This window comes from Archocentrus centrarchus, chromosome 23, assembly GCF_007364275.1.
Source record: "Archocentrus centrarchus isolate MPI-CPG fArcCen1 chromosome 23, fArcCen1, whole genome shotgun sequence".
NCBI lineage: Eukaryota > Metazoa > Chordata > Actinopteri > Cichliformes > Cichlidae > Archocentrus > Archocentrus centrarchus.
The window spans coordinates 2482637-2749623 of record NC_044368.1 but is presented as its reverse complement, the minus strand read 5'-3'; the positions used below and the strand labels follow the sequence as shown (position 1 = coordinate 2749623).

At 41.8% G+C, this 266987-nt stretch overlaps 9 protein-coding genes and 1 pseudogene across 12 annotated transcripts; 6 read left to right on the top strand and 4 right to left on the bottom strand.

The window, feature by feature from the left end:
* Positions 1-13437: 13437 nt before the first annotated feature.
* On the bottom strand, positions 13438-37491 carry rab21 (RAB21, member RAS oncogene family). 3 transcript variants are annotated; one of them, XM_030720103.1, is made up of 8 exons: positions 37001-37491; positions 31975-32034; positions 31787-31894; positions 31001-31064; positions 28136-28190; positions 27899-27987; positions 26277-26430; positions 13438-13460 (listed from the first exon to the last, which is right to left on the bottom strand). In XM_030720103.1, exons 1-7 carry the CDS (start codon positions 37142-37144, stop codon positions 26291-26293), a joined length of 660 nt encoding a protein of 219 aa, XP_030575963.1. In that variant the 5' UTR covers positions 37145-37491; the 3' UTR covers positions 13438-13460; positions 26277-26290. The 3 variants fall into 3 exon arrangements, with proteins under 3 accessions (XP_030575963.1, XP_030575962.1, XP_030575961.1); XM_030720102.1 differs by lacking the exon at positions 13438-13460 and adding an exon at positions 24795-25839 and having other exon boundaries at positions 26257-26430; positions 37001-37489; XM_030720101.1 differs by lacking the exon at positions 13438-13460 and having other exon boundaries at positions 24795-26430; positions 37001-37488.
* LOC115773390 (tetraspanin-8-like) lies at positions 13491-18700 on the bottom strand. Its single transcript, XM_030720100.1, has 9 exons — positions 18574-18700; positions 18131-18184; positions 16896-17021; positions 16712-16786; positions 16199-16288; positions 15159-15293; positions 14565-14597; positions 14389-14472; positions 13491-13962 (listed from the first exon to the last, which is right to left on the bottom strand). Exons 1-9 carry the CDS (start codon positions 18631-18633, stop codon positions 13876-13878), a joined length of 744 nt encoding a protein of 247 aa, XP_030575960.1. The 5' UTR covers positions 18634-18700; the 3' UTR covers positions 13491-13875.
* Positions 37492-45532: 8041 nt separating the features above from the next.
* Positions 45533-88337, top strand: LOC115773445 (leucine-rich repeat-containing G-protein coupled receptor 5). Its single transcript, XM_030720186.1, has 20 exons — positions 45533-46119; positions 58026-58097; positions 60603-60674; positions 63255-63326; positions 66352-66567; positions 68535-68606; positions 75193-75261; positions 76292-76363; positions 76922-76993; positions 78526-78594; positions 80274-80345; positions 80591-80656; positions 81508-81579; positions 82604-82675; positions 82827-82952; positions 83376-83521; positions 84646-84729; positions 85189-85432; positions 85821-85975; positions 86610-88337. The coding sequence occupies exons 1-20, from the start codon at positions 45809-45811 to the stop codon at positions 87344-87346; spliced, it is 2871 nt and encodes a 956-aa protein (XP_030576046.1). The 5' UTR covers positions 45533-45808; the 3' UTR covers positions 87347-88337.
* Positions 88338-97396: 9059 nt separating this feature from the next.
* Positions 97397-120398, top strand: myrfl (myelin regulatory factor like). Its single transcript, XM_030720535.1, has 24 exons — positions 97397-97625; positions 98847-98988; positions 100821-100914; positions 102238-102299; positions 103068-103521; positions 104366-104581; positions 104665-104860; positions 105883-105959; positions 106721-106831; positions 106912-107002; positions 107090-107290; positions 107471-107579; positions 107690-107799; positions 108431-108576; positions 111777-111938; positions 112032-112103; positions 113081-113127; positions 113371-113526; positions 113612-113656; positions 115912-115996; positions 116700-116774; positions 117081-117192; positions 118663-118734; positions 119894-120398. Exons 2-24 carry the CDS (start codon positions 98916-98918, stop codon positions 119984-119986), a joined length of 2859 nt encoding a protein of 952 aa, XP_030576395.1. The 5' UTR covers positions 97397-97625; positions 98847-98915; the 3' UTR covers positions 119987-120398.
* A 9303-nt stretch (positions 120399-129701) lies between these two features.
* On the top strand, positions 129702-135482 carry cct2 (chaperonin containing TCP1, subunit 2 (beta)). The gene is made up of 16 exons (XM_030720021.1): positions 129702-129788; positions 130616-130690; positions 130786-130851; positions 130960-131071; positions 131639-131715; positions 131830-131942; positions 132029-132231; positions 132326-132426; positions 132603-132730; positions 133435-133538; positions 133880-133999; positions 134090-134218; positions 134380-134483; positions 134595-134694; positions 134939-135080; positions 135166-135482. The coding sequence occupies exons 1-16, from the start codon at positions 129786-129788 to the stop codon at positions 135194-135196; spliced, it is 1608 nt and encodes a 535-aa protein (XP_030575881.1). The 5' UTR covers positions 129702-129785; the 3' UTR covers positions 135197-135482.
* Positions 135483-137586: 2104 nt separating this feature from the next.
* On the top strand, positions 137587-143007 carry nots (nothepsin). Of its 2 annotated transcripts, XM_030719929.1 has the most exons (9): positions 137587-137656; positions 137958-138138; positions 138694-138811; positions 139058-139176; positions 139324-139523; positions 139900-140025; positions 140169-140313; positions 140880-140978; positions 141496-143007. In XM_030719929.1, the coding sequence occupies exons 1-9, from the start codon at positions 137601-137603 to the stop codon at positions 141670-141672; spliced, it is 1221 nt and encodes a 406-aa protein (XP_030575789.1). In that variant the 5' UTR covers positions 137587-137600; the 3' UTR covers positions 141673-143007. The 2 variants fall into 2 exon arrangements, with proteins under 2 accessions (XP_030575789.1, XP_030575790.1); XM_030719930.1 differs by lacking the exon at positions 137958-138138 and having other exon boundaries at positions 137592-137656.
* Positions 142898-154971, bottom strand: LOC115773298 (bestrophin-3). Its single transcript, XM_030719928.1, has 13 exons — positions 154811-154971; positions 153173-153267; positions 150496-150583; positions 149850-149995; positions 149520-149674; positions 148305-148382; positions 147996-148148; positions 146878-146958; positions 145848-145999; positions 145524-145614; positions 144062-144180; positions 143649-143906; positions 142898-143462 (listed from the first exon to the last, which is right to left on the bottom strand). Exons 1-13 carry the CDS (start codon positions 154960-154962, stop codon positions 143087-143089), a joined length of 1944 nt encoding a protein of 647 aa, XP_030575788.1. The 5' UTR covers positions 154963-154971; the 3' UTR covers positions 142898-143086.
* Positions 154972-157749: 2778 nt separating this feature from the next.
* Positions 157750-167393, bottom strand: LOC115773789 (interferon-induced very large GTPase 1-like; annotated as a pseudogene).
* A 4943-nt stretch (positions 167394-172336) lies between these two features.
* Positions 172337-183667, top strand: LOC115773788 (interferon-induced very large GTPase 1-like). The gene is made up of 9 exons (XM_030720707.1): positions 172337-172433; positions 173219-173250; positions 173725-173833; positions 174109-174149; positions 174600-174711; positions 175873-175901; positions 178588-178681; positions 178794-178831; positions 178922-183667. The coding sequence occupies exons 1-9, from the start codon at positions 172337-172339 to the stop codon at positions 183665-183667; spliced, it is 5298 nt and encodes a 1765-aa protein (XP_030576567.1).
* A 24963-nt stretch (positions 183668-208630) lies between these two features.
* On the top strand, positions 208631-262298 carry shank3b (SH3 and multiple ankyrin repeat domains 3b). The gene is made up of 26 exons (XM_030719944.1): positions 208631-208710; positions 221229-221623; positions 237856-238027; positions 238170-238373; positions 238896-238967; positions 239371-239479; positions 240825-240976; positions 242297-242426; positions 242552-242589; positions 242730-242846; positions 242965-243042; positions 244945-245011; positions 245151-245370; positions 246057-246232; positions 246503-246616; positions 246732-246807; positions 247694-247776; positions 248040-248164; positions 248703-248835; positions 248958-249038; positions 251417-251547; positions 253134-253227; positions 253523-254134; positions 254303-254593; positions 255759-257055; positions 257835-262298. The coding sequence occupies exons 3-26, from the start codon at positions 237860-237862 to the stop codon at positions 258427-258429; spliced, it is 5163 nt and encodes a 1720-aa protein (XP_030575804.1). The 5' UTR covers positions 208631-208710; positions 221229-221623; positions 237856-237859; the 3' UTR covers positions 258430-262298.
* Positions 262299-266987: the final 4689 nt, after the last annotated feature.

The window sequence follows — 266987 nt, the reverse complement described above, 5'->3', positions numbered from 1 at the left end:
AGGAGTTGGCAGATGCTTTAGTCCAGGTCTGGGAGGAGATCCCTCAGGATCAAAACTTAAAGTGCAGCTTTAATGCTAGGTCTTTATCCAAAAAACACTAAATCCCAGAGTCAAGGCAGAGCTGGAGACCACAGCTCAGTAGACAAGAGGAAAAAATCATAATCAAAAGTAGACACAGCTTAAAGGGAACACACATGATGACTCAACAAGGAACAGAGGGCTTAAACACACACACACGGTGATTGGAGAGAGTGAAGACAGCAGGGAAGGACAGGTGAACCAAATAAGACTGAAGATACAAGGGAAGCAAAACTGAACACAGTGTGCATGGGACAAGGGACTGTCAAAATAAAACAGGAAGTGACCAAGCATGAAAAAACATGACCAATACAGAAAAACACAAGAGGCGAGGGTGGATGACACAGACAAACAGCGATGCGGGGAAGATGGGAAAAACAAAGGAAAACAGGAATTCAGTGCAAATAACTATAATATCAGAATTCAGAAAACTATAACAAACTCAGCAGTACGCAAACTTAGAAACACAGCACAAATACAACAAGGAAAAAAGGACACAATACACTGGCCAACAGCCCAGGACCATGATGTGCAGAGCATTAGTCGAGCTATCCTGTTATTTTTGCAGTTCACTTCATTCAATATTTACTTGCAGGAGTTTCCCTTATAAAAATAAGTTCTGTTCTAGTTATAATAATCAATGCTTATACGAATTGTTTATAACTGGGTGCAGAACAAGAGGAAACTGTGTCCTTATCGAGACTCCCTGCTGTGTCAAAGGTCACACCCTTTGCTGTAATCACGCATATAAAATGCTCTGAAAGGCTCTCAAGTGCATGTCTCAGGAAGCTACGCTTACTGTTACTGCAGGAATAAAAGCTTTTACACCGGAAGCTCCTTGTGTGTTCTTGGTCTTTGATAAATGAGGGATGAGCCCAAAGTGACGCCACAATACAAAATATGTGCAGCTGACATAAATTGACATGGGTCAGCATCTGATGGTAAATGAGCTGTTACACAGATTTCAGGTTTATTAGATTTGTTAGAGAGTAAATGAGGGAAAGAGACGGCATCAAAATTAGAGCAGGAACGTGCAACTAACCCACAGGGAAGGATAAAAAGAGAACGACACATCCAGGGAGGAGAGCCGGACGTGTAAGAAGGGATGAAGATGGTCAGAAGACTTTAAGTTGTTAAATTCAGTCTGATATTTGCTCAGTTATCAGATCAGATCAGATCAGATTCAACTTTATTGTCATTGTGCAAAGTAAAAATACAGAGCCAACGAAATGCAGTAGCATCTAACCAGAAATGCAAGATAGGGATTATATACATCTGATGCTCAATTAAAGTGCAGGAGTAACCAGACAGGTAGAATAAAAGACATATAAAAATTGAGACTATTAAACGGGTAACATTAATTGTACAGTGAATACACTAACCTATAGTTATAGAGAGAAAAGTTGAATAAATAAATAAAAATGACTACATGAATAAATAATGAATGAGAGTAAACAAAATTAAGTATATGGCAAATATATACAGTATATACATTATTGTTGGGCTGGTGTAGATAGTGCAATAATACCATGTGCAAATTTACAGATTATACTAGTCCTGATAAAACATTTATAAGAACATTTATAAAAAGTACAAGGTTTAAGTATGATACGAAGTGCAGTAATGTTTTACAATGATGAACTGGAATTTAGCAGGGTTACAGCCTCAGGAAAAAACTCATTCTGAGCCTGCTGGTACGAGAGCGAAGGCACCTGTAACGCCTGCCAGACGGAAGTAGGGTGAAAAAACCATGATTAGGATGAGAGACATCCTTGATAATGTTCCTCGCTTTACCCAGGCACCGTTTACTGTAAATGTCCTGTATGGTGGGTAACTGAGTGCCGATGATACGTTGGGCAGTTTTAACCACCCGCTGAAGAGCTTTCCGGTCAGCTGCGGAGCAGTTGCCGTACCACACAGAGATGCAGTTTGTAAGAATGCTCTCAATGGTACAGCGGTAAAAGACCACGAGTATTCTGGGACACAAGTAAGCTTTTTTGAGTCTCCGAAGAAAATAAAGGCGCTGTTGTGCCTTTCTGACCAGGACTGACGAATTGAGGGACCAAGAGAGATCTTCAGAGATGTGGACGCCGAGGAATTTGAAGCTGGGCACCCGCTCTACTACTGCACCATTGATGCAGATGGGGGTGTGTGCCTGACTTGCAGTTCTTCTAAAGTCCACAATAATCTCTTTCGTTTTCCCTGTGTTAAGCTCCAGGTTGTTGTCCTCACACCATACAGCCAGATGCTGAACCTCCTCCCTGTAGGCCGTTTCATCGTTGTCTTTGATTAGGCCTATCACCGTAGTATCGTCCGCGAACTTGATTATGGAGTTGGAACCGTAAAGAGGAACACAGTCGTGGGTGAACAGGGAGTATAAGAGGAGACTCAGCACACAGCCTTGTGGCACGCCAGTGTTCAGGGTGATGGAGGCTGAGTGGAAGTTGCCTAACTTAACAGACTGGGGTCTATTAGTTAGAAAGTCCAGAATCCAATTACAGAGTGACGTACTGATGCCAAGCTGACTAAGCTTTGAAATCAGCTTGGAAGGGATCACTGTGTTAAATGCTGAACTGAAATCAATGAAAAGCATTCTAACATAAGTGTTATGGCAGTCCAGGTGGGTCAGTGTAATGTGAAGTGCAGTGGAGATAGCATCCTCTATTGACCTGTTGTGACGATAAGCAAATTGATGCTGATCTAATGTAGCGGGTAGACTGGCTTTCAGGTGAGAGAGGACTAGTCTTTCAAAGCACTTAGAGATAATGGGAGTGAGAGCAACAGGTTGGAAATCGTTCAGTAATTATGACTGAATAATGTAAACTTGCTGCTGTGTTTGAGTCTGTGGGATATTTTGGTTCTGTGTTGTTGATATTTGGATCTCTGGAGAGAAGATTTAAGCCTTTGTGGTTTTATCTCATGTTGCTTATGAGTCTTGTGACTTTGAGTCTTTGTCCTGGGTGTTCGTCCCGTTCGTATTCCCATTCTCCTTTCTGTGTTTGTCTTTGATCTCCATCTAGTTTGCATGTTGTATCTGCCATCTGCTGCTTCCTGTTTTACTTTGGTGGTCTTTTGTACTTTGTATCCAGTTTGACTTCCTCTTTCTCATTATCCCTGATTTGTTCCCACTGTGTTTCCCACTTGTTTCCTCTCCCCTCATCTGTATAAATTGTCTTCATGTCTCCTTGCCCCTTTGTCAAGCTGTCCCTCGAGGTAGTGTGTTTCCTGTTTCCCTGTGATTCTTAGTTCTTTGATTATTGGTTCCCCTAAAGCTCCTCCCTGTTTTGTATTCTGTGAGTGCACCCAGCAGTAAAGCTGCCTTTTAAGTTCATGTCAGTGTCCAAAATCCTGCACTTGGGTCAACACCCCGCCTGCCACGCTGCCGTACCCTGACACTGATGATGAAACAGCCTTAGAAACAAATAACTCTCATGTGCGTGAGACCGATGGGCTCCACGATTTAAATAACACTCTCTCTGCATATGCAGCAGTGCAGTTTGAAGGATTAGCCTTAAAAGGCCTCATCAGTTTTGGTCCATCAGCAAAAGCCATGGAGTTCAATGCTGGCACTTTGCAGCAGGCGTCTCTTGACTTCTGCTGGGAAGCCCCGAACTTTGAGGCACATTGAGTCCTCATTTTTCCAAAGATGGGAAATGATACAGTGACAGCCTGCCTGAGCAAATGAAGCAAACCATTGTGAGATGGGGCCATGATAACAGAACAATGCTGTTACTGTAAATATAACTGCTGCTCGTCTGAGCTTCTGTCGCTGCAGTTAAATGCATGCTGCTGATCTCTATACTGCATTTTTAAAACGTTTCAACAGAGAGCTTAAAATAAAACCGAATCATGAGGCAGTGATGTGTTCCCTTCTCTTTAGGTTCATTCAACTGCAGCTCTCTGCGGTGACGTCTTTCACAACCACTGCAACTGTGCCTGAACAAAGCCACAACTCCACCTGCTTCCACAGAGATAAGTTTCATTTCCAATCATCAGGAATTTGTACTTTCACTTCACTAAAAAGGAAATTTAAAAAAAAATGAAAGTGAACTTTTGGCACAGTGGGTTCATTTTACAAGAAGCCGTTTTCCTCGAGCAGGTGAAACTATTAAATTATATAAAACTGATTAATGCCAGCGGTTTGAGCCTTCAATTCAAAAACAGACAAGTTGGAGCAGGTGAACAAAGACATCACTAAACCTCCTCACAGTGAGGAGAAAATTATTAGAGGGGAGAGTCTGACGAGTTTCTCACCATTTTTTTTTTAGGTGGTTTGAAATGCTAAAGAATATGAAAACCTGTTTATGTGAAAGCACTAAATTACTGTTAGAATTTTTATCCATTTCAAACATTAAAACTGATTTTGCAGAAACATACACTTTATTAACTGACCAGCGAGTGCGACCGTGCCATTAAAAGCTGAAGTTTTGTCAGTTTGCAGGTGTGGAGCTTTCAGGTGTGTTAACAATGCCGTGGGTGTGGTGGGAGCCTGAGGCAAAGAGATGTTGGTTAGATGTAGTTGGGCTCGTAGCAAACCAGACTCCTGGGGAGGGGTTGGACTCTTTCCCGCTCTGGAGTTGCCCATGGGGAGAGGCAGTGAGCGGGAATACTTTTCTCTCCTGAATGGGGGCGCAGGAAAGACTCCATTTGGGAACTTCAACGCTCACATGAGTGTTGACATTGTGATCTGGTGGTGTGTGACTGGGAGGAACGGCTTGGCTGACCCCAGATATGTTTTTTTGTTGGACTTGCACGCTGATCATTTTTTCCAGGTGAGCATAAAGATGATCATAACGGTGTGCGGCACTGGGACACTCGATCACAGGTCACCTCCCCATCAAAGCTGTCCATGTGAACGTGTATGAAGACATCTTTAAAATTATTTCTGCTTTTATTCATCGTTTACAGTCATTATTCAAAATCCCCATGAGCCCCCAAAAGCTCAGAAAGACAATCGAATAAATAAATTGCATGTAAAGAAAAAAAATGGGAGTAGTGCAAAGGAGTAGGCTTTAGTCTTTCCCTCGTCATCTCTTAAATGATCTCGTCCTTTGATCGTTGCTGGATTAGCGGGGGTTTCTTGACATTATTCCAAGATGCTGGAGAGGCAAACTGGAAGCTAGGACTCTAGGGAATAACCACAGAGAGCACACAGCAGGAGGAAGGATACGATAAAGGAGACGATATATATATACATGGTAATTAGGGAAGAGGAAACAGGTGGGAACACAGCTGACATTCGTTAGAGAAACAAGACACAGGAGATAGAACTGAAACTCATAAAAGGCTAGGCAATACAAATACTCTCAAGATAAAACCATAAACATTGTTAAGGTCTGAGGGTGAGGGGAGTAACATGACAGTGAATGGAAGAACACGAGGAGGCTGTTTGGGACGGTTTGAAAAGCTTTTTTGCCCAGATGTTAAAAGAGGGAAGCATGAATTTGACTTCAGGGAGAGCCGAGGCCAACACAACAAGCACAAATTAAAATCCCATTAACTAATTAGCTTGGTAACAAAGAAGATTACAAAAGAAAATGGCAGCTCGCCCCTACCAGCTTCCTGTGGGGACTATAACTGAAGGCAACGGGCAAGAAGAGGCAGGCAAACCTCAAACACACACTCAAAAAAAAGCACATGGTGCTCTAATCACTAAGGCCCTGAAAGTGTAGCCACAGTCCACTTACACAAGCTGCTGCATGAAGAGCATCCATTGGCTGCAGGACTCAGACCCCAGCCAATAGCAGGAGCCGGTATGGTGGGGAAGGGTGGAACCCAAACATGAGGACCTGGAAGCAGCAACATAAACATCAACCTGATGGAAGTCATAACATATACACGCTTTAACCATGCGCGTCCATAGCTGACTGAACAGTTCCTGTTTGTGACACTGGGTTTGTTTTCCATTTGATTTAAATAAGTTAACTGAACTAAAAGTTCTGTTGTGTTTGCGCGAGTAAAAGCATGAATGTCTGTGTCTCTGTAATGAAATGTATGTACTTACTAATGAGGGCGGAAAGCTGCAGCTCCGCCCACCACATAGAGACAGACCCAGGAGACCCGGGCCACCCGCAGCCCCCCCAAGAGCGATGGAGACCTGCAGTCACACAATCCAGTTACCACTGTATGCCCACTCCAGCCGAAGGGACAGGGGGGCCGGAAACGGAGCTCCTCCAGCCGAGGGGCGGTCATTTTTGCATCATGACTTCCTGCACCGATTCAGATGATTACACTATGGGCCTCTTCCCTTGTTTTGGCCTCTCCAACAACTACAAGCTTCAGGAAGAAGGGACGGCACACACCAGTGTTACACAATGTGTGCTGACTGAGAGGCCAGGCCTCACTGCTGAGCCCCCACTAACAAGCACAGAGGATTCAACATCTGGAACTCTTAAAACAGTCGTGGGCCCCTGACCGAGAGGATTTTCCTCAAGTACTGCACTGAAAAAAACTTCACATTTTATGAAACTGCAGATATTCTCTAATCATCTTACTGTGAGTCAGAGATTGAACACAAATATAGACCTGAGTGGTAACAGAGACCTCGCCCCTCTGAACTCCTCATGGTTCCACTTAGATCGCTGGTTTTAGGTCTAAGAAGATGAAGTTACACGTTTTACAAAAATGCCGAGATTAGAGTCCAAAAATTAAAAAAAGAAGCTGTGATGATCAAAGTGTGCTGATGGTGCTCTCAGTTCTTCTGGACCTGCTCTGTGGAACAAGCTGCCTGCAGACTGCAGGTCAGTTACAAACAGATCCAAATGTTTTAATTCTCACTTAATAACTCTGTTATTTTATGTTTTTATCTCTTTTTCTTTTTTTGTAAGCAGCTTGAGTTCAAGTGCTTTAAAAATGAAACTGACATTCACTCCCATTAATCGTCCTGATTCTCATGAAAGCCGTGGTGCTGGCAGCATCTGATCAGCCACGAACATGAATACGTCTGCTGCCAGCAGAGCAGCTGAATGTACACAGATAACACTGCATTATGGGAAAATATGAAGAAATTAAACACACAATTCAGACTGAAAACATCTGCTGCACACGGGAGTGTGAGTGAGTGTGTGAAGAAAAGCTCTTTGGTCAGGAAGACTGAAAAGAAATCTGCTGCATCAATAAAGCCTAGTTGATTCAGCTGCAGCTGTTTTAGGATCATATATTAATGTTTATCAAACAATAAAAACGTAAACTTGGTTTATTTTCACACTGCGGTTCTCACACGGAGCTGATAAAGTAGTTCATATGCAGTTATGCTGCACAGGCTCTGCAGTGCCGGGTTCAGCTAATGCTGGGCTTTATCTGTGTGCAGCAGCATTTATCTTTACAAACGTGGCTTTCTGACCAATTTTGATGTTTCAAAATAAAGAGCAGCATAATCTAATAATCTACTGTACATGTAGAAAAGGTAACAGCTTGAATAAAAGCAGTATGATCAGTATAACTGCATGTCTTTAATAACTAAATGAAAATTTTAATTGATGCAGTAAATCTGAATTTGTATGCGTTTAAAGTAGAATGTAACATTTTAACGTTTTGATTTCCACTGCATATTAATCTCTGCAGCTCACCTGCTACACTCCAGGTCTGAGTCTGCCCCAAACTGCATGTCACTAAAATCAAATTAGCTGCATGAAAGATATGAAAGATTCACAGCGGTGCACAGTGATTACCATTCACTGACCTACGACTTCTTTTCTCATTTGGATTTAATTGTAAAATTATTTATCTCTAAATTCCTGCTCAAAGCAGCTTGTCCAACATCTGTAAAGTAGCTGCTTCAGCCTCCTGCTGAAGCCTCTCCCTCTGAACTCCGGATCACAGGTTTGTCAGACGGCTCATATTTGTTTAGAACCTAGAAATGAATCCTACGGAGCCAGAAGTGAAATTGCCCATCCAGTTGCATTTCATGAGAAACATCCTTGGACAGGATGCTGTGGTTCACCCACCAAGACTAAAGCAAGAATTGTGCCTTATTGTGAAACCCAGGAAATTCTGCTGAGGACTTTGAGTGAGGATACTGAGCAAAGGCTTTGTACACGAGTGAGGAAAGAAAGGGTTAAGAGTTTACTGCCCCCCCCCCCTCCTCCTCCTCTCTTAAATGGAAACAGAACCACTGTGAGGAAGTGGCACAAAGACCCTCAGGCTGCTTCATCACGGATCTTCTACGAGCAAAACAACAGCAGATTTCATCACGATGATGATCTCACAAATGTGCTTATTTAACCTGATGTCCAGCAGATCAGTGGCTCCTCATCAGTGGTTAGAACTGGGTACAGGGTTCAGTGAACCTCCTCTTTTGTCTTTTAACTGTAACATCAAACAGCCTAAAGTTTATTGTAAATGTTTACACTCAAGATGTGACCAAAAGAAGCAGGAAACAGAAACTCTCAGGCTCAGATTGATGCTCAGCTTCTCCGCTGAGCACCGCCCACCCACTTTAACATGCTTTACCAAAAGGTCATGTGTGTTGTAGCTTGTTGGCTGCCTAATGGATGCATCAGCATTCCTTCATGAAAGCAAGGATTAAAGCACAAAGGGGAAGGGGGGGGAAGGGGGGGTTCAGTTGCATAAGGGAAGCAATGGTTTGACTTGTGCCTTTGCACCTTCACACAGCCTTCAGCTACAGGGAGCCACCTGCAGGATCCCTCTCCCACCTTTGTGTTTCCCTGTGCACATGAACACTGTCTGCAAACAGCACGAAACTGTCTGTGGAAGCTGTGCGCCTTTCTTTCCATCTTGATAAATGTCTTAATGTAGGAAACGGTGCATACAGATTGGTATGTGGGCCATTCGACCAAACTGGTTCACATTGCAGTTCCGTATTTAATAAATAAATAAAAATTAAATATTCAGACCCTTGATATTTATTAATGTCATGTTGTGATCTATTTAATCCCAAAGCATTAGTTCAGACAGTATTAAATATATGTAATATGCTCCTTTTTATTGTGAGTCGGCCGTCCCAAACTCTAAATTTCAACAAATGAAAATATGACTTCAATGATTTTATATGCATTTTATATATAAACACTCATACTTTTCTTTTTAAAAGGGAAGTTTAAATATTCAAATTAAGTAGTATGGGTACGTTATGTAGTAATATTCCCATACACATGTGAGTTTATTAAACTATTTATAATGCACACTTATGAGCATTATATCTGGCTTTTTGTTATAGATTATATAAACAGAAACACACACACAGTGTTTTGTTCTCCTTCGAGCAGGACGTTGAACACATCCTGTACCCTCCATCCTTATTAAAATTAGCATCAAAATGAGGTCAGGGCTGAATGAGATGATGGAGGACGGGTGGGGTACGTCCAGAGGTGCTGCTGAGTTTTTAAGACAGAGCAAAGTCTGAAAACACAGAAATATTCCAGATAATTAATCAGTGATAATCAGCCAATATCTGCTGTTTTCCTCACTAAAATGTTTCAGTAGATTAGGAATTATTTCTGTTCTGGTAATTTAACTGGACCCGCTTAAAAAACAACACAGTGCTCAGGGCCCTGATACTACTGAAAACACATCTGATCTCACAGGGGAAAAAAAGTCTTCCTGGATATCTATAATGATGCAGACTGAGCAGTGTGTTAGTAATCAATGGAGGCCACACGATGGACATGAAAATCATCAACCTACAGAATTCAAAGACAGCCCAAAAATCAATGTGAAAAAATGATGCCACAGACTGGAACATTTTTCCTAAATTTCACTGCACCAGCGTAGGTCTGACAGGTCCAGAGATTTCATCCGGATACCTGATGGCAGTCAGGGTTTCGTTGCCTGCACAGGTCTGTGTGTCCCTCCATAGATATGCCTCCACAGACCATCACTGACCCTCCACCATACCGGTCATGCTGAACGATGATACAGGCAGCATAACGTTCTCCACAGCTTCTCCAAACCCTTTCGGGTCTGTCACATGTGCTCAGGGTGAACCTGCTCTTATCAGTGAAAAGCTCAGGGCTCCAGTGGAGGATCTGCCAGTTCTGCTATTCTAGGGTAAATGCTAATCAGGCTCCACGGTGCCGGGCCGAAACCCGGTCCTGCTGATGGGTTAAGGACCTTCTCCTGTCCAGCTCTCCTAGAGTAACTGCCTGTCTCCTGGAGTCTCCTCCATGCTCTGAGACTGTGCTGGGAGACACAGCAAACCTTCTGCCAATGGCACGTATTGATGTGTCATCCTGGAGGAGTTGGACTGCCTGTGCAGCCTCTGCAGGGTCCAGGTATGACCTCATGCTGGCAGCAGTGACTCTGACCCTAACCAAATGCAGAACTAGTGAAACACAGACAGGAAAGATGAGGAGGGGAAAATGTGAGTGTCCTCCACCTGTAAATTCCTGTTTGTGTGTGTGTGTGTGGGGGGGGTGTCTCATTGCTGCCCCTCTGGTGCACCTGTTGTTAACTTCATGAACACCAAAGCAGCTGAAACTGATTAACACCCCCCCTCTGATACTTACTGACCACATCGATATCACAGAGGTTTCAGTGACTTGATGCTAAGCCCTGATAAAAGGTGGCTTAACATCAGTACAGGAATCACTACTGTGAATACGCACTCTGAAATTAAGCAGGAAAATTGAAAAACACACACACAAACGTAGCGAGCCATTTGATGGATGTTTTTCTTGGCTCTCTCGTGATATCCTGGTTGAGTCATTGCAGTGAACTCTGAGGAATGCTTGTGGGAAGATTTGATCATCATCACTGACGCTGATCATTATCTGAGCAGGTTCCAAACACAAAGAACTGCAGATCAGCGGAAATAAAAACAAATGAAGATTCAAGTTTGCAGGAATATCTGTCAACGATGAGTCTTTCCAAACCCTTTCAGCTCTCTTCCACAGCGTGGCTTTTGTCCGGCCCCCCCCCGCCCCTCAGCCCCAACAGGTCACAGCAGATGACTGCCCCTCCCTGAGCCTGGTTCTGCTGGGGGTTTCTTCCCAATAAAATTTGCAGTGACTAATTTTGGTTTACCACCATGTGTGTGATTGATACATTCACAGGAATTATTGGCAATCACCAGTCCCGATTCCCTTATTTAAGGAAGCGATTGTTGTGTTGAAGCAGTGAAGCTGCTCTGTGCAGACAGGCGACCTGAAGTTTCACCGCTAAAGAAACTGAAAGCAGCGGTGCTCAAAGTGGAAGAAAGGAAAGTGACTTTTTTTTTTTTAAAATAAAAAAAACAAGCTTGTTTTTCATTTTAAAAACATAAAAAAAAAACAGATGGTTATTTTACTTTCATACTCCTAATCCATATAAATCCATATAATGTAAAATTACTTATATTATTTTTTCCCATTGAAATCAGAATATAAATTTGCAAAGAAGAATCAGAAAAATTGTCCTTTTATTTTTTCTCAAACTGGAATTTTTTTTTTGTGGCATCACAGAAACTTTCCCATCTGCAGTCTTAATGTTACAGGATTAAATCAAAGTTCACAACTTGTTTTCTTTAGAACAACAAAAGTATTGATATGATTGAAACAGTCGTGACTAAAATCATGTCAGCGGTTCAAACAGTAATGGTTATTTTTGCTTAAGCTGCCCGGTTAGGAAACCCAGTTAGCGAGACCACAGGTTTTCCTCGAGTGTCCTTTTTCATGGCAAGAAGGGGGCCGTCTGTGCGGCTGGAGAAGAGGGGGTTCTCCCCGAGGAGCATCAGGAACTTCTGTGGTCTCTCTGATGCACATCTGCAGGTGGAGGTGTCAAAAAAACATGAGAGACAAACGTTTCCTGTTCTCAAAAATAACGCATTGCTCCAACTTTACAAAGATCAAAGGAAACATTTCTCTAATAACACACACAAAAAATAAATAAAACATTTTTCCTGTTTGAGAAAAATACCTTTTTTCTGTTATATTTTTGCAAATTTATGCTTTTTGCAGAAACAAATATAATTTGTTTTACATTACATGGATTTGGAGTATGAAATGAAAATAAAAAGCATCCGTTTTTCATTTTTTAAATCTGTTTTTAGGATGACTGAGGCGGTGAATGTGGTGGCGGCTCTGGGCCAGAGGAAGAGGAGTCACTTCCATGATGTCACAACAGAAGGAGGAAGAGCACTTTGTGTTCCTGTCATCATCTGGCTGCTCCTCATTTATCACATGAAGCTCTGCAAGGGTCCAAAGTTACAGCGCTAACATACGGCTCCTTTAAGCATCTTTTTCAAACATTACGTTTGATTGTGCAGCTTGTAACAGAATGTTTGGCACTAAATGACATGGTGGCTGACTCTGTGATGACCTTTATAAAGAGTTTTTCCTGCCTTTGATGCTTTGAGGGGTTGAAAATGAGAGGAAATAAATGCAGACATTTCCCACAGTGCACACGACCAGCTGACCTACTGTAACACCAGCACTGCCATCTCGAGGCTGCAGCTTGAAACTCCAAGAACCTCTGATGATGTAAGCTTTCAGCTGAGCAGGACTGGAAGATGTCACTATTCAAACATGTGCCTGAAAAAAAACGGTCACAGGAAGCTGGTTATCAACTCCTTAAGCTAGTTAATGTGTCCCAATAGACATTATAAGTATCTGGATTGGAAATAACGACGCGACAACAGGCAGAGAAAACACGGGACTTAAATACACAAGGATAACGAGGGGAGTGGGAACAGCTGGGAAACACAGGAAACAGTAATCACACTGACAAGACTAAGGCAAGCAAAACTGAACATGACAGAGACCAAATGACTATCAAAATAAAGCAGGAAGTCAAACGGGGGAACAAGGACGCAGACCTGACACATGGAACACAAGGAACTAGAAATAACAAATATAAAAGATAACAAAAAACACTGGGCCACCAGCCCGGGACCATGACACTGAATCAATAAGGCCCAAATCCGTAGTTCTCTTTCTGAGCCAAGAAATGCCCAAATCTGAACTTCTATTACATCTGAGAGTTCCCATAATTTCCCATAAGGTGGGCATAAACAGCAGGTTCCTTGAAGATGACATTTCAGGTATTAGACTACAAAGTGTACTGCTGTCATGGGGTGGAGGGTGAGGACCCTGAATGGAAATAATTCAAATAATTCAGAATTCAAATAACATGTTGATTTTCTTCTACTTCAATCTTCACTCATTTCTTCTCCCAGCAACTTTATTTTAAACCTTGTGACCCTCCTCCCACACTGTTCCTGCTGCAGGGATGAGGTGCAGCTTTCAAGATTATTCATATCATGTGTGGACCGTTCCCAGGCTGATACGCCTGCTGCAGCAAGTGAGAAATGCATAAGAAAAGAAGAGAGTGAGACTTTGTGGGCTTTTAATCTGTAGAGTTTATTTAGAAATGATGAGTGGATTTCACAATGAACCTGTCACAGGATTTAGTGTGTGTGTGTGTGTGTGTGTGTGTGTGTGTGTGTGTGTGTGTGTGTGTGTGTGTGTGCTGTCAGTTGATGAGCTGTAGCAGCTTGTTAGCTGGAGTTAACCTCTGAAACTAGTTTTCTTTTTCACTGCAACCACTCAAACCTACTCTCCTCAGGTCCCGCCTCCTCGGGTTACCAGAGCTGATTCTTTGCTATAATGTGTGTCTACATCATCAAATAACACAAAAGAGATATAAAGCTTTCCAAAAACATAAATGTTTTGCTTTTTAAGCCACACTTTGTACAGTAGAAATCTGGAAGAAAAAGCCTGCAAGGCAGCAGGTTCTCTCTCGAGTAAAATCCTGCAGCATGCGACATCACCATCTGCCTCCTGCTTCCACGCATCCTCTTGATGCACTGTAACCCAGTGCAGAGGTTAAAGGTCAGAGGACACGGGTGTGTGGCGGCTCCGTTCAGTAGCCCTTCATGTAAATGGATCCTGCATCGTCGTTATATTTGACCTGATAGATCATGATGAGGGTAATAATCAGGCCCAGCAGCTGTAAAGACAGGTAGGTGAACAGGTGGTGAGTTCACAGACAGGTGATGGAAATGCTGCTCTGATACTGCAGGGACGAACGTCCCCTCTGAGGAGGACTTAACAAGCATGTTGGTAGTTATGTGGAGGAAGATGTGCTGCCTGGATAAGCTTCCTATACACTGAGGTAAAGTTAATGCACTCTGAGCAAGAGTCACATTTTAATGCCGGACAGTGGACACGGTTCCAAACATTAGGTTAAATCAAAGATCTTCAAATATCTTGTTTGTTTGACCAATAGTCCACAATCCAAACAGATTGGTCCTGCAGTGCCAGCTGGTGTATTAAAGGGATTATTGCACTGTTAGGACCACGATCATGAAATGTGCAGGTAGGTGACCACAGTGATTAAAGGACAATGGAGTGATGACAGAGGAAGACTGCTTACTGCTATAACAGCAAATCCAAAGAGGAATCCCAACGTGATGCTGAAGCCGAAGTCAATTAGCCAAAGGAGAACTTCACTGCAGGACTGCAGGAAAGAAGGAAGAATGGTGATTGTCTGGAAACATAACTGACTGGCAGATTGGATGGTGTGTAGTGGCTGGCAGGTTGATTCAATACCATTGTGTAGATTTGATCTGGGCCTCTGGTTCCCTGCAAGAAAACAAGAGCAAAATGTGGAAGCAAGTTTTTTTCTGTAAAATGTAGAAAAAACATGCAGTCACCAGCCCTGTTTACTGGCACAAGTTGGGCCCCAGTGGCACCCTGATGTACCTAATGAAGTGACCATGACATTCAGTTATATTAGGGCTGCACAATTAGTCAGATTTTAACCTCAATTATGAGTTTTGGCTTCCCAGAACTAAATAAACATGAGTGATATTTAAAATGTGCTGTCGGGCCAATTAAACACAATGTGGTGAAAGGTGCACGGGGGGATCTCACAGCTTTGGCCATAACTGTGCAGCCATGTGTCATTATCCGAGCAGAGACACCGAAGGGTCAGAGTTTATGGAATTTCTGAATTCCTGACTGAGTGTTTTTGTTGAAGTACGCTTTCAAATGTGGACTGAAGGAAACGGTGAAGAATTTATAAACTAAATTCTTGAATTTCCACAAAATTTAAATCATTTAATCACGAAAAAGTTTCATGAACATAAACTTTTCCGTGAAGCGAGGTTCATTTCACATTCCCGTTCATTTTATAAAACCAACCTGAGGCCTGGATGTGCATTCAGCGTTGATGAATCCTCCGTAGCCTCCATATCCGGGACTGGAAGGCTTGCATCCACAGGAGTCGGGGATTTGATTGCCCCACTCGTGAGCGCTTGATTTTCCACAGCATTTCAACTGTTAACACATGAGAGGATGACTTAAAACAAAGGGAAAATATTCCTCAACAAAAATCTGCATTATTGTTTTTATCAGTGTGGTGACCATGATGTCATCATCACTGCAACACAATTCAGCCCAGAAAACGGTTAATAAAAGATTTTCTGTACGAGATGCAATCAAAAAGTTTCTCGACTCAAAGACAAAAACATGAAATTTGGCTGATCTCCCGTCTTTCTCTTATGGCCCATATCAAGCTTAACCCCTTGACCCCTGCATGTAGAAGTGCAGGCATGCAGACCCCCCCCATCTGAGACAGGGTTCTGTTTTATCTCCCAACAGATAAGACCGGCACATATATCTCGTTGACCTGTGTTTGACCTGTGTGGGGTGACTGGATTTCTGCCCAGCAACAGGAGCCTGTGAGGTCTGCCTCCTTCGGTCCTGTGGATTCCTCCCTGCACTGCTCCACGCAAGAACAAAATCATAACTGCCAACGAGAGCTCGGTCCGACCCACAAACCTGTTGTGTCCTCTGGATTAATTAGGTTGTACAGTGTGTGCGTTCATTAGACTGTTGGCATCAAGTTGTTCTGTAACACTGTGAGAAAACTGAGGGAAAACGTTCACCCTAAACAGCTGTGGCACGATCCACAACGAACCTGCTCATCACCACAATCTTCCCTCACCATCGACTCATCATATTTGGCTTCCTGTGAAAAGCTCTCATTTTGACACAGAGTGATCAGAAAAAGCTGCAGCCATTGATCCATCCAGAGGTGCTCAAGGACACGACCTTGAAGTGCAGTTTGGTCAAGTTCAGAATAGTTTTTTGCACTTGATCGTTTGATTGCATCTCGATATCTGTTACTGCAGATGCAGTAGGACTAACATAGAGGCTAATAGTGCAAAAAAAAACATTACAAATTCCTGCAGCTCCTCAAGTGTCATGCCATTTTGTTTCATGAGGAACTGCACTATTTCACCAGAGTACTTCTTTACTTCCGACATCATCTGCAAAAGAAAAAGAACATCTTTAGTGTTATTGCAGACAAATGAGAGAATATATTATCATCACGAAGAGAGAGAGCAGCCTGAACAAAGACATGTTCACTCTTGCTTCTGCTCTTGGTGCATCTTCACTTTCTTTCTTTATTTGTTTGAACCCCTCACATATTAATGCTAACCTTTTTTTTTTTAAAATGTCCCTTTAATCCCAAATATTGTGGCCAAAGAGGTCAGTTCAATGATCCAAACTCTTGGTGGTTATTAAAGTTGAGAGTTAAAAAAAAAAGAAAATGAAGGTAGCTGATCTCCAAGACAGAAAGAGAAGGCCAATAGTATGAAGGTGACAGATGCAGATACTAACTATCAGACTGATATATAAACAGTACAGTAATGGAGAGAAGAGCAGGATGAAGAAATAAAACAGATGACCTGGGGCCTACTGTTCGCTACATTGATGCCCATGTACAGCATGATGATCATTCCAACCCCCATGAAGGTTGCAAACTGGACAAAAAAACAATATTAAGAACATTCATAGACTTTTATTATTTATATTACTGTTTATGATCTGTGAAATCAGCAGCAGGTCTTTTTGATAAGGGGTCATACGTACTAGTTTGAGGGCAATGGGTTTCTCAGAGCAGGCGGCAAAGATTCCCAGGGAGGAGACGCAGAGGATGCCGATGGCTAACAGCCAACCCCAAACCAAGCCTGGCACATCAGCTGATGAGAGCTGCTCCTGCACGACAGACAATCAACACAGACACCGGATTCATCTGGAAGTTTCTCTCTTTTTTTGGGGGGGGGGGGGGGGGGGGGGGGGGCATGATTCTCCAGTCAGACTCTAACATCTATAGATATTGATTATAGATCGTTCTAAATCCTGAACCAGGCCATACCAGAGCCAACCTGCAGGGAGTTTTTCCTTCCCACTGTAACCAAGTGCTGCTCACTGGGGGGCGTTTTGACTCTTTTCTCTGTAACTGTTTGTTGTCATTTGGCACTATTTAATTTATGAAAAATATTAATTCATTTTTAATTTAATGGCAACAACACATAAGGAAAGATGCTGAACTGTGGCAGTTGCTATTTCATAGTTGATGGCAATAAAAGCTTTCTATTCTATTCTATTCTATTCTATTCTATTCTATTCTATTCTATATCACAAAATGTTGGGACAAAGCAACAAAGGGCTGAAAAAGGAACAACTGGAGGAAATTAGATGCACAAAGATGTGGTGTGTGGATGTGGGTTGCGAAGGGGAAGTAGCTGTAAATAATGTGCCTCATGTGAGGCTTCCCAGTTGAGTTTGTTTAGTTGCTGAATTGCACCACAAGGTGGCGCCTCCTTCCTTTTCTGTATGTGGAGCTGAGCGTCGCACACAGACGTCAGTATAACTCGTGCATGGTGGAGTTTGTGGGAGATGAGGTGTTGTATTGTTGATATTAATAAAGTATAACAAAGTATCCATGTGGAAGTTCCAGTTCCCATAAACACATCGTTGACCTAACAGGTTATCCTGCTGGAGAAAACACCCAGAGCTGCTGTTCGTTCATTTTACAGCTTCTGCAGAGTTACGGACTGGATTTACAACCGTATGTTAATTCCTCATATCTGATCATCCGGACGCTCCATCTGATCATTTCAGCTTTCACACTGCAAAATGATTCCTTCACACAACAATATAAATATGTAACATCTCCGACTTAAAGCATAATTCAGGTTTTTGGGACCAGGTTACATCGCAGTGTTCTCAGTTCTGGTTATTTAAACTCAGTTAGAGGATAAATCTAAACAACAACAACAACAACAAACAGAGATTGAAGGGCAGTAATGTTTGCTGTTCACCTGTTGGCTGCCAGATATGCTCACAAATCCATATATCAGGAAACCTCCCAGGATCTGAGGAAACACAATCACAGCACTTTAACAAAACTGGAGCGCCATGTACGGAGGATTCAGTGTGCCAATGAAATTCTTATTCTTTAAAAGATAAATGAACAGAAAATACACCGAGCATGCTAATATAACCAAAAAGGAAGCAAAGACAAATTTAGTTTGTTGTGTTTTAAAATACATCAGATTCTACAAATTTCCTCCAATCCCGGCTTTAGATCAATTTAAATTTCAATTTATTTTATTTATTGCTCAGTCAGCAGGTGGATTAGAATCAGTACACTAATTAATTTTTCTTAATTAACTCATGAAAAAAGTCTTTTACTTTTCTTTTTTCCCTCCCAACATAAATAATAAATGAAGGAAAGTGAACGTGAAGAGCCAAACACACTCACCGCAAACAGCACATTGAAAAAGATAAAAACACATTTGAGGCATCCGTTAATTTTACCCATCTTCACGTTTTAGACGTTCGCGGCTCAGAGGAGGTGAAGCAGCGCGAGTGTCGCTCAGAGATGTTGTGCAGCTTTGTGTGCGCTCAGAAACTCCCCACAGAGTGAAGCCAAACCCTGACACACACACACACACACACACACATATGTTTTACTTCTCATGAAATGCAGCTCATGAACAGGAAACAGACCAAATGAGTGTGCAGAAAAAACGTTTTGGATTTTTATGATTAACTAACTGCCTGTCGCTGCGTTTTCTGACCTGATCTCAGCTGGATTGTCAGCAAACTGGAGAACACTTGATAACAGCTAAACACTTGAACAGTACTAAACTGTGCTACAAGAAAAGAGAAGGAAAACCACCTTTTGTAGCGCAGTTCTGTTTATCGGGCCGCAGACCTGAAAGTGTCACTGAAAGCGATCCTGTTATTTCACAGAAGTCTAACAGGCAGATTATACGGCCAGCTGCTGCCACACAAGGTTTATTAAATAAGAGGGACAGTGAGGGTCAAAATACACCTGTAAAGATCTTTGAGGACAGATGTGGTACTCTGTCAGATAATCCAGTCTCTGCTCTAAATCATCCCAAAGGCGTCCCCTCGGGTTGAGGTCCCGACTCTGTGCAGTCAGCCCCCGGGGGTCCTTCAGTATGAATATTGTTGTATCTGGAAGGGACAGTCATGCCATGTGTTCACACCTGTTAATAAAATAAAACTTAATAATTATTAATTGCTTAATAATAAAGCTGAGTGTAATTCTGTTTAAGAATAGATTGCATTCATATAACATTTCACTGACAGAGAAATTTGATCAGTTTTGTTTTTCTTCTTTCAGGATGCGGTCCTGGTATCGAGTTTACCACCACCGGTGAGGTCATGTTTTTGTAGCGTTTGCGTGCGTGCATGTGTGTGTGTGTCATTCTGTCTGTAAACTCAAAAGGTTTTGAATGATAAAACAATACAATAAATCCAAGTGCTTCCTATCTAACATTTCATTTCAATTCAATTCAATTTTATTTATATAGAGCCAGATTGTTGTGGAAAAATACGTTGAGCCCTGAAACTAAACTGATTTTATGATGATTTATTGAAAGTAAGTTATAACCTTTGCAAAGGGATCAATAATGCACAAACAGTCTTTGCACCAGCATTGACCAAAGAGCAAAATAACCACAGTTCCTTTATCGTCATTGTGTTGATACAGTCTTGTTCTTTTAATCAATGTTGCCATTGATTAAAAAAACTGGATTAGATTCAACTGTTTTGTCAAATTTTAGGCCTATTTCTAGGCTCCCTTTTCTATCAAAAATCTTGGAAAAAGTCATTTATAGGCAACTGAAAGCCTTTTTAGCTGAAAATGATATCCTTGAAACTTTTCAGTCTGGTTTTAAGCCCCTCCATAGCACCGAGTCTGCCCTGCTAAGGGTGTTTAATGACATTTTCCTAACTACAGATGCGGGAGACTATGTGATTTTACTTCTTTTAGATCTAACGACTGCTTTTGACACAGTGGACCACAACATTTTAATTTCTCGTCTAGAATGTTGGGTGGGTATTCGGGGCACAGCTCTGGAGTGGTTCGGGTCATATTTGACCCAGAGAACATTTTCTGTTGGCCTAAACGATTTTAGATCATCCTGTGCACCTCTCGTGTGGGGTGCCTCAGGGCTCAACACTTGGACCACTACTGTTCTCTCTGTATTTGCTCCCCCTTGGTTCCATTCTTAGGAAGCATAAAATTGCCTTCCACTGCTATGCAGATGACACCCAGATTTACATGCCCCTAAAACAAAGTGATGCGAACGCCGTCCGCACACTAACGAAATGTCTCGATGACATCAAAGCTTGGATGGCTTCAAATTTCCTGAATTTTAATGATAAAAAGATGGAGGTCATCATCTTTGGTCCGGGCATCACGGGGAGGGTCACTTCTGTGGATCTGGGTTCTTTATCTCAATGTGCTAAGCCCACAGTCACAAATCTGGGTGTCAAAATGGACGCATCTGATTCTTGTTTTTTAAGTTATTCCACTGCAGAATAAGAACAGCTCACAGAAATCATCAAAAGCCCAAAATGTCCCTGACATTCATGCCTGTGATGAGTGGATGGGAACCCTAAAAGCCATTTTCCCCTCAGAAAAGCATCCCTCATCATCTTGCACAGTTATAAGAAGCAAATATGAACTCAGGGTCTCTCACAGGTTTAAACCAATAATAATCAAAGGCAGATAATTGAGGATATTAAATGATGTTGTTAGACGCCGAGCTCACTGAGAGGGTACTCTGCACACAATGCTTTAAAAAGTTCCCATGCTGCAGGCTGTTTGTGGGTGTGTGTGAGCTTTTGATGGTTGCGTGCTGGACTTTTTTTGTGTGTGGTTTTCACACCCTGAACAAAACTGTGGAAATTTAGAGTCTGCAAGACGCTGCTGCAGCTGCACTGCATCATTAAAGAAAGACCTCAGCAGTCTCCTCCTACAGGAAGGTCCTAACATAGAAACTCACCACCCACTTTATAGCTACACCTGCACGAACGTCTGATCAGCCCGTCAAATGGCAGTAACTCAGGATGAGGCTCAAACCGAGCTCTTAGCTGGAACAGGAAACTGTGACAACAATCCATACAAGCTCACCAAAACTGGACCACAGATTTGATTCAGTTTTTTTTAGATAGCACCAAATCACAGCAAGACCCTACAATAATACAGAGGAAACGACCCCCTATTAGCAGCACTTGCACAGCAGAGCTCTGTGAAAGCACCGACCCGTCTGAGTCTCAGCTTCTGCTGCCGCGTTCAGACGGCCGGGTCGACCCCAGCTTGTTTCAGTGCTTCAGGCTTCGGTCGTGTAATTAATATTTTCTCTGGGCTCAGCGGCCTGAACACAACCATGAAGACCACAGTGTCTCTGCAATAAGCAACACTCAGATTCACATTCATGGATGTCACACTAAAGCATCTCAAACTGGAAAGGAAAAATCGTCTCAAACGTGTTTTGGAGCCGTGACAAAGAGTTCGTTAGACTTCATCACCTCATTTAGCAGTTGATCAGTATCTGATCCATTGATCAGATACTGATCAATGGATCTGAGCCTTCATTGTGATTCAAAGATCTTAAAGATGTGAATCATTTCTGACTCAATATAGATACAGTGTTCCTAATAAAATGCTCCCCAAGTTACTTTGTACAGAACTGAGACTGTTTTATAAAAGCACCACAGAGGAAATATTATATTTACCTGTGCTTTATTTAAATTCACATGATGCAGTTTGATATAAATACTTTCACACCCTTCACATGGAAATCGTTTCATTCATAAACTGAAATAATGTGATATAAATTTCTATATGAATGAAGAAAGTTGCCATTTCTTGTCTGCGGGAACATCATCAGACGTTAGTGGAACATTTCTTGTAAATTAAATGTACATGTAAAGAAGCACTAATATGTTTTTTAGCTGTAAACATGAGTTTTTGGTTTTGGTGAGGAACTTTTCTCATATCGCAGCGTCTGAACCGCAGAGGCTGAAACGAGATGCCAGGAAGATAAAAGTAGGGCAGGGAAAGATCTCGCAGGCCTTTGTGCTGCTGTTAGTGGTTACTCAGAAATGGGTCGTGGTGTCAACACAGGTGCTACTCGTGGTGAGTCTTTAGTCTTGTAGATGTGTAACTTCCTCTGGACCGAAGCAAGGCAGCACACTGAAGCTCAGACTCTGACCAACGTGCTGCACATCATTAAAGACACGACACAAAGCAACACCTTCACCTTCAATCACGACCCAAGTCATTTATTTTCTCAGGTTATTCAGAAAACAAAAACTAATAATAATAATAACAATAAATCAAATAATTACTTTGGTCATTATTTTAGTTTTTAAAAAGTTAAAATAAAGTAAAACCAAGTAAAAAGCAGCAGTTACACCGTGATACACCGAGGTAACTCACACTGAGGGGGCGTGTCTCCGACGGGGTCTGTGTGTAGTTTGATCACCTCACAATAATTCAGCCTTTAGGATTGAGGATGCAGGCAGACGTCCTCCTGCTTCAGTGCAGGCAGATGAGAAGGACCGTCTCAGATTAAGGACCTGCCTCATCGTGATCCTCATCATTTGATTGGAGTCTTTTGATTTTAAACAACACTGAGCTTCGTCTCGTTCTCTCCACAGGACTTGATGCCACAGTTAACTCTCATCATTACTGCAGTTTCAAAAGTATTCAGTTCATGATTAATGATCGTTTGGCTCCTCTCAGGACTGTCAGTGTAGAAGCTCCTCCTAAAACACCAAAACTGTGAGAGATAATGTAGAAAATATAAACTACAAACTGACTGAAATCTATAAAAATGTACTTCATTGCTGCAACGATGAAGTAAAATTAGACAATCCTACATCTCCCAGATCCCAGTCCTACAGATCTGGATGAATTAATTAACTAATCAATTAGTTTTGCACCTCTTTACTTGATCCCACCCCCAACAAACTGTTCAAATTCGTGCTTCGTTGTTTTCATTATTTCCATCCACCTATTTTCTACCGCTGCTCTGAGGCTGGGTCACAGGAGCAGCAGCCCAGACCTCCTCAGACACAAACTCCTCGCCCATGAGGCGCCCTGCAGGTGTCCTAGTCAGATGCCCGATCCACCTCAGCTGCTCCTGTTCATGTGGAGTTCTTCCCACATAACCAAAGCTCTCACCCTGTGTCTAACAGCCACCCTTCAGAGAGCACTTATTCCTGCTGCTTGGATCCTCTGTTAGAGTCTCACACAGTCTCCCATCATCCCTGTGCTGCACACTCATGCTGCTCTTCCAGCCACATTTCATCTTTTCATTCATTCTGTTGGGTTTTAATTTTGCTCTATGAACAAAATGATGAAGCTTAGGGTAAACTGCAGGAAACGAGGGAATTAAATAATAAGTAGTAGCTGAAACAAATGATTAAATAATTAAATGAATAATTAAATTAGATAGAGAGCAGTAGTCACCAGGCTGACTTTCACAGCCTTTGAGAGATATGTTTATCTTATTTATGACCTTCCCAGTCTCTGGAAAAATATGTTTATCTTATCCTTGATGGTTTTGTCAAAACATGTATAGTTATGTAGGTGAAAGGGGATAAGTAAATGTCACCATGCCCTGTTATTAAGCAGGATAAAACCACCTTGTTATGATTAGGGAAGTGTAAGGGTGGGAAGGCGGGTGTTTCCCTTTTCAGGGCGCTATCAGTGCTGATTAAAAAGTTTGTGTCATGGACCAGTGATGGAAGGCCAAGTCTGAACCACAGCTCTCCCATCTGTTCTGATCTGACAGGGCTTGTAGATAGAGGTAATATAAAGTGTTGGGTTTAGCCTATAAAATTCGTTCTTCTCGGGGAGGGGTCACAGCTGACTGTTTCTATGGTCTGTGGTTTCCTGGTGACTGTGTTTTGTGTTGCAGTGCCACCCTGTGGTATGATGGAGAACTGCAGTTAATGTCCACATTATCTCAGATAATCGAATTTCCCAATTAGGGTGGACGAGACTAAGAGTCAGGCTTTCAAACGGATTAAAACTCTGTCTGGGTCTTTGATTAATTCATTCCTATGGAAGCAGTGAGGGTGGGCTTCCTGTTGGATAAATAATGAGAGCGTAATAATTCATATATTGCTGTTCTGAGGTCATATTTATGTCATTTTAACACCTGCTGAGGGTCAGATTCTTTTTATTATGTCCTGATAGATTAAAATATTTTTGATGAGCTCGTTTCCAGGTTCAAACTTCAACCTGCAGAATTTGGTTCATAATTTTATGACTGGAAAATAAATCAAAGTGATTCCAGCATCGACATTATTATGGTTACATTGTTCATTCAGTTTGTATTTATTTGTCTGATTAATAAATGTGTTTGTAAGTGAAGGTGAAAGAACTCTTTCATTCTGATTGCTCTGTTATCTTTAAAAATCATCTTTACTTTGACACGAGCAGTTTAAAAAAAAGACATTTCCAAAAAAGTGTGATTATTTTTCCAGACATTTTTTTCATTTTCTTCTACGAGCATCGACTCGTCCGCTGCATTTTATGTTTTTGTGTACAATGACCTTCATGAAGGAGGAAAAAACACACAAGTAAAAGTTCACAGTCGAGTACAGAGACAGATTTCCATGACTGCCGTGGGAATATAACTTACTAAATCATCACTGCACAGGATTTTTTTTATTTGAAAAGTCAGACAAAAACTCATTTACAGAAATCAGACATGCACAGTATCATTTCCATAAAGTGTGTGTAAAACACACTGAATCAGGGGGAGGAAGAGGAGGAGAGCTGCTTTCTTCCCCCAGCCATCCATCACAAAAACAATCCGATAGCACAGATTTCCTGCTTTTCTGTAATTAGAAATACCTTGTTATTCTCAAAATTGCCACTGGGGGGCGACATAAGCACAATTAGTGACTGTTCCCTCATTGGATAGAAACGTATTGATTTAATTATTTCTGAACACGATTATATAAATTTAACTCCAGGTAGGTTTTTGGTTTGGGAATGCAACAAAACTCAGACTAAAATGTCACGTTTCACTTTTTTTGACATTTTATTGGCTAAATAATTTACAAATATCTGACGTATTTGAAAAATAAATTTTTTACCAATGAATTTGATTTTCAGACCGAAACAAAAAGTGACTTTTTTGCAAAGCTTGAAATGCATTTTTACTTAATGTGGAAGTTGTAAATTTTATATCTGCAGTTCTGCTTCTTGGCAGCACATTTATCAGCTTCCTGCTTCAATTAAAGTCAGAGTTCACACACTTTTTCCTCTCGTTAAAATTACAATGCACACTATTCAAGTGGGATTCAAATTCTGGGAGGCCTTCTTCAGCTTTCTGCACCCACATGCTCTGCGGAGCCCTTATCCAGTGACTACCTGCAGCCTGAAATAATCAGCTGAGCTTCTACATTTCCTTACAGCTGCTGTGCTCCTCCCATAAACTGGTGGACTTAACTGCAGCACAGTTGTGTTTTGAAAAGAGACCCCCGTTATTCTGTCAGTGCTTTAAGACCTTTACAGGAAACCTTCAAACTGCTCACTTCACTGCAGTTTGACTTCTGTCCAGCAGGTGGAGTCGCTGCGTGACAAACTGTCAGTCCTCTGCTCCTCCTCTGGGTTTGAAGACATGATCATGTTTTTCTGCAGCAGTGGGGGTTGTTCTGTGTGTGTGTGTGTGTGTGTGTGTGTGTGCGTGCGTGCATGTTTAACCCCTACAGAACTTTCCCGAGTACACAAAAACAAAAATCTGTGTTGAAGGTGCGAGCCTCCACTTTCTGTCCTCAGTGATTTCATGTCTTTTATTAATAATGTTTAGTACAAACACACAAACAGCTGCAGATGGATGTTTATCAATGACAAACTAACATGGGGAGTTATTACCATTAAAGAAAGTGATTTAATCACTGAACGCACACTCGCTCTAATCATAAGGACTTCAGGTACTTTTATTTTGGAGGGAACACAGATTAAACAAATTTAAATATGATTTCCCATGCTCCTTAGCAGCAGAGGCGGCGCTGAATGGATACAGCAGATTACTGTAGAGCGGACCGACAGACACTGGAAAATGTGTGTGTGGATATTATGTTTGCAAGCACAGAGAGAAAGTGTGTGTGTGTGTGTGTGTGTGTGTGTGTGTGTGTTAGCCAGAGGAGCAGCAGCCTCCAGCAGGTGTGGCCTGTGGCTCGTCATCAACGATCTGTACACCCCGCCTACTCGATGCCGATTGGCTGGCTCCGTTGCCCTTCAACCTCTCCTCGGCCTGAGCCGTTTCCATCATCCCTGAAAACACAGCAGACGAGTTTACACAGAGTTTCCTACAGACTTAGAGTTTCTGCGCACACACAGTGTACTGCCTGAAGCATCACTCCCCCATCCACATCACTGAATACAGGTGTTCCAGTCACTCCATGGCCACAGGTGTGTAAGCCCAGGCACCTAGGCATGCAGACTGCTTCTATTATCTAACAAACTGGGAACAACAGCAACTCAGTCATGAAGTGGTAGGTCATGTAAAATCACAGAGTGGGGTCAGAGGATGCTGAGGGTCATAGCGCACAGAGGTCACCAACTTTCTGCAGAGTCAGTCACTACAGACCTCCAACCTTCATGTGGCCTTCAGATCAGCTCAAGAACAGTGAGAGCTTCATGGATGGGTTTCCATGAGAGCTGCATTATTTATTATTTTAGATGACAAAAACCTTTTGACAAATTAACAGAAATCACTCACTGGCCAGTTTGTTAGGTACACCTTTTCAGCATTACCACAAATATCTAATCAACCAATGTGATGGCAGCAATTCAGCACATTTAGGTATGCAAACACAGTCCAGACGACCTGTTGGAGTTCAGTCCAACAGAGCATCTGTGGGACAAACCTGCAGGACCTGCGTGAGGCTCTCAGGATGATACGGACCACAGCCTCCCGACGAGACGTTTCTGAATCTATGCCATTAAGAAGGCATAACGGGGTCAAATCCACAATTAACTAGGTGTACCTAATAAAGTGTCCAGTTAGTGTATATAAAGACTAAAATTTAGATTTTCTAAATGTGTTACTTTAATTAAAATATAGCTGCATTTCTTTTCAAAGTTCATTCCTATATGCAAAAACACTATCTTCAGTGCAGAGCGGGGTACAAAACTCTCCATCTGAACACGTCACAGCACACACCGCCACCTGGTGCCCTGGAGGTGTAACTGCAGAGCGACGCCACCGTTAAAGAAGGCCGTGAAGTGAGATCCGGGGCATTCATTTCTAAAAAACAAACTTCTTCATGCAACCTGACTTGGAAAAAATGTCCTAATTAAAATGTTTGATTCTGAACATAAATTTAAATTTCCATTAAAGAAACATCACAAAGGTTACTGAGTACGGCGCTAATCAGAGTTCTCAGAAGAAAAAGCAGAACCGTGGTGCATCTTTACTTACCTACTATCATGCCTTCCACCTTTATATTACAATCATTACTAAGGATATAATTAATTAAACTAAATTAATGTGACATGGATAAGCTGCCAGCTAAATAAGGAGTCAACAACAAGGAAAACACCAAATTAATGAGTAATTTATGTCCATTTAAAGCAGAAACATCTTGTTAAAGTTTATAGATATAAAGTTTGCTGCTCTTTGATTTTTCGATTGATGCACCAAAACAGAAAAAGGACAAAAAAAAAAAGAAAATATTGAAGACGTTTATAAAGAAACAGTTTTAATCCCATATGTGAGGAAACTCTGTGTCGGTCTTACTTTTACAGAGATCCAGGAAGAGCTCCTCGATGCCTTTATTTAGCTTGGCTGATGTGTGGTAGTGTTTGGCTCCCACCGACTCGGCGTAACTGCACACAAACACAAGCCGGAGAGCTCAAACTCAATTCAGGCTCAGAGGACGTCGTCACTGCTCACAGCCGAGCAGCTCAGCGTGGAGAACATAACACAATGATGGTGTTATTTATATAATAATGAATAACAAACAGCAGTTGTTACCTCTCAGCCTCTTCCACTGAAACATGTCTGTCTTTGTCCAAATCAATTTTATTACCTGCACAGAAACAAAACAAACATTTAGGACTTTTATGTAACACGAGTCACAGCATCAGCAGGAAACTAAGATTAGCAGCTGTAGTCAACCAAAGATCATCTTGTTATCACACATCACATCATCTCTACATGACGGATGAGTTTTCATCCACCTGTGCTCTTTTCCTGTTCGTGGAGGCAGCTCTCTAAGCAGAAATGCCCAGACTTCCCTCCCTCCACCCGGCCACCTCCTCCAGCTCTTCTGGGGGAATCACAGAGACATTCCTGAACTTTTCCTTTCAATGCAGGAGTAGCAGCTCTGCTCTGAGCTCCTCCTGAATGGCCCCACCTCTGAGAGAGAGCCAAGACAAACCTATTTTCTCATCCTTTCAGTCACTACCAGAGCTCAAAGCCATCTTGTAGGAATGTAGCTCGACTGGTAAATCACCAGCTTTCCTTTCGCACCAACCAGCACCAGCGTCCAGCAGCTCATTTCCAAACTGGAGTAAATACCCTTTTTCTGACTGAGAACCATGGCCTCAGACCTGAAGGTGCACACACTCTTCACAGCCACTTCACATTTGACCCCACGCCAGTGCAAGCTGGAGGCCGTTGCTCGGTGATGCCAGAGAACCATATCACCTGCTAAAAGCAGAGATGGGACCCTGACCTCCACCCCTCCATAAAAACTATGAATAAAGGCCGCGACAGAGAGCAGCCCCGTGGGAGTCCCACGTCCACTGAGAATGAGTGTGACTTATTGCCATCAATGCAAACCGAGCTCACTGCAGCTGTACAAGGACCAGATGTCACACAACGAGCCCGATACCCCCACACTCCTGAAGGACCTCCAACAGCAGGGACGTGGTCGAAAGCCTTCATGCATCCACAAAACACTTACTGGCCGGCCAACTCCCACACAGCCTCCAGTTAGTCCAGTGTTCCACAACCAGGATGAAAACTGCGTTCCTGCCATTCCCGCGTTCCTCGTGAATCCGAGGTTGCACCAACACAGACCCTCCAGTATCTCCATATCTCAGCGCAGACCTTCAAGATGACACTCGCCATTTTAAAGGATGGGAACAGGGATTCAGGGATTTTTGGACAGAAAGCTACAGCGAGCACCTTCACTCTGTACAATCATTTGCTCCACTGATATAAATACTTTTATAACGGTCGTCTCTTTCCAGCTGCAAATCTAAGATCGAGTTCATGTTCACTCTCTTCTAGCTCTGTTTGGGTCGCCACCAGCCGCTGAGGGAAACATTTACCTTCTGAAGTGTACTGAGGATTATTTTTGTTGTTTTTAAAGCACAACACTGTGAACAAGATGCAGAACTACTGAGTGTTAAAGCTGAGTCACCTCATGTTAGCTGCATGCAAATCCACCCAAGCTGACTGTGACGCCTGTTTATAGATGCAAACACCCACAGTAATGATTTGAATGTTGCAGGCATCTGAACTGTGAACTGGATTTAACGGGTACGTTAACGATCCGGCACGGAGGGCGCCTCATGTGACGTGGTTTCTTAATTAAAACCAAAATCACATTTCCAAACAGCAGATTTGAGAACTGCAGCTCTGACGCTGCACGATCGGGTCCAAACACATGACAAACACAACATCATCATCAACGTAATCCAGTTACAACACAGCACAAATTTCTCCCACGAAGCTGACAGGGACCAACAACATGACAGGCAGCAGCTATGGCAACGGGAGCAACAGAAGAGGCCCAAACATCCAGTTTGCGTGACATGAAATCTTAAAAACAAACACTGCTCATGAGGCTTTTTTTTTTGTTTTTCTTTTCAGCTTCTGTGTTTACAAGCAACAGGCCTCAAATCTATTTCTATTAAAGAAACATTTCACTTTAATTCAGACAATTTATTTCCAATGAATGTGTCTGTTGTGTCTGTAGGGCTGAAAAATGAAGCCAGTGTGTGAGCGCCAAAAAACTGCAGTTCCTCTACATGTCCACTAGAGGCTCCAGCAGTGAGTCAGTCCCCATAGACTTCCATGTTAAAACATCACAGAAGAAATAAACATGTTTACAGCCTGATACAAAAAATATCAGACTTTAATTTTCAAATTTATTTTCATATCTTGATAACTTATTTGTTTGGATTTTGTTAAAGCTTAAAGTTCACATTAGGGGCGTGGCCTCTGAGTGACAGGTGGCCGTAGCTGCTAGCTGTCTGCTGGGCTTCCCCAACTGGACCTCTGGACTGTTGGGGCCAATTTAATGCAATTATCCGACCAATAATGCAGTTTACTGTGCAGTTAATTATACTAACAAGCAACATTTGTATGGACCACGTTTACACACTGTCCAGTAAATGAAGTTAAAATTTGACTGTTTTCCCCACTAATCGTTTAACCTTCAAGTGACCATCCATTTATGTATCGCTGTGATATTTAATCATAAAAATTTCCCCTCTTCTAATCTTAATGGATACAGAAACAAGAGTTCCTGCTGCAGAAGCCTTGAGGCAGATATTGAACACCAAAAGCAACCGTGGGAACGGCTGAATTCAGAGAGGCGAGTCTGGTCCACTCCTTTAAGAATCAAAATGATTGAAGACAATAATTAGACCATTTTTCCTGAATAGCAGAAACACACTAAAGAAAACTCACCTATTTAAAACCAAAATGCTCCTTTAAACTTTCAATAACTGATATTTGCCCACTTGTTTGTTTTTTAGAGCTGATATATGAGGTTATTTATTTCCATAAAGAAATGGTTCACTTTGACAGATGTTTGTATCCATGTGCTGAATTTAAGACTAACGCTCTCTTTTAGCTCCTTCACCAGCCTTTCTGATAACTTACCTACTATACATAAACAAATCTCGTTCCCCAACATTTTCCTCAACTCTTTCACCCAGTTCTTCACCTGCAACGACAGGAAAACAGGTTCAACGAATGCTTCAGAAAAACCAAGATGCTTAGAGAGGAACTGAAAGAGCTTCGATAGCAGGAGCAAATATGATCATAATTAACAATCTGATAAACTAGGAGTGTAACGTCTGAAGGATGACAGACAAACTCAACTTTTTATTTCTCTTTTCTAAGATATAAACTCTGCCTTAATGTTTAATCATGGACCTGATCATAAACCAGAAATACACCGATTACTGTTTTCAGTTCTGATTGCCAAAACCTTACCAGGTAATTCAGATCCTAAAAACTATAACTAGCAGCAATGCAGCAGAGCTGCTTACACTCGGTTTTAGAGTTTACGTTGTGTAAAAACAGACACTGGATTTCCTGGATGGCGTGTAAAGCTTCATACAGGGTATGGATAAAAGGCCACGTCGCTGGTTTTCCGCTGGTTTTTAGTTTTAAAGGTAAAGAAACTGTAAGAGTTTAGCTTCCAGGGCTGCTTTGTTATTTTGTAACAAACGTTCATCAGAAACAACGACCTCAACGCTTCAGCAAATTCATCATAAAGGTTCTCGTTTCTTCTTCAGCTTAAAATCAATGAGTGACTTTAATCAACAGAAACATTTTTTTATATCTAAAGTGAAACAAACAGCAGAGTCCAGACTGCAGAGTTAAAAGTGTTCCTGTTATATACATGAAACCTGGTTTTATGGTGATGGCTCATTAACGTACCTTCTGAAAGGAGTCTTCGTCTGTTATGTCGTACACTAGTATGGCTCCATTGGAGTCTCTGTAGTAGATGGGACCTAACGCGTGGAAACGCTCCTGACCCGCCGTGTCCTGCACAGTCAAACACAGTGAACACCTGAACAGCTGTGAGGAGCTCAGCGCAGTAACAACTGCTGCAAACGCTGCCTTACCCATATGGCGAGGTTTACTCTTTTTCCTGTGATGTTCAGCTTCTTTGTGAGGAAGGACGCCTGCAGAGGAAGACGAGGGCGCGGTTATTATAACCATCATCGAATAAATTTATCACACTGACTGAAGAATGAGCTCAATGAGTGAAAATACTACAGCACACAGATTAATACGTTATTGTATCAATTATATTAATACAGCGGATTAAATACTAAACAAGATACACGAATGCAAAGATCTGGAAATCTCATAAACCAATATTTCATTCACAATTCCAAAAAATTAAAGAAAAATATGATTTCATCTTGGATTCGACCGCAGTAACGGGGCCGTGTTTCCCACTGTGCTTTAACAACAGCCCGTAAACATCTGGGATCTGAGGAGAGCAGCTGCTGGAATTCTGGGAGAGGAATGTTGTCCCGTTCTTGTCTCATAGAGGATTCCAGCTGCTGAACAGTCCTGGGTCTGACTCTGTCCTGTTCAGCACTCGGACTCGTCTACTACGCCGCCGTGCTGCTGGGATAGCTGCAGGACGCGCTTTAGCATCGTCCTGCTGAAATATGAAGCTACAGAGCTACATCTGAAACCTGCATCCACCGTTCAGCATTGATGGAGCCTTTCCAGATGTGCCAGCTCCACAGGTACTGATGCCCCCCCCCCCCCCCCCCCCCCCCCCCCCCCCCCCCCCCCCCTCCCCATCCCATCCCATCAGAAGGGCAGGCTTTGAACTGAGCTCTGATAACAAGCTGGATGCTCCCACTCCTCTTTAGCCTGGAGGACGTGGGGTCCATGTTTGACCTCAGTCTGACCTCAGAACAGTTTTCCACTTTGAGCTTCATCCCAGAGAAGACGGCAGCGTTTCTGCATCATGTGGACGATTGGCTTCCTCTCTGCGTGGTGGAGCTTTAACTTGTGATTGTGGACCGTGATCACAGTGATTTCTGGACACATTCCTGAGCCCACGCGGTGATCTCCATGACAGTCGGGCCTGTTTTTAATGCAGCGCTCCCGAGGACCTGAAGTTCACAGATATCCAATACTGATTTTCAGCAGATTTCTCCAGATTCTCTGAATCTTTTTATATTAGTACTGCAGATGATGACATATTCAAAGTCTTCACAATTTTAACATTATTCTGAAACTGCTTAATGCAGCTTTTTGCAGATTGGTGGAGCTCTGAGCAGCTCTGTCTCTCTAAGATGCTCTCTTTATACCCCACCGTGTCTTTGACCTGAGGCCGATTAACCTAATTAGCAGTGAAATGTTCCTCCAGCTGTTTTTCAGTCCCGCTTTCTTTTCCAGCCAAATTTAAAATGACCTCATTTTTTTTATTAAAATGATGCATTTTTTCATTTTAAACACGTGACATTTTTTCTGTGTTCTAATGTGAATAAAATATCTGTTTATGATATTTAAAAATCAATGCATTTTGTTTTTAATTATATTTCACTGGGGTTGTAAATTCAAAATAAAAGCTTTATAAAATAAAATAAAAATAGACAATAAACACAGAAAGTAATCACAGGTGAAATAAATAGGTTTTTACAGTTTGGGGCAGTCTAACATGATAATAGTTTATACTCGCAGATCATTTTGAAACTGTGTTATACTGAAACTGTTTCTGGTGGGTGCGCGTCATTTAACCAGAAGTTAAGCCAAAGATTTACAAGCATCTCTGTAGAAATCAGCCTTCTGCAACAGCTTTTGTAACTTCTCACATTTTACCAAAGAACATCTGAGAGTTTCACTTCAGCCTGTGAACTGATTTCAGCCCACAGTCAAGAATAAGCAACCAAAGACCAAAGTCCTGCTGGGCAACAGGTCGTGGTTTTTTTCCAGTCGTGTACGATTTATGGAGGCGTTCTCTGGGAAAGTCAGAACCCAGATTAAGATTTTAACGTCAGCAGCAGAGTTTATGTGAAGCTGGAGGGAGCAGAGGGCGGAGGATGAGGAGAGATTTATGGTGGAGCTGAGAGTGGGGCTGTAACAGTCTCAGGAATTAGTTTGTAACTGTGAATGTGGCGTGGGTCAGCTGACTGCGCTGCTCGTTGAGCGCTCTGACCTCTGAGGTTTAAACCTCAGATCACCAACCCTGTCAAAAAATAAAATCAATATGTAGATGATTAATTCCCCTACTTGTTTACTTTCCTATTTCATTTTCCAGGCTGTTTATTTATTTATTATGCCCATTTGAAAATTTTGTATTTGTTTTCCTTTTGAGCATTTCCTCTGTTTTCTTCCCCAAACATAATTATTTTAAGAGAAACGTTTGCTAAATAACTGAAGCGCTGAGCTAATCCAGCTGAAAATAAATGTGTGTTAATGTTGCACTCAGCTGTACACTTATCACACCAATCAGTTACTTGAAAATAACCACCGGTTGAACCAGTTTTACCTTTTTAATCTAACACTTTGGTCCTGGAGAAACCGACACTACAGCAGGTGAAACAAACTGCAGGAAGTGGTTTAAGCTCCTTAGACTCAGAGATGGCCATCAGTGACCCTGCTGAGAAACACCATTAAATCCTTCTGAACTGACAGAGGATGAATGGAAAAATCTGTACAAACAGCCACTTCTGTTTCCAGTCCCATGACAAACCATGACAGTTTAATAACCCAGAGCTCGAGCTGCTCAAAACAAACCATCACCAGCCTTGGGAAGTTTCTCCCAATCTGCATCTGCTGATCCTCTCATCTAAAGCCGAGCGCACTAAGACGCATCGTTTAAGATTCTCCTCTAATCATTCATCTCCTGCCAGCAGACTCTCTGGAATCAGCTGGGATGCCTCTACATCACATGTCAGTGAGAGTAGACCTGAGCCCTGCAGCTGTGAGGCCGCAGATCATTCACAAGACCATGTGACTGCGCTGCTGACCACGAAGCACCCGGAGCGGTCGTTGGTCACCACCCGCCCAGCCTCACAGAGGGTCCTCAAAAAGCCGAGGCCAGAAAGGAAACACAAAGACCACATTTTTATTCTGTGACTTTAGTCTGTGGTGAACCCACATCCTGCTCCGGTGCGCAAGGAGTGACAGCCTACACATCCCAGAATGCCTTTCAGCAACTCCACACATCTTCATCGAGGGCCGTTTTACGCGCTAAAAGTGGAAACTGCCAAACCAGCGCAGGTCGTTACTGCCTCTTTCTGGTGCTGGGCGAGTTCACTTTACCTTCAGCAATGAAATCAAGATCATTTCTTTTATGAAGCTCTCATTTTGTCAGATCATAAATCAACCCCACCCGTTTACTGTGCAGCTTTGCACCTTCGCCCGTCAATAAAAGCTCAAACTCACTCAAAGAGTGTCTCTGCTCAGCAAGATGGATCTGAGGGAGGTAAAGGTGTCTGCAGGTGAGCCTCTAGAAGGATCTGCAGCTTCAGAGGGACTCATCTTTTCTGCTGCTTTCAGCTCACCACTGCACAGTCAAAAACACCTGCTGGTCAGGGCGTAGGTACGTCTCCCCAACCACCTCTACCTCATGTTTGTTTTGGCTTTTTTATTCAAATTACATTTAAAGTTTAAAGAAATCCCCCTATAAAGAAAGTGTGGTGACTCATCAAGATCACAGTCAGGGATGGGCTGATCCAGCGCTTGGACCGGATATCGACCTGATCCGGACCCACACAGCGGGATCAGTGGGAGCGCTAATGCGGCGGCTGTCAGAAGCTCAGATGGCGTTTTCCTCGCCGCAGACGGAGGCTGGAGGAACGCCTGTAAGTCATTAGCAGCAACATGGAAACACTGCAGAGGACCTTCTGCTCCTCAGTGAGATGTTTCTGGAACCTGAGCAGCACAGTTACACCTGCAGCAGAGTCCTGACCACACCTGGAGCGGTCTGGACTCTTGTAACACAAGCCTGTGTTACAAGAGTCAGTTATATGTGTGGATGCTGAAACTATAGCAGTGTGGTTTCAATATACTTTGACTCTCTGATAATCATGTGTGATTGGAAAGGTATCACAAATCACTCCGACCATCATCGACCTCTGACATCATCATCCAAAGACATAACACTATGACGAGTGAGAGGCGGATCTGACTGAGAAACCGGGACGTCACATGTTCATAAAGTAGCCAATTAGCCTATGGCCAGTCACCAGGTAGCCCCACCTGAAATCAGCCCCAGCTTTCTTGTCCTTTTTTACTCTAAGGCAAGGGCGTAGGCATGAGTTTACTATTGGGGGGGGGCACATATTGGAAACCTGACAGATCCGTAAATACTCTGAGGTGGGACAAATGCACCTACCTCCAATATTGGCGGGGGACATGCCCCCCCCCCCGGTTCCTACACCTGTGCTCTAAGGTGACCATAATTTACAAAATGAACATCATGTTGAATTCAGGAAGACTTTAAACTACAGACTGAGACCACAAAGTCATCAGAAAAGCGATTCGTGAGCACACAGAAGTCGTTAGAAGAGGGGCTGTTTTCCCATAGACTTCTGTTCAATCAGCAGGAGTCTGCCCCTGCTGGCCATTGGAAAGAATTTTTTTTTAAATTTACCTTTCATTTATTTAAGCTTTTATTTTTTATGATGAAACAGGTTTTGAAACTCCATCACCTTCACCTGCTCCACTCCCTGTGCCTGACTCAGTGCACTGGAGCAGAGAGGACGGAGGTGCTGCTGAAACCAGACATGCATTAAAACCGTATTTCAGCCCCCAGCAGCCAGGTCTCCTGACCTCTTTCCTCACGCTTCCTGTCTCTGCTGTACCAATAAAACCCACAGAAATGCTCTTTTAAAGCGTTCGGGGGCTTCCTGTGGGGCTACGGCTACTATTTGCCCCGTCGTGACAGCCGTGCTGAGAGCACCTGAGAGTGACGTCAAGTGTATTTCTGGTTGTTTATGATGGTAAATCTCCCGGAAAAAACACCTGACTTTCACCTCCGTCATCGGATCCGGTTACAGTCACAACGTTTCGCAATAACCCCGCTCTCAGGGGAGGTTTGGGGGGGAGAGGGGCTCGGGAACACACAGCCCCCCCACCCCGCCGCAGAGCGCGGTGACAGGCACGAGCCCCTCTTACCTGTAGAGTTGTGATGTGTTTGTCGTTAAATTTGTTCTCGCAGTATCTGAGCACCAGCGACGTCTTCCCCACGCAGCCTTCCCCGAGCAGCACCACCTTGAACGAATAGGTCTTGCCGCTGTTCGCCGCCCCTCCTGCCGCCATGGCTGGCACTTAAAACAAATCCTCCGCTTTTTTGTCCGGAAAAACGGGGGTTTCACAGCTAGCACTGCTAATGCTAACCCAGTCGGAAATGAAGTCCTGCGCAGCTCACATCGGCTTCCGACTTCAAAAAGAAGCTAAAATCATGAGAGAGACAGTGCGACAGCACACACGGACCCGACTTTTATCAGAATCTGCCCGCAGCTCGGAGGGAGACCGGTCCAAAACCGGAGACAGGTCCCGTTTCAGCCTGTAGCCAATGCCTGCTTTTTCACCCAACTAATGGCGTCTCTCTCTGCTAACAGTTAGCCGGCTAGCTCAACTAAAGATCGTCTGAGTGCGGAGGAATGCTCACTCAGCGACAGGAAACCCGCCCCCCTTCATCTTCCGTGTGGAACCGTAGAACAGTGACGAGTGGTGACTCTTAGTTTCCATTAAAACATGTTCGTCTGAGGCCAAATATTTAACACAGGAAGCCAAAAAACCCCCACAAAAAAGCAAAGATAGATGCCAAAGTTTTGAGAAAATAGATGGTTTAACACAAATGGTCTGAAAATAGGGATTTTAAAATAACACAAAAAAAATAAACGCAATCAAAAAATGTGATTTAAAAAGTCAAAATGATGGAATTTTTTTTTTTTAAATCATGATGATTAGTCAGTTTAAAAAAAATTTAAAAAGTCAGAAAATTACATACTTTAATGTGATGAGAGAAGCATGAAAACTGTGAAGGTCAAAATAGAAAAAAAGGTAAAAACTGAGTTGAAAATCTGGAGCTTGAAAAAGGGCAACTGGACTTTCTTGCTGTAAATTGTTTCTGGATTGGTGCTCAGGAGCGTCAGCAGAGTGAGAGCTCTTCGCTGCGGCTCCTTTCTGCAGCGTCACATGATGAGCTCCGTCAGCGCTGCTGCTTCATCGGAGGCGTCGGTTCGGTCGGTTCCTCTCAGGCTGTGCGGCGTGTTTATGTCCAGCATCCAGATCCAGTCAGCGTCTGCTGCATCTTTACAGGACAGCTCTGAGACCACAGCCGAACATCTGTGTTACTGAGTCAAAATTATGAGAAAGAAAAAAGTAAATTTTCAGATGTACTCTCACAATGTTTATGTTTTTTTGTTTGTTTGGTTGTTTTTTAAATATGAGGTATAAAGATTATTATCAGACAAAGAAAAAAACCTTTAAAGTGATCATCTGACATAACGACCGTGACCTAAACAGCTGAAAAATTAAAAAGGTTATTATGAAACAAGAAACATGATCCATAATTCAAAATTATGGCAATTTTGTTACAGTTTCTAAATTCTGAAATATAAAGATTGAGCTTACTGAGTTAAAATCACGAGATAAAACACAAAACTATGATGTAAAAGTGTCCTATTATTAGTTTTACAGTCTTGACCTGAAACCGAAAAACAAAAAACAAAAAAGAAGCTTGTTTTTGTGTCTCTGACTGCAGTGAAGCTGCGCAGCCACTGGAGGTCAGAGTTTAACTGCAAACAGGAACACTTTCGACTTTAGGAGGGTTGAAGAAAAGAGAAAAAAAGACCAGAGACAGCCCCAGAGTGACCACAGAGAGGACACAAAGCATCAAACAAGGCAAACAAAAGAGGAATACATGCAAAATGACACAAAGAAAACCCGAGTGACCAAAAAATATGGAAATAAACAAAAATAGACTGAAACAAGAAAGAAGAGATGGGTTATAAAACTAGAGAGAGAGACAAAAATATCGACAGAAACCTGAAAGACAAACACAAAAGAAGCACAAATGACCACAAGAGATGCAAACAACATAAAAAGAGATACAAAATGATCAAAAATAGACTGAAACTGAGTGCAAAGATACAAAATGATCCAAAACAGAAAGCAGCAAAAATATGCAACACAATTACCAAACAAAAAGAACCTGAAAGAACAACAAACGCAAACAAACCACAAGGAAACAGATGGAAAAGAGACACACGGGCATAAACAGCATAACAACTGAATAATTATGAGTTTGTATATCAGGAGTGAAGTGAAGCAGCCTGGGCCAAAACTAATAAATAACTTTGATCTTTGAGTTTTTCCCCGATTTTCTTTTTCTCCAGTGACCTGAATTTGACATTTGTCCTTTAAATAAACAACAAGACAGAAATCGTTCCTGGTTTCACACTGATTGCTTCACACTGTTGCATCACTGCTTTACTGCAGTGTGTGTGTGTGTGTGTGTGTCTGTCTCACCTTTACCTTGCCCCCACCCCTCCCTGCCCCAGACTTCTCTAAAGACTCTGTGTCTTATTTCCGTGAAACACACAGCTAACCGCTAATCATTAACCTCAAATCACCGTACACGTTTATCTGCCTTCATGAGGACCAAAGTCATTTTCAGGCCTTGTGAGGACGTGTGAGAGAGACTCATCAAGAATTCAGACAAACGCCAGAAAGCCAGGCTAACTTTATTTTACCTGGATACACTGAATCAGTATATCATATGATTACTCCGTAATCATACCCTTTTGCATACAGCTGCCTGTATTCTTCATGTTGGAAACATTCCTGCGATTTTGGTCCATGTTGGTGTGACAGCATCAGATGCTGCAGATTTGCCAGCTGGACATCCATGATGGGAATCTCCTGCTCCATCACATCCCGAAGGTGCTCTGAGTGCAGAGAACTCGCCGTCATGTTCAAGAAAGCAGTCTGAGATGATCTGAGTTTGTGATATGGTGCATGCTTTCTTGTTGTCTACACCAAATTCTGACCTTATCATCTGAATGTCGCAGCACAAATCAGGACTCATCAGACCAGACCATGTTTTTCTTCTATTGTCCAGTTTTAGTGAGTCAGTGTGAACTGAAGCCTCAGTTTCCTGTTCTTAGCTGACCGGGGTGCCACCCGGTGTGGTCTTCTGCTGCTGGAGGCCACCCGGTGTGGTCTTCTGCTGCTGGAGCCCATCTGCTTCAAGGTCTGATGTGCTGTGCAGTCCCCATCCTGATGCTCATTTCATACTTCAGCAGGTTGCCTTAAACATATGTGCATCCCTACATGCACTAAGTTGCTGCCATGTGATTGGCCAGTTTTGTATTTTTGAATAGATGTAACTAATAAAGTGGCTGCTTGAATGTATATGAGAAGAAAAAAAAAATTTATCCAATTTATTGCATGTGAAATTGTTTTTCACACAGGAGGCGGGATTACTGATGGAAACTGACATAAAGAGACACAAATCAAAAAGACATAAAACAAAACATCCATAAATAAACATAAAATAAAAGAAACTGACCAAAAAGATGCAAAATTACCAGAGAGGAAAAAAATGAAGAAAAATAGGACAAATAAGGTCAGAGGCAGAAAACGACTAAAGATAATAAACAAATGAAAAACAGCAAAAATGTGACAACAAAGCTGCAAACCAGTAAAAACACTGACACATAAAAAAGATGGAAATCAGCAAGAAACAGCACAAAAAACTGACACAGACACACAAAACAAACCACATCAAAGAAGCAACAAGATTCAAAGTTACGTAAAAAGAGACAAAAAATCTCAGAAAGACACCAAAGACTTCAAATAATCAGAAACCAACAGGGGAAATATGCAACATGATTAAAAAGAAAATAAAAAGATGGGGAAAAAAAAGCACAAAATATTTTTTAAAAAGATACAACAAACACACATCTCATGATTCATTCGTTAGGGCTTTATCATTATGTCTTAGTGCAGAACACAATTTATTTTTTCCTTGAACTGCTCAACAGCTTTTATTTAGAGGGTCATGCTGCAGGTTAGCGCAACAACAAAGAAAATGAGTGAAAAAAATCTAAAATGAGTTTAATTACAGTGCTGGTGGAGGGGGACACGGGGGACAGGTTAGCCCCGGACTCAGGACCACTGTGTTTATGTGTGTGTGGATGTGATGTTTGCTGTTGTCTTTTGTGTGTGTGTGTGTGTGTGTGTGTGTGTGTGTGTGTTGTGTTTGCAGTGTGGGTATTAGCTGCTGGCCTCGAGCACGGTGGTGCCCTCGGGGTGTGGCCACTTCAGACCCTGGGCCTGCCTTCCCCGCCCTGCGGCTGGGTGTGGGGAACTGACCACCCCCTCCGGGGGCTCTTGCCCTTTGACTGTGGCAGCTCTGTCTGGGTCTCCCTCCTTCCTCCTCTGGGGTCTGTGCGTGGATGCCATCAGGATAAGTGGCCTTGGATTTTCTGAGTTCCTAGGGGGCCATGGATGGCCCGGGTCTCCTGGGTCTTTCCCTGCTTGCCTCTGGATTCCAGGGTGTGTGGGGGTGTGTGGTTGTGGCTTCTTGCCCTCATTGGTGAGTATATATATATATATATATATATATATATATATATATATACATACATGTCTTATTTTCAGATTAACCCTGTCCGTGCTGATCAGGTGACCCCTAGTTTTTGGGAGGCCTGAGCACTAAAACACCTCCTTTACCGCTGATTATCTAGCATGAGATTGAAGAGCCAATGGGTTTAATAATTGCAAATGATAGGCCACATGGGTTATCTATGCAACTGGCAAAAAGCATTTGTGGGACCTTCACGCAGCTCTGCAGCAGCACCACCTGGATTCACTCCATTGATTGATTTTGGTCCTGTAAGGAGGTCAGCATCCCACCTTCTTACAGATCCCACAGATTTCTTTGTTGCCACTTAATCAATACTGGATGGGTATTAGAAAACATCAAAGAGGATTATGGCTACTGTCCTCAAAGTAGGATCAGAGGGTGTGGTCACTGAACTTCAAGCCACGCCCACTGCTCAAGTCTACTTAAAGCATCCAAAGATTTTTAGTTTCTATCAAAAAACAAATGGCCATTCAAATGTTTTTTTTCTGCATTTTGTACGTGGTCCATATTTGCATGCACTGTAAATACTCTTAAGATGTAACTACTCATTAACAGAAGCTGTTGCTCTTCCTGGTTTTAACATTATGTAAATTTGTTGCATCATTTCCTGTTCCAGGATTACCTTTTTCTGATGCTGAACTGATTTGATTATGATCTTAGAACGTTGTCGTTAATCATCCAGTTTATAGGAAGTAGGCCACTTAAGACGATGTCAACATCCTGGTTCATTATTAACATCAGTGCTGTTCTTCAATGGCCTTTGACTTGCATGGACGTTTAGAATCAGATTTAAAGACTGGACAGATTTGCCTCACCTTATTTATCCTGTTAAGTATATTTGTGATTGTGATTCCAATTTGGCCATAATTTTGTTCAGGGTTTTGGATTGTCTGTCAGGCAAAAGATTTTAAAGATTTTACAGGCCGTTGAACCCTCTGGAGTACATTTTGAACATTAAACACCACATACTCCACCAACAGTGCAAATACTGTGTAGAAAAGGGTTGATTTGAGTCATTAGCCATCAAAGTATTGATTAAGATACTGACCTCCTTACAGGACCAGAATCAATGAATGAGTGAGTCCAGGGCATTGCCCACTCAACAAAGAAGGGGTTAATCTGAAAATGAGGCATAAAATTTTCTTTTCCTATCATCCAACGGCATTATCATGTAATATAATCAGATTTGGAGATGCTGATTTCTCAAACATGTGCTGATCTTATCTGAGGTCACTCTAAATTATGATTTCAGACAAACAGTGAATATCATGTGATAAACACAATTGTCCCCATCAGATTGTTCTGGTCTCGGTCAGCAGCAGCACACCCTGTCCTGCGTCTATATGTGCTGTCTCATATTATAACTATATGAGAAAAGCTCCATCTATATTTCCTTCTGCTTATCCAGGGTATTCCAAATGTTCTATTCCCCAGCAGTTCCTCCTGTTCTGGGCCAAATGTGGAATTTCTTTCCAGCTTAAACTGGCTAAAAGCCTCCAAACAGGAACACGGCAAAAATGATACAAAATACCTCAAAGCTTCATTACTTTGTATTCCTGGTGCCTGTTTTTAGTTTCCTTACATAAATATAAATATTTCTACCCTGAAGCGATGCAGAAAAGCTTCACCTGCAGGCAGAAAATGACGTGTTTTACACCAGCAGATCCTCCTGTTAATTAACCCCCACTGTGTGAACATCTCAGCACATCAGTATATGAAGATCAGCAGGTCAGTGACATTTATTTATCTGATGTGAAAATCTGTATATTCATGTTCATGGACACAGGCTGTCTTCTGTTTTTGCTACAGATGCATCTGAATGGGAGGAAAGCAACAAAGAAAGCTTTGAGCCTTGAAAGAAGTGGCAGCCACGATCTGTTCTAACCACAGAGGAGCAGCTTATTAAGAAAGCAGAAAAAATCATCTGTCCCACTGTGGGATTCAAACTGGGGATGAACGTGGGTGAAAGCTAAAGTAATTCATGCCACCACCAAACCTTTGACCTCTGACCCTTTAAAAGTCAAAAGTCTTCCACTGGTGTACATGGATACGAATCTGTAGATATTCAGAGGAACAAAAATCTGTGAGCATTTGTGTCCTGTGCTGTGAAGCAGGATCTGGGCTCATGTAACGTCAGGGTTAACCCTGGGTCAGAGAAGCTTACCATCAAGATTAGAGATCAATAGGTATGAAATCACTGCCTACTGTCCAATCAGTTCTCCATAAAATAACCTCTGCAGGGATCGCAGGATGAGCTAAAGGTTTTTTAGTAGCATCTAAAGTCTTTGTAAGAAGTAAGAAATAAAGATTCTTGTTCTTAGACACAACTTTATCCTTTTTCCTGTTGGCTGCAAGCAGTTTTACCACAGTGTTTTAGTTCTGTGAGCATTAACATACGACCCTAAAACAGGACACCTATTTGTACTTGCTGACCTCATATCAAATTTACTTTAAGCCCATATTAGAATTCTGTTTAAATATCTAATCATTTCTCTCAAACCGTTAAAAGCTGCCAGGCCTGCAGCTGAAAGAATAAAAATGATGTTACACATAATAACAGAGCGGTGATTCAGTCAGCTTTAATCAGGCTAAATTATATTAATGTGGTTGATCTTTTCCAGTATTACAGACCAAAGCGCTAAAAGTGCACATACATTCATACAGCACTTTTAATACTAAACGGCTGTTTCGTACCACTTATTGGTCTGCAGCTGTGTTACTTTCAGCCTGTATTACGTGTTTGATCTTTTCATATTTCTCTGATATTATACTTTTGTCTTCCTTGGTTGGTCAGATGATGCCAGCACCACCTCTTTCATGTCGCAAGACTGATAAAACTACAACCTCCTTCATGTGACCTCTTGACCTGATTGCTGAGGTCAGGTTAAGTGAACACAGTGAAGGATATCCTGAGCATGTTGAACTTGTTTTGTAGCACAGGGAACACCAGTTAACAGATTACTTGCTGAGAATATTTTGCAAACTGCCCATTTTTAAAATTACTGCGATTAACAGCTGAAAAATATCAGATTTGTTTGTTTGTTTGTTTTGTTTGTTTTGTTGGAACACAAAAGAGAGCAAAAACTTTAAAATGTAAAATAAACAAATACAATAAAAATCTCAATATCAGCTATCAGGAAAATAGTTGGTGTAAACATCAGTATCTGCCCAGAATCTACATTTAAGCACAATCACAGCTCCATCCATCCATCCATCCATCCATCCATCCATCTTCTTCCAGTTCAGGGCTAAGGGAGGCCTGGAGGCTATCACAGCTGCCGTAGGGCCAGAGGTGGGGTACACTCTGCACAGGTTGCCAGTCTGTTGCAGGGCTAACAAGTTACACCTGCTCCCTGAAGAACCAGACAAGGAGAAGCTTGGTGGCGAGCTGTCAGATGATGATAAGGAATCCACTGAGAAGGCGGTGGAGAAGAAGACTGAGTGGTTGGAGTCCCACCAAGATGCTGACCTGGAAGACTTCCAGGCCCAGAAAAAGGAGAAGGAGGTGCTTCAGCCCATTATCAACAATCAAGGCTAATTTTAGAAATCTGCAAGTTGATTTTATTGCATATGAAAATTCTGTAAATGTTTTGTAATTTCCTACAGCTCATAAGAACTGTGCAGGTTTCCTCTGAGCACTGGGGGCAGGATGCACTAATCAGATGGATTTTGGGGGTCCTCTCTGAGGTCAATTTGAACATCACACTCTTAATTTATTTATTAATTTTTTTTTTTTACCTTTACTGCATCGATTTATGGTGGAAATGCCTCTATTAATATCTATTAATATAAGGAAAACTGGCAGTGTTCCTTCTGTTCCTTTATGTTTTTATTGGGGAGACATTGGGGGGGGGGGGGGGGGGGGGGGGGGGGGGGCATGCCCTCTGCATCCCCCTGAAATCTACACATACGGCTTTTAATATTTATTTGTTTATTCGCTGTCCATCTGCTGCTATAAAATCACTGCACACGCAGAGGCAGAGACACACCGCCTATATAAAGTGAACAACGGTTTACACACTCCTGTAGCGTGAGTGGAGGGACACACACTCTCTCACACACACTCTGGCACTGCGGCTCCACGCGTTCAGCCTGGAAAGCGACCAAACTTCACACAACCTGCACTTTTATTCCACTTTTGAAATCCTCTTTGTGCTCAGCTTTGCATCCGGATCAGAGGAAGTTAATACCGAGCCGTTTCCAGTTTGTCTCCAGTGACTGGAGACCAAAAACAACCACAACGTGATCGGAGGCTGCAACTTTATTTTTCTGCTATCATCACTTCTGAGTGAAACTTTCCCCTGAGGGGACAAACCGCCCAGGACATGCCAGCGTTTGTGCCTTTTCTGAGCGCCTTTGCGCTCCTCTCGGCTGGCTTCAGGAGCACCGCGGCTGAGGTGGAGATGCAGAGCTACGCGGTGAGGAGCTCCGCCGTGCCCGCGGTGCAGAGAGCTGCAGCTGGGGTGAACAGCTCCGTGCGGGTGGAGAGCTCCGGGGACGGGGACGGGGGAGCGGAGCGGACCAGCTGCCCTGGCCGCTGCCGGTGTGATGTGGACGGGCTGCTGCACTGGGTGGACTGCTCGGACCTGGGGCTCCGGGAGGTACCGACCAACCTGAGTGTCTTCACATCTTATCTGTAAGTCGGCGTTTGTGTTTCTGATAACCTGTTGCTCCTAAATCTGCACAAAGTAACTCAAGTGTTGTTTGTGAGCGCACGCGCGTGCGCGCGCACGTGGATGTTATGCAGCGGTGAGAAACAGAACACCTGTCCTCCCTGCCTCTGTTTCTCTGGAGTGCGTCATGTGCGGTGGTTCACGGTGCTTAAAGGAAAAGGTTTCTTCTTAATGAAGCAGGTCATTGTTTCTTTTTACAGTCCCAGAGTGCAGCTTTAAATTTACACCTGGAAAAAAACACAAAAGAAAAGGAAAGAAAAATCCCTGAATTCAAACACAGTCCCAAAACCAAAGGCTGAAAACGAAGCCAATCTGTAGTTCCTCTAATGTCCACCTGAGGCAGTCTCCAGCAGTGAGTCAGTCCCCATAGACTCCCATGTAAAGATGTCCAACTTTACAGCAGAAATAAACATGTTTACAGCCTGATACTGAAACTGTTTTGGGACCGTTAGCTAATTTCTCTCTTCACTGACAGCTGTAGTAGGGTTAGTTTTTATATAACTCACATTATTTAAATTTCAGTTCACTCAAAAGTTCATGTTAGCCAAATCTGTAAACCTCTACATGATGGAGTCACATGTTGGAGGTACTTTAAATGTTTTAAATGGTTGCGCTGACTGGTAACATTACAGGTCTCTCCTTGAAAAGGATTTAGGAGCTCTTAAGGAGGATCCACAGATCATTAACTTTGACTGGTATAAGAAGAGTTTTATTAAGGTGTAGGGGTTTCCAGAGAGGTCCAACTGGTTTTAAGAGCGTTGTAGAAGTTTGGGGTGTTTTTCAGAAAGTTAACCATTGGGAATACTTAGGAATACATGGAATTAAATCAATTTATTTCTTTATTTTTAATGTTTGAGAACTTTTGGCTTCAGTGATCCTTAAAGAGGCTCCTTGAGTATTTAAAGAGGTTTCAGTCGTTTTTGAGGGCAGTGTTTAAGACATACTAGGACATGTTTCAGTAGTTTCACAGAGGCTTTAGGACTGTAGAGTTCTTAGAGATATTTAAGACTATTGAAGGTTTAAGGGAGTTCTAGAAGTACTTTAAATTGTTCCTGGACAACCAACTGGGATTATGTGAACTGAAAATGTTTCAAGGGGATTTTTAAAAAAAATACATTTTGGGGTCTTCTTAAAGAGGATCTGCAGATCCTTGGGTTCAACCCACAAATGAAGAATTACCTGGAGGTTTCAAGAACGTTTAAGGGAGGTCCAACTGGTTTCAAGAGTTTTCCAGAAGATCCTGGTGTTCGTCGGGAAGTCTTGAGGATACTGAGTGGTACATGGAGTTAAATCAAGCCATGTCGGAATCTGCCCCAATGCCTTTTACTGCATGCCTTCCCTCGGTCTTTCTCCCACCTTTGCTTCATGGGAGTCTTAGAAGTAGAAGATTGGGAAGGCTTTTAAAGAACCCACCCCCATCTCTGAAACTAATCTATAAACAAAGAGTTTTCTTGAGGTTTTCTGCAAGAAATTAGAAAGCTCAGGGGTGCAGGGAGTTAAATTAACATGTTTGATGTTTGAGGACTTCTTTTTATCTTCAGTGATTTTTACTTTTTTTTTTTGGACCATTTAAGGCGATCCCACGTTTTTTTGTGCCCTCTAGGAAGACGTTTAACGGGTCCTTAAAGAAGTTCCACAGGTTGCCGTGGCCATTTAACAACAGTATCCATGAAGTTTCAGTGTTTCTATTTGAGTGTAAACTCCTGTTAAAGCGAGACACTTAAATGAATTCAAATCCATTTCACCTCACAGCAGGTGACCGGCCTGGATACAAGACTCGTTTCAGCTCCTGCAAAAGCATTACGTCACTGGACTTTGTGTGTGTGCGTGGATGGAAAACCTGCTCGTCTTGGCTGTAGCCGAAAAGCAGCACAATGTCCAGGATTTAAATTTCACTCTCATTAAAGAAAACCTTTCCCTATTCAGAACAGCCATGTGTGTGTGTCTCACAGTGAAAGCACTTTCCTTACAGTTGGTCTACGACAGGCAGATGGACACACACAAACACACTCACACAGCGGCTGCCAATCAAAGGTTCTTTGTGTCTTTATTAAAGCTCCAATCAGGAATCAAATCCAAGAAAACATCAAGGAGTTTCTGTCCGTTTCTTGGATTTGGACAAAAACCAGCTAAATTTTAAAAATGCAGTTTTGGTGCAAAAACATGTCGGATGCAGAAAATCACTGTGTGTAAATCACAAAGGAGCAGAAACAGGGACCAAAGCTGCGCTGTGCCTGATTCTGCTTAAATCATTTGTTTGATTACCATTAAATGGAAATGCTGCACTTGGAACCAACTTCAAAAGTATTTAACTGATGAAGAAATGACAAAGGAATACTCCACACCTGCCCAAGCAGCTTTTAGGCCCGTGCTCCAGTTAGTTTTGGTTCTTTGAACAGCAGATGAAATACATTAATAAATATTTTTCCTAAACTCTTCTTCCTATTTGGATGTAACCATCAAATTAAATCCTCAAATTCTTCCATGTTTGTGACAGAGTCCTGGGAAACAGCAGCCCCAAACTGTTTCTTTTCTGTGGGGTAAAAAAATAAAGTCAATTTTTGTTACATTTTGAAATTAGGGGTCAAGAAACTGTACATTAAGGACATTTGACCCCTTTAATTTTATTTCACAAATCAAACAAGCAGCAGCCTCCTGATAGCAGCAACCTTCTACCACCACAAGCAGCTGCTTGGTGTGCACACAGGTAAGTTTCTGCATATAAAGGTGCACATATAAACACCTTCTGTAGGAGAGTCAGAGGAGGAGAGGGCATCAATGACAGCGAGGCATTCAGAACAGCATGAAAAGGAGGAGCCGGATGGAAGTGGTTTGCAGAGTGGCTTGCAGCTGTGCAGCAACAGCAGGCAGGCGAAAGCAGCTGAAACAGTGCCCACTATATAAGATTTACCAGCTGGATGTGTCAGGTGATGTGAGCTGATATTAAGATTGGCAGCGATTGTGGCTTAACTTGACCTGAACTAACGTTATACATAGTTTATTATTATGTAACTGATGTCATCAAGAGGACGTGCCCCATAAAGCCTTATTGACCAGCAGAATGTAACAATTTATGAGCAAAATTGGCTTCACTTTAAAACAAATTAAAGAGCAATAGATTAACCAACCACACTGATTTACAAAAACAGTTAACTTTATTTACAACAATGTTTCTTTTGAGAAGCTGCCATCTTGTGAGCGTCCTCCAGGTGAATTGCCGTAAATACCAGTACAGTGGAAATGAACAGCTTCTCATAGGCCAGTGTTGTCTTCAAGTTGGTCCCAGTGAGCTTTTGCAGCCAGCTGTGGAGCACCACCAGAGGAGAAACAAGTATACTGGCCAGCTTAGTGCTGTCATTCAGTACAGCGAATCTTGAAAGCAAAGGTTTCGAGTCCAACCAGGAGGCAAACTGTTGTTGAGTTTGTTGTTGTTATGATGAGGACTTGTTATATCAATAAAAATATGACCTCCCATCAGCTCGAAAGTCTTATTGTGATTTTGTGCCTCCTGGTTTGTTGTGAGAACTTTGAGGAAAGTAACTGATCTCAGACATCAGCGACTCGCTTTACAATCTCCTCCTGTCTGTTTGACTGCCGTCAGTCTGAATACTGCCATCTGTCAACGCCTTTGTGTGTGTGTGTGTGTGTGTGTGTGTGTGTGTGTGTGTGTATACACTAGCTGCATGCCTAAGCAGAGCTGCCTGAAGTCTGAATGGGCCTGGAAGTCTCTATTCTATGCCTGACTGACAGCAGCAGCACAGGAATGCATTTAGCCTCAATGTGATGAATGGACTGATGTACATATGAAGGATTTTGTGGCCACGCCCCTTCTGGCAGCCATGTCAGACATCCTGAGCGTTTAAATCTTGCCTTTTTTTTAACCCCCTGCAGTTTGTACTTTTCTATACCAGCACCTCTAAAATGAACTTTCAGGTGATGCAGAGATATTTAGGGCGGGTGAACGTCCTGGGGTCTTCCTGACCTCCCTCATGACCTCACATGAAGTCCATTTACAGTCTGAATGTTTGGATGTCTGTACTGCTGGTGTTTAAGTCTGAGGAAGCTCCATCTGTTTGAGATCAGTTGTCATCGGATGCGGCTTGTGGACGTCACGGTCCACTGCACACTCACACAGGTAGTTAAACCAGGGCGTGACAGACAGGTAAATAGATTACCTGTCTTCCTGTGAGGTCATGGGAGAGGTCAGGCAGAATGCTTTCCTATAAATAGCGTTATGGATGCTAGCTTTGAGCTGTCTCCTGGCATTGTCTCGCTGAAATCAGCATGACCTTCCCTGGAAGAGTGAGCTGGATAGCAGCATACGTTCCTCCAAGAACCTGTAGATATTGTTCAGGATTAATGGAGACTTCACAGACATGCAGGTTACTCCTGCCGTGTGCAATACCCCCCCACCCCCACCCTCCTTCAATACCATTACAAGTGCTGGCGTTGAACTGTGGTTCTATAGTTGTGCTCCTCTTTGTGTTTCTAAAATGATCTCAGGTCTCCTGATCAGGCCACAGGACAGTTTCCACTTGGCGTCGGTCCATCTTCAGTGAACTTGTGCCTAGAAAAGGTGCCTGGCAGCATTTCTGGATCTTGCTTCTCTGTTTTTTTCTTTGCATGGTAGAGTTTAAACTTAACTTGTGTGCGGCAGGTCGTGTAGCAGTGATCGTGGCTCGATCCCCGCCTCCTCCAGTCCACATGTTGAAGCGTCCTTGGGCAGGAACCCCAAATTGCTCTTGATGTATCCGTCAGTGTGTGCATGATAGAAAATGCTCGAGGCATCGAATAAAATGCTGTGTGAGTGGATGAATGAAGCTCGTAGTACGAAGCGCTCAGTATACAGGAGTATATAAGTACCAGTTCCTTTATCGTTTCATTTGTGGATGCAGAGACGAGCTGCGTTCACTGATGATGGTTTTCAGAAGTGTTCCTGTGCAGGATTTCCACCACAGAATCAGGTCTGTTTTTAATGCAGCGCCGCCCGAGGACCTGAAAACCGCCGACATTCGGTGTGCAGCCAGAGAAACTTCTCTGGACCCTCTGAATCTTTGATATTATGAACATTTACTGTTTTTAAATAAATTCAGGTTCAAATGATTTGCAAGTGTGTGCTGTTTCGATTCATATTTTACACATTGTCACAGATGTTTCTGGAAATGAGTTCTCAAAGTGCTGACAGATGTGATGGAGCAGTCTTGGCTCACGGTCTTGTTCTCGCTGCTGTTGTTAAAAACAAGGATCGTGGTGCAATTTAGCCGACATCTCCAACAGATGAAATCTTGATGTCTTGATTTATGAGGAGTCTTTTATTATTTAATTGAACCAACAGTCACATCTTAGTTAATCTGATCATCTGGCTTCAGGTTACCTTCACGGACACACAAACACAGATCTGACAGAGCTGCTGTTTATCTTGAGGTATCTTTTCCTTTTGGAGAAGGACTGATTGGACCGACCGGGGAATAAACCCCCCGATGTTCTCTCGCCCCGGGGGGCCCCCCGCTGACCCGCCCCCAAAAGACTGAAAGAAAGGCAGAAAGAAAGAGCAAAAAAAGACAAAAACTGAGAGGCCTCGCTGTCACACTACGCCTCCAAACTACACAGCTCTCTTTTCTTTTCTTTCTCCAGAGTTTGTCTTTCTGCAGCCCGCCGACATTTGAATAATCGTCTGATATCCATCAGTTTGAGCCCGAGGAGACGGAAAAAAGACAACACGCACACACAAAGCTTCGTCCACCACAACATGGACAGGGAAAAACACACAACACGGCTAATGTATTCATCTTTTCTTTCATCCTTCCCTTCTCCTTGTTCTTCATACGTGCCTCTCTTTCTCCTCCAGAAAAAATACGAAACCGTCTGTTTCAAAGAAAAGTTTCGACCTGTTCTTTAAGCTTGCTGCAGTTTTAGGTCCGGAAAATGTCAAAGATCCGGAAATATTTTGGGGGAAGTTCATAAATGATTCAAACTTTTTTATTTTAAAACTGATGTTCTGAATACTTCAAAATCGTTTTTCCTTCATTTTCTTGACTTTGTTCATATGAATATTATATATCTTTGTGTCCTTTATAAATCATTATAAAACATATTGCAGCTTTATTATTCCAAATGCTTCCACTTCACACTTTAAACTTTCATGTCCTATTTGCCAAAATGTTTGTTTACAAAGATCATTCAGGAATTCTCAGCTGTACAATAAGGTCCAATTTTATTTTTTCTGAAGGGGTGGGTTTAAAAGCAGTTCATCATAATTTTGTATTTAATTTGTTAAAATGTCACAAAATTATTCAAATTTCATCGATGAGAACATTCAGAAATAAAAGCTCAGAGTCTAAGTTCACTGTTTGTGTTTATTCTGTAATTCATACTGTGACCTCACAGGTCTCTGCCAGCATGCTAATCAGTGCTGGATATTTACTTATTGTTAAAACACAACAAGGCCTGTGTGTGTGTGTGTGTGTGTGTGTGTGTGTGTGTGTGTGTGTGTGTGTGTGTGTGTGTGTGTGTGTGTGTGTGTGTGTGTGTGTGTGTGTGACAGAGAGGCATATCTTCTGTATCTCTGTGGTTTCTAAATGTGCTGCTTTTCTTTCTGTGAGTGGAACATTTTTGCACGATGACGTAATAAAGTGACTGGTGGAAAAAATTACAATAATAATAATAAATGATTATATTGATCGAGCTGTGAGGTGTTGGGTGCTATTCTCTCAGTGTCGAGTTTAGAGAGTAAATTTGAAAGAAAATGTAACGTTGTGTGAGTCTGTGGGCTGTAGGTGGTGTCTGATTAAAGATTAAAACACTCGACCTTTTGAAAATGAAGGTTTGTCGATGAAGAGATATTTGCACAGTGATAAAGATGGGATTCCCGAGCACATACTTTACACACATGCAGATTTATTCATGTATGCACTGTACGTACAGACACAACGACAATGACAACATCAGTGATGGCATGCACAACAGTAACAATGACACTGATTGTTATAAATGCATAATTTTTTTTTAATGTCCTGTCAAACAAACATTTTTGTAGCACGTTTTTCATGATCCTGCAGCACAAAGCACATGTAAAAATCATAAAATGAATTTAAGTTTTTTGTGCTTCAGACTTGATCCCTGCTGTAGGTCAGTGTCATGTTGCTGCTACACATGGAGTGACTCTCCAGAGATCTTTGATGATGATGATGATGATGTGATAACATAATACGGCAGCATATGGTGCTTCATGTCTGTGGGCAGAGCTGATGGTGATCCAGCAGCTAATGTTACAAGCAGTGAGCAGGGAAACATTACTGTTAATACGGACACTCATAAAAGTAAAAAATAAAACTATGAACTATTCTTAAAGTAGAGTCTTTGTATCAAGTAAAAACCTTTTAACTCATTCATAGATTCAGATTCTAATCTGCTTTATTTGTAGTTGATGTTCATATTAAATGTCTCTGTGTGGACACTGATCAGGCCTAACATTATGACCACAGACAGGTGAAGTGGGTAGCATGGCCCCTGTTACTGGGTGGGATATATCAGGGAGCAACTGAACATTTTGTCCTCAAAGTTGATGTGTTAGAAGCAGGAAATGGATTTAAGCTAGTTTGACAAGGGTCAACTGGGTCAGAGCTTCTCCAGACCTGCGGCTCTCGTGGGGTCTGCAGGGGTCAGCATCTATCAAAAGTGGTCCAAGGAAGGAACAGTGGTGAACCAGCGACAGGGTCATGGGTGACCAAGGCTCATTGGGGAGTGAAGGCTGACCCATGTGGTCTGATCCAACAGAAGAACTACTGCAGCTCAAACTGCTGAAAAGGTTAATGCTGGTTCTGGTAGGAAGGTGTCAGAACACACAGGGCATCACAGTTTGTTGTGTTTGGGCTGCGTAGCTGCAGATCAGTCAAGGTGCCCACACTGACTCTGTTACCCATCAAAAGAGCCAACAGTGGGTGCATGAGCATCAGAACTGGACCACAGAGCAATGGAAGAAGTTAGTCTGGTCTGATGAATCATGTGTCGCTTACCTGGGAACACCTGGCATCAGGATGCACTATGGGAATAAGGAAAGCTGGTGGAGGCAGTGTGATGCTTTGTGCAATGTTCTGCTGAGAAACCTTGGGTTCTGCCATCCATGTGGATGTTACTTTGACACGTACCACATGCGCCCTGCCACACAGCAAACATGGCTCAGGAATGGTTTGAGGAACACAGCAACAAGTTTGAGGTGTTGACTTGGCCTCCAAATTCCCCAAATCTCAATCCAATCGAGCATCTGTGGGCTGTGCTGGACAAACAAGTCCGATCCACGGAGGCCAACCTCACAACTCACAGGACTTAAAGGACCTATTGCTAACATCTTGGTGTAGATACCACATCACACCTCCAGGGGTCTAGTGGAGTCCACGCCTCGATGGGTCAGGGCTGTTTCAGCATCAAAAGGGGGACCAACACAATATTAGGCAGGTGATCATAATGTTATGTCCTTGTGAACCAAAAGCTCAGTCTTCAGACTTCTCTAATGAGCAGCAACCTCTGGGGCTCAAAATGTTCCAAAGTTCCAAAAGCTGCAGTTCCTCTAATGTCCACTGGAGGCATTAAAGGTGAGTCACTTTGCTAATAACGCACTAACAAGTGTTAGCTCATTATAGCTAACATAGCTAATAACGAGCAAACACTCATCCAGTTACAGTCACTTCTGTCTTCAATAAACAGTGTGGTGGCACCCAAAGTGCTAACGCTGATGCTTCAGAGTCCCAAACGAGGGGGGGGGGGGGGGGGGGGGGGGTGGGGGGGGTTACATCACGGTGGCTACGACCAGATTCTATATTGAATCTGTGCTGTATGTTAACGAGTGTATCTCTGTCTCTAACGAGCGTAAATATGGTCACCTTGCACGCACACCTCTAGCTGTGAGCACAGAAGCCCCATCCACCCACCAGCTGTTCAAACCTCTTGTTTATGAGAGGCAGCCAATCAGAAGAAGCTGGCCTAAAACAGCTTGTTTCAGACAGAGGATGAACTGAGTGGCTGCACCAAGGCCCGGTTTAGGATAAAAAGGATTATTTTATAGGTGAATCATGTAAAGCTGCTCTAAATATGAAGCTGGAAATAAGCAGAGTAGATCCACTTCAGGGTAAATCACATTTGCAATCATAAAGAAACACATACAGTGATTTCTGTTTGTGTTAATGTACAGCATGTGAATACATGCAGAGGCCACAGTCTGACTAAGGAGCAGTGTCTCACACACAGCCTACATATTTATATTTATGAATGAAGGAGTGAATGAAATGTGCTGTTTTTTTTTGTGAGCTGCAGTAAAAGCCAATCAGCCGTTACAGTGTTAGTCTGCTCAAGAGTAAAGGAGCATTCTGCTAAAATAAGCCCAAACAGAGCCGCTCTGTGTGTGTCTGTCTGTGCGACCGGGCTACCTGTGGACACACATTAACAGGCTTTATGGAGTGTTGAGAAAGTTCCTTAACAACTGGTGTATTCAACCTGCAGACACGCCCTCAGTCTGTGTGTGTGTGTGTGTGTGTGTGTGTGTGTGTTTAAGACAGAGACAGTCTGTCTTGGCTTCCTTTCAGACCCAAGCCCTCCTGAGTGGAAAGACGCTACCTGCCGATAGTTATCAGAGAGCAGAAAATAGACGAGTCAGATAAGAGAAGAAAGAGGAGGACGAGCGTCACGGCTGCTCACAAACACAACATACAACAGACGGTGTCCCTGTCCCTCCAGCCAATCACAAACACAAATGTCGGCTTGTTTTGACTTTGCTTTCCAGCTGTGCAAAAATGTTGAGCAAATCAAAAGTGCTGTGATTTTTTTTTCTATTTTTCAAGCCTTGCTAGTAAAGAGATCAGAGCTCGTTTCTGACATAGTATTCAGGTGTGCTGACACTGATGTCATGCTTGTGTCATGAGAGGATTATGGTGTGTGTGTGTGTGTGTGTGTGTGTTTCTTATGTCTTTAGTTTTCATCATTTTGTAGTCATTTGTGGCCTCCTTCCAATCGGATTGTGTCTCCTGAAGTCATTTTCAGTCTCTTTTGAGTCATGTTTTGTCCTTGTGGTCATTTTTATCTTCTGTTCCTCTTTGTAATGAATTCCTGTGTCTCTATTTTGTGTCTTAACTGCAGCTTTTGCTCTTTATTTGGTCATTTTCTGTCTCTAAAAGAATTCCCTAGTTTTTTTTATGACCCTTCATACTTATTTATTCTTTTTTGTTTGTTTGTTTGTTTTACAGGCATCTTCTTCTTATCATTTTTGGAGGTTTGGCAAAAGCTTTTCATGAGATGTTTTAAAAAATTTTTTTGTAGTGCCACTGAAATAAATTTGTTAATTAACGCTGAAGTCACACTGGCCGAGAGAGCAGTCGGTACGGGCAACCTGATAGTGACCAAAGCAAATGGATGGGAGGTTTTTGGTGCAGCGCCTTCTTTCACTTAACAGCGAACTTCAGCAACCACTTGCCAACTGAGGGGGGGTTGAGGCAGCCAAAGTGCATGACTGAGGCCTAATACATCCATGAGTCTGCAGAAAGGTCAGCCTGCGGGGCTGGAAAATGAAGCCAAACAAGTCCCAAAACCTGCAGTTCCTCCAGTGTCCACTCGAGGCTCCAGCACTGAGTCAGTCCCCATAGACTCTCATGTTAAAACGTCCGACCTTACAGCAGAAATTAACGTGTTTACAACCTGATGCAAAAACTGTTTCATCTCTACGCATAGTTTCTGTCTTCATATCACCTGCAGTGAGGAGGCTACATTATTACCACTTTAAAATGTAATTAAGATCGGATTACGGCCTTCTTCAGTCTGAGACTGGATGAATGAGTGATGAAATATTTCTCCCACTGAAAATGTTGCATCAGGATGAACTGAATCACCTTTCTTGGATTTCCTTACCTGGATTATAGACCACACGTCAAGACATCAAAAGTTATACATAATAACTTGAAGAAGTGACTTTAGCAAAGAGGCTGCAGTAAAGGCTTGAGTGTTTATTCACAAACAAATAAAGATGCAGGTTTGAATATGCAGGAATATTACTGCAAATTGTGGTTACAGTGCCGATCGTTGCAGCAGTCCGAGCTGTTAGCAGTGATTCAGAGTTCTCGAGCTAAGAGAAGGTGAAGGTAAAAGTGTGGCTGGGGTCACTGTGAGTGGGAGCAGGGAAACCTGCTTCACTCTTTCTTTCCTTCCTGCTCTCTTGCTTTCAGCGTGTTTCCAGTAATTTCCACTCCTGCCTTGTTTCTCACTCAGGTGTGTGTGTTGACTCATTCCATTCACGGGTCGGGAGGCGGGAAGTCCTGCGTGACAGTGTTTATGTACCTGCATGTCTATCTTTGTGAGGACCTCTTAGAACTTTAAGACTTTGGGCGTATCATGAGACGCTACCAGAGCAGATCTGCTCGAGTAGACTTGCGTGAAATTTCAAAATAATCATTATTTATTTTATGCCGGGCCCTAATGCCCCCCCTCAGTCCACCCTCTGTCTTAAAGCCAGCATGCTTCTAATTGGCTCAGTTCAGGTTCAGCATGAGGCTCTTCACAAAGATGGAAATATATGCATAACAGGAGCTCCCAGAGGGTGTCAGGCTAAATGTTTTTACATGTGAGGGTGTTGAATGGTTCCTGTGTCTGAACACAAACAGGCCTCTGAGGTTCTTTAATAATTCATAATTTGTTGTTTATTTTCAGATGTGTGTCTTTATTTTTACAGGAAACACTGATATATTTATTTATATATGTTTGATAACTTTCTATAGTTTTTGCACTGTTTTATTTCTGTAACTATGAATCCAGGTGTTTCAGTAATACCTGAGAGAGAGAGTGACAGAGAGACACTAACAGTCACTTCTCTCTCTCTCTCTGTCTGCAGTGATCTCAGTATGAATAATCTGACTGTGTTATCCAGCGGAGCTCTGTCCAACCTGCACTTCCTGGAGGAGCTGTGAGTCACACACACACACACACACACACACACACACACACACACACACACACACACACACACACACACACACACACACACACACACACACGTTTTCATTACTTCAGAGGGATTTACATAACATGCATTTATTTCCTGAAGATTTACTTGAAGCTCAGACCAAGTCTGTGCAGGTTCAACCAAAACTGTTTAGGTGGGTGAGAGTGGAGTTTTGTTCAGTTCTGAAGAACCTCTCATCACCCACTTAAATCTATCTATCTATCTATCTATCTATCTATCTATCTAGATAGATAGATAGATAGATAGATAGATAGATAGATAGATAGATAGATAGATAGATAGATAGATAGATAGATAGATAGATAGATAGATATGGTTTGACCTGAAGGTTTGGCTGATTTGAATTTGAACAATCTAACGTCTAAGGTCATCGTCTCGGTGTGGAGGGAGTCCGGCATGCCTGCCGGTTTTGATCGTTCCCGGGAAGTTTCACTCTGACGAGCCGCTTGATTTCACCACAGATCTCAAACAGCAAACATCAGCTTCTGTTTCCAAATGACCCAATTTTCATGTGGTAGATTATTCCTGGTGTTTGGAGGTGAACCTCCAGCTAAAACCAAGCAGTTTTGGAGCACACTCATCATTTTATTTTTCTGTATTCGTGTGGCTGTGCACTGTGAATTCATCCTCTGAGGCTTCTGAGATCATTCACAGGTAACAGCGTGACCTGGTGACCATCATGTTCCAGCTCAGAGTGCATTTAAAGCTCACGCAGCCTTTGCTCACCACCACTTGAAGGGGTTGCTGTTTGGAGAAGATTCAGCATTTATTACAGAGGCTCAAGTGCAAGGAGACATAATGAGACCTCTACAGCTTCATCCAAAAGTAGAAGCCTCACTGAAACTGGTCCTGAAGTGCATGAAAAGATGACCTTGAACCAACAATCAGCCAAATTTAAAGGAAGGACCTGTTCGCACACCCTTCTGATCACACCTTACATGTTTTCCTCTTTGTCATCCCTCAAGTCTCCACATATGATCAGATATCCCACGAATTCTGGTTGGTGACTGATGGACTGAGATGGATGAGAGTGAGGGTGTCTGAGCGGGCGCTGAGCTCATGTATCTGTGAGGATATGATATGTAATCCCATCTCTCCTCACCTAGCAGCAGTCACGTCCTGTATGAACATTTTCTCAAAGCTGAGGAGCCGCAGAGAGAGCCAGGCTGACCTCACAGGGACCTGAACATGACTCTGACTGCTGTTCTGCTCTGCTGCCAGCTGTATGTGTCTCTGTGTGTGTGTGCGATATTTGTCACCGCGGCGTGAGAAACGTCACTGCGGCGATAGGACACCGCACAGATGCATGCTGGGTGCACGCAGACTGGCTGAACTTTGTGTGGCCTCTGAAAACACACAGACCTGCAGGACCCACTGTGGATCAGTGTTCTGCTGCTGGGTTAAAGCACCGTGTGTACTGGAAACATGGATAACCAAACACAACCAAACACAACTGACTATTAATGCGTCTGAAAATGGAGCTCAGTGCGGTCAGAGTTTCAAAGCTGAAGAGTTTTGGGAAAGAAATCCTGGAAAAATGCAGCCATTCACCTTGCAGACTGTATCCTTATTCAGATTCAGGAATCAAAGCACAAACTGCTCTACATTTCAATTTTCACCTCATCTTTTTGTGTCATATTCAGCATATAAGATGTCAAATCTTTGCATTAAACTAAAGTTTCAAAATGTTGAGATAAACGTGCATCACAGTAAACCCTGCAAACTCAAAGGTGTGCAGCTGACCTCCTCACCTGGCCTTCGTGTTCAGACGTGTTCTTTGGATACATTAAAAAAAACAGGCTCACAATTAAGAAAATACCTCCATCTACAACACCCAACAAACAGCGAGCACCGAGAGCACAAAGGCCCACTGCCATGTCTGAACAACAGAAAGAGACCAAAGGGTAAAAGAGTGGGTTTTGCTGTTCAAAAATCATAATTTTGGAAAGTGTAACGATCTCGTTTTGAGTCATTAGCTCCGTGGACACCTTGTTGGTGAATCATCTCTGAACATACAGACAGAAGGCATGCTCTCTGTTGCCTCTGACAGCCTGGAACGACTTACGCTTCATTAGTAGATGTGGAAGAGTGTGATGTTGTTGATAGTGACACAAATTTTAGTGTATTTGGACACTGAAGAGGAGATATTTCCTTATCCGTGTTTCATTTGTAGATTTAGAGGATGTTTCCCTTCATTTTAGGGTTTTACCCTTTACCCTGAAGTTGGTGCTTTGGGGGGTCACCATTTAAAACTCATGGCTGTCAACATAACACATTCGCTTTGGACTTCTCACAGCAACATAAAAATGAAAACATGTATTTTCATTTGTAACCACGTCCCTGATTTTAGTTGATTTTTATGCTAATTTGTCCAAATCATCCTAAATATGTGAGGATCTGAAGTCGGCGGTGCTTCTAACCTTTCTCCGTCTCCGTGTGTCTCAGGCGTTTGGCGGGAAATGATCTGACCTTCATCCCCAGAGGAGCGTTCACCGGCCTCTACAACCTCAAAGTGCTGTAAGTTTCCGCACTGACGTAATGCCTCTGCAAACATTCATGTTTTAGTATTTTTCTGTGAATCGCTTCCTGAAAAACATCCTCCTAAAACAGCGTCAGAGGAGACTATATAAATGAAATTGATATTTATCATATAAATAATCTTTTTACTCTGTTTTGTAAGTCTTCTATGCAGTTATTGTTTTTTTGGTATTTAACCTGCTGGGCCATGTTTTCTGGGTTATTCTCCACCTTCTTGCCCTCACCTGTATTATAACCTGTTCCTTAAAACCTGGTCTTGACCATTTTAAAGACTGACCAAGCTGCAGCACAGAACTTTATTGTCATTGTGCAAGCAATGAAACTGCAGTGGAGACTTCACACATGTGCAAAGATAAACAGGAGGGATGAGATAAGAACGATGTACAGTTAACATCGGGGTGCATAAAGCAGCAGCGATAAGCGCCCTAAAGGTGCGATCTCACAGATTACGATTGTTTAAAGCTGATAATGGTCCTCACAAAGATACCAGCTCAGCTCCACCCTCTGTGCAACCCCCATCCACCGCCTGCACACACACACACACACACACACACACACACTGTAATGCTGTGTGGTATGTTTACTGGTGCTAATCATTCACAGAGACACTTTGAAGATTTCGTGTGTGTCTCAGTTTAGCGAACAGTTTCTCCAGTTTGGAAAAACACTTTTGTTCCCTGTTTATGTTCTATGCGTTCACTCGTACCAACAAATTATTCTGTTGTGTTTCATTTTTCTCTCCGTTCATGTCTGAGTCAGTTATCATTTTCTGTTTTATTCATCTATAAACATTGGGACAGTTGAACTACTGTTACTGCAGCTCTTTGTACTACTGCTGTCATCGCTGCTACTACAGTCTTAATAATGCTACTGATGCAGCTACAATAACAAATACTGCCACTGTTATTAATGTTGTTTCAGGTGCAAAACGTGCATTCAACAAAATTGTTCAACGACATGAAACAGAACAAAACATTTCATAATACAGATGAACAACTTTAGCACAAAAACTTTTTTTTTTTTATCATTCATTCATTTCTGTTGTATTTTCTATTATCGGGCTTCATGGATTTATGTTTTGCATTTTTGGTTTTGTTGGCAGGTTCCAGGTAATGCAGCAACATTTCATAAAACCCTGACCAGAAAAATTATATTATGATTATTATTCACTTTTTTTGTAGCGTTTTCTCAAACATTGTTACCTGTAACCAATGGAGTTCTACAGGGTTAGAGCTGTGCTAGGGCCAACATTACTCCCTTGGGCCGGGGTCAGCCACCTCTGCTATCAAAAGAGCTCTTTTTGAGCGGTTTTTGTGCAGCCAAATCTATTTGTCCCTGGTGGACCAATCCCTACCTATCAAGGCTGACTATCAGGACATGGAATGTCACCTCTCTGGTGGGGAAGGAGCCTGAGCTAGTGTGTGAGGTTGAGAGATACCAGCTTGATATGATTGGGCTCACCACAATGCATGGCCTGGGCTCTGGAATCAGCCTCCATGAGAGGGGCTGGACTCTGTTCTAGTCTGGAGTTGCCCTCAGTGAGACGCAGCGAGCTGGGGTGGGCATCCTCGTATCCCCTCCTCCATTATTGGGAGGAAGGGTCTACCTGATCTGAACCCCAATGATGTTATGTTATTGGACTCCTGTAGAAATCACAGTTTGTCCATAACAAACTCCATGTTCAAACATAAGCATGTCCATAAGAGCACCAGCACACCCTAGGTCTCAGGCTGATGATGGATTCTGTAATCGTATCATCAGATCTACGGCCGTATGTTCTGGACGCTCGGGTGAAGAGAGGAGCTGAGCTGTCAGCTAATCACCATCTGGTGGTGAGTTGGATCAGCTGGTGGGGGAGGATGCTGGACAGACCCGGTGCACCTAAAGGTATAGTGAGGGTGCACTGGGAACACCTGGCAGAGGCCCAAGTCCGCGAGATCTTCAACTCCCACCTCCAGCAGAACTTTGACAGCATTCTGAGGGAGGCTGAGGACACTGAGTCCGAATGGACCATGTTCTTTACCTCCGTTGTTGAGGCAGAACACACCTCGGGCAGTAGCCAAAGCAAAAACTCAGGTGTGGGAGGAGTTCAGTGAGGCCATGGACTTTCGGACAGCCTTGATGAGATTCTGGCAAACCATCAAGCAACTCAGGAGAGTAAAACATGCTGGCGTGCTGCTGACTTCAACTGAGGCTATAGTCAGGCGGTGGAAGGAATACTCCGAGGACCTCCTTAATCCCACTGACACACCTCCTATGGTGGAAGCAGAGTCTGGGGATGAGGGGGACGACTCGCCCATCACTGGGGTTGAGGTCACTGAGGTGGTTAAACAATTCCTTGGTGGGTGGCAGGGCCCCTGAGGAGTTCCTGGAGGCTCTGGATGTTGTAGGGCTGTCTTGGTTGATACACCACAGCAACATTGCATGGAGATCTGAGGTTGTGCCACTGGACTGGCAGAATGGGGTGCTGGTCCCCATCATCCCAAAATGTGAACGTGTCCCTGTGTTCTGTCGTGTTAATCATGATGTTTTGTTAAAGTTTTGATTGCGTGTTTACAGGATGCTTCAGAACAACCAGCTGAGGTCTGTTCCTGCTGAAGCCTTCAACAACCTGCACAACCTGCAGTCACTGTGAGTCCCACTTCATTTATTTAAGTTTTATTATGTTCATTCTTACAACATATATGCTGCCATTTTACTCATCACAGGCTTATGGGAACATTAGGAAAATGCAGAAGGAGGTCAAGTCTGTATAATGTTGAAACAACTTAACGTCCCCCAGCAAATGAGTAACGCACACACACAAGGACTCATCCTTTAGTCTCATTTTACTCTTTGGTGGAAAGGAATCTCTCTCACACACACGGTCCAGTATATTAATGTATGCAGTGCAGACAGTGTGTTCTCTGAGCCTGATAACACACAGTAATTATAGTGAAACTGTACCTGTGTGTGTGTGTGTGTGTGTGTGTGTGTGTGTGTGTGTGTGTGTGTGTGTGTGTGTGTGTGTGTGTGTGTGTGTGTGTGTACACGCATAAGGGTATAAGAATGGAGACGTCTGAGTCTTTCTTTCGGTCTAAGGTCTCTTTCATTTATCTGATGGACGATTATGTGAAGTCCCATCCTTCTCTTCTCTCTCCAAGGGAACAGAGGAACTATTGTCAGGATGGACGTACAGATGTGTATGTGTAGCTGTGTGTGTCCAAAACTGTGCGTTTTCTACCTGGGCTCGAGACAGCAAAAAAAAGTAATCAGAAAAAGGGAACTGAGTGAAATCCAGTGACATTTTTATTACATTTAAATGTATTTTATTGAAATTTGAAACCAGAATCTGACTTTTAGACATATAGATGCCTTATCCATAATCCATAATTAATATGCTCTCTCTTTCTAGTCCCTGTCAGTACTCTAACTGCAGCGTTTTGGATCAGCTGAAGGCTTTTCAGGGAGCTTTTAGGACAGCCTGATAATAATGAATTACAATAGTCCAGCCTAGAAGTAATAAATGCATGAATTAGCTTTTCAGCATCACTCTGAGAAAGGATGTTTCTAATTTTAGAAATATTGCACAAATGCAAAAAACGGTCCTACATATTTGTTTAATATGTGCATTGAAGGACATATCCTGGTCAAAAATGACTCCAAGATTTCTCACAGTGTCAAATATCAATTTGATAACACCAGTTAATAAATACAATAAATGTTAATCATGAGAATTTATCAGTGATTTTATACAATATCATCTTGTAATATATGTTATACATTTTTGGGCCAAACGATAACCAGTAGAACTAATTCCTGTATAAAATGCATAGCCAATAAAAGTAAAAGTCAATATGATAAAATAGGGACTTTATACCAAATGTAATATTTATTATTACACCTCTGGTCTTTTTTTTTTTTTAGAGAAAACATAAATCAGAAAGAAACTATAACATTGCATTGAGTCAGTGTCCTTCGGTGCGCTGTGTGAAATGTCTATAAATATTCAGAGAGCCTCTCTTCTTGTCAGGTACAGGTCATGGTCTCCAACGCTAATCAACACTGAGAAAAATTTAACTGAAAAACACAGAAGTTTATATTTTCTGAAAAAACAAACAGACTCAGTTAGAACATGAAAACACAATTTCAAAGCAAACTGGCTGAAAAAAGTGGTTTAATGCGGCGCCATCTGTGTAATTAAGTTTATTAACAAATAAACAAGACAACAACAAAATAAAATGGAGCTTAAATGTCTCAATAACAAATAATTACATTTTTTTTTTTGCATCTTTGCATTGTTTAATACCACTATGCAATAAATAGACAATCACTGGTTTATTAAGGCTTTTTAATTTAGATTTTTCTGCTTTTTGAGTGCAGTGCATTTGATTGACTCACAAACTTCACACAATCCCACAGAGTAATTGTGGCCAGTGTGGCCATTAAAATACCTTTGTTTGGCCTGAGAGCCCAGCAGCTGGTGGAGTGGTGCTTGAGCAGCCTACCAATCATTCCTTTGCTGCTGGTTAAACACTTGATCTCCAATGTTCCTCTTAAAGTCCTTCAAAGTGAAGTGAAGCTTCCTGTTTTGTATTTTGAGTCTGCAAATATAGAGCTTTTCTTTGACATCTCAAAAATGAGATGTTTTCTGTCAGTTTCTGTTGTTTTCCTTCTGAACTTCAGTTTGTAATTAGAAAAAAATCGACTGCTTATTCCAAATGGCTAAAATTTACTGAGGAAAGAGTAAATGTTGATACTGGTTCTGTGGCCGGCCTGTGATGTTCCCCAAGGCTCTATCCTCGGTACCTTGTTACTTTCTGTTAACATGCTTCTACTTTTATTCAATATCATCACTATGCTGATGATACCCTAATTTATTATCTCCAATATCCAGCTGCTAATATCCTTCTGTAATAGTTTATAATTATTATCATTGTGTTTTACTGCTTTAATTTAATTTGGCATTAACAATCACATAATTCAAATTATTTGGAATTAATCATCCTTAATTAACGAGTACGTTCTGACTGATAAGTACCATCTAAACCAATAAGGAAGTATCCCTGATACCTCCAATATTATCAAAGATCTGCAAAAATTGATGAAGGTTATTAAAAGCTGAGCCAATAAAAACTACACAATGACCACGATCAGTTATCTTAATTATAGCTGGTTTTGAAGGGACTAAAAGCCTGACAAAAGTAGGGAATTGGTTTCTCAATTACATACCACACCACAAATAATACAGTAATAATAAAGTTAATTGAGATATTTTGGAAATTTGGTTTAAATTTCTAGCAACTACTGTATTTATATATGGAGATAATTTCAGAGATATTTGTGAACTTATTAATAATTATTTACAGTATCTCCTAAATCTTTTCACTAAGATCCCATAAATACTGACTATAATCAGTCCTAATTTACTTTTTTTTTCACCTATTCCTTAGTAACTGCATACACAAGATAATTTTGTAACATTCCTAGATTTAGAAAGTTGTTTTTATTTTCGTGCTCCTACAGTTCAGATATCACTAGCTGATATCTGGAGCAAGCCTTCCCTTTCTGTGCACAAGTCACTATTTCCAAATACAAATGTTGTAAAAAGCTTACAAAAGCTACACCATCTGTTTGCTTACATGTACAGTTAAAATCCGTGTGTGTTTCTCCATAGCCGTCTGGATGCCAATCATATCTCCAGTGTTCCCACTGGCTGTTTCTCCGGCCTGCGTTCTCTCCGTCACCTCTGGCTGGATGATAACTCTCTGAGGGAGGTCCCGGTGGAGGCCCTGGGCGAGCTGTCTGCCCTGCAGGCCATGACGCTTGCCCTCAACCACATCAGCCACATCCCTGACCATGCCTTCAGCAAGCTGGGCCGCCTGGTGGTGCTGTAAGCAAACACTCAAACACTCTGAATAAAGTAGAATAACTTCGTCACGCTGGAGTTCAAATAGGACGGCAGCCGCCTTCCTACTAGGAAAAATGAGTGGTTGCCCGGTGACTGCTTGAACTTTTTTGCGTTCAAGTAGTTGTGGTGACCAACTGATCCTCCAGAGGTTACAACACCCTCAACCTCTGAGGAACCATTTTCAATCGCAAGCTAACTGCACAGGTTACCTGGTGGGAGGCAACATGTCTCCAAACAGTTGCAGTCTGCCTCGAGTCAGCCTGTGCTAATGAGCACGACTCACCTACAACTTGTCTCTTTGTAACAGGGGACTCAACCCGGCTGGTTGCCAACTGGTTGTTTTCTGCTTATGTTCCTGTCTAAAGCAAAGGGCCTGAGCTGCCATCCTGCAGAGACTACTTTACTCTATCTGGAGGAATTTCACAGTTTCAGATCTATGATGTTTTTCTGTGTATGTAGACAGCAACAGATTTATGATTTTTTATGAATTTATCACAGTTAATTGCTATATTATCATAAACAGATTGCATTTAATTGCCAATTTGACCCCATTCAATCACAAAGAGATAGCAGACTGTTGGCAGACTGACTCCATCTTATTGCTGTTTTACTGCAGTCCTGACACACCGAAGTGAAAACTCTAAGTGCTCTCAGACCTGGTCCCTGTCTTTAAAGGCAACAAGATCAGTCACGATCATTTTGGCCGTGCCGCGGCCTCCAATCCCTGTTTTTGATGATGTGAGTGTAGCATTAGAAAGGTAAGGTTTTCTTTTTGGGTTTCTTTATTTTCACATTATTTCTTCTGTTTTGCTGTAAATTTCAGGGACATTTCCAAGAAATTCAAAGTGTTTGTTACAAATGTTGCCTTCCCTTGTAGTTGGTAGTAAAGGCTGCAAGGCAGTCTTTGAGGGTGTTAGTCACTTGGTTACCAGTGAAAGAAGCTGGTTAACTTGGTTTTGTCACTTGATCTGTTTGGTTTATATTTATATCTGGTAGATGAAGATAGTCCGTTAGTAGGCTATATTATTCAGTTAGTGGCCTGTGATTTAGGCATTTTTTAAAGCTAGCATGGATTCAGTAGCTAGTTCTGTAATGTCAGAAACTGATCACTGATATTTGTATAAAATATGAAGAATCCATAGCAAAAGGACAAGACCTTTTCTTTCTGGTTTCCATTTATTGCCTGCTTGTAGTCAGACTCCTATTTATCAGTCAGATTTGAGCAGGCTGTGGTTGGATCAGGTAATGAGTCTGTGAGGAGACCAAAAGGAGACTTCCATTTGCCAAAATGGCATCTTACAACAATTCATTTTTTTTTTTTAGCTTTTCAAATATATATTTTACATATTTTAAAATTTTAGTCTAATAAATCAATTTAATTAAAAATAAAAATTAATTTCATCAGTGGCATCAGAAATATGGTCGTCTTTAAAGTAATTTACATTAAACATGTTACAAAAAGCTGAATTTAAACTGACTTTAAAGCATCAGGATTTAAGTCAAATCCATTCAGATCACATGAATTCTTCATCTGCAGGTTTACAGAAACTCTTCCATTTTTCTGGGCAGTGTGTGTGTGTGTGTGTGTGTGTGTGTGTGTGTGTGTGTGTGTCAGGAGCATTAAGTTTAACCGTGGCAGCAACTGTCCCTGTCTGTCTGTATTAGCTCTTAATAGCATGCAGGCTCTGTTTGTGTGTGACGGCATTCAGCGCGGCAGCATTGAAGTCTGCTGTCATTCCTTTTGTCCAATCAACTTGAAGCTAATTTGCATGAAATTACCAGAAGAAGAAAAACCTTCTTGAGAGACTTGCCGGCCCCTTTTAAAACACACACCCACATGCACACACGTGCACACACACACACGTGTGCACACACACACACACACACACACACACACACTCTTTTTGTCTGCTTCATTAGTCCATCAGTCTCTCTCTCTCTCTCCACAGGCATCTCAACAACAATAGGATCGTTTCCATGGGACCGAACTGCTTCCACGGTCTCCACAGTTTGGAGACGCTGTGAGTTTCTGTGTGTGTGTTGGTGTGTGTGCGTGTGAGGACGAGTTGGAGCAGTCAGGGTTGAGTTGGGGTCAGGGTGAAGGGTTAGGAGATGAGAGAGAGCCTTGATTTTTACATTCGTAGAGGATCCTTTATGGGATTTAGGATTAAAGAACCTGCACTAATTTCAGGGAATCTTTTTTTTAGAGAACTTCATCTTTAGCCTAGCTTAGCACAAAGACTGGAAACAAAGAGGAACTGTCAGCAACGCTCCATCAACATGGAAATAATACAGTCTGTCTGATTTACATGGATCTTTTCATGAAGGAGGTGAAGAAATTTAAAAATGGAGAAAATTAATAATGTAATCTCAAAGAGCCATGTTAGCACTGCTCCTTAGATTACATATTTTATTTTGATGTAGTAAAGAAATTATGGTAAGACTGTAAAACTGACGACTGGGAGTGAATAAACAGCTCGATGATCTTTTCTCAATAACCTGCAACCCACATCTTCGTGGTGTGCCCTCCCTCCCTGCACTCAGTGGGCCGGACTGGACCATCTGGAAGGCGATGTGTTTGAGACCCCTGCATTAAATACACATTAAATAAAGATTTGGAGGTTCAAGTGTAAATAGATCTAAATAGTGACTTTAGAAGCAAAAGGTTCAATTAGAGAAAAGAGGATGAAATTACAGGCAACAAACAGAAGAAGACAACATTTGATAAACCTGATACATTCACCTATTTTATCTGAAAACATTACACTATTTTTTATTACATCTGTTTTATATTTTACACAATGTAGCACTCTACATACGCTTGTGTGTGTGTGTGTGTGTGTGTGTGTGTGTGTGTGTGTGTGTGTGTGTGTGTGTGTGTGTGTGTGTGTGTGTGTGTGTGTGTGTATATATATATATATATATATATATACACTGCTCAAAAAAACAAAGGGAACACTTAAACAACACAATATAACTCCAAGTAAATCAAACTTCTGTGAAATCAAACTGTCCACTTAGGAAGCAACACTGATTAACAATCAATTTCACATGCTGTTGTGCAACTGGAATAGACAACAGGTGGAAATTATTGGCAGTTAGCAAGACACTCAGTAAAGGAGTGGTTCTGCAGGTGGGGACCACAGACCACTTCTCAGTACCTGTGCTTTCTGGCTGATGTTTTGGTCACTTTTGAATGTTGGTGGTGCTTTCACACTCGTGGTAGCATGAGACGGACTCTACAACCCACACAAGTGGCTCAGGTAGTGCAGCTCATCCAGGATGGCACATCAATGCGAGCTGTGGCATAAAGGTTTGCTGTGTCTGTCAGCGTAGTGTCCAGAGGCTGGAGGTGCTACCAGGAGACAGGCCAGTACACCAGGAGACGTGGAGGAGGCCGTAGGAGGGCAACAACCCAGCAGCAGGACCGCTTCCTCCGCCTTTGTGCAAGGAGGAACAGGAGGAGCACTGCCAGAGCCCTGCAAAATGACCTCCAGCAGGTCACAAATGTGCATGTGTCTGCACAAACGGTGAGAAACCGACTCCATGAGGATGGTATGAGGGCCCGACGTCCACAGATGGGGGTTGTGCTCACAGCCCAACACCGTGCAGGACACTTGGCATTTGCCAGAGAACACCAGGATTGACAAATTCGCCACTGGCACCCTGTGCTCTTCACAGATGAAAGCAGGTTCACACTGAACACATGTGACAGACGTGACAGAGTCTGGAGACGCCGTGGAGAGCGATCTGCTGCCTGCAACATCCTTCAGCATGACCGGTTTGGCAGTGGGTCAGTAATGGTGTGGGGTGGCATTTCTTTGGAGGGTCGCACAGCCCTCCATGTGCTCGCCAGAGGTAGCATGACTGCCATTAGGTACTGAGATGAGATCCTCAGACCCCTTGTGAGACCATATGCTGGTGCGGTTGGCCCTGGGTTCCTCCTAATGCAGGACAATGCTAGACCTCACGTGGCTGGAGTGTGTCAGCAGTTCCTGCAAGATGAAGGCATTGAAGCTATGGACTGGCCCGCCCGTTCCCCAGACCTGAATCCGATTGAGCACATCTGGGACATCATGTCTCGCTCCATCCACCACAGACTGTCCAGGAGTTGGCAGATGCTTTAGTCCAGGTCTGAGAGGAGATCCCTCAGGAGACCATCCGCCACCTCATCAGGAGCGTGCCCAGGCGTTGTAGGGAGGTTATACAGGCACGTGGAGGCCACACACAATACTGAGCCTTATTTTGACTTGTTTTAAGGACATTACATCAAAGTTGGATCAGCCTGTAGTGTGTTTTTCCACTTTAAGTTTGTGTGTGACTCCAAATCCAGGCCTCCATTAGTTAATAAATTTGATTTCCATGATGATTTTTGTGTGATTTTGTTGTCAGCACATTCAACTTTGTACAGAACAAAGTATTCAATGAGAGTATTTCTTTCATTCAGATCTAGGATGTGTTATTTGAGTGTTCCCTTTATTTTTTTGCGCAGTGTATATAGCGGTTAGGATTCCTGGTTTTCATCCAGGCTGCCAGGGTTCAACTCCCGGTATGGGAACTGTAGGCAGCTGGATGGCTAGACCCACCATGCTAACCAAGATTCATGACTGAAGCCATACCGGCTCGCATATCATCCGGATTAACAAGGTCCACGTCAGGTGTTGAGGAACCAGGTCATACTAATGATAAATGGGCTACTAGAAGGATACGGCATAAATGGACACGAGAGGAGAACTGGGAAATGTTGGAATGCTACTACACATGTAACCACAGTGAAAGCGTTTACATGAAGAGGACGTGAGAATCCCAACATCTGAACTGACATCGAAACAACTTGCAGTGTTCCAACATATGAAGGCAGCAACGGCCATCGCAACTAGAGATTTTTGATTATATACTGTAAATATGCATTCAGTGCATATGTTTTTTTTAATGATTTTTTTTTTCAATTTGATAATAAAGAATCGGGGATTTTTATCCACTTCAGGATCATGGGAGGACTGAGACTGAGAGAGAAAGGCACAGATGAACTCAATGAAGACGATAAGCAGGGTGGGAAAAGAACAAAGGAAGGAAGTGAAAACACAGAAAGCTGCTGACCTTCAAAATAAAAGAGGAAATTAACAAATAGTGAGGAAGACGGGAAACTTTATTTTAGATTTAAAGTTTATTTTATTGAACTAACTTAATGTTTGCTGCAGTGAGCTTAAAATCTACTTGTAGCACTTGTAGGTGTGTTCTCAATATGCAGTGCAGCTTACAGATGGTTACTTTAAAGTGCATTCTGCAGCATCACGAGCTCCACATGCAGATGGCATTAAAAAGATCTTAAAGTGGTGCACCCTTGAACAGAAACAAATGTAGCAATTGAAGAATTTTCTGAGAAATGCTCATCAGTCCTAATTTATCTGTTCTCAATCCAAGCTCATCATGTACGGCACACGTGTTTCACTTTGTGGGGACAAACCAGTCGTTTCTGCCTTCACCAGTTAGCATGTGATTGGGTTTTTTTAATGGAAATATTAAACGCAGACAGAGCAGATTAACCTGTGTGTGTGTGTTTATGTTGTGTGTGTGCGTATAATCTGAGGAATGTGTGTGTGGATAGAAATGTTTCTGTTTTGTCAGTCAACCAGAGAAGCAGGTTTAAACACACAAACATACGCGGCCTTCATTTGGAAATACTTCTGTGTGCGCTTAGCTGGCTCTGTGTGTGGCCCGGGCTGTATGCTAATCATAATTACTATTCATGCACACACACGCTCACGGGCAGCATGTGTTTGTGTGTGTGTATGTGCGCTGGGAGGCTGTGTACCTGTGTGATGAGCAATAATAAACCAGAGCAGAGACTCGAGTTCATCTGAAACTGCAAACACAGACAGAGAGGGACCAGGAAAACGGATATGAGAGCAGGAACAAAATAAATGAATACAACCGAGATCGGATCAGACCTAAAGGCTCTCAGAAGAACATACTTTTACTAACGTCACTGTCGGGTTTGGCTGCGTGTTTCACGTAGACCCCGTCCCTTTTGGCCAAATTAGGATTTTCTGGTTCCAGTAAGTGACGGAAATGGTGGTGAGCAGAAAACCAAAATCCTGCTTTCAAAACTTCTCCACAGGAACCCCCCGAGACTGTGTGTGGGTAACACGAGCCCCCCACGCACCCCAAAAAAACCACCACAGCTGACTGACACCTGCCACTCAAGACGATGAGCTGTAATATGTTCTTAATTATTTTCAGTAGTTACTAAATCGCAGTGAAGATAATGTGTCAAAGAAAACCGAGTCTTAAGGGATTGTTCGGTTTCTTTCAGGCTGCTGTATTTCCCATTCTGTCTGTTATAGATCTATGGGTCATCCTAACTTTGAACTCTTCTAATTCATTGTCTCTCAGTCTAAAGTTTACCGCTCCATGTGGTAAACTTTAGACTCTTGGAGTCTCGGATAAACCTCTTGGATAAACACCTTTGCAGTTACCAAAGGTGTTTATCCAAGAGGCAATCTTTCCAGTGTAGACAATCTAAAAAATATACTATCAAAAGCTCATTCCCAGTAAAGCTGGTATTCTGAGTCCAAAGGTTTTCAATCCATAAATATATGGAAATATAAATTTAATAACAATTTATCCATCCATCTATTTTTTTTTAACCACTTATACAGTTAAGGATCCCCGAGGGCTGGAGCCTGTCCCAGTTATCTCACAGGCATCAAAAATCTTGAGCCGACTTTCATTTGATGAAATATTCCTAAATTAGAGCCAAAAGTCCAAGCTGCTCCCCTCTCCGCATATCTTCAGTATACGTCCAACATTCCCATTCTTGGCAATCAGGAAACAAAGAAAATAGTCATACTAACTGACACACATCAAAAACTATGAAGTCTGTTTTGGCTGAATAGGTTTAGTTAACATACGTTAGGTTAAAGTTAACCTTAGATGACTCGTAATCCCTCAGAGGGTTATTAGCATCGCCTATGGTCCCAGTTTAGAGCCTTCATATCCAAAATTAATATTTCAAAGTAATTGTTTGTGCTCCTAATGTTACTTTTTAAGAAATCTAGAGCTGACATTCGAAATGTGACCAAATATTTCCAGGTCAGAGGTTAACTAGATTAGTTTGCTAAGTGTAGGTAACATTAGCAAGGCTAGCGCTGTAAAACACACATCACAAATATATAAATCAAAGTACAAAGTAGTAAAATAAACTACTTACATTTACCATTAAAATCAACATGAAAAGAATATATTTAATGAAAATATGGGACATGGAAGACACAATTATTCTGGGGGAAAAAAATTATGCTAATATAACATTTTTTTTTTCTGTCCATTCTTTACACAATGATCAAAACTAAAGTAAGAGACAGGAATAAGAAGACCTGATATGAACCCACCAACAAATCCACCAGTCCTGAATTGATTGTATCATCCAATCACAAACTTCCAAACTCCATCAATAATAGCCTTGGAAAGCAGAAAGCATACCAGTTATTGTTGTTCCCGATCATCCCCCGGACACACACATGTACTCACACACTCAGAACCAGACGGAAGCAATTTCAATTTAATGGTATTTTTCACAATGTGGCAGCTTCATTCCACACACAGTGGATTTGTGTGTGTATAATAGCCACCTGCATCCCAGAGATGGATGAGAGGGCCTAATTGAAGCCATGTGTGGATTTGAAGAATGCTCTAGTCTCTGCTGGTGATGAAAGAAAAGCAAGAAAGAGGGAGGCACAGTTAAATGTTTCTTTAATAAACTCAAAAGTCGGGAGAAAAAAGATTAAGCTAAACATCAAACTTGAAACACAAACATTTACATGAAACACTTTCCTACTCTAAAGCTGGAATTCCCACAGCTTCTTAAAACTGGCCTTTCTGTAACAGAACTAACGTTTAACTATAATTCCCAGTATAGAGCTGGCTTTCCAAATGTAAAGCAATTACCAAGCTAGAGATGATATTTCCAGTTGACACTATCTAGATAACTTTATTCCTGGTCCTGACATTCCTGGTCAAAAGCTACTTATTCCCGGTGTTTACCATTCCCAGTATAGAGTCTGTATTCCCATTCTAAAGTTTATCATTACCAGTACAGAAGTCATACTCTAAATCTGGGTTTTCCCATTGCTAGTACATAATTTATGTTCCAAATCCAGAGTTTACAGTTCCCAGTGCAGAGTTTGGACTCCTGCTCTAGAATTTGCCATTGCAAATTTCACCAAAGTTCCCCAAGTCAGTGAATGTACCATTCCCAGTAAAACTGGTGGTCCTCGCTACTGGTGACCAATTCAACTATTGATCTAATAATGCTAATTAATAAACATTTTATTGTCATATATAAGGACAAAAAAAATCTGCTTTCTTCTTTATTGGTGTGAAAAGTCACCAATTACACAATATTCAGTTACAGTTGTTAAAACTGTGTTTGTCATTGCAAAATTAGATTTTTATGATGATTTTGATGCAAACAGTTGTAATAAAGCTGGAGAGTTTATTGTTAATCCAGAACTTAACTACAGAAGCACGTCTAGTTAAATAGACCACACCAGGGGGGCGCTGCAGAAGAGGCTACATAAGGAAATCTCTCTTTTTCTTCCTCAGGGATTTGAACTACAACAGTCTGGTGGAGTTTCCTGCAGCCATCCGCTCACTCGGCCACCTCAAGGAGCTGTGAGTTTCAGCTGATTGATGGAAAAGGACATTTTATCCACAGCAGACATGACTAGCTCAGGTTCTCCAGTTAAGCAAACATTAGCATACTAAGTAAGAGGTGGAAAGAAACTTGTGTTTTATATTTGATAGCAAGCAAAAAAGGGCTAAATCAGTAAGTTTTTTCCTAAAAGTTAGACCGTGGGAATGAAAGTATTAGATTTTCCCGCCAAAATATTGCGATATTCAGAAAAAAAATTCCTTATTTCAATGAAAATCTATCAGCAGTTCCAGTCAGGCATGAAACACAGCAAAACGTCGTCTACGGCCTGTTTCCTGTATCGGTGAACATGTTTAATGTGCAGCGGAGTGATGACCGTCGAGAAGTCCTGACAATCCCCCAGATGCCAGTTTGGGTTGGGTTATCCGATTGGTTGCAGTGTTTACATGAAGGCAGAAATAGCCAATCAGCATGCTCGTTGCATATATTGGCATGGAGGCCGATGATACTCGATTTTCCGGAGTTGCTTTGGTTACATGGGTTGTGACGAGGAATTCTACGGGCAGTCTTTGTCTTTCGAGGAGTTAAAATCCTGAGTGTTCAGTGGCTGAGAACTGGCCCGTTTCTGCAGGCTTCTCCTGAGTATGTTGTTCACCTGATGTTTGACTGAAACTGAGCAGCACAGCTGACAGAAAACAGCTTCTGCCATGTCTACGAAATCATTATCTCATTATTATCTAGTATCTGTGGGAATACCCAAAGATACTAGATCATACTTCAGGATAGTTTTCACTTCCTCGTACTATTTTACTGCTCTTCACCATTTAAAAAAAAAAGAAACAAAGTCTCACGTGTTCTGGGACAGTAAACTAGTACTTTCATTCCCGCAGCCTTAGATAAATCAATAAGGCTATCAGGAAAACAAGGAGAAGGAAGAAGGAAACTTTTGAGTAAAGGACAGAGGACGTTTACCAGCAGTCATGAAGGAATGAAGTAAGGAAGTTTTAATAAGGCATGGAGGAAACTAACTTATTTTATCTTCCTGTTTAGCGGCTTTCATAGCAACAACATCCAGTCTATCCCGGAGCACGCCTTCACTGGGAATCCTTTCCTGAATACCATGTAGGTGCCAAACAAATCCTAAATAATGCATTCTGACTGATCCCATTGGGTCTGTCACAGTATCAGATTTTTCACTTCCTGTTACAGTGCTCAAAGAAATTCATGAGGATAAAATCAATATGTCAATAATCTCGTGACTTAATCTTAAATTGCTATATTTATTGTGTCCTTGAGACAGTGGCATTCAGGGAAAATGATCCTACTTCTTACCTGATCTGTGACCTTATCAAACACTTTCCTGATGAGTTTATGGTATCAGTTTCTAGTTTCATGTCTTACTGAATAAAACATGTTGTTTAAGGTTGGCATTAGTGATAATTAAAAAAAAAAAAAGATAATAAAGGATACTTTATTATGCTTAAGGGTGGGGCACTCACTGTGATCCACTGTCGCATGTGGCCTCTGGTATCAAAAAGCTACAGTAGCATGGTGGCTGCCTCCATCTTTATGTACAGTCTATTCTGTAGCCGGAGTTATTTTAGTAACCTCTGTTTAATGCTTGTTAGCTTCTCATTGCAACACGAGATGATAAACTTGTGTTTGTGGATATTTTTCCAGATTTTTCTACGACAATCCGATTCAGTCCGTGGGACGCTCGGCCTTCCAGAACCTACCAGAGCTCCGCATGCTGTGAGAACCGCTCACGTTCAACACACAAACAACACAAGTTACTGTGATGAGTGAAGTCATTACAACACTTTTATAGATTTACCACATCCCACATAAGAAAATCTGTCAAAAACTTGTGTGAAACTAAAAGTTATATTATTTATTAAGCAAAAAGAAAGTGAGTTCATGTTTTTATACCCAAGTTTAAGGCAGCACACTAGACTTCTCTGAGCAATTAACGAAGGATATCATTCAGCCATTAAAACTAATTTATCTGTTCAGGAATTAAAGTAAATAACTGTAATTTGGCATCTTAATCAAAAAAATAATGATGTGCTTTACTATGTTTCACTGCTTTTTTGTAAAACAGCAAACTGAAGGTTCATGCATAACAAAAATAATTATATTTCATCATTAAAAATATCATTTCAGTTAAAGAGCTTGTGCACACTGGCGGATTAACCATTACAGAAACATAAAGTGATTTTGGTAATTAGCACAGCTGTGGCATCAACCTTACACTGGGTGGTGGTCTAATAAATTTATTAAGCACTTTATATGTTCTGTTACAATGATGGATGTTCATATTAAACATGAGAAGTTTTAAATGGGCTCGAGTAATGCCTGAGATTTGTATTTTCTCAGTATTTCATAATTGCAGCGCTGGGTTTCCAGTTAATACACGAAGCATGTGACACACTCGGGTGAAATACATTTCTTTCAACATGTTCAACATTATATTGCTGGACCTTGAATGCAGCAGCACAAGTCCTTAAGTTCTTTCATGAAACCAAATAGCATTTTTAGGAAGATTTAATTAGTAAAATGTCACAAAGCAAAGCTGGAAATGAGCTCCCTTCTAGCTCCAAGACCAGTTTCAGAGTTTTCAAAGCTAAAGCATGGCAGCTGCTATTACAGTGTTATCCACCTCTTGTTAGACCAATCATGATGTCCTCTGGTCTGTCACAGGCACCTCTGTGTTTTCACTGTGGCCTCCTAAATAGATCCTTGGATGCTCAATAAGTACAGTCACAATCATGCATCACTTACAGCTGGATGTCTCAGTCATCCAGCAGGGGATGTTATAAAGAAGTGAACTCAGCACACTGTGGAGTTGAAGAGATGTCCCTCTTTGCTTCTGCTACTGAAGAGAGGTTCAGTGGTTCTCCATCTTTAGCAAAGGATGATGAAGATGGAACTTCAGGGAAGATTCATGGATGTAGTGAAGGAGGTCATGCAGAGGGTTGGCGTGACAGAGGAGGATGCTGGGATAGGGTGAGATGGAGGCAGATGATCCCCTGAAGGGAGCAGCTGAAAGAAGAGGAAACATCCACGAACTGAAGTTTCTGTCTTTGTACCTCGCCGATCCGCTCCATCACAGACCTGATCTTTGACAGCTTTGACAGAAGTAATCATGGAGCAGATATGACGTCCAAAATCAACCTCCCTGTTGCCCTTTTGTTCAGTGCAGATGTTAATTACACAAATAATGAAACACAGTAAATCGTTTTCTGCGTCTCTCAGCTTGAACTCTTTCTGTGTCCAACTCTCAGATCTCTGAACGGTGCTGCAGATCTCACCAACTTCCCAGATCTGACGGGAACCAAGAGCCTGGAGAGCCTGTAAGACACACACACACACACACACACACACACACACACACACACACACACACACACACACACACACACACACACACACACACAGGAATGTTTCATATCCGAGTGTGTTTGCTGTTGTAGCCGCCATCAGTGTGTTTCTGAGAGCTGAACCCCCCCAAAATCAAACTGCTGTTATTAATACGCTGCAGTTATTATTCTATCTGACAGACTGTAACTTTATTTTTCTACAGCTCGGCGTGAAATTAAAACCCTTCTTTCTCCTTGTTGTGACCCACTTTTCCGTGTCATAATAAACACCTTGGCTGTGTTTATTTTCTTGTATTTTTCCATTTAAGCTCATTTCTGAAGGCAGTGTGTGTTTAACAGTAACCTCACACTGAACCAGTAGGTGGAAATAAAAAGTCCAACCAAACAAACCGTCCCACATTCTTCCACTTGACCCTTCCCAATGGTACCCCCCCCCCTCCCCCAACATCCTGTTTCATCCAGTGAATCCAAATTTTGCACGTAACTACTTTTCTTTAATCAGACTTTTCCATATTGATGATTTATTTTTCATATAATGAGCTTGGACCGCTCACCGTATTACTCATTACTGTATTGGCTCCATTCCAGCCATGTGTATGAGGGAGTCATTCCACCTTAATGCAACTTCAAAGCACATCAAACACATGGCTGTAAAGTCGTAACACACTGCGGATGCCCCTGGTCACATCACAGTGTTTCCAAATGTTATTTAACAAAGAATACACAATGTAACGCACACACAAGCCACACAAACGACCCTGTTTCCAAAGAATAAAGATTACAGTAAATTGAAAAAGGTTCAAAGTATTTAATGTTGAAACCGAGAAATTTGATTGTTTTTTTATTTGGATCGGTGCATCAAAAGACTGAAAATGTTGCACAATGCTAAGAAAAAAACAAATGGAAGCATATCTGAGAACTCGTTAGGTAAATAAGTGGCATGATGGAGAATAAAAACAGCGTCCCAGGGAGGCTTTCATAAGTCAACCGGGGGAGGGGTTCACTTTTCTGAATGTAAACATGTAGATTTCATCATTTACAGTTCATAATATCAGCAAAAAATTTAGAGAGTCCAGAGAAATCGCTGCAGACCAACATTCAGGCCCTCGGGCTGCTCTGCATCAGTGGAAATCACTGCACGGGCTCACGGACACTTCTTAAAACCGTCATCAGAGTCAGAGCTCATCACCGCGTCCACGCGTGAAGGTCAAACTCTACCAGACCAGACAGAGACAGGATCCAGAACCTCCACTTTGGGATGGACTGAGGTGTTGTGGAAAACTGTCCTCTGGTCTCACCAGTCAGATTCTTTCTGGAAATCGTGGATGCTGCATCCATCCCAATGAAAACCCTGCTAATTTAGGCGAGACTACACCATCATCTGTGATGGTCCTAGGGGAGCATCACTGCCCCTGGCTGGAGTATGTTGTTCATCCCTGAAGGCGGCATTAATGCTGAACAATATCTACAGATCTTGAGGAAACGTGTGTCACCACTCAGACACCCAACATCTTCTTAAGGCAAAGTCTTGCTTATTTCAGTGTCGCAGTGCCAAACCACATTCTGCCTGTACTGCAGCTCTTTAAAAACATCCGCAGCATTATGAAACTGAAAATATAACAAAGGACGTGCTCTCTTTTGTCTCTCTGCAGGACTATCACCGGAGCTCGAATCACCTCATTGCCCAGTTCAGTTTGTGAGCAACTTCCAAACCTGCAGCTGCTGTGAGTCCAAACAAACTGCATCTCTGCATCATTCTGAGCACTGAGGTCAAGCCGAAGGTGGTCCGTGAAGTCCCGCGCTTCATCTGGGCACCATTCGTTTCTGTCCATTGTATCATATCTGTTGATGCTTCATTTGCTTTTTTTTTTTTTTTAACATCCTGCCTTGCATGCTCGAAGCTGCTGTGATGTGTTCAGTGTGCGTAGGAAATTGCAGTGCTGACAGCTTCAACTCGCTCTCTCTGCAGAGATCTCTCCTATAATCAGATCCAGACTCTTCCCAGCTTCTCTGGCTGCGAGAGCATCCGAAAAATGTGAGTTTCATGTTCATTTTATATTTAATTAATCTGTTCTTATTCATGTTTTATTGCCTTTTTTTGGATCGGATATAGCTTATTTTTTGGTCTGTAAAGCCTTTAAGTCACAGTGATTAAATCTGAAGTTACCATAACAATCAATAAAGTACAGACAGCTGTGCATTATGGGAATAATTAGCACCCTCGCAGTCCATTTCTGACCAATCAGGTCATTCAGGAAACACTTGCTGTAAAACATTCATTAAAGTGATGTAATGGAAACAACCTTAGCTGATATGTGTGTGCATGTATGCTGTTTTTGTGAGTTTTGGAACTTGTGAGGACATTTTGTACAGTCAAAGCTGAGACGTGTCTTCAAAGCACTGGTAGAGGCTTCAGATTTGGGGGGATTCAGGTTTGATCAAGTGGTAACCCCCCCCCTGCAGTTCCTCTAATGTCCATTTGAGGCTCTTTGTGAAAGTGAGTCAGTTTCCAAAGCCTCCATTGTTAAACTATCCAGAGCAGAAATAAACATTCACCCCTTCATAATGACGGTATCGGGGGAAGAGGGTGACACATTTAACTCTCTGACCAATAATATGACTGCTGTGTGATTAATTTGCACCAACAGACCCTCCAGGAAGACTGAGCTCCCGTTTTTTGGGAGTGAAATTCTAGGATTTTACTGCGATGCTCCGCTGCAGCTTACAGATGCAGCGTGTGAACCACACACTTCAGTCTCTCATCCAAACCATGTTTCATTTACAGTCTGAGAGTTAAGAGATAGAAGAGATAGAAATACAAACGTGTGTGTGTGTGTGTGTGTGTGTGTGTGTGTGTGTGTGTGTGTGTGTGTGTGTGTTTCACAGTGATCTGCACCACAACGAGGTAGAAGAACTGGAGGAAAACACATTCGCTGGTCTACTATCACTACGCTCACTGTAAGCACATACACACACACACACACACACATACACACACACACACATACACACACACACACACACACACACACACACACACACACACACACACACACACACACACACACACACGCACACGCAGTAATTGGCCGGCAGATCCCGAGCGGCGATCCCTCTGTAAGTATTCCCAAATGGGACCTTAGTCATCCAGGTGGTCTGCTCGTTGACGGGACAGGTTTGATGCCATAGTTTGGAACAAAGACAAGAATCTGCACAGCACTACACCTGATACTACGGCTCACACTAACAGTACTGATACTGCTACTGCATTGTGTAATTATTCACAAATCACTCCTGCAGTGCAAACACTGCTGATGTGATTTAGGAAAAAGTTTGAATTAACAGCCACTTTGCTGCAATTTGTATTTTTGCATGTTTGTAGCTGCCACTATTTCAGCATCTCAAACTGAGGAGCGGGTCATGCCTGTCTGAACATTATGACTAATTTTATTATGGTATTATAGATGTAAGAGTATTATGTACACACTTCCTTTTTGTTCTGGGATTAAAAACAAAGAGCGCCTACACAACAGCAGAGCTCGGATCAGCAAACAGAGTTTACCAAGAGATTAAACTGGCACAACAAAACAAAGAGGGTTTGTGTGTTTGTGTGAGGGTATTAATGAGCTAAAATTTACACACACAGATAAAATCACAAGAAACTCAAAGGTCATGCCATGGAAATTGTTGTTTTTTCACATATTTCCACAAACCCTTCTGACTGGGTTGATAACCAGAAGGATATCGTAACAAAAATGAAGTTTTTCAATCATCTGTTCAATAAAAATATCAGTAGGTAAAAAGATAAAAGTAACTACATCACAGCTGGTATTTAGCAAAAATAACTTATTATAGATTTTACTGGACATTTAGAAGGCAGTGGTTGGTCATCTTTTAAATTTTGTGTGAGGATTTTAGTTCACATTTTGTGATCACATGGTTGCTGGTTTGTTTGCTAACTGCCTCTCTTTGTGTCCTGCAGTGATTTATCTTGGAACAGACTGAAATCAGTGAAGCCGAACTCATTCTCTGCTCTCCCAGCTCTCACCAAACTGTGAGTTTTTATTCATCTGCACATCTGTCGCCAGCACCATCTTTTAGCATCGTTCTTTGGGGGCCTTTCGCCTGTTTCCCTAAGTTGTAGAATTTCACAGTAAAAATGTAACTAACTGGTTTCTACACCCTTCCTTCCTCCATCTTTGCAGTGACCTGTCATCCAATCAGCTTTCTTCCCTGCCTCTGATTGGCCTGCAGAGTTTGACTCACCTGCGGCTGGCTGGAAACGAGCAGCTGATGGAGTTGATAGCTCGAGAGGATCTGCCCCGAGTCAGGTGGGCATTCACTCACAAGCAAAGGAAAATATAATTATAATGAGAGACGTCCACTTAACACTGTGATGCTGTGATGCAGGACCTCCAACATGGTCACCGGTGGGGGGGGGGGGGGGGGGCAATTTATCCGCAAATCACTCCTGCAGTGCAAACACAGCTGATGTAATTTAGGAAAAGGTTTGAATTAACAGCCACTTTGCTGCTGATTAACTCCTGCAATGTTTAGATGTGACACACACACACACACACACACACACACACACACACACACACACACACTCACACACACACACACAGAGTAATCTATCGCCTCCATGTCTGATTGAAAGCATTTAAAGGGACATTCCACTGAGCTGTGTTTGGACAGATAGAGGTGTTTATCACTTTGTGTGTGTCTGTGTGTGTGTCTGTGTGTGTGCTCAGGGTGATGGAGCTCCCTTATGCCTTCCAGTGCTGTGCTTTCATCTCCTGTGAGAGGAGAGGAGGAGGAGGAGGAGGAGGCTTGTCCTGGGAGAGAGAGGAAGCAGCAGATTCCACTGGGAGAGATGCTGCTATCCTTTCCAGCCAAGGTGAACCCCAAGATATGTGACTGTACATAAAAGATGGACGTAGCCACCCACTGGTTTGTGGGCTCCACACTTTGAAGCCCCTGTTTGAGCTTAAACTTTATGGTGACTACTATCCTTCTCTTCTTCTTGAGCCAAAAATGACCATATTTGGAGAAGAGGGTCGACTGCTAAGTTATCTGATAAGACTGGCAGGCTTGGTTAGCAAGCTGCATTCATAAATAACAGACCAAAACTGGAGCACAGACTTCTTGGACAGTCTGTTAGTACAACTAACCACACAGCAGCCACATTATTTTATTACAGATAATTACATTAAAAATGCTCCAAACGGCTCCAACAGCACAAACACAGCCAAGAGGTCCAGTTCAGGGACTCCAGTTAATGGAGGTGAGCCCTAATAGACTGCTAGCATGTCCCTAATTATACAATTTATACAATAAGCCTTAATTCAACCTCCATACAATTGTAGTGAAAATGGACATTGGCTATAGAGACAAAACAGTTTTTTGAAGCAGGCTGTAAATGTTTATTTCTGCTGTAACGTTGGACATTATAACACGGGAGATTATGGGCACTCATTTTTGGAACCAACCTCAAGAGGGCGCTAGAGGAACTGAAGTTTTTGGCAGAGGTCTCCATTACAGTATTTTACCCACAGAAAACTCAGGATAGATCCTTTGGGATGGGCTTAGATCATGAGATCTTATTATTTTGTTTATTGTACTTCAAAACAACAACATGGAGCTTATTAAGCATTCATGCAAAGGAAGAATCTGAGGCACTGTTCTACACTGAAGGCCAGCCCTAAAATTTCATTCAGGTCATCATTTTTCATCATTAGATACAAAAATGTTGTGAAAACTTAGGTCACAGTGGAAAGCAGGTAATAAATGGCTGGAAAATGGAAAGTTCCACAGCTTTACGTAATATTAAATATGAGGTATAATCAAAATGTTCCTGGAACAGGACCATAAAAATAAAACTTACCAGTTTCAAATTTGACTGATTGCCAGTTCAAATCTGTTTTCTTAGCTAAACGACTTCCAGCACGCAGGAAACACACAAGCAGCTCTGCATATGCTGATCCTTGTTTTTCCACTTAAAAGAACACCGTGTCTCTGCAGTGGATCAGGACTGGGAAGATTTTCTGATGGAGATGGAAGATGAGCCCAAACCTCAACACTCTGTTCACTGCAGCCCGACACCAGGTACCAAAAAAAAAAACCCCATGCCTGTAAAACACAAGAAAACACACATCTGCAATATGAAATGAAGGAAGCACCACTCTGAAATGGATTTGATTTATTCAGGAGTTACTGATTCACAGTTTATTTTAGAAAATCAGGTTAACTTGACTGCAGCTCTATGATGCAGCTCTATGAATCTATTTATCTGTGAGAAAATGTATAGCTCCAAATTAATATTTTTGTATTAAAATAAGTTTATAAATTCAGAAGAGTAGCATTTAAAAAAACACCTAAATTGCAAATAAGAGCAGAGAGCCACACTTTTTGGATTATGGTCATTTGTATGAAATCGATATCTTAGTTATTGTTATCTGAGGGCGCTGCAGGAACACATAAGCATCATTTTTAAGACTTAGAACCATAAACATTGCGTGTATAAGGACATTTAAAACATTATATTAATGGTTTATTTTCCTACAGGACCGTTCCGTCCCTGCCTCCATCTGCTCGGCAGCTGGATGATCCGCGGTGGGGTTTGGCTCATCGCAGTGATCTCATTGGTCAGCAACAGCCTCGTTGTCCTTTCAGTCTTCTTTTCTCCAGCCACCTCTGTCACGCCCCCCAAACTACTGATTGGCTTGTTGGCTCTGGTGAATGGCCTGATGGGAGTCTGGAGTGGCTGGCTGGCGGCAGTGGATGCCTGGACATTCAGCAGCTTCTGGAGGTAGGACACCAAGCCAGAAGACACTGGGGAACTGTGGAAGTCTTGAGATTGTGGAGGAACCTAGAGGGCTCTGGGTATTCTTAAAGCACTGTGGAATTTAGGAGATCCTAGGATCATGGATTTGGGGGGGTGTATATTATTGGGAAATTGGGAATTCCATGGACTCCCTATTATGATGATTTGGGGGGAAACTGTGGCATTCTAAAAATTGAGGAAATGATGAACAATTGATTTGAGAGACTCTCAAAAACAGTAAGTGTAGTGAGGATTATGAAGATGGTGAGAAGTGTGGAAATAGTTGGTTCAGCAGTTTAATCTGTGGTAGATTTGAAGAGTGGTACCAGAGGTGTTCGGACTGTGCTCAGTGTTTTGCTATTGTGTGTTGCAGGTACGGGGCAAAGTGGGAGAGCAGTTTCCTGTGCCGACTCAGTGGCTTCCTTTGCGTGTTTGCGTCGCAGACCGGCCTCTTCTTGCTGACTGTTGCTGCTCTGGAGCGATGCCTGACCGCCACCGTAGGACACAGCAAAACTGCTGGCAGCAGCGGTGAGGAAGCATTTACGTGGACTCACCAGCTGTTATTCACCCTACACACAAACATTATTGTGTCTGCCACTCAAAACTGCAAAGTAGACTTTTACACAGACAACACTATGCCAAAATCATAACGTACATTTTTATGCAGATGACACATTTCTATATGCATAAACATCAGGCTGCTTGACAAATTTGAGCAAACTCACAAAGACAAAAACTAAAGATATTTTTGTATATTGTTGATTTTAGTTAGGTTTGGTGTTTAGTTTGTTTGCAGTTAGTGGGGGTTGGGTTCATTCTAAAATCGCCCATACGTGTGAATATGAGTGCGAATGGTTGTCTGTCTCTGGCAGTGGATAATAAAAATAACCTAACAGACATTTTTTACTAAAACCGATCTTTCACAGCTCATCTGTACTTTAATTTGAATATCTGACTTCAACATTTACTTAGTAATGTTGGCCTGTAATAATAACTGCAACCTTTCTAATGTCATTTCAGCCGTAACATATCTTTGGGTGCAGACTGGATACAGTCTTAAAATATACACATTGATATCAAGCACGTGTTGTTCTATATTTTCACCTGCCAGAATTCAGACACTCTTGAAGATGATTTCTGATTTCACTTCTTTTTCATGCAGGTCACTCTCCATTGCCGTTGTTCATCCGTGTTTCCATCTGTCTGTGTTTCCTGTTGGGCGTCACCGTCACAATGCCCTCCCTGGTGGCCGGACACAGTAGCACATCCCTCTGTTTGCCACTGCCTTCCTCATCATCATCATCCTCCCTGGCCTTCTCCGTCTCCCTGGTGCTCTTCGACTCGCTCTGCTTCCTCCTCATGACGCTCGCCTACACACATCTCTACTGTCGCGCCCACAAGGCTCCGCCCAGCTCAGAGGAGGAGGCGGCACTGACACGACACGTGGCCTGGCTGCTTTTCTCCGACTGCCTCCTCTACCTCCCTGTTGCCTTCCTCACCTTCTCCTCCCTGCTGCGCCTCCCTGCCGCCGGACCAGAGGCAGCGAAAGGGGTGCTGCTGCTCGTGGCACCGCTCCCAGCCTGTGTCAACCCACTACTCTACCTCCTCTTCAACCCACTCGCCAGGGAGGAACTGGCAGCGCTGGCCAAACGTACCTGCAAGGGTGTGGTGCTACCGAAGCTACACAGGGCAGGAGGAGCAGGGGGGCGAGCTGGAGGAGGTCTGAGGCCACGCACACTGGATTCAACATATGATGAGGATGCAGAGAAACAGTCATGTGACTCAACACAGGTGCTGGTACTTATTGGAGGTGTAAAAGAAGAGGAGGAGGAAGTGGGGCAAGGACGAGCAAGGAGTGACGCACAACATTCAGCAATGTTTGTTGCTCCGATTCAATAAACTCAACACAAAAGGTTTCAAGTCTCACTTGACAAAAGCCAAATATGTGAACGTTGTGCCGGACGGTCACTGTACAATCAAACAGGCACCTGATTGGCTGTAATTTAATACAATGTAAAGTATTAAGTGCATTAAAACAGAAGAACAAAGCCCTATTTGGTTGGGATTTCTTCATGTAGAGAAATTGGGTGATTTCGTTTAACCTGCTCTGAGCAGTGATTGTTGTGAATCATTTTCCACACCTATCCCAGGTCCTGTTTTAACACCTCAACCACCATTTGGATGGGTTGCATGCATAGATTGTATGGAAGCAATGCACAGACACAGGTACCTGCTAAAAGGTGATAAGTAACATCTAAATAAATCCTAGAATTTCACCCACAAAAACTGGAGCTCAGACTAATTGGATACTGAAAAAACCTTAAGATCGTGAAGATTTTAGGGAAACACTTAAGAAAATTCTGTGGGTTTTGTTTGTGCTTCTGACCCAACTTCATGAGGTGTACATTACAGGGACCAGAGGGAATATTTTACCTCTGCCTAATTTTAATGTCCGGTCCAAATGGGGCTCAAATCAGTGACATTTAAATATAGTCACAAGTGAATTTCAGAGGTTCTGAAAAAACAGAAAATAAAAATAATGAAAACTGTCCTCAGAGGGCACATCAAGGCTCCAGCCCAGCCTTTGTCAGGTGAGACAAAACCAACACACATTCATACAGTATGTATAATCCACAGCAGACTGACTGATGGGACTGTGAGGCAGCAAATGTAGCAGAGGATGGTGAAGGTGAAGGGTGCTCACCGTAAACTCACCAGGAATTTCTGTTGTATACTTTTCTCTCTCCATCATCTTTTTTTGTTTTCTGCAGCAAACTGTCCAGTAAAGACAAAAAAAAGCTGAGACGTAGGAGAAGATGGAACATGTGCTTGGTCCCTTATTGGTGAATCCTGGGCTTCTGACCAGGACACACACACACACACACACACACACACACACACACACACACACACACACACACACACACACACACACACACACACACAGGCATTATGAAGGGTGTAAATTCAGCAGCTTTTATTTTGAAATGTGACACAATTTACAGCGCAGTGTTACCAAATGTTGCCTCACATGCTGCTGGTAACAGCTCGTGTTTTTGCGAGTGTGTGTGAAAAGTGGAACATCCATGTGGGAATCAGGAGACAAAGAGCTGAAGCTCATGTTCAGCTGGGAAAAGAAACTGGTCCTCTCACCTGGCTCAACTATCAGCATCACTTCCTGTGTCCACTCCTAGAATTAAAGTAGACCTGTTCCTTTTCCTTGTTTCCTGTCATAGACAGTACCAGGCAAAAGTTTGGACACACCCTCTAATTCAGGGGTTTTCCAGTATTTAGAAATTGTCTGCATTGTAGATTAATACTAAAGTCATCTATGAAGAAATTCATATAGAATTATTTATTAAACAAAAAAATTTTAAACAAAACCAGAATATGAGGCAGTCACCTGGAATGGCTTTCAGTTAACAGCTGTGCCTGTCAAGAGTTAATTTCTTGAGTTTCGTGCCCTCTTAATGTGTTTGCGACGATCAGTTGTGTTGTGAACAGGTAAAGCTGGTATACAGTGAACAGTCCTGTTTCAGTAATGATCTAATCCATATTAAGGCAAGAACGACTCAACTAGTAAAGTAAAAAGACAGTCCATCATTACTTTAAGAAATGAAGGTCAGTCAATCCAACAAATTTCAAGAACTTTGAAAGTGTCCTCAAGTGGAGTCGCAAAGATCATCAAACGTTATGATGAAACTGGCTCTCATCAGGACTCCCCCAGGAGAGGAAGACCAGGAGTTCCCTCTGTAACAGGATAAGTTCATCAGAGTTACCAGAAACAGCAAGTTAATGCCACCAGATAAGTTAATGCTTCACAGAGTTCAACTAGTGCACACATCTCAACATCAGCTGTTCAGAGAAGACTGCATGAATCTGGACTTTATGCTTGAATTGCTCCAAAGAAGACACTTCTAAGGAGGAACAACAAGAGGAAGAGAATGGTTTGGACCAAGGAATGGACATTAGACCAGTGGGAGTCTGTCCTTTGGTCTGATGAGTCCAAATCTGAGATTTATGGTTCCAAACACCATCATGTCTCTGTATGATGCAGGAAAGTTGATTTGGTTTCTACACTTGTAGTTCCCACCATGAAGTATGGAGGAGGAAGTGTGATGGTATGGGGGTGCTTTTCTGGTGACACTGTCGGCGATTTATTCAAAATCCAAGGAACACTTACCCAGCACGGCTACCACAGCATCCTGCAGCAACATCCCATCTGGTTTGAGCTTAGTGGGACCATCATTTGTTTTTCAACAGGACAATGACCCCAAACACACCTCCAGGCTCTGTAAGGGCTATTTGACCAGGAAAGAGGGTGATGGAGTGCTGCATCAGATGACCTGGCCTCCACAATCATCTGATCTAAACCCAGCTGAGATGGTTTGGGATGAGTTGGACCGCAGAGTGAAGGCAAAGCAGCCAACAGGTGCTCAGCACCTCTGGGAACTCCTTCAAGACTGTTGGAGAACTATTTCAGGTGATGACCTCATGAAGCTGATGGAGAGAAAGCCAAGAGTGTTTTTTTAAGTTCACTGCATGATTCCTTGTGTGTTCCTTCATAGTCTGAATGACTTCAGTATTAATTTATGTGGGGAAAAATTAGAGGTGTGAGAAGGTGTGTCCAAACTTTTGACTGGGACTGTATCTCCTCTTCTAGTGATGAACGTTCCTACTGAACTGGCCAAGCTTTCAAATTATGAGATCGGAATATTGAATGTACCAGTGTGAGCAAAAAGCTCAGTGACCCTGAAACAAGATGAGCTTCAGGCTGGGCCATCAAAACGTCTCGTGTGAGTTAACACCTCATACATGATTAATAATCACAGTGTCTGCAGCTTTAAAGGCTAACACTGCTAGCATGCTGTAAATGAGAGGCAACATCTGGTGTGCCGCCAAAATGTTTCAGGTGGAATTCATGCTGTAGACCGTGTGTTCCCGGTGGTTAGTGCTTAAATATTAAAAGACTTTGGCTCATAGGAATAACCAAACAGAAAGCTGAGGGTGGAGAAATGTACCATCAGGGGTGTAGCTCACACTAAACACACTAAATCTGAAAAAGTGTGTCGTCCCTTTCTGTTTGAGCCTTTTCTGCTGTCTCCATTTCACACTTTTAACTTTCCAAATGGGTTTAAATTAGTAAGATCGGACCTCAAACACCTTCAGTAAGCAGGAGCGTTACACTTCCTGTTTTGTGGACTAAGGAAACATCATATTAACCAGATTCTACATGCGTGACTGTGTGTGTGTGTGTGTGTGTGTGTGTGTGTGTGTGTGTGTGTGTGTGTGTGTGTGTGTGTGTGTGTGTGTGTGTGTGTGTGTGTACGTACAGTAAATGCGTGTGCATATTGTTGTAAATACAAGCTACTGTGACAATCCCTTTTTCCTTTTTGTGCAGACTGTGAGAAATCTTTAATGTTTTTCCATTTTGGCCCCATATCAAGATTTGATTTTCTTCTGAATTTAATTTATACTGTTGTAAATATGTACCTCCATGAGCCAGAGTATTATTAAACTATCATTTCAATCCGTCCATCCATTTAAAAAAAAAAAGTTATTTAATATCAGGCTGTCTACCTGTCAGTCAAAGGTGCCACACCCCTAATAATGCAAACTTTGAGACTTAATATAACTTAAACAGATGGGCTATGAAAAAATTCCCCTCCCAGTTGTTATGAAGAGTGAAATTAGCTATAGAGACCAAAGCAGTTTTTGCATCAGGCTGTAAACATGTTTATTTCTAAGTTGGACATTTTATCATGGGAGTCTGTGGGGACGGACTCACTGCTGCAGCCTCGTGTGGACGTTAGAGGAACTGCAGTTTTCAGGCCATGAAGCTGCTGCTTGGTTTCACCTTCCAAACAATCTAAGATGTAAATTAAATGACTGCATGTAAACTGGGCTTAAGACAATCATACAGCCTGGAAACTTGTTTTCTGCATGCATTTAAATGTTTAATTAATGTAACCATGTTGCATGATCATGTCTGCATCCTGCATAATCTGCATGAACTTTTACCCAAATTCAGTGTGAGCTTGAGAGGGAAAAACAAGATAAATACAATCACTGCATTTCTTTTCTCTTTTGTAACAATTTGACTCCATCATGTAAAAAAAAAATTAAAATGTGGGCAGTGTCTCTGGCTCCGCCCACCACATGCAGGTGTAGTACCAGAGCAAATTTAACAAAAAAAGAAAAAACAAAGCATGACTGTTTGAATGTTCGCTCTTCCTCTGACCAGCACTTAAAATAAATAAAAATAAATAAAAAATAAGTTTATAAGTTTTCTTAAAACCTGAACATTTCAAACTTTGTCCCGTCACCTGATTTCTGGTCATCTTGTAAACTTTTGTAAAATATTTGAGTGTTTTTGATTTAGTTTGTAATACTGAGGATGAAGTTTTAGTTTGTGACATGAATAAAGTGTTTGGCTGAAACTGCACTGAGATATTGCTGTTTGTTTGTTTGTTTTTCACCAGAAAGAACAGAAAAAAACTGACTCAAACATATGTGCATTATATTTAGACAGAGCCAAGACAGAAACCTGTGGGAACCTATCCTCTGAGTCTCACCCACAGCCACACAGCCAGAACCTCAGGGGAGCAGCGGCTGCTGGATGGAGACCCAGGGGTGCCATAAACTGTATATAAAAGACAGCAGCCACTGTGGCGGCCCCCATGGGTTGACTTTTTGACGCTTCAGTGTTAGTGTTTTGGAGCTCAGATTTTTTTTGGACGCCTGTTAGTACAATGAACGCCATATTACTGGTCAGATAATTGCATTAAAAAGTTTCCAATAGCACAAACACAGGTCAGCTAGCAGCTACAGCCGCCTGTGTCACCATCCACCTGTCAGTCAAAGACTCCACACCCCGAAATTTAAGTACCATCTGTATTCAAACAATCCCATATACAGATATAAAGGCTTAAATTAAGACCAAACCAATTTTGTGTATCAGGCTGTAAACATGTTTATTTCTGCTGTAAAGTCTGTGGGGACTCACTGCTGCAGCCTCTGGTGGGCATTAGAGGAACTGCAGTCTTTAGTATCTCCATGATGGCTTCAGCTTTCAGCTGTGGGGGTTGATTTGGTGGTTGAAAAGCACCAGCCCCACACAAAGACCCACAATGCAAAATAAAAAAACAGAATAAAATAAATAAATATATAAGGTCAATCAGCTGCAACACCTTTGGAGGTTTACTCAATCAATGACGATGTGTTGCGTCAAGTCAGTGTGAGAGCTCCAATCAGAGTGCTTTTTTTGCGATTACCAAACCTGACTATTATTAATATGATTTGTGCTTCAGTTAATAATATTCATCTTATCAAATTAAATACACCAAGCATGCCTCAGATCAGCAGTGAGTCAGCTGTACTGACAGATATTTGATTGATTGATATTTGATTCTTCCGTTAATTTACTCAGAAACTGACGTCTTTACAGCAAAGCTCAGAGTGAAGTTGGGGAAAGTTGGGAGTACAATATTTTTCTGTGAAGCGACGTATAAATCAGCGTTTTACAGGATAACTGGAATAATGTGTGTCAAATCTGCACTTCAGTCCCAGAGTCGAGGATTTGGTGACATTGTTGATCTTTAATGAATGACTCCACCGGCGTCACTGATGACGGATATTCACAGCTGACTGAAGCTGTTGGAGCAGAAGCTGCTGAGGCGGAAAAAGAGGTCGAGATTTTTTCCCAGTCTTTTCTGCTCATGTGGAACGATGACTCTACAACGACGACCACAGAGCGCGCTCAGCTCCACGTGGATCTGTGTCTAAACTTAAAACCCAATTTTAGGCCAAATGAGTCACAGGAGTCTGTGATTCAGACTCACTGACTGAAGGATGATGATGAGGATGATGATACGGATGAATCATAGCACGGAGACTTTGATTTTACACACTGAAGATTTTGTCAGAGGATCTGAGTTAACACAAATGTTGATGAGTCGCCTTTTAGTCTCCAACTTCTTCACTGACCTTACAAATCAGTCCAGACCTGCTGCAGGTGTTCACTGACTGAGCGGTTTCTGAGGGACCCCACGCTGGCACCACGCTGGGCTGTCACAGAGCTGCAGCGATTTTTCATTTCTTTCACATCATTTTGCATCTTTTGGTAATTTTGTGCATTTTTGGTGTAGTTTTGTATCATTTTTGCATTACTTTGCTCTTGTGGCTATTATGTATTTTATTAACTGAAACATTTTTTTCATACACTGGTCGATTTTAAGATTTTGGCCTTTTTTGGTTCGACAGACTTTCAACTGAATGGAATGAAATTTGGGGCGTTTACTTGACTGCACACTGTGTATTGGATGTTTATGCAAATTGGAATAAAGCATTTAAGAAAATTTGAAATCAATCATTTTCTCCGTGTAAATAAATACTTTCATGCTGATATCTCTTACTTAAAAACTAGTTTCCACTAAAAATAAAATTTTACTCCACACTGTTTATTCAAAATGATATTTTTTCCCTCATACTCTGAGCCAGAAATCTCCACTTCAGCATTGCTTACACAACTAAATTTTCCTTGTTTATTTTTATACTCTCGATAGCCGGGAATCAGTCTGCCAGGGCCTCCGCCTTTGGCCACCGCCCGACACACAATGCACCCGACCCCTACGACGCCTCCTGTGGGAGGTGGGCCTACAGGACAGAGGAGGCCCTGGGGCAGACCCAGGACACGCTGGAGAGATTATATCTCTCGGCTGGCCTGGGAACGCCTTGGGGTCCCCCCAGATGAGATGGTGGAGGTGGCTGGGGAGAGGGAGGTCTGGGCTTGTCTGCTTAGGCTGCTGCCCCGTGACCCGACCCTGGATAAGTGGAAGAAAATAGATGGATGGATATTGTTATATTCACTAAACTCTATATTCTGACATCAATTTATCCATTTCCTGCTGCAGCCGTCTCCATCAGCTCCTCTGATGGCAAACTGAGACACGATCTCTCCAGCGTGTCCTGCGGCAGGCCTAGGGTCTCCTCTTAGTTGGGCATACCCAAAACATCTCACAAAGGTGGCATCCAGGAGACATCCCAGTCAGATGCTGAAGCATCTCAACTGGTTCCTTTCAGTGTGGAGGAGGAACAGTTCTACTCTGAGCCACTCCTGAATGACTGAGCTCCTCACAGTCATCTCAAAGCACTTAGTATTTGTAAGAGACCACCACAATGATCAGGTGATGCTCTGTGAGCAAGCACACAGTGACAGTGGGAAGGAGGAACTCCCTTTTAACAGGAAGCTCTGGCAGCTCCTGGGTTAGGTGTTGGTTCAGCTGGGGTGACAGGAAGGATCAGACAGAAAACAGGAGCACAGGTGCTCAAAAATCACTCAACTGTAGAACTCTTCACTCCACTCGTTTTCTTTCTTTCCTCTAGCTGAAATATGAATTCATTTGAGAAGATATCAATATGACTGAAATTTCCTGAAAACCCGAGAATGACTGTTCCACAAAGTGATGGACACGTTCTTAATACATCCATCTGACAGAGGTCTACATCACCAGAGATTCTGATTGGACGTTGCAGAAAGGTGAGGCCTACCTCTTAATTAACACGCCCTTCAGCAGTGTAAGCCTGACTCCCAGCTGAGTTGGACTGGATAGGCAGTGGGAGGCTGTGGGCACAGACAGGAAGTGGGCCTCTGAGTTTGTTAAACATCCTGAACCACGTGCGCATTTTTGGGTCTTTGAAATCACTTTTTATTCCTAAAAACATGGCGAGTTTTTTTTTTTTTCCTGACAAAAACCAGAATCCCCTCTGCAAACGCTGTCGACTAACAGATCAACAAAAACCTGTCTTACTGTAATCAGCGGGTGAGTTTCCATGGTGACATTTAAATGAGTTTAAATGAGGTCTGCTGATGACCCACCTGCGCAGACGGTGATCAGAGAGCAGCCTCAGGTGCTTCACGGCTCTGGTTCGAGGTTCAGCAACGAGAGCATTTTGTGTTTCATTAAAGTTTCTGCGTCTGTTTGAGTCAGCTGTTAGAAACTTTGTTCAGATGAGAAGAACCAGACTGAGGTGAGTCACGCTGATTATTTCTTAAAGCAATCGCACAATTACCCAGAACAAAGCGCACAGAACCGGAGCGCTGAGTCACCGTGAACTGAGGCCGAGGTGAATTTATTTAACGATCCCAGTCTGAGCAGATCATTAGGGTGTGTCTGATTCACCTTTAAGGGATTTCTAATGTTAACATTTTAATCTTGTCAGTTTAATGTTTAAACGTGACATAATTAACACATCTTTTTTTTTTTCCACAGCTCCAAACTTCAAAAAGCCATCATGACATCAGCTCGTAGTTAGTGAAGTCCTGCTGGGAAGCCTCAAGCTGACAGCATCAGCATCTTAACGCTTCAAAACCAGACTTGATGGGGTGGATATGATACCGCACAGTGATTGGCTAGTGACTTGTGACTTTCATATTTTACTAAATAGAAAACATGTTGTACTAAATAACCTTGAGCCAATACACTCACCAGGAATGTGTTCACTGAGGTCAGCAATCAGGAGCTGCCTCCTGCTGGCCAATAGAAATATTGCAGGTTCTATACTTTTCTTTTAAATCCAGAGGTGTCCACGCTTTAAATCTGCAGCATCTAAACTTTGTTTTACTCTACTGAAAACTTGTTTTTACAGACTCACCTTTTCTTAAACTCTGTACTTGTTTTAGTTTATTCAGAGCATGTTTCCTTTACTTTTGGCTGGTTAGCACCTTTTAATGTGTCACTTTTTCTCCAAATGATGAAGCACTTTGTGACTGCATACATAATAGAAATGCTACAGTTATTACTCTGACAAACTGCACTAATGTGCAGTCAGGAGAACACACACATTTTTAAGGTGGGAGGAACGTTGACTGAGTTTTTGTGGTGGCCAGCTGTAATCAAGCAGTGACATTTATCATATTTCTTTAAGCAGAACTTTTCCAGTTACAGGGCGGTGTCTGCAGCGCTCTGATTGTCTTCATAGTTTCATAGTGTGTGTGTGTGTGTGTGTGTGTGTGTGTGACCCTGCTGTAGCTTGACCTATCAGCCTATGAAGCCACATGTTGACTGAACAGAAGTCCTGCAGTCCTACAGCACCGCCTGCTGGCCAGATGGAGGCACACAGATCTGAAGTGTAACGTTACTATAATGTTACTACTTTGATTTAGTGGGGAAAAAACTTTCTACAGCCCATATTTAGCCCATACATTAGAGCACCCAGTACTCCACTTTATCAGGATCAGGCCGTGAAGCCAAAGAGAAACTAAAGTGAAATCAGGATTTACTTTTTACTGCCATCTGCTGGTCAAATGATGTAACTGCAACAGCTCAAACGTACGCTTCAAAGTTTCCATGTTGTTCCAGATTTTTAAAAATGTATTTATTTAGACGTCCAGCAAAGGTCCAGTCAGGAATTGGATGTAGGGCTCACTGCTTCAGGTATTTGCACCACTGTGGCATCAGTGGACTGCCCTCCTCACAGGTGTGGAGCGCAGTGGGACACGTGACAGCAGTGACGTCTTTTCTTGTTGTCGATCAGTACCATAACTCAGATGGTCTTGATTCATTTTGAAGGTTAAGAAGGTTTCAGACATCCGCAGAAACAGCTGTAACATTTTCTTCACAACAAATAGAAAACAGCGCCCTCTGCTGTGTGGATACTGTCATTTACAGTTTATCATGTTTCATGTTAAGGAAAAAAATGAAGCTGTGTGAATTATCAGCAGCTTGTTGGCTACAAATATCTAAAACTAGCTGTTTTTATTCCTCCACGCCTTTCTTCTGACTCGTGTTAAACATAATCATTATTAAAAAAAAATAAGAGCACATCAAAATTTAAAGAGAGGCCCAGTTTCAGTGTGTTCTTACAGAAGGATATGACTGGCTGATTTATGGCTGCACGCCTCCGTCAGGTGTGTGAATGCCTTTTACCTTTTTCCTGTTCAAAGCTCAAAGTCCAGCTGACAGACGGACAGAGACGATCCGCACCAACAGCACAGACAACAGGAGTTAAAGGATTTCCCTCAGCTGGAAACACAGGAAAGGACGAGGAACACTGGACACTTTGGGGAACCTTTGAGGATCTTAAGCTGAATCCGTCCTCACACATGGATTGCACCTGAAGACGAGCGGTTTGCATAAAGTCTGAGATAACGGCTGACCGACGGCCATCTTGCACACAGGTGTGTTTGAACAAACATGTCCCGGCAGGTCTGAGTTCAGCTCATTTTTTGACTTCAGGTGTCGTCGGACAAGAAAAAGAATCGATTATGTTCTCAATTTTTTTTGGCTTTTTATTATATTCAGAATAAGATGGTGATAGGTTTTCTCTGGCAGATGTTTGGGTGTGTGTGTGTGGGCGGGGGGGGGGCGGCATTCTTGGCTGTAGGTGATTGGATGGAGCATCCACCTGTCCTAAAAACTAAAAACAGCCGTAGTTGCACCTTTATGGGTCAGCAGCTGTGTAGGATGCTGATTGGTCCACCTGACCGCGACTCATCTATAGGCACACATCTTAAAGTTTCACATGATGGATTCTTCTGTAATATTGCAAATCTCACAAGAATACACGTCAACACAACTTTAAATTTTCTCCTTGAAATGACACATTCAGACCTCCTGCTGAATAAATGAAGCAGAGCTGGCTTCAGGAAGTCGGTGTGTGGTTGGTGCGACTGTTTTCTGTGCTTCAGGAAACACCAACAATGAGAAAAATTCAAGTCGGGGGAAAATGTTTGTTTAAATATGAATAAATGAGTTGTGTCTTACATTACTGTCTACTCTGAGCACACATTAACACACATTCATTCTGCATTTTATTGTTTAAGTACTTTCTAATGATCTCACACACACACACACACACACACACACACACACACACACACACTCCAATGAAGAGCAATTTGGTGTTCAGTATCCAACTTTCTGATTGGCAGATAATTTGGTTTTCCTCCAGAATCAGAGCTGCACTTTCACACAGGATAATGCTGTGAAATGCTGCTAACCAGTATTAACTTAGTATCCCCTCCCTCTGCCAATTATGGTCATTTCCAGCTCCAAAAGGCAACATGGCAGCAGCCTAAAAGGTCACACTGTGGGTCAAACTTGAGCTCAGCCCAAATTAGGGGTGTGATTCCCTCAGGTCACGGTCTCAGACTCAAACATGGTTCAATTTACTTTAATGTAAGAACATTTTTAGATGGTTTTTATTATAAGAAAGTTGGAAGGAACAAAATGAATCTGTAGATTCATTTATAAAGTCTAACATTTAGTCTTATTATATAGTTATTGTAACATTATAATTAAGTCTCTTCTCACCGATATTCACACTATGAAGTCACAGGAAACTATCTAAAAACAAATTTTTATCTTGTGATCACATTTATTTTTATGCTTATGCTCAGTGTCAAGAACTCGTCTGGACTCCCTGCTGGTCCTGTGCGCCACCGCTGCAGCGCCCCCTACTGTGTCGAATGGATCCTGAAGCCGGCCGGCTGCCAGTCCAGGTCCTGGGAGAGAACGAGGCGCTGCAGCAGTTCTTCAATGGTGGGATATTATCTCAGTTTTTATAGCGAGCCATCCGCAAACATCTGAGAGAGCCTGAGGTTTGGAGGATGTTTCTAACTTTATGAATTTGCAGATTTAAAAGATGCTTCAGAGGTTTTCAGAGGTTCTTAAAGTGCTTCTCATCATCCCTCGTTTCCTTTTTGTTAAAAGTTTAGGTTTGAGTTGAGGGAGGGTGCTGGAGAGGCGGGGCGCACCTTAGACAGGTTGTTGGTCTGTCCCGGGACTCTGTCCACAGATATGTTCCCAGATGTCTCAGACTGCTTTTGACCATGAGATCTTTGTAAGCTGGTTAGTCTTTGAGAACAATTGTAAAGCTTTCTGTGGTCTTGGAGCAAACTCCATGACTCTTTCAAGGAATCCAAGGATTCTTCAAGGGAGATCAGTTTTTCTGTGATTTTAGTCGGGTCCTTGTAGCCTCTGGTTCTCTGGGGCTTTTGCCCTTCAGCTGTGGGACCTTCCTCGTCCTTCTGACTGTTGGGTTTTCTCTGTATTATTGTAGGGTCTTTACCCGCAACATAAAGCGCCTTGAGGCGACTGTTTGTTGTGATTTGGCGCTATATAAATAAAATTGAATTGAATTGAATTCTGCCGGGGTGGGCATGCAGTTGTCGTCGGACTGCATGGTTTTGTGTCTTCTTTGCTCTTGGGGGGCTGCAGACAGCCCGGGTTTCTCTGTCTGCCTCTGGCTTCTGGGGGGGGGATGTTGTTGCAGTTTCCCACCCTCGTTCGTTAAGTACGTTTTATGACAGAAACACAGACATTCACACTCTTACTCACTCATGCACACACGTGATTGTTGGTTTGTGTAGCCGTGCTTATTCACATATATATGTGGGGGGGTTTTCAGGTGCTGTTATTGTGTGTGTGTTTTTTCCTTTTGTTTTTACAGATGTAGCAGATGGTGAATTGAGACAAAAAAAAGATGTTGAACTGTTGTGTTTTTCTACTTGTGCTCTATCCTCTTATTCTTCTCTTTTTTTCTGTTTTCTTTCTTACTTTTTTACAGCTCAGAGTTTGTCAGCTCTGGCATTGCCATGATATACATACACTTAGGTGAACAATAACACAATTTAATAAATAAAAGAAAAAGAAAAACACTAACAAGAGGAGAGTGTAGAGAATTTGTCGGACTCATCTAGGAAAAGCAGATGTGTTTGGGCCAGCAGTGCATTCAGATCATAATTCTGATTGAAAAAGCTGCCAGACAAGATGGGCTTAAAAAAGAAACCCCCAACAGTCAAAACGACCCCCTATGAGCAGCACTTGGTGACAGTGGGAAGGAAAAACTCCCTTTAACAGGAAGAAACCTCCATCAGAACCAGGCTCAGGGAGGGGGGGGGTCATCTGCTGAGGGGGGGGGGGAGACAGAGATTAATAATAACTAATGATTAAATGCAGAGTGGAGTATAAAGAGAGCAAAAAGAGGTGAATGAAAAGAAAGAGTGCATCATGGGAACCCAACAGCATCCTAGGCCTATAGCAGCATAACTAAGGGAGGGTTCAGGGTCACCTGATCCAGCCCTAACTATAAGCTCAACCTAATCTTAAAATAAAGAGGGTGTCTGTACAAGTTCAATAACAATTACTTTGAACAGTGAATCATGCAAAGCTCCTCCAGCGGAAGAATAAAAATCTGGAGGCGGAAATGAGCAGAATAAGTTGCAGGTTTGGTTTCTGGTTATGATAAATGAATGTAAGTTGTTGTAATTTCCTGTGTGTGTGTGTGTGTGTGTGTGTGTGTGTGCGCGCGCGCGTGTGTGTGTGTGTGTGTCTCTGTGTGTTTGTGTGTGTGTGTGCGTGTGTGTGTTCAGGTCAGGATGTGAGCGGTGTGTTGGACAGCTCTGTCGCTGTTGACACGAGCATGCTGGAGCAGTATCTTAGCAACGATGTGGACCCCATCAGCTTGTAAGAGTCGCACTTAAAGACACAAACGCACTCTGACATCATTCTGACACAAACACACTCTGACATCATTCTGACACAAACACACTCTGACATCACTCTGACACAAACACACTCTGACATCATTCTGACACAAACACACTCTGACATCACTCTGACACAAACACACTCTGACATCACTCTGACACAAACACACTCTGACATCATTCTGACACAAACACACTCTGACATCATTCTGACACAAACACACTCTGACATCACTCTGACACAAACACACTATGACATCATTCTGACACAAACACACTCTGACATCACTCTGACACAAACACACTCTGACATCATTCTGACACAAACACACTCTGACATCACTCTGACACAAACACACTCTGACATCACTCTGACACAAACACACTCTGACATCATTCTGACACAAACACACTCTGACATCATTCTAACTGGTTCTGCGTTTTATAACACAGTGACTGATTGTGTGCTTTAATTCCATTAATTAGGCACCAAACAAAAAGTGTCTATAGCAAATGCAGGTGCAGTGAAAGAAGACTGATACTTTGTAAGAGCCTACAGTGACAGTACTGGAAACACAGACTGGATAAATTGTGTTTGACTCATTGTGTGATTAAAATCTTAAGAGAAGAACTGTGCTGATACTTTATTGCTGGTGTGTGAGACTTGTAGGAAAAAACAGTGAGAAATAAAAACTATAGACGTTCTCTCCTTTTGTCGTGCTGCCTCATTTGGAGAAATAAAGCATTTTAATTCAGTTCAGCTCAGCTCGAGATGTAAAGAGAGAACTCCAGCATTCAGACGATCCCCATCATAAGCACCTGATGGTCAGGAGAATGAACTATTTAATGTGAAGAGTAAAATTGTTGCTACTTTCATGTTCAAGGTGAAAACTAATTTTCATCTGTTCCTCTAATGTTAAATTCTTTTTGGAGGTGAAAGAAGGTTCAAACATTTTAAATGTCTTTAAGTGTATTTTTAATGGCAGTAGGACATATTTTGTACCTTATTTGTTGGATATGTTCCTGAGAGATGTATTTACAAATAACGTTTTCTAATAAAATATCCTTGATTTTAAAATGCATGCTTATTACTTACCTGGAAATACAGCCTGAAATCATTTTATATCTCAATTACAAAGCCCAGCATCAGGTTGAGGTTATCATCATTTCTCCCTCGACATTCTATCATACAACAAACATAAAAACAGTGATCAGCTGGTTGTTTCAGCAAAGTGAAGTCTGTAACTAATAACAATTAAAAAGTACTCTTCATGTTGTTTGTGTCCTGTTTTTCTCCCAGCATGCTGCCCGAGTCTCCTCCTGATTCGAGCTCAGAGGCCTGCTCACCTGCACAGATTCCAGGTACAGTTTACACACATTTCACTGCAAAGGTTTCAATTAATTTGTGCTTTAATCTAATGCAGCGTTAAATTTTGATAAGTTGGCTTTGCTTAAAAACATGTAGCTGAAGAGAAGCGAGTTATACTTATTTGTTTTTGAGAGTGCAGCTCTTAAAGGATAAGTCTGCTCTTGCTATGATGATTGTGCCAACAAAGAGATCCTCACAGACCTCAGGCACATCCACTTTCAAGCCCTGAAGCAACACATTTGAGTGAAGCCACCCACACTCTCATCATGTAGCAGCAACACTTACTGGACTGTAGATGGGAATGACGGTTACCAAAAAAATGGTTGCTGCCTTCCAAATGTGCCAAAAGTTGTACATGACTATATTAGATTTACAATCCAGCACCAGAGATTTTGTATATGAATCACAAAGACTGGTTCTTATATAGTGCTTTTCTACTCTACACGACCACTTTATACAGCATGTCTTATTCACACATTTACACACGCATTCATGCAAGTACTTTCTATCTAATATTCACACTCTGATGAACACATTGGGAGCAACTCGGGGTTCAGTATCTTGCCCGAGGATACTTTGGCAGCCAGGGATCAAACCACCAACTTCCCAATTAGTTGATGACCTGCTCTACCCTCCTGAGCCACAGCAACCCCACCCAGGGGACAAAACCTGAGGATATCAATAATCATGCTATGATTTTTATCACTAATAATTTGTAAAACACAGAAAAGTATTTGTAAGACATTTTCTTTTCTAATTAGGGGACCTCCACTACATGTCATCCTATTGGTCCAACCAGCCGACCACCCAGGTGGCGTTTCAACACACAAATGCAGCGGCTGCTTCCTCCTCCTGCCGCTTTAAGGGTCGAGGGCCTTCCCCTTCCAACCCCGATGAGCTGACTTACAATCACCTTCGTACTTTGGGACTCACAAACACTTATATCAAGTCTGGGACTCCTCCTGCACCTCCTGCTCCACCTGGACCACCTGCTCCTCTGGAGCAGCAGCAGCACACACATCCCTCACCTGAACAGCCACGCTATCTAAGTCCAGAGAGCTACTCACAGGCTTACACCCCACCCACACCTCCTTCTCCACATTTACAACCTTCAAACAGCTATACCGCATCCAGCACTGGACCAGGCCTGGCCCCAAATCTAGCCACACCCACTTCAACACATGTGCTGGGCTCCGCCTCCACACTACAAAGCTGGTAAGCAGATATTCGGCTTTGTTATGTCATGAACACATAACCCAATATGGCACTTTAATTTTTTTTTTAACTTTTACAGTGGGTGGAGTTGTAAACATGTAAATGACCGTCATAAAAGTTGACAGCAAGGTAACAGAAACCATGAGATGTAATCCAAATCACAACAATAAAGGAGTTCTGAGATGTATTTTGGAGACAGTCCTAATTTAGAAACATTTTTAATCAGTTCTGTAATAAACAGAATGAGTCAGTAAAGAAAGATTGAGAAAATATTCTTGAATTCAAGACTGACTGACAGCCGAAACAAGCAGATGGAGTTTGATCAGCTACAAGTATCTCTGATTTGTTGTTGCTGAAATACAGAAACTTGTCACATGATATGATATATTGCTGTTGTCATCAGTTGCTATTGGTATATATGGCACACTGTCATTGGCATAAAAAATATGCATTAATAGAAATTTAATAAATGTGCCACAAAGATGAAGCATCTAAAAAGAAAATAGCAGGTGTCCTAAAATTAAGCCCTGTGGAACTCCGTTGGTAAGATGAGCAGCAGAGGATGCTGCATTACAGCACGAGAAGATGATCTGCCAGTAGGATTGGATTAGAACAGGTCCAAAGATAACCGCCCAGTAGAGCTGTCTTTAGCTTCAGATACAAACACATGTTCATTACCCTTGGGTTAGTGTGGTTCCTTTCTAGGAAATCAGAATTATCCTGCTTAGTGAATACCAATCATCACATTATCGCTCATCTTTGAATCATGCTTACATATGTCATATTCCAGAAAATGAGCTTTTGAAGGTAATGCAGATCCTTGTACTGTTTTCTCCTGTTTTAGCACCTTGGAGAGTAAGAAAAGAAGGCGATCAGAGTCTGAGGAACCATTTGCAGGAGTTGGCACCTCCTGCTGTGAAGGTGAAGGGACTCGAGGTGGTGGTGTGGGGAGCAGTGCAGGTGTTGGTGGAATGGGTCCGGGATCCTATCAGCTGCTATCTTGGGAAGAGTACAGACCAGAAGAGTGGAACACTTTGTACGACAGCAGCTACCAAACACTGTGAGTAAAGGACCAATCCGGTTACTCACTACAGAGATAGCCTTTTCTTGACCAAGGACATGGTTTATGGGTTTATGTTTTAGGTCTCCTCCTGCCTACCACGTTGATACAGATAAGGGCTTCAACTACTCCACAGCTGATGAAGCCTTTGTGTGCCAAAAGAAGAACCACTTTCAGGTCACGATTCACATCGGTGTGGCTGCAGAGCCACAGTATATCAAAACGGCCAGTGGGCCACAGGAAATCAACTGTTTCCAGATAAAAGTTTTCGGAGTTAAGGTGTGTACAGATTTATCTCACCTTTTGTTCAGAATTGGCAAAGGGAAACGTGATGAATAAAGCATGCTGATTTCACTGCCTTTAGGCTACACACATTGACCATAACGTTGCCTAAATGGCCAATGGCCCCATCCATTGGCCCCTCAATTCAGTGAAGTTATCCTGGACCCTTAGTAGAAAAACAGCCCCAAAGCATGTTTCCACCTCCGTGCTTGACTGTCGGGATGGTGCTCTTTGGGTCACGCTTGATTTTTGTTTCATCTGACCACAGCACTTTCTTCTACACCTTCTCTGAATCATTTAGATGTTCACTGGCAAATGTAAGATGGGCCTGTGCACGTGCCTTCTTGAGCAGAGGGACCTTGTAGTCACTGCAAGAATTCAGTCCATTACAGCATAGTGTGTTACCAATGATGTTCTTGGTGACTGTGGTCCCAACTGTCTTCAGATGATTAATAAGCTCCTCCCTTGTAATTTTGGGCTGACCCACCTTTTTCATGATCACCCTCACCCTCACTAAGCTCTTGCGTGGAGCTTCACACTGATGGTGACTGATGGTCATTTTATATTTCTTCTGTTTCCAAGTAATCACACCAACAGCTGTCACCTTCTCACCAAGCATCTTGCTGATGGTCTTGTAGCTCATTCCAGCCTTGTGCAGGTCTACAGTCTTGTCCCTGACATCCTTTGACAGCTCTTTGGTCTCACCCATGGTGGTGGAGAGGTTGGAGTAGAAGAAATTGTTTCTGTGGATAGGTGTGCTTTACACACATAACAAGTTGAGACCAGGAGTATCTGTAATTGACTGACTGTAATCTGTGTATGTAATGTGTTCACTCTGAATGTTGGGTTGATATTCTCCTTTAAAATGAAACTACCATAAAAATTAGACTGTTCATTTTGGCAAACTTACAAATTCAGCAGGGGATCAAATAATTATTTCCCTCACCTATACATTTAAAAATGATCCTTTATGGCAATATTCATCTGTGTGATGACTGTGTATTTCCCTCTTATCAAAGATGGAAGCTCCAAGTCACCTTGTGACCATTGAGCAGTCTCAACCTGACCGCAGCAAAAAACCCTTCCATCCAGTCAGGTATGTGACAGTATTGATGTATAACTTCATGACTGTAGGAAAGATATACATATATCCTGGCATAATTTTTGGGCCTCATTCGCTTCATGGAAGACGGTCCAACATGATGCAGCTGGGTGCTGATGGAGAAAAGCTTGTCAGCGTAACCAGCTTCTGTTTTTAACACCACAACCTTCAGTTTTCTAGACTATAATAATATTTCTGCTTTATAAATTCACATAATTGCAGTACAACTTATTCATAAAAGGAAAAATATCAAAAAGTCAGATATATATCTTTGTATCAAAATTATATAGCCCCTAGCTAACTCCATCATCCATCCATCCATCTTCCACTTATCTGGGGCCGGGTTGTGGGGGCAGCAACCCAAGCAGAGAAGCCCAGACCTCCCTCTCCCCAGCTACCTCCACCAGCTCATCTAGGGGGGACCCCAAGGCGTTCCCAGGCCAGCCGAGAGATATAATCTCTCCAGCATGTCCTGGGTCTGCCCCAGGGCCTCCTCCCAGTGGGACATGCCTGGAACAGGTGGCATCCTAGTCAACTGGCTCCTTTCGATGTGGAGGAGCCGTAGCTAGCTGTCTACGCTAAAAACGGCTCCGTTGAGCCATGATACAGTTGAAAAGTTGCTTAGCTATGTGAAAAACATGAACCAAGGACAACATGAGGAGAAATCTAAAACTTACTGGATGTGTTGTTTTTAGTTTTAAGGCACAAAAGTTTTGAATACATTATTTTGAAAATAATGCTGTGAAATCTTCCAGGGTCAGTCTACCTGGTGGCAAAATAACCAGAGTTACACTTGGCCGACTGCACTTTGGCGAGACGACAGCCAACAACATGAGAAAAAGAGGCAAACCGAACCCTGACCAGAGGTTTGTGAGTCTATATTCAAAAATGAAGGAAGAACAATAATAATAAGGAATAGATGATAACTGCATATGTGTGTGTTCAGGTATTTTCAGATGGTGGTTGGCCTGTATGCCGCAGTCAAAGAAGAGACGTTCCTCCTGACGGCTCTGGTGTCGGAGAAGATTATTGTCAGGGTAAAAAAAGATTGAACCAATAACTGATAAATCAGAGATCCTAGCAAAAAGTTTTAAACTCCAACAGAAATAAATCTTTCCCCACAGGCTTCTAACCCGGGTCAGTTTGAGACAGATGGGGACACCATGTGGCAGCGCGGGGCAGTGCAGGAAGCTTTGGTCTGTCAGGGCCGGGTGGGCATCAACACTGACTCCCCTGATGAGGCGCTGGTCGTCTGCGGTAATGCCAAAGTGATGGGCGCCGTCATGCAGCCATCCGACTGTCGCGCTAAGCAGAACATACAGCAGGTGAAACATTACATTTGATTATTTAGGTACTTTAATTATGAGCGTTATTTCTTTTGTTATAGCTTCATTGTAGCCAGTATTGTCCATTTGTAGCTGATAACTTCATTCATTTTGGGTAACATTACAGCTGTTTATGTCATGCGTCCTGGGTGTGAACATGTCCCTTTCTTTGCTCGTCAGGTTGACTCTGAGCAGCAGCTGAGGAGAATCAACCAGATGAAGATAGTTGAGTTTGATTATAAACCAGAGTTTGCTTCCAAAATGGGAATCGATCACATCCACCAGACAGGTGCTGCAGTTCACTCACACACACACACACACACACACACACACACACACAGAGTTGTTCACGTTAGAAAACCAGTATCCAATTCTTTCATATGTCCTCTGATATTTCAGGTGTTATAGCTCAGGAGGTGAAAGAGCTGCTGCCGTCTGCAGTGAAGGATGTTGGAGATGTCACCTGTTCTGATGGAGAGAAGATTCATAACTTCCTCATGGTGGACAAGGTAAAAAAGTGTTGACATATTTTTGCTAGCCCTGTACATTTATACTACTCTTCAAATACAAAGTTGGATTACTGCAGAGATTTTCACATCCTGGGGTGTTGTTGCACCCATAACTCATAGAAACACTCGTCTCACCATTGCAGTTCTCACATATCATTTTTTTTTTTTTTTGCATCAGAAGAGACCATAGTTGGACAGGAGACTGAAATGAAAAGTTATCAGCTAATGCTATCAACCACAGCATGTTCAAGAATTGCATTTCAGTGACTGGAATTAGCAATGGTGAAGCTTATCCAACGGCTAGCAGCTTCAGCCACCTGTGTCAGCATTGGGCATTTCATATGGGAGTTTGCAGGGAAGCCAGCCTCAAGAGGACATTAGAGGAACTGCAGTTTTCTATTTTTTATTCATTTTTTGCTTCTAAAGTTCCCCCACTGGTTCTAAAGAAGAATCTTTATGTGCTGAATCCCAGTAAAAGAAAAGCATGTTTAGTTCACTTTGGGTCACTTTGGGCAACTATATGGTAACGTTCTGGAAGTAACAAACAGTTGCCTGACAACTACATTCTGTAGTGTTTGTAGCAACCAGCACTAATCACCCCCCCCCCCCCCCCCCCCTCCTCCTCCTCCAGGAGCAGATCTTCATGGAGAATGTGGGGGCGGTGCAGCAGCTGACAAAGGTCACTGATGACCTGGATACTCGTATCAAAGAACTCGAGGTCTGGAACCGTCGACTGGCAAAGCTGAAGAGCCTGACAGGCAGCTTACGATCCTCTGGGTATTTGTCTTTATCCCGCTATCATTTACAGTTAGAAGTATTCAGACAATTACATTTTTTTCTTTTTTTTTAAATTTTGCATCTGTACAACATCAAATCATTTAGGTGTGACTGAAGTGCAGACTTCCATTTAAGGGATTTGATAAACTATTGTGTTAACATTTAGGAATTACATGATTATACACAGTCCCCCATTTTCATAAGCTCTAAAATAAGGACGGTAATAATTAATTTGTTATTTTGTCAAAAGCAGTAACAGAAATATAACCATAGCTCCAGAAAAGCTGTTGTATAAAATGTAAATAAAAACAAAATGCAAGGATCTGCAAAACTCATAAACCCATACTTTGGTCACTATAAAACATATAATAAAACATGTATGCTAACTTATATTTTACTTATTTGTAAAGTTTTATTTTGCTGTTTTCACTGCCTTAAAATGTTGTAAGCTGATATGTTTTTTATCTTCTTTGTTAAGCACATTGGGTTTATTTTGGATTGCACCTCCATGCTACACAGGCTTTTGAGTGGAGTGATAACAAGCCGGGTGCTCCCTCCAGAGGACGCAGCGTCCATGTTTTACTAAAAGAATTTCAAATTTGGATCTGTCTGACCTCAGAACAGTTTTCTACTTTGCCTCAGTCCATTTTAAATGAGTTTTGGCTCAGAGTATATGGTGGAGTTTCTGGATCATATTCATATATGGTTTCTTCTTTGGATGATGGAGCTTTAACCTACATCTGTGGCTGGTGCGGTGAGCCGTCCCTACAGAAAGTGATTCTGGAAGTGCATGCAGTGATCTCCATGACAGAATCAGGCCTGTTTTTAATGCAGTGCTGCCTGAGGGCCTGAAGATCACAGATATCAATACTGATTTTCAACCTTGTCCTTCGCTCAGAGATTTCTCTGAATTTTTTGATGATACAGTGAAAGTTGCACAAATCGGATTTTTGCTCCTGTCGGATGGCTTCTGGAGGTCTCGATTGTTCCTAATGTTCTCCTAAGTCGGATCATACGAGTCAGATTTTCGCCTACCTTGGATGAAAAATCTGGCCCCATTTTAATACATTTCCAATTAAATGTGATCGCATAAGTCAGATGAGTTTAGCGCTAAAGCTCTCCTCAGCTCCCATCCACCCACTTCCAATATGTACGATCTACGCAAACTTCACGCATCAGCTCCTTCATGCACAACTACACACACTAACAATGCGTGGAGATCACTGGAGTGTCTCCACAGTCACGTGATGTCTGGATTGGCTGCACTGGGTGCATCGGTTGATTTCACGGGAGATAATCACCGCAAGAGCAGGAGTCAACCTTAAGCTACAAACTCGCACTTACAAGCAAAAATACGAGATTATAAAATTTGCAGAAGCAAATCCAGAAATGAAGCAGAAAGTCATTGTAGTGAAATTTAATAAAAGATCCCAAACTGTCGGATATTTTAAAAGATTTTGAAGAGTCGGATTTTATCCGACTTACACATAAGACGAATTTTTTTCCAAGTCAGATGAAATTCCATGGGTCATTTGAATTTGACTTAGGCGATTTCTACTGTATTACAGTATATACTGTAGATGATGAGATATTCAAAGTCTCCACAATTTTATGTTGAGAAACATTATTGTGAAAATGTCACTGACCTGCTGACTTTTAACCTAATTAGTTACAAAATGTTCCTCCAGCTCTTTCTTTTCAGCACACCTCCAGCCTTTTGTTTGTAATAACTCTATTGTGTTTGAGTACGAAGGCAGTTGAAACCATACTATAAAGTATACAGCACCATAGAAAATGACTCATAAAATCTTTGCCACATCACAGTGCATGTAAATCACAGGTCAAGGACAGCTGAGTTTCTGAAGGCCATTGTGGGTTGTAGTGAGCCTTTAATAGACACAAACAGATTAGGTAGGTAACAGATTATATGGCATCTAAGTGATCAGCTACTATAGCTTTACCTCTTATCTTTGGCTTGTTGAAATACATCATATGAAATGTATGTAATTAGTACTTAAGTAGATATGCCAGTAGAAAGTTGAAGGACAGTCATTCGCCTCTATTAAAAACCAACACATTGTCTTTGCTAAAGGTTGTGTTTTCACTCATCATTGTTCAAATCAGTGTTAATTTTGACAGCAAATTTTGATTTATTTTTAGTCATAATTTAGTCATTAAATAGTTTTAGTTTTAGTCGGAGAAATTATCGTAAGATATAGTCGACTAAATCTACAGTCGATTTAGTGACTAAAATATAAAGGGTGTAAAATGTAAATGCTTTTTCTTCAGTTCCATTGAATTAGTCATTATACACACTTACACAAAATTAAACATTTATTAAAAGTTATGGAATATTATTAATAATATTAACATTAGCGTTTCACCTGCTTCCCACACACCTGATCATTAACACCACCTTACTGAGATAATCCGAGCGTTTTACAGCAGGACGCTCTGAAAGGTACAGGGCAGTGTTCAGGACTAAGATTATAAAGGCTAATCCACCGCGGTGTGGAGAGTTTCTCTAAACACAAACTGGGAAAAACACTTTACCCTGCATGACATTAAAATGCTGACCTTTGCATGGAGATCTCGGTGACTGGTTTGCAGATGTTTAAGGTTTTTACCCGAGATAGTCGCCCCACATGGTTTACACATCGTTTTTTTTGTCACGTCAAAGGACAAATGTGTCCATACATCGGCTCTTCTCTTTCTCCCTGCTGACATCGTTTACATAACTTAGTTCTATGGGAAGTAAAGACAAATCACAGGCTAGTTTGGTCTTCCTGGGTTTAGAGCAAATTTGTGCATCTGTGCGTTTGATTGGATGTTTTCCTAACTTGTCCCGCCCTGTCACAAAATTAAATCAGTTCTGATTGGATTTCGTCCCCGCCAAGCATTTTCGTCTTGTTTTCATTCGTTGACCAAAGTCAGTTAATTTTGTTATCATTTTTATCATTTTAGGTAGTTTTTATATAGTTATCGTCTCGTTATCATCATGAAAAAAAGGGTCATCGACGAAAACTATGACAAAAATATTTCATCAACGAAATTAACACTGGTTCAAATAGATTTATTGTTATAATCTTAAGGGTGCTCCACTGAGGGATGGATGCATCTCAGGAGCAGGAATCCTGAGGATTATGGAAAATTCATTGTGTGATTTCAGAATAAAACAGTTTTCGTGTTATCTCTAACAGGAGGCCTCAGAAACATGGCAGCATGTCAACAACATCGATACCTGATGCATGTAAGACTGAAAAAGTGCAAACGGAGGACAAAAGTCACAAATCCAGACGGTGTCTGCAGCATAAAGTCTTCCAGATAAGCTTCTTCACTCTGTTGGTCACCGTGGCTTTATGGTGAGACATGATGTCACTTCCTGTTTCTCTACTTAAGAAATTATATGTTGAATTGAGACAGAAAATTTATATAAAGTGTGTTTGTGTGTGCAGTGTCATCTCCATCACCGCTCTGTACCTAGTAAACTTGAAGGACGACGATTTTGGCCTCACACCTGGAAACAGGTAAACAACAAAGGCTTGACTGACGTCCACTGAAGGGGTTCCAGGTTACAACCATGACCTGTGTTATTTCAGACATTTAAAACAATAAAACAGCTCAGAGTGGTCACCGAGATGCCTGCCCAAGTGGCAAGGCTTGCTCCAGAAGGATTTCCACATGTTTGTACAGACTTTCTGTGAAAAGAAAAAAACCAGCTTCACATTTGGTCTGAACACATCATCATTATTCCTGATTGATCAGTATTCAGAGCAAAGGTTTCCTCACAGGAAGCAGTTTGCTAGTCGTGCATCCCTTTATCGATGCTAGTGGACTTTACAGTTACCTAGGTAACCCTCTAATGTATTTATCAGCCCCTCGTTTATCAATGTTATTGTTAATTCTTTGTGGTAGTTTTTTCAATCACTCGCCTCAAAGGCAAAAAAAAAGTTTGGCCTGGGACCTGGCCACTTTTATTTGTACTATAAATGTGCAGCTTGTCAGTTTTCTTTCTTTTTCTTTTTTTTTTTTTAAACGTACTGCGTGTGTGGACATTAATCTTAGGATTAAAACTTTTTCATAGCAAGTAATCTAAACAATACCAATATATTAATAACTAACCTCATGCTGTGGACGGGTCATCTCAGACAGACTCTGGGCTGAAGTCTTCTTCCTGCCATGGTGTTTGTCTCAACATGAATTTTTACTGAGAACAGTTTAACCATCTTCCTGAGGCTTATATGTTTATATATTAAGCTAACCATAGATCTGTAGCCCTTAGCTCAGCCCTTGAATAAAATTTAAATAGAAAAATATAAATAAAATATAAATGTTTTCTTGGAAAGAACTTGTACTAGTTTGTTTGCTTTAGCAGCTGAAGCAGCATTCACACCGTAAATGAAAAATGGCAGTGAAGGGGGTGAAAAAGTCCTGAATTGTAGTGCTTGTTAGTTTTGTCTGAAGAAGATTGTTTACCAAAAACTTTTATGTTTTTATCTGTTAGTAACAGCAGTGACGCTCCTCTGCAGACCTCAGCGTGGACCAGCACGGGTAATGTGAAGCCATCCAACACTGATAATGTAGTTATTGTGAGCCAAAAGCTCAGCCATGGGTCAAGACAAATCACACCTAAGCATACAGAGGTCAGATAGAGACTGATGAATAGGTTCACTCAGTAATGTCCAATAACACCACAAAAACACTCACATAAATGCTGATGTTAAATTATTTCAGAACTTCTTTACACACAATCCTGCATTTCAGCAGCAGTGACAACAGACTTTTCTCTTCCAGTCCCGCCGACCAGTTCTCCTGGCCCCTGGCCCCCTGCTGTGGACTTCTGTGACCTGCTATACTGTGATCAGGTGTACTGCTGCCCTTCTGCAGCAGAAAGCAGCACTGACTCAAGCATCACCAGCTCTACGTCACCAGAAATACCTGATATCTCAGGTAACAAAAATGCATTACTTGTTAAATAAAATATATCATCATAAGTCTGATTTTTGGTTTACAATTTGATGTTTTTGCTTTGCAGAAAAAACAGAAGATTTTTATGGCCAGCTGAAACGTGCTGGAGACTGTGCGTAAAATTTTGCATTGTTTCAATAAATATATATTGTAGAAAAAAATATATGATTCTCAGGAGGTCAGATGGGAGCTGTTTTTGAAAATGTAACAGATTTTGTATGGAAAGACCCACAGTCTGTTGGATCATAACAAAAATTGGAAGCAAGCAAGAAAACTTTAAATAACCTAAAAAGAAATTGCTCCTAAGAGAGGGGCAAGGCAAAGCGTGATCCAAAAGATATTTATGATGATGAACTGAACAAGGATTCATGAAACCTCACCTGGATTAGGGATTAGGGCACTCCACCCTTTTCTGGCTGAGGACCATGCCCTCAGACTTAGAGGTGCTGATTCTCATGCCAGCCGCTTCACACTCAGCTGCAAACCATTCCATTGCAAGCTGGAGGCCACCCCCTGACGAAGCCAACAGGACCACTTCATCCCCAAAGAGCAGAGACGAGATTCTGAGGCCACCAAGGCAGCAGCCTTCCACCACATGGCTACACCTAGAAAGTCCATAAAAATTATGAACAGAATCGGTGACAAAGGGCAGCCCTGGCAAAGTCCAACACCCACAGGAAACGAGTCCGACTTATTGCCGGCTATACGGACCAAACTCACTGTGGTTCCACAGGAACTAAATGGCCCGCAACAACGGGCCAGACACCATGTACTCCCGCAGGACCTCCCACAGGATACCCAGAGGGACGCGGTATGCCTTCTCCAAGTCCACAAAGCACATGTAGACTGGATGGGCAAACTCCCATGCACACTCAAATATCCTTGAGAGGATAAAGACCTTGTCCAGCGTTCCACGACCAGGAAGAACACCGCATTGTTCCTCTTGAATCCGGGGTTCGACTAATAGACTCTCCTTTCCAGCACAGGAGTTGTTTAACCACCTCAGTGACCTCACCCCCAGTGATGCGTGACTCTTCCCCCTCATCCCCAAATTCTGCTTCCACTACAGAAGGCGTGTCAGTGGGATAAAGGAGGTCTGGCTCCCCATAAAATTTAGGATTCATTTTAAAGTTTTGGTGATCACTTTCACAGCCCTCCATGTTCAGATTCCTCTATATGTCAGTGAGCTACTACAACCTTACCAACCATCTAGATCTCTGAGGTCTGTTAATCAGTGCTTGTTGGCTGTACCTAGATCCAGGTTAAGGACAAAAGGTGACTGTGCTTTTGAGGTTGTGGCCCCCAAGTTGTGGAACTCACTTCCACTGGATTTGAGATCTGTGGACTCTGTTGATACCTTTAAAAAGAAACTGAAGACCCACATGTGCAGGCTAGCTTTTATTGAATTTTAACTATTTATACCATTTTAATATTACATTTTATTCTGTAATGTAAAGCACTTTTTGACCTTTGTTCTTGTAAAGTGCAAAAGAAATTTTACTTACTTACTATAAACCATGGGAGTAGAGCACCGCTTTACCCTCCTGAGTCACCTAACCCAGAATCGCTTTGATGCCATCCGAAAGTCATTTTCCATAGCCTCACCGAACTCCTCCCACACCCGAGTTTTTGCTTCAGCCACCACCTGGGCCGTGTTCTGAGCCGAGTTCCACAGGCTAACCAAGCCCGATAAGACTTTTTCTTCAGTTTGATGGCTCTCTTCACCTCCACTAACCACCATCTGGTTCGAGGGTTACCACCAAGACAGGCACCAACGACCTTGCAGCCACAGCTCTGAGCAGCAGCCTCAACAATGGAGGTGCAGAACATAGTCCATTCAGACTCAATGTCCTCAGCCTCTCTCAGAATGCTGTCGAAGTTCTGCTAGAGGTGGGAGTTGAAGATCTCGCAGACTGGGGCTTCTGCCAGGCATTTGCAGCGCACCCTCACGACACATTTAGGTGCACCAGGTCTGTCCAGCATCCTCCCCCGCCACCTGATCCAACTCACCACCATGTGGTGATCAGTCGACGACTCAGCTCCTCTCTTCACCTGAGTATCCAGAACATACAGCCACAGATCTGGTGATAAGATTACAAAATCTGTGGTGGTGATTCTAGCCGAACTTCTTCACATCACCTCCTCCTCCCACACCCTCCGGTCTTCCTCTTCTATCCACCTTACTATGCCCTCTGCCCACCTCAGTATCATGGGGAACAGAGCTTTCTCCTGCTCTGCACCCCACCTGTGGAACTCACTCCCACCTGGAATTCGCAATATTGACTGTCTTCATGTTTTCAAATCACGACTCAAAGTAGGGGTTCTCTTATTTATTTAAGTATGTATCTGTTTTTCTGTTTCAATCAGGGACAAACACTACTATCCATTCTATCATGATCAAAGAGAACCAGCAGGTGATTGACAGTAAATACTGCCTAAGAGACCAATGTGGGTAAGTAGAAAAAGAGAACATAAATACACGGCAATTATATGCAAGAGATTAAAGACTTTTAGTGTTAGTATACAGCTCATTTTATGACACTGCTGTAAGCTAATTGTAAGCTTGTTAAATAACCTGATTCAACATCAGAGCCAAATAAAGTGGACTTTGTTACAGTATCATGCAATTATAGGTTGAATATCATCCTAAACCAATGGTTCTCCAATTGCAGCTTGTGGGCGAACTGGTGGCCCTTGTTAATTTTTCATGAGGTTTGTGGGCGTAACAAGCAAAGAATGTACTACTGAAGGCCTTCTAAAAGCAACTTTTACTACGCTGTGCCTTTGGGAAGTTATTTTGAAACACCTTAAATTTTAGTGGTTATGGGATATGGTTATCAGTCAGCTATATTAAAAGGACCAAGACACATGTATTTGTTTTTGTCATTGCAGTAATCATTATCAATCAAATAAAATTTCTTGTATTGCAAGAGATAGTCTGATCATTGAGTATTGACTCGCAAAATAGCATTAATGTCTTGACCATTAAAAAAAGCTTTTACCTGAAATACATGCCAATAAAATCTACATTAAATTATGTTTTTACATATTTTCCCAAATTTTTCTATTTAGTAATAAACATGTCAATTAATCATGTTAAATACAGATGTAGTAGTAAAAATAACTTTGGCTGTTTTGGGGGTTTTTTTTTTAAGGCCCACTAGATACATCTTCAGAGTTCCTATCAGTGAGTTTGTCCCTGTCAACATGAGAGTCACCCTGCTCATGAAGTAAGTCAATGTTTGATTAACATTTTATTGCCCATCATTGGAGTAAAACTACTGCAAATGTCACTATCCATGGGATCCCAGGTTTTGTGTGCCATCTCTTATTGAAATGAATGTAATTAAAATAATATAAACAATTTTGGTGTATTTGTGTATTCATAGAAGTGCAAGACATTTCCCTTTGAGCTGTGCATTTATATAAGCTGCTTCTTCTCAAGATAGTTTTAGAGAGAAAAGGCATGACAGTGGACGAAAAATATTTGTGTGCGTGTGTTTCTATGTGTAAATATGTCTTTACCTTTTGTGTAGTTCTACAGAGCTGTTGGTGGTCCATCTGTGCCGCTTTGTTGAGTCTGCGGTCTGCTCTGCTCTGCTGGATATGGACAGTGAGTCTGACAGCAGATACCCATCAAACACACAGGTAAATATCAAGTCACATTTCCTTAAACTTCAATTTTATATAGTACATAAATACAAAACAAATCAATAATGAATACATAACGAAAAATGAAAATGAACTCTGAACTTAAAAAGGCTCAGACAAAACAATTGAACAAAGAGTGGGCTTTTTATTTGTAATTTGAGATTTTAACATTTTTAGAACAATAAGCACATTTTAAATTAATGTAAGTATCAACGTAAAGCTTGTAAATTTACGTCTTTTAATTTTTTTACCAGTTAGGAGACGTACAGTATTTATGGTGTAAATATAAGGTCAGAATTCATGGGGTTTGGCCAGTGGACACGTTTATTTTTTTCCCTTAAAAGCCCTCAAATCATTCTGAAATATATGAAATGCATTTTAATTTAAACACTTTCATTACACAATATCTAATCATTTGCTGTGACACAATTAAAACATATAGGCCTATTTTAAGGTACAAGTTAAAGGATAGTTTTGCATGGCTTTTGGTACATCATGTATAAATTAAAAGGTTAGGTATTAGATTAAATCTGTGATTTGTTTTTCTATTAAAACCGACTCAAATCGTGTGTGTGTGTGTGTGTGTGTGTGTGTGTGTGTGTGTTTTTGGGTGTGTTTGTTTTGAGGGTCGCTGAGGTTCCATTTCACTGACTCGGTCACCATGACAGTTAATAATGCAGGAAGTGTGCGGGAAACACTGATGAATAATGAATGTGTGGCAGTGTTTCCTCACAACAGGATACAGCACGTTAATCACAGTCACACTCAAACCTCTGAATTATGGTTTTGTTTCCACGAAACAGGTTATGCATTTAGTTTGGTTAAGCAGGATTACTAAAAAGGTCACAAACAGATTTGCACAAAAGGGTGAAGCTTGGCCAAATTTAAAAGTGCTTCGAGGTGATCCCGATCCAGGAAAAAAAATGATCAAATTATGATAAGAATTAGGAGCTCGTTTAACTCATTTGGAGGGATTTGATGTTTTTTTCTTTGTTCTTATACAAAGTGAAGAGTTTTGATTATTATTTTGTCAAAATAAATTTTGATTTATTAACATTTCCTTTAATCTTAAGAAATATCCAGATTGCAAACATAACTGGGCCAAATCTGGGCTACTTTCAGCACTTATGGCTTAGTTGCCTCCAAAGTCATGAGCTGGACTTGACAGTTTGTGGTATCTGATGTCAAAATCACCTGAAATCTGACCCATATAAGGTGAACATCTGGCTGAGTTGTAGCAGTCAAGCTCTGCAGATGTGGGCCAAAGCTTCATTACTATCTGGGTATCCATGGTCACTCAGATGCGACTGTTTTTGATTGACCAAATGATTAAAAATAGATTGCAAAAATGTTCATTCAGAATTCACTTCAAATGATTATGTGTTCAGAGCTGTGTTTTTTACAGTGTTCATTGAAAATGAGAGGTTTTGCTGGATACATGGTAACTGATCTTTGCTGTTTCTGCAGGGGGAACATGAATGGCCTCTTCATGTGGCTCGTCTTTACCAAAGTTCATATTACTTCCGCTCAACAGTGGCTGTAAGAAAACAACAATTTTCTTTTTCTTCTATCAAACGCCCAAATTTCACTAGTTATGAATCCTTAAAATCATACATAGAAGTACTTGGTAATATTGACTGGGTCCTGTGCTTCATGTTCCACGAATATGAAAATGGATCTCATCATTAGATTAGATTGGATTAAACTTTATTAATCCCTTTGGGAGGGTTCCGTCAGGGAAATTAAAGTTCCAGTAGCGCTTTTTACATTATAGTCACACAAGCAGAGATATAGTTGGAAATATTGTCAGTTGGAAATATATAGGAATATACAGTCAGAAATCTATAGAATATATAATCAGAAATATACAGTCAGAAATCTACAGAATATACAAGAATATACAATCAGAAATATACAGTCAGAAATATGCAAGAATATACAGTCAGAAATATACAGAATATACAAGAATATACAATCAGAAATATACAGTCAGAAATATACAGAATATACAAGAATATACAATCAGAAATATACAGTCAGAAATATACAGAATATACAAGAATATACAATCAGAAATATACAGTCAGAAATATGCAAGAATATACAGTCAGAAATATACAGAATATACAAGAATATACAATCAGAAATATACAGTCAGAAATATACAGAATATACAAGAATATAAAATCAGAAATATACAGTCAGAAATCTACAAAATATACAAAAATATAAAATCAGAAATATACAGTCAGAAATATGCAAGAATATACAGTCAGAAATATACAGAATATACAAGAATATACAATCAGAAATATACAGTCAGAAATCTACAGAATATACAAGAATATACAATCAGAAATATACAGTCAGAAATATACAGAATATACAAGAATATACAATCAGAAATATACAGTCAGAAATCTACAGAATATACAAGAATATACAGTCAGAAATATACAGTCAGGAATATACAAGCAAAGAATAAATAGATAAATAACAAGCAAAGATACAACAAGACAAAGAAGATATAAGATGTCAGACAGGTGAGGTAATAATTGCACATTGATATTATTCATTGTCCATAACAGAGTCTAGAAAATATTTAGAGAATTGATGATCGAAATTTGAATTATTGCTTCACAGAAACATGGACACTACAGATTGCTAATAATTTATATAAATCTCCGTCTTTCGTCAGGGTCAAGCGGACTGCAGTACCGACCATCACTATGTGGGGGCGCTCTTCACAGACTACCAATTTCACTTTTACAGACACTGCACAGACTCATAGGAACACATTTAAAGACAAAAATATGTGTTTATGAAATATTTGCTTTATTTCCACGAAGATGACAATCAGAAATCCAAACATGCTGTCATCACAAGTTTTTATATTTTGTTGGTTTTTTAGGCTGCAAATGCTTTTTTATTGACAGGAAGGATTGGTTAATTTAAAAAATAGTCCAAAATATTTAGTTTGACATTCTTCTATTTAGTATATTTTACTCTCATTTTTTTGTTTTTGTTTTTATGTGAAGTTTGATACAGACCACAATGACAACAGCAGAATGTCCTATAATTCCCTCATACAACAAACCAACCTTCTAATCAAATTTCAGTCTGTCAGTCAGGTCAGACGGGGATTGAATGTGACTGTAATTCAGACAGGTTCCAGATAAATTTGGGGGCGCAAAACGCACATGAGCAAATAAAAATTTGGGGGGTATTTTTATTTTAGTTTTTGTTCTAGTTTTTGTTTGTTTTGTTTGTTTAATTACAAGAATTCAAAAAATAAAATTTAGTGTTTTTCTGTAATTTAATCTAAAACATCAAAAACTTTGAGGTCATAACTGATATTCTCTACATTCTGAAACTGAGTAAAAAAATTTAAGAAATCAAAGAAAAAATTGTAATTTAGGAGAACAATAAATACACAAATGAGTTGTTTGACTAGTGTAGCGTAAACTGTTTCGTATAAAACTGATGTATTTTGAGCTTTTTATGAATTTGAAACTGTTCAATTTTTTTTTTATGAACTGAACTGGCCAAATCCAAACTGCTTTAATAAAAAAAAAAAAAAAACAATATATATTAAACTGCATTATATCTGTGTGAGTTCATGTCTTGGCAACATTTTTACATTGTGTTTGTATGTTACATAATTCCCATCCTCCTAGTTTTACACTAACATAATGTAAACATGCTCCTAATGTTAACCTGCTTTGGTTATTTGTGGTTTGGTTTAAATTTAAAGATAAGTGTTTGTAAAAGTTAGTTTTTATAATATACACCCAGCATTCAGGTTTATGGGGACGTGTCAGTGATGTCATTGTTCTTGGTTTTTTAGTTATTTGCTGCTGTGTTATATTACAGGTTTTAGAGTTAGTTTTCAGAGTTCATTATGGATGTCAAATATTCAAGTTTATAGGGACAATTATTTTTTTAATGAATTTCCATTCACTAAAAATTCAAATCAAAAATAGCTGTTCTGACCTATGCTATGTAATGTCAGGTTTAGCTCCTCATATTCTTATGGTGTAAAGTCATAATAACTTTGCTGATCCCGACTTTCATATTGCATCTTGTTCAATTTTTTAGTTTATGACCAGTTTTAGTATTTAGTGCTAATTAACAAATTAAGTCCCAGGGATGCGATTTGAAAATTAGCTTCCTGACAACCTGACAGATGGACACATGCTAACACAAGCATCACAGCCTATCTGAGAACCAACGACACAACATAAAAACGTTAAAGGAGTCTTATTTTTTTCTTTATTGTATATGCTGTTTTTTTTATGGTTATCTGCTACAGGTGTGCCCACTGAATTGGAAACACAGCCTGTAAGTATTGGATGCTGCCCTTCAGCAGACCTCTGGAAACTGGCCAATCAAAAGAAACCAGACTTTTTTTTTTAACGGTGAATCATGCAAAGCTGTTTTAGTCCAAGAATAAAAATATGGAGATGGAAGTGACCAGAAAAGGCTTTCATTAAATACTGTAGGTCAGCAAAGTACTGTAGATATGACCACAATTTTTAAGAGACTGGTTTCTTAAATATGCGAACTCCCTCAGCTGAAAAACACACACTCACACACTGATGACTAATTCAGGTGGAGGAGGTGCAGCAGAAACACCAAGCTAATTAGGCATCTGAGTCAAGCAGCTCAGCTGCAGAGGGGAAGCTAAAGTTGCAGGACGGAGACAAAACACAGATCAGAAGGACCGAGATGGACTCTCAGCACATTGTAAGTATCTGCAGAGTTATTTTTGTTCACTCCAAAAATGCTGCTATGAAAAGTGTAAGGAAATTATGAGGAAACCTAAGAAAATTAAGCTCTCAGCTGCTGCAGGGGTCTGATCGTGATACTGAGTGAAGATTTGTAACAACAGAGGTTTAATAACTGGATGCTTGAATTAAGTGAAACTGAAGCTGAATTTAGCATTTCTTAAATTAAAACTAGTGTGTTTAAAATGTCTCCACGTGAAGAACCACTTGTTAGATTTGGTTTGCAGTAGGCAAGTTACCCATGTACATTTTTCATATAAACACAGATTACAGGTAAGTAGAATACGATGTAAATTAACAAGCTGTTTCCATATTGTGTAAGATATAAATGCTATGATTTGTTGTTTGAACAAAGCTTTTTTTATACCATTGCTGTTCTGTACTTTTAGACTCTAAATCATTGCAAAGGCTGCTCATCAGGTCATGTCACACCTGCTATTTGGTGCTGGGTTGAGCTGTGGCTCACCAATAAGAACATTTTAACAGTTTCTGTTTTCTAAATAAACAATGACACCAAAGAAATGGACAAACCAAACTCAACTAAAGGAAGATAAAATAAGATAAAGGTTTTGTTAGTGGGAAATAGGAAAGTTTCCTCTGTCGTGACAGATGTTGGTGCCCTTTGAGTCAGTGATAGTTGAAGGTATTCAGAAGATTACACATGTCCCACTATGTGAGCCTTAATGGATGTGATTAATCATATGTTTAACACTCGAGTCTAAGTCACTGCATCACTGGTGATGATCCCAACTATTCATTCTAACTCTACGTGAGCAGAACCTTTTTAGTTATATTCTTCTCCCAGTGAACAATGAAAATAACCTTTCTAATTGGCATTAACATTTTCAGCTCACTCAGCTGAAGGACTGTTGAGCATGCAGTGCTGGAAAAATGTTTCAGATCATCAAACAAATTTTAATATTAGACAGAGATAAACCGAGTAAATACAAAATGATCATTTATTAAGAGGAAAAGCTATCCAAACCTTCTGTGTGAAACTCCACCCTCCAGTTAAATCAAATACTGTAACTAGGATTAATCACAGTTTTAGTAAAGTTGATTTTAATGAACGATGTTGCAGGCATCATAGCGTTCTCCACGCCTTCACCAGATCACCTGTGAAAAACCAGGTGGACCTGCCAGTTCTGGTATTCTGTGACTTTTAGAAGTTCACTGTTTCGTCCATATAAGTTAACTTCTAGCTACAAAAATTTTGAATCTTCAAAATGCAAATATCCAGACCAACTGGTGATGCCACAGTGGCAAAATACGTCTTTTTAATTGCTTATTGTGTTAAATAGCTAGCTAAAAAATATTCTCTTTGATGGTTGGCTGAAGGCAAAACAATGGATGGAAAAGTGTGTTATTAAATTGTTAGTTAATAGTTAACTAAAGAAATAGCCAGCAGGGACTTAGTCCAGACATATTTATTTGGCAAAAAAAAATCGAATAGAAATACATAGAAGTGCACTGCTGCTGTTTTCTTTTTACTGCTGCCTCAGATCTTAGAATTTCAGCTAATTCAGTAGAATATGCAAACATCCCTCAGATGTTTGAATATACGCGCCACATTATAATGTATATTACTATATTATAGCTCTGATGGTGAGTGTGGTTGATCCAGGCCTCAAGTAACAAACAAAAGCCTCAGCTGGGAGCTTCTGAGGTCATTCAGGATGGCGTGACCCCTCAGGGTTAATTTGATTGGACCAGCAAGGAAACGCCACACAAAACGAAAAAGACAAAAACCAGGTGTAATGTTCCTGAGCCCATACACACACCTAATCTCTACTTATCTGAGTGTATGTGTATGTGTGTGTGGGGGGGGGTGTCATCTGTCAGGAGACTGATGGACAGATGTCTCCTGTCACCATAGTAACTGTCTCTCCTGCACTTCCATGCTTCCGTCTGTCCTTTGAGAACATGTAATTAACTGACACTGTACCCTGTGTGTGTGTGTGTGTGTGTGTGTGTGTGTGTGTGTGTGTGTGTGTGTGTGTGTGTGTGTGTGTGTGTGTTTTGCAGGCCAGGATCGGAGCTCGACACCTCTCTCAGATTCAGGAGGAGTCGGACAGCAGAGAGCACAGGTAACCAGACAGGTGAAGAGGAACCAACTAATGTTGAAATACAGGAAACACAAAAACAATGAGTCTGATTAATAGGCCAGCAGGTAAAGATAGGATTACACAAGCAGGTGGAGAGGCTAAAATGGGAGGGGGGCAGTGCTGGCGGTGCATTCATGTGCATCACTCTCCTCATCAGGAGTCTTATGATTAACTTATTTGAACAAATGTGTGTCTATGTGACCAAGTCCAGCTTCCTTTATCACGTCCTTAGCAGAGGATACAGTGCTGTTGAAATGCCATTCGACAATTCAACACACAAACCGACCATTCATGAGAACAATCAGCAAAGCTGACAAAGTGGCGCACATCATGTAAACGTGCACTTTCCATCTTATAATACATCTTGATATGTTTTGAATTTTTAATAACAGCCTATTAAACCCACAGCTGAACTCTGAGCATCAAATAAAATATACCACTTATATTTATATAAGCTCTCTACATCACTATTAATGAGCTATGTTAAATATATCAAAGTACACCCAAGGTTACCTATAGTTGAGCTTGAATTAATTATGTCCCTACATCGCCCTCTCAACTGGATACGTGATGGACTGGAAATAATTTTTCTTCTGTCATAGAAATCCTCAACAAGGAGGAGGAAATGAGTTAGACTGGATTATCTCACTATCACTTATTTCATTTTATACACTGTGTTCCTTTTTCTTTAAAATTCAAAGCTTTGTAGCAAAATTGAGGTTCTCATTGACATGACCTGCATGAGTCAGTGCAGTAAGAACACGCTGGGGTGGGTTTGGGTAGGGTTAGCACTGATGATGGCTTAGATCTCAGAAGGTTAATCTACCTTTGAGCTCTGCATTTGTTTCCTGCCACTCCTGACAGTTTGTGCATTTGGAGCCTTTTGGAGCATTTTAATGTAATTATCTATGGTGTAAGATAACTGTCAGAAAAAATGTATGTGTAGGAGTCTAAATTCATAAAGTAAGTCAATAAACGTGCATAAATGTAAGATTTGTATTTGTTCTGTGTTTTCCAACTCATACATACATGTGAAATCAGAGGTTTTATCTCTGAGTATATAAGTTTACAAGTTACGAATACAAGATACAAAGTTATAACTTTGCAAATCACAAATTTACGACTACAAATCTCTAACTATTGAAATTCATACTGCGCATCCAGAAGGGGGGCAGCATGGCCACAGTTCACCTATCTCCCCATGTTTGTTCTGTTTGTCTTCTTGGATGGGTGTTCTGTTAACTGTAATTTCCCCATTGTGGGATCAATAAAGTATCATCATCATCATCATAAAAGACAACATTCCTGCCCAAAGATGGCAACAAATTTAGACTCCTATGCATACATTTTTTTTTTTGACAGTTATCTTACCCCATATTATCTGACCAATAATATGGCTACTTTGTACCAACTGTGCTTCACTGTACCAACAGACCATCGAAGAAGGCGGAGCTCCAGTTTTGTTGAGTAACTCTGAAATTAGATTCTGTGAAGTAGTTAAGAAATAAAGTAGATAACATCTAAAAATCCAACGAATCAAAATCTGGATGGAAACATTGCCGCTGGCAGCAGAGCAACTGGAAACTCAGTCAGGGCAGTTCAATCTGATAAGTGTGTGTGTGTGTGTGTGTGTGTGTGTGTGTGTGTGTGTGTGCGTGTGTGCGCCTGCGCGCGCATGAGCGTGTAAGAGAGAGAAAGCCCTGGCAGAGGGATACTTTACTGTGATCAGACCTGTGTGTAAACAAATCTGAATGGAAACTGGTTTACATGGAAGAGTTCATGTGTCATTGTGTGTGTGTGTGTGTGTGTGTATTTGTGTGTGTGTGTGTGTGTGGGGACCACTATGAGGTTTAAATCTCATGTGAGGACATTTGTGGAAAGAGAGGACATTCTTGGAAACATGGACACAATGTTGAAAACTCCAAAGTATAAAGATAAGATTTAAAGAAAACTTAAGAAAAAAGGTGATTATTAAAATTTTAATCTTTTTATCTTTGGGTATTGAACACTGGAACTACATGGCCTTGGTCTATCAGCTTTTCAAAGATTTGATCTTCAAAGGGTTATTTGAGAATTCAGACTTGTGTTTCAGGGTTCAGGCTTAAAATAGGTTTTAGTCCTGAGTAGGTTATATTAATATGGGTCCCCACAAAGACAGGATTACAAGCGTGTGTGTGTGTGTTAATTTGTTCTGTCAGTCAGCACACGCAGTCAGCTCGACAAGCTCACAACATGATGGACTGAAATATGAACTCATCACTCTCTCTCTCTCTCTCTCGGTCAGTTCTTGTTTCCTGCCGCCAATCGTCCAGCAGCAGCAGGCAGGTGAAACAAGGAAACCAAGTGTGGTGGAGAGACAGGAAGTGAGGCGTGTGTCTAAACCAGCCTCGCCGCCTCTGTACAACCACCAGGAGAGGCCGGAGGACAACAGGAGTCTGCTGGATGAGGTAATGTTTACAGAAGATTAAGGGGGAAATGGCACCCTCTAGATGTCAACATGATGTGTTATAATGCAAATGCAGAATATATATATATATATATATATATATATATATATATATTCTGGATGTATTTAAGGACTTAAATGTCATTTTTAAGGTTATATTTTCTTCTTTTTGTTTATTTCTGTCATAAAATTTGAGTGCCTGTTCATTAAATGAAATATCAGTGTTTCATAAGGATGTAGGTGAAAGTATGTAGAAGTAATCCATGCAAGCTAAAAACTTAGCCCTCAGATTTCAACTTTAAATATATTCTTGGCAAGCTATTGTGACTTGATATATATTTTTTTCTCTACAGCCACCTGCTGCCCTTCAGTAAGCTTCCAGAAGATGGCTAATTATTGTGTGTTTTGTTTGGGGGGGTTCGGCCTTTTTCAGCTGGCTCGTATCGAGAAGGAGCTTCGAGAGTCTCAGCATCTGGATGAGGAGCGACGGCAAGAAGCTGAATTCCTCCGTCAACAGCAAAACCAGCTGCTGTGGCAAAACCTCTGTTACCTGAGTCTCAGCCAGCGAATTGCCAAGTATGCAAAAACACACTTGAGGGGTTCAAGTTATATAGTATTTTATTTTATGTATGTAGTATGTACATACAGGTTATGTAGTATGTTTGTTTTAAAACATACACAAGTAACCAGAAACAAACAAACAAACAAAAAAAACTCTGCTTTCTGTAGGTATTTTTGTAAGCAAGCAGATCGCATGGAAAATATTCTAAGAAAGTCATTTGTGATAAACTCGTGTCTCACAGGAATCTTGCAGTCTTGTGGTCAGTTTTAGATGTATCAAATAAACTGCTGACTTCTCAAAGTTTTCTGTTTTTCAAGCCTCGGTCTCTGTTTGGTCTGCATTCACAAACATTCACCACAAATTTAAAAAGAAAATCTTTGTCAGCTTCATCATTGACGCAGCTTCTTTATGACAATCACTCTGCTGCCCTCTGCTGTCTGTATTAGTGCATACGTTATCAACTCCTCCCTCAGATTGGCAGATGGAGAAGTGTGATTCATCCCTCCAGAGAACACGTCTCCACTGCTCAAGAGTCCAGAGGCGGCGTGCTTTACACCACTGCATCAACACTTTGCATTGAGCTTGGTGATGGAAGGCTTGGATGCAGCTGCCATGGAAACCCATCCATGAAGCTCTCACTGTTCTTGAGCTGATCTGAAGGCCACATGAAGGTTGGAGGTCTGTAGTGACTGACTCTGCAGAAAGTTGGTGACCTCTGTGCACTATGACCCTCAGCATCCTCTGACCCCCACTCTGTGATTTTACATGGCCTACCACTTCATGGCTGAGTTGCTGTTGTTCCCAATCACTTCCACTTTGCTATAATCCCACTAACAGCTGACTGTGGAATATTTAGGAAATTTCAGGACTGGACTTGTTGCACAGGTATCATCCTATCACGCTGGAGTTCACTGAGCTCCTGAGAGCGACCCATTCTTTCACTGATGTTTGTAGAAGCAGTCTGCATGCCGAGGTGCTTGGTTTATATTATATTATATATATTATTTGGATGGGTGAGTGAATACTTTTGGCAGTGTAGTGTAGCTAGATAATTATTCTAGCTTCATGAGATGCCCCTATAGCTGAGAAATCTGCTATTAATACCACCACCAACCCTCCAGCCTCCTAATGTATACTTGGTGGATCTCTAAAGCTTTTGGTGGCCAGTACTGAAATGACGCCAGCACCAAGAGACACTGTGTGTAAATGCATGATGATGGTAACTTCTCTCCCAAACCTGAAACAGCTGGACTGAATCTAAGAGTCTACAGCGCTCCATCCACCTCAACCTCCTCCTACCGACTCTGATGGGGTTCATGCAGCAAAAAGCTTCATTGCTATGATGCAATTTTTAAATGTGGATTTTAATTAAAGCTGCTGCATTTATCCAGAGGCATTTACGGCTTTGAGAAGATAAATGAATGTTAGTGCCACAGATGATTGACTGTGTTTTTCTGCTGTTACTTTTTCCCTGCACAGACCCTGGGTCAGCAGCTACTTCAAGAAGTTTCCCATGCACATCTACTGTCTGCCAGTCCAGGGTCCCAATCACAAAGGCAGGAGTCGAGGACTGAAGAGGAGGAGATGACGTAACTCTGGGAAAAATACATGCATTTATTTGTTTTTTTATCCTACAAATAAACGTGATTTCCTCATTCTTGGGGAAGTGTTTCACTTACTGTGTTTACTTTAGTTTAAATGTTCAGGTGTGTTGGTCTTTTAGATAACATTGTGTGTAATATTTTTATTATAAACTGGGGGCTTAAAAAATGTTTATTGCCCACTATAGAAATTCTTTAATCTGCAGCTTTAACATGGACCAATCGTGCCACCTACTGTTTGCTTACAGTAACACAAAGTATTTGTAACTTTGGAGGTAAAAGACTCGTCTCTGCTTTGTTTTGGTTTCTAAAGGATTTCATTGTTTGGACAAACACTAAATCCATCAAATTGTTTTTATGTGCTGCTGGAACGTCAAAACATAACTATAAAGATAGCACAGGGTTGAGTCACTTTATTGCGTTTTATCTAATCAATTATTTACTGGACAAAATACAAAAATAAAAGGTAATAATGTATGTTCAAAAGAAAAACATACATTATACCTCAAATTTCAAATATGATCTGGAAAATCTGCCGAAAACAAGGTGCACTCAGCAGTTTTCCAGTAGTTTACCATATACAACAATCATACCTGAAGATCATACCTGACAGCTTCTCAGCTTCCACTGTGAGAAAAATAAGTTTCAATCACTCACAATATACAACTTTTCCCTAATACTGTCCTTGATGGGGTTTTTGTAATTATTAGTCTGTAATGCCAAAGATGTGGCATGTCTGTGGGACACCAAGAAAGTTCACTAATATTTTATATATTTTACCCTGTGGTAAAATAAATTAGCATCTTACTTCCTTAATTTCATATATGTAAATTAGAAATTCAACTAACACTATACACACAAATATGAGTCAGTTCAGAAAAAAGGAAGGTAATTCAGCATTATTTTATAGCGAACACTGCTGTATGACGTACACCGTATATGGCTGTGAAATTAAACAGACTGTAGCAGTAAAGCGTTTTCCGTGATCAACCCTAAACGCAGCATTACGTTTGTACGTCTCAGCGTCACCGCCTCGTCCGTCCCTTCTTGAGTGTGCGTGCACGGCTTCAGCGCTGAATCGCAGACATCATGGTGAGCTTTGGCTGTATTTTCTTTTCATTTTCGACCGCTTTAATTAATCAGCTTCACTCATATTTGTCGTCGGGCGTTTGCAGACTCCGTACAGCAGATTCTGGGTCACTGAGCTGTTTCAGCGGCAGTTTAGCTCGCCGTTATCCGGCGGTGCTAGCCGGCAAGCAAGCACATGGGCGTAGTGAATGCGCTAAAAGCTAAGCTAATAGTTTTAATGCGGAGCTGTGCGGGTTTATGCTTGTCGTGGTGAAGCTGTCGGGTCAGCGGCAGCTAACACCGGCAACCGTGAAGTTTGTGGTTGTTTGTCGTCAGCCTGCTCGCTCCTGTGCCTCTTATTCAGCCTGTTAGCATGCTATTGACTGGCTGGGTGTCGCTTTGTGGCTGTTTCAGGAACAACTCAGCAATTATGGACACTCATAAATTATTAATAAACCATTATAGACGACAAACATGAGCGGAACGGCACACAACCCATTTTACCAGCTAAAGTGACTCTCAGATGTTTGTGTTTTTAACGTTTAGCTTATTTTCTGATTAATTTGGCTAAAAGCTTCTAGTGGTTTCCAGGATGAAAGATGCTGCTGCTGCTTTCACGGGTGCTCGTAAAATTATTTATGCACGCCTACCAGCAATTTCAGTCAACAGACATTAAACTTGCGGGGGGTTTTTTTATGTTTGTTTGTTTTTTAATTTTGTGTGTTTTTGTTTTCTTAAGTTTGTTAAAATTGAAGTTTATTTTATTAATTTAAATTTTTTTGGTTTTCATTGTGAGAAATCTCAAATGTACTGATTCTGATCAATAGTTTAATTACCTTTTTCCTTTGCAGGCGTCCTTATCGATGGCCCCGGTCAGCATCTTCAAACATGGAGCAGATGAAGAAAAAGCTGAGACTGCCCGTCTGGTGGGTTTCATTGTCTGACTTTTATCTTTGTCTTAAACAGTTCCAGGTTCAGTTAAATTCAGTTTGGTTAAATCTATGAACTTTTCTGCCTCTAGTCATCTTTTGTGGGTGCCATTGCTATCGGAGATCTGGTGAAGAGCACTCTGGGCCCAAAGGGAATGGTATGTTGTTTCAGGTTCAGAGTGCTGCTGCTGCTGCTGTGATTTTTACTTTCCCGCTTTATTCAGAAACTTGTACAGAAAATCAGCTGTAATCATCTTTCTCTTCAGGATAAGATCCTGCTCGGTGGCGGGAAGGGCGGCACCGTGACGGTGACCAATGACGGTGCGACTATCCTTAAAGCTATCGGCGTCGACAACCCAGCTGCCAAAGTTCTGGTTGGTGAGTGGAGCCGCTCGACGTTGAGTTCATACCTACTTGGCCTCTTAGGGCCACGTTATACCTGTCGAGTGGCACCTTGCAAACTGTGAAGTTGATGTCATAGCCGCTGTTTCTGCAGATTCGTAGTTTACACAAAAGATAAGACTTTGTGGAAAAAATTGTAAACAAACCTCCTCCCGTATCAGTGCTAACACCTGTCGTTGAGGAGATTACTGCAGCAGCTACCTGCGCATTCACAGCAGGCATAAATGGATGTGACTGTGTGATGATGTTACTGGCAGTGTGCCAAAGACCAACTGAATATACTGAGGCAGTCAGTGAAAAAAGCTAAAAACTTGGAGGATAATTTGGCACAAATTCAAGTTCACAAGCTGAACCTACATCACCTCACTAAAAGTAGGCTAATGAAAAAGCAGCTGACCTTAGGTAGGGTAATAAGACGTATTGGTGAAGATGCAGTAAAGTAGACTAATAAATGTAATCTCTTGAAAGAATTCCTGTGTGGTAAAATGCAGTCAAACTGAGTTTTTATCTGAGTCCTTGATGGAGGAATAATTGTGCCTGCAGACATGTCCAAAGTTCAGGATGATGAAGTCGGAGACGGGACGACCTCCGTCACCGTGCTCGCCGCAGAGCTGCTGCGGGTAAATTCCTGTTTTTCAGACTCAGATTTCAAAGTAAATTACTCCCAGCTTCACTGCTGTGATGAAGAGTATGGGCCGTGTTCTTGGTCTCAACCATCACCACTACTGTTGCAGGAGGCGGAGCTTCTTATCGCCAGGAAGATCCACCCACAGACCATCATCTCCGGCTGGAGGAAGGCGACTCAGGCGGCCAGAGAGGCTCTGAGGGAGGCCGCTGTCGACCACAGGTGAGGCTCAGTTAAGACGTGCGTATTTGCGTCTCGGCCGTCGCCTTATTCTGTCCCTGCCTCATCGTTCTCTCTGGTCTCCATAGCAATGACCCGGCTCGTTTCCAGGAGGACCTGCTGAACATCTCCCGCACAACGCTGTCCTCCAAGCTGCTCACTCACCACAAAGATCACTTCGCCAAGCTCGCCGTGAACGCCGTGATGAGGCTGAAAGGTTCTGGGAACTTGGAGGCCATCCACATCATCAAGAAGCTGGGAGGCAGCCTCACCGACTCCTACCTGGACGAAGGTGAGACTGCGCAATGTCATGGGCCTCATGTGTCATTCCTGATAGGTTGCCGCACTGTAATGCCTATTATACATGGCTTTTGTACTATGTCCAGGTTTCCTATTGGACAAGAAGATTGGAGTGAACCAACCAAAGAGGCTGGAGAACGCCAAGATCCTGATCGCCAACACCGGCATGGACACTGACAAGATCAAGGTACAAATAACAGGATACGATTGCAGGTTATTGTGAAGTGTCAGAAGATGTTACATGGAACTAAAACAAGTTTACAGAAAAGACAGCGAGAAGATCTAAACTAAAAAATAAAAATCATCTCCTTCTTGTTCCTGTGTGATCGTTATCGTCACTGTTTTTGTTTGCGCGTCCATCAGATCTTCGGCTCCAGGGTCCGCGTGGACTCGACGGCGAAGGTTGCAGAGATCGAACTCGCAGAGAAAGAAAAGATGAAGGAGAAGGTCGACCGAATCCTGAAACACGGCATCAACTGCTTCATCAACAGGTATGAACGAGCCCTCCAGAAAATGTGTTTGAGACCTTAGAACCTCTCAGATGTTCCGCTGTAATAAAATCCTCCTGCATATATAATCAGATCATTTTGTTGGTCAGTCGAATCTGAAGGTCTCGGCGATGGTAAACTGATTTTTTTGGTTTTAATTAGAGGGCGTCACGATTATCCAGTCTGCCCCAAACTTCACCTGTGAGACTGATCCGAACACACCTACATGCCAACATTCAGGGATCCTCATAGCACCTTGTTGTGCAGCTCCTGGCTGACAACAGCCACCTAAATATTGGTCTGGGATGCTTTAAGAAGTTGATGGTGCTTGATTGTGAAAAACTTTTCTTCCACAGTGTGCCTTCTGTCCTGTCTCTCCCCCCTCAGCAGATGACCCCCCCCCCCCCTCCCCCCTGAGCCTGGTTCTGATGGAGGTTTCTTCCTGTTAAAGGGAGTTTTTCCTTCCCTCTGTCACCAAGTGCTGCTCATAGGGGGTCGTTTTGACTGTTGGGTTTTCTCTGTATTATTGTAGGGTCTTTACCTACAATATAAAGTGCCCTGAGGCGACAATTTGTTGTGATTTGGTGCTATATAAATAAAATTGAATTGAATTTAACGGTCTTTCGTACTCAATCCCGGTCAGTGTCACTCACACCAGTTTGTTTTGTTTTCCCTTCATTCCAAACGTCTTCCCGTCCTTCCTGCAGACAGCTCATCTATAACTATCCGGAGCAGCTCTTCGCTCAGGCTGGCGTCATGGCCATCGAGCACGCCGACTTTGCCGGCGTTGAGCGCCTCGCTCTCGTCACTGGTACGTACACTTTAGGACGTGGCACAGAAACTGGTCCAACTCAAAGACTCAGACCTATAAATCCTTTACAGAGAAGTCAGGGGTGGAAGTCAGCTGTATTTTAACAGATAAAAATGAAAACTTGTTGTTGCTGCAGTCCTGAAAGGATGTTTTTATTAATGCAGATTTATTAATTAGTAAATTAGGTGCGATTAACTGTATTAAACACTTTTTATTGCCGGTGTTTGGAGCGATTGTAACACAACTGAAGGTTACTTCCTCTAACGTAAAACCAAAAAAGGATGAATAATCTGTATATTTTATGTCAGCTGATGTAATCTTGTCTCACCTCCATTGATCAGGCGGGGAGATCACCTCCACCTTCGACCACCCGGAGCTGGTGAAGCTCGGTCACTGCAAGCTTATCGAGGAGGTGATGATTGGAGAGGACACTCTCATCCACTTCTCTGGAGTTGCCATGGGTACGAGCACACACTGAGCCTGAGGACTCTGACTCGTGTTCTTTTTCTTAAAGACCTTTAACCTCACCTTTAACCCCTTTTAATCTTCAGGTGAGGCATGCACCGTCGTCCTGCGAGGAGCCACCCAGCAGATCCTGGATGAGGCGGAGCGCTCCCTGCACGACGCTCTGTGTGTGTTGGCACAGACGGTGAAGGAGCCACGCACCATCTATGGAGGAGGTAGACACACACACACACTCTACATTATCAGCTGGCCTAAAACTGCAGCACTGTCCTCCATCTTCATCCACCTCACAGCTGAGGAAGAAAATGCTGCATATATGTTACAAAGGGTGCCTCTAATAACACCACATACCTGCGTGTCCTCTGCTCCTCATCAGGCTGCTCTGAGATGCTGATGGCCAAGGTGGTGACTGATCTGGCCAATAAGACGCCAGGAAAGGAGGCGGTTGCCATGGAGTCTTTCGCCAAGGCTCTGAGGATGGTAAGACTAAAGCTCAGATCCTACGACAGTCCAACTTGTGGAGCTTCTTTCATTGCAGCCGCACCTGAGTTTGATCTCACCTTCTGTGTCACCATCTGCTTCCTCCTCCAGCTGCCGACCATCATCGCAGACAACGCCGGCTACGACAGCGCCGACCTGGTGGCTCAGCTCAGAGCTGCGCATCAGGACAATAAGACCACGTTTGGACTGAGTGAGTGACACATTACCTCATCTCGAAACAACAGACTCACAATCATAACTAATAAACACACATTTCCATTAATTTAAAACATCATAAAGAGGCAGCTGGTGTCTTACAGAGAAGGCTCGCTGCCTCGCTTATGTTTGTAATGAATAAAAAGTTGAAGCTAGCTAGCTTAGCATGCATTGCTTTAGTCCCCTGTTCTGGTGGTCGGGCAGGTCTTTGATGCTAACGTGTCCGTGTTTCCCTGCAGACATGTCTGATGGCACAGTGGGAAACATGGAGGAGCTGGGCATCACAGAGTCGTTCCAGGTGAAGCGGCAGATGCTGCTGAGCGCGTCCGAGGCCGCCGAGATGATCCTGAGAGTCGACGACATCATCAAAGCTGCACCCAGGTCAGTCCGCCCTCCTTTCAGATCAGTATGCACTCCTGCTGTACCTGATTACAGGCGTTTTACTCTTTACTGCTGTGTTTTGTAGGAAGCGAGTCCCTGACCATCACCCCTGCTAAAGGAAGAGGAGGATGAGGAAGACAAACGGGATCACTTTTATTTATCACCTCTGTAGCTCAAATTAAAGAAACGCTCCGCTGTTTGTTTCCTGTTAAACTCGCTGTGGACGCACGGGCAAGCTGGCTGATGCGAGCTAACCACCAGGCTCCACTAAAGCTAGCAACACAAGTTTTTCATGCTAGCATTAGCTGAGCGCTTGGCTGAGGTTGGAGCCACAAACACTTAGAAAGGAAGTTTGGATGTTGTCTTGTGTACTGAATAAATGCACCGGTCGTCATTACCTGATTCATTTGTTGTTTTTGTCTCTCATTACTTTGATTATTATTTATTAGCATGTTTTTCATATTAAACGTTGTTTTAAATAATGAGCTCAATGTCTGCAGAAGGGATCGCCTCAGGCTTCAGTCTGTTTCAGGGTTTGCTGTTTGACTGTCTGTAGATGTCGGTCATAAACAGTTAAATGTTTAAAGGCTCTCAAAGCAGCTAAAACCTCCTGCAGAGATGCTGAAACAGGAGGCCGACGTCACAGTTGCAGAAATTCTTCATGGCGCAGATTCAACGAGGAAACGTTCCTCAGAGATTTTGGTCCATGTTGACGTCACACAGCTGCTGCATCCATGATGTGACTCTCCCGTTCCACCACATCCCAAAGGTGTACTGTTGGACTGTGACATGATCTGTGATTGGCTGATTAAATATTTGCAGTAATGAGAAGTTAAACAGCTGACAGATGTGTTTTTGATACATCGAGTCAAAGATTTAGTTGTAATCAGCTGTTGTGGGGATATGAACCAGAAATTAAATCTCATAACCTGAAAATGAGCAAGTAGCAGGAGATCACTGGGGGGGGGGGGGGGGGGGGGGGGGGGTTATTGATTGTCCTGCTGTAACTTACTGAGGTCAAAGTGACTGAAGCCCTCAGAGTGTCAACACACCAAAGTTACTCAACCTGACTGCTGAGCACACAAATGGCTTTTAGTTCAGAAGAAATTATTTTAACTGAGGCTGTAACTGAATCCCTCATTCACTGTTTGCCAAACAAAAGGCTTAAAATGCAAATTTGCTTTTCAAATTATCATTCATGTTTTTTGCAAAGTGTATTTTGAAGTTTCCAAAGCACCAAGAACGCCTTTAAAGGCAGAGTGAGGGTCAGGAGGTCTGAAACGTAACACTTCTGGTTTTTTTCTTTATCCAGGTTGAGGAAGTTTAGTTTTCTGTTATTTTATGTCAGCAAGCCTTCCAGAGGGGCTGTGGCGTTCTCTTCTTGAGTGATAGATTTGATTTAAATAACAGTGAAATGAAATTCCACAATTTTTAAAGTTTATCTTATCAGGTGCATGTAAAGTGAAAAGAATGCTGGACCAAGAATGGACCCTTGAGGGACCCCACATGTGATGGCAGCAGGTAAACCCTTCAGAGTGGCTCCTTTAATGCCCACACAACCCTCCAGTCTGGGGACTAGAATACTATGATAATCTATTAAATGCAGCACTTGGGTCTAAAAGTACCAAAACAACAGAATCACCTGAGTCTGCAAATAATAAAAGATTATCAACAGCTTTTAAAAGTGCTGATTTGAAACCAGGTGAAATATTTCAGCTTCCAGGAGTTCCTGTGTCAGAGACCTCTTCGACTGATGTCCAGAGAGCACACACTGGGCTTCAGATGACCGACCGCTACAGCCAAAGCTGAGACAGAAACTAACTCAACGGGGAGCAGAGGCATCATATGTGTGTGTGAGATGTGATACCAGATTCCAGCAACCTAATCAACAAACAGCTGTAAGCTTCGTATACAGCCGGGGTCTCTGGAAGGAAGGTGGTGGGTGAGGGATTACAGAGTTGATGGTGTCTGTGGGAGTTATTGGAGATAATGTCTGTTAAACCCATTTTATTGGTCAGATAATTGCATTAAAAAGGCTCCAGCAGCACAAACACGGTCCACAGGTCCAGTTCAGGGACTCCAGTTAGCTGAGGTGAAGCCTAGCAGACAGCCAGCAGCTACAGCCGCCTGTGTCACCATCCACCTGTCAGTCAGAGAGGCCACACCCCAAATGATGCAAACTTTGAGCCTTAAGTTTTTATAACTTTGAGGTGAGTTATAAAAACTTGAAGAACCCAGGAGCCAGCTATAAGAAAAACCTTTGCTTCCGGGTTAGGACATGTAGAGCATGCCCAGAGAGCCTTTGGGTGGCTTAAATATTTGTTGATCCATGTTACAGAAAAGGCGCCTTATGTGGTTTAGTAACTGAATAATAACACAGGCTAAAGCTCAGAGGGTTCCTGTGACTTGGTTTTTGGGGGCGGACTTTGTGGACTCAGATCCAATCAGAGTTACAGTTCAGTCTGATAAATTTCCCCCCCGGGAGCCAAACAGCAGTCTCTCAGACTGTCGCATACAGACATGTTCAGGCTGCTGCTCCTGCTGTTTTTAACATGGATGAGCTCAGCACTGGTCAGGTAGGACAGACTCACCTTTGTTAATACACTGATTCTCTTTATATTAAAGCTGTTAGACCTGCAACCACCAGGGGGCTCCACAGCTACCAAATTACCAATTAAATCTGCTTTTCTTCTCTATTGTAATTTATGGAGGTGCTGCTAAATGGATTTTCCTCTGATGAGCCAGAACAGGCCAGCTGTTTGCCTGTTTTATGTTTTATGCTAAGCTAACTTGTTGCTTAACAGACAAATCAAAAATCTTCTTTTTCCCAAATTAAATAAAAATCCTGACAAAAACACCAAACCGTCCCATCCTCAGCGTCCCTCTGAGACGGACACGTTCAATTCGTACTCGACTGCGAGCCGACGGCCTGCTAAACGAGTTCCTGAAGGATCACACCCCCGACATGATTAGCCGCCGCTACGCTCAGTGCTTCCCGTCCGGCACGCCGTCGCTGACACTCGGACGCATCAGTGAGAGGATCTACAACTTCATGGATGTAAGAACAACAGCACTGATGGTCAGATGGAGGGGTTGCTGGTTTAAATCCTACAATTATATATATACATTTACATTTAAAAAAAAGTTCAGATAAAAGTTCTAAACTTTAGGGGTCAGTATCTATTTAGTTAATTTCTTAAGATGGTTCAGAAACAATAAAACAGCTGTGGAACTTTTATTTTATTAAAATAAAAATTATACTAAGTACAGAACTAATGTTGAACAGGAGCAGCATCAGTAGTCATTTGAGATTTTCCCAAAATTTAGTTGCATTTGGAGGGAAACCCGGGCACGTCCATTCTTTATATCCCCACCAGGTGGCGCCAAAGTAAAAGTTTAAATGAAACAGTTGCTGGTTTCAAACATGAGCTGCTGCTGCTGAGGAAAGCCTGAGCAAGGCACATCATGCTCATGTGTGTGTGTGTGTATGTGTATGTGTGTGTGTGTGTGTGTGTGTGTGTGTGTATGTGTGTGTGTGTGTGTGTGTGTGTGTGTGTGTGTGTATGTGTATGTGTGTGTGTGTGTGTGTGTGTGTGTGTCTGCTGCATTTCAGGCTCAGTTTTATGGTGAGATCAGTTTGGGGACTCCAGAGCAGAACTTCTCTGTGATTTTTGACACCGGCTCAGCTGATCTCTGGGTGCCATCATCCTACTGCGTCAGTGAGGCCTGCGGTAATATCACACACTAATACACAACACTACACAACACTACACAACACCAGCGTGTCTCTGTGCTTTATATTAGAGAGTTTTGTTTGTAGGTCAGACCAACCTGACTTTTTATTTTGTTCCAGACTGTGATAAGAAGTTCAAGGTTTGTGTGTGTGTGTGTGTGTGTGTGTGTGTGTGTGTGTGTGTGTGTGTGTGTGTGTGTGTGTGTGTGTGTGTGTGTGTGTGTGTGTGTGTGTGTGTTCACAGCGAACCACAGGTGCTTCAAGGCATTCAAATCAACTTCATTCATCCATGATGGTCGGAGGTTTGGGATTCACTATGGCTCAGGTCACCTGCTGGGAACCATGGCCAGAGACACACTGAAGGTCCCAAAACTCCAGATTAAAAGCTAAACTTTTGTATTAAAATCACTTCTACAGCTGCCGCGGTGCATTTCATATGATAGCACCAAAAACAAGAACATATTCCTATATCGGGCGTACTTTGCTTTATGCTAATCCATTTTTTTCCAGATTGGTGGCCTAACCATCCCGAATCAAGAGTTTGGGGAGTCCGTGTACGAACCCAGCGAAGCATTCCTGTCAGCGAAGTTTGACGGTGTTCTGGGATTGGCTTACCAATCCCTTGCAGAGATTCTTGGAAGCCCTGTTTTTGACAACATGATTGAACAGAAGATAGTGGACCAGCCAGTGTTCTCCTTTTACCTGAGCAGGTGCATTCATGCTAAGCTCACCATATCACCTAGTTTAGATGCTCATTGTTTGGCTCAGAGGTACGTTAGAGTAGGGAGAGTTTTTAATTCTGTTAACCTCTTAAGAAGTTATGTGTTTAGAATGATTGGATGAGAAGTTTTTAAACTTTGAAACAAGAGACTGAGGTGTCACCAGAAGTTAAGTGATGATAGAGTTTTGGTTGGTCGAGAGGTAGAGGTGGAGGTAGCCATAGGGAAGTGGAAAGGCCCAGGGTGACCACTGGTCACCCACTGATCAGAGGAGCTGTAGATTTTGAGGGATATAAAAGTCTTTGTGGTTTTTACTTTAAGAGTTTTTAAAAAAATTTTTTATTGACTTTGACTTTTGTGGCTGCAGGAAAAATAGTCACACCAGGCCAGCAGGAGAACTGTTGCTAGGCGGAACAAATGAGGCACTGTACATTGGACCAATCATATGGCATCCTGTCACTGCTAAGGGGTACTGGCAGATCAGGATGGACAGGTGCGTTTTTCATATTTCAGCATCACAGTGCTTTGGTGGTGTGCAGCATGAAACAGGAAAAGCTTTTTACTCATCCTTGTGAAGACGTAACTGTGCACGCCTCTGAAACATAAAGTTGATTCTTTGGTTATTGTGTGTTTCAGTGTGGCCGTGCAGGGTGTGAGCTTGTTTTGTCCTGTTGGATGTGAGGCCATTGTTGATACTGGAACTTCCCTCATTGCTGGACCGACCAGTGACATCGTGAGGCTCCAACAGCTGATTGGAGCAACACCCTCGCACTTCGGAGAGGTACCAAAATATGTAATCTTATAATCTACTGAAAGACCAGAGGAAGCTACGTCTTCCTCAAAGTAACTGATTTACCTACTGAAGGGGCAGCTACACCTCTTCAATGTCACACTGCTGGCCATTAGAAAGAGCGGGACTTCAGCATTGCCCTTTACATTTCAGACCCATAAACTATATATAGTCTATATAGAGTGCATCTTCAGGGAACCAACATAGTCTTTATCCAAGTGTTTTCAGTGGTTTAACATGTTTGCAAATTGGAATGAAACCCAGTGTTTGTGGAAACGAGGAAGCAGTAGGAGGCAAAGTGCTGATATACTAAATTCAGTGACCAATTATGTGAAGTTTGATGGGTCTGGTGTGATGCACCAATTTGAACATCATCGGTCACATCATTCTGGAGTTTTTACATTGTCCAGATTTTCAGAAAACTTGACATCTGACCTTTACCTTTAGTTCAAGTTTGCCGAGACAGTTTTAGTGATCTGTGGTGATCTTTGTGGAACTATCAGACTATCTCAGATTAACTTTTTAGCATGTCACACCTTATTTTTTATGTGTTTCAGTTTGTTGTCGACTGTGCCAGGTTGTCCAGTCTGCCTCAGGTGACTTTCGTCCTGAATGGCACAGAGTACACACTAACGAGCGAGCAGTATATCAGGAAGGTAAGGAAGTTTTTGTTTTTGGCTCATTCCACGAATTATATCTTCAGGATATTTTATCATTGTAGGGAATGATGGACCTGTCAAATGGCTGCAATCAAAACTGAGTTTTTTCTACACTTCAGTTCATGAATTATTTCCACTTTTCATGCATTTGTATTTTTTCTGTATTTTTACCTCAGTCCTAAAAGAACCCACATAAAAACAAATAATTCTCATGTTTAAACCAACTTAAGTGCAAATACTGCTTATAGTTATTTGGCACCTTTTGTTATTTTATAGGCTTAAGATTTACAATTAAAAGTGCTTAACAAATATAATGTCTCATTTATGAATTAAACTATTTAACAATTACATGATACACTGAAGAAGCAAAAACCAGCTGTTTACCTTTTAGTTATTTTTAACACAAAAATGTTCCCAATCATGTAACTGCTTATTTGTTCTGGTTGGATGTTCATTTATTTTTGTAATCTGTTCAAAAATAAGTAAAAAACTTGAAACCGTTTATCATCATCAGGAGAGACTTGGCAAGAATGAGATCTGCTTCAGCGGTTTCCAGGCTGTGGACATTATTTCCAGCAAAGAGCCTCTGTGGATTCTGGGAGATGTATTTCTGACAGAGTACTACTCCATCTTTGATAAAGAGCATGACCAGGTTGGCTTAGCACGTGCGAGACACCCTCCTGAGCCATAACCCACTGGCTAACTGTATGATCAATAAATACTGCACAGCTGAAAAGGATTTTGTCATTCTCTGACACATGATTACTCTCTCATCATCCAATCTCCAATTAAAGACATATAATTATCAGGTAACAGCTGCATAGCGCCAAGATGATACCATTCACCATTACTGGTGACCCAATGAGAAGGTCAACATTTTATTTGAAAAAGTACAGTTATCGGAGATTTAGCAGCAACAGCAGAGAGTGTACATTCATTACTTTGGCTACATTTACAAAAACAGTGAGTAAACTAAGAAAGAAGATTTTGTTCTTCTCCCCTGAGTACCAGTGTTTCAGTGAGTGCTGCAGTTCCTGTAATGGCCACCAGATGGCATCCAAGAAGATTTTACTGAAGTAGAAGGGGAAAGTCCACAGAAACTATTTTTGCAACAATGTCAGCATAACTGGCAAATTTCACACGTTCGTCTGTGTGTTGGAAGTTATTCTTCATGTAGAAAAATCATCATGGCATGAAGAAGGGTCGGCTTACGGCATTTTTCTTGAAGAGCAGATGTTTCAAACATATTAGTAGATTATCCCCTGATTATGTTGATTATTAATCTGTACAGGGATTCATTCAAAACAGCATATAGTGAGGAACACAGCACAAGTTCTCTGCATATTTCTGAAAAAAACAATGTTTTTGGACAGCAGACAAATATGCGGATGATTAACTGAGACGTGACTGATTTCATCGTTTAACTCTCTGAAGTCTGGGCCATCACAGGGTCAGAGAGACATAGTCACCTGGAGCTCTCCTTTCCATATTACCCTCCAAAAGACGAATCATATAAGTAATTTAAGATTTCTGATTTTTAGGTTATCTTAGAGCTACCATTTTAAATTTAGGGTTGTCCATTTAGTACAAATTAAAGCTAATTTTGATCGTTTTAAACCTGATTTAAGTCCAAGGTATTTTGGTCAAGTAACTGAGTTTGGACATTGTGCATAAAGTAATTAAATGAGAAGAACTGCGGTTCTAACTATCCCAATATATTTTGAAGACACTTTTTTGGAAAAATGTAAATTGTTTTTGATGTGTGTTACTAGCATGATTGTTTTTGTCTCTAGAATGAGGAGACTTGGGAAAACAATTTAAAACATAGGGTTAGGAGTATTTTTGATGATAACTTTGACCTCACAGGATTAAAATGGCAATTCATGCTAGAAGTTTATCATGTTTTTCTTTTCTCTATTGACCATGGTGGTAACAATTGGTAAACCCAAAAACCTGGGCTAAAGACATCCTTTCAGAGGTTATGCATTTCGTGTTTTCCAAGAATTTTTGTTTCAACACAACAAAATTAAAGAGCCTTCCCCTTAGGCATTGTGGGTATTCCTGTTGCTCTGTTTGGTCTGACTGAATGATGTTGTGACTGGTTCTTACTTCTTTTCCGAATTTTCTGATTGGAATTTGGTGTTTTTGAGCTCATCATTGTCACTGGTTTCTTCCTTCTCATCCTCCTGAGTCCCTATCATTCCCTGGAAATCGTGATCAGGGTCGGGGAGATGCAGAGTGTCTGGGGTTGGACCAGGGGATCGCCGGGACTGGAATCGAGCCAGGCCTTGCCTCCGCCTCCCAAGTCCCTTAGGACTTGGCAAGCTGCGGACCGATGCCTTTGAAGTCTGCCTGGAGAACTGAAGTGAGAACTGACGCCCCCGAGGTTTGATTGGCTGACAGTTCTGGCCATTGACAGTCGTCCAGCGAAATTCCTTGGGCCCAAGCTGAGTGGGGGAACAACAGACTGTGGAATCAGTCCTGGAAATACAAAAAGCAAAAAAATATATCAAGGCACAGCAGAAGGGGAAAGGTTGGATTGTATGATATTGAGATGAAATTAACATTTTTTTTCATAACCCATTATCTCAAAGTGAGTTTTGCTGGACAAACATAGAGTTGAAGGTTAGAAGTCTTGATATGTTAAACAGGACACTGGCTGATCACCTTAGGGTTTCCAAACTTGGTGCTTCATTGGTGGGGAAAGGATCAAGGCCATTCTGAGGTTTGGTACAAGGATCCACATTGTAACAGACATCACCACATAATGGTGGGCTTATGACGAGCTGGGGAAAAACAGAAATGGAGCTTTCAGGTGAGGGTGGGTTGCTGTTGACCTCTCTTAAGGTGGACAAGGTGTCCATGGAAGGTTGAGACATGACCAGCGAGGAGGGTGGAACAATAACCTCTGGACCCGCATTGACCCTGGATGGGTTTAAAAATGACCAACAGAAAACATCATTGTAATCAGTGGATAGTTGGATCTGAATATATAAAAGATTAGATAGAAAACTGCTGTACTATCAGTAGAATACCAGTTGTACACTTACTACTTAATAGTACTTTAAATACTCTAGTACCTGATGTCTGGGAAGAAACTGCCAGTTGCATCACTGCTGTGTCGTTTAAAGATGGGTCGAGGAGGTCGAAGGTCAGGAGGTTCCTGAACACTAAGCAGACGGCGGACTCGACCCAAAACCTGCAAACAATAAAAATGTACTTGTGGCAGGACTTGTCAAAGGTTTGTCCTTTGAAACTGGCCACTTAAAACAATTTGATGAAAGCTATACACTAAAAAAATAAAGTTTCAAAACTAAAAAATACAAATTACTGCATAGAAAACATTCAAAATCTGTAGACCCCAACATATTCAATTCAACATATTCAAGGGGGTCGTTTTTATTGTTGGGTTTTCTCTGTAATTATTGTAGGGTCTTTACCTTTCATTGCTATGCAGATGATACTCAGCTTTATATATCCATGAAGCCAGATGACACACATCAATTAGTTAAACTGGAGGAATGTCTTAAGGACATAAAGGCCTGGATGACCTCCAGCCCCTCCCTGAGCCTGGTTCTTTCAGGTTTCTTCCTGTTAAAAGGGAGTTTTTCCCTCCCATTATCACCAAGTGCTGCTCATAGGGGGTCATTTTGATTCTTGGGTTTTCTCAGTATTATTGTAGGGTCTTTATCTACAATATCACAGTCGTGTCACACCATGAGGCAACTGTTTGTTGTGATTTGGTGCTATATAAATAAAACTGAATCGAATGCCAGGTTTGTTTGTTTCTTATCCAGAGTCAGAAACTTTTCTTGAAGTTGAGCGATTGTTGAGATATTTGAGGTATTTATAGCCGCCAAACTAGAGCATCTTGTGAAATACTGATGGATTAACTTGACTCTGAAAGGCTTAATAAGCATTGTATACTTTAGCTTAAAAAACCTCTAAGCACTCTGTATTTTCATTCTTAGACTCTACTAGTGTAGCTTTTTATGATTCTCAGTTCAAAATAATCCTTGTTTATCTTGTACTGGACCTTGGTGGAGCACCTCAGTTCATCCAAGCCATCTCTTTAAGATCACGCTCACTGTAAGCCATCTTTGTTCTGATTGGGTGCCCCTCATATATTAACAGTTTGGACGTAAAATGGGTGGGGCTTCTGTGCCCGAGATCATCATATTAGGGATATCCCCTCTCTGTGACATCAAACAGATCCAAGTGTAGAAACAACTGTTGGAAACTAAACATTTAGCTTTTGGGTCACAGGGATTACTTGAACATATTTGACATAATTGTTTGAAACTTTGGTCACGTTTAATATCCAACACTGGAACAAAATATATGTGATAGAAAACAAGAAAAAGCATAACAAGTTCACTTGAAAAGCTTAATTGAAGGACACATGATGTCACTGTTTAACCAAATGTGTTTCTCAAGGTCTTTCAGCATGTACTTTCAGGTTTTTTTTATAGTTACTTGTTTACTGTCCAACATACAGTTATAAATCATTAAAAATAAGAGCATATAAAATTGTTGCCATACCGACTCTTGGCGCCGAGGCAACACATAGTCCTGTTGGCGCTGATAGTCGTGACAAACGTCATTGTCGTCAAGCTGCAGGATGTCCGAGAGGCTGGAAGCACCGGTGATAAAGAGTTTATCATTATAATGATAAAACTGCTCTAACTCAAACTAATCCCCCAACAGCAGTCCTCCTATGACAACACAACCACACACTGAACTACAAAGTGCAAACATAAATTTCAACACACCAGCATAATAAGAAGGAAAAGTGTGTTTTTTAGAGGATTATATCTGTACATCAGCCAGTAAACATATTAAATATGTATGTGCACGTATGCTGACCCCATGTCGGTGGTGGAGCCGAGAAATGAGGGGATGCAGTAGTCGGCTGCAGCCAGCGTGTACGGAGGGCGCGCATCAGAGTCGTTCCAGTAAATGTCTTTGGTCATGTGAGGCATGTTCATGTGCATCTCATCCACTGCCAGGAGAGACACCTGGACGAACAGGTAAACAGGAAGTCATGAAAATACAGTGATTACAAATGTTCACTTTCAAGAGATCTGAAACAAAATTCACAAAATTCAAGATTTAAGAAGATGAACTCAGTAAGAATAAAGAAGTAGTATATATAGTAGTATAAATAGTATTTCGCTCGGTGAGAAAATCTTTAATTTTATATTTTCTTTTAACTTTCAGTCAGTGCAGCTTCTTTGTCTTTCTTGCAGATATTATACATTTATTATTAGAAGGAATGAAACTGCCAAAAACTACAATTTAAAAGAATGTATTTATATATTTATTATTTATTAACTTAAATTTTTTATAAGGCAGGTAATTCATTTATAAAAAGTGACATAACATAAATTAAATATGGCATTTAATTTGCTTGTGAGTTTATTTTCCTATTCCTATTTACTTTCTGATTTATTTTATTGTCACATTTATTCATTCATTTGTTTATGTTTTCATTGTCTACTTAATTTCTAATCTATTAATTGTTAATTTATTCCTTTTACTGTATTTCTGTGTGCATTTATTTGTATATATTTTCATTTCCCAAATAATTCACAGTAAAACCCATTTATTTGTTATTTATTATTATTATCTCATTATTTATTTGTGTTTCTATGTGTTTAAATTGTGTATAGTTGGGCCTCTTGTGGCATCATGTGTGGCTTGACTTCCTTACGTGATCTAAAAATAAAATAAAGTGTGAAAATGTTCCAGAGTATATTTTTGTCCATCATCAGAAAGCTTTAAACATCATTCAGTTCAGAACCACGACACAGATTCTTCGTTCTTTCCGAGATAAGTAAAAACTGTTGGTTCTACCAGAATAGAACCTGAGATCTGAGCCTCCCTGGCGGCTGACCTGAAGGTTCCTGTCGATGATCCAGTTTGCCTCGAAGTCATCATCGTCTTCGCCAAACGGGTTGATCAGCTGTTCTGCAACCTGCCAGACAATAAACACAACTCATGTGTGAAAGTCAGTCAAAACTGTATCTACAGCTAAAAAAATTAAACTTATATCTCTGAACTCAGTTTAAGTTTCACTTCTTGGTCCAACAGAATTTAATGCAACAGTTTCCTGTTATTCCCATTTGTGGCCATCGAGGTTATTATCACTGCTGCTTAGTCTCCGTTTAAAGGCTCGTTCAAGATTGCGTGAATTATACCAATAATGATGTATCCCTAAATTATTTTGGAAAAACTGTCCAGTCACGTCTCTGAGACGATGAATGAGCTTCAGTTTCTTTTAACTTGTCAACGAGGAAAACTATTTGTAGCCACACTACTTGTGACTCTGGCTCATGCAATATTTCTGGCTCATGTCCACTAAGCAGGTTATTATTAACTTTGTGTAATGTGTTATTTATATAACAGGAATACATCAAGAGATGAAGGAGAGGTCAGCCACACATGCACTCAAGTCTTTCAGCCAGAAGAAAAACAGGATAAAAATGTGATTTTCTGCATTACATCTAAAACACGTGTTTGCAGGTAAATGTCTAAAACACTAATATTTGTTATTTAAAGACTAAATCTAAACATATTAAACTCGCTGTCACTCTAATGTAAGCACACACAGTGTCCTTGTATATTTGGTGGCTTTTCTGGTGTATGTTAATATTTTCATTTTTGTAGTCTCATGTTTTACTTTGAAAGTCAGCTTTCTCTTGTTTTTTTGTTTCCTGCTTTTGCTGTTTTCCCTCCTTTCCAGACGGTCTGCCCCACCTGTGTCTTCCTTCTTCCTAATAAATTATCTGTGTTCCTTCCATTAAAAATATATTCATTTGTGTCTGTATTTGGCTCCCAATCTTGTACTGAATCATAACTGTGTGTGGTTTTGGGCATATTTCTGCCTATTTCCACAATAAACATGTGATGATTAACAACTGTGCTTAATGGCTCAAATTTATGAAGGCATATGTAAATCATGTAGATTTACTTTATAAGCATCCACAAACTGTAGGAAATACGTCAATTGACCTTCAGCCAGCCGCAGTAGAAGAAGAACTGCAGGAGGGTGAAGATTGGGACGTAAAGGTCAAGGTCATGACCTTGGTAACCACAGGTGGGGTCAAGAAACTGTCGACCAATCAGACAGGCGAAGAAAAAGGTGTAGACAGCGAGGGTGACGACCTGCAGAGACAGAGAGAGAGAGAGAGCAGTGCAGATTCGTTCTCTCTGAGGGAGAGTCAGAGCTCTGATTCAGTTACAGTAATGATCATGATGTGATTACATGAGCTACATCCGTATGTTGCTGTGGCAGATGAAGCAGGGAGGACAGACACAGACCTGCGTGTAAACCAGAGGGATGCCGACCCAGTCGTAGCCAAAAAGAGTCGCACACCAGGTCCTGAACCGATTCATTTCCTAACACAGAGACAGGAAACGGCGGTCTTTCACCAGCTGCCAACAAGCAGTGAATTTCTGTAACTCAACAGGCTGATTGGAAAAAGAGTCTCATCCACCCTTCTGGGAGAGCTGGGTGTCACATTACCTACATGTCTGCTTTATGTGGTCACAGGCTAACAGGGGTCTTTGAAGGATGAATGAGTGAGCTTTGAGTGCTTAAGAGCTTTTTCCTCTCTAACTGCATACTTCAATTTTATTTATATAGCGCCAAATCACAACAGTTGCCTCAAGGCGCTTTGTATTGTGGGTAAAGACCCTACAATAATATAGAGAAAATGTCTGCAATCACATAGCAGTGATGGGAAAATATTAATTTCATTTACTGATACCACAGGATACAAATTCAGCATTCAAAATTTAAATACACGTTTAAAGGCCCAAATGCATTCTATTATATCCTGATATTATTATGATAATTTAATTAAGTTGATAGTGATGTATAAAGGTAAATTGGGAAAGTGTTTACAGAGATCTCATGGACTTCTTTTTCCAACAAGATGGACGAAACCAAAGTGCCTTAAACCTGCATTTTTTTTAATCGCCACCAGGGGGTGATACCGCTGGTGGCACAAAAGCTTTCTGGTCCCATAGAAGTGTGTATGAAACCATCTTTCTGACAGACCATTAACTGAATTACAAAATAAGGTCCGTTGGTCATAAAATGTTTTAGGAAGGCGGGTTATCCATGGTATGCTTGTTGGCTCATGACATGTGATTGCCGTTAGCCAATAAGACTGTGATTTAGCCCGGCCCCTCTCTCACCATGTCCAATTTCAAAAAATAAAGATGGCGTCTACAAAAATATTCATCTCGAGACTTCAGAAACCAGTGATGTCATGCTAGCTACGTCCATCTTTTATATGCCTCTGGGCCATAATGGCTGCCAGAGTCAAACCTAGCTCAGATCATCAGATATTTAATGTCTTAAAAGCTTGAAGTAAAACTTGTTTGCTAACATTAGCAATTTATTTCTTGCATTTGAATTTATGCTTTAAAAATCTTTATATTGTTGTGAGTTTATGGAGATTATCTTGCTAACTGGCCAACAATGAACCATCCCTGCAGCGTTCTTTAAAGATGCAGCTTTTTAGTCACATTGAGAATGTTCTGCAGGTCGATGCTGTCTTGGATGCGTCCTTCCTGCCGAGCTTTAGACGCCAGGTTGGAGAACCAGACGACAGGGATCCAGTACTTCAGATGAGGAGAACGAATGTTCTCAAACACCTTCCTCTCCTCAGGGGTCATGAAACCTACAGGTGGGGGGGGCAACTTTATTTCAAAGTATTTGCAGTATTTTTTATGCTACAGGTTGGTACACTGTTCCAAGCAGGAACTTTGCAGAAAAGCACAAAAGGAAACATAACCAAAAACATTCAGACGCACTAAAAACACAACTGATCACACGCCAAACCACACGGCTCTAACCTGCCTCGACCACGTGATCCATGGTCGGGAAGCGTTTGCAGACAGCGGTGCTGACGGAGCGGAAGATGAGGAGCGACGTCAGGTTAACGTAACGTACCAATGTCCGGCGCAGCAGGCGGCCATATTCATCTTTACCCTGAACACAACTGCAGAAAACAGAGAAGACAAAAATGGAGTCGATGGTAATCGTCATCTATTCGCCTCGTGGATTCTGACACATTTGCATGGTTTTAACCATGTTAGAGTATTCAAGTGTTCCCAAAGGATTAAACAAGATAAGAAAGCTTCTAAATAAGTTAATGATGCTAGCTTAGCATTTCTTAGCGGCTGCCGTCTTAATTTTGACTTGATAAATTTGATATAATTTGTTAATCTGCCCTTAGGCTCACATACTGAGCTGTAAATTAAGAGATTATATTATTTTGAATAAAAATAGTTATAATACTAACAGTGTAGTAATAAGACTTTTATACATTTTCCATAACTTTATGGACACAGTTTCTGTAGTTAGTGCTTTGCTAAGGCGTCCAAATCCCATTTACGTCCACATGAAGTCTGTGGGTTCCTGTCTGGGCCTGTAGAGGGCAGTGTTCCTGCAGTGACTGCTTTTCGCCTGTAGAGGGCAGAATAGAGATACTGAACATACCTGGAGATGTGGAACATGAGTCTGTCCGGCCAGGGCAGGTTAACGAACTGATTCCACCATCGATTCACCACCAGAGTCACATAAAAGCCTGAAACACAAACATTTAAAGCAGTTAACACACAAACATTTAGAACATGAAGAGAATGTAACCCATTCAAACAGACGGGCGCTTTTACAGCATGTCAATGAATAAACTGATGTTGTACAAAATGCACTGAAAAGATCCCAGGAGAGGCCCAGGCCACACTGGAGAGATCATATTAACCTCTCCCAATATCATGTACCATCAAAACACAACACACTGTCAGTCAGTCAGTCAGTGATAAGCCCTGTTCTCAATGGGTTATGTTAGCCAGGCTCGTCCGGAGATTATTATAATGACACACTATGTTCTTTGATCCCCTGCAAATCCGACAAGTCCTTAAAACACGAGAAGTGAGTTAATAGAAGGATAAAGAGAGTGATACTGTATCTTATGGTGCTATTTTATGGTATTTGGAGTACAAAACAGGCAGGTGTTTATTAAAATCACCTCAAATATGGGGAAAGGTCAGATGTGCTATACATCCACTGCCCCAGCAATCACAATTTCTATGACTACACAATGGACACACAATGGCACTAAATGCAATGGACTTGAATCTCACACTACAGGATCTGCACTTTTTTACATTTATTCCTTTTTCAGCCACATATCTGGACCTCCATCTCACCTCATCTCCACCTCCATCCTCTCTGAGCAACATTTTTCAGCTCTTCTGAGTTCTTCGCAGCCATCGACCGCCTGCAAAATTAGGCCAAAATGAAGGTGCCAAAAACTGCAGTTCCTCTATTGACCACTTGAGGCCAGTCCCCATAGACTACCATATTAAAATGTCCAATTTGTCTAACTGATAATTTCCTCCTTCAGAGCAAGTTTTTCAGGGGAAAATCCATTTAAAAATTAATGGGTTTGGATTTTATGAGGGCTAAACATCAGGGGTGTAAGACTGCTGACTGACAGGTGGATGCTGCTGGGCTTCACCTCAGCTAACTGGAATCCTTTAACTCTGGACTGTTTGTGACTTTAGGAGAACTTTAATGCAATTATCTGACAAACATGGCTTGCTGTGTGGTTATTGTACTAACAGATCATCCACGAAGGCTCTGTTCTGCTGTGAGATTCTAGGATTTGCTATTGCTAATGCTGCTATTTAGCACCAATTAGCAGCAATCTGTGTTTGAGTGATGCACCCATGCAGCCAAACTAGCTAGCATTAGCTGATAACCCAGCACTCCACCTTCTCATCCAAATATGGTCCCAGGCATAAGCAGATGAAAATGAATGGTTGGATGGAGCCTCTAAGGACAGATTAAATATATGATCTTTCCTGGTCTATCCAGGAGTTTCTATCCAGTTTTCCTGCCAGGAAAACCTCCAACATGGAGAATTTATTCCTAAGATTCGTATTTAATGGGGAATATTTGGGGCAGAACTGTCCTCTGCATGTCTAAGTTTATTTTTGTTGTATCTGTGTGCCTGATTTTTGATAAATTAGCAGCTCATCTTTAGACCTCTTCTGTTTTGGGTGTTTTACCACAGTTACTGAATATTTGTCTTTTTATTTCTGGGAAATCCACACATTTAAAGAACGGTCAGGCTCTATTTTTTTCAGGTTGACAGACGTGGTGAATATGCACCCTGGGAGAGATACTGTGTGTGGATGCGGGTGGAGAGCAACACAAACACTCGTCCTGCTTTTAGCTTTTTCTCCTCTTTAATGATCCGGTTCCATTAGCAGGCTGTTAATGAGGCAACCAAACACCCCCTCTGCTCGGCGCTCTGCTCAGACAGGAAGCACATTTACAGTAATATTTGAGATTTTGTGTGGCTCCTTTCTTATTGGATTGGTTTTTAATCTCTCACTGTGAGCTGTTATATCGAAACGTAACAAATGCCCACGAATCACTTTTAAGCCAGAGGACGATATCAGCCGGGCACCTCTTGTTAAAATAGCCATTTTCCTCCATCTCCTGAGAATCCAACAAGTCTGTAAGTCTAAGGAGGTAATCAGATGGACTGATGATGATGATGATGATGTTATCTCTGTGATGCAATCTCTGCCACAAGCTTCCAGGACAGTTTGTGAGATCTTCTAAATTCACCAGGTGGAAATTTGTCCTGGTAAAATACTTTATGTCATTATAGCATCAGAATCGAGGCAGCTGAGGAATTATCTGAGAATTACTGCCAGCTAACTACACAAATATTCATCAAAATTTGCCACTCTTACGCTCTAATACTTCTTCCTCATCAGAAGTCTGACGTATGACCGGATTAACCTGTTAAGGGGTTCCTTGGCAAAGATTTGCTGCCATTTCTCACCAAGTCTCCCCCAAAAATCAGAGCCTGCCAGGCTGCAGGGTTATTTGCACCCTTAACTGTTCAAATAAAACACTGGTCTGCCCCAAACCTGATGTCCAGGTGCTGCACCATAGTGTTCCTGCAGCAATAAGCCATTATAATAGACTTCTTCATCATTATGTTGCAATTTAATTAGTCTCACATAATCAGCACAGCAACCTCAGCAGGTATTGTAGATGCTACACTTGACTACAAAAGGAAGTTTTGTACCTAATCAAAGGAAATAAACATAAGATTGAAGTTAAGTAAAAGTAAAGCTTTGGATTAACATACCCAGGACGAAGGTGACGGGGATCTGCTCGGCGTATTTGTCACAGTACATGGAAAGTTTCTCAAACAGTCTCCTCTGATCCTCGGACAGGACAATCCTGGAGGACAGAGGAAACATCGTCACTGCCAGCAACTGAGAAACTTTTGTTCTTTAGTTCCTCCTCAGCCAATCAGACAGTTTCTGGATGAAATCCAATAAGCTGCAGTTCTTCTGTTGGCCACTAGATGCTGCTGAGACAACTCTGATTATGCTGATGTGACCGGCAAACCCACAACTTCGGCTAAGAAATAGAAAGTCAGATAATTTTTTTCTATATAGGCATTTTCTCATATGGTTTGTTATATAGTTTATATAAAACCGTAATAAAAGCGATCCTTTTAAGCCTGCGTAAAATCTGCCCGTTTGCCTGGAGTCAGACCCGTGGTTACAGCTTTTAGTGAAGTTTCTGTTGCAGCATAATTAATGTTTCACTCCTGGATCAGTCAGTCCTCCCTGTTTAACTCTCACTGCCTTATTAAGATCATTTGTTCTGTCATTAAATAGCTTAGATACCTTTAAAATACAAACTTAACTTAGTGGGAAAACTGCAGTGGTTCCCTGGAAAAAAAATCTGCACAATTTATGGAAACCCATTTATGGTTTGCTTTGCATGACTCCCAGTTTAAAATAACCCAACTTATCTTATACTGGGACTTGGTACCAAGGTTATTACAGAACTATACACTAAACTAAAAACTAAACATATTTGAAATAAGATTAAAAAGTATCTGTTGTATATGCACAAATTTAAAAAACAATATGAAAAAAGTCTTTTAGTGAACAAACTTTCAGTTTGGTCAAATTTGTCAGCACAAACTACCAGATGGAGCTTTGGTGCAGATGTTTATTGGGACGTTTGGGATGTTAACATAACTTTGGGATAAAAAAAAAAATAATATTGAAAAACTGATATTTTATGAATAAATAATAATAAATAAAAACTAAACCCACTCTGGAAACTAAAATTGAATTGAAGATAAATCAAAACAAAACTAAAAACTAACTTGAGCACTCGGCTCTTTTGGACAGAGACGAGCTCTTTTAGCTCCTCCTCCTTCTGATTGGCTGCCTCTCATGAGGAGCACCCAGGTGCTCGTTATGAGCGTAGAAAACATTTCTAAACCTGAGCTTTGGCTCTCAGGGATTTATTATATATCATTATTATTAGAAACAGTGGCCATGTTTATTATGAGCATCTGCACTGGAACAGGTGAGGTGAATCATAGGAAATAAGAAAAAGTAGAACAGGCCCAAGAAGAGCTCTTCCACATTTTTATATATATTATAAAAAAGTACTTTTGGTTCTTTGGCTTGTGTTTCTTATGCTAACCAAATAGGGGCGGAGCTTATTACCTATTCACCTAAGAGCCACTAGGGGGAGATGGGGATATTTTGGCTTTGATTTCTGGGAATCATCCATTGTTACATGCAGTTTAGAGACAGTGACGATGTTTATCATTAGTTTTGCTTTGCAGTGACAAATACAATACAATAATTTTAAGGAACAATCTTCATGATGCACAGCTTTAATATGGCACTCTCCACACACTCCCTCCTTGTGCGTGTGTGTGTGTGTGTGCGTGTGTGTGTGTGTGCTGGACCTGTATACGACACTGAGAACAGTGTAGAGCAGCGCAAACAGGATGAACTCTCGATACAGCAGCTTGTAGATGCTCCCCCTCCAGCGCAGCAGCAGCTGGTGGAAACCGAAGAAGGTCGCGTTGGCGACTTTACTGGAATAAGTGACGGTCATCCTGAGACTGAGGAGCAGACCGAGACCTGGATACGGCCTGGTTACAGCCTGGATAATTAACACCACTTTAACATTATAAACATAGATGATCCCTCTTGTTATTATTGCTGTATTGTACTCACAGGAAAACGTCCTCGTTTCCTCCTCAGCGGCACTTTTCATCAGGCTTCTTCTTTCCTGATCTGTTTTTGCCAAATGCCAACAAACCACTCTCTCTCTGTCTCTTCCTTTCTCTCTCTCTCCCCTGTTTCTCTTCACCATGATGCTGTCCAGTTGCCCAGTAATGCCAGGCACACACACACACACACACACACACACACAAGTGTGTTTTGCTATCTTTGTGGGGAATTTCCATTGACTTCCATTCATTTCTACAGCCTAAACCTTACCTTTACCCTTTTCCTAACCCTAACCATCACATACCTAACCCTAACCCTAACCTAAACTCAATTCATACCTTAGCCCTAACTCTGACCCCTGACCCAAAAACAGGGTTTCCCCTTGTGGGGACAAGGTTCCAGTCCCCACAAGGAGCAATTGGTCCCCACAACGTAGTATATGTCAGGAAAATTGTCCCCACAAGGTATTATAAACATACGCACACACACACACACACACACACACACACACACGCGCACACACACACACACACACACACACACTATCCAGAGCTATATTGATGAGCCAGGGGGCTAAATGTAGTCATGTTTCAGCTGTGTGTGTGCTGGCATACATAGCAGTGAACGTAAATATGTATAAACAGAAACACTACGAGAGACAGCATGAGGTCACTGCACACAGTGACAGCAAATTATCAGTTTTATTGAGCCTTAATAAAATAAAAAAAGGCAGTTTTTCTTTTAAATTAATAACAATTACCTAGAAAATGAAAACTGAACAGGACTAACTTTATATTTTAAAGAAGTTTTTCCATTCACTTTCATTCAGATGATGTTATAGCAGCACCTGGTGGCCACAAGAGGAACTGCTTTAACAACCTTGTCGCCTAAGATGGCTTCAGAATTATGGAGGACCCCAGCTGCCAAAATTAAAAAAAAAAAAAATCAATAACTAAACAAATTTTTAAAAATGACATAAATAAGGCAAGATATAATCAGAGAAATTAAAAACAATTTTTTTAAAAAAAGGAAAGTTCTATTTGCATTCACTTCAATAAAATAAAATAAAATAGCAAGTAATAAATTTAGGAAACACGTAAATACAAAAATTTTTTTTAAATGTATGTTTTTTTAAAATATCTAACTGGAAAAAATAGCAATTAGGAATATTTAGTTGAAAATGAATAAACAGGACAAGATAATTGGATAATTGGAATCAGAAATAATGGGAAAAATTAATTAGCAAATGAAATTTTGAAATTTAAGAAGTGAAATCAGCTCAAACAAAAGTGGTGGCTAAATATCAAACTGAAAAATAACAAAAATCATCTTAAGAGGCACTTCACTGAAGTCCACTACATTTAGCTTAAAGCTTATTAACTAATAATTCTGTGGATTTAGATAATTATTAAGGAAATAAAACGATTATGTACCTTATCATTTATTTGTGGGGTAGTAATGAACAGTTGAAGAAGATTGGAAAATATCCTGTGATAAGATCAACAAACAATAAATTCAACAATAAATTATTAGAACATAAATGGCCAGTGAGAATGTATGTAACACCAGATAAGTTAACTATAATAAAAAATATTTCAGATATTTCAGATAAATGTAATGAATGGAAACGGACCTTATTGTTTCTGGTAAAGGGAATCTGATCCGTTTTGTTGTCATTGGAATGTGTGGCCATGGGACTTTATTGCTCTTGGGGGGCTACTGACAGCCCAAATCTTCGGGGTATTTCTCTATCTGCCTCTGGCCTCTGGGGGGCGTTGCTGCAGCTTTCCAGCGTCATTATTAAGTACATTTTGTGACAGAGACACAGACATTCACACTTTCTTACTCACACACACACACACCAACACGCACACACATAAACACCACAACACAAGATTGTTGGTTTGTGTAACCATGTTTTCTCACATATATATTTTTTTCAGGTGCAGCAGTTGGTGAATCATTGTGTTTTCTGCCCTTTAATCCTTTTCTTCCTATTTTCTCCTCCTTTTTCTTTTTTTCTTTCTTGCTTTTTTCCTATCAACTCTGGCAGTGCTACAATACATGTACTTTTCTGTGAACAATAACACAAATAAATAAATAAAAGAAAGAGAAAAACACTAACAAGAGAAGACTAAAGAGAAACTAAGGAGTTTATCTGGGGAAAGCAAACATGTTTGGCACAACAGTGCATTCAGATCATAATTCTGATTGCAGAAACTGTGAAACAGGAAATTTAGCAACGATGAATGTTTGTCTGTGCAATTTTATTTATTCAGCCTTATTTTTATGCATTTTTCCATTACAAAAATACAGTTACTACTGTTAAACATTTTAATCAAAACGTTCAATGAACACCTGAATACAGAACCACAGCAGGCAAATCAATAAAATAAAGGCCGCTTGCATGCGGCTCCCCGTCTCTCTGCTGCTCTGTGTACCTGGCCTGCACCACTACACTCACTGTCTTTGGAGCGTCTGCTCCCCTTGCTTATTTCACATAATATATGATCCAAGTCTATCGTTGCATGGCCGCATAGCGCCCATCAAAATAAAGTCCTGCCTCTGTGTGCATGGATTCTCAGCAGAGCTGAGCAGGGCTGAAGATTAGACCCTCCCCTGATGAGAGTCGGCTCTTCTCATTCACTTGAGGCAGCTCGTTCATGAACTACACATCACTAAAGCCCATTTCATCAAGACTTTGAATGGCTTCCTCTTTAGAGATTGTTTTCCAGTCATCAGGAATCTCTCCTTTGCCCTGGAATTTCTGGTTATAGTGCTCTTCCAGTTTGTTTTGAAATCTACACACAAACCATTTCCAGTATGATAGTTTAGACCCATCAGGGGTGATTCTCCATGTCTTATACTTTGGACCAGCAGTTCTGTACTCTTTGTAAGGAATGCTTATCTCTGAATCAGGATAGGGGTAAAACTTGCAATTACTCGAAACATTTGTTGTGCAAAAAGCATTGCTCAGCTCCACTGTGCCTCTGTGGGGCTCTCCTTGGATCCCATTAGGTCGATGGAAAGGGACACTGTGGTCATCAGGACTGTGATCTTCAATAGTGTTGGTACAGACAGCTGAACAGAACGGACACTTTACCCAGCAACGCTTACACAGCTGATCAATGAGGATTTCATCCGGCTTCAACTTGGATTCCTTCATCTTATCCAATGAGATGCTCCTCATCTGCTCAATGATCGACGCAAATCCTTTCTCGATCTCTCCCTTCAGAAAGTCAAAATCGTTTATGTTGCTGAAGTTTTGAGAACAAATGGGATCCAGAGTTAGGTTATCATTTAGTGCACTGAAAAACTCTTTCAGCCACGTGTCCGTATCTCCGCCCTGAGTTTGGACTTTCTGTGTGGCAGTAAATAAAGCTTGACTAACAACTGTGTTGATGTCATGAACATTTTTGTTGAGTATAATCACAGCTTCAGCTTTGTGATCTGTGAAGATGTATTTCTTTACTTCTGCTCTGATAAAAGCTTCAGTTTGTCTCCTTGGATTTTTGATGTAGGTGATGAAATCATCAAAGTTTTCTTTCTCAGCGAGTGACTTCAAGATATGTTTCTCCAAGTCCAGAGTGTTCCCATTGAATGCTGGGTAATTACACTTCATCTGATAAGCCAGACCAATGGCAGTCCTGTTGTAGAGAGCCTCAACAGTGGAAACTTTCAGCTTTTCACAGATGAGTTCTCCAAGCACAACAGCAGATGAGTTTCCTTTGCAAAAGCTTCTAAAAACTGTGGAACATTGTGTTTCCTTGCTTTTAAAATATGCCAGTGGATCGTTCTTCATTTTGAACTTTTTATGGGACTCTAGAAGCCAACTCTCTGCTCTGTAGAACATGTCCAGTAAGAGATCGACTGTAAAATCCTTCTTCAAAGCTAATTTCCTCTCTGACAGGAATTTCTCCACTTCTTCTTTCACCTGTTTGGCCACTTCATGCAAGTAAGTTGGTGTGTAGCCTCTTGTAGCTACAGGTTTGTTTCTCATTGTGTCAAGGGACTTCTTTTCGACTCTTTCAATGAGCGATCTGATCTGTTGTTGCTCTGTCCCCGGAATTGTTGTTCCACTTGTCTTTACATAATCTGAATAATCACCAACCTCTGATAAGTTCTGGTATCTGCCACATCTTTTGGATTCATCTATAAGAGCCAATTCAAAACCGAGTTCTTGAAGAATAATCCAACAATCTTCTTCCAAGTTGATGTCTGCAACTGGTGTAATATCTGCTGTTAATTCAGTAATCCAGCCACTCCAAACAGATCTGAACTGTTTTTTAACCTCATCATCTTTGACTTTATCCTTCAGCTGCTGAGCGAGCTCTTTGCTCTTCTGTAGCAGCTTGTTCTCAAAGTCTCTCTTATCATCATCTAGTTTTTTACATGCTTTCTTCTGCTGGATGATTCCATCCAGTTTTCTTTTCACTGTGCTCACCTGCTCATCATGAAACTCCCTGATTTTGATTTCAAATCGGCTTCTCCACTGAGCCAACAATTCTTTCTCTTTGTCATCCTCAAAGTAAGTTTTCATTGCTTTTCTAATTTCTTCAGATGTATTGCTTGTTTTTTCCAAGAGATAGGTCCTCTCAAGGTTGTCAAGAGTTCCATTTTCAATTCTGTTATGAAGCTGGTTTTCAATGGTCAGTATCTTGCTCCTGAGAGCCCAGGTCCAGTTCCCATACTGGACCTCAAGTTTTCTATACACTGCAATTTCAAGTGTGTTTTTAAAACTGAAAACAAAATTTTCATTAAGAAGGGCATTCCACAGGTCCTGAACTTTGGCTTTGAACTGAGAGAGTGAGATCCCACGAGACTTTGAAGCTTTGGCGAGGATGACGTTCTTTAGTTCTTGGATGCTCTCACTGTAACCAGGATTTGGAGGAGCCATGGGTGGACTGCCCTCCCACAGCTGGGAACAGTATTTCACATCTTTTTGCACATCAAATGCAATGACATCACTGAAGCACTCTGCATTGTAAACCTCCTCTTCAGCTGCTAGTTTGGTCATCTGGTTTAGTTTTTCCTGCAGGTGTTTCTTTCCATCCATGTTCTTTTCTGCTGCTGCAACGTCTGTCACATTCTGGTGAACAAACACACAACTGGGAGAAAGTTGAACTTTCTTCATCCTCATGAAAGCCTGAACAACAATCTGTAGAATGTCCTGCATCTCGGACGGATTCTCTCCAAAGATGTTGATCAATGTCAAGTTTCCCAGACCAACAACAAAGGTTGCCAGTTCATTGTCGTGGTAAAGAGTGGCTCTACTTTCCAACTCAAGAGCACGCAGCCCTTCCGTGTCCACCACTAGAACATAGTCAAACTTAAAGTCTTTCTTGATCTCCTCTGATACTTTGAGTAGTTGCATGAAAGCACCTTTGGTGCATCTGCCAGCACTCACTGCAAACTGCAATCCAAACATGGTGTTCAGCATCGTTGATTTTCCACTGCTTTGTAAGCCCAAAACTGACAACACAAAAACTCTCTGGTCCCCCAGTGTCTTGATGACTTCCTCTATAAGACTGGAGATCCATGTTAAAGGCACATGGCCTGCATCACCATCCATCAGCTCTATTGGGTGTCCTGATATCATCAGCTGCGCAGCCAGCTCAGAGTATTTAGACCAGTCAGTGTCTTCTGTCTTTCCATGAACTGTTCTATGGGATTCATAGATCTGTCCCATTTCCCTGAAGATGTGCTCCAAGCCAAAAGATGCAGTCTGCAATTTCTTGGAGATGTCTTCAAGCTCAGATTGCTTTCTTGATAATAGAGTGGATTTCTTGTGTTTGTTTTTCAAAACCAAGACCTCAGACCATGTTGTATCATAGTCTCTGAGAGTCAAAGAAAGATCATCTGTGGAGAGCGCGTCTATTAAGATCTGAGTCCATTTCAGGAAATACTCTCTGTCTATTGGTGGCAATGATAAGAGACTTCCAGTGAACAACTCCATCAGTTTACTGCAGGAAGCATCACATTGTTTCTGACGTATGTTCCTCAGTTCCTGTTGCTTTTTACTTTTCTCTTTTTCAACGTCTCCTTTGAGATGAAACAGCTCTTTGTGTACTTTGCACCAATCATACCAGAGCTGCCCTTGAACAGGGAGGAATTTATCTTTGATCTTTGAGACATCCATGTTATCCTTCATGAGCAGATCCATTATTTCCAAAGCAGCAGATTTACCTTTTTGACAGGCTGGGTCACTTTCATCCACTCTGATTCCAGAGAGCTCTCCCATGGTTTCAAGCTGGAAAGATGGCTTCAAGCTGGGATCATCTGGATAAGATAAAACTTCTCCAATGATCTTCTTGAGTTGTTCAGATACATCTGCTAGGTTTCTGTCTTTGAGCCCGATGATGTATTTTCCATTTTTGTCTTAACAGCATCACAGCTGTTCTCATTAGTGAGATAAATCAGAGGCTTCTTAAACTTCAAAAGAGTTGATATAAAAGACCTACTTTCTTCATTTTTCTGCAGAGATGCAACAAGAAAAATGCTGATAGAAGATTTTTCCATCAATATTTCACGCTGTTCTTTAATTGACAGAGCATCACCATGAAGATTACAAAAGGCAATGCAGTCATTGAAGGCATCGTTGGGTTTTCCAGCAGGACAATACCATGCAATCTCTGCCACACCCTCCATCAGATGGCGAGACTTGGTGCTTCCTAGGCAGTTTCTGTGGAAGAAGGTGTTGTGACGGTCGTTGATCAAAGTGTTCATCAGCTGAGATTTAGACACTGACAGAGAACCCAGGCGGAAAAATGACACCAAGGGTGTCTCAGCTTTGTAGACTGGAATATTCTTCATGGTGACACTTTGTGAGCCACCTCCAGTTTGAGCTACCTTCCAGGTTTTTGTTATTTGTCTGAATGTCCACAATGGACACACAATCTCCTTTGTGACTTGGTCAGGAATAAATAAAGGTAAGGCATACTGACACTGAGAGAGCTTTGTAATTATCATCTGTTGAAGGAAGCTGTCTGAGCAGTGAAATACTGCCATCTGAACATCCATTGGATGCACAGGAGTCTCTTCATTCTCAGGTTTGTCTACAGCAGCTCTCAATAAAGCCTCCAAATCACTGTCATCTGTCTCAGTGATGGCAAACACTGTGGGCTTTAAATAGGCTATCTCAGGACTGTCTGGTCTTACAGGAATATATCTGGCCCTGTAGTCTAACATCATCAGTCTGTGGAGAAAACTGTGAGGTAGATCTTTCTCAGATGTGACGTGGTGCTGTTTCATAGATGGGCCTATCTTAAAGAATTCTACCGATGAAAACTTTCGTTGAACTTTCTCTTGAAGATGAAGTCTGCCAAGCAGTGCCTCAGTATGTCGATGACATGGCTTCTTCTGTAAGTATGAAATTCAAATATCCTGTCACATGAAAGAACAGACCAAACATTCATTCTGATCTTTTGGAATAAATGTTTGTTCTCCTACCTCCTCCTTGTTTTCACTCATGTCATCATCCGAGGTTCCTGCAGGATATCAATGAACCAGAACCACAAAGGTTGGAATCAAAATGTTCTTCTAATGTTTGATGTAAATGTTTTCAGTGTAAAAATGTTATAAAACAGTTTATAATGTTACCCTTCTGAACGGCTTTGGGTAACTCTTCGATTTTTGATTTTTCTGTTGGTGCTGTGCTGTCATCTTCAGTAATGTCTTCATTCACTGGACAGCTCTGAAAAAAAACCCAGATACATTCACTTGGTTATCAGATAGAACCACTGATATCCATACAAGATGATGATAAGATCTTACTTTGTATTTCAGTAAACTATTTTATAATGGAAGTGACTTAGATTTATATAGTACATTTATAGTCTTACTGACAACTCAAAGCACGTTATACTCCAAACCACAATAACCTTTTTCGCACGCATTTATAGAGCACTTTGATCTCTGCACTTAAATACTTTGGCATCAACACCTACGATAAAGTTAGAATCACCAGTTCACCTAACGCATGTTTGTAAAACGAAGATCCTTACTGTCAAATGAACCCTGAATAGGAGAAGTCGGACAAAATGGATGGATGGATTTATTTTTGTTATGGGGGTGAGGCAGCTGTGGCTCAGAGGATCATCATCCAAAAATTAGAAGGTCGGGGGATCTATCCTTGGCTCCACCAGTCTGCATGTTAAAGCATCCTTGTGCAGGATAGTGAACCCTGAGTTTCCACCAGTACATCAGTGTGACTTAATTAATAGAATAATGCTTAATTCCTATGGAAACAGTAAAGGTGGACTTACTGTTTCACTGCTTCTGCATTTTGACTTACTGTTAAATAAATAAGATGTGATATGTTTTGTTGTGCATCTGAACAGGTGATTTCATTATATCCTTGAATCAGAGGGTGTACTTACTTTTTCCAGAGCAGTTTGCTGTTGATTTTGTTGTTTGTCTTTTATTTGTTTTCTTGATTATGTGAACATTTAATAAAAGTTGAGAGAAATCTGCTCTATGACAGTGAATATTAAAGATATAAAGGCTTCATCTTTACCTCTGCCTCAGCTGCACTCGTCTCTGACTCTCCTGCAGGGTCACACAACAACAGGCAGATTAAAAATAAATATTTTGTCAAGCGTCACTTAAAGCTTAATAAAATATTCTGACAAATATGTTGTTCCAAAGAAATGAGCAGAATCTCACCTCGTTTGGTATCTGCTGAATCAGTGTGAGACGTTGGGCTCGTCTTGGTTTTTCCTTCATTAATGGAGATGCTGCTGCTGCAGTCACTGGTGGCCTCTTTACCTGCATCAGCCTGTCCAGCTGCAGGATCGGAGCCTAAAAATATCACACACCTGTTTAACCTGGTTTATCCCACTGTGCAAAATCTGGAGTTCAGTTAAAACTGAGAACATTTTAGCATAAAAAATATGAAGAGTCCAGATACAAAAACCTCTCAGTCTGTCTGTTTGTTTAAAATAAGAACATTTCCAGGTCAGTAAGTTCACCTGAACTGCAGTGAAAAGTTTTTAGTCAGTGATTTTAAAAATGTAACTTAAGTCAGTTCAAACTCCCTGTGAGCTTTTCTTTTTGCAGAAACCTTGAAGTCCACCTCTTTGGACACGAGACAGGAAACAGTTAAAAAATGAATAAAAATGAAACACGATGAATAAAAGCAGAATCAAAAACAAACTGATCAGCAACAACCACGTCCACTGACACAATGTGACAACAAATTATTATTAATAACCTATCCATGGGGAGAACATGGAAACTCCATATAGAAAGGCTCAGGGGGATTTGAACCCAGACCTTCTTGCTGTGAGGCAGCAGTGCTAATCCACCATGCCACCGTGCTGCCCGTCATTAATATGTTCTGAGAATTTTTTAAAGGCAACCCACAAAAACAATAAATAGGTGATTATTAGTAGTGAAGGAACAATATCAGTAAGTATAGATTAAACACAGATGTTGGACTAATGTCCTTCAGTGTTTCACTCTCCTCTGCAGGCTGATGTGTTTGTGTTCAGTATCTCTAATAATTCTTCATTGTGTTTAAACTCCAATCAAACACGTACTTTCAAATGCTCCTGATCGTATTACCTCTCTCATTGGTGGAAGGTGGTACAGATGTGTTTTCAGACTCAGTTCCTGTGCTTGTGATTTTCAGCTCCAGGTGCTGAGCTTCACCAGCTTCATTCAACAAGCGAGACTGAGAAAACAGGAAATGTTTAACAGGTTAGATCTGAGATCTGAGTGGATTTTTATTCTGAGGCCATTCAAGACAAATGTAGATGTTGAAAAGTGTTTGACTGGAAGAGTTTGCTTATGTAAATGCAATTATTTGTAATTCTCATACATGAATATTTTATTAACAATTGAGCACATTAAATGTTTAAATTTAAACATTTGACTATTTCATGAAAAATATGAGCTCATTTTGAATTTGATGCCAGTAATGAGTCTCTAAAAAGCTGCAAGCAGGAAGAAAAAGCTGGAAAAGTAAGTGGAACTAAAAAGAAACAGCTGGAGGAATCTCAGTAAACAGGTCAGTAACATGACTGGATACAAAAAGAGCATCTCAGAGAGCAGAGCTTCTCAGAGGTTCATCAATCTGCACAAACCTGTGTGAGCAACAACAGATGTTCATTGGGTTTGTGTGTGATTATAGTGAGAAAATCTTTACCTTGGTTGTAGTTTCACTTTCCTCCAGCTCATCTACACAGAGAAAAACAGAAAGAACTTTTACTGGATCCGTATGAACACTGTTGGGTTTGCTTACCACATTTTGAATAGAATAGAATAGAATAGAATAGAATGCCTTTATTGTCATTATACAGGATGTACAATGAGATTGGAGGACCACTCCTGTTCAGTGCCATGTAACAGAAAATCAAACTCTCTAAAATAAAAATATTATGAAAATATTATAATCTAGTATGATCAATATAATCAAGAGATATACAGAAATAAACAATGTGTAAAATATACAAAAAATAGCATGTATAAAAATATATACATACATTGGTGCATCTGTACATTGTAAGAAAAGTAAATATGTGTATACATATAATAATGAAGATGATGAATATTGCACTTGGTGAATGAATACTGGATATTACACAATATAGGAATGTCAGATATTTGGTTCTGAAGGTTTCAATTTGTTACTTCAGTTAATGCCATCTTTCATAGATTTGATTCATTCAATTTAGTTGCACTCATGTAGCACCAATTAACAGTCACCTGAAAGTGTCTTATACTCTACGATCCTGTGTGAGCAGCACTTAGTGGGAAGGAAGAACCTCTTTTTGAAATGAAGAGGCCTCCGGCAGAAACAGGCTCGTCTCTGGGGATTTAAATTTAATTCAGTGTTGCCGGCTCTGGCCTCTGGAATACATCTACCTGTGGCTGCTGGAGTCTCTAGTTTGCTTTCTTAGAGTCACCAATCACAGCAGGTTTTACTCAGTGGGTGTGTTCCTGAGAGGAAAAATCTATGGAAAACAAGAATGGGCTGGCTTTGTGTTGAGGGTTTGTCTTTTGGACTATTTTTCCGAAAATGGTCTCCCAGCTGCTCAGGAAGACAGGCTCAGGGACGGCTAACGGGGCTAAGCTGCTTTGGTCTGCACTGACTCGGAGGCCTGATGAGCTCCAAGTTTATTTTGAGCAGTGCCTCCAATTCGTTAAGCCTGACCTCCAAAACTACAAAAAAGGCTACATTTATTACATGCACCATCATCACTGAATGAGGCTGTGGCATAACTAAACATTTGGCATACTTAGACGTTAGATTTAGCAGCTTTTTAGACCCCCCTCACAACTTTTTTCTAAAATGTAACTAATGGCAAATTTAGCAACTTTTTCTGGCAACATCGGTGACTTTTGGAGAGTTTTGGATATAGACCGGAAATCTGAAATCCTCTGATGTAGCCATGTTTTGTGTACATACAGCCTTCGTACTGCATCCCTTCGTACACTTTGGCATCACCCGGACCTCGCTTCTGCACGGAGGGGGGGATCCTCCCAGACCTTGCTTTGATGCCGAGCCCCCCACCACCCCACTTCGACCCCAAGGGGGGAACCAACCCACCCGGACCTCCCTTCAGCCTTTAGTGACATTTGAGTCAACAAGTTTTCTTACACAAAAGTTGGCAATAGCGGACCAGATAAAGGAGGAGGGTTGAAAATAGAGCTAGAGCTAGCAATCGCACCCCACATAACATTATGTAATGTGGATCTAGGCAATGCATTAAAGTCATGTTATTTCATAAAGTTCATTTGTAGTTCTTAGCATATTCAGGGTGTTTTCTTCCTCACTTTTTGTCTCTCCAAATACGTTATTTCTCTCTCCTAAAGCCTCAATTACCACTACATGCAAATGACCAATTATGGAAATTGGGTGATGATGTCATAAAGTGACTTCTAGCAACTGTTAGGACAGCCAACAGCTACTTTCCTTACAGAGGACTTGGCAACAGTGTGAGTAGGAGAGTGCTGTGAAACAGCTGGAGAGCTAGAAGCCATTGCTGAGACTGCTAACAGCTAAGCTAAACTAGTGGACCAGAATAAGCTCTTTTGAGAAATACTACAGGCAGTTTGCAGCTAGTTATACAGGGTACCTGCCTAATTAAATCACTTGCATTAAGAGTAAGAGTGCATTTTGTAAAACATTAACTCGACTAATGATCAAAGATCAGCTAGCAGCAGAACACCAGTGTGCACCGTAAAAGGCAGAACAATAGGAAATGATACAGTACCGTCTGTGACGCAGCAGCAGCAGCAGCACCATGAAGGGCAGAATTTCCACTTTCTTCTTCCTTTTTTTGCTGCAGGCTTGTCATGGTCCTCCATCTCAGTGGTCTATCAAAGATGAATGAATCAGAAACTGTGAAATAACTGTACATCTTGGTTTTATCTTGAATCACGGAAACACAAAACTTTATCATATTTGTTATGGAGCAGCAGATAGTTAAAAGCAGCTGTTAACAATGAACTCCTTTGGTTTTATGGCATCAAATGTACTTTTTCCAACAAATGTAGAATAAACTCAGACCTCTGTGTTACTCTAACAAATGTGCAGATGCTGCGTTGATTGCAGTTCTTTAGCCTACAGACAGAAACTGTGTTCTCAGTTATTCATCTCAGAGATGACAGCATCTGATCAGGGACTCAAACCAGCAACCTGGTTACTTGTCAACTGGTCTTTCCCCATCTATAATTTCTAGCTGTCCACCCTAACATAGCAGAGCAGAACTGGCCCTGATTATACTGTACATATAAATGTTTTTTTAACTGCCAAGTAAAAATGGAGGGACTGCAGTGACTTTACCAACAAGCAGAGTTTTCAGAGGTGATTGGAGAGCAGAACACACTGATCACTGAACTACCAACCAACCGACCTAACAGCAAAAGGAAACCACATCAAATGTGAAAACAGAAAAATCAGTTCCATTTATATAGCACCGAGGTGCTTTATATTTTGTAAGGTAAAGATCCTACAATAATACAGAGAAAACTCCAACGATCAGATGAGCCCCCTGTGAGCAAGCACTTCACTGAAAACCCGGTTTGAATTTATTTTGGATTTTAATCTACACAGGCTCAAATATGCACACACAGGCTCTCTAATATTTGGGTAAATGTCTCTTAGCAAGTTAAAAGTCTCTTAGCCATCCTTATTAAACCCTTCAGTGACTCCTCATGTCCTCACCCTGAAAGAGCTGACTCAGCTTTGTATTGCTTTGCAGTAACCCATGCATCTAAAGGTGCAAGCTAACTAAAAACATATCAGCAAGATTTTACAGGTACACACACACACACACAGAAATATTCCACAGTTCACACAAACTCACCTTTCCTTCCTTTGTGTTTTCTGAGCTCTGGCTGGTTTGTGTCGATGCAGCTGCCTCTTTATCAATCTTATCAGGGCTGTTATTTATACTCAGTTATATTTGATTCACGGGCTGCCCCTCTGAAGCTCTTCCTCCATGTTTTCAGCCAATGCCCTGAGGTGTGAGTGACCTTAAAGTGAAAGTGAAAGTGTAAATGCCATATTTCATTATTTCTCAGAAATGCTGTGACTTTGAAGAACAGGTGAATGTTGAACGTCCACACAGGAATTAAACATGACTGCAACATCAACAAGTGAATATAGATGACTTTATGCAGCACTTTGTTAAACTGCACTCAGCAGATAATTGCACCCTGTTTGAATGATGATAAAGAAAGTGTGGTGCTATGAAAGTCCTTCAGAGAGCAACCAGCTACATCTGTGTGCTTCTCTTCATGCATTTAGGATCAAAATCTATCAGATTCATCAAAGTCTCCAGGTTTTTTTTAGAGGGCAAATAAGAAACTCAGGAAAACATGAAAAGAGAAAACACACTCAACTGAACAAAGGAGAAGGGAAGATGCAGACAATAAATATACACCGGGTAGCATGAGAAGAGGAAACAGCTGGGGAGGATGAGACACAGCAAGCAAAGCTAAAATCACAGCATAGAGAACAACAACTCACAACATAAAAAAGGAAATGATAACAAAACAGGGAAACACAGACACATGAACTTAGCACAAAGGACTCGACACATGAGGAAGACTAGCATGAAGAGAAGAAAATAAGAACAAGCCCAGGTTTCTTTGTCAGGCTGACAAAGAGCCGAGTAGTCCTTTAACTTTAACGTGTAATTACTTCATGAAGTTCTTCACAAATAAAATTTTAACCATCAGAGAAAAAATTATTCATAACCATCTCAAAGGCAAACATTAGTTATGTTAAATAAATCCTCTTTCTATCCAGTTTTGATCAGTTTGTTTCTTGAGTTTTTCAGGCTCTGACTTGTAAGCCTGCCTGGCTCCACAGTCCTCACCGAATCCCTGAAGGTTTGCTTTGCAGTGGGGGCGCTCCTTCTTAGTAGGCAGCTGGAGAGAGAAACACAGTGACTGAGTGAACTGTACTGTGATATCAGGGGATAAAACACTGAGAAAGCATCATCATGTGATGGTTAACTCTGAGTTTCCAGTTCTAGAAAGCTGATCAGTGTTAGTTCAGTGAATGTGAGTGAGGAGTGAAAGAAAGCCGTCATCACTGGAGCTTTGCTGCCAGGACTCACCATGGCAACGAGTAAATAAGGAGATGTTATCAATGGATGAAGTAATATGAATGAGTGTCAGTGTGAACTGTGACCTTTAAAAACCAGAGGCAACAAAAGAGTCATATAGTCTATAAGGCTGTTCTATTTGCTCTGTGTTTGGAATCATACTTTTATTCTTGTGTGTGCAGTAGCAGTAAAGGAAGCTTGAATTTATAAACTTACTCTTGGACCGCTCCCAGCTTTTTGTTTTTTTTGAGCCTGTCTCGTCTGGCAGGTTTTGCACTCAGAATTATGATCTGAATGATCTGAATGATCTGAATGCACTCTTGTGCCAATCATATTTGCTCTGCCAAGATGAGCTCTACAGATTCTCTGCAGCTTCCTCTTGTTAGTGTTTTTTATACTTTTATTTAGTATAGTCCTTGGGGTTACAGCTCTTGTACAGCACTTTGGTCAACGTCGTTGTTTTAAATGTGCTTTATAAATAAACTTGACTTGACTTGACTTGACTTGACTTTCCAAGAGTGTGAATGTCTGTGTCTGTGTTACGTACTTTATTGTAGGGTCTTTACCCACAATACGAAGCACCTTGAGGCGACTGTTTGTTGTGAGTTGGCGCTATATAAATAAAATTGAATTGAATTGAATTAATAATGAGAGTGGTAGGCTGCAACAATGCCCCCAGAGAAAGACCCAGGAGACCCGGGCTGCCCGCAGCCCCCAAGAGCAATGAAGGCCCATCGCCACACCATATTCACTTGTTAATGTTGCAGTCATGTTTAATTCCTGTGTGGACGTTCAACATTCACCTGTTCTTCAAAGTCACAGCATTTCTGAGAAATAATGAAATATGGCATTTACACTTTCACTTTCACTTTAAGGTCACTCACACCTCAGGGCATTGGCTGAAAACATGGAGGAAGAGCTTCAGAGGGGCAGCCCGTGAATCAAATATAACTGAGTATAAATAACAGCCCTGATAAGATTGATAAAGAGGCAGCTGCATCGACACAAACCAGCCAGAGCTCAGAAAACACAAAGGAAGGAAAGGTGAGTTTGTGTGAACTGTGGAATATTTCTGTGTGTGTGTGTGTACCTGTAACCTGTAAAATTTATATGTTTTGACTTAGCTTGCACCTTTAGATGCATGGGTTACTGCAAAGCAATACAAAGCTGAGTCAGCTCTTTCAGGGTGAGGACATGAGGAGTCACCGAAGGGTTTAATAAGGATGGCAGAGATATGAATCATACAGCTGTGGTAAGAAGTTGACATACACTCATCATGAGCATGAATATAAATGAATTCTACCAATTCTGCCAAGAAGAGGTCAAACATCAGCCACGGTGATGCCAGAAGCTTGATGATGGTCACCAGAGCACCTGGTCAAGGTGCAACTTGCTAAGAGACATTTACCCAAATATTAGAGAGCCTGTTTGTGTACATTTGAACCTGTGTGTGTGTATTTGAACCTGTGTGTGTGTATTTGAACCTGTGTGTGTACATTTGAACCTGTGTGTGTGTATTTGAACCTGTGTGTGTGTATTTGAACCTGTGTGTGTACATTTGAACCTGTGTGTGTGTATTTGAACCTGTGTGTGTACATTTGAACCTGTGTGTGTGTATTTGAACCTGTGTGTGTCTGTGTGTGTGTATTTGAACCTGTGTGTGTGTATTTGAACCTGTTTGTGTACATTTGAACCTGTGTGTGTCTGTGTGTGTGTATTTGAACCTGTGTGTGTACATTTGAACCTGTGTGTGTGTGTGTGTGTGTGTGTGTATTTGAGCCTGTGTAGATTAGAGAAAATCCAAAATAAATTCAAACACTAGATTCTCGTTTGGTGTCAACAAGCACTAAACCTGATCCTGCAGCACATCAGCTTCCAGCATCTGGTCTAAGACAGTTTATGTTTGTTTTTGTTTCTTTAATTTGTCTCCCATTTTATGCACATTACTTAAAATTTTGCTTTCTTGAGAAAAACTCCGCTCCAAGTTTGTCATTTTGAATTTTGAATGAACTGAGACTTCCTCTGTTCATGCAGCCTGTCATCATATTTGTACGCTGCAACAGGCCTCGGCTGCTGGGGGGGCTTTCCAAGATGTACTGAAGGTTTCTTTTTCACTCTCTGTGTTTATACACTACTTTGCATTTAACTGTTAATCATTAATCTCTGGCTCTCTTCCACACTGTGTCTTTAGTCCTGTCTCCCGCCCTTCACCTCCAACCGGTCTCAGCAGATGACCCCCCCTCCCTGATCCTGGTTCTGCTGGAGGTTTCTTCCTGTTAAAGGGAGTTTTTCTGCCAGGTTCATGCAATTTAAAGTGCCTTGAGACAAGTGTTGTTGTCAAGTGGTGCTTTATGAAGTGAACTGAAGTGAATGGAACTGATTTTTCTGTTTTCACATTTGATGTGGTTTCCTTTTGCTGTTAGGTCGGTTGGTTGGTAGTTCAGTGATCAGTGTGTTCTGCTCTCCAATCACCTCTGAAAACTCTGCTTGTTGGTAAAGTCACTGCAGTCCCTCCATTTTTACTTGGCAGTTAAAAAAACATTTATATGTACAGTATAATCAGGGCCACTTCTGCTCTGCTATGTTAGGGTGGACAGCTAGAAATTATAGATGGGGAAAGACCAGTTGACAAGTAACCAGGTTGTACAGTTATTTCACAGTTTCTGATTCATTCATCTTTGATAGACCACTGAGATGGAGGACCATGACAAGCCTGCAGCAAAAAAAGGAAGAAGAAAGTGGAAAATCTGCCCTTCATGGTGCTGCTGCTGCTGCTGCTGCATCACAGACGGTACTGTATCGTTTCCTATTGTTCTGCCTTTTACGGTGCACACTGGTGTTCTGCTGCTAGCTGATCTTTGATCATTAGTCAAGTTAATGTTTTACAAAATGCACTCTTACTCTTAATGCAAGTGATTTAATTAGGCAGGTACCCTGTATAACTAGCTGCAAACTGCCTGTAGTATTTCTCTAAAGAGCTTATTCTGGTCCACTAGTTTAGCTCATCAGGCCTCCGAGTCAGTGCAGACCAAAGCAGCTTAGCCCCGTTAGCCGTCCCTGAGCCTGTCTTCCTGAGCAGCTGGGAGACCATTTTAGGAAAAATAGTCCAAAAGACAAACCCTCAACACAAAGCCAGCCCATTCTTGTTTTCCATAGATTTTTCCTCTCAGGAACACACCCACTGAGTAAAACCTGCTGTGATTGGTGACTCTAAGAAAGCAAACTAGAGACTCCAGCAGCCACAGGTAGATGTATTCCAGAGGCCAGAGCCGGCAACACTGAATTAAATTTAAATCCCCAGAGACGAGCCTGTTTCTGCCGGAGGCCTCTTCGTTTCAAAAAGAGGTTCTTCCTTCCCACTAAGTGCTGCTCACACAGGATCGTAGAGTATAAGACACTTTCAGGTGACTGTTAATTGGTGCTACATGAGTGCAACTAAATTGAATGAATCAAATCTATGAAAGATGGCATTAACTGAAGTAACAAATTGAAACCTTCAGGACCAAAATGTGGTAAGCAAACCCAACAGTGTTCATACGGATCCAGTAAAAGTTCTTTCTGTTTTTCTCTGTGTAGATGAGCTGGAGGAAAGTGAAACTACAACCAAGGTAAAGATTTTCTCACTATAATCACACACAAACCCAATGAACATCTGTTGTTGCTCACACAGGTTTGTGCAGATTGATGAACCTCTGAGAAGCTCTGCTCTCTGAGATGCTCTTTTTGTATCCAGTCATGTTACTGACCTGTTTACTGAGATTCCTCCAGCTGTTTCTTTTTAGTTCCACTTACTTTTCCAGCTTTTTCTTCCTGCTTGCAGCTTTTTAGAGACTCATTACTGGCATCAAATTCAAAATGAGCTCATATTTTTCATGAAATAATCAAATGTTTAAATTTAAACATTTGATGTGCTCAATTGTGAATAAAATATTCATTTATGAGAATTACAAATAATTGCATTTACATAAGCAAACTCTTCCAGTCAAACACTTTTCAACATCTACATTTGTCTTGAATGGCCTCAGAATAAAAATCCACTCAGATCTCAGATCTAACCTGTTAAACATTTCCTGTTTTCTCAGTCTCGCTTGTTGAATGAAGCTGGTGAAGCTCAGCACCTGGAGCTGAAAATCAGAAGCACAGGAACTGAGTCTGAAAACACATCTGTACCACCTTCCACCAATGAGAGAGGTAATACGATCAGGAGCATTTGAAAGTACGTGTTTGATTGGAGTTTAAACACAATGAAGAATTAAGTCAGCACAGAGACATGACTTCAAAACTCTGTATCAGTATCCTCCTAACCTGCAAAACTATAACCGCCTCCTTCTGTGACGTCTGCTTGGTTCATGTTCAGTCAATAAAACAGTTTCAAACTCCTTTTGCTTCAATCTTCAAATCACATGATCAGAGAACGGCTGCCACGATTGAACTGCACAATCATTCTTTTCTTTGTTGTCTTGCAGCAGAAGAAAAAGTAGAGCGCACCTGTGAGGTCAAAGTTAAGGTGATTTTTTTTCCACTTTAATGTTTGTTCATCATTGAATGATGTTAGGAAGGTGAAACACGTGAACATAACGTGCTGAAGCTCCTGACATCCAGCCCTGTTTCCCTCTAACATAGATTAAACATTTGAATCACTTTGTTTTTTGGACTTTAGTGTTTAGCATAATTTTCCTGCTTCATCGCCCATTTTGAGCTGAGCTTCAGATGGACAGCCGTCCTCACATTATTCTGGAGGCAGATTTATACGCCTTATTAGCAAGAAAGCACTGTAAGCAGTAAGGATGGAGGACCTGAGGGTGTTTGTAGTTGATTATAGTCTGATTGTTCATATTGTGGGGTTACAGTATAAAGCACCTTGAGGCGACTGAATTGGATCTAAACATGTTTTCCACAGTTATTAAATGTTGTGTCATTCTAGTGGATTCATTGATTATTTCACTTGTTTTCTCAGAGTGAAGCAGGGAATGAACAGCATGAGGAGTCAGAGAAAAGAGAAGAAGCCAAAACAGGAGGAGGAGCGTCTGAAACTCCATCACCACCTTTAACCAGTGAGAGGGGCAGCAGTTTAATGACCACTTTGATTACACAGGAACATATGTAGAGTTCAGATGCATCTACACACCATCTCTATGAAAACTGCTACAGCCAGAGCTCTCAGTGTGCAGTTTACCGTAATCAGTCATCATTTCTAACTTTGGTAAATCAGACACTGAACCTCTTTCAAAACAGTTTGTTAGCTAATACCTCTAAATGCCACTTCCCTTTGTCAGCAAAGCCACCGTCCACAGCACCACCAATCAGAAGGTGTAAATCAGATCATGTGACATTCAGACAGGTCAGGTTTCTCAGTTTGTTCAGACTCTTCTCATAATGTTGTTTACCAACTTTAGGCTCTATTTAGTATCTTGACATCAACAGTACACTCTTTATTATAGTTATTTGTTTTGGTTTTTTATATTTTATTTATTTTTGATACACCAGATTATTTTAGATTAACTTTATTTATTTTGAGTACAGTTTCTGGTGTGGTTATTGTGGGATATCTTCTGTGTACTGATTATTAATAATAATTTGTTGTCACATTGTGTCAGTGGACGTGGTTGTTGCTGATCAGTTTGTTTTTGATTCTGCTTTTATTCATCGTGTTTCATTTTTATTCATTTTTTAACTGTTTCCTGTCTCGTGTCCAAAGAGGTGGACTTCAAGGTTTCTGCAAAAAGAAAAGCTCACAGGGAGTTTGAACTGACTTAAGTTACATTTTTAAAATCACTGACTAAAAACTTTTCACTGCAGTTCAGGTGAACTTACTGACCTGGAAATGTTCTTATTTTAAACAAACAGACAGACTGAGAGGTTTTTGTATCTGGACTCTTCATATTTTTTTATGCTAAAATGTTCTCAGTTTTAACTGAACTCCAGATTTTGCACAGTGGGATAAACCAGGTTAAACAGGTGTGTGATATTTTTAGGCTCCGATCCTGCAGCTGGACAGGCTGATGCAGGTAAAGAGGCCACCAGTGACTGCAGCAGCAGCATCTCCATTAATGAAGGAAAAACAAAGACGAGCCCAACGTCTCACACCGATTCAGCAGATACCAAACGAGGTGAGATTCTGCTCATTTCTTTGGAACAACATATTTGTCAGAATATTTTATTAAGCTTTAAGTGACGCTTGACAAAATATTTATCTTTAATCTGCCTGTTGTTGCGTGACCCTGCAGGAGAGTCAGAGACGAGTGCAGCTGAGGCAGAGGTAAAGATGAAGCCTTTATATCTTTAATATTCACTGTCATAGAGCAGATTTCTCTCAACTTTTATTAAATGTTCACATATTCAAGAAAACAAATAAAAGACAAACAACAAAATCAACAGCAAACTGCTCTGGAAAAAGTAAGTACACCCTCTGATTCAAGGACATAATGAAATCACCTGTTTTTGTCCACCTTTACTGTTTCCATAGCAATTAAGCATTACTCTATTAATTAAGTATTAATTAATTGTAAAATGAACATTTCATACACAAATGACCACAAACCTCCATGAACTAAGGCAACGCTGTGAAGAAGAGTTTGCTAAAATTAGTCCATAATGATGTGAGAGACTAAAGTCACACAGGAAACCTTTAAGTTACTGAATCATGGGGGTCCTTAGTTTTCACAGATTGCTTCATTTTAGCTCAGTGTTTGCTAAGTCATGTGTTGATGTTCATCTCAGGGTTAAGACCTGATAAGGACTAGTTAATTTTTTTTAAGTTAGTTCTAGTTCCTTTTTTTTTTTTACATCAACGTCACTGAGATTCAAACTCATCCAAGATTTTTAGCAGATGCATCTATGGTGTAAATTTGAACATCCTATTTCTTATCGTTCTCGAGTTATTGCATCCACAAGGTTTTTAGAAAAACTTGACCTCTGACCTTGACCCAATTATGGCAAAAATTTAATCAGGTAATCTAGGGGTCACTGGTCATCTTTTCTGCAAATTTGGTATGACTCGGACTGGTAGGTATGCTGTAATATTATTAACAAACAAACAGACAGACCTTCCGGGGGTAACAACATTCATACACAAACTCACTGATGCATTGGTGGCAACTCAGGGTTCACTATCCTGCTCGAGGATGCTTTGACATGCATACTGGTGGAGCCAGGGATCGAGCCACCCAGATGTCAAGGCAGGGTACACCTGGACAGGTCGCCAGCCTGCCACAGGGCTAACACAGAGAGACTCAGTCACCAGTTACCCTAACCCCACTGACTGCATGTCTTTGGACATGGTTAGCGCTACTGTTTGACAGCAGTAAGGATCTTAGTTTTGGGATATTATTGCCACCCAACTCATCCATGTCATCACTGCTGCAGCTGGTCAGCTCCTCGCCAGCCTCCATGTTGGCAGAATTTCGAACAGAGGAGGATCATCTAGCCACCGCAGCTTCCATTGCTTCTACTTCAAGGAGGAAGCCCAGTTATCGGCTAACAGCTTTGCCACTATAGAGACTGAGGACACTAAAAAGACTGTGTACGTTGCACCTGTGTCTGTTCACCCTCCACCCCTTCCTCGGGTCGGGGCAGCCAGGTCCCAGCATCCTCCTCAGTCCTCCGTGTCAGAGTTTGCAGTTACAGCTCTTCCATCTGATCAGTCCTCCACATCAGAGCCAGCAGGTTCTCCTCCAAAAGCTCCTCATCGATCTTCAGCACCACCAGCTGCGTCACCAGGGTCTTCAGCAGTGCCCACATCAGAGTCTGCCCCGTCAGACGCCACAGTGTTCAGCATCTGCATCTGAGCTGTCGTCACCTGAGTTGCCTGCACCACCAGATCCTTCACATTTAACCCAGGCAACAGCAGCTGCAGTGGTACCTCCAGCATCAGAGTCCCCAGTGGTGCCCACATCAATATCTCTGTGCCTTCAGCCCACAGTGTCTGCAGCGCCTCCATCAGAGACTACAGCATCTGCGGCTTCTCCTCTTCTGCCATCACAGCAGTCTTCAGAGTCTCCAGCTGCAGCCCGCTGTCAGCCCCCAGCATCTGCAGTTTTTCTTCAGCCTGAAGCGCCTTCCACACCACAGTCTGCAGCTACTCTGTCTCTTCTGTCACCGGAGCCTGCTGCAGCTCCAATGCCTCCATCCCCAGAGTCTTTCAAATCGGCTGCATACCGAGCCAGTGTGCCCCACTCAGTCTGAGCCTCCAGAGGGTCCTGCTCAGTCCGAGCGTTCTGAGTCTTCATCCTCAGAGAATTCTGCTCCATCCAAGCTTCCTGAGACCGAGCTTGTGAATCCTGCCAAGTCACCCGAGGGTCTCTGTCGTCGTTGATGTCAGCCTCCTGCCATGCCACCTGAGGGTCTTCACCACTGGCACCAACTTCCAAGCCTCATCCACCTTCATTGCCGACTACCAGGCCTCTTCCGTCTTCGTCACCAACTACCAGGCTGTCCTCTACAGCATCTTCACCACTGGCCATGCAGCCGTCCTCCAGGACTCACGCGTCTTCGCCGCTAACCACGCGGCTAACCCCTTAACTGCTCCACCTCCACAGCAGGCTTCAGCCCCTGAGTCCAGTCTCTTGGTCTGGGCGGACTACTGACCTGCCATGCCCCCCCCCCAAAAGTCAGACTTTTTCTTTCTGTGAAGTAAATGGTGTTTTGGACTGTTGTCTCATTTTACCCATGTGTATATATTGTCTGCATTTTGCCTTTGTCCTTTGTCATGTCCTCATCATTGGTTCTCCTCCCGCTGTGTGCTCCTTGTCAGTCTGTTTTGCTCAAATAAGTTTTGTGATTGGCTCATCCAGCTCTGTTCCAAGATTCCCAGAGAATAAAAGCTGAAGTTAACCTAAATCCTGAGTCCTGCACTAGGGTCTTTTACCTTCCTCCCATAGCAGTTCATGACACAGTGGTTCTACGTGATAACCAAGTGAAAGTATCTGTTTTGTTTTTTTTTTCAGAGCTGTCCAGTGAATGAAGACATTACTGAAGATGACAGCACAGCACCAGCAGAAAAATCAAAAATCGAAGAGTTACCCAAAGCCGTTCAGAAGGGTAACATTATAAACTGTTTTATAACATTTTTACACTGAAAGCATTTACATCAAACATTAGAAGAACCTTTTGATTCCAACCTTTGTGGTTCTGGTTCATTGATATCCTGCAGGAACCTCGGATGATGACATGAGTGAAAACAAGGAGGAGGTAGGAGAACAAACATTTATTCCAAAAGATCAGAATGAATGTTTGGTCTGTTCTTTCATGTGACAGGATATTTGAATTTCATACTTACAGAAGAAGCCATGTCATCGACATACTGAGGCACTGCTTGGCAGACTTCATCTTCAAGAGAAAGTTCAACGAAAGTTTTCATCGGTAGAATTCTTTAAGATAGGCCCATCTATGAAACAGCACCACATCACATCTGCGAAAGATCTACCTCACAGTTTTCTCCACAGACTGATGATGTTAGACTACAGGGCCAGATATATTCCTGTAAGACCAGACAGTCCTGAGATAGCCTATTTAAAGCCCACAGTGTTTGCCATCACTGAGACAGATGGCAGTGATTTTGAGGCTTTCTTGAGAGCTGCTGTAGACAAACCTGAGAATGAAGAGACTCCTGTGCATCCAATGGATGTTCAGATGGCAGTATTTCACTGCTCAGACAGCTTCCTTCAACAGATGATGATTACAAAGCTCTCTCAGTGTCAGTATGCCTTACCTTTGCTTATTCCTGACCAAGTCACAAAGGAGATTGTGTGTCCCTTGTGGACATTCAGACAAATAACAAAAACCTGGAAGGTAGCTCAAACTGGAGGTGGCTCACAAAGCGTCACCATGAAGAATATTCCAATCTACAAAGCTGAGACACCCTTGGTGTCATTTTTCCGCCTGGGTTCTCTGTCAGTGTCTAAATCTCAGCTGATGAACACTTTGATCAACGACCGTCACAACACCTTCTTCCACAGAAACTGCCTAGGAAGCACCAAGTCTCGCCATCTGATGGAGGGTGTGGCAGAGATTGCATGGTATTGTCCTGCTGGAAAACCCAACGATGCCTTCAATGACTGCATTGCCTTTTGTAATCTTCATGGTGATGCTCTGTCAATTAAAGAACAGCGTGAAATATTGATGGAAAAATCCTCCATCAACATTTTTCTTGTTGCATCTCTGCAGAAAAATGAAGAAAGTAGGTCTTTTATATCAACTCTTTTGAAGTTTAAGAAGCCTCTGATTTATCTCACTAATGAGAACAGCTGTGATGCTGTTAAGACAAAAAATGGAAAATACATCATCGGGCTCAAAGACAGAAACCTAGCAGATGTATCTGAACAACTCAAGAAGATCATTGGAGAAGTTTTATCTTATCCAGATGATCCCAGTTTGAAGCCATCTTTCCAGCTTGAAACCATGGGAGAGCTCTCTGGAATCAGAGTGGATGAAAGTGACCCAGCCTGTCAAAAAGGTAAATCTGCTGCTTTGGAAATAATGGATCTGCTCATGAAGGATAACATGGATGTCTCAAAGATCAAAGATAAATTCCTCCCTGTTCAAGGGCAGCTCTGGTATGATTGGTGCAAAGTACACAAAGAGCTGTTTCATCTCAAAGGAGACGTTGAAAAAGAGAAAAGTAAAAAGCAACAGGAACTGAGGAACATACGTCAGAAACAATGTGATGCTTCCTGCAGTAAACTGATGGAGTTGTTCACTGGAAGTCTCTCATCATTGCCACCAATAGACAGAGAGTATTTTCTGAAATGGACTCAGATCTTAATAGACGCGCTCTCCACAGATGATCTTTCTTTGACTCTCAGAGACTATGATACAACATGGTCTGAGGTCTTGGTTTTGAAAAACAAACACGACAAATCAGATCTGTTATTGAGAAAGCAATCTGAGCTTGAAGACATCTCCAAGAAATTGCAGACTGCATCTTTTGGCTTGGAGCACATCTTCAGGGAAATGGGACAGATCTATGAATCCCATAGAACAGTTCATGGAAAGACAGAAGACACTGACTGGTCTAAATACCCTGAGCTGGCTGCGCAGCTGATGATATCAGGACACCCAATAGAGCTGATGGATGGTGATGCAGGCCATGTGCCTTTAACATGGATCTCCAGTCTTATAGAGGAAGTCATCAAGACACTGGGGGACCAGAGAGTTTTTGTGTTGTCAGTTTTGGGCTTACAAAGCAGTGGAAAATCAACGATGCTGAACACCATGTTTGGATTGCAGTTTGCAGTGAGTGCTGGCAGATGCACCAAAGGTGCTTTCATGCAACTACTCAAAGTATCAGAGGAGATCAAGAAAGACTTTAATTTTGACTATGTTCTAGTGGTGGACACGGAAGGGCTGCGTGCTCTTGAGTTGGAAGGTAGAGCCACTCCTCACCACGACAATGAACTGGCAACCTTTGTTGTTGGTCTGGGAAACTTGACATTGATCAACATCTTTGGAGAGAATCCGTCCGAGATGCAGGACATTCTACAGATTGTTGTTCAGGCTTTCATGAGGATGAAGAAAGTTCAACTTTCTCCCAGTTGTGTGTTTGTTCACCAGAATGTGACAGACGTTGCAGCAGCAGAAAAGAACATGGATGGAAAGAGACGCCTGCAGGAAAAACTGGACCAGATGACCAAACTAGCAGCTGAAGAGGAGGTTTGCAATGCAGAGTGCTTCAGTGATGTCATTGCATTTGATGTGCAAAAAGATGTGAAATACTGTGCCCAGCTATGGGAGGGCAGTCCACCCATGGCTCCTCCAAATCCTGGTTACAGCGAGAGCATCCAAGAACTAAAGAACGTCATCCTCACTAAAGCTTCAAAGTCTCGTGGGATCTCGCTCTCTCAGTTCAAAGCCAAAGTTCAGGACCTGTGGAATGCCCTTCTTAATGAAAATTTTGTTTTCAGTTTTAAAAACACACTTGAAATTGCAGTGTATAGAAAACTTGAGGTCCAGTATGGGAACTGGACCTGGGCTCTCAGGAGCAAGATACTGACCATTGAAAACCAGCTTCATAACAGAATTGAAAATGGAACTCTTGACAAGGTTGAGAGGACTTTTCTTTTGAAAGAAACAAGCCAAACATTTGAAGAAATTAGAGAAGTAGTGAAAACTTACTTTGAGGATGACAAAGAGAAAGAATTGTTGGCTCAGTGGAGAAGCCGATTTGAAATCAAAATCAGGGAGTTTCATGATGAGCAGGTGAGCACAGTGAAAAGAAAACTGGATGGAATCATCCAGCAGAAGAAAGCATGTAAAAAACTAGATGATGATAAGAGAGACTTTGAGAACAAGCTGCTACAGAAGAGCAAAGAGCTCGCTCAGCAGCTGAAGGATAAAGTCAAAGATGACGAGGAGCTTAATAAACAGTTCAGATCTGTTTGGAGTGGCTGGATTACTGAATTAACAGCAGATACTAAACCAGTTGCAGACATCAACTTGGAAGAAGATTATTGGATTATTCTTCAAGAACTCGGTTTCGAATTGGCTCTTATAGATGAATCCAAAAGATGTGGCAGATACCAGAACTTATCAGAGGTTGGTGATTATTCAGATTATGTAAAGACAAGTGGAACAACAATTCCGGGGTCTGTGGCAGATCTTTGCAAAAGATTCGCATCCAGAAGTACTTTCTCGTATACAGAACAACAACAGATCAGATTGCTCATTGAAAGAGCTGAAAACGAGTCACTTGATGCAGTAAAAAACAAACCTGTAGCTGCAAAGGGCTACACACCAACGTACTTGCATGAAGTGGCCAAACAGGTGAAAGAAGAAGTGGAGAAATTCCTGTCAGAGAGGAAATTAGCTTTGAAGAAGGATTTTACAGTCGATCTCTTACTGGACGTGTTCTACAGAGCAGAGAGTTGGCTTCTAGAGTCCCATAAAAAGTTCAAAATGAAGAATGATCCACTGACATATTTAAAAAGCAAGGAAACACAATATTCCACAGTTTTTAGAAGCTTTTGCAAAGGAAACTCATCTGCTCTTGTGCTTGGAGAACTCATCTGTGAAAAGCTGAAAGTTTCCACTGTTGAGGCTCTCTACAACAGGACTGCCATTGGTCTGGCTCATCAGATGAAGTGTAATTACCCAGCATTCAATGGGAACACTCTGGACTTGGAGAAACATATCTTGAAGTCACTCGCTGAGAAAGAAAACTTTGATGATTTCATCACCTACATCAAAAATCCAAGGAGACAAACTGAAGCTTTTATCAGAGCAGAAGTAAAGAAATACATCTTCACAGATCACAAAGCTGAAGCTGTGATTATACTCAACAAAAATGTTCATGACATCAACACAGTTGTTAGTCAAGCTTTATTTACTGCCACACAGAAAGTCCAAACTCAGGGCAGAGATACGGACACGTGGCTGAAAGAGTTTTCCAGTGCACTAAATGATAACCTAACTCTGGATCCCATTTGTTCTCAAAACTTCAGTGATATAAACGATTTTGACTTTCTGAGGAGAGAGACTGAGAAAGGATTTGCGTCGATCATTGAGCAGATGAGGAGCATCTCATTGGATAAGATGCAGGAATCCAGGCTGAAGCCGGATGAAATCCTCGTTGATCAGCTGTGTAAGCATTGCTGGGTAAAGTGTCCGTTCTGTTCAGCTATTTGTACCAACACTATTGAAGATCACAAGGACGATGACCACAGTGTCCCTTTCCATCGACCTAATGGGATCCAAGGATGGCACTACAAAGGCACAGTGGAGTTGTGCATCACTTTCTGCACAACAAATGTTTCAAGTGATCTCAAGTTTTACCCTTATCATAATTCAGAGAAGAGCATTCCTTATAAAGAGTACAGAAATGGTGGTCCAGAGTATAAGACATGGAGAATCACCCCTGATGGGTCTAAACTATCATACTGGAAATGGTTTGTGTGTCGATTTCAAAACAAACTGGAAAAGCACTATAACCGGAAATTCCAGGGCAGAGGAGAGATTCCTGATGACTGGAAAACAATCTCTAAAGAGGAAGCCATTCAAAGTCTTGATGAAATGGGCTTTAGTGATGTGTAGTTCATGAACGAGCTGCCTCTAAGAGACGATTCTTTGTAGTGAACGAGAAGAGCCAACTCCCACTGGGGAGAGTTCAATCTTCAGCCACTCCTGCTCAGCTCTGCTAAGAATCCATTCAGATGGGGCGGGACTTTATTTTAACTCATGAATCCAACACCGAACAATTTGATTTTTTTTTTTTTTTTTTTTTTTAAACATCAACAAGAAGAGCCTATTGAGAACCAATAGAGCTCATCTTGAAATAGCAAATATGTTTGGCACAACAACGCATTCAGATCACAGTTCTGCTTGCAAGATCTACCAGACATGACAGGCTAAAAAAAAAAAAAAAAAAAAAAACAATTTGATTTTTAAGGATTTAAATAGAATTGACAGGTGACTGAGAAACATGGAACATTTGAAAGGCAAAAGACCAAGGGTCATACTTCACCTCCAACAAAGTTGCTTCCATCTAGGATTTGTCAGCATTTTCCTGCAGGCAAAGGGAAACTCTGAGTTTAAATTTTAGAAAGTGTTTTTCTGTGTAATCATGGTTTTTGCTGCATCAACAAACTTTTGGTGGCCACCAAAAAGGTTTTAGCCAGAACTGAAAGCAAATCACCAGCATTTGATTTAACCTATTTTAATAAATCCAGGTATTATTTACTCATTTGTAAAAGGCATTATCAAAGAGTTACCATGGCAGGAAAATACATTACTGTCAAATAAGGTGACTGATTCAGTTTCTTAACTCTACACACACCAGTAGTGCCTACTATAAAGACTTTGAGAACCATATCACATGCATGTCATCGTTGTGTAACTACACTTTTGTTTTATGTTAACAGTTTTCATATTCAAAGCTGATTTCATTAAAAATCATTTTGGACCTTTTAAATTTACCATTTACTACCAACATGAAGCAAATAATCAAGTTGAATATTATGCAAAATACCGAAAAAAATAAACACTTCAAATTGATAAAAAGAGTGTTTTGTTTGTTTTTCTTCCTGATATTCAATATGAATTGTGGGAATTTTAGAATCAGGGAATGCCTGATTGGCATTTTGAAAGGCTCACTTTTGTGTATATAAAATTATAAATTTTTTATATTGTTTTAATCATATGAGCGTTATCAAAATAAGCGCTCCTACCTGTGGCTTTGCGTATTGGGCAGTCTTGTCCGTGGGTAATGTTGCCATAGCTCAGGAGGTAGAACAGTAATCTATTAATTGAAATCTTGATGGTTCAATCCCAGGCTGTTCCAGTCAGCATGCCAAAGTATCCGTGGGCAAAATACTCAATAAGGAATGATGCATAAAGTCCTTTGAGTACTCAAGTAAAGCATTATATTAAAAATAAAGAAAAGTTTATTGTTTTAACTTTTCCGATTGCATCTAATGGCGTTTAGTCCACGCAGACCTTTCAGAAATCTGAGGAAATCCATATTTATGTAATTTTTTTCAGAATTTTCCAGAGAAAACCAAACACGTTATTCACATTATGCACGTTCCCCTACGATGATATAGGTTGCTTAATTTCGTTTTAAAATGTAGATATTGGTTGTAAAACGTGTCTGCAGGAATGACACACGAGGCTGTGTTTTTGAAAGGAGGACAGGCTCTCTTATTACCACTTGGACCACTTTGGACTTACCTTCCACATCTGTTTCAGCTGTTTCTTCAGCCTCATGTGCTCCTTCGTCCTGATGTTGTTGTCTGCTGGGATCTATGACAAGTACAGCTTTCTTATCCTTGATAACTATGTTTGGAACTTGAACACAGGACCTTTTCCTGTTCTCAACAGCTTTTAGTAGCATTTCCTATCAGGACTTGGGGACTTCTGGTCCATTTTTGGACTTCTCTGTTTTACTCTGTGCCTGTATGCTCTGACTTCAGAGTCATACTAGTGGGCAACCTGAGTAGCTGCAGGACATAAATCAAGGGATTTGACACTTTTATTGTCTACAGTACTACCTGAGTAAGGGTAATGTCATGGGTACTTTCCCGTTAATAAGATTTATGGTTGGATTTTGACTGCTGGGGCAGTAAAACTGTCAAAAGATGATGGATGGTCCCCAGGTGCACTCATGCAGGTGGAAGGCTGCCGAGAGGGCTGGAAAAAGACACGATAGGTCGGGCAAACTGCCAAAAGATTATGCCACACATAATCACGAATAAAATGTGAGGAAGTATCTAACTGTTTTTTGTTTTTTTTTTAATTGGGGCAAAAATCGGGAAATAATAGTGCTTAAAATTAAAATGAAACACAGTTATAACCCAGATCTGAAGAATGACATAATAAAAAAGGGGTGTGGTTAAATGACCCCTTAATCAATATAAACGACCCCACAAAAGCCCTGGAAGTCTTCGTCTCTGTCTGTCTGTCCCCTGTTGACCGGCATGCGCTAATGGCATACACCCCGGGGAGCTTTTTACTTTTTCTTCTTTGTGCTTTGTTGAACTGTTTGTTCAGTAAAACCGTTGGCATCGACTCTGCTCTGTTCAGTGATTTTTTTTTTTCCGCAAGTGTATTATTTTAATTGAGGATATTTATCTCATCGGCCTGGAAAAAGGAGAGAAACTCCGGTTAAATTTATGACCCGACAACCCACAGTGTCCTGTTACTTTTCTGATTATATAAATTATATTGTTTTTAACCATCTTTTACTTTTTTATTCGTACTGAGACCTAAAAGCAGTTTCAGAGTTGGGCCCTGGACTCTGAAGCAAGTTCAACACATCCAGGATATCTTTGCAGGCTGAAGTGACTGACATGAACGCAGAACTAAAGTGGGTAAAAATGAAGCTTACTTTTCTAACTAAAATAGTTTCTTTCATCAGGGCGAGAGCTCTGAATCACAGTTTACTGCACTTTTGGAGGAGCGTGTGTGATAGGTTGATTTTATTATTCTATTGATTATTAATCAAAATTCATAATTGAGGTAAATATCTCCATGGGAATTGTTAATAATACAACCTATCACTCTTCCATCGGTGATCTACTTGTTGAGCCTTTCTGTTAATGTGTGGGATATGTGATCCTTTAGTCATACCTTGCACTGCAGGAGGGGGGCACTCCGGCCGCGGTGCTTCATTCTCAGTGAAGCCGCTGAAGGAGAAGCGTCGCGTTCGAGTGTATTTATTGATTTCCTTTCCCCTTCTCAGGTATGTGATGAGTGTTTGTGCTCCTGAGCTGTGGAGATATGTGCCGAGTTTTGTTTGACTGTCTGTAGACTGACTCACTAACTGTTCGAGACGTTTTGAAGTGTTATTTCTTTGGCATTTCTTGTAGCATACTGTTGGCCAGCTAGCTGAGCTAAGTGCTCTGCGCTGCCGCCAGAATGTGTGCATACGGTGATGCACGTGTGTGTTTGTACTGAACAACTGTTGTAGAGAGAGTAGGAATAAGGAAAAATGTCTGTTGATGTGTGTATATAAATGGTATTTTCAATACTTTTGAGTTTGATTATTTAAATTTGTGTTTAATAATTTGTTTGGGCATTTATGTCATATTTGGGTTTACCTGCAAGGGAGGACGGGGAAATTGTACTGTACCTTGGTTGAAATCGTTACTTACCTGTGAAGACAGATGAAGGGAGGTCATTTTATGATACTGTCCTAGAACTGACTGATGTGTACTTTTGTTATAGTGTTCCATATTAATGTTTTGTATCTATGTGTGTACTTCAAAATAATTATATATTCTCAATGAAGCTGCTGAAGGAGAAGCATCGCGTTCGAGTGTATTTATTGATTTCCTTTCCCCTTCTCAGGGTGTAACATTTTGGAGGCACCGCTGGGATGAATGTGATGAGGGTCCGCTGTCCCAGATAGACGCCCTGGTCATCATTCAACCCCTTCCATCTACAAATGGGCTGAGAGATACGGTGTGGTGGTTCCGCGACCGAGCAGAGGGATCCGCATGCAATCTGAGGTCATCCACTGGTACCAGGAGAGCTGCACTGTCTATTCTGCAAAGAGAAGGTCCTGCATCACACTAATACACTGCAAAAACTAGAGACTGAAATGGATTCTTCGGAGTTAGAGGACTTGAAATTAGACGTTTTTGGTCCTTTGTACACATTGAACAAGGACACTTTGATTGAAGTTTGATTTTCTATGTATTGGTGGTTCAAAACTTGAAAATGTGTCAGGAAGGAGCCGCTCCTCCCTAATTTCATATGTCATAGGCCACTTAGAAAGAGAGGAGCTGGGCGAGCTTGAGGACCAGGGTATGGCTGAGCTCCTAAATTTTTGGAAGATAAAATCGCTGAGTTGCAACAGGCTACTCAGAATAGTGCACTGGAACACATAACCTCAGATGCTAACCTGACAAATGAGACACAAGAGCAGGTCACCCAGCCTTCAGAAGAAGAGCGACTGAAAAGAGAGATAAACACTCCAGTTGGCTTTAGCATTATCACGACTGGAAAAAACAAATCCAATCAGTGGAGCCAAACAGTCTGTGAGTGGGAAGGATAACCGTGCCAAACAGGTCCCCCAGCCCTTGAACAAGCCATCAGCAAAGGAGTTCCTGAAATAGAAATAGTTGATGCAGTAATCAGGTCAGTAGCACCAGGCTTACAATTACGCAGTTATCTGGAGGGCAGAACCAACCTTAACTTGCCTACCTTGAGGAGGATTCTGAGGTCCCACTATCAAGAAAAAGGTGCAACAGAACTGTACAAACAGCTCACATCAGAGGTCCAAAGTAGTAAGGAAACCCCACAAACCTTTTTAATTCGAGCTCTGCATTTGAGACAGAAAATCCTATTTGCTTCACAGGAAGAGGAATCTGGTTTAAGATATGATCCTGTCCTTGTGCAAAGCATGTTTCTCCACACAGTTCTGACAGGCTTGCAGAATGACAACATCAGAAGTGACCTGCAGCCATACCTCCAACAAGCAACAACTAGTGATGAGCTGCTTCTTGAGAAACTCAATATTGCCTGTGCAAATGAAGCAGAGAGACAAAATAAAAATAAAACACTTTCCCAGGGGCGGCCAACCACTGTGCACTCACTCCAGTCTGACACTCCTGCAGATAAAAAAGGAAAAACCCAAAATCCTGAAACCAACATCAAACCCCAGTCCGACCTGCTGAATGAACTCGAAGAAATGCGTTCTGATATGGCATTGTTGAAAAACTTGGGCGCTGAAGTTGCACAAATCAGAGAGGCAATCCAACAGCCCAGTTCAGCACAAACACAGTACCTTGCCTCACCCATGGTGCCAGAATGTGCTCCTCCTCCTCCTTTCCAGCACTGGCCACAAAACTGGTCTGCAGGGTCGGGACAAAGAGGTGATACAGCTCAGAATCAGCCGAGAGTTGCACCACAACGCCAGAGGGTTAAATGGAAGAGGGAAGAGGGACAAGGAGTGACTAGTAATAGTGTAATGTCCCAACAGCTTTGCTCCCACTGTGGTATTCATGGGAAACTCCAAAGACTCAGAAGGTGTGCAGCCTGTAAAAAAAGCATTTATTGTTCTAAGATCTGTCAAGCTGAACATTGGCCAAAACACAGAAAAAACTGTAATAAACAACCAAATCCTCAGGTAAACCAGCACATTCACCCAAAAACAAGTTCTGTACGCTCCATGAAGGTGGATAGCCAATCCCGTCTTGTTGCTCTTGTAGGGAAACAGTGTATGGTTGAATGTTAATATACAAAACTGCAGAACTCAAGCGTTATGGGATACAGGCTCCCAAGTGTGTGTTGTTGATGAAAAGTGGAAACAGAGACATTTACCACATGAAAAATTAAGAGACATCTCTGAGTTACTTGATGCACCTGGTGACTTGAAAATCACAGCTGCTAATGGACAGAACATGCCTTATAAGGGTTTCATTGAAGTCATTTTTAGTTTGGCTGCTGAGGGAGCCAACTCTAATGAACTTGTTATTCCCATGTTAGTGATGAAAGGTGGAAATCTTCCACAGCCCATTATAGGCTTTAATGTCATTGAACAAATAGTGAAGACCAGTACTGTAGAGCAAATGGATACCGCAAGACCAGAGCAGCTGCATGAGTCATTAAGAGTGGCTTTCCCATGCCTTGGAGAGAAAAATGTCACTACCTTTGTTGATCTGGTGACTGCTGACCGATCACATGACTGGTGAGAACGTCAAAAGAGAAAATCCTTGTACCCAAACACACCGCTGTGCAGATTGACTGTAGGGTGCAGACCAAGCCACTGAATAAAGACACTACCCTTCTCTTTGAGCCTGACATAAATCCTCAGTGGGCTGAAGGGCTTGAGTTTTGTGAGACTTTGATAACACTCAGAAAGGGTGTTCCTCCTTACATTGCTCTCGATGTGCAAAATCCCACTGACCATGATATTGAGTTATCAGGAAAAACTGTTGTGGGCACCTTACAGCACGTCCAAGCTGTGTACCCAGCTACAATTTTAGAGAAACCAAATCAGTGTCCCCCAGTGTTAGTCAATCACGTGGATGCAGAGAGTGGGCAGGTTCCTGACACTCCATGGGATCCACCAATTGATCTGAGCCATCTGAGTGAACCTGAAAGAGTGGTAGTACAAGGGATGCTTCGTGATGAATGCGCTTCCTTTTCTAAATCAGATGATGACATTGGGCGTATCGAAAAGCTGAAACTGAAAATATCACTGAAGGATTTGGATCCTGTGGCACGCACTTACCTGTCAGTACCGAAGCCACTATATAAGGAGATGAAAGAATACCTGCACAACCTTATTGCACAAGGATGGGTAAAGAAGTCCAACTCATCTTATGCCTCACCAGTTGTCTGTGTGAGAAAAAAAGATGGTAGCTTACGTCTTTGTATAGACTACCGAGAACTCAACAAAAAGTCTCACCCTGACAGACAGCCAATTCCTCGAGTGCAGGACATCCTCGACAGTCTTGGTGGCAACTCGTGGTTCTCCTTGTTTAGACCAGGGAAAGGCCTACCATCAGGGCTTCATGGATGAAGAGAGCAGGCCTTTGACTGAATTTGTGACACCATGGGGCCTGTAGGAATGGATAAGAATCCTATTCGGACTAATGAATGCACCTGCAGCTTTCCAACGCTGCATGGAAGAGTGTCTGGAAGAGGTGCGAGACAACATCTGTGTACCCTATCTGGATGACACTCTAGTGTACAGTCATTCATTTGAGGATCATGTCAGTCATGTTAGGAAAGTGCTCCAACTGCTGAGGAAGTATGGAGTCAAGCTAAAACCCAGTAAGTGCGAATTATTTAAACCTGAGGTTCGCTACTTGGGAAGGATTGTTTCAGCAGAAGGTAGCAAAATCGACCCAAGTGACACCATAGCAGTAAGAGCTTTGAAAGAGAAGACGCCAAGTAATGTGGGAGAACTGCGAACTGTCATGGGTTTGTTAAGCTATTATAGGCAGTCTATACAGGACTTCTCCCGTATTGCAGGGCCCCTTTATGACTTACTGAAAGGCACAGCAGAAGACAATGTGCCGCAAAACAGGACAAACACAAGACAGTCTCCAAGAAAGAGCAAACCTGTGCCATCCCATAAGCCAATTGTGTGGACTGAAAAACACCAGTGCATATTGGAACGGCTAATAGATTGTTTGGTTGAACCACCAATCCTCGGGTTCCCAGACTTCTCTAAACCATTCATCCTCCACACCGATGCCTCAAACCAGGGCCTCGGGGCAGTTCTTTATCAGCAACAGGATGATAAGCTCCGTGTGATAGCTTATGGTTCCCGGACATTGACTGCAGCTGAATGGAATTATCACCTACATTCAGGAAAATTGGAATTCCTTGCACTAAAGTGGGCTGTCACAGAGAAATTCAGAGACTATCTCTATTATGCGCCTACGTTCACCATGTTCACTGACAACAATCCTCTCACCTACATTCTGTCAAGTGCCAAGCTCAATGCAACAGGATGTAGATGGGTGGCAGAGCTCGCAGACTTCCATTTCACCATCCGATATCGTCCAGGGAGAGAGAATGTGGATGCTGATAGCCTGTCAAGAATAAATGTTAAAATAGAGGAAATGATCCAACAGTGCACAGAGGAAGTGGGATCAGATTGTGTGGCAACAATAACCCAAGCGGTTGAGACACAAGAATCTAACTTAGCAAATGTCTGTACAATGCTTTCCCCTCTCCAGTGTACAGCAGTCAGTGAAGAGACACACAAACCATTCCCGGTGGCAGAGATTAGGCAAAACAGTAGCCCAATAATGCAGTGCAAAATAAGGAATGAAAGGCCATCAAGACAACAATTCTATGCATTAAGCACCCAAAGTAAGTGTCTACTGCGTGAATGGGAAAAACTTCATATTGATAACAATGGCATTCTTTGCAGGAAGACAACAAACAAGACACAGCTTGTACTACCTGAGAAGTATAAAACCACTGTACTGAGAGAATTGCATGATGAAATGGGTCATCAAGGCACTGATCGAACAACATCGTTGGTCAGGGATCGATTCTTTTGGCCTTACATGCAAAAAGACATTGAACATTATGTGACAAAGACCTGTACTTGCCTGAAACAAAAACCACCATGTAGAGAAACGAGAGCCCCTCTTACAAGTATTGTTACCACACAGCCATTTGAACTGGTGTCAATAGATTTTCTTCACTTGGACAAATGTAAAGGTGGATACGAGTATATCTTGGTAATCGTTGATCACTTTACTCGTTTTGCACAGGCTTATGCCACCACCTCTAAGTCTGCCAAAACAGTGGCTGATTGTATATTTAACGATTATGCCTTGAAGTTTGGACTGCCAGCACGGCTACACCATGATCAGGGTGGCGATTTTGAGAACCAGCTCTTTTCCCAGTTGAAAAAGAACTGTGGCATAGTGGGAACGACGCCTTATCACCCACAAGGAAACAGGCAGGTTGAACGCTTCAACCGAACACTATTACAAATGTTAAAGACACTTACTGACCAGCAGGAAACAAGCTGGAAAGAATCCCTGAACAAGTTGATCTATGCATATAACTGCACGCGATGTGAGGTAACTGGTTTTTCCCCTTTCTACCTAATGTTTGGACGGCCCCCAAAGTTACCTATTGATCTCCTGTTTGGTCTCACCACTGAGACAGGGAAAACAGACCACCGAACATACATGGAGAAATGGAAACAAGAAATGCAGGAGGCACATGAAATAGTACGAGAGAACGCAAAGAAGGCAGCAGAGAGAAGTAAAAAACATTATGATGGGAAAGTAAGAAGCTCTGTGCTATGTCCTGGCAATCGAGTCCTTGTTTGAGACCTGACACCTAGGGGAGGAACTGGAAAGCTTCGTAATCACTGGGAACAGGATATTCAGGATGTTGTGATCCGTCAGGTTGCAGAAGGCCTCCTGGTGTCTGAAGCCCAAGCAAGGAAGAGGAAGGTCAAAAATCATGCATCGCAACTTGTTGCTGCCGTGTGATTACTTACCTCTGGAAACTCAGCCAAAAGCACCACCAAAGCAGGAGAAGAAAGATGAACGAGACGGAGACAGAAAATGCAGACCAGGAAGAGGAAGATGATGAAGAGGAATGGGTGTACTGTTACAAACTAGTAATACAGTCTCAAATGCCCCATACAGACGGAGTGATTGAGCGTGCAGACACACAACAGGACAGTGGTCAGGAGAAACAAAATTTGAGTGATGATGAATTGATTGAAGGAAGGCTCATAGCAAACACAGATGAGTCTGAACCACAGCAGGAAAATGTGCCACAGGAAGAGAACTATCAGGACAGGGATGAAATTCCAGCATTCCAACATCCAGAGCCACCTGGAGGAGAAAGAGAACAGATACATGGTGCACCAAGGAGGGAAAGACCAGCCCCTAAAGTCTTCACCTATGATCAGCTTGGGACTCCGACATGCTATAGTGCAGCATATGGAAATGAAAGGCTCTACCAACATCAGCCCATACAACATCAACACATTCAACCAGTGACACTGTGGACCAATCCATTCCTAACTTATCAACCCATAATAATGCAAGGACACTAGACACAGATACCATGCAAAATTGGTGAATAAAGGGGAAAGATTATATCATTTGGGTGATTAATTGGCAGTACCCTCCCATGTACTTAAATATGAAACAGTCACGTGGTTGAGCCAACTAGGACATAATGACTTAAAAACCCTTGGTTTATGAGATGTTAGGACGACATCTAACTTTGTAGGGGAGAGTGTGATAGGTTGATTTTATTATTCTATTGATTATTAACAGAGGTGGGAAGTAACGAAGTACAAATACTTCGTTACTGTACTTAAGTAGATTTTTCAGGTATCTGTACTTTACTTGAGTATTTATTTTTCTGACTACTTTTTACTTTTACTCCCTACATTTTTACACAAGTATCTGTACTTTCTACTTCTTACATTTTCAAACAGACTCGTTACTTTTTAACACGTCAGAGAGAAGTTTGCATTTCCGGTCAGTGCGCCGTCAAACATCAAACGATCTGAGCCTAAACGGAGGAATAATAACACATAAGAGACAATCGTACTGCGTATCCCCCATCATCGGGGCTTATCTCGTACAAAGGGATTAAATACACAAACCCATATAATTAATGTATCATTTATAGTGCTATAATCGGGCCGGACCGAGTCCGTAAGTTGCGCTGCGGCACATAAACAGCTTAGCTAGCGCTACTGAAGAGGAGCGAGCATGAAGGGAGTAACGTGTGGCAGGTAAATGCAGCGTTTCTAAATGCTCAACAAATATCAGCAAACACACAAAGTGTGTGAAGTTTGTCACACAGTGTGTCTACTAGCTAAAAGAAGAGCTGCTGTATTTCAGGGAGAGCAAAGAGAGAGAAGTTCACTCAGAGATGGAGAAAGAGGACAGGAGAGGAAGAAGAGAGGTTAGAATTAAAGGTAAGGACTGGAAAATAAACTGAAGTATGCTGACTTTGTGTAATTCAAAGATTCTATGAAAATACTGCAGTTTAGGTTAGCTTGTTGTACTGTATTTACAGTAAAGCTCTGTGTTGAACTGGAGCACAGTGTTTGTGTTCATGGTCAGAGTTACAGGTTACATCAGTGCAGCAGAGATGAGTCTGAATCAAAGCTGCTGATGCTGAGATTCATTCACTGAATCCAACATTTCTACAGCCTGTATGCTGTCAGTGTAGGGGATGGAGATCAGCAGATAGCTGTGAAATACTGGGTTACATCTTTGTGAGTTCAGTTCATCCACACAGAGCAGTAAACCTCAGAGCAGCAGCAGCAGGTCAGCTGATCACAGCCTGCACACCAACATCATTTACTGGAGCTCACAATAGAAAGCTGTGATTCTTCTCCCCATGCAGAGCCACTACAGCTGATCTTAGGGTTCCTCCACCTTCTGAATCCCACTGTAACCCCTGAGTATCCTCATGTTGGTGTTTAGGTGGAGGCACAGTCACCCTCTGCTATGGAGGACACAGAGAACAGAGCTGTGGTTAAATTCCCTTTCACAGTTTGTGTCCTACATAACAGATTCAAGCTGAGTGCACTCATTAGGATTAAAATTTAGATTGGAATAACGTTTGTATTCTCATGTAATATTATTTTATATTATTACAATAATATATAATGAGGTTCGGTTAGTTTTACACAAAAATAGCAGGTAGAAACATCCTCCAAAGAACTACAGTACTTTTACTTTCTTACTTTGAGTATATTTCACAGCCTGTACTTTTTTACTTTTACTTAAGTAGAGAAGTTGAACCAGAACTTCGACTTTACTAAAGTATTTTTTAACATAAGTACTTGTACTTCTACTTAAGTACAGAATGTCAGTACTTTTGCCACCTCTGATTATTAATCAAAATTCATAATTGAGGTAAATATCTCCATGGGAATTGTTAAGAATACAACCTATCATTCTTCCATCGGTGATCTACTTGTTGAGCCTTTTTGTTAATGGGTGGGATATGTGATCATTTAGTCATACCTTGCACTGCAGGAGGGGGGCACTCCGGCCGCGGTGCTTCATTCTCAGTGAAGCCGCTGAAGGAGAAGGGTCGCGTTCGAGTGTATTTATTGATTTCCTTTCCCCTTCTCAGGTATGTGATGAGTGTTTGTGCTCCTGAGCTGTGGAGATATGTGCCGAGTTTTGTTTGACTGTCTGTAGACTGACTCACTAACTGTTCGAGACGTTTTGAAGTGTTATTTCTTTGGCATTTCTTGTAGCATACTGTTGGCCAGCTAGCTGAGCTAAGTGCTCTACGCTGCCGCCAGAATGTGTGCATACGGTGATGCACGTGTGTGTTTGTACTGAACAACTGTTGTAGAGAGAGTAGGAATAAGGAAAAATGTCTGTTGATGTGTGTATATAAATGGTATTTTTCAATACTTTTGAGTTTGATTATTTACATTTGTGTTTAATAATTTGTTTGGGCATTTATGTCATATTTGGGTTTACCTGCAAGGGAGGACGGGGAAATTATACTGTACTGTGGTTGAAATCGTTACTTACCTGTGAAGACAGATGAACGGAGGTCATTTTATGATACTGTCCTAGAACTGACTGATGTGTACTTTTGTTATAGTGTTCCATATTAATGTTTTTTATCTATGTGTGTAGTCTCTGGAGCTTGAAAAAGGCGACTGGACTTCTTTTTGTTTCTTGAAGACGTTTCACCTCTCATCCGAAAGGCTTCTTCAGTTCTCAACCAAATGGTGGAGAGACCCAGGTATTTGAACCCCTGTGGGCGTAGTCCCCTGGAGGTGGTTATGACCCTCTATTGATCATGTGCTTGAACACATGTGCCCAGGTGTGAAGGGGGCGTGGGTCATATTTAATCAGTGGTTTCAGTTGAAACCAACTTAGGACTCCGCTCCATTGTTTCCTGTGGCCTATTGAGGTCACTGGAACAAAGGTGTGAATGGGGGTTGAGACGTCTGGGAAGGGAGCTCAGGACAGCACTGTAAGCGGGGGAAAGTTGGTGACGTAATCCACCTCCTCTGTTCAATGATGGTTGTTCACAGTGGACATAGATGGCTTCTTTCACTCCTCTTTCAAACCATCTGTTTTCCCTGTCCAAAATGTGGACATTGGCATCCTCAAAAGAGTGCCCTTTTTCCTTCAGATGCAGATGTACTGCTGAATCTTGTCCTGTCGAAGTGGCTCTTCTATGTTGTGCCATTCGTTTGTGAAGAGGCTGTTTGGTTTCACCAATGTAGAGGTCCGAGCACTCTTCACTGCACTGAACAGCATACACTACATCGCTGATCTTGTGTTTGGCGGGTTTGTCCTTGGGATGAACCAGTTTTTGTCTTAGGGTGTGACTTGGTTTGAAGTATACTGAGATGTCATGCTTGGAGAAAATTCTTCTGAGTTTCTCTGACAAGCCTGACACATATGGGATGACAATGTTGTTCCTCTTGTCCTTCCCATTCTCTGTAGTTTGTGTTTGGCCTTCATTCCTGTGCATCTTAGCTGATTTGATGAAGGCCCAGTTGGGGTAACCGCATGTTTTGAGGGCTTTCTTAATGTGTGTGTGTTCCTTATGCTTCCCTTCTGCCTTAGAGGGAACACTTTCCGCACGGTGTTGTAGGGTCCTGATCACCCCAAGTTTGTGTTCCAGAGGGTGGTGGGAGTCAAAGAGGAGATACTGGTCTGTGTGTGTGGGCTTCCGGTAAACTTCAATGTTGAGGCTTCCATCTTCCTCGATAAGCACCGCACAGTCCAGGAATGGTAACTTGTTATCTCTGGTGTCCTCCCTGGTAGAACGTATGTATTTATCCACTGAGTTAATGTGACGAGTGAAGGCGTCTACTTCTTGGGTTTTGATTTTGACCCAGGTGTCATCTACATATCTGTACCAGTGGCTAGGTGCCATCCCTTTGAAAGAACCAAGAGCTTTACTTTCCACTTCCTCCATGTAAAGGTTGGCTACAATGGGAGACACTGGGGAGCCCATGGCACATCCATGCTTCTGTCTGTAGAATCCATCATTGTATTTAAAATATGTTGTGGTAAGGCAGAGATCTAAAAGTGCACAAATCTGATCTGGGGTGAAGCTGGTTCTGTTCAGTAAGGAATCGTCTTCCTGTAGTCGTCTTCTGACGGTCTCCACTGCCTCAGTTGTAGGTATGCAAGTGAAAAGTGAAACCACATCAAAGGACACCATGGTTTCATCTGGATCCAGTACAAGATTCTGGACCTTGTTAGTAAAATCTGTAGAGTTTTCAATGTGGTGGGGTGTGATGCCAACAAGCGGTGATAAGATGGTGGCGAGGTGTTTGGAAATGTTGTAGGTGACCGAGTTTATACTGCTGATAATGGGTCGAAGTGGGACTCCTTCTTTGTGGATCTTTGGGAGTCCATAAATGCATGGAGTGGCTTCTCCAGGGTACAGGCGGTAGTAAGTGGGGCGGTCAATGGCTTTTTCCTTTTCAAGTTGTTGCAGGCAGCAAACAACTTTTTTCTTGTAGTTGCTTGTGGGATCACGTCTCAAGACCTCATAAGTATTGTTGTCACTGAGGAGTGTAGTAATTTTGTTGTGGTAATCCGATGAATTCAGCACAACCGTGCACCTCCCCTTGTCGGCTGGCAGTATGGTGATGTTTTGATCCTTGCTTAGGGCTGTGATGGCCTTCTTCTCCTGAATGGTGAGGTTGGATGGAGGAAGTCTTGCACTGGAGAGAGTGGCTGAAACTTTCATCCTGATCTGTTCTGCTACAGGATGAGAAAGTTTGTTATCTATGTGTGTACTTCAAAATAATTATATATTCTCAATGAAGCTGCTGAAGGAGAAGCATCGCGTTGGAGTGTATTTATTGATTTCCTTTCCCCTTCTCAGGGTGTAACACGTGAGACTCAACATGGTGACACACACCTGTCAGGTGGGGCAGTGCTGAAAGAGTATGGGTGCAATAAGGCAGAAGGGTCATTCTCTGAAATCGGTGCACTTTGGGTTCTCGGGTTACTGAAAAATATACCTTAAAAAATAGTGTTTCTGAACATTGTAACTACTGAAGAACTATTTGAACCTCTGAGAAAATATGTTTTCCCACCTTATAAATGAAATCCCAAAAATTATTAGTCATTTCTTTGTTCCTTAGTTTGTTTTAAATTCCACCCCGTAACGGGACAGTTTCATTCTTGTGTGAATATAACTCTAAAGCATAATCAAACTAATTCTTCCAGTTCCTTTGTCATCACCTGTCCCTTTTGTAAACTAACTTATTGTAAGTATATTCTATTTGATTCTAAATAATAATAATTTGACTGTCAAGTAGAATATGGCAACTTAATGTACAAGCAGTCTTCATAAATCATGAAAATACACTTTAGCATAAACATTAGATCAGACTTTTTTATGCTTTCTACTCGTCCTCTAAACTTTGCATACAGTTCAACAAACAGTCTAATATTTGTTATTACTATCAAAAAATGTATAACAATGTATCAAGTAACGGGGTTGAACACACTGTAACAGGGTTGAATAAATGACATTTAATCAAGTTGAAATTGTCTTTAATTCATTAAAGCAAACAAGAGGAAAGAAACATAAGACTAGATATATAATATTTAACATTGTTTTAAAATAACATCACATTTAGATTGAACGGATCTGTCTTGTGAGAAGAAAAAAATGAAGGACAGCAAAGACTGAATGCTGTATACAAAATCTGGAATCAGTTTAACAATGTAACTACTGACATCACAACACAGTTACACTCTTAACTGTAAATGTTAATAAAATAATTTTATATGTGCTTGAAGTATCTGCAGTAAAAAAAAAAAGTGCATTGTTGTCAGCTCTTAAAAATGGCAATTGAGCATTAAGTAAACTGAAGTAATAATAGGTACTTGGATAAATTTTGAAATTTGATTTAAATTCTAAGCTAAATTGATAGAAATGTTCACACAGATTACAGAAGTTTAGTTTTTGAAAATCAGACCAGGGGTTCACATTCTAGAGGGATTTGAATCTAGCAAATTTGGGGGCAAGTTGTTAATTCATTTTAATGGTAAAACAATGAAAAAGCTATGATTTTATTCTGTGACTTTGAAATAAAATGTAGTACATCTTCAAATGGGCTTTCAGTTATTTTCTTAGCAATTGCACAGGTAGCTATTTGATTTGGGATTACATTTACATTATGACCCTGGCATTAGCACTTAATGTTGACCTTTAACCTTCAACGTCATGTGGTCATGACTGTGAAAATTTAGTCATGTCTGAAATATAGTATATCAAAATGAAGGGAAATTGACAAAGATTATGAATCTGCAAAGGAAAAAGGCTGATGGGGCCATATTAGCCAGCAATTACTTGTAAAACCTCCTCCAAGTACAAGTCAAACTTTGATTCCCATAATTATCAATAAGAACATGAAAATCCACCTTTCTCTCTGCATTTGATTTAGCCATCTGATAGCCGCAATCTGAAAATAATAATCATGAAATAACATTTAGAGAAAAGGGGCTGCCTGATTTAAGAACAGTCCAACCCTCAACCCCGTAACAGTGACTCAACCCCGTAACAGTGACTCAACCCCGTAACAGTGACTCAACCCCGTAACAGTGGGGTTTGTTATGGGGTTGAAGATTTCAGCTAAAAGTAGCCGTAAGTCCACATTAGATAGGGTATGAAGCAGCATATGGCATGAGAAAAACAAGAAATTAATATATTTTTCTAAGACAACTCTTTGCTTTTCCCCAAAAAATAGTAAATATCATTTATGCATGTAACAGTGTTGAAAGGTTGAGCTTCACAATGTTAGTCTGTGGATAAAAACAATAAAATATAAGTGAGAAAGTATGCTAACACTTACCAGTCTTTACAGTGTGAGCGGGAAAAGACTTGAGTGATGTCACTTACTGGGTGCTGAGGAAGTTGAGCTGGACCGTTATTTTTAAAAAGGGGAAATGGTATGCTGTTACGGGGTTGAACAAAACTGGGGACATGATTAAAAAGTACTATTTTATAAATAAGTCATATAATTTTCTCATTTTTCTTTCTTTTAGGTTAAAGAATACCAGCAAATTTTTATATTAGTAGAAGTAATTTGTGGTTAATGGCTATTTTTATTGTGGGGACATGCTCATTTGGCTGACCTCTATATCTCGGCAATCCATAAAAATTTTTAAAACATAATTTTTAAAAAAATGTTTGTGTGTTATATTGTGAAGACACATGGATATTTCCATTTCTTGTTTTTAAAGAAATGTTGTGGTTTACGTTATATGAAAATCTCTTAGGTAAACCTGGGAGACACAAAGTGCACCGAATTCAGAGAATGACCCAGAAACTAAAGGGGAGGTGGTAAAAGCAATGTGAGGAAGAAAAGAGAGGACGGTGCTTTTACAAAATCTGAAGGAAAACAGGAGAAATGAGAAGCACAGGAAGGAACAGGAGATAGGAGACAGATCGTATTAATCTACACAGATGAATCTGTGCAGATGAATAGAGAAGATGCTTTCTTTATGTACTGAGAGAACCTGACCCAAAACCTCCATAACATGAAAATGAAACTGGATCTTACTGACGTGAATGATCTCGGGCCATATTACACTTTCTAACCTGTTTGGGTTGATTTCAGTGTTTTTAATTCACATTTCATACCAGCTGGTGGCGGTAATGCAGCATTTTGCTGTTTACCAGCCGCCAATAAATAATGAAGAAGAAGAAGAGACTCCGGCTCGCTCCCGACAGTCAGCCCCGCCGTGCGCTCAGGAAGGTGTCCGTCCTCGGCCTCCTTCGGGTGTTTCCGCTGCTGCTGCTCCGCCCCGGACGGACGGTTTCGCGGCAAAATTAACCCTCGTTGAGAGCGGCAGAGACACTTGAACAGGTGAGACGATAAAGTTTATTTGCTCTTGCACTTTCTGCGTCCGAGAGCGGAACAATTATGGCACCGCAAAGCTTTAAAACTCCTCTCACGGTCGGTTCAGCTGTTTCCGTGAAGGTGTTTTCCTGACGGCCACAGTCCTCTCTAACCATCCGGGAGGAAAATGTTTCCGCCACTGAACGAAAAGTACGGATTTTATCCCCGCTTTACACGCCGCCATCTTTGTTTGGGTCATGAAGCAGTGGTGCAGTTTTGGGAAATGAGTAAATAATCGTGTCCCTCGCCCAGCGGACTGAATGTAATTCATCCCGGATGGTTAGAAGAGCATTTGAAGCTTTCTGAGCTGCCTTTAAAACGCTGCTACGCGTCTGGTTTCAGACATCGCAGCTAACTTTAAAATAAAGGGTTTAAATGATGATGCTGGCCTGCTGTAACTGTGGGAGCCCCTTAGTATGGAGGCCCAACCCTGCCAAACTCAAGAATAAGTAAATGACTAATTAAAGTTAGAATATGGCACAAAAACGATTATAAAAATATAATCTGGGGCATTTATTTATTCATAAAATGGGACATGAGTTGATATTTCTGATTCAGTTTGGTTCCATTTTTTTTTACATAATAATAATAGTATATTTGCATCATATTTGGTAATGGCAGGACATCTTTGAAAGATTACAGGGTTTGAGAATAAAACTCATAGCGAGCTGCTGTGCTTCACCTGCCTGACCTTTTCTGTTGCATGTTTTGCACGTGCCCAGTAGAGCCATGCCGTCCAACGTGGAGATCAAAGCCAAAGTGAGCGACCCAGTGCAGTTCGCCCAGAAGGCAGCTGCTCTCAGCCAGTCGGAGGGCACGATCATTGGTCAACACGACACTTTCTTCAACTGCAGCCAAGGACGGCTGAAGCTGCGTGATTTCATGGTACTGAGGGGGCAGATGGGGTTTGGAGACATTTAAAATAAAATAAATTAAATATTTCTTTATTTTTGTTGCCTAGAACGGGTCGGGTCAGCTGATCTTCTACGAGCGTCCGGACACCAATGGACCCAAACTGTCTCGTTACTCGATCAGCCCGACCAGCGACCCACAGAGCCTCCAGGTGAAGCACCAAACTCTGTAGCTCTTACCTAAAGAGGTGACAGTAGGCCACACCCCCACGCAGAGACACAAACTAAAGCCAGGTACCTGTATGGATGAACACACCTAAGAGTCAATGTTTAGAACATCTTCACCATTTTATAGTGTGGCATTTGGGGGCGGGGTTTACAGTGTGGCTTTGGGGGCGGGGTTTACAGTGAGTTTTTGGGCGGGGAGGAGTGTGCAGAACATAAAACTGTTAGTTTGTAACAGGATTTAGACGGTCACAGCTGTACAGAAAAAGGTTTTATGTAACAAAACAAACTTTATTGATATAAACAGTGATTCCCAAAGTGTGGGCTGCAACCTTCTGGTGGGGCCTCCAGGCACTGCCTGTGAGAAGCTCTACAATCATTATGTTAAAAAGTTTAATTTTCAGATTTATATTTTAATTCAAAATTGCACTTTAATATTTTAAAAAAGAAAAAACTCATTTAAAAATTAAATATTTTTGAACTGAGAAGTTGTCGAACTCTGTATCTCTTGTGTATTTGTATATTTTAAAAAAGTATTTCTCCCAACCGCAGCAGGACTGACAGTAACAATAACAACAATAATAACAGTAATGATGGTGTTCGTGCAGGCTGTGCTGTCAGAGGCCCTCGGGGTTAAAGGTGAAGTGAAGAAGGAGCGGCGGCTGTTTCTGATTGGTCAGACCAGAGTTCACCTGGATAAGGTTGACGGACTGGGACACTACATGGAGCTGGAGGTCAGCACACACACACACACACACACACACACACACACACACCTGCCATATTCACCTTGTGCCTTTGATCAGTCAATGATCATAAAACACTTTGAATATCTGCTGATTTCCCTTTTCTGATAAATTACTGTAAACAGCATTTGAGATTTTAAATTCAGAGCGTTTTGTGGTCGGGGGTTCTGAGAGGTTATTTTCACCCTCTGAAGAGGGGCACTCACACTGGACAATAAACCATGTGAAATATTGTGCAAAAAGCTCAAAATGCTCCAGCATGGCCCACAAAATATGCTTAAAGATGGGGCTTTAAATGTGCTTCATGTCGGGCACATCAGCTTCATCATCCAGATGAAAGGAAATAAAAACCTGATGGTAATTAAAAGTGTGTGAGGTAACTTTGTTTGATGTGAGGGACTCGGTGATGCTGACAGTTGCGGCGTTAACCTGTAAGACCGGGTCACCCAGAAGAACTGAGGAGCACCTGCTGAGCAGGATTAGAGCATCCGCAGGACGCTGGATCCACAGTGTGGGTTTCAGCGGTGTCTGAACATCGTAAACCCGTTGTTACTTCAGAGTTCACGATGGTCATCGTGCCCGACTCAGTGTTAGATTTATTATAGCTGCCCCCATCTGAAGCTGAAGGGCTCAGAGAGCAACAGGAAATCCTCGGTGAGGAAAAAGCCAAACAGGTGGGGCTCTTCTGTGTTGAAATGGCTCCAGAGCTCTGAGCGCGAACCTGCCGGCTGAATAATCTGTGCATGTTTGTTCAGGTGGTGATGCGACCGGAGCAGACTGTGGAAGAGGGACAGCAGGTGGGTTTTAACGATTTATCTGAGAGCAGATGTAGCTCACAGTCTCACGCTGTGGTTGGATAAAAGATAAGTTCTTCTCTCTCTTTTCCTTTTTTTTAGGTGGCCGAGGGTCTGATGGAGCAGCTCGGAGTTTCTAAGGAGAGTCTGGTGACCGGAGCTTACATGGACCTGCTGCTGAAGGGACCCAAAGAGACCTAAAACAAACACACCCCTGCAGAGTCGTCGCTGCACGTGTGATTGTTGTCACTCTGATCTGTTAGTTTCTGTGAAATATTTTGTTAAAATTTGTCATGTTTGGGTGATAAATCTTTTTTTCTAAATAAACGAACTCCTGTTCAAACAGCTGGTTTATGTGTGATCACAGTAAAACCAACTGCATCTGTTCTGATGAGCTCTGAGTGTAAAGGGGCACGATATTTACTCCACTGCATTTAGATTAAAGCTTTAATTACTAATAATTCTGCACACTTGGATTATTAAAATAAATCTGCTAAAAATGTGTGTATATGACACTGAAAGTTAGCTTTTATTTGTGGGGCAGAGAAGTTTCCATCACAGGCATGAATGTCGGGGTAATTTGGGGCTTTTAAAGATTTCTTTGACTTCTTTTTCCAGGCTGGAATGGTACAGCGATGATGATGATGATGGTACAGCGTGCGTCTTTATTCAGTTTAAAAACAAAGAATTAGGTGCACAAGTTTGAATTTATTTTGGATTTTCCCTAAACCACACAGGGTCAATACTGTGACTATAAATAGTCACAGTGGAGCCTGTTCTACGCTGTGTAGGCAAAAAAAACATACACCATAGAGTTATTACATACTGCATTCTATTAAAAGCATTCTATTCTATTCTATTACTTACTGCGCACACTGACAATGAGCGCACCACTGCCACCTACTGTAGTGGATGTGCAATTACACTTAGTTCTAGTATGGCTAAAAAAAGCATGTTCCCCGGGACAGATGTGCCCCCCTTGTAGCACACCACTATTTGAGAAGCACTGTGCTGTTGGAACATCAAACTGTGTCCAAGTTTCAAACATGTAGCTGCTGATTTGAGGTGAAGTTGAAGAATTTGGAGGTAGTCCTCCTCCTCCTTTGTTATTCCATCCACTCTGTGCAGTGTACCAGTACCACTGGGAGCAAACCAGCCCCAGAGCGCGATGCTGCCACCACCATGCTTGACAGTTGGTACAGGTTTGAAAGCCTCACCTTTACCTCTCCAAACATAGCTCTTGTTGTTGTGTCCAAACAGCTCAGTCTTCGTCTCTCTGACCATCAAACGTTTCTGCTGAAGGCATTTGGCTCGTCCATGTGGGCAGCTGCAGATTTCAGTCAAGCTTGAAGGTCTCGATTTTGGAGCAGGAGCTTCTTTCTTAGTCGGTACCCTCTCAGTGTATGGTGATGGCTTCACTATGAACAGTGACATTGGTGCTCCAGCAGTTTCCAGTTCATAGCAGGCTTGTTGGTTTCTGAACATCCTAAGCACTTTCATCTCATCTGAGGGTGACAGTTTGGATTTTTTTTACGGACCGCAGGGAATTGATGGCACATCTGAATAAATTGTACTTATGTGCAGTTGTTTGAACTGATGATCTTGGAAGTTGTATAGAAACGGCTCCAAGAAACCTTCCCAACTTGTAAATCTACAATTCTTCTTAGATCTTCACTGAGTTCCTTGGACTTTCCCTTTGTTCAGATAATTGGTCAATCAATCCAATGAGTGCTGTCAGACATGCTGCAAAGAGAAACTTCCAGCTGTAGTCCATCACGATCGCTAATGAGAAGATCAGAGATGTTGTAGAACCTTCAGCAATGATGGGATTTTCTTCTTCAGCTGAAGACATTCTCTTATGGCTGCTGCTGGTTTTTATCCTTCACAGCACTCACTTTAATGGCTTTACCCTCGGCTGCAGTATACCTGAGAACACCTTGTATAACACGTGTTAACAGGTTCCTTAATCTCCCGTCCATGTGCTGTTGCCATGGTTACGAGCCTGTCGGTCTGACATTTAAATGTAAATCCCCGAAATACAGATATTCAGCTCTGTGGGAAACTTTCTTCCCTTAAATCCAGCTTGGCTCAAAAATCCCCTGAAAGGTGAAGAGGAGGAAGATGAAGAATTAGGAAACTTTAATGTGCTGCAGGTCTTACAAGTCGGATCACATTTCAACCTTTTACCTGCTGATGTTTCCTCGGGTTAGGTGGCAGGAAATGAAGGTTTTTTCTCTGAGTTTTACCTCAGATCCAAACATCCTGCAGTCCAGCAGAGGGCGCTGTACCTCCGTAACAGGCTCAACGGTCTTCTTCAAGGTTTTCTTCAAGGCTGCAAAGTTTGCTCAGAGTGATGGAGAAAGTGAAACTGGTCTTCTGGTACTGACAGATGACCCACAAAGAGCTTCAAGGAGAAGCACGGACTATAAGACAAGACATTCAATTTATCCCAAAGTTTGGAAATTCCTTTGTGGCTGCAGTCGTGTTCTTCCCCCTCGTCTGTTTGTGGAAATAAACCAAACAGCTCCATCTCTGATAGCCGGCGTGGTCATGAGATTCCCAGCTGATGAGTTTCAGGATGCAGCATCGAGCTCAATTTTCACTGAAGCTGAAGTATTTTTAACTCGTGCGGTGGCGTCTTCACCTCAGGTCGCATCACAGGCTGTGAACTCGGGATGTCGACTAAATGAAATGTTGCTAATTATGCATATTTAAAGAATGAACCACCTGTGACCCCCCTCCATCCCTGTGATTGTAAACAGGTGAGTTTGAAAGTAGATGTGTGAACATGCCCACTTCTGCTGTATTTTCATGTAGAAAATGTGACCTGATATGTCACCACAGGCAGCAGGTGGAAAAGTGGAGGGCCACAGAGAAGGTTCGTGGATGCAGAGGGTTGGTGTGGCGGAGGAGGATGCTGAGGATGATGCGCTGTGGCAACAACGAATGAAGAAGAGCCATAGTTGGTGTAAAACAGGTACGTAGCGAACCTGATGCAACCTGTTTGTTATGAAGTTCCACTTTGAGACCCTGAGATGAGTGTTTGTGCCGTTGTCACGTTGATGTTTTGGTAAATCCTCCCTTCCAAAACAGACCTAACGTTTTATACAGAATGACCCAAAACGAGTGGATGAGCTCATAAACTCATCAGGAAGCTGTTTACAGAGGTCAGAGCCGAAGGCTGTCTTCCCACAGACTTCTATAGGACCAAAAGTCTGTTTGCAGCCACAGGTGTCGCCCCCTAGTGGCCATTAAAAAGAATACAGGTGTAAGGTACTTCAGTGCACAGGTGATCTAAAATACAATCTGGTGATTGAAGAGCATGATTAATGGTTTCCTTTGGCTCATAAATACACAAACAATATTTAACCTCATCTGTTTGCACGTTCTGACTTTTAAATGTGTCTGATTTTTTTCTCACATTTCAACAACTATTAAATTAGTGACCAGGAAAACCATGAGGGTGAGCACGCCATTACAGGCGAGGCCTCCTGGGATCCACACGTTGTTCCCTCATTGGTCAGAATCCGCGTGTAGAAGTTCCAGCTGTTTACAGTTTATTCCAGCTGATGTCTTCTGCAGCCTCCTGCCTCTTGGTTTAGGTAGCATGTTTGTCTGTTACACAAAAATCAATCAAGAGGTTTCCGTATTAAATGATTGGAAAGTGCACATGAAGAGATTTGTATGCCTTTCAGAACAGTCTCAAGAAACAGCAACATTACAAAAGTCTCTTATTGTGCAGCCATATTGATTTTTCCGGTTCTCGCTCAAACCTGGAATGTTTCCGAACATTTTTGTGCCGATTAATCATTTACGCCCGGGTTAAGCTATCAAACGAGGCCCCGGGGTGGCGCTCTGCGAGAGGAGCGCTCGTACAGTATGGCGCTCAAGTATCTCCGGCTGAGCGGCGGGTGAAAGGTTCACATGTGGAGAACAGCCAGGAGTCACGTGACTGCGGGCCACGTGCGCTCTGATTGGTCGACTCGTGAAATTCAAATTAAAACAGTGTGATTTATTTATTGTTGTTCCCACATCTGTCTTTAAACGAGGCTCAGCAGCAGCAGCACCTCTGGTCCCTAGCGATGATGATGATGATGGTGATGATGCTTGGATGCTGAATCTGTTTTTTTTCCCTTCAGGTTGCATCGTTGCCATGGTGACGGGGCCGCTCCTCCACGCCCACGCTGCTTACCCCCTCTCTCTCTCTCTCTGCTCTCTCTCATGCTCGCAGCGAGCGAGCGAGGTACAAAAGACAAGGAAAAAGAGAGAGAGAGAGCGAGAGGTGTGTTTTCTAACCCACGCATTGGAGTGGGAGACAACGTGCGCACTCACACGTGCACACACACACACACACACACACACGCACACACACTGCATCCACAGTGTGTCATGCTAGCAGTGTGTGGGCTGAGCCGACCAGCCTTCCACTCATCCTGCCTCTCCCTCTCTCTCTCTCTCCCTCTCTCCCTCTTCTTCTCCTCTCTCTTTTCGTCTCCAGATACTCCTCTTCTTCTTCCTCTTCTTCTTTTTTCTCATCTTCCATCCTCTCTTCCTCCTCTCCTTCTCCTCCTCCTCCTCTGTTTCTCTCTCCATCATCTTTTCTTTTCAGTTTATCATCATGGAGAACGAGTCGGCGATCTTCAGGGTGAGTCTCTCTCTGCAGCGCTCTGTGTGTGTGTGTGTGTGTGTGTGTGTGTGTGTGTGTGTGTGTGTGTGTGTGTGTGTGTGTGTGTGTGTGTGAAGGATGTTTCAGTAATATGTTCGTAAGTGTGTGTGTGTGAGATTGTGTGTAGGTGTGTGTGTCGGTCATTTGTGGCCGTTCTGTAACTTTAAAAGTCGTGACTCGTTTTCTTTACACTTGAGCGTTTTTACCTCTTCTTATCATATGTTTCCTTTCCTTTCCTTTCATCCTCTTGGCTTTTTCTATGTACTTCTTTCCTTTCCTTATTTCCTATCTTCATACGTTTCCTTTCCTAATCTGTTCCCTGCCCCCTTTTTCTGTCCCTGTGTCTCTGTTTCTCACCTCTATATCTTACCTTGTCTATTCCTTCCCTCTCTTTGCTTCATTTGATCCCTCATTCTTCCTCACTTTCCCTTCCAATTTTCCCAATTTCTCTTCCTCTTGACTTCCTTTACTACTCTTCTTCTTCCATCCTTCTCTTTTTTAATTCCTCTATCTCTCCAAACCTCCTGTCCTTTCCTTTCCTTTCCTTTCCTTTCCTTTCCTTTCCTTTCCTTTCCTTTCCTTTCCTTTCCTTTCCTTTCCTTTTCTGTCTTGTCCTGTCTTTTATTTCCTGTTTCTATTTCCTCCAGCATCACTCTACTGTCCTTTGAGTATGTGTGTTATGTAAGCGCAGCTGCTAGTGTGTAGGCTGTAGTCTCAGACCGACTATCTAAACACATGATCCCCCCCCAACCCATCCCACTAAAAAAAAAAAAAAAAAAAAAAATCTGAGCACTTTAAACAGGAACAGGAAGTGGATCTTCTTCTGAAGCACTGACACTCTGACATCATGTTGCTGTGACACCTCAGTGGCTAAATGCTCTTTGAGATAAGTGCATAAAAATGATGGAATGGATTTTTTTTTCTGGAAATTTGGTTTAAAAAGTATGTTTAACAGCCTGCTAAAATCCCAGAATTTCACTCACCAAAACTGGAGCTCAGACTTCTTGGTTGGTCTGTTAATCCAGGTAGCTGCACAGCAGCCATATTATCGGTCAGATAATTGCATTAAAAATGCTCCAAAAGGCTCCAACAGCACAAACACACTCCAGAGGTCCAGTTCAGGGACTCCAGTTAGCTGAGGGGAAGCCGAGCAGACAGCTAGCAGCTAAAGCCGCCTATGTCACCATCCACCTGTCAGTCAAACAGGCCACGCCCCTAATTATGCTAACTTTAAGGCTCATTCCAAAATAAACTGGTGAGTTTAATTTGGCTTAATTCGTACAGCTGTTATGAAGGGGGGGGGGGTTATCTACAGAGACCAAAACTGTTTCTGTATCATTTCTGCTGTAAAGTTGGACGTTTTAACACGGGAGTCTATGGGGACTGACTCACTGCAGGAGGCAGCCTCAAGTGGGCATTAGAGGAACTGCAGGTTTTGGTATTTGAGGGTTTATTCTCATAGAGGAGGCCAGGCTGAGACCAGCACTTACACTGGAGTGGAACTGCTGTAGGCTCAAGCTGCGCCCACACAGGAAGTGAGAGACCAAAGACAGTCAGCAACATTCAGTAACTTTGAACAAGTACCAGCAAAAAAACATACCCACTGGCAAGCAATTGAAGCAGCTACCAGTGAGCATGCAGGAAACCAGTTTTTGACAAATGACAGGGCCTTAAAGATGTTAGAGGGCTACCCAGGCAACCGGAGCCTGGACTGTCTGCAGGTGACCAATAACAACAAGTGAATCACTTCCTGTGTGGACGAAGCTTAAATAGTTAATATTTGCTTATGAAAGCATGACTGCCACGTGCAGTAGTTGTCCAGTTCGAAGGATCGTATGTGATAAACTTTTTTTTTCTTAATTGTTAAAAAAAAAAAAAAATCATAAATGTTGTTTTATTGTCCAAAAGGCTCGTTGGATGTTTACAGTTCAAAGTGGTGGTTTTAGTGTTAGAATATATCCGTGCAGAAAATAGCTGAAAAATATTAGCTAAAAGATGTTACCCATGGTCCAGGAAAACCCCCGAAAGGCCCCACACAAGCTGCTCCACACTCTGCTTGGTAGCCTCGGTCACTACAACCCCCTTTCAGTCCATACGGGCCCCATGCTGAAAACACAACTATTTGCATTTTATGTCTCTTTGTGGTCATGTCAGTATCTTCACAGTTGTTGTAGCCTTTAATTAATCTCTTCGAATTTCAAGTAACTTCAGAAACTGGGACCCAGGGACCCCATTCAGTCATCCATGCGTGGGTCCAGGTTGGGTTAATTGATTAACTTTTGGAATAACTGTTATAGAAGGCAAGCGTACACTGAACTAATTTCATGAACAGTGCAGAAACCTCCTTATAATATCCCAGACTGACCCAGGACCGCCTCAGGATGATCGGACACCTCTTTGACTCTCATATTTTGCCATATGTTGCTCCAGCTTGTTTTCATTCCTGCACCATCAGAGAGTTTTGTTTCATCGAAGTATTGGCAAAGCTCACCTGTCTCTCACCACCTTTGGTGGTGGAGACTGACGCACCTGGTTATGGTATTAGTGAGAGACGGACTTTCACTCCCAGCTCATCATCTTTAATGTGCAGGGACTGTGGTGAATATATTTTAGCATTAAAAACTAGCCGAGCAGTTTGAAGTACCTAACATAAACCAAGTAAGCTGTAGTACCTCAACTCAATCACGTTGTTTATAGTACTGCAACCAAACAAAGTACTTTTTTGGTACCTTAACCAAGTAGTTTGTAGTACCAAACCAAGTAACTTATAGTACCTCAACTCAAACAAGTTGTTTGTAGTGCTTAATGGGGAAATTATGGTTCAGTGGTGGTCTGCAGGCAGCTTTGGACTGCCCACCTCCCTGCAGAGATGTTGATGATGGAGGCAGTGTCAAAAACAAGTGGTACGACCGGTCTGTGCGCCAGTCTTACTTGTCCTGTTGTTGGTCTTTCAGCCAGCTGCTTAGAAGAGCGACGGTCTAACATACGAAGTGCTGAAGTAAAACCGCGTGTTAAAAACAATGAAACTGTCTGCACTTTTCAGGCTGTATTTTTTTAAACCTTTTCTGTTTTTTTCACACTTCTCCTCATTCCTCGTGAACTCGGCTGTCAGTCTCTTCCTTTTTGTGGCCCATTTGGCAACCAATCAGCATTCGATGGATGCACAGCACCATCCACTTCGAGGACCGTGCAGTTGGCATTTTGGAGGACTTCACGGGAGCTCATTTGTGATGGTTGGAAACTCTCTCCATAGGAAAATACCTCAGCAAACAGACACAACTGCAGTAGCATGAGCTAAACTAAGTAGTTTGTAGTTCCTAAACCAAACCAAGTAGATTTCAGGAACTAAAGCCAACCAAGTTTTTACATATAACAAACCAGCAAGTGAAGAAAAAAGCAAAACCAAGAGAAAAACACATACCCGGCAAACATGCAGCATATTCTTCTGCCACCTAAAGTGGACTTTGTGGGTCTGTGAAACGGGGCTCTTATCTCTTGGCCGCAGATATTGCTGCAGCCACTTCATCAGGGCACCGATGCCAAGTGACGTCTTGAACATAATGAGGAGACACTGGATGCATCTGTTGAAACAATATTATGCTGCATCTCGAGATCAGAAAGTGTTGTTTGGCCTTTAACTTGGTCTCATTCAGGAGAAGACACTGATGTCCGTGTGGTCCAACGCCTTAGGAATTCTTGTTTTTATTCTAATGTGAGAAGAAGGAAGCTGTACAGATTCTCCTCAGTTTTTAGGTTCCCAGTGATGTGCGAAACTTGACAAGATAAAGTGTGTGTCAGAGGGAGAGAAATTCAGTGTGTATTATCAGCTCCTGCTATTGGTTTCCATGGTAATGGCCAGGGGAGCTACATTTCCAGGACACACTCACACACATCTTATTCACACCTTACAAGGAAAAGCATCTTTGGTGATCTGACCACCACTGGATGGCTTTAAATCCAGCTGCGAGCACACCTGAAGCATTCAGAGGTCCTATCAGGATGTGCATGATTAGATTCAAAGCAACACATGTGGCGAGAAGTGCAGCGAGTACGCAGATGCATAATGAATGCAAATGCAGTCGAAAGCTCTCTCAACTGCTGGGAGAGGACTGAAATTATCATCAAATATAAGTCACGAATTCAAGATTCAATTTAGGGATGTTTTCACTTCTGCTCGGTTAAAACAAACTGGTCCGTTTGCTCAGCTCAGACTCATTTAGGCTGGTGAGAAATCTCCTCTCATATAAGGAAAATTGTTTTGAATTCAATTCTGGATTTTACAGCGAGGCAATGAAGAGAAGGCAATATGAGAGAAATATGATGTCTCTTAGTACTCTCACAGCAGCATTTTGGATAGGCTGGAGGCTGTTAGGACATGCTGATAATCAGGATAAAGACCTTTTTTTTTTTTCACTCTCACTCTGAGACAGGGTGTTCCTAATTTTGACAAATTGCACAGCGGAAATAACTCAATCCTCGAGATGTCTTTTATGTGCAAGTTAAAATATATTATGACTCCAAGATTTCTCACAGTAGCACTGAAGGCCAAGGTAATGCATCCATGCAATCAGCTGATTAAGTGTGACATTATTAGCCATTTCCAGGTCCAAATCCTCCTTTATTTCTCAAAAGTAAACAAGCACTGAGTCACCACTGGTGCAAGTCCGATAATCAGTGTCAGATTTCTCAGGCGTTATAATCAAACATCGATGAAGGAGGTCATCCGTGAAGGAAGGGATTTAGGAAGTTGAGATGAACTGGAAGTTGGCAGTAAGCTAGCTTGTTAGTTGAAAGAGCAAAAACATAGAGCAGTGCTGTAACTTTGGACATACAGGGAGTTAAAAAAAAAAAAAAAAGACTCATTGCAAGCTTTGATTAGATGCAACATTTTTTAACCTGTAAGCTATAAAATATATTTTGTATTCTATAAAATACAACCTGTACATGGACACAATCTTTAAAAAGGCTGCCTTTCTCTGATGAGGTCACTGACGATATAAAAGAAGGACATAGACGTGACTTATACCTGCATTCTTTTTAATGGCCACCAGGTGGTGACACCTCTGGATGCAAAAAGACTTCTGGTCTGTTGAAGTCTGTGGGAAAATGGCTGACTGCCCTGACCTCTGTAAACACTTCACAGATGAGTTTATGGGCACAGTCACTTGTTCTGATCATACTGTATAAGGCATTGAGTCCATTTTGTAAATTCGGAAAGGAGGATTATCCAGCCAATGAGAGCGCAGTTTCACTGTCAGATCCACCCCTCACTCGTTTGTGCATGTTTGACACACAAAGGATAAAATCAACAGACCAGTGAAGATTTGGAGAGTTAGGCTGGATAACATGTAATGATCCATGGCTAGTACAGAGAATAGCTTTTTAGTGTAAGGGGTAAACTGTTCTCAGTTAAAGTACATGCTGAGGGTCAGTCAGTGAAGCACAGGCCTTCATATCATATGTGAAGGCCTGTCAGACCATCCACTGCGTGGTTTCCCATTATTTGTCAATAATATGTTGCTGCATGGTTTGGATTAATCACTATGAAAAAGTCCTGATCCACACTGATATCTTGGTCGGCCTGAAGCTTTTCTGAAGCGTGAGCTGTAGTGTACACCACAAGTTTTTAAAAACTTAAACACATGCTACACACGAGTAGTGCTAATAAAAAGCTGGACAGGCCGAGATACGTTTTGGAAGCTCGAGTCTGTTCAAAAAATGAGGAACAAGCACTGCGGCATGTTCAAAAGACAAGAGCCTCATCCAACCAGAGGAGACTTAATGCTTACATTAGAGCCAAGAAACTGGGTCAATACGTCAACACTTAACAAGAGCATATGTTCAGAGTTCTTAGGGTTTGTCCTCTAAACAGAGTACATGCAGTATTTTGCATTATTAGATGCAGTTTTAATTCAAAACCACCCACCCGGGGGGGTTTGAATTTCCCCTTTGAGGGATAATAATGTTATTATAATATTTATTTATTTATATAAACAGAGTTTACAAAGTTCATTGACAGACAATCAAAAGGTGAATATTAAATTCAAACAGAAAGCTGAACATTATGGCCAGAAAACAATACAGTGAAAACATTACATTAAAAAAAGTATAGTTTACAAAAACATATATATATATACAAGCAATTAGAAAACAAAAGGAGATGATATGAGCAAGATAAGAGTGGAAGACCAAAGACAGAAGGACATCATAAAAACATGTTTTTATAAGTAATTTGAAGAAAGTCACAGCTTTATTCCAAAGGCAGGTCATGCCACAGCTGAGGGGTCCTGATGGCGAAAGCATCGTCAGCTTTAGATTTAGATTTCAGAACAGCCAGGAGGGCTGAGGATCTCAGGCTTTGAACTGGCTCATGTGGGGTCAACATATTTGCTTTGTAGCTTGGAGGCAGACCATACTGGGCTTTAAAAATTATCAATAAAATCTTAAAATCAATTTTAAAACCTACAGGGAGCCTGTGCAGAGAAGCCAGGATCGGGCTGATGTGACGCCATCTGCTAAAACCAGTAAGAAGCAGAGCTGCTGCATTTTGAACCAGCTGGTGACGAGAGAGTGACTTTTCATTTATACCAAAAAAGATGAGAGCTGCAGTAACCTAACCTAGAGATAAGAAAAGCATGGATTAATTTTTCCAGGGCAAGAGCAGTGGTTGAAAGCAGTGGTTTCATTTTGGTGATGGATCTTATTTGGAAAAAGCAGGAATGGAAGACTTTTCTGATGTGTCATTTAAAGTTTAGGCCTAATTCAAACAGTAGCTTGATACTACATTAGGTACACCTTGCTAGCACCAGGTTGGACCCCCTTTTGCCTTTAGAACTACTTTAATTCTTCCTTTAACTTTAACATTCCTCAGAGATTTTGGTCCATGCTAGCATAACAGCATCACGCAGCTGCTGCAGATTTGTTGTCTGCACATCCATGATGAGAATCTCCCATTCCACCACATCCTAATGGTGCTCTGTTGGACTGAGATCTGGTGACTGTGGAGGCCTTTTGAGTAGCTAACTTACTGTCATGTGCAAGAAACCAATTTGTGATGATCTGAACTTTGTGACGTGGTTTCTTATCCTGCTGGAAGCAGCCATCAGAAGATGGGCACACTGTGGTCATAAAGGGATGGACATGGTCAGCAACAATACTCAGGTAGGCTGCAGAGTTTACAGGTTCTTCAGTTGGTACTAAGGGGTACAGAGTGTGCCAAGAAAATACAAGGCAGATTGGATCCATGCTTTCATTTTGTTTATTCCAAATTCTGCAGCAGAAATCAGACCAAGCAACATTTTTTCTAATTTTCTGTGAATTATAGAACCATTTTCCTGATGTAGCACCTGTTGTGTTGTTCTTCTGCTGTCACCCATCCACTTTGACATGGTGAGCCTTTGTTTGGTTGCAACGAGTGTTTACTTGAGTAACAGTCACTCAGCTAACCAGTTTGATTGTGTAGGAAAATTCTAGTAGACCAGCATTTCTTCTCCATGCTCAGTTTGAACTTCAGCAGGTTGTTGTGACTGTGTCTACATGCCTAGATAAAGTGGGTTGCTGCCATGTGATGTGATGATTAGCTATATTTGTGTTAACAAGCAGTTGAACACCCATTCTTCCATCCATCCATCCATTTTCTGTCACTTATCTGGGGCCGGGTCACAGGCGCAGCAGCCTAAACAGCGAAGCCCAGACCTGCCTCTCCCCAGCCACCTCTTCCAGCTAATCCAGGGGAAAACTGAGGCGTTCCCAAGCCAGCCAAGAGATATAATGTCTCCAGCATGTCCTGGGACTGCCTTGGAGCCTCCTCTCACTAGGGCATGCTCAGAACACCTCACCTAGGAGGCACCTGGGAGACATCCTCGTTAGATGCCCGAATTACCTCTGCTGGCTCCTTTCGATGTAGAGGAGTAGCAGCTCTACTCTCAGCCCTTGGGGATCCATGGGGATCAGGACTTTCCGGCCTTCGGTCAGCCATTCTGGGTGTGTCTTAGCGTTTAGCAGCAGAACCTGGTGCTGTCCAGGTTTCCAGATCTTATCTTCCAACATTTTTAGGGCTTGGTACCCAATCTTAGAGTGTGGGGTGATATCTCCTCTCTCACCTGTTGTCCTGGCTCCCCCTTGCCATAGCAGTTGTGTTGTACCTTGTCAATCTCTAGTTGCAATAGCAGTTGCTTTTTGCACTGGGCGGCAAGTTGTTTCGATGTCATTTGGACAATTTCATGCTTCCAACTTTGTGGGAACAGTTTGGGGATGGCCCCTTCCTGTTCCAACATGACTGCACAAAGCAGCTCCATAAAGACATGGATGAGCCAGTTTGGTGCGGAAGAACTTAACTGGCCTGAGTCCTGACCTCAGCCTGATAGAACACCTTTGGGATGAATCAGAGCAGAGACTGTGAGCCAGGCATTCTCTCCAACATCAGTGTCTGACCTCCATATGTGCTTCTGGAAGCATGTCAGAAATTCCCCAAAACATTCCTGAACCTGTGGAAAGCCTTCCCAGACGAGTTGAAGCTGTTATAGTTGCAAAGGGTGGGCGACATCATATTAAACCCTCTGGATTAAGAATGAGATGTCAAATTCATCTTCATTTATCATCTATTCCAGGTGTCCCATCTGCTAACACCGAGTGGACGGGGCTTATGACCTCTGCTGCAACCAGCCACCAGGGGGTCATCTGTATATGTTGGCTTTATTTCTGGGCAGCTGTTCTGTATCTGCACATATAATCAGTGGATTTTTACCCTGATCAAAACCACTTTAAAAGTTTCACTTGTGTTTGTCATCTCTGTGGTTCCTAAAGACCATCAAGAAACAAAACCACAGTAATCATCCTAGTATGTTTCTCTACAATACGCCTGTTTGTTATTATTCATGAAGTGATTGATTTGCAGGCGAACAATGCAAACTCACTACAGGCCTAAAGGGTAACTATAACCCTAAATTAGATGTGAAAGTGATCGCTGCTGTTAGTCTTTGCAGCCATTTCTGAATAAACTCCAGCATCTACATTTATGAATCCAAGGAACACTCAGTCTCTCAGAGCAACAGTGCAGCTCACTGATGTTTTTTTGGACAACAATGGAGCTCGATGACACAGAAATGACATGTACAGACAACACTTGTTAATTGGATACATGCAGTGCTGGGTTTGGAGTTGTGATTTTTTTTTTTTTTTTTTTTTAACTCGCCAAATAGCTTTTAATCCATGCAGGATTTTTGGAGGATTTGTAATGTGGTCACATAATGCAAAAGCAGGCTCTAATACCTCATATTCTGAGTGAATTGTATCAAGTACATATTAGGATAAAATGTGTGTGTGTGGTCTTCTTCAGCCGTCCTTATGGGGACTCTAAGTGAGTAGTAGACATTTTCTGAGGACTTTTAGTTCTCACTTAATTACAGTTGATTGAGGTTTCAGTTTAGAATCAAGTTACAGCTGCAGAAATATCAATGAGGATCCTCAAAAAGATGTAAATACAAAAACATGTGTTTGTGTGTTCTTGTGCAGGTTTCTCTGTGAGGACTAATGTAAGCATTTGACTCATTAGGTCCTCACTTTGTTAGAAGCTTGTTTGGGAATTCAAGTTTGAATTAAGTTACAGCAAAGCAGCTGTCAATGAGGGTCCTCGTGAAGATATGCAAAAATGTATGTATGAGCTTTTGGTCAGCTAACTTTGTGAGGACTGTTGTGAGTATGAGGACATTTCATTAGGTCCCAACTTTGTTGCAGTTATTTGGGGTTTCGGGTTAAAATCAGGTTACAGTTAGTGATGTGTCAATATGGATCCTCAAAAAGAGACAAATGCAGAAATGTGTGTGTGTTTTCTTGTTCAGTGGTCTGCACTGCGAAGCAGGATTTAGGTTTTCAGTAACACAAAGGTGGTTCACTTAAATTTAAGCTTCTTTATTGTCTTTATGCAGTCACATAACAAAATTCTGTGCAGTAGTTTTCAGCTCAAAACAGACAGTATTTAAAAACACAGACACACAATAAATAAATATAAACAACAGGGAAATAATATATACAATATGGAGACATTATTAAAAAATCTTCTACAGTACAGCTGTTACGAAAGGGGAACATGTAGAGGCCAAAATATGTTTATTTGTGCTGTAAAGCTGGACATTGTAACATGGGAGTCTATTGGGGGGGGGGGGGGGGCTGGAGCCAGCCTCAAGTGGACATTAGAGGAACTGCAGTTTTTCTTCAGCTTCATGTTTCAGCCTGGGAGGTTGTCACTTGAATTGTCAGTGATGGTCCATAAAAGGTGCAAATGTGTGTGTGTGTGTGTGTGTGTGTGTGTTCTTGCACAGCTATATTTCTGAGGACTTATGTAAGCCTTTTACCTTATGAGGACATGTCGTTGGGTCCTCTCTTCATCACAGGGCTGTTTGAGGGTTTAGAGTAGAATCAGGTTACAGTTAGGGAAAAGTCAGCGAGGGCCTTTGCAAAGAGAGAAGTACAAACGTGAGTGTTTGTGCGTTATCAGTGCTGTCCAGCTTCTCAGCTTTTTCCTGCCAAACATCCGTTTCCTTGGCAACCCAGACGGGAAACAGGAAGAGTGAGTCAGTGGAAGTACTTCTAATCTTTGTCTTTACTTGTTTTAAATTGTTTTCTTGTTTGCAACATGTCCTCCTGCTGTCTGCGTTGCTGTGGAAACATTCCGGTTTTACAGACAGACCCACACAGACCAGCTGGCTAGCATGCTGTTAGCAATTAGCAAGCCACCAGATGCCTGCAAGTAGGCTACCATAAGCTAACAGGCTACCGGAGGTTATTCCTGCCCAGCCTGTTATCCTGATTTGGTCTGCATGACTTTGGTCTTTACTTTGGGGCCAAACTGTGAATCTGAACAGGCACTGATGCAGCTTCTGCTTTTTTCTTGCTCTTCTTTCTTCTTCTGGGACTGGAGTTTATGGAAGCCCCTAGATTATTTTTGCAAAGTTTCATATCTGAACTTTGATAGGTCGAAGCTGAAGGTGCGTTATGGCTAAAACAAAACCCAATCCTGGTGGATGCATCAGTCACATGAAGGGTACCTTGGAGCCTCTATGAACACACAAGTGGGATAACATGCTTTTAAATTATCAGGGTGAACAACCAGTAATATGTGGTGGGGGCAGAGAAGAGCTTGCAGACTCAACTCTAGGTCAACACAACAAAATGAAAGTTGGCAGCAATTTTTCTTTGCAAGTCAAGGTTGCCCGCAATCTTAAATTGTATAAAGTTCAAGTGATTCTAATACATTTTGTTTCTCTCGGTTTCTTCTTGGTCATCATTGTGAGTGCCTCTGCAGCTGTTTTACATATTTTTTTTATCCTATTCTGATTCTTTAAGTCTGCGGTTATTTAAGATAAGATAAGATAAAACTTTAATGAGCCCACGACGGGGAAATTTGCGCATTACAACAGCTCAGGTACAGAGAAGAAGGATGAATAAAACAAATGAAATAGAATAGAAAACACTATACACGTAAATATATATTTATCAGTGCACATATACATAAGAACAGTATATACAGCTATCAAAACACTATATGCATTTGTAGCCGGTAAAGTATACAGCATACACAGTATGCATTATATGGGTGAGAGTGTTATAAATAAAATGTATATGTACTGCATGCATAAAGTGATTTAGGGACTTTCTGCTCGTTAGGAACCACTTTTCACATTCTTTGTGTGAAACATGACTGTTATTTTTTAAAATTACATTATGATATCAGTTAATTATTCCAAAAATTCAGAAATTCCTGTGTTAAAGCAGCCAAAAAGAAACTTAAATAAAGTAAGATAACTCAGTAAGGTAAGAATTTACCTTAAGCTCAGTTAAATTAAAAAAGTGAATACAAAAAAGAAAAGAGCTCAATAAGTTTCAAATGTAAATAAGATGCATGAGCGTTCCTTGTAAAAAGCTGGATGTAATACAATAAAAGTGATTTTATATAGTAAAATAGCTATATAAATGTAATATAGCAAAATAAAACAGAATGTACCAAATGTAACAAACGAGTTGCCTCCCTGATACTAAGTCTCGTAGTTCAGGTGTTTGTGTGTCTGTCCAAACACTGATTCGCTCGTACACGCTAGCGGCTAATCAAGGCTAACAGCAGCTGCTGAGCTGCCGCAGCGAGGCCCTCAGCCAGTTCACGTTTCTTTGTGCTCGGCTTAGAATAGAAACAGAGAAATAAATCAATATGTAAAACTTTACATAATGCTGCCAGCATGGCTGTGGATAGGGAAAAAAAAGGGTTTGCGGCCTTGTTGCCATGCTAACAGCTTCACATTGTGTAACTGAGTGAACCTGAAATGGCCTCCATGAAATGCAGCCGTGTCTGACCCACTTCTGATTCAAGCCGCTCCACCATCTCCTGACATGTTTTTTTCCTCCTTCTTCTACCCCCCCCGCCCCTCGCCCCCTCCTCCATATCCTGGCCTCCCTCTCCTTTACCTCCCACCCGTCTTCCTCTCGCTCTTCCTCCCTTTCTACAGGATGGGCAGGGCAGCTCCCAGAATACAATCTGAAACTCTGAGACCTCTCCCTCCCCTGCAGGATTACTACACTTTAACTACAGTATTACTACACAAAATACTTTGTAGTTTACTCTGAAGCATTCTACAAGAGGAACTACAATATAAACTTCTCCGTCTGCTGCAGAAAGTACCCATCCTGCTGCTACTACAGGATTACAACACATCACATCTTCATCCAATCAAAACCTAACAGAGACGCAGGAAGCAGGCACCCCAGGCTGCACCAGGACCCGAAACCAAAGAAATCACTGGACCAGGGAGCCAAACCAAAGCAGGGCCAAGCCAGACCAGAAGAGACCAGTAGAACTCAGTAAAGGAAAACTGGAAAAGTTTGATGGGACTCCTGACGATAGGTGAGTGAATCTAATTGATATTACTGGGTCTTCTCTCTGGACACGAAGTGAAGCTGGATTTGTTTTCAGTCATTTCTCCCTTTTTGTTGTCATTTTTAGCTGTTTTAAGTCTGTTTCCTGTCATTTTTACAGTTTGGGGCTGTTTGGAGTCTGTTTTTAGTCTTTTCTGTCTCCTTGTGGTCAACATTAGTCATTTTGAGGTTGTATTTAGTCTTTTTTTTTCTCACTGTTAGGGCATTTTTAGTTGTTTTGTCAGATTTTAGTCATTTTCATCTTTTTATCGTCATTGTTTTTGTGTGTTGATATGTGTGCTTGTTTTAGTTGTTTTATCCTTTTGTAGATATATGTAGTCATTTTGGGGTCGTTTTTCATTGCTTCACTGTGTATTACTGTGCAAAAGTCTTGAGCCACCACTCATTTAGCTAGAATGGAATATATATACACAGTGTATAAAGAGTTTGTAAAATTCTAACAAGTTTGAAACTCCTATTTAAAAGTGGTTCTTTGCTAAGTTGTCTGTTATGTGTCAACACAATATTGGTTCATCCCTTGAGTTAGATGCTTTTTTATGCTTGAATGATTCATAGGTCAGTGTTAAGATTCCACTGTATATGGTCAGGTACAAGGACTGGACTGAAAATGAGTGAAATAGCAACCAGTGACCAAAGGAGAACTTTGAAAGACCTTCAGAAAGACTGAAGAACTCAAGATGGCCTCTCCTTGGAAGCAAAATATAAAGGAATGAGGGATGGCTAAAGACTTCTGGACAGTACTCTATGTTGATTTTTTCAGGTCATTTTAACTTTGACTTTATAATCTTCTAATTGAGCTCTGTGGATTATGTGTGAGACACATTTACAGTCGCTTCAAGCAAACATTTTCAGAGGAAAGTATGTTTTCAATCTCTGGCCAGTGCCATAGCTCCAAAGGAAATGATGTGAAAAGAAGTATGGCTTGTTTGACATTATAGCCAAACATTTTAGATCTCTGGAGCACAGATGTTATCTTCTGAACATTCAAGTGTGGATATTTGCTCTGTCTTAAAATCTGGGTGCACAGAAGCAAATCTATAAGTTCCAAGCATCAAAAATTGATTCCCCTTCTGAGTAAATTGCTAGGACAAAAGCATGTAATTACATGGAGTGGGAGCTGAACAGTCTTTTAATTTGTTTATCTCAGATTATCTAACAGGTTTCAGGTGTGTGCTGAGAACCTGTCAGCCTGGAGACTTCATGCTGTTACCTCACTGTTTGCTTCAGGACAGGATTTGTAGTAAAAGGTCTAAAATGAGAGGAAAAAAACATGAGTGTGAACCATTGAAACACTTCCAGACATGCATTCATTTTCAGCCTAATATAGGACCCGGTTCTGCTGGTTCCTCCACCTCTTCATTTAGGTTCCTGCAGCATATTTAAGGTCAATAAAGTATTTTTATAGCTCAGTCTTTAAAGAGCATAAAACACTCCTTTCTGGCTCACATTCACGCCACAACACTGCAAACCTTGAGTCATGTTAGCATTTCTGAAGAAGTGAATTAGCTTTTCTGCTGCCGTGATTCAAACAGCGCTCACATCCTGCAGCTATTGGCTGCGGTGAAAGCAGCTGAGGCGCCCTGTCGGCACTGGAGGAGGAAGTTGTTTTTGAGTCTCTTTGTGGCTGTTTTTAGTCATTTTGAGTATGTATAGAATCACCAGTCAAATGAGAAAAATATATATATATTTTTTTTTTTTGCTTATTTAAATAAAGTTTGAAAGAGCTTTTTTTTACCTTTGGAAGTTCTTACACTGCCTTTGCTGTTGCAGAACTCTCCCATATATTGCAGTTCAGGATGTTTGAATACAGTGTCTCTATTATAGAGTTCAAAATCAAAATTAAGTGATAAAGCAGACACCAAAAAACAAATATACATTTAAAGGTAAGAGGACCCTGTTCTGACCCCGAGTCCAGGAAACCTGACCTGGTGTTTCCCTTCTGCCTCTTCCAATAATAATGACAACATCTAATCTGACTGATTAATTGGCTTTAGGCCAGCTCTATTGTAGTGAGATGGAAATGTGCATGTGTGTGTTTGTGAAGGCAAACTGTCAGTAGAAGATGTTTCTCACGGAGCCTGCGCTCGACTACTTGGTGCATTTGTTTCCTTCTCTTTCATCCTCTGAAATACAGAATTTGAAATTCGGGACATCAAGCTATTTCTTTTCCAAATTATTTAATTCTGATCACTTGGTGTGTAAAACAGCCAGACTGTGATCACTGTCAGCTGGAAACACAGACGCTCTTCTCACTACAGAGGAACATTCAGTCTTTCTGAATTATACAAGAGGCCCGTGAAAGGACATCTGAGCTTTTTATCAGTTTTCCAGCTGCCAACAAAAATTATACTTAACTTTCAGATGTCAAAATGTAGACTGCAGATATTGAAGATTGAATTTTAAATATATTTTTGAGTGCTGCAGGAATTTTTGACATTCAAAAAGTTTTTTTAATGGGATTTAGTTGGCATTCATCATGACAGCTCATCAAATTCAAATGAACTGAGAAAAACCCACTGAAGTATTTCTAAGGTCTTCACCTTACTATACACCTGTGGTCAGAAGTTTCCATCCTCTCATCATGGGCGTGAATGTCGTGGGCTTTTAATGATTTATTTGAGCTGTTGTTTAAACATGTACATACAGGCTCAAATACATACATACACCTCTACTAATATTTGGTTAAATGTCCCTTAGTATGTTGCATCTCGACAAGGTGTTTTTGTAGCCATCAATGAGCTTCTGGCATAATTCTGGCTGGACATTTGACCACTCTTCTTGGTAGGATTGGTAGAGTTCATTTAAATTAGTTGGTTTTCTGGCACAGACCTGGCTTTTAACCATAGTCCACAAATTTTCATTAGGGTTGAGGTCGGGGCTTTGAGAAGGCCATTCCAGAAGCTTAATGTTATCCTGCTTTATCCATTCCAAAACCAGTTTGGATCTGTGTTTGGGATCATTGTACTGGTGGAACACCCAACTGTGTCCAAGTTTCAACCATGTAGCTGCTGATCTGAGGATCTGAGATGAAGATGAAGAATTTGGAGGTAGTTCTCCTCCTTCATTATTCCATCCGCTCTGTGCAGTGTACCAGTACCACTGACAGCAAAACAGCCCCAAAGCATGATGCTACCATCACCACCACCACCATGCTTGACAGTTGGTACAGGTTTGAAAGCCTCACCTTTACACTTCCAAACATACCTCTTGTTGTTGTGTCCAAACAGCTCAATCTTTCTCATTTGGCCATCAAACTTTTCTCCAGAAGGCGTTTGGCTCGTCCATGTGGACAGCTGCAAATTTCAGTTGAGCTTTAGCTTGACCATTTAGGTCTTCTTCCAGACATTTGTAAAGTGGTGTCACATCTGAATAACTTGTATATATATATATATATATATATATATATATATATATATATATATATATATATATATATATATATAATATTGTAGAACCTTCAGCACCACTTATTCAAAGATGCAGGCGTATGTATATATTTGAGCCTTTATGTATACTTTTGGCCCTGTGTGGATTTGAGAAAATCCAAAATAAACTCAAACGTGTGCACTGAATTCTTGTTTTTAAAGTGATTAAAAATGTGTCCTGTACAATCATCCCACCATGGAAAAAGAACAGTACAAAGAAATCATTAAAAGCCCCAAATTACCCTGACATTCATGCCCGTGATGGGTGGATCAAAACTTCTGTCCACAACACTCCTTCTCTAATAACTTCACTTCATGAGTTTACTGTATACATCAGAACAGTCAAAGCCTTCATGGGCACAGACCATACAGAGAAAATTAAAAAATAAAATCAACCAATTTTAGATTTTGGTTTTCATTATGTGTATCTTATTAATAATAATTTGATTATCAGGTCAGGCTTAGTCCACCGGTACACACTCGGAGGGTCAGAGCTCCATTTCACTGCAAAGTCCCTTCATATTCTTTATATATCCATGTTGGACAGACATGAATATGCAACAGCATGAATACCGAGGCTTTAAATGTGCTTGTATAAGCACAAACAGTTCTTAAACAGGAGAAGCTAATCCAGCAGGTGATCCAGCAAGGAAAAGGAAATGGTGGAGTTGAATCAACAAAAATTAAAAGATTTTAAAATCTTCTTTTAAATGAGGTTTTTATTGAGAGTTAATTTTTTTTCTGTAAATCCCATTTCTGTGTATAAATTAATGGATTAATACTTCATTTAGAAATATTTATTTATAATTCCTCTTTTTATTTTCCATTAAATTATCAAACAATTAATTACTTTATTAATGTCTAAATAAATAAATAAATGAAAAAGCAATTTTAATATGCATGTTTTACTGCACAATTCATTATTAAATCACAAAATAGTTCAGTGTGCGTGACTCTAGATGGAAACATGTTGAATAAGGAATAACTGCAGAGAAATCTCCTAATGAAAAGAGCGCATTGTACCAAATCTGTGGTTTTAATGACATTGTCACTTAGAGATTTTTCTGCCTCCTCAGTGAACAAAATCCATTAGACACCTCAGAGTTACTGGAAAAACAGAAAAGAGATTCACAAGGATTCAGATTCAGTTTGAAATAGATGCTATTTCATTGCTATTGGACTCTATCACTTATCATTGGACGGTTTATGATCAGGAAAGGGTTCATCAAGCAGTTGTTGTAAATTCTTACTATAAAGAGATTCTTAGCATCAGATTCTTCCCAACATCTTCTCCAAGCACCAAAGCACTTTTAGATCTCACCCTTGTTTCCAGATGAAGAACGTAGCCTCAGCATTGTTCTGTGTGGGAGGACAGCAGCTCCACTCAGGACCAAAACTGGAAATGATCAAAGTGGTGACCCCAAGTTATTTCAGGACGAAGCCTCCTGCTGCTAATCCAGCAAAGAATTACAACTTTTTCCAAAAGTCGAGCCAGAATCGGAGAAGTGCGGAACATCCTTGATCAGATTGGTCCTGAAGGAAACCTGAGGACCGACCTGAGGAGACATTACATAACAACGCACTCTGCAGAGAAGAGTGGAGGAAAGCAGTCGCTGTGAGCAGCACAAAAGCTGCTCCTGCTCCCACTGAGTGTTACCTGAAGGACCCATTAACATTTACAACAGCAAGCACAAAGATAACAAGGGGCTGCGCTTTTACCAGGGAAAATATACTTTGACTGCTGATATGCAGTATAACGTTTTGCTCGCTCAGGTGTGAAAGTCTGATTTTCAGAGAGGCTGAGAAGAAGTGAGTGGAGAAAAAAAAATGAAACAAAATGGAAGAAGGAATGAAAAGAACTGCATTCGTTTATATTTTCCAGGTGTTTGAAGGTCTGTTTGCTTGGTTAGTTTTAACCTTTGTTTTACTACCTCTACCTCTCTGACAGATTTATGAAAGGGCAAAACAAGAACACCGTTCATGTAATCCAAATTTCTTGAAGATCATTTTATTTGAGATTTAAATGAATTGGGATTTATCCATTTACACTCATAACACATCTCACAGTGGCATTTGGTTAGGACCCCCAGGTGTAATATTTAACAACCGGGGTTCCTCTCTAGCTTATTTTTTCAGCGTGCAGTGCAGGGTAGTATCTGTATGGATAAAGTAGTATTCATAAAAAAAAATAGTTCACATAAGGAGGCTGAAAAGGTAGTAACTGCATAAATCACAGCACTTTCACCTAGGAGGCAATTTGGATCCAGTGCAGAACCACAGATTTTAGACCTGATTAAAAAATCAGTGGTAAAAACCTCATGAAAGCATTTATGGCTACCTGTTGGTCATTAAAAGACAAATGGTTTCATCTGAGAAATCAGCCAGCGATGGTAAAAACTGGCATTGATAGATCAACTCTTCTGTTTGTCCAGTTTCAAGTTTTCATGTGAAACATGCATGGGCATCATCAGTGCCACGCTGACATAAAAGATAAGTAAAAATAGAAACCTTAAACTGAACCATTACAAATAATTCTGAATTCCACAAATTTGATAGCCATAACAGATTTTTTTTTCCAATATTGGTAGGTCCTTGTTTCAAAACCCAAGAACTTTCAGTTAGAAAATGATGACTTTGTGTCAGTATGTTGTACACTACCATAGGACATTTGTATATAATTTGGCTACATGCTTCAATCAACCAAAGAAAGAAATACAAATATTCACAGACACCAATTAGGAAAATATTAATGAATTTAAATAAACTCAATCATTTTCTGTTCTGTTTTTAACTCTATTGTCATCTAAAACCTGCCTCACTTAGTTTGATCTCTGTACAAAAGGTTCAAATTATGGCTTCTGATACTAAAATGTCAGACGTTTAGTCCGAGGGCGGTTTGTTTTCCCTTGTACAATACCACTACAGACTTATTATAGTCATTTGCATAGAGGTTTTTTATTTATTTTTATTTTACTTTTGGGGGGTGTTTAGTTTCCCTTTCAGGATGTCAGTGGCTGGATTCAGACAGTCTGTGGGCCTATTTTGGTCTAAAATCACACTAAAATACTTTATTAAGGATTTGGTGTTGGCCGTTAAAGGGGCAAGGTTTCAATCAGGAGCATGAGGAGTGTCTGAATAAATAAATAACAGAAGCTCAGTTTTGCTGTTAAAGTTTATGGACATCCAGATGTTTAGGTTCACTAAACAATATAAAACCAACTTCTAAGACTTCAAGTTGTTGGACTTAGGAAATAAATATAATAGAGTATCGTCCACATAGAATGACATCCCTTTCTAAATATAGCGCCTAAAGGATGCAGGTATAATGAAAAAACAACTAGACCAAGAATAGAGCCTTGAGAGACACCACAGTTCGGGGAAAACTCACCAAGGCTCATGCCTTATGCACTGTGCCAGGTGAGATAACAAGATACTGTGGTGTTGAAAGAACCAGTGTAGCTTACAGACCTAATGATGACCTGGCAAAAGGAGTGACAGATACCGTCATGGTACTGGCAAAAGCTCTTGGACTGTCCAATCTTAGATTTCAGGGCGGCATAATGGGGTGGGTTATTTGGAAACTAGCACTTACAAAAATAGTTCAGTGAAATGTGTTTGTGAGAAAACTTAATTAATCTGTCAAATGGTATAACCGTTTTCTGGGAGTTTCCAGAAAAGAAAAGTTCCCCCCACCCCATCCAGACCTCAGCTTTATACAAATGAAGAGGCGGCAAACGTGACTTCCCATCTCTATAAAAACAATGGATGGGAAGCATAAAAAAGATGAACCCTGTGGACACGTAGCATTTAGAAACTCCTGTGTAATCAAGCTTTTCAACAACAGTGCACGTCGCAGATTTATATTTGAACAGCTGTCACAGAGTTGGCTCGCCTTTTGTCTTTGCCTTCATTTTGAAGGTTAATCCGTCAAAACAACAGTGAAAAGCTTTAATTTATCAAGCTTTTATTTCAGGCACTGAGGCATGAAAATGCAGTTTGGCTTTTTCTGTGTGATCTTTTGTTACAACCCATGAGAGTGTCTCAGTTCAAAACGTCAGAACAGGTAGAGATAAAAGAAAAATGCACACAGGGGTGAAAACCTCACCAGCTGAGGGCTGTTCAGAAGTGCTTCGTCAGTCAGTTCAGCTTCAGAAGTGTTTGTTTAAACAGACAGAAAGGGGGATTTCTCAGGTCCCACCCTGCTAATCAAAACCAAAGAAAACATTATCTTCAGTCAGTTTAGTGTTTGTGGACTCCAGTCGACCACCTTCACTCTACGAGTACGAAAGGTTATTTGAATGACAGGAAGGTGGTTTTGCGTCTCTGATTGGTGGGGCTGAAGTGGAGGCTGAAGTGGAGGCTGAAAATCAAACCCAGCAACTCAAAGCTGATTGCTGAGGGAGCCGTCGAGGCGAGTTAGTGGACAGAACTGGACGTTAATACAGGTTCTGTGTTTGAGAGTGCACCAGGTTATTACAATAAGCACAGATACAGTACAGTGGTATTACATGAGCTTCTCTTCTGGCGTTCAGGGCCAGTATTTACTGGGAAAACAGGGAGCTCATAAACACATAAACACTGATAATAACACTGCTTTCTGCTCATTTTGTACAACCAGGACTGAATAGAAAGAAGTAGAAGACAACAGAGCAGAGCTGAAAAACTAGGTTACAGTCAGCGTGGCTCCGGGGATTTTAGTCACTACTAGTCCACACTATACCACTGCTATTAGCTGGATTGTGGATCAGCCACAACATTAAAACCATCCACTTTTCAATCCATTTTCTTCCTCTTAGGTTAAGCAGCATTTTCCAGTTCCTCCTTCCTTTTATATAATTTTTACCTGTTTGACACCTTGAAGAGGGGACAAGCTGTTGAAAGGGAAAACTGTACAGTTAAAACAAATGTGACTCTTTATTTGAAGGGTAACACCTATTTTCTGAATATTTGCCTATTTAGTATGTGGCTAAAAAAAACTACACTGGTGGATGCTAAGAGGTTAAAACCATCCATCCAGTTAGTTCTGCTCATGTAAAGTCAGGTTAAAGTGGTAGCAGGCTAAGCACTGTCCTCTGGATGTCATTTCCCCCAGCATTGTTTTCGAGTTCCTCTTAGAGGATCTTGAGGCACTCCCATGTCAGATCTCCAGGAAGTTCTTGGTCTACCCCAGGGTCTCCTCCCAGCTGGGTGTTGTGGGAAACCCTCTAAGGAGAGGCACATGGGAGGCATCCTGATCAGGTCCTCAAACCACCTCAGCTTGTTCCTTTTGACACAAAGGTGCCATGGCTCCTCACCTACCACATCCACATATAAAACAATTTGCTCATGCACATGCATTGTAGCTAAAGGTTGCTTGCTACGGGGCATTCAAAACTCCGGTTGTAAAGGTAACCCTCTGAAGTATTTCCCACCACATCACTCAGCAATATCCTCATTCGTATTTGTAGTTGCTTCAGTTGCTCACCTCAGAAAAGTTTCTTTTAATGTTGAGTCCAGTTGTTCTACAATTCATCTCAGCTGCTTGTACCCATGATGTCATTCTTTTAGTCACTACCCAGAGTTTGTGAGTATAGTTGAGGGTTAGAACATGGCTTAGAACCTCCCAGCATTTAAAACCAGCCGCCTAATGTTGTGTAGGTTCTCCTCATGCTGACCAAGGACCTCCTGTCCATCAGGAAATGAATCTTCCTTTGGGTTATGGGGTGTGGTCTCCATGGAGCAGGCTTGTTGTGGCACATCCCAAAGATGGATGATCAGAAACTGGGGTTGAGCTCTTTTAGGAGAATGTGCCGTTGTTGTTGTTGTTGTTGTGGTTGTGGTTGTGGTGGTGGTGATTTTGTCTGCAATGATGTTTAGGTGGAAGGTAAGTTTCAAAAGTACATTTCAAACTCAGCTTCCATGGATCAGGGTTGATTTGGCACCTCAAGCATTCGGGAGCTAATTGGGATCTTGGGAGTTTGGAGGCCAGTCAGACACCTTGGGCTCTTTGTCGTGTTCCTCGAGCCATTCCTTAACAGTGTCTGTGGTGGAAGAGGGTGCAGTGCCTGCTATTGGATATGATCCTGCAGAGTGGACCTGTTATCACGCAGAAACATTTGCAGCATTATGAAACAAAAATGACGGCAAACACGACCCGGAACATTTAAGCAGCTAAAATCCCACATCAGGCAAGAACTGGAAACCATTTAGCGTTAACAACTACACAATTTTGTGTGCTCAGTTCCCAAACACAGTGTTGTTAAAAGAAGATCTGATGCAACACAGTGAAAACGCTGCCTCTGTCCCAACCTTGAGTCGTGTAGCAGGCATCAAACTCAGAATTAACAGATATTCAAATAAATAAACAAAACGTCTCCATTTCATCATTAAATGCTTTTTTTTTCTTTTTTATGTAAAGTTCAAGTTATAAAGAGTCACGCAGAATCCCAGTTTTTGAAAACAGGGGTTTGGAGAACATGATTCAAGTAGGATATTTATAATAGATGGTTTCATCGTCGTCAGGAGCCCAAATAATTAAATTTATAGTTGCACGACTCCAGTAAAACCATTCTGAATCAGCCTTTAACAGTAGGACCAAGTCAACAATAGGAAAAAATGTATTTTTTCTAGGACTTTATAAACACTGTGTACGTGTTTTTATGAATGTCTTTGTTTTTAGCTTTATGTGACCTCCACCCAGTGCATGCTGGGAAACTCTGGAGCCTGAATAGAAGTGCGTGTTGGTGGAAAAGGATTGAAAAAGTCCTTTTAATTTGGTCCTGTGACATTTCAGAGGCTGACATGTCATCCTGTGTGCCGAGGATTCCTCCACAGGGTGAGATGTTAGAGTAAAATATATCCGCAATTACCGGGCTTTTACGGCAGTAAGTGAAAGGAAGTGATTCATTTCAGGGAGCTGCTTCTCTGTGTCCTGTTGGCGCTGCTTGATTACCCTCAGTTCACTTCAGCATGCTGTGAAAATCAGCTTAAAGTGTGTTTGGGGTATTGGCTTTTATGGAAAACTGAAATCATGGCTGTGTGATAATACTGCTGAGAGCAGGGACCGCTTTGAAAACTCGCTGCTGGTGCATTCAAGGACACTTTCTCAGCATCTGAGATTTTTAAAGCTGGCAACTCAACAGGAAGACTTTAATGCAGCTCGCAGCAAATTCCAATGGTTTTCAAAAGCTCACTTTCAGCTCAAAGCTCACTTGAAACATAACTATGCATGTATGAAGTGTGAGGGTACTAAAAAGGTCCAAACAGCTGCTTCATGTCCATTAAGTGTCCAGGTGTTCAGGAGTTCTACTGCACATGTGCACAAAGTTGAAGACCAGCTGGAAAGGTTAAAAACTTGGGGCTTAATTGAAGTGCATCTATTCTGCTCATTTCCAGCTCTATATTAGCTTTGCATGATTCACAGTTCAAAAAATCCTTACTTATTTTATTTTTCAGGTCTGAAAAGTGGGCAGTGCTGAAGTGGCCAGCAGGGGGCGACACCTCTGCCTTTTCTGATTATGTAGAAGTCTATGAGAAAATGGCCCGACTGCTCACCTGATCTACCACTTCAGTGAACACTTTCCTTGAGTTTCGCAGTCGCTATTTTTGGGCACACGCTGGATATAAAAGGTGGAGGTAGCCACAGTGACGAGCGAGGGGCGGATCGGCCTGAGAAACGGGGACAGTACGCTCACAGGGTTGCAGCACGCCCTGCTTTATCGTTTTTTCTGACTCCTTCTAACATCATACTTCATTCAGTAAGACTTAAAATTAGCAGATGAGTCAGGAAAGTGTTTATGAGGTCACAGAGAGCAATAGAGCTGCCACCCACTGGCCATGAGAAAGAATGCAGGTTTAAGGCATTTGCACATTAGCTGATTTTATTTCTGATCTGATCTGTTTCTGAGATGTACGAACAAGAAAACCAATTATTTCCCGCATTCCTCTTCACGGTGCTGCTCTGGTTTTGTCTCGTTGTTATGAATCCAACCAAATCCTTGTCAGCGTATGAATAATAAAACCAATTCAGCTTTTCAGTCCTGTGAGGAACAACAGACAGGATCTGTTTGAAAAGCTGACTGTGATTTTTGCCATCATTGAGGAGCCTGTTTTTAAGAGTAAATATTTTTTATATGAAACTTATTAGCTTTGCTGTGTTGGTGAAGAGCATTTTAGGAGCTGCATTTTTGCACTGAGGGAAACGAATCTGATTTTTTTTTTTTTAGAACAAGCGTCAGAAAAGAAAACAGTGGTTTGGTCCTTTAAACATGATTGGCTCCTGCTGAGTTCTTCATCTTCAACTCCATCTTCAAATATCTGAACTGACTCTGAACTCCCATCTGCTTCTCCTCCTGTCAATTTACATCGATCCCACGCTGGAAATCACTGCTTTCCCATAGCCTTTATCTTTTGAAGCCCAGCTGAAGCGTCTCAGAGTGGATGGACGTGGAGACTTTAAGCTTAGTGCTGCGATGGCTGAGCGAGCATGACAGACACGGGGGGGGGGGAGTCAGCAGGTGGATGTTTTAAACGAGATCTGCGAAAATTGTTCAACTGCGTTGCCATAGCAACAGCGCGCATGTAGATCAGGAGGCTTTTTTTAACGCGCACACACAAACACGCACACACACACAGAGTGACACACTGAGGTTAGCACAGGATTCCCTGCTATTCCAGTTTCTATGACAACTCACAACTCATCCTCGCCTCCCCGTCTGCCTCACTTTCATCCTCGGCTGTAATGGAAGCAGCCATTAAGTTCTGACTCCGGCTTTATCAGCATGAATGGTAATCAGCTGTTAATTAGCGGTGATGATTAATATGAACAATGATTAAAGGAGTACTAATGCTGTCTTATAACATCAGCTGCAGCAGCGAGAGGGTGATCAGTCAGGAGAAGCTGCTGGGGGGGACTTCAGGAAAGAGTTTTCTCCTCTGACCACTTTAGCTGGTGAAATGAACTCTGGTCCATTTGACCTGTCAGTGCTGTTTGTTTGGGCTGATGACATGATCAGGGCTGAGTCTCTTTAACCACAGGAGCCAGCAGGCTTGTGTTTCCTCCTTATTGCAGGATCTGCCCCTTAAATTAGTTTTTTTTTTTTTTGCTATAACTCCAAATCACAACAATCATCTCAAGGCCCAATAACATTATATATACAAAACCCAGAAATATAACAGTCCCCGATGAGCAAGCACCACTAACATCTCCTTTTCAATCTTTAATTAATGCAGATTTGTCTCATTTATGCACAAGGTGTACGGGGGTGTCACAGTTGGACACACTTGGTTATAGTTTGATGTGGCTTCCACTTCCCACTCATCAAAGTGCAGAGTTAGTGCTACGATGGAGCGTATTTCAGCCCCAACCACCACCTTTACAGAAACCTAAACACGTAGTTTGCAGCATGTAACAAAGACCAGGTACTTTGTAGTACTACTCACAGCAGATGGCTGCCCCTCCCTGAGCCTGGTCCTGCTGGAGGTTTCTTCCTGTTAAAAGGGAGTTTTTCTTCCCTCTGTCGCCAAGTTCTTGTCCACAAGGCATCGTCTGATTGTTGGGGTATTCTTTCTAATACTGAAGGGCTTTACCCTACAATAAAAAGCACTGTGAGGTGCCTGGTGTTGTGAACTGGTGCTATATTAACAAATCGTATTGAATAATAACTAAAGGTAATCACTTAATTTGTAGTCAAGTTAAAGTCGCTGAAAATGAAACAAATCATAAAGTAAAAACAAGCCGAAGTACAAAACTCAATCACTCCAGCAGGACGTAAACTGCGGCCTCCTGGCAGACCAATCTGCTACTTGTGCCATTTCCACCACTTTAACCTGCAGACAAATGCACACTTTGGAGCTGTTATTACTCAGCGGATCATATTGTGGCAGCTGTCGGGTCAAGGCAGCCATGCCAAAGGACATCTTGTGTTCAGTGGTGAGACACAGGTGGCTTCTGACATAACAGCATCTTATTACCCCCTGGGACGAGAACATACTAGACAAAACCTCCAGGAAAACAAGGCTCAAGGAGGGGCAGCCATCTGCTGTGATTGGCTGTAGGGTGAGAGGAATGAGAAGGAGCATAGAGACCACAGACAATGAACGGGACAAAAGACAAACTAAAGCGAAGACAGTGATAAAGAGTAGTGGCAAAGAAACACCTGAGGAGTGAAACGAAAGGAGTGGAGAAGAACGCTCATTGCATTAGTGCTGCGATGGCTGAGCGAGCATGACAGACACGGGGGGGGGGGGAGTCACCAGGTTGATGAGGAGCATGATCCTCCAGGAGCAAAACGAAAGTTTGAGGGTGTTTTGGATCAACTGGAGGCTTTTCAGGAAGCTTTTCAACCAGATAAGAAGGAATTGCAAGTCCAGCCTCTAAGTAATAAGTGCATGGACTAGTTTTTCAGCATCACTCTGATAGAGATGTTTCTCTTTTTTAGGATATTGTGCAGATGAAAGAAGGAAGTCTCCTATCAGATATTCGTTTAATTGTTTGAAGGTTGAAAGACATGTCCTTGCCAAAAATTGTTCCCGCGTTCCTCACAGTGCTGCTGGAGGCCAAGGTGACACCATGTAGACTAAGCATCTGATTAGACACAATGTTTCAGAGATTCTGAGCATCAAGTGCAAAAACCTCAGTTTTGTATAAATTTAAAAGAAGAAAATTATCAGTCATCCAGGCCTTTATGTCTTTAGCATGTTTCTAGTTTGGCCAGTTGATTTGTTTTGTCTGGCCTGATGGATGGATATAGTTGAGCGTCATCGGTAATGCAGAGGAAATGTATATATTACAAGTATGGGTCCCGGCACCGAACCCTGTGGAACACCATTCCTTATGTTCGTGTATGAGGAAGACTCACTGGAAATGATCTGATGAATATGTAGTGCAGCTCCTTCAGTCCCTGTGATATGGCCCATGGACCGCTAGACCTGCATCCTGTAGGCCTGTCTGGTTGGCTCATTTCAGTTTAAAAGTAATTATAACTGTTACATACAGTTGGCATGCACTCACAAATATGTCATATAAATGTCGTTAAATTTGTGACACTGAAAAAAGTTTGAAGCCAAATACCAAAACCTGAAACTTAATTTAATTGCAGATTTTTTTTAAAAAATCATAAAATGTTACCAAAACACAAACAAGTGTATGATACAAACAATTTTCAGCAAATAGTGTGCTGCTATTGATGTGTTACTACTATTATTTTTATAATGAATATTGCATGAAAGAAATTCATCCAGCTCCTCTTTCTCTCTCGCTTCCCTCTCTAATAATTTTCACACACCAACTAAACTTCCCACTGTGTGAACGTTCAGTTAAGGGGTGAAAAACAGGATGTGATGTAACATCCTGAGGCCATTATTAGCATTGGAGGAGGTGGAGGTCATATCAGAGGCAGCAGCAGACTATATGAATAAGATATCGTCCCACGATCAGAGAGAATTAAACTAAGAAGACACCTGGACTTTAATTACATGAACGCTGATGTGCTACACTTTGGTGTGCGGTGGAAAACACTAATGGAAAGCAGCCATTTTGACTGTTAACCTCTGGTTGAAAATGCAAAATATCCACTGTGAGAGATGTCTGTGGGAGGCTGTTAGATTCATGCCAATATCTCTGTCATCACAGAAGACTGCGACTGCTTTTTAATCCAGATTTTAGTATCATTTTAAAGCATGGACATCTCTTCTTTTAAGATAAAATTGATACAGAGGTTAAAGAGGATCCGTGCATGTTTGTCCGAGCATAAGAGCAAGACTGAAACTGTAGAACTGTTGTATTAATTGTGTCAAAGAAAACAGAACACAACAAATAGAAGTAATGTGAGGATAGACAGATAACAAAAAGACAGACGGAAGGTTATATATAGAAATTATGCAACAGAGCTGGCGCCAAAGCCAACAGATATGACTTTAAGTCAGAAACAACATGAAATGAAGGCTCTAGAGTGGAAGTGGGTTGCAATGGGGCTTGCAGTGTGCAACAACTTCAGCCCGGCTGAAGAGCGCACACTGTTTAGGTAACAGCTGAGTCACCGACTCGTGCAGACTGGGTTCAGCTCAGTGCAGCTGAGTTTGATTTCATGGCCTGTCTGAATGAACACGTTCAACATTATCTTGGTTTCACTGCAGTCTCACGAGCACCCAAAACATTTTACCAACTCGAGACTGCACACAAGCTGTATCTGCCCGTTTGTTTTTAACTCGTGGACTCATCCATGAGGAACTACGCTACAGAGTACCAACTGTGCACGCACCCTGCAAGCGGACCTTGAGCAGACTTTAAAGAAGTATAATGAGGTGACTACTTGTCCGAAAAACACGAGATGCAGTTTGTGCCCATTTCTGTTTTACAGATGGTTTAACTTTACTTTTTTTCCCACTTGCTGGATGATTTAATTTTTATTTGCTTTTCCTTGTGCTTTCAACAAAAATCATTTGGTTATCTTTAGGTACTAAAAGCTACCTGCTGATGTTTAAGTTCTAAAAACTAGTTGGTCAGATCAAGGCACTAAAAACTACTCCATTAGGTTTAGGTACTAGGAACTGCTTGGTCAGGTTTACATAAAGATCGAGGTTCGGGCTAAAACAGTCTCCCTTCAGTGATGAGTCGGGAGTGGCAGAGCTGTCTTACTGATGCCATAACTTGATTAGGACATCTTATGTGTAACTGACACATACCAACAGCTTTGACCAAGTGGCATCATTAAATGCCCCGGGTGTAAGCAGGTGTGGTCTGTATCTGCTCTGTGATTGGTTGCAGCAGTCTTAGGCTGTAATGTTTCTGTTTCAGCCACATGCCTCTGAGTCCGGCTGCTGACACCAAACATGATCGCCCGCGGCAACAGGCGGTTACAAACGGCAACCCGACAGGCTCTGCTGTTGCCAGGGACGACGAGGGGGAGGACACACCCACAGGAAACAGCATCGTCGTCCGCATCGGCATCCCGGACCTGCAGCAGACGGTAACACACGCACACATGCAGGCGTACTGTGTGTAGATGTACAGTTTGTATATAAACATAAGGCACAGAACAAACCTGTCTGTCTGTCCGTCTGTCTCTTTCTCTGTCTGTCCGCCTGTTTCTCTGTCTCTGGCTCTCTCAGAAGTGTTTGCGGTTGGACCCAGAGTTACCAGTTTGGACCAGTAAGCAGAGGGTTCTGGTGACGTTGACTCAGTCTCTATCGGATGTTTTGAACTATGGTCTCTTCCAGCCGGCGTTCAACGGCCGAGCCGGAAAGTTTCTGGACGAGGAGCGGCTGCTGAAGGAGTATCCTCTCCCGCCCATCACGCCCATCCCATACCTGGAGGTAAACTTCACCTCAGTGTTTCTAAAACACTAAAACATGCAGCACTGCTGTACTTATAACTTATATAACTGCATATTAGGACCACTGAAGTGGGGTAACAATTAGAGGACAAACTTTTCGAGGTTAAGGTGCAAAGATATTTATATATAACAAACACATATTTGAACCTGTGAGTCAGAACATCAACACACTCTTCCAGTGTGTTTTTGTAGCTCTGACAGTCTCGGTACTGACCGGGCTATGAAGCCTTTTAGTAAAAGTAACTGTTGATGAGTATTCAGCAGCTCCAAGCCCAACACGAAGAGCTCAGTTTCACTTACGATGGCAACAATGCAAACAAACCTGTGCACAAATCTAAATGCAAACATCTGCTTTATAGTCGTGCAGTCAGAGCCCCCCACAGTGTCTTATGAAAAGTAGCGTCCAGCTAACTGTCACCACCACAGACAGTATGAAAGACGTGAAATATCCTCAAAGATCAGCTGTTTCCAGACTGACTCTTTGCATCTCTTTTTTGCTCAGTTTCGTTACAAGAGGAGAGTTTACACCCAGAGCTACGTGGACGACAAACAGCTGGCAAAGCTGCACACCAAGGTAGGAAACACGGTGCTGTTAATTAAAGAGTTAAATCCTGCAGAATTATAACATTACGAATGTAAATGCTCACACTGCATCTCCAAGTATGAACACAAAGAGGTTTGTTCATATTCCCACAGTTACAATGCTGCTGCAAGTGATGATAGGAAGCTTGGGTAAAATAAATAATGAAAGGATTTAAATAAATATGTACAAAAATAGTGGTACATTTAAAATGCAGAGGGATGCATTTGGAGATGTGTTATTTATATTTGGCTGAGAGTGCAAAAAGGATCAGGAAATTTTAGCAGCATTTGCTTCACTGCGACTCCTCCACACTCACCTCAAATTTAATTCTGTGCTGCTTCTTCAGAGAATATTGTTCAGTAAATAAGAAAATGATGTGCTTTTTTCCCGTTAGGCCAATCTGAAGCGCTTTATGGAACATGTTCACCAGAAGAATGTGGAGAAGGTCTCCAAGTGGTTGGAAAAAGGCCTGGACCCCAACTTCCACGACTCTGAGACCGGAGGTGAGCAGGAGCAGATGAGTCAAAAGATTTCAGCCTCATTTTACAATGTGTGAAATCACATTTTTCCCCTACAGTGTCCAAGCAGTGACCCATAATAACACAATCAAAAACTAAAAAATGAACACAACATAAAGGAAAAGAAACTGCATGTGTTTGGACTGTGGGAGGAAACCCACGCAGACACGGGGAGAACATGCAGGCTCCACACAGAAAGAACCGGGCCAAGGAGGAATCGAACCAGGACCTTCTTTCACAGGTCACGTTAAAGCTGGGACCATCAGGGCTGAAAAAAAATGGAGCCAAGTGGCAAAAAAATGCAGTTCCTCTAATGTCCACTTGAGCCTCACCCATGAAACGAGCCAGTCCCCATAGACGCCCATGTTAAAATATCCAACTTTACAGCGGAAGAAAACGGTTTTATTCCTTCATAACAGCTGTACGGGGGGAGAATGTTTTTATAACTCACCTTTTTAAATTGTATTAAGGCATAAAGTTTGCATTATTAGGGGCGTGGCCTCTCTGACTGACAGGGGGATGTTGAGACAGGCGGCTGTAGGTGCTAGCCGTCTGCTAGGCTTCACCTCACCTAGCCGGAGTCCCTAAACTGGACCTCTGGACCATGTTTGTGCTGTTGGAGCCTTTTGGAGCATCTGACCAATAATATGACTGCACTGAAACACGAACCTTCAGTTCACTCTCTGGTCAGATTGTATTTAGTATCCAATATATTGATCTTCAGTCCTTGAAATATCAGGTGTGGTCATTTGATTGTACAGATTCGTATATTTAAAGTGACCGTTAAGGGTTATTCAAGTTTCCAGGTGTTTCCACCTGAGCGAAGGAAGCTCTTCCAAAAGCCGGTCGCTAAAGACAGACCGGGACCGAAGGTTCACACATACATTTTTTTTTAGGAAGTTGTCACTGGCTCCTCCCTCCTGAGGCCATCCCAGCTATGATTGGTCAGAATCAGCAGTCTGAACCCAACATCATCTTCACTTGACTTCCTTGTTGCTTCTCGTATATTAAACGACTTGTAGGCGGTTTTCTGATTAGCATCGATGCTCCTTCTGTTACCTGTTATGTTCCCAGCCTCTGAATCCGTTTAAAGACTTCCTGACTCACTGTTAGGAGGCTGTTCTTTAGTTTCTAATTACAGCTTTGACGAGGCAGATGTAAACATGTACATTTATGCAGTCTCTCAGATTATTTGCATATTTCTCTCAGGAGTCTCTGATCCGTGGAGCCCGCCGTTGTTCGGTTTACCCTCACAGCTGTGGAGCTGTTACTGACTTTAAAGATGAATGTTCACCTTTAGCCTAACAAAGATTGTGTCTGTGTGCCGCAGAGTGTCCTCTGACCCTGGCCGTGCAGCTGGAGGAGAGCTGCGATCTGATTAAAGTTCTTCGCAATGGAGGAGCTCACCTGGACTTCAGGACCAGAGACGGCATCACCGCCCTGCACCGGGCCGTGCTCTGCAGGAATAGCGCCGCCCTCACCGTGAGAAAGCACCTCTTTGCTCTGCTTCTGCCTCCATGTGGTCACTTCAGTTTGAATCAACCCGTAGCTCACTGATTTTTGTACATTTAAATCAAGAAAAAGAAATTTCAGTCGAGTTTTTTTTAATCTTCTGAGCTACCAAATTCCCGTTTCCTGTCTGGGTTTAACATTAATATACAGTGATATTTCTTCAGTGAGGACGGAGTGACTCATCCCATCTGACAGCAACATTAAAAAAAAAAAAACAGACTAACAAAAAAACATCACCTGATAAAATCCACCAGCTCGCCGGTTTATAAATGTCGGCTGCTGCCTGCTCAGTGTTTCAAATTAGGGAGTCAGTGCACCAAATATAATTTTTGAATGTAAGCAAGCAAGTGAGCAGTATTTATACAACAAAGTACTTTAGAAGAAACAAGAGTAAAAGAAGAGAAGGTAAAACAACACTGGAAATAATTTATCCTAATTAAAAGCAAAAACCCATCAAAGACAAAAGCAGCTCCTGCAGCAGCATTGGCTCAATTAATTATTAATTTCATGATTAGTGGGTCTGCTTGACCTCCTTGGAGGGTGCTTATAAAATGGATTCCTGTAGAACAGCTCAGTATGAGTCTGTATTAACTGTTCATACACCGTTACTGCAACCACCAAAGCCAACAGTGACCTGCAGTTCCTCTGGTGTCCAGCAGAGGCTCCAGCAGTGAGTCAGTCCCCATAGGCTCCCATGTTAAAATGTCCAACTATAAACATGTTCGCAGCCTGGTCTCTGTGGAGAGTTTCCTCCTTTATGAAGTTTTTCATGTGCCTGATAGGTGGAGGGTGATACAGGCTGCTGTAGCGCTCCACCCGCTCGTCCAGGTATGATCACCTCTGGCTCCAGAGTACCAACACGTCAGCAACCGAAACACCAAAATTGAGGGTTAAATATGCCAAGAGGTGAATACTGCAAGGGTGTCAACCACCCAGCCAAAGAGCCCTACCCGCTGGACTGTTGGTGCCAGCAGCACTACAGAGGATGCAAAGTTAGAAGTACTTCCAGATGTTGGCAAATTGTTCAAATTCACAGACGTAAAATTCAGTTTTTGTTTTTAATTCCAAAATATTCCACATGAGGCCGTTTTGTGCCTGTAATGGATGTGATGAATGAGGGGAGGATTTACAGGGGAAAGCACTCCTGACGCTAATAGGACCGCACATTTTTATTATTTTATACACTTTTATACGATCAGAGCAGAGGTGTCTCCCCCTGCTGGTCATTAGAAGGAATGTAGGTTTAAGGCACTTCCTCCTGCTGTAACTCCTCCTTCTCCTGGTCCTCAGACTCTGCTGGACCTCGGGGCGTCTCCGGACTACAAGGACAGCAGAGGCCTCACGCCGCTCTATCACTCGGCCATGGTGGGCGGCGCCCCCTACTGCTGTGAGCTGCTGCTGCAGGACCACGCCACCATCGGTACGGAGGGTCTCAGAGGACTGATTTGATGAATCATCTGAGATGTTGTCGACTGCTGTTATTAATGAGTTATTTTATTAATATTTGTGTGTGAAAAAAAACTAAAAGAGTTGTCATGGTTACAGGGATGACAGATGAGAACGGGTGGCAGGAAATCCATCAGGTGACACACACACACACACACATGCACACACACAATCAGGAAAATTACACTGATGACAAGTTCGAGCCCTGTACAATTATGACTGTGTGTGTGTGTGTGTGTGTGTGTGTGTGTGTGTGGGTGCATGTGTGTGAGTTCAGGCATGTCGCTATGGCAACGTGCAGCACTTGGAGCACCTGCTGTTCTATGGCGCCGACATGAGTTCCCAGAATGCATCAGGAAACACCGCACTGCACCTCTGCGCTCTGTACAACCAGGTAACACACACACACACACACACACACAGAGGTAAAGCACATCATGGTCATGTGATCAGCGTCCTGCAGGTGTAATGTGTGTTTTTATTCATATTTTTTTCTGTGTTTTCTTGTTTAGGACAGCTGCGCCCGAGTGCTGCTGTTCAGAGGAGCCAACAAGGACATCAAGAACTACAACAACCAGACGGCCTTCCAGGTCAATCAATAATCAATCAGTCGAGACTATGAAGTAAAAAAACACAACCAAATGGTCTTTCAGATTAAAAAAAGGAAACAAATAAAATGAGACTTAAAGGTAAATAATTAATAAATAAAATAAAAACAAATTTTTTCTGCTTACCTTCATGTAAAAGTAATAAATAAATAAAACAAGCCTTTCTGTTTACATAAATAACCAGAATGAATTACAGGTAAAAAACAATGAAGGTGAAATAAAAATAAAACATAACAAAAATATAAACATCTTAAAAATCACTTTAAAAAACCAACCAGATGACATTTAAGGTAATAAAACAAATACATCCATCTGAAAACCAATACTAAATAAATAAATAAAAACAGCTGTTCAGATAAAAATAAAAACACGGCCTTTAAGGTAAAAATTCCCTAAACATAAAATAAATCAAATAAAGAAAAAATAAACCATTTCAAATATAATAAATTAAACAGAATAATACGTCCTTTAATTCGAAATTTAAAGTGTGTTTATATTTTTAAAAAAGACAAATAGCACATTTAAGGTAAAATACTACTACTACTCCTACTACTCCTACTACTACTACTACTGTTTTTATTATGCAAATTGCAGCTGTGTAATACAGTTTATCCAAGACAAATTTCCCATGTGGGACAATAAAGTTTTATTCAATTCAGTTCAATACTACTACTAATAATAATTAAAAAATTAAAATAAATAATAATAATAATAGATTTTAACCAAGCTAAAATACAGAAAACAGCTATAGTCAGGCTGTCTTTATGTGCAATAAATAAATCCAAACAAGCCCACCTACTCGAGCGCCTGAAACTAAAACACAACAGTGGAAAAAAGAATTCTGGCAGTGAAATCAGAAGGGAGCACTTGTTTCAGAAATGAAACTGCTGCTGCCTTTAAGGCAGCTCATCTAATTACACAGACAAATTTAAAGCTCTGTGATTGGATGCTTGCTGCCACAGTGGAGCTTTAGCTCATTTCTAATCTTCTGTTCTCCTGTTAACGTGTTGTAGCTTTGAGTTTTTACCATTTTCTAATCAGGAGACTGAAGAAAGTTTAAAAAATGAAGGAGGCTTTAATTTTGAAAACCCTGCAAGTCCCAAAGTCACGAAAGTCTCTCGAAATTATTTGCAACCTCAGAGATGCAAATGTGTGCGATTATGAGCCATTAAGGTGCCGTTTACACGAGACCGTTTTCATTTTGAAACGGTGTCGTTTTGATGCGTTTCGGCCTTGCGTTTACACGACAACGGTGTCGTTTTGATGCGTTTCGCCCTTCTGTTTACACGACAACAGAGTGAAAACGATGTGTTTCAGAAACGGGGTCCAGAGTGGAGCGTTTCAGAAACGCACCGGCTTGCGTTTTCGTGTAAACACTTGAAACCGGGGTGATTTGAAAACGCTCGACTCGCACATGCGCACTATGGTTGCGACGGCCAGTTTTTCGCGCACGCGCAAACTGATAAACAGTACTCGCGGATTCACGAGTGCTTCTTATGCTTTTCCTGTGTTTTTACCGTTTTGTAATTCAGCGTTGTGTGCAGCAGCGATCCAACCTCATCATCTGTCCACACAAAACCTCTCACATTGGCCGTTTTGTAAGTAATGAACAATTTGCCGCACTACCTACTGTGTCACTCCACGCATGCGCGTCTTGCGTAAACAAACTGCAAAGAGAAAACCAACGCCAACTTGTGGCCTGGCATGGGAACTACATCGTTTTCATCGTTTCACATGTCCTCGTGTAAACGCGGATCGTTTCTGAAATGCCATCGTGTAAACGAAAGGCTGAAACGCATCAAAACGACACCGTTTCCAGTGAAAACGGCTTCGTGTAAACGGCACCTAAATGCTCTTCTGTGGCGTGTGTGTGTGTGTGTGCAGGTGGCGATCATTGCCGGGAACTTCGATCTGGCAGAAATCATAAAGATCCACAAATCTTCTGACGTTGGTGAGTTTAAACACATTTAAATCGTGTGTGTGTGTGTGTGAGTGATCACAGTGGTTGGATATTAACTTTCTCTGTGTGTGTGTGTGTGTGCGTGTGTGTGTGTGTGTGTGTGTGTATATATATATATGCGTCCAAGCAGTTCCCTTCAGAGAAACTCCCTCCTATACGAAGCGGCGCCGGGTGGGCGTGACCCGGACGACGGCGGGAAACGGCCTGTCATCTCCTCGCTCCCTGATTCGCTCGGCCAGCGACAATGCTCTGGAAAGCCCCGCCTCCTCACCTGGTCCCTCCCTCCAAAGCCTGGAGACGCACCACGACACTCACACGCACTCGCTACGCCGACACACACGCCGACTCAGGTAGCGCGTGCACGCACACACATTTATGCAAAAAATGCTAAAACATACTTTACTGTAAATGTGCGCCCAGAAAAAGTCAAATCAAGCATGGCTCGTTTGTTATTTAATAGTATCTTTCAGCATCCCTGGTGCCTTCACGCATGTGCACGTCACACTGAATATACTGTTTGGCATCAATGATACGATCTCAGATGCTGGCTCTGAGCTGTGTGCCGGTAACGAGCCGGACGGTCCCGTTCTTCTTTGATTTCCATGAGGAATCTCAGATTCCGGTCGGTCGGACCGCAGCCCCGTTCTCCGCTGGGCCTCGGTCCATCTTAAACGATGAGAAGATGGCTGGCAGCGTCTCTGGATCTTGTTCCGCTCTGTTCGTTCTTTGCGTGGTGTGGTTCGAGCTTCACGTGTGGATGCAGTGATGAGCTGTGATCTACCCGAGGGCCTGAACATTGGTCTCCAGCCCCGTGTGCAGAGATTTCTCTGAATCTTTTAATCATATTATGAGCTGCAGATGATCCACCTCGTTCCATCCAGTTCCGGTTCATCACAACTTTTATTGCCTTTGATCCAACGTTTTGGAAACACGTTGCAGGCACCAGCTTCAGAATGAGCATGTGTGAAGTTCAGATGTTCGTTTTAGAAGATTTTTCACATAAAGCTTTAAACCAGTGTCTGCTTTCTGTCCACAGCCCCAGCGGTGGAGGTCATGTGGAGACCAGTCCTCCCTCCTCACCTCCCCTGACCCCACAGATGAGGAAGAGGAGGCTGTACAGCGCCGTGCCGGGACGCACCTTCATCGCCACCCGATCCCACGTCCCCCAGGGGCCCGGAGAGATCCAGCTGCACCGAGGAGAGCGGGTCAAAGGTTTGATCGCAATAATGATTCTTATTTCTGTCTTCAGTTTCAGTTTCTCCATCTATAAAAATAAAAAAATGGTGCGCAGGCTGGAGCTTCAGCTTATTACACCCACACTGTACACATACAAATAAATAAATAAACAGAAGACGTGTACGACATTACATCTGCGTAATGAACACTTTCATAATTCCTCATCACAGAAATGAGACGACTGTTCAGATAAACACACACGTGTGTGTATGAAGTGCTGATAATGAGTGTACGGTGTGTTTGCAGTTCTCTCCATAGGTGAAGGAGGATTCTGGGAAGGAAGCGTTAAAGGCCGAACCGGCTGGTTTCCTGCCGACTGCGTTGAAGAAGTCCAGATGAGACAATATGACCCGAGACTGGGTAAAAAAAACACGTCCACATCAGGATCCTTCCTGCAGGCAGAAAATGTTGCTGTCCTGCATATAATGATACTTTAGCTGGAGCTGCGCTCATAAATAACACATGTATGTTTCAGCGACGAGGGAGGACCGCACCAAGAGACTGTTCAGACACTACACTGTAGGATCCTATGACAACTACACCTCCTACAGGTAACACAGCATCACTGCACCTCCTGTGGAAGCGGTGGCAGGTGCTTCAGTGTGAACACATGTATGTGATGACCTGATGAGCGCGTGCAGCACTCTGACAGGGCTGTGAGGAAGCAGCTGCTCCTCAGCCTGGTGGCGGGGGGGGGGGCATCTTTAGAAATACCTCCTGTCTGTATTAGTGCCCGTAGGGTTGGTTGGGTTTGCAGTGGAAGCACAAGTGCTTCTCTAGCAGATGAAGAAGCTGCAGCTTGTTTACCTGAATGATGCCTGCTGGAACAAAGATAGCTTTATACTGAGAGTCTTCCCAGAAACCTGATTCAGTGACTCAGGTACTCGCTCCTCTTCTTCTTGGGCTGGTAATACTGTTGCACTGCTGGAATGATGAGGCAGGCGGCCCTAAACCCGGCGTGACCCGGAGATTCGGTGACCCGTGGCTGTTTCAGACTACGGTGGAAAGTTTTGGGCGATGATTGTGCTGTTTGCAGATGTCCAGGTCTGTGATTTGTGCGTTCTCTGTGTTCACTGCCTTTTTCATCCATCCATCCATCCATCCATTCACTTCCGCACATCCTGTTAAGGGTCGCGGGGGGGCTGGAGCCTATCCCAGCTGTCATAGGGCGAGAGGCAGGGTACACCCTGAACAGGTCGCCAGCCTGTTGCAGGGCCTTTTTCAATGTGTTCTTAATATAGTGGCATCACAAAGGGATGGTTGAGGGTCACCTGACCCAGCTCCAAACTATAAACTTTATCAAAAAAGAAAGTTTGAAGCTGTCATCGGTCTGAGAGCCAGGACGCTGGAGAAGAGCTCGTGCTCAGCTTCAAACCTTGTAAGTGTAAGACGGACGAGGAAGCTTTTGAGAGCCTGAAGTGCTTCTTTATGTTTCAGCGACTACGTGATCGAGGAGAAGACGGCCGTGCTGCAGAAGAGGGAAAGCGAAGGATTTGGCTTCGTCCTCAGAGGAGCTAAAGGTAGAAACTGAGGGATGGATGGAGGAGTGGTGGGTGTTTGGAGGAAGAGAAGGAAGGAGAGATATTTAAGACTTCAGAGGGGAAAAAAAATCTTCCTAGCTGTCTTTCGTAACTCCTACACAGCCCACAGGGTCTGGTTTCCAGTGGAACCAGAATGAGACTCTGTGGACTGAAACAGCCCCCCCCCCACCTTACCTCAGACTAAGGTGATCATTAAAGTGGGAGGAGCTTCTCTATCTCACCAGGTCTCTCTTCATTTCCAGCTGAGACGCCCATCGAGGAGTTCGCTCCGACCCCGGCGTTTCCCGCCCTTCAGTACCTGGAGTCAGTGGACCAGGGGGGCGTGGCCTGGAGGGCGGGACTACGGACTGGAGACTTTCTCATCGAGGTAACAGCGGACTTCATTAAAATCACTGAAGTAGACTCTTAATTTAATTTTTTCATTTATTTTTTCATTATTGTTTTTATGTTATCATTTATTTTATTTTTCACACATTTATTGTATTTTTTTATCATTTCTGAGCCACGGCTGGTTGTAACAGATCGTGATCTCGTATAGAGGCAGCTCTGTTTTACTGACCGCTGCTCTGTGTCATCATGATATGATGCACACTAATGCTGTGGCCATTTATTCCCATGGTGCTTTCATCAGGTAGATTTATATGTGATTAGACATCCCTGTGAAAAGCAGCTGTGCTCACGTTTTGTATTCAGTCCCTGTGCTCCACAGTTAGAACCAGTATTTAAAAGCACTCACAGGTTTGCATGGAAACATATTTTATGACCTCAGTTTGCTGGATTTTTACTTTTTTGAGGACCTGCAGGACCAAAAAGTTGGAAATCTTTGTGTGTGAAACTGTAAAACACACTCTGACAGATCATAAAAACACTGGTTTAAACTCTATGACTTCCTGTGTTTTCTCCAGGTGAACGGGACCAACGTGGTGAAGGTGGGTCACCGGCAGGTCGTCTCTCTGATCCGGCAGGGAGGAAGTCGCCTGCTGATGAAAGTCGTCTCAGTTTCCAGGAAATCTGAAACCAACCTGATCAGGAAGAAAGGTAAACCCACCTCAATATATAATCTCTACAAAGATGTAATTATAGATGTATTAGTCAAAATCCCCCCCCCCCCCCCCCCCCCCCCCCCCCCCCATGTGCTGATTTGCACTCTTCCCTTGCAGCTCCGCCCCCTCCCAAACGAGCCCCCAGCACCTCCCTGACTCTCCGATCCAAGTCCATGACAGCTGACCTGGAGGAGATAGGTAAAACAAACACACACACACACACACACACACACACACACACACACACACACACACACACACACACACACACACACACACACACAGTCAGACTGTAGCGGTGTGCGTCGCTGACCTTTGCTCTGTTTGCAGCCAGGAGGAGACGCTTCGGTGAGTCATGTGGACCTCACGGTCGCTGTTCTGGGACCTTGCGGTGGCATTTGTTGTTTCAGTCTCTTGGCATGATGTCACAGTGATGTCATCAGGTGCATTTCCACCAGTGTCCAAGTTAAATTCTGCACAAACAGTTGTAACCAAAAACTGTCGCACAGTCACGAACCCTAACTCTAACCCTCTTAACATCCACCAGGACTTCATATTATACAGCCAATAATGAATGTAAGACCCAAACCCTGAGCGAACCCGACTCTGACCCTGAACGGGTCACTGGAGACTGGGTGGATGTTTAGAGGTTTTAACCTGGGGCACCAGTCTGAAATATTTATATAAATATTTAGTCATAACCAGCTGAAGTCTTTGCCCTCTTCCTGGTTTCTTTTTTTTCACATCTGTGTCAGACTTACATGTTTCAGATGATCAGATTTTAATATTAGACAAAGACATTTATTCAAATACAAAATGTAGTCTTTAAATGATGATTGAAGAGTGCGTTGAAGATGGAAGGAGTGTGAATGTGGAAAATGAGAGAGAGAAGAGGCAGCTATGAAGAGGATGAAGAGTGGAAAGGAGGCTGATCCAGATGACATACCTGTGGAGGTATGGAGATGTCTGAGAGAGAGGGGAGTTGGAGGTTCCTGCATGGAGTGAAGGAGGACGTGCAGAGGGTTGGTGTGACAGAGGAGGATGCTGGGAAAGGCTGCGATGGAGGCAGATGATCGTCTTCATGACACCTTTAAGGTTGCAGCTGAAAGAGAAGAAGAATTTATGAAGGGAATAAAGCTCTTCAAAAGAAAGAGTAACTGCCCCCTAAACCTGATAAGCCGGCTGTGCCACTCTTGGTGTTTGTGATAACGGGCGGTGAGTCTTTCACATCACTGTGGAGTAATTTTGGATGTTTTGGATCCTTGTCCTCATGCTTAACCCGGGCTCGAGCCTCAGGGCTTCAGTGTAATGATGTCAGTATTGAATCTGACAGCGTGGGAAAGTGGCAGTGATGTAAGGAACAGACTATCAGAGGAACGCAGGCAGTTAAGTGATTACTTATTCAGAAGCTTCATGTCTGCTGCTCGTGGTGAAGGAACATAATCGACAGCCTAACCTTCACGCTCAGCTCTCTCTACAACAACCAGCATCAATCAGTCTGTCAATCACCCCCTCCACTCTCTCCCCACTCAAAGACCCCTAGATACTTGAAATCCTACACTTGGAGGGAGCAACTCCTCCCAACCCAGAGGGGGACTCAGCTCATTTTTGGCCTCAGGCTTTAAGATCATCCTTCCCACTTCACGTGCAGCTGTAAACCACCCCAGCCTTGTGGTCCTGCACAGCTGACATCATACTGACGACAGACGTTAGGCTTTGCGGACCCCAATCAGGATCCGACCAATCAGAGCAGACTAACTCATCTGGAAAGCCTCCTCTGTCCTCCAGACGCTTTTCAGGAAATGAAGCATCCTTCATCAGGGTGCAATAATGTTAATTCCAGGGTCGCAGGCTTGATGATGGAGGACAGAGGAGATGAGGAGGCACAAAATTGGGATTTCTGGGAATTCAAGTGAACATTCGGCTTAATTTTAACTCCTGGAACTTTTGGTGGAAAAGCAACTGATGTGTTTGATTGATGTTGAGACGTTTCAGGGCTGTAGCTGAGATCTGAAAGGAAGTCAAGAATATTCTACAATTACACACACACGCACCACATGTTGTGTTTTTAGTTGAGGCCGATTCATTTTTTTCCCTGCTTGATATCTAAGGCACTGTAGATGATGAGTACAGCTAACCCCCGATCCCTAATCTATCCGAATATGTGTTTTAGCAGCCAGTGAAATAAAGGAAATCATTCTAACTGACAAATATAATTTTTTTCCAGAAATGGGGGTTTTAGGTTTTGGCTTCATTGGGTTAAAATTTAAAATTTTGCCCCCCAAAAAGTGATAAAATCCACAAAATGATTCTTGAAAAACAAATAATAAAAATTAAAATGCGGTGATTCTTTGAGCGTTTGTGATTGTTCTGGAGGAATTTAAATCAAAATGCCCTTTGGTCTCCAGCCTGAAGTCCTGCTGCAGCCCTGCTCAGTGATGTTGTGATGTAGTTCATGATTTCGCCGGTGCCTGTCACGCTGTTTGGAAACTTTCGCAGTGGTGTGGTCGTGACCCGGTGTTTCGTCATGTTTTGCCATGACTGCAGTCTCTTCATGTTCCTCTTTTTCTCTCCAGAGAAACTGGATGAGATGTTGGCTGGAGGTCAACAGGAAGTTGTCTTGAGGGGCCGCCCATCGGACGATTTCAGGGCCGCGACGGTGAAGCAGAGGCCGACCAGCCGACGAATCACACAGGCTGAGATCAATGTAAGACACGTTTGACCTGCCCGAGCGCAGCGAAGGATGAGTATTAACCTCCTGAAGGCTGTCACAGTTCAGTGTTTACCTGCACTGCTGCACGAAATCTGATTTTCTTCTCTTACAGCCTTTGAGTCTCCAAACAATATATTAATAATTTTAGTTGAACTGATCACTTCTTACAGGAAGCCGATTAATTCTCAGCAAACATTTTAAAGCTGAATACCCGTCAGATGATTGTCTTTTCTTGACATCTACTCTCGCTCGAAAAATAGTTCCAAGAGCGCTTCAGAGCGCCAAAGCTGAGGACATAACGTTCCCTCGTTCGGTTCTAACAGCTAACAGGGAAGCAGGATACGGGGCTCAGGTCCTGAGCGAGTTATGTTCAAGATATCGACACGTACAAAATCACCACCTGCTACTCACCTGATCTCTGGAAAATAAGATCCCTCAGAAATCAAAAGATTGGATAGAGATTAAAGGTTTTATAGACCATCTGGAGTTTTGTCTTTCCTGATGAGCATCAATACGAACTATAGATTCTTAAGGGCGACTTCATTCCTTCCTGTAAACAATTTTAAAGCACTGTTGCTGTTACAGGATGTAATGTAATGAAAAGACGTAAGCTCGATCACCTGTTTGAAATCTGTTTTCATGTGTTCCTTTTAACTGCTCTCAGGCCTTTAAAGGCTGTGGTTGAGATCATATTTAAGCAGCGTTGGAGTCGTGTTGGAGCGCAAAGCTGAAAACAAACAGCAAAGTTGAAAACCAGCCCAAAGAGACTTCTGCTGCAGAAACATGGAGGCTACAATGTTACAGGCCTGGCTCTTCATCACCGACTTTGTTACCTACTAAAGTTCAGGCTCTGGCTGCTGGGCTGGGGTCGGCATACACTCAGCTTTAACACCATTCTGGGCTCTTTGCTGCTCTGTGTAGCATGCTGTCTGCGCAGACGCTCGCAGAAAGCTGAAGTTGTGTTAACAGTATAATGCAGTTGCTTCTGTTCTGACACAGTTTGCACTTTACCATCTCGCTCTTGTCCTTTCGTGGAATAAAAATAAAATTATTTCCATATCTCCATTTCTCAAAAGCGGCAGAAACCTCCACCATTGTCTCCTTCTGTTTGTTTGATTTATTTTTTTTATCGCTTCCTATCTGCCTGGCGCAGAGACAACTTAAGAACCTTTGCAATGCAATTAATGACGTAATTGTAATTTTAATGTAATCACTGAAATTAGTAATGTAACGTGGTAGATAACTGAAAAAGGTAGTATGATTACAGTAACGTGTTACTTTGGAATGTGTCACACCCAACACTACATATAAGCAGCATATTTATTTAACAGTATGCACAGCTATAATTATAGTCAGGTCTTAGAATGACTGGGTTGACTAATTGAGCTGATAACCACCTTTCTGTGACCAGTTAGCCTTGTTGCCGATATTAGGGCCAGATAGGAAAAATACCCTGGGTATGTTGACTTCATGGCAGTACTGAGTACATGTGTATAAAGGAGACTCATCAGCATAGAAAAACACTAAATATCTTAATTCTTAGATTTGTGACTAAACATTTGTGTTTGTTGTGTCTGTAGTCGCTGTTCGAACGTCAAGGTCTGGTGCCGCCTTCAGCTCCAGAAAAGAGCACTATGGCTTTACCCAGAGGGATGTCCAGAACCAAGAGTTTTGGTGAGACATACATCATTACACCAGACTAACTCACAGATTCAGATTTGGTATAAAAACACTGTAAAATAAGTAGAGGAGCCAAGGCATCATTGGTGTCCCATTTTATGGCCCAAGATTGAAAATCGAATACCATCAAATGCATATGTGAAGACTCGTAGTGCTGATAGACTGGTTTCAGGCTAGCTAAGACTTTGAATCCATAGATACAGTGCAGTCATAAGACCTCCTCATTGGCTAGCTGAGACCGATCATTGTTGGTGGATTTATTTTAACGTCTCCTTTAACATCACGGCAGGCACGCCGGAGGACGACAGAATCACAGCTCTGATCAATGAAAGTCGGTTTCCACGGAGCTCTTCGCTGACAGACAGCTTCATCCCTCCTCCCCCACAGACAGCCCCGCCCCCTCCCCCGTCTGCATCCTCTACCTCCTCACTCTTCATCCTCGACTCTGGACCTCCTCCTTCTTTTCTCCCTCCCCCTCCGCCGGCACGAGGGGACGGACTGACCCGCTCTAGTTTCAAGCCGGGGGCGGAACCGAGGCTTCAGGAGCTCTCAGATTCGCCAACGAGGAGTCACGCCCATGCCGAGCGGCAGAGGAAAGCAAGGTCAATGATCATCCTGCAGGACACGCCTCCACCACTGCAGCCTGATGCTCACGGTGCCCCTGCCACTCACACACTTCATACTGCCACGCACACTGCCACACACACGCTTCACACCGCCACACACACCTCCACGCTGTCTCTCCACAGCACTAGCCCCGCCCTTGGCCACTCACCTTTGTCACGCCGCCGGGGAAGACCAATAGAAAACCCCTACGCTAATGTGGGACAACAGGCTGCACCGACCAAACCCCAGAGGAGGAAGTCACCATTATTGAAACAACTTCCTGTAGAAGAGCAGGGTTAGTGTTTTTCTGTCTGACCTCTGGTGTATTTGTCTCAATCTTAGGTGCATGATGGAATATTTTGGACAGATAAAAAACATTAATTATGTTTGCTTATTTTTAAATACATATAAAATACACGGGCTGAAACACAAAAAATAAACTCCTAATATCTAAATTTTCCAGGTCTTGGGATCAGAGATCATGATTCATCCAAAGAAGGAAGTGGACCCAGCAGCCCCAGTAGGGCGGAGCTATACCAGCAGCAGGTTCTTTCAGAGCGCGCTCGGGTTCAGGGCCGCCGGTCGTCTCTCTTCTTGTCAGTGGAGGGGGCGGGGTCAGAAAATCAGGCACCGCCACTTCTGACCCAGAGCCATTCGATGGATGACCTTGGCGAGCTTCCCCCTCCAGCACCGGTCCTATCACCTTCACCGACCCCTCACACCTTCCTCCACCCACTGACGGGGAAGCCTTTAGGTCTGTCTAATAGCACACACTTAATGAAAGTGCTACATTTTGTATAGGTTAATAACAATAATCAAGTGTAGAAAAGTAATTTCTCTTCAAATCAAGCTTGAAATTGAAAAAATATAGTGACGAGGACCCAGGAGAGAGAGCCTACAGGTGCTCAACAAACTAGAAGGGGTACAAGGGTAGAACCTGGAGGTATTGCAGCAATAAGTAAATACAGATACTAAAACTAGGGAGGTATTCCTCGAAATACTAATGGGGAACAACCTAGGCCAGAGTCGGTATTAAGATTGAAGAGAACATCAGACAAGGTCTTAATGTTCTCCATGGAGTAGAAGGAAACTTTAGAGAAAGCCATGAGGTACCTAACAAAATTTTTTGGGTTGTAGCGCCTAAAGTTTGGAACAGCCTTCCTCAGCCAATCAGGTGGCTTTCAGGTGTGGTTTGTTTTATACAGCTGCTGGAAGCTCATTTTATAGGTTAGTTTTTCCTTAATCTTTCTCCCATTAATTTTTGTCCATAGTTTACATCTAATGAGTGTATGGAAGTGTGTATGTTGTAATGAATGTTAGACCATATCTTTGACTCTGCGTCTGTGTGCTGGCACATGTATACTTAATCTTAACAGCTTTTATTCTGTGAAGCACTTTGTGTGTTTTGAAAAAGTGATATGCAAATAAAGTTACTATTACTGAGATATAACTCAACTAGAAGTGTGGCTGGGGTAGAGCTAAGGAGTGCTTTGGACAGGACCTTGATGTAGGACAGATTAAATACTGAGAATGGCAAGGACATGAGATAGGACGACTTAGGAAAGATCCTTGGAGATCTTGCAGAACAGAACAGGACCTAGGCCAGAGCCTAGAGGTACTCCACAAAATATGAGAATCTTGGCCATTCTAGAAGCCATACTAAACATGTCTTTGGGGAAGGCATTAATGTATTCCACAAAAAGAGGAGGAGCTACAGTATGGCCTTAATGTACTCCACATCATAAAGATGACTTAGGGCAGAGCCTTGAGGAGTGTGAATGTAGTACCCTGAGACTATGAACTGTCTGTTGTAGACATGGTAGACCTACTCCAGACTTTGACGATGAGCTGAAACTTAGAAGATGTTGAAGTTTTTGCCTGGACGGATTTTCATCTTCAGTTGTATTGTTTGTCTTCAGACCCGTCCTCTCCACTCGCCCTGGCTCTTGCTGCAAGAGAGCGAGCGCTCACCGCCCGCACACCGAGCCCTGAGCCTCGGACTAAACATGCTTCCGCCTCCACCACGCCCATCCCCACCCCAGCTGCCAGTCCTGAGGGCAGACACAAGCGAACTCCCATCACCACCCCGCAGAGCAGCCCTGAGCCACGATCCAAGCGCACCACTCCTCAGACAAGCCCTGAGCAGCGAACCAAACGCACTACTCCTCAAACTAGCCCTGAGCTGAGGCATAAACGCATAACCCCACCCCTTTTCCCTGATGGACAAGTAGAGCGGCCAGAAACAGAGGGAGGAGTGACATCACCTGCCGCCCCCTCCCCTGAACGCTGGAGACCTTCCCCTTTGCCCCCACTGGCCAATGAGGCTCATTCTCCTCTGATTGACAGGCGTAGAAGCCTCACAGTGGGTAGTTCAGAGGAGGAGGGAGGGGCTTATACAGTGACACTCCCACCTGCCTTGCTATCATCCAGCGATGAAGAAACTAGGGAGGAGCTGCGCAGAATTGGTCTGGTGACTCCTCCTCCTGCCTTTTCAAGTCCTCCCGCTGCTCCTCCCCCATCCTCCCTCACCTTGTTGCCACGACGATCTGGGGAGGGAGGGGGAGGAGAAAGCGGTCCTGAATCTTTGGGTAGAAGAGGAGATGAGGAGGAAGGAGGTGACGAAAGGCTCCATGACAGCTCCTCCTCCCCTAGTTCACTCCCACCTTCCATCACCCTGGCTTCCCCTCCTGCTCCATCCTCCCCATCTTCCCCACCAGCTACTCACCCATCTCCTTCATCTGCCGCCACTTCCCCATCAGGGCTGAAGCCTCGTCTTCGTTCACCTATAGGTCGGGGACGTTCTGCACTCCGGGACCCCCTATTGAAGCAATCATCGGACAGTGAGCTCCTCCCCTCTGCTGCATCTTCATCCTCCCCCTCCTCCCCACTTTGCTCCTCTCCCACCAGTGGTGGAGGCCGACAGCCACGCTATTTGTTCCAGAGGAGGTCCAAGTTGTGGGGCGGTGGGGATCAAGACCGAAGGGGCCTCAGTCCAGAGGAAGGGGCAGGCCGTCCAGCAGCACTGGGAGGCCAGGGGTCAGGATCAGCTATGGATCTGACCAGCAGGTCGGCTTCTGCGCTGGAGCTGAGTGGCAGGGCAGGGTCTGGACTGGATCTGGCTAATCGGCTACAGCTGCTCAACAAAGACAGCCACTCTCTGGGGGAGGAGCCAAGCCCCCTCGATCCAGGCCGCAGGTCACCAGTAGGAGGTGCCAGGTACCCCAAATATTATAAATACTGGAGTACTGTTGATCTGACAGGAACAGGGTGTGTGTGTTTGAGTGGGTGTTTCGTAACAATCTGTTATTTGTATTGTTCCAGATGTGTGGACAGTGGGGAGAGTAAATCGTAGGTTTTAATCTCTGGTAAACATTTCTTGTTATTACCAAGAGATGATTTTCATCAGTTAACAGCCCACTAACATGCACCATCTTTGCAGATGACTAAGTACTAAATATCTCAAATTACTCTCCCATATGTCTTCTGAACAAAAGTAGGGAAATGTTTGATAACCACCTCACCTGAAAGGAATAATCCTATCATAACAAAACCACAACAGACCTGTCAAGCTTTGCATTTCTCAATATCTTAAGGTGGTACAATCTTTTTTAAGGAGTAGCTTCTTTATCCTTTTTAAATTACAAAAATAGAACAGGAGCTAGGATTAAACCTTGCGATACACCAAACCTAGACTAAGGAGTACTTTGACAGGATCTTGATGTACCTTGCTCTAGGCCAGATTAAGTACTAAGAATGAGGAGGACATGATCAATAACAGCAAGGATATGAAATTTTTGCCCTGCTTCAGCCCCAGTCATTCAGCACAAAGAAATCTGAGATAATTTTCCAAGAACCTACCAAATTACCAAGTTAATTCCCACAAGAATGCAATACTTGACCGGAAGCTGTAACTAATGATTTTAAGCCTTAACCAAGGATCATTTAATAACACAGCGTTCAACTGATAACTAAACATGCTGTGCGTTGTTCTGCAGGTTGTTCTCCAGTCTCGGTGAACTTCACACCATCTCCCAGCGAGGATACGGCGCCAGCTATACAGTCCGACCTGGAAGTCGCTACCCCGTCACCCGCCGGAGCCCTTCCCCTTCTCCGTCACCTTCTGATAGGTCAATGGGGCTTCCCTCTACTACCGCCCCCTGCTCTGAAAGGCCAGATCTGAGCTCTGGTCGTGGTCTAACCATCCTTAAGTCCTCCAGTCTCAGCCTCCCCTCAGAACCAAAGGAGGTTCGGTTTGTGATGCGAAGCGCCAGTGCACGAACCAGATCCCGTTCCCCTTCCCCTTCACCCCATGCCTCGCCCTGCCCTTCCCCGGTCCTTAGCGGGCCTTTGTTGTCCCTACGACCATGGAGGCAGAGGCCCCTAAACCTGTGGAATAAATATGATGTGGGTGACTGGCTGGAGAGCGTGGGTCTGGCCGAACACCGCCAGCGCTTCCAGGACCACGAGATCGAAGGCTCCCATCTCCCTGCCCTCACCAAAGAGGACTACGTGGAGCTGGGAGTCACCAGACTGGGACACCGAATCAACATCGAGAGGGCGCTCAGACAGCTGCTGGAAGGTTCCACTTGACCCCTCACCTCTGACGACTCACCTCTTAGACATCCTAAACTGTAACCTCAGACCCCTGACCTCTGGTCAGACACTAGGCCATCTCTTTGAATAGAATAATCTTAGCAGTGACTGAATCTTTAGACCTTTTTACCAACATCCAGCTCTTTGAGTGATCTCAAAGATGTTCTGGTTTATCAGCTCTTTGATCAACACAACAGGACTGGTAGCACCTGCAGACCTCTGATATTTTGTCTGCCTGTTAATGTCTGCATGGCCCAGAAACACTCCCAACCAAAACAGTCACATCTCCAACTTTAGAAAATCATGACTGTGTAGATTCATTCTAAGCAAATTTACCCTTAAAACAGACGTGGTATACTTTTATCAATATTGTTCATTGTGTTAATGTTTTTGACCATTTTGAGATGATACATTTATGACAATTTTTTCTGCCAAAAATGAAACTAAAATCAAATATAAGCTAATATTTTAAATGAGAAGTGGAATCATTTTTATTTATATGCAACAATGAAGCAATTAAGAGACAATTAAAAATCTGACACCAGCAAATGAGATTCACTGACTTTGGTCATTAAGATAAGCACATAGTTCAACTTCAGTATTTCATTTGGGACCAAAATGAAGTCTATGCTCACCAAAATATTATATTTGAAAGCTAAGAGAATAATTCTTTTGAAATGTTTCACCTCATTCGGAGTTTTGATCCAAAACTGAAAAATTTAGCAGCTGCTAAAAAAATGAAAACATTTAACATTCCCAACTATTAAATAGGAATGTTTTCACACTCAGTCATTTAACTTGAAATTTGTTTATTAATAGTTTGTTACTGAGCAAAACCAACTATTAAAACAACAGAATTAATTGACTTAATCTTGTTAGCCTGACTCTGGTTTTAGGTTACGATGGATTTGATTGGCTGTTAGTTAAAATCAGTTTTGTCCAGACTGATTTATCATCAGCAGATGAATAACCGTACTGACTTTCACTGCAAGTTACTAATTGTTCCTGCAGTTTATGAATCCATCAGTAAACACTAAAACGTCTGGAAACACTGGCTATAAAACCATTACCTGAATTGGGGTCTGGATCATTAGAAACAGCTCCAGCCTCTCGTGGTGATCAAAGAGCTGATGTGACAATCGGACTACAAACGCACCGAGACGGTCGTTCCCTCGCGCCGTTCTGCTTCCCCAGACGAGTTTAGCTGGACTTTTGCTAGCGGAGCTGGACGATTAGCGAGCTGCTGGGAGTCTCCAGCGTAACACCGGGAGATTATAGCTGAGGATGTTTGTCCGTCCTTTTCTTGTGACTTAGCTTTTCTTTCCCAAATATCACTCATGAGGAATTTGTGTTAATTTTTGAGTTCATACTATCTTAAAGCAGATCATTTAGAATTTATGAATAACAAGTAATAATAATGTGGTGGTGATGAGTTTATAAGAGTCCAGAAAATGACGTTGAGTTCCTTATGATTTGACAATGAGTTGAATTTCAAGCTCATCTCGGTGATGTTTTTGGAATTCATAATGATTTGTCATTGAGTGTGACTTTGTGCTGATGTGCTATGTGTTTCAGGGAGAGCTGCAGCAGAGCTCCAACTGTAAACCTCTCTGGTTTCTAACCTGCTTATCGAGGGCTTACTGTACACGGTGCTATTTGTCTAAAGCCATCTGTACAGAAAATACTTTCCTCCTTCCCCTCTTTATCTTCCTCAGCCTGATGTCCATTAATTAGCCCCTGAAATTAAATCAAAGAACGACTTTCAGTAACTGGAACAGGCCATAAATGGAGCTTCCTCCCTGCCATACTGGGGATTTTTTATCCCTGCCATATGTGGAGTTTCCTCCTGACCATATATAGAGTTTACATCCAAGTTGCCCTAAAAAAAATTAACCATCTAGTCATTTTATGTTAATTCCTCCTCATCTAATTAAATAATTCACCATGAAATGTTTTCATGCTAAATGACAGTTAAAGTGCAGAGATGAAGAGAATCTTTAGTGCCAGAAAAGCAGGATTTTAACCTTTAAGCTGTGCACCTGACAGACCATCATCATTACATATATCAGTACAGTTCATCCCACACAGCTACAGACTCCAAATCACTCACCGGCACTTAATTTAAGGCATACTTACATTTATCAGCAGTATATAAATATGTAATAAATGACTTCAGATGCACTTTACTGCACGATCATGTTGGCACCAATGAATGGGGTTAATTTAATCGAGCATAAAACATTTTGGTTACTCAGACTTTAATTTCAGTTATAGCTGGCTCGGGCTCTGATGACAGGAAGAGAACACAAAATGCTTGGAAACACTTTGGATTCAAATTAAATGGTCAAAAAATCTATGATTTGAATATCATATTGGGATCAGTCCTGACCGACACAATCATCATTGCAGTTTGTGCCATAGTGGGTCAGCCCCGCGAGAGGACCAGAAATGGCAGGAAAATGCACAGACTTATGCACACAGGTGTAGTTACGCCTCCAAATTCCAGCTTGAGCTGGAAAAAAAAACCTGCTGTGAGACATTAATTACATGTTTATATGCTGCTGATAAATGTAAATAATTTATTTACCTGCGATGGAAACTGAAGAGTGAATGTAGGCAGAGGTGTCGTCCAATCTCCCAGGAAGCTCTAAGGTTGTGGAATCACTGGCTGATGCACTTTATCCTGATGTGCCGTTCACACCAAACGCGAAGCAAATTTTCACCCCCCCCCCAGCAGCCAACAGGACGAGGACACGACCACCCCACGGGCAGAAACAAGTTACCAATCAAATTCTTTCATGACTTTTTCCTCCAGACTTCTTCTTTCCTCTCTGTTTCTAAAAGTGAGGTTCAACCTTTCAGCTCCTGCTGCCCTCAGACAGCAGCAATAAGCTCCTCCCTCATTTCTGATAATCAGCGACAGATCAGCTGATGTAGATTCGTCTCAGTTATTGCACACTTTGAATGTATGCGTACTGTGTGAAAGCTTTGCCTCACGTTTGTTGTGAACGCACCTTTAAAGGGGACTTTTATATTTTTATACTGGCACTAGACTAGAGTAGTTTTGCAGAGGTCAAAGTTGAAAATAATCCTCATTTATCTTCTGCTGGCTCTTTATACAGCCCCTCAGTTCATCCTGTCTGAATCAAGCCGATTTAGCTCCGGGCTCTTTCTTTGACCGCCCACTTTCCTCTGATTGGCTAACTTCTGGAAGCCTGCCTAGGGGCAGCACCCAGTGCTTGTGAGCTGTCAGCTCTCACTGACTTTAACAGATAATCTTAGAAAACAGCTGGAAACAGTATCCAGAGCAGCCTGAGGCCCGTTTGGCTCACAGGGATTATTTTTACATGCATTTGCATCATTATGGGTTTATATATGCACATTCAGCATCACAGCATCATACACGTGAGAGCAAAATAAGGAGAGGTTCAATATTTTACCATAGTGCTCATAGTGATATCATTATAATCTGTCACGCTGAGAAAGCAGACCCGTCCACAGTGTTTATCCTAACTTGGCCCAAAGCCTGGAAACAGGGGGGAACTGTGAGCTCCGATGGAAGTGTAAAAACAGCCCTTCCAGCTGATTTCAGTGCTGCACTGTTTTACTTAATGTACTAAAACCGAGAACAATCACGAATGCAACTCCAACAGTCTCATTTTTTTTCATCGTCTTTCTACATTTGCACAAAAAAACAAAAAAGCAGCCTGTAAACTGCTGGGAGGCGGATTTCTCCCACTTTCATCCCTCAGATTTACATCGTGAAGCTGAACGTACCAGAAACTTTAACTTTAGTTCAGACATTTTTCCCACAGCGACTCCGTCTTTCCTGAATATTTTAATTTGGTTAAAAAGAAGACGTCGCCCCCCCCCCCCCCCCCCCCCCCCCCTCCTAAAGCACAATCAAAGCTTCAGTGCCTGTTCCCACAGCAGATCGTCTGCATCGCTCTCGTTTTTATGCCACTTCAGTACCTGAACAACCTGCCGAGCTGCAGTCTTGGTTTCCAAAGTTGTACAACTTGATGTTGATGTGCTTTTATGGACAAATATAGAATGTACAGACTATTTACAGCACATTACAGTAGACTATATGGTCTGTATAATATATATTATGGTAGAATAATGTAGCTGTAGTGTAAAATATAAAGTAGACAATAAAGTTTATTTAAAAAAGTAATATTTTGGTAGACTGTAGTCTATGAAGTCTTATCCGAATGTCATATTCAGACCCTGTAAACAGCTACACTGAGCTGGAGCTTCAGCTAAACCAGGTTTAATTTTTCAACCAAGAAATCAAATGTAAATACATTTAATCATTGGATAAATTAATGATATCTTTTATTCAGGGGTTAGTGTGTTTGTGTTCGTCTTAACTTCAGTTCTAAAGATCTTGAAATCAAATCACCTGCCGAGCGGAGACCGAGTCTGCGTTCTGTAGTTCTTCCTGTTTCTGCAGAAATCAGAGTCATGCTTTCTGCTTTCGGCTGTTCACACCACAGACCGATGATTTAATCTGCAAGAAGAATGTGAGAAATAAAACAAAAAAATTACTGCCAAAAACCCCCAAACAAGAAGTTTTTTGAACTCACCGTGACTCAAATATTTTAAGCAGCTTTTATTAAATATGGCTTCATTCGCTCAATTTAAAGATTTTTTTTTGTTTCTCAAAAGGTTTCTGTGAAAAAAGGCTGAACTTACTGTGCAGACTGATTGTGTTAAAAAAAAAAAACATAAAATCAAAAGGAGGAGCTGCTGCAGCCCAAATGATGCTCAACAAAAACAGTTTTTAATTCAAAACGTTCACCAATTTTACAAAAGAAGTGATTTAACAACATTATAATGATTAAAAATATCCCAGAGACACAGAAATATACAGTTTTAAGAGCAGCTGCGAGGTTAAATCTGGAGATTATCGTGAAACCCTCGACCTGTTTTTAAATCATGTGCTGAAGCTCAGTCTGGGCTCCGGTGATGCTCCTCAGTCCTGACTCGTGAAAGCCTCAAACTAACTAATCCCACCACCAATGAGATCCCAGTTCAGGTGATCGTTACTTCCTTAGCTTTTATCGACGAGCTACTCTGAGAGGATAAAACTGAACTGGACCAAAAACGCTTTTTAATGTTTGACCTGCAGATCAGAGTCCTGCAGTGTGGCTGTTTACACTGAGTGAATATCACACGAGTCAGGTATTCTGTACCATGTGTAGTATATATTATAATGAACTGTAGTCTACTGTACAGAGAATGAATCTGTGAATCGGGTTGGAAGCAGATCAGCGACCTTAGCTCCCCGCTGGGAATCCCACTGTACTCCCTGACATGAGGTCAATCACCCATCATAGGACTTCTCAGCCAATCAGAAACAAGAAATCATCAGTTCTGCCTTGTTTGAACCAATCGGATGTACGTTGGGCTCAACAGCAGGTGGCGCCAGTTCTTCTGCTCGTTCAGTTAAACCAGTGATTTTCATTTACAGTAAAGCAGATCGAAGCAGACAGTTACTTAAATAAAGGTCTCCACGGTTTCAGAACCACCTCATTAAACCATCGATGTCATCACAAAAGTTCCAGTTATTTTTCCACATAACCCTGAGGTCTCAGTGGCAGAAAGAAAGTGGCCCACAGCGCCACCTGCCTTCACACTCGTGTGTGGCGTTGTCTGCACTGCTCTGCTTAAACACCAACTCGTGTTTTGATGGTGGACTTTCTTCAACTTCTTCCACGAATTGACTCGAATCAAGCGGAAGAACAAGAAGAAGAGACCAGACATGCGTACGAGGAAGTGACGGCACGGCGAGCCAATCACAGTCACCGCAGGCTGCGAAGATGTTACCTTCCCCTAAAAAGTCCAGGGGGTGTGGGGAAGTAACCAAAAGTGTCCAGGGGACTGTGATTGGCTCGTCGTATCACAGTGATGTGGTTACATTTTGAAGGAACTGCGTCCGTTATGTTGCAGGGATTCATTAACCCGAACCCTGTGATTTGGACTGTTTTGGGAAAAAATTTGAATGTTTTTTTAATTTGTGTCTTTATAAGATTTTTTGTCTCCTGATTGCCAAAATTAAAAAAAACAAAAAAAAAAAAACAATTAACTGCAAAGTGTTACATCACCAAATGAACACTGAGACCACACAGCATTAACAAAGTTAATTATTCAGTATTTCCACCATCTCAGCTGTGACGCCAATAATTATACTAATTTGTTTTGTATATGTTTACTGTTCTGCTCCGCTTAGCAGTAAATAATGTGTTTATATTAAAAATACCAGCAGTTTGATTTGGAAAGACCCAAAAATCAGATCATACAAACAGTTTATCACAATTTGATCTTCTGTGATTGTTTAAAACTAATTAATGTATTCATTTAGTTAGATAATCTTTGTTATTTATTACAAAACGTTTGTTTCAATAATGCTAGAAAAAAGATTTTAAAAAATTAGTGTGTTTTTGTCATTTTAGCGCTAAAATATAAATTAAGTGATGATGTCGTAATACTTTGAACAACAACAAATATCAAGTTTAGAAATGTGGAAGATTTTAAATACTTGGAAACACTCAAAATATTTAGATAACTAAAAACTTTGTGTCCAAATAAAATGTCTAATTATGGCATAATTACTAACAAATTACAATAAAATCAGTCGTATAATGTTTTTTTAAAATGCATTTTCAATTATTTTCCACACCAGACGGACGTTTCCTCTAAAAATCTTTATTTGTAGGAAAAGTGGACTCACGTATTTATGACAGAGAGCATTTTTATCATTAAAAATATCCCAAAATCATCTATAAATATACAGCTAGGCTCATAAACAAGCCTACTCAATAACTTTAAGTACATTTGAAGTTTTATTCAGTTTATAGGATAAAGAACAGTTTCTGTCCAAATATGTTCTTGTGACCACAAACTTTCTGCAGTGGAACAAATGTTAAAATTGTTTACTTCTCTAAAATATCCATAAGTTTTGGTTTTTAAATAAGCCAAAAGTTTGGAAACACTCACACATGAATTTTTATGGGTGAGTGTCTCCAAACTTTTGGCCGTCAGTAATAAACCAGACACAATAATGGAGTTTAGAGTTTGCTGGTTATGATCAGATCTGTGGTAGAGAGATTTTTATTGTTATTAATTCCATCAGAGAGAAAAACCATTGTACAAACTGAACCGTGGTTTAGAGAATTTACACCTCTAATATTTATTAATCATGTTCATTGATAACGAGTCATTCGGTCATGCTTTGATCTTTTACCAAAGTTCATGTTCAGAGAAATCTGAAAAATGTTACATTTCTGTGTTAAAAATGAGAGAAAGTGATTTTATAGTCCATAAACAGAAGGGAATGGAAAGCCATCATTTACATTTCACGAATTTCATTTAGAAGTTGGTTCTAAGCTGGAGAGCAGCAGAGTCCACCCAGCAGGGGGCGCTGCAGGTGGACGTTAAAGCGATAACATAATAACTTCCAGATTCTTCCAAATCTGTTGGAAAGTAATAATTGATCAAAAGTTGGGGATAAAATGGAGATTCAGTTTAAGAGTTGAAGCAGGAAATATCTGAAGAAAGGTGGAGGACTGAGCCAAAATGGCTGCTGCTAGTAAAATCAGCTTCCTGCTGATTGGCTGAGAATCCTGGCTTTCTAACCTGCGTGTGAAACCCCCCCCTCCTCTTGATCTTCCCCTGCTTATAAGTTTATGGTTTTATGGTCCCACCCCCCTCCTCTTCCTCCTTTCTAGCTTCCTCTTTTTACAGTATGTTTGTAGTTTCTTCTGGAGTGAGTGGCGTGCGTGTACTTGTAGGTTTTTCTTCCCTTTTCTAAAAAACGAAGAGCACACGATGACAACTGATGAGCTCTGCAACGCAACAGATTGTAATCTTTATAATAAACTGTCATTTATTACAAACTGCACTCACAGCCTTCATGCGTGCTTCTTTCACAGTTTTATGACCTCTGACCTTTTCTGCCCACTAAAGTGTGAAGTTAATGACTGATGACGTTTACCTCAGAGACACATCACTGATAATGATTTACTGTCTCTGCAGTGGGAGCAGCTCAGGTGTAACAGGTTCGTGTCTTAAAACAAAAGCATGAGTTTAACACAGAAACACAACAGGAGCTATTTAAGGAGAGATGTTCAAACTTTAGCCAAACCTTGTAACAGAGTCTTTTAACAAACGGCATAAATTTCATAATTCTTGATTTTATGCATCTTGTCTTTCCTGTGCTGATGGTCTCGCTGCTGCATCTTGCTGCACGCTGCATTAATGCAGTCTCTGAACGATGGGCGCCACAGAGCACAAAAACTGTCACGTGACTGCTGACCATGTGATGTTTTTGGCCATTTTGAATGTATAATGCTGTCACAAAGGCAATCACTGACCATCTGCCAACCACCAGCTACTAGGAAAAATTGTGTATTCACCAACTTGTTGGCAAGCAGTTGCTGGCAGTCACCAAGTGAAATGGGTCACAAAGAACTATAAAATATTGCACCAAAAAGCTACTGTTGACCATAACATTTTATTACAGAGATTAGAGCATACTATAGGTATTAAAG

Excerpts from the sequence above, each read along its gene's own strand:
- LOC115773390 (XM_030720100.1), bottom strand. The coding sequence starts at position 18,633 with ATGGGTAAAATTAACGGATGCCTCAAATGTGTTTTTATCTTTTTCAAT. Across the intron at positions 16,289-16,711 it reads TAGCGAACAGTAGGCCCCAG|ATGATGTCGGAAGTAAAGAA; the intron begins GTCATCTGTTTT and ends TTTCTTTTGCAG. Across the intron at positions 13,963-14,388 it reads TTGGATTTGCTGTTATAGCA|CTGCTGGGCCTGATTATTAC; the intron begins GTAAGCAGTCTT and ends CTGTCTTTACAG.
- rab21 (XM_030720103.1), bottom strand. The coding sequence starts at position 37,144 with ATGGCGGCAGGAGGGGCGGCGAACAGCGGCAAGACCTATTCGTTCAAG. Across the intron at positions 27,988-28,135 it reads TCAGTGGAAGAGGCTGAGAG|TTACGCCGAGTCGGTGGGAG; the intron begins GTAACAACTGCT and ends GTTTGTGTGCAG. Across the intron at positions 26,431-27,898 it reads CTTCCTGGATCTCTGTAAAA|GGATGATGGAAACGGCTCAG; the intron begins GTAAGACCGACA and ends CTGTGTTTTCAG.
- LOC115773445 (XM_030720186.1), top strand. The coding sequence starts at position 45,809 with ATGCCAGCGTTTGTGCCTTTTCTGAGCGCCTTTGCGCTCCTCTCGGCT. Across the intron at positions 63,327-66,351 it reads CTGCACAACCTGCAGTCACT|CCGTCTGGATGCCAATCATA; the intron begins GTGAGTCCCACT and ends GTTTCTCCATAG. Across the intron at positions 83,522-84,645 it reads TGCTATCCTTTCCAGCCAAG|TGGATCAGGACTGGGAAGAT; the intron begins GTGAACCCCAAG and ends GTGTCTCTGCAG.
- myrfl (XM_030720535.1), top strand. The coding sequence starts at position 98,916 with ATGGATCCTGAAGCCGGCCGGCTGCCAGTCCAGGTCCTGGGAGAGAAC. Across the intron at positions 108,577-111,776 it reads GGCAGCTTACGATCCTCTGG|GAGGCCTCAGAAACATGGCA; the intron begins GTATTTGTCTTT and ends TATCTCTAACAG. Across the intron at positions 117,193-118,662 it reads GATACCCATCAAACACACAG|GGGGAACATGAATGGCCTCT; the intron begins GTAAATATCAAG and ends CTGTTTCTGCAG.
- cct2 (XM_030720021.1), top strand. Across the intron at positions 131,072-131,638 it reads AGCTGCCAAAGTTCTGGTTG|ACATGTCCAAAGTTCAGGAT; the intron begins GTGAGTGGAGCC and ends TTGTGCCTGCAG. Across the intron at positions 131,716-131,829 it reads TCGCCGCAGAGCTGCTGCGG|GAGGCGGAGCTTCTTATCGC; the intron begins GTAAATTCCTGT and ends CTACTGTTGCAG.
- nots (XM_030719929.1), top strand. The coding sequence starts at position 137,601 with ATGTTCAGGCTGCTGCTCCTGCTGTTTTTAACATGGATGAGCTCAGCA. Across the intron at positions 138,139-138,693 it reads GGATCTACAACTTCATGGAT|GCTCAGTTTTATGGTGAGAT; the intron begins GTAAGAACAACA and ends GCTGCATTTCAG. Across the intron at positions 140,979-141,495 it reads GCGAGCAGTATATCAGGAAG|GAGAGACTTGGCAAGAATGA; the intron begins GTAAGGAAGTTT and ends TATCATCATCAG.
- LOC115773298 (XM_030719928.1), bottom strand. The coding sequence starts at position 154,962 with ATGACCGTCACTTATTCCAGTAAAGTCGCCAACGCGACCTTCTTCGGT. Across the intron at positions 146,000-146,877 it reads TCATCGACAGGAACCTTCAG|GTGTCTCTCCTGGCAGTGGA; the intron begins GTCAGCCGCCAG and ends CTGTTCGTCCAG. Across the intron at positions 143,463-143,648 it reads CCAAGTTTGGAAACCCTAAG|GACTGATTCCACAGTCTGTT; the intron begins GTGATCAGCCAG and ends TTGTATTTCCAG.
- LOC115773788 (XM_030720707.1), top strand. The coding sequence starts at position 172,337 with ATGGAGGACCATGACAAGCCTGCAGCAAAAAAAGGAAGAAGAAAGTGG. Across the intron at positions 173,834-174,108 it reads ACCTTCCACCAATGAGAGAG|CAGAAGAAAAAGTAGAGCGC; the intron begins GTAATACGATCA and ends GTTGTCTTGCAG. Across the intron at positions 175,902-178,587 it reads CGAGTGCAGCTGAGGCAGAG|AGCTGTCCAGTGAATGAAGA; the intron begins GTAAAGATGAAG and ends TTTTTTTTTCAG.
- shank3b (XM_030719944.1), top strand. The coding sequence starts at position 237,860 with ATGCCTCTGAGTCCGGCTGCTGACACCAAACATGATCGCCCGCGGCAA. Across the intron at positions 240,977-242,296 it reads GGAATAGCGCCGCCCTCACC|ACTCTGCTGGACCTCGGGGC; the intron begins GTGAGAAAGCAC and ends CCTGGTCCTCAG. Across the intron at positions 246,233-246,502 it reads CCGAGGAGAGCGGGTCAAAG|TTCTCTCCATAGGTGAAGGA; the intron begins GTTTGATCGCAA and ends GTGTGTTTGCAG.